General features: G+C 43.2%; 3 protein-coding genes, 1 non-coding gene and 1 pseudogene across 5 annotated transcripts; 1 reads left to right on the top strand and 4 right to left on the bottom strand.

Annotated features, from left to right (window-relative positions):
• Nucleotides 1–55540: 55540 nt before the first annotated feature.
• On the top strand, nucleotides 55541–96128 carry DLD (dihydrolipoamide dehydrogenase). Its single transcript, XM_028094517.2, has 14 exons — nucleotides 55541–55661; nucleotides 57367–57445; nucleotides 75160–75239; nucleotides 75715–75783; nucleotides 76350–76419; nucleotides 77825–77925; nucleotides 79078–79221; nucleotides 79621–79722; nucleotides 91828–92018; nucleotides 92575–92745; nucleotides 93266–93455; nucleotides 93879–94016; nucleotides 94920–95009; nucleotides 95104–96128. Exons 1-14 carry the CDS (start codon nucleotides 55623–55625, stop codon nucleotides 95167–95169), a joined length of 1530 nt encoding a protein of 509 aa, XP_027950318.1. The 5' UTR covers nucleotides 55541–55622; the 3' UTR covers nucleotides 95170–96128.
• On the bottom strand, nucleotides 64045–64815 carry LOC114201701 (coiled-coil domain-containing protein 90B, mitochondrial pseudogene; annotated as a pseudogene).
• Nucleotides 96129–98749: 2621 nt separating the features above from the next.
• LAMB1 (laminin subunit beta 1) lies at nucleotides 98750–168759 on the bottom strand. Its single transcript, XM_028094514.2, has 33 exons — nucleotides 168708–168759; nucleotides 167429–167604; nucleotides 164621–164756; nucleotides 160062–160135; nucleotides 153553–153741; nucleotides 153401–153464; nucleotides 149565–149767; nucleotides 147011–147131; nucleotides 145343–145531; nucleotides 144910–145089; nucleotides 144663–144775; nucleotides 143122–143201; nucleotides 135204–135339; nucleotides 133750–133908; nucleotides 132770–132897; nucleotides 132417–132540; nucleotides 131561–131765; nucleotides 128827–128970; nucleotides 128407–128638; nucleotides 125289–125452; nucleotides 124416–124640; nucleotides 122964–123178; nucleotides 122299–122395; nucleotides 113020–113389; nucleotides 110351–110535; nucleotides 109240–109481; nucleotides 106451–106654; nucleotides 105698–105842; nucleotides 103671–103878; nucleotides 103314–103455; nucleotides 100562–100738; nucleotides 99051–99210; nucleotides 98750–98886 (listed from the first exon to the last, which is right to left on the bottom strand). Exons 1-33 carry the CDS (start codon nucleotides 168742–168744, stop codon nucleotides 98750–98752), a joined length of 5361 nt encoding a protein of 1786 aa, XP_027950315.1. The 5' UTR covers nucleotides 168745–168759.
• Nucleotides 168760–188791: 20032 nt separating this feature from the next.
• LAMB4 (laminin subunit beta 4) lies at nucleotides 188792–286596 on the bottom strand. Of its 2 annotated transcripts, XM_088018271.1 has the most exons (34): nucleotides 286563–286596; nucleotides 281842–281999; nucleotides 278601–278736; nucleotides 269011–269084; nucleotides 267735–267923; nucleotides 266676–266739; nucleotides 266293–266507; nucleotides 265133–265253; nucleotides 262529–262717; nucleotides 256802–256981; nucleotides 254295–254404; nucleotides 252127–252206; nucleotides 251401–251551; nucleotides 245757–245891; nucleotides 237277–237462; nucleotides 235756–235871; nucleotides 234831–234951; nucleotides 227330–227507; nucleotides 226056–226199; nucleotides 224430–224661; nucleotides 223819–223976; nucleotides 222106–222330; nucleotides 221277–221497; nucleotides 216699–216795; nucleotides 213544–213919; nucleotides 210535–210695; nucleotides 208590–208795; nucleotides 207610–207771; nucleotides 203951–204095; nucleotides 200643–200850; nucleotides 197670–197808; nucleotides 194849–195022; nucleotides 193406–193559; nucleotides 188792–188931 (listed from the first exon to the last, which is right to left on the bottom strand). In XM_088018271.1, the coding sequence occupies exons 1-34, from the start codon at nucleotides 286594–286596 to the stop codon at nucleotides 188792–188794; spliced, it is 5379 nt and encodes a 1792-aa protein (XP_087874397.1). The 2 variants fall into 2 exon arrangements, with proteins under 2 accessions (XP_087874397.1, XP_027950322.2); XM_028094521.2 differs by lacking the exon at nucleotides 245757–245891.
• Nucleotides 225719–225822, bottom strand: LOC114201708 (U6 spliceosomal RNA). Its single transcript, XR_003607688.2, has one exon. It is a non-coding gene; the product is annotated as a U6 spliceosomal RNA (small nuclear RNA).
• Nucleotides 286597–288358: the final 1762 nt, after the last annotated feature.

The following is a 288358-nucleotide window of genomic DNA, read 5'->3' as shown; positions in this document are numbered from 1 at the left end:
TAAAATGTGCCTTTACCTCAACATTCCCAAATCCTATAATTCAGTGTTTTGTTTTATTTTACAGCTTTGGAAAAAAACATTGTTTTAAAATTCAAATTCAATTATATAAATGACTGGGGCACCTGGGTGGCTCAGTCAGGTAAGTGTCAGCCTTCGGCTCAGGTCACGATCCCGGGGTCCTGGGATTGAGCCCGACATCGGGCTCCCTGCTCTGTGGGAAGCCTGCTTCTCTTTCCCTCTGCCATGCCCCCTGCTTGCGCTTTCTCGATCTCTCTGTCAAATGAATAAAATCTTTAAAAAAAATTATATAAATGATTACCCTCATCTTTCTTCTCCTTCTTTCTTCTGGGAAAATCTAAAGGGTTAGTGATAGATGAATTTCCTCGATGAAAATTCATTGCTCTTACAGGGCCAGGGAATGATCTTGTTTTTATTTTTCTTGCTGAGGATACTTCAGATGTGGTGGTGAGTTATTTTAGACCACGTGGATACAGGCATTCACTCTAGGAAAGTAGAAGAAGGTGGAAGGAGCCAAGGGTTCTGATACCATGAAGACTGTACCAGCCCCCCATAAGATAACCTTAGCTTTGTGTTGAATGATACCGTCTCTTCTATTACAGTCTTATAGCTTGTCTAGGTAAAGAAGTTAGACTCATGAATCCATAGTTCTCAAGGCTTCTCAAAATAAGCTTTTTATTATTGGATTTTCAGCTAATAAGGAGACTATGTCACAACTAGAATTAGTGTTAAAACTAGTGACCATTCCCTACCCCAACCCCATTTTTTTTTTGCAATGGTTCCAATTTTAAATCATCTGTCTCACTGTTTTTTAGTGCACATGAACTTGTAAAACCCTGTATTCTCACTTTTTGGTTGGGAAAATACCATATAGTTACTGAAGCAGATAGTTTTTGGCTGCAAATAACTGAAACCCCAAATCAAACAGATTTTCACATAAAGAAAAAGTAATAGCTCATGCTACTGAAAAGCTCAGAGGCAGGCTGTAGGTAAGTTTGGTCTGGTTTCATTTCTTTGAGAATTTCTTGGCTCTGCTGTCCTTGGTAATTTCCATCATCAGGTTAGATTTTCTTCGTGAGAATGGATATAGAAGAATATTCAATTCCGGTGGAGTTTTTAGCTGGATCCATGATAGTCCAGCTACCTTTCCAACTGGTATGACCACATGACCAGATCTGGCTGACCAGGGAAGAGCAGGAGGGATGGAAACAGTTTTTGAGCCTTATTCTTAGAAGGGGAGGGTGCCCTCCTTCCACCCTTTTCTCCTTCCCATTGGATAGATTTTGGATGTGGCAATGAGTCATCTTGAATCATATAGACGAAGGCAACACTTTTATCTTTATTTTTTAAGGCAACACTTTTGAAGACAAACCATCTTGAATCCTTACAGATTAAGGTGTAATAAGAGGAAAGGATTCTGAATCCCTGACCCTGTGGAACCACCATGCCAGCCTTGAACTGCTTATGCCTCAACTGTAAAATGGGGAGAAAATACTCCTATTTTGTTTAAACCAGTATTACTTTGGATCTCTGTAGAGCAGCCAAGAAGGACCCCTGGGGTCCTGAGACCCTTTGAGTGGATCCCTAAAACCAAGCCTATTTTTTGAATAATACCCAAAGATGTCCACATTCTAATTCTTGGAACCAGTGAATATGTTACAAAAGGGACTTTGCAAATGTGATTAAAGATCTTGAGATGGGTGTTTACTTTGGATTATCTGGGTTGTCCAGTGTCGCCACAGGGGCCTTATAAGAAGAAGACAGGAGAGCAGAGACAGAGAAGCAGCTCTGGTCATGCTGCATTGCTGGTTTTGATGATGGAGGAGCAGCTTCGAGCCAAGGAATGTGAGGAAGCCGGCAAGGCCAAGAACATGGAATCCGCTAGAGCCTCAAGAAGGAACCATCCCTGCTGACCCCTTGATTTTAGCCCAGTGAGACTGATTTTGGACTTCTGATCTGAGAAGTGTAAGATGAAATTTGTGTTGTTTTAAGCCACTAAATTTGAGTTAATTTGTTACAGCAGCAATGAAAGCTGATACAAAACACCCAGACCTTATTTGCCTTTTTCACTCTCATTCTGTCCTGAGCATACAGTGGAGTTTTCCAGAGGTTAGATGTTGTGTTATCACCACAGATAGAACACATCAGATAAGAGAATCCTGTTGTCTTCTATTAACCTAGATATTAAAAAGATTTGCAAACATATGAAAATCAATGCCACCTCTTCTCTCACTAATTTTTGTTTTGTTTTGAAAAATTTATTTTTTTCATTGAAAACTATGTTATTCATATTAACCTATAAGAGGTATATTGTTATTTAAATGAGTTAATAAATAGTTTTTAAATTCTCAGTTTTAATTTCTAATATAGTAGATATTGATAAATACAACCCACATAAATGAAAGCTCTTTGCAGGTCTCAGTAATTTTTGAAGATGGAAAATGATCCTCGGGTCAGAAAATCTGAGAACCACTAATACATCCTAAACACTGTAGTACCAAAATTGGCTGCTGCAGTTTTAGATCACAAACTCACTCGCTATACTAGACAAAGGAAAGAGAGAGCTTACTTCCCCAAACGTCAAATAGAAACGCCAGCTTTCACTCTGGTTGAACCAATTTAGGAGCTCCGCCCACTCTTGTACCAATCACTGTGACAATGGGAGGGACTACTCTGATAGGTTCAGTAATCGGGCCCCACGCCGGGAGCTGGGGGTGGGCTCAATCCCATTTAAACTGTGTGGCTGCTACCTCGTAGGAGAAAGGGACATAGGGATGCTGGGGAGTCAGTCAACAATAGTTTCCGTAGAAAATGAAAAATGATGATGATAGCAAACACAGCATTTCTTGTCAGGCTCTGTTCTAAGTCCTCAGTTAATTCTCACAGCTGCTCAATGAGAAAGGCATTATTATTTATTATAACATGCAATATACCCTCTGCCACTGCTTCAGCTAAGAGATATGCTTGAAGAATGCTCAAATGTTTCACTTTCCTAAGATTTTGACCGAAGCTTTACCGTTAGCATAATGCTAGCAGTAGAATACAAGGGTTTACAGCACAGGCTTTGGGATGGGACAAACATACTCGCATGGTGCTCAGATTTTGACTCAGAAAACAACGTGGTTTTGTTTTTCTATAACCTATATGATATTCTTTATAACCCCTTCCCCCACCGTGGCGTTCATTGGTGGGGAAAGTTATATTTTAGTCGAATTAAATAGTGTAATTCAAATCAACAATTTAAATAGTTTCTTTAGACTTAAATATTCTGTTTCTTTCAGGCCAGTGCTCAAGTCTCTCAGATTTCTGGCCCCCTCTTCCAGAAGGTACTAAGTGTTTTGGGGAATGCCACATCCTGGACTGGCCACGCCTGAGGGTGAAGGACCAGCTCCCACATGTTCTGTGGGTGTCTGCGGCTGAAGTGGGAGTGGCCCTCTCTCGTGGCTCGGCTAAGGCACACTTCTCTTCACTAACACCTCAACCCTGTCTTGGTCTTCACTGGGTCTTCACTATGGACATGAACGCTGTTGGCAAATTCCTCAACCAAACACCAAACTCAGGCCCATATCACACAGCCCCCGTCCTCCCACACTAAATATCCCATGTGGGAGCAGATGTCCTTAGGGGAACTGAAGTGAGGCCCTCCTCCTGCCTAATCATGTTGCATTCTGAGTTTACTTCAACATGGCTGTCTCCATGTTGGAGCAACTGGATGTCTCCAGTTCGTGAGGTGGTTCCTCCCAGAGTCCTCGGCAGAAAGTAGAGTAGAAACCCTCCAGTTGGGCTTTCCCTTCACCTTAAGTACTGCTACTCTTCTCTCAAGGACATTGGCACAGAGAAGCAAGACTGGGATGCATGTCTCTCCCTGCCTCTCTAACTCTGCCCTTCCACCCCCACCCCATAGGCCACTGAGAGGAAAAAGAGCAGGCTCTTCTCTACTACATAGACCTGTCCTCCGTGAAAGTCTGTGATCAAGTCTTCCAGACACGTTCCTTGATGTGGTAAAGGAGGGCATAAGAGAATTTAGAAAACCCCTTTTCTCTATTGACAAAGCCTGACTTTCAAGCCTGTTGTCTTGCCAAGGAATTGAAAATCTGATTTTGGATGTTCAAAGCTGAATATTCTCCCTCTCTTTCTGCATTCCTGTTATATAATCCAAAACTCCTACTCTCACTGCTCCCTGATATGCCTTAGGCGCTCTGGTGGAAGGTTGCATACATCTGAGAGAAAAGTATACAGTATGAAAATACGTATGCCGGCGGGGGTAGGGGGGCACAACCATACACTTAATAAGATTACCCCAGGACGGGGATCCTGGCTCTGCTACCCAGAACTTGTGTGCCCCTGGGCAAGTTACAATCTCTAAGTTGGGGCTTTTTCAGACGATGCAGAGAGAACAGTAATATCTGCTTTACGCCTGCCGATCCCATTTACATACTCACCTGGCATGGCACCAGCCCTGTGAACGTGCGTATTCACGGTTCTCCACATACTGTTCTTGAATTAGCCGTCGGCTGGGCTCAGGATTAGGTTAAACGAAGTTGATACTGTGAGAGAATACTACTCAGTGACCTGTCGGAACCACTTTATCAGCGCTTCGCTGCTCGGTCAGTTCCTCCCAATTCTTAGCCTGTGCAAAGTAAGATCTCTGAATCTACGGGGACATCATTACCAGGAGGAAGGGGTCACTCCCCTTTTTGAGCTGTGGAGAAGCTAGACTGGAAAGAGAGGAAGGAAGGAAAGGAGAGGGTGAGGGAGAGAAGAGAAATGGGAAGGAGGAAGCAAAGGAGGGAGTCCCAGGCGGTGCCCTCTACTATAATCTTTGACGGTTTGGCTGCCCAGGATAAAGGCTGCTGTCTTTCTTAGGTGGAAACATCCTTCTCCACGTAATGTGAAGGCAGTCGGATTATCGTGGGAGTCTTTGATGGACAATTCAGATTTTTACATAATTTATTCAATTAACAGATTTCCTAAGCTTCAGTAAGACAGGCATGGAATTCTGATTCTGTGACTAATACAGACCTGCTTTGTAGCTCTAAACGGGTTTTAGGTGCACAAAGAAGAGCTGCAAGGAGGCGGCATATGTAACCACCTGTATCAGGGTCTGGCCCGCTTTTTCTGTAAAAAGATACGTGGTAAATATTTTAGGCTTTGTGGGCAGTACTGTCTTTACTGCAAATGCTCAGTCCTGCTGTTGTAGCTGAAAACAACCATAGATCATATGCAAACGAACGAGCGTGGCTGTGTCACCAAAAACTATTTATGAATCCTAACATTTGAATTTCATGTAATTTTCACTTGTCATGAGATACGATTCTTCTCCGATTTTTCTCTCAACCATTTAAAAACACGGGCGCCTGGGTGGCTCAGTCGTTAAGCGTCTGCCTTCGGCTCAGGTCACGATCCCAGGGTCCTGGGATCGAGCCCCGCATCGGGCTCCCTGCTCCGCGGGAAGCCTGCTTCTCCCTCTCCCACTGCCCCTGCTTGTGTTCCTTCTCTAGCTGTGTCTCTCTCTGTCAAATAAATAAAATTAAAAAAATAATAATAAAAAAATAAAATAAAAACACGGGCTGAATGAAAAGGCAGTGGGCCAGAAATTAGCCCCTGGGGCTGTCATCTGCTGACCCTATACGGTGTCATTTCAGAAACACCGAGGGATCTTTCTGCTTGCTTCTGCTGAACACCTAGGATCCCACAGTGGATACTTGAGTCCTTTAGCTTAGGGTTTTTGGGTTTTGTTTTTGTTTTAAGTAGATACAAATTCCCTTTGGGGAGGCAACTCTTCCACTTATCAGCCTTTATGTTGCACTTTATAAAGTTCTGATTTTCAGTGGATTTTGACAGGCAGAAACTGGGAAGACAGGAAATGTCCTCGGGAGGAAAGAGAAGCTCTAGATGTGTGGATAAGAGGAAAAGCTGGATTAATGGGACACTTCTGATGGTGTGAAAACTCCTCTTTTTCAAAACCTGGCCTAGCATCACAGAGGCTTGAACAGACTTTAGAAAAGGAATTGATCTAGTATGGACGCCGGGAAGGTGATGTCAATAATAATGGTTCAAAGAGAAAATATAGGCTGTAAGCATCAATTTCCACCAGGGCTTTGAGGAAGCCGGCCTAAAGACACGTTGTAAACACCTGCCAACGCTGACTTCCCCATTGACTTTCACTATGTGGATGTTGTTTTTTGCTACAAGAAAACTCTGTTTAAAGAAGCCATGAGTATAAAAGAGAACAGCGTTCTCTTCCTCAGTTGGTCAGATGAAGGGCTTGCACTCAGAGTCAGTCTCAAATGCGCTCATCCACACGCTCTTTCCCGAAACTTCTGTCCAGCACGGGACCGGCTACCCACGTGAGGCTAGTGGGCATTTAAAATGTGGCTCATCTAAATTGATAAGTGCTGTCTAGTATAAAAGACACACTGGGTGTTAAAGACGGAATATAAAAAACACATGAAATACCTCACCAATAATTGTAAAATACAGATTTTATGTTGAAATGACTCTAGATACATTGGGTTAAATAAGATGTATGCAAATTAATTTCACCTGTTTCTTTTTACTTTTCTAAAATATGGCGATTAAATCGAAAATTTCACCTGTGGCTTGCATTGTGTTTCTGTTGGACCGTGCTGAACCAGACTTTGAGCTGATAGGTAGCAGAGGGCCATGAAAAAGCACTGACCAGGAAGTCAGAGGCCTGGGTCTTACTCTTACCTCTGTTTCTTACTCATTTTAGGACCTTAGGTAAGTCACTTATTTTAATCTTCAAAATCTGAGCATGGAACTAGATGATCTCTAAGGCCTCATCCAGAGTAGAAAAAAATTATCCAGGCTAAAAATATTCTTTTTTTTTTTTTTTAAATAGGCTCCAAGGCCCGCATGGAGCCCAACCCAGGGCTTGAACTCACGACCCTCAGATCAAGAGTCAGATGCTCAACCTACTGAGCCACCCAGATGCCCCCAGGCTATGAGTATTCATATCATTTCTCTACTATATATATTATTTTATTTCAGATCATGGGAAGCTAACATTCTTCTTATACTTATTCCAAGGGGCTTTGAAAATAAAACTATAAGCCAGTTATAAAATGCATCATATACCATTCCAAAGAAAAGGTAAGAAGATGCTGTTTGATAATTAAAGTATTGATGTAACTATAATAAGTTCTCCTGAGAGTCTCTGGACCTTGCTCTGCCATATCCTGTCACCTCTCCCATCTACTGGCTCCTCAAATGGGCAGAGACTTGGCTGAGAGGTTGGTGTCAGATTCATTGCCGGGCCTTTATCCAGCGATAGCTTCTACTGAGTCTCAGATCTCCCTCCTACCACTGGCTTGACATCATCTTGCTTCGCTTTCACCTGGGCAGAAATTACAACATTCTTTGGATGCATTTGATCACACACCCTGTGTCAGAATTATGAGTCTTTGAAGAAATAGAGATAAAGAGGAGAGATCCTTCTCTAGGGACAGAACTCAGAAACAGTTAATGAAGGGATTCTTTGGATCCGAAACCCCAAAACAATTTTTCTTGTTACTTTGATTCGATGGTCTTGTAAATAGGTCTAAATATTACTCTAACCCATGATTTTTGTTTATTATGTTAATATTCATATTTATCCATATATTACAGATTTTTCTATCTACTCATTTTTGTTGGATGCACGGTAGCTATAGCCCTATGGAAGGTGTGTCTGAATTCAAACTCTATTTCTTTGGAAAGGGTGGACTTCATAAATATTTTTCAAAATAAGTTTTTTATTTTCAAATAGTTTCAGATTTACAGAAGAATTGCAAAGATAGTACAGAGAGTTCCCATATACCTGACAGCCAGTTTCCCCTAGGATTAACATCTTAAATTATATGGTATGTTTGTTTCAATTAATAAATAATATTAGTACATTATTAGTTAGAGTCCACACTCTTCAGATTTCTTTAGTTTTACCTAATGTCTTTCTTCTGTTCGAACATCCCACCCAGCATGCCACATTGCATTTGGTTGTCAGGTTTCCTTAGGTTCTTCTCTTGGATGTGGTGGTTTCTCAGACTTTCCATTTATTTATTTGTTCGTTTGTTTATTGAATCTTTGGGGTTCTCTCTCTCTCTTTTTGTTTTATTTTTATTATTATTTTTATTTTTTTATTTTTTTATCTTTTTTTTAAAGATTTTATTTATTTATTTGAGAGAGAGAATGAGAGATAGAGAGCACATGAGAGGGAAGAGGGTCAGAGGGAGAAGCAGACACCCTGCTGAGCAGGGAGCCCGATGTGGGACTCGATCCCAGGACTCCAGGATCATGACCTGAGCCGAAGGCAGTCGCTTAACCAACTGAGCCACCCAGGCGTCCCTATTATTATTTTTAAAGATTTTATTATTTTTTAAAGATTTTATTTATTCATTCGACACAGAGAGCACACCAGGGGGAACAGCAGAGGGAGAGGGAAAAGCAGGCTCCCCACTGAGCAGGGAACGCAATGTGGGGCTCCATCCCAGGACCCTGGAATCATGACCTGAGCTGAAGGCAGATGCTTAACCAACTGAGCCACCCAGGTGCCCCTAAAGATTTTATTTTTAACTAATCTCTACACCCAACGGGGAGCTTGAACCCACAACCCTGAGATCAAGAGTCACACGCTCCACCAGCTGAGCCAGCCTGGCACCTCTCTCTCTGTCTTTTTAAATTGAACTATAATTAACATACAATGTTATAATGATGACTGTATGAGTTAGGGTACTCTAGACAAACTGACCAATAGAGCATATGTACCCCCCCCACACACAAACACACACGCAAACACACACACACACACACACACACACACAGATTTATTTTAAGGAGTTGTCTGATGTGATTGTGGAGGATGGCAAGTCCAAAGCCCAAAATCTGTACAGCAGGCTGGCAAGCTAAATACTCAGGCAGGAATTGGTGGTGCAGTCTTGAGGCAGAATTTCTTCTTTTCCAGGAAATCTCTCTTTAAAAAAAAAGAGTTTATTTATTTATTTGAGAGAGAACACAAGTGGGGTGAGGGGCAGAGGGAGAAGCAGACTCCCTGCTGAGCAGGGAGCCCCTTTCGGGGCTTGATCCTGGGACTCCGGGATCATGACCTGAGCCCAAGGCAGACGCTTAACCAACAGAGCCACCCAGGCGTCCCTCTGGGAAACCTCTTAAGGCCCTCAACTGATTAGATGAGGCCCTGCTCACATTATAATCACCTTTATTTAAGAAGGGTCAACTGATTATAGATGTTGACCACAACTAGATACAGCAACACCCATATTAGTGTTTGATTAAATAACTGGATACTATAGTCTAGCCAAACTGACACAGAAAACTAAGCATCACCTTGACCTTAACAGTTTGGGGGTGTACTCATCAGAGATTTTGCACAATGTTCCTTGATTGGGATTTGACTGATGTTTTCTCATGATGAGAGTGGGGTTGTATATTTTTGGGTGAACTAGATTTTATGGGCCAATGGACTAAGGGGTGACTGTGGCTGGTATGTTTGGAAATAGGTTTCTCAGAAATATAATCTTGGCCCGGGCTGTGGAATATACAGTGTAATCCTGCCATGGCCTACCGTTTGTGTTCTGCTGGAATGTTCAATTTGACCTTCTGACTATTATTATTATTTAAACTTTAAAAAGTACACTATTATTAGCATTATAAAGAGTTGCAAAAACAGTATAGGAATTCCTGTAGGCGCTTTACCCAGCTTCCTCTAAAGTTAACATTGCATATGGCCATAGTACAATCACCCCAATGAAGAAATTGACATTAGTACAATACTATTCACTAAACCATAAACCTGAATAAACTTGATTCAGATTTTACCAGTTTTTCTACTGTTGTCCTTTTACTTCTCCAGGATGCAGTCAGGATGACACACAATTTGTTGTCATGTCTTCTCAGTTTTATTCGATCTGTGACAGTTTCTTAGTCTTTCCTTGACCTTGAGTCTTTCATGACCTTGAGACTTCTGTAGAGTTCTGGTTGATGATTTTGTAGAATGCCCCTTTGTTTGGCTTGTCTGATATTTTCTGATGGTTCTGGGATATTATGCTAGATTGAGATCATGTCTTATTGGAAACAATACGACAGAAGTGATGTTCCTTCTTAGGTATCATATCAAGCTACATGATATAGCTATGTCTTATTAGTGGTGATGTTAACCTTGATCTCTTGGTTAAGATGGTGTCTGCCAGGTTTCTCCACTGTACAGTTACCATTTTTGCCTTTTTTAGTTAATAATTTCTTTTGCTGGGGAGGAGATCATTTGAGACTATGCAAATATCTTGATTTTTTAAAAAACTTTCACTTACTAATTTTAGCATCCACTGGTGGATCTTGCCTACAGCAGTTATTACTCTGGTGTTCAAATGGTGCTTTTCTTTTTCCCTCATTCCTTCTATATTGCTAACTGGAATATTCTGTAAGGAAGAGTTGGTCTTTCTCCTCCACTTACTTATTTATCCAGTTGTTTGTTTATATCAGTATAGACTCACATGCTTTTATTTTATTCTTTGGGTTATACACTGATTATTTTTCTAAATTCTATTACAATTTGGATGGAGGATTTTAGCAAATCTTTGAGTGAGAAAACACTTTGATTTCCTCATGTGTTATTACATACCTTTATTTTCTTGAAAGGAGCCAAGATAAAATCTAAATCTCAGAAATTTAAGTAAGAGTAGACAGTCTAGTGAGGTGATCTTAAGAGCAAAGCTTCTGGAATCACACCACCCAGGTACTTACCCTCTCTGCTTTACCTTCCTCACCTATAAAATAAGGATGTAAGCAGTATCTACCTAAAAGGAGGTAAAACAAGGTAATGTATGTAGAATGTTTAATGTAGTACCTGAGTATATAGTGAATGCTCAATAAATGTTAGTTTGCATGACTAAGAATAAATAATTGAAGGCATGGTTAACCCTGTTTGTCGTGACTGAACCAGAAAGAGTCAACTAAGGGATTACTGGAAATCATACCTTACTTTGGTCCCACATCTTGCTTATGTTTTACTTCCTTCCTTTACATACTCAGTAAACACCAAACTCGGAATTTGCCCTAAGAATTATTCTTTAGGGGTGCCTGAGTGGCTCAGCATCTGACTCTTATCGAGCCCTGCATTGGGCTCTGCACTCAGCATGGAGTCTGCTTCAGATTCTTTTTCCCTCTCCTTCTGCCCCTCCCGCATTAGCTCTCTAAATTAATTAATTAATTAATTAATTAAATCTTTACCAAAAAAAGAATTATTCTTTAAATTTTCTGAAATAGATCCAACTTTGAGCAGTTGGTAAGATTATGGAATTAGAAACAAGCAAGCATTACCTTAAATGTCTAACCCCCCACTGTAGCAATCCCCCGTCCCCGTGGCTCCCTCAACTCTATAAGCAATAAAAACTTGGGTGTTCTTGTTAACAGAGCCAGCCATACTACTCCCTCCTGTCACCCATCTCCTGCCAGTTTGGAATATCATGCTCTCATGCCTCTGGCCAGTCAACAAGTATTTATGTGCACCAGCCTTTTATATTCAATCCTTTTATTTTCTTCTAGGATCACTCACATGTCATTTGATGATCACATTGATGATTTGGTTCTCAGCATAACTAGAAATTTGGGGTCTGCAACACAAAATGTTTGAGGAAGGTCCTTCTGCTAACTGTTAAACCCAGCTCTTCCTTGTACCCCAGCCCCATCCTACACTCCAATCTCTTGGGCTTCTTTCTGTTCCTTGAACTCACCAACCTGTTTGCTGCCTTATAGCCTGTGTGTCTATTGTCCCCTCTGCCTGGAATAATTGTCCCCCCAACTCATCACTTACCAGTTATTCATCCTTCAGATCTCAGCTTACAAAGTTGCTGTCATGAGAGGCTTTTGCTGATCTCTACACCTTTATCCTTTCTCATCAATCCTTGCTCTTGTCTTTCCTAAACCTTATACACTGTCATTATCTATTTATTTATATGTGCCTTTTTTTGCGGCTTGACACCCTCCCAGAGTGTATGCTCCATGAGGGCGGAGCCACATTTGTTTTGTGTTGTTATTGTACTTCTTGTCCCTAGTGCAGCACGTGGTGCATAATGATCAATAAACGCTTTGTTGAATAAACAGCCAACATCTGCAAATGAAAGTGTTCAATTTATTCCCCAACCTTTCATTAAACATTCTTTGAATGCCTATTAGTGCTAAGTGCTGGGAATAAAACATGACTAAACCACATCCTGTGCCCTTTTGGAGGTCCCAGTCTATGGGGACAGTGTAGTAGGCTGAATGTTGCCTGCCCCCACCCCCCACCCCCCACCAGTGTATCAGATCCAAATCCCTGGAACCTGTAAACATTACCTTATTTGGAGAAAGGGTCTTTAGAGGTATGATTTAGGATCTTGAGATGGGCAGACTATCATGGATGATCCGGGAGGGCCCTAACTGCCATTACACGTATCCTTTTAAGAGGGAGGCAGAGGGAGATTGTACGATACACAGGGAGGGAAAGGTGATGTGGAGGTCGGGGCAGAGATGCAAGTGATGTGGACAGACCAGGGAATGCCAGCAACCACCAAAAGCTGGAAGAGGCACGGAATGCATTCTCCCCTAGAACATCCGGCAGGAGTGTGGCCCTGCCGACACCTTGATTTTACCCAGTGGTACTGACTTTGGACGTCTAACCCCCAGAACTGTGAGATCACAGTTTTCTGTTGTTTTGCCCAGGCTACAGTAATTTGTTACAGCGGCCACAGGACATAAATACAGACGATGATACAAATAAACAAATCCTTGGGAAACAACATCACACATGGAGGTAAGAACCAAGGGGGTATATGCTTGCAGAAGAAAGAACTGTCTGGGACGTGTCTGGGAACATGTCGCAGATACAGAGACGTTGAGCTAGGATTGAAAAGCTAAGCAACCGTTTTCCAGGCAGTGCTAGGGCTGGTGCGTGGGGAGGTCATATTGGTGGGAGCAGCGGTGTTTATATAAGCATGAGGCCACACGGAGCATGGCATGTTCAAGGAACCAGAGCATCTGGGTTGAGCTGGAGTGTCAGGTAGATGGAGAGGAATGGTAGGAATTGGGAAGATGGAGAACCAAATTGTGACCAGACTTTGAACTGCCTTGCATGTCATGTTCATATGCTTAACCTTTATTCTGCAACTGTTAGAAAACTAAGGAAAACATGGGGATGATTGATTTGTGGCAAATGAGATTCCATGGCAATATGAACAGTGGACTAGAGTGAGGTCGGACTAGCTCAGTCCTGCTGGCAACTGTGTCTAAAGATGAATAAGACACAGTTCTTGCCCTTTAGTAGCTCAGAGTCTACAAGGGAAACCAAACAGGGGAGCAAATATGTCCTCTATCCCAGATACTCGTTGTAAGGCTGTGACAATATCCTGTGAGAGATGAGACACTAACGCAGTAACAATAGGGATAGAGAAATGGGGATATTTGGGAGATAGCTCCTTGGTTTGTAAGCTAACAGACCCTAGAGATACTACAGACCATGGAGTGAAGGAGAGGGAGGACTCAGGGGTGCACTGAGGATTTTAGCTTGTGCAGCAGAGAAGTATCATTTATATAATGGTATGGGGAAAGGTCTAGGAATGTAGGTATGGTTGAATTTAAGATGCCTGAGGGACAGCCAAGTAGAGACTTCAGGGGGATGGTTAGAAACACTGGTTCAGTCTAGAGACACAGATCTTGAGGTCATCAACAAGGGATGGGACTTGAAGGCATGAAAGGGAATGAACAGGCAGAGACAAGAGAATAGGATCAAGGGCAGAGCCTGTGCAGTACTAGTACTTGAATGGGAGAATAAATACGAATTGTGTGATGTACGAAAAGGGTTGTAGACATGAATGAATATTCTGGAGACTTGAAGGTGTTGATGACTTCTGTAAATGCCTTTTTTTGAAAGACTTTTGGGTGTCTTAGAAACTCGACTTGGTTGGTAGCCCATATGTCTATGTCTGCTGGCTTCCTAGGACCTGGCCTAGGGATAAGGCTGTGTCATTTGGTTAACCTGAACACCGATAACAATAACCAGACTTTTGACCAAATCATTAAGCAATTAATCCAGTGAGCACTTAATGATCTGATCCTAATTGGCCAATAGGCTGACCATAATGAAAATCAAAATCCTCTTCTGCCACAGTTGGACCAATCCATCATGTAGACATTTCTTGAGATAAGCATTTAATTTTTCAGTTATTAACAACCTTCCAGTCATATTGGCAATTGCTCTTAAGCTATATAAGTCATGTTTAAATTAATGAGGTCAGGGCTCAGGAACCTCTTGCACCTTCATTGACTTTTCTGTGCGTTACTGGCAGACCTGAGGCATGAGCAATGGAGGGACGAAGAAGGAGGGAAAACGAGACAAGGAAAGAGGGGAGGAAAGAAAAGCAGAGAGGAAAGCAAAGAGAGAGGAAAAGAACAGAGAAACTGTAAAGGAAGACGTTTATCTGAATTTGCTCCTTAAGGTTAGGATGAAATATTTCTTTAAAAAAAAATGATTTATTTATTTATTAGAGAGAGAGGCAGGGGAAGGGGCAGAGAGAGAGGGAGAGAGACAAACTCAAGCAGACTCCCCACTGAGCATGGAGCCCGACGCAGGGCTCGACCCCATGACCCTGAGATCATGACAGGAGCTGAAACCAAGAGTCAGAGGCTTAACCAACGGAGCCAGCCAGGCGCCCCTAGGAAGAACTATTTCTAGTGATTACAGGATCGAGGCAGCTGTGAGGTGTAGCAGGAAGCATGCAGTTTGATGCCAGAAAAACCTGGGCTCTGAGCCCTGGCTCTACCATTCTCGTTGTGTGACCTTGAGCCAGGTAACCTCTCTGAGCTTTGTTTCCCTCATCTTGAGAGGTGGCGTGGCACAGAGTGAAAATGCCAGTTTCGTGAGCCGGGTTTAAATCCTGATTCTGCCTTGTACCAGTTGCACAACCTTGGGCAAGTTACCTAACCTCTTAATGACTCAGTGTCCTCACGTTCTAAAGTGGGGATAATAACAGAATCTGCTTTATCTAGTTGTTGTGACTCTTAATGAGTTAATACTTGGAAAGCACACAGAAGAGTGTGTTTGATAATGTTAGCCATTAGCTATAAAGTTGTATCAGTTAGATTGAAACATATTTGTAAAAGCTCCTAGGCCAGGGCTTGGCTTATGGAGGCGATCAGAAACTGTGAATCAGCCTCCCCTGTTTCCATTCCTCTGATGTCCCAGATGGGGGAAGAATGGTGGCTTCTTAACTTCTTTTTCTCCATCAGGGCGCATCCAAACCCACTTGGACCGGGCTTTTCGGATCCCCCATCCATAGCCTGCTCTCCCTTGGCCCTGGGCCAAACAGATGGAGCACTGGTGGAAAGGGGACTTTAATGGGATGTTTTTTCCCAAAGCAATCTGAAGAGTAGTTACAAGTGTCTGATATCGTCACAGTTAACTGCAATGGCTTCTAAACCTCAAGACTTTTGGAATTTAGAGGTGGCTTATGCATAGTATGCTGATGAAAACAATAACCCGGAAGAGAGATCTAAGAGGACAGAAACCAAAGTAGTACTGGTAAAGCCCAAGAACTGGAAGGTCACTGCAGTGTTCACACTTTTGAGTGTGATTTGAGTGCAGAACATGGCGTACAAGATCAAAGCAAGTATTTTTGCCCCTTTCCTCCTAGCAAATGGGGGCTATATATCACACAGAGGGCACCTCTTCCATTTCACGCAATTCATTAGCTTGCATGAAACCAAACTTCATGCTTAAAAAAACAAAAAAGCCATCCTTTCCCTATTTAGCACAACTCTTGCAACCCCAAAGTCAAACATCAGGCGGGCATAGTGGAGAGGCATCTGCAAATGAATGTGGAGCACTCTGCCTGGTGATTTCACCCCTGCAATGAAGACAGCACAAAAGACCCCCCCTTCCACTTCTTGCAGCCCCCGGATCACCTCTACCTTCCTGGGATTTCCCACTTGCCTCTCCTGCCCTGCTCAGGCCACTGTAAGAAGCCATGACAGATCCCCTCTGGCGGCAGCCAATGTAGCTGACGCCATGCAAACAGTTAGGTAGGGGGATGAGCATGAGGAGCTGGCATCCAACTACGTGAGCTGGCCACATTCACACTTAGGAGAGGTCTCAGCGGCACAACTTTTGTACCTTCTCCTTGCCTTGTTTTTCTTATCTCCAAAATAATGATGGTGATAGAACCCACTGCACAGGCTTGCTGTGGGGATGGAACGAGATGATTAAATGAGCTCAAGTGGTTAGCCCAGGCTCTGACTCAAGCTTAGCAGTCAATACATATAGTTGCTATTGTTTTCTCTCTCTCTCGTTTTTTTTTAAGATTTTATTTATTTATTCAGGAGAGACGGGGGGGCAGAGGCAGAGGGAGAAGCAGGGTCCCTGGGAGCCCGATGTGGGACTCGATCCCAGAACCCTGGGATCATGACCTGAGCCACGTAGTTGCTATTGTTTTCAATAGCTCAAGGTTAAGGCCAAATACCAGACCCATGGTGGAGAAGAGTTTTTGTCCAACCTGGAGTGGATGAACACTTTTTCCAATGTGCAGGAGAAATCCAGTTTGTCATAAATGCAGTAATGTGTTAATCACACTGCCTTTATCAGAATGCGACTATCCTTTTTAAGTGTTTCCTGTGCTAGGTTATCCTTCATGAACTGCTGTCAAGGTCGCATGTCAATTGGCTTGGAATTATTGATTAAACGTTATTACTAAAAATCTACCTTTTATGTGGAAGCCAGTGCTGCCCAAAGGGGTGTGAAGACTCCTGACGAACATTTTCCAGAGATAATCCAGAGAGGAGGGCTGCTAATACTTGCCAAGTCCAAACTCAGGTATGGGAGATGGTGGGGTGTTATACAGTCGCTCCTGTATTTTTACCACCCAGCTGGTCTTATGAAGACTTTAGCCAAGGGGAACATCTCTCCTCTCTCTTAAAGTTGGCTTCTGCTTCTCTCCTGGTCACATCCCAAGGTCACCTGGGGAAGGTGGGTCAGGGGAGAGGGGCAAGGATTGTCTTGTCTTTAGCGTTTGACCTCAGCAGGGCACACTGGCTTCTCTGTGTCCATACTCCTAACACCACATTGAGAGATAAGCTATAATCATAGGGTAAATAAAAGAAAAAGCTATTTGTTGGAGGTGAGGGGAAAGCAGAGAGGGGAAATTCAGGTGATGTGTAGATGGCTGCTGGAACCAGCAGTGTGTTTTTGGTTCGAACTGGGTTAAATTGGAATTGAACTAATGATTCAACATTAAACATGCTTCTTGCACATCTCCCATTTGTCTGTATGCTGTATTCCTTCTTTGTTCTCATCAAATTAATGAGTCAGCATAGGAAGTTCATTTGCAGGGAAGGGATTGATGTTGCCCTAAAAAATGAAGGTGGGGGACATCTCTGTGTCCCAGCACACTCTCCTAAAGGTCCCGGGAGGAAGCTGGTTGTGATGGTGGCTTGGGGAGGGGGTACTTTGGAGAGCCTCCCCTGCTCCTGCTCTGGCTTCTGCAGGGACAATCTGCCTACTCTGCCCAGCTCCCTGGCCTTCAGTCTGTCCTAGTCACTCTCACTTGCAGGTGCATGGGAAGACCTCAATTAATTTTTGTTGACTGAATGAAAGAACTTGGGTTTTGAGACTCTGTATGTTAAAATTACATTTTGTGTGTGTGTGCTAGCCAGAAAGCCTGGAAAGAGTGAGGCTTATCACTAAAAACATATTTGCCCTGTCCTCCTAAGCAAAGTCTTGGAAGATCAGAGAAGAGGTAATGCATTTTTTCCTTTTTCTTTCTTTCTTAGAGAGAGAGAGAGAGCATGAGCAGGGGCAATGGAGGAAGGGGCAGAGGGAGAGGGAGAGAGAATCTCAAACAGACTCTGTGCTGAGCTCAGACCCCGAAATGGGGCTCGATCTCACAACCCTGAGCCGAAATCGAAGAGTCAGACGCTTACCCGACTGAGCCACCCAGGAGCCCCTTCATTTTTATTTTTCCTAAACCTGTCTTTCAGGAAGGTCTTGGAAGATTTGGCTCTAACTCGTCTGTAGAGGATTAATAAAGGGCAAAGATACATATCACAGACTCACATCAGGTACATTCCTTGTGAAGCACAGACCGAACAGGCCAAGAATGCAGTAAGTCCCACCCTGAACCAACACCCTGGAGACTGTGAGATTGTAACAGGTACATAGCGAGGCAGTACGCAATTTTAAGTGCCCCCTCCACCACCAAATGCCATCCCCACCAGATTCCTTCCAGCATAAATCAACCACCAACCTAGACTCAAACTTAGGAGCAGGAGGAAAACACCCAGAAGGAAACGGGAATGTTGATATGATACAAAGGACAGGAATGGGGAGAAGCTAGTAAAGAAATTTTAACCACTGTCGTTTCCAACGTATGAGGACAGTAGGGTTGGAGACAGAACACCCATTAATCTAGCAATGACACGGAGTTTACTGAGGGCAGGGAAGGGTTCCTCTCACTAGATGTGCCACGATTTGCTACTTCGCTGCAGGAAAATACTGGATTGCCAACCTGAGGGCGTGACCCATGAGCAAGCGCGTGTATACAGCTAAGGTGTGTACCTCATGTGGGCGAAGCCTGAGGTTCATGGAGTACCAGGGACACATGTTGCTCACATGCTCAGGACATTTCACCAAATCATAGAATCCAATAAATAATTCTCCACAGCCTGCAGCTATTGCTCCCTGGATCATTTTGAAGTCTGATCTAGGGCATGCCAAAGGGAATGTGGGTCCTGAAACCATTAACCACCATGCCCATGCTCTCACTGACATGCTTCCCTTCTTGGTTTAATCTGAAATTGTTCTTCCTGATGAAGGCAAAGGGCTTTCTAAAGTCTCCATTAAAAAAATAAATATATATTTTTACCCCATTAATACCCGTTAGATCAAGTTAGTTTTTTTTTTAAAGATTTTATTTATTTATTTGAGGGAGAGAGAATGAGAGACAGAGAACACGAGAGGGAAGAGGGTCAGAGAGAGAAGCAGACTCCCCGCTGAGCAGGGAGCCCGACATGGGACTCGATCCCGGGACTCCAGGATCATGACCTGTGCCGAAGGCAGTTGCTTAACCAACTGAGCCACCCAGGCGCCCATACCCGTTAGATCAAGTTAGTTTGTTATTTTTCTGCACTTGAGTAGGACCCAGAGGGTAAAGTAAGCATGGAGGCAGGGAGAGGTGGGGGCGCGGTGGTGGCTGGTGGGGGGGAGGATGGGGATGGGGGAGGGGAGGGTTCTGTGTTCTGACCTCTCACATGTAGAGACACCTGCTGAGAAGGCAAACATGTTCAGTCTAGAGGGGAAGCGGGAGGGGGTTGAAACTGTAAATGACATCAAGCTATCCAATATTCAACCGACACATATTTATCGATTATCTATTATGTTCCAGGCACTGCTCTAGGTCCTGGGGAATAACAGTAAGTAAAAGAGGGCAAAAATCTCGGCTCCCCTTGAGCTTCTATCCTAGTGAGGAGGGACATGCCGTGGATGACACAAATAAAGCACGTATTCAGAGTGGCAGATGAATACCAGGGAAGGGGAACTCGGGGGTCAAGGTGGGGGGATGATGAGGGTGTGGCTAAACTGGATGGTCAGGGATGAGCCTACTGATGTGGTGAACTCTGAGCCCTGTGTCCAGGGTTGTGCAAGAGTGAGCCGTGAGGCCACCAGCGAGGAATGTCCCAGGCAGAGAGAAGAGCGGGGACGAAGGGTCCATGACAGATACTGAATCATGTGTGTTACAAAAACCCTGAGTGAGAAATGTTGTTTGGTGGTTCCTGCGGACATAGTGTTTGATTAATGGGGATAAATATTTAGTTAATTAATATATAAGCTTACAATTTAAACATTTGGCCTATAATTACCAGAGAAGAAATCGATATTTGAATCTTGGACTATGGTTTAAGTAGGAAATTACCTCTTAAAATGACCTCTTCATTAAGAAAAGCTTTAACTTATTAATTAATAATTTACCGCCTGTAAGAAGCTCTTGCATAATGTATTGATCAAACCTGATTCTTTCGTATTTTAGAGGTGTCTGAGTTCACGTTTCGGGATTGCACAGGGCAAAGGTATTGGGGTACAGCTTGGGTTTCAGTGTAGTTCAACACATGTCCTCGCATGGCTGAGGGGCGAGGGAGTTTCCTGAGGTCTCCTTTACAAAAGACTTTCCACTCTTGTGACCCAATCACCTCCCAAAGGCCCCACGTCCAATTACCATCACATTAGGAATTCGATTTCAACATATGAATTTTAGGGGCATTCACTTTGTGCTGGGAACTGCATGAGGTGTTGGGGATACGACAGGAAACAAAGCAAAAATGATGCCTGCTTTCAAGAGGCGTCAACCTCCAGGAAAATATAGGTGATCAACAAGTCAATCAATAAAGGTTTAGAATAAAAAGTGAAAGATTAGTGAAGCAAACCAATGGGGCACGGTGGTGGTGTAACAGCAGGCGCTCAGTCTAGCTCCAGAGAATCATGGAGAGCCTCTCAGAGGAGGTGGCGTTGAATCAGAGATCCGTGGCATCAGCAGGTGCCACTCAGGGAAGCAGCTGGGAGAGAAAATCCCCGGCTGAGGGAACAGTGCGCACAGAGGGGCGGGGTTGGAAGGGCGGCTGTGTCCACGCGGGGCCAGCATGTACAGGGCATGGTGAGTCTGCGAGGAACAACATTAACTCTTTCCTGAGACACCCAGACCGGTAGTGCTCCTTTGGTATAGCGATCCCGTAGATGCAAACTGATCTGGCAGAGCCAAGAATGGGGTTTGCCTTTATCTTATGAAGAAGAGATATCATTTATTTTTAAAGTCAGGTTAATTGGGATGTAATTTACATACAATAAAATGCATGTGTTTTAGTATACATTTTTGTGAGTTTTGACAAGCACATACAGTCGTGTAGCTACCACCGCATTCACAATATGGAATGGTCCCATCATCCAGAAAAATTCCCTTTGTGGTCACTCCCTCTTCCACCTGCCGGCTCCCGGCAACCCCTGATCTGTTTTCTGTCCCTATAGTTTTTGTCTGAATGAAATCATACATCAGATCACGCTTTCTGAGTCTGGCTTCTTTACTTAACAGAGTGCATTTGAGATTCATCTAGGTCTTTTGTGTATGAGTAGATGGTTCCTTTTTCTTGTTGACTAGTGTTCCTTAGTGTGGATGTACCGCAGTTTATACCATTCCCTAACTGAAGGTCGTTGGGCTGTTTCTGTTTTGGCAATGATAAATATAGCCAGTATCAATATTTACATCCAGTCTTTTTTTATGTGTGCGAACATACGTTTTTACTTCTTCAGGCTAAATACTTAGGAGTGGGATCGCTGGGTCCTATGACAGTATTTGGTTAGCTTTATAAGAAAGCGTAAAACTGTTTTCCAAAGTGCCTGTATCATTTCCATTCTCAAGACAAGCATACGAAAGTTCCAGTTATTACCAGAACAAATCAGTTAGCACCAATCTTCTCTCGTTTGTTTTGTTTTAAAGATAATTAAGACTCCCTTTCTTAACTGAATTTCTAGCGTTCACTTCTAGGATTGGATTCTATGTTGTTGGGATATGGATAGAGAATGTCACATGTTTTGTGAATAACAGTAGAAAAAATTGTAACTGGATCACAAACCGAGAGCAAATGATAGGAGCCGATGGTCTCCTGCTCCTGCCTTGGATCATCCTCAAGTCCCGGCCTGTGTGTAAGCAGGTGTGGGTGCCAGCCTGGCAGGTGACACCCTAGGCGGCTCCAGCCACAGGGCTCGGGGTCAGACCAACTCAGACTCGCGGCACAGCCCCAGGAGACTGGAATTGACAGCACGGACCCTCATAGGTACCTGAAATTGGGGAGTAGATCCTGGCCGCTTCAGAGCTCAGCTGTGCTGTTCTGAAGTCTACAATGACAATCACGTGGCTCTAGACACACATCTGGGATGCTGTGCATTGGAATGTCCTTCCCCAGGTCCTAAATTATATATCTGGGGTTGCCATCCTGTTTGAGGTGCCCTACATATCAAATGGCCAAGATTATAGCCCAACTTACCTTTCACTTAGTGCCTCCTAAACCAGCTTAATTGGGCAGAGTGGAATTTAATGAATGCAGTAGAGATACCAAATCACCATCACTAAGGGACTAAGTGACAGTGGTATCTGGGCCATGCTTTCTGCATAACAAATAAAGAAAGATGATTCTATCAATGGTTTGGGGGGACTCCTGTGTATTGTCTTATAATATTTGCTCACTATTCGAAGAAAAATTGGAATTTTGGGGACATTTTGGTAACTTTTGAGGACAATGAGACAGAATATATAAAATGAGTAGGATGGTCCTGGAAAATCCAAGATGTATGCTTGCCCTGCTGACCAGGGTTAGAGCGGCTTGTCCTGCTAACTTCGTAACAAAGAGGAGACGGACAGAGCTTCAAGAGTTATGGTCGGTCGTGTGCTTACAGGTTTGGAATCAAAGGAGCTTGGGTCCCAATCTGGTTCCGCGTCGTCTAATGGTGTGATATTGGGTACATTTTTTTACCTTTTAAAGCATCCGTTTCTTCCTGGGGGTTAATGTGGTCATTAAGTGAGATCATGTTTGTAGTGCTTAGTGCACTACAGTACAAGCAAGACCTCAATTAATGGTAGTGGTTATTATGATTATTTTCTTCCTTTTGTAGCTATAGGGAGAAAGGAATGTGAAATTTTAGAGATTTTGAAACCAAAGGTGAAGAGGAATTTTTTTTATTTTATTTAAATTCAATTAATTAACATATAGAGTATTATTAGTTTCAGAGGTAGAGTTCAGTGATTCATCAGTCTTATATAACATCCAGTGCTTATTATATCACGTACTCTCCTTAATGTCAATCACCCAGTTACCCCATCTCCCCACCCCTTCCCCTCCAGCAACCCTCAGTTTGTTTCCTATGATTAAGAGTCTCTTATGGTTTGTCTCCCTCTCTGACTCCATCTTGTTTTATTTTTTCCCTCCCTTCCCCTATGCTCCTCTGTTTTGTTTCTTAAATTCCACGTACTAGTGAAATCATATAATTGTCTTTCTCTGATTGACTTATTTCGCTTAGCATAATACTCTCTAGTTCCATCCACATCATTGCAAATGGCAAGATTTCATTTTTATGATGGCTGAGTAATATTCCATTGTATATATATACCACATATTCTTTATCCATTCATCTGTTGTTGGACATTTGGACTCCTTCCATAGTTTGGCTATTGTGGACATTGCAGTACAGAGGAATTCTTTAATACTATGGCAGCTTCCATATTTTCTACTTGTTTTCCTAATTCAATAGCTAAAGATGTCTGGAAATTGCCAGCTATATTACCTTTCTATTTTTCCTGTGCAAACGACCACAAACTTAGTGGCTTAAAAGAACATAAATTTATTATCTTGCAGTTCTGTAGGTCAAAAGTCCTATTTGGGTCTCACCGGGCAAAAATTAAGGTGTTGGCAGGCTCTGTTTTTTTCTGGAGGTTTTATTTTTTTCTTAATTGCCATGTGGAGCCCAATGTGAGCTTGAACTCACGATCCTGAGATCAAGACCTGAGCTGAGATCGAGTCAGATGCTTATCCAACTGAGCCACCAGGTGCCCCTTTTTATGGAGGTTCTAAATGAGAAACTGTTTTCTTGCCTTTTCCAGCTTCTTGAGGGCACCCACATTCCTTGACTCATGGCTCCCTTCTCCATCTTGAAAGCCAGCCATGGTGGGTTGAGTCCTTCTCATGCCACGTCCCTCTGACCCACTTTTCTGCTTTCTTCATCCACTTTTAAGGACTCATGCAATTAAAGTGGACAATCCAGGATCATCTCCTCTCAAGCTCCTTGACCTTAATCACATTGGCAAAGTCCCTCTGCCATGTAAGGTCACACATTTACAGGTTCTAGGGATTAAGATGTAAACATCTTTGGAGGCGAGCATTATTCTTCCTATCATACTCATACCAGCAAATTCAAAATACATTCAGATGGAAAACTAAATATGAGGAGAGAGGAGATATCTGTAGTATATATTTATAGTTTATATATTAACCCCCAAATCAGAATAATACCCAAGAACCCATAATTAATTATTTTTAACTCAATAGCACTTACTAGAGAAATTTCCAACAGGAGTCATTTTGTTATATTATATTTCCTATTCAAATAACCCAGTCATTGAAATACTTAAAATGTATCCACTTGAAACAATGCTTCAAAGACAAACTCATTGGCCACTCAAGTCAAACTATACCAAACTTGAAGATGTGTTGTCTTGTTTTCAATATGTCTCCACAGAGGAAGATGTCGTACAATAGCCCATCATCACATTCGTGTAGACATAACTACTCACTTGTATAATTTCTGCAAACAGACATCCCCTCTACACATGCTTGTGCTATTTTTTAAAACCGACAAAGGGGCAGTGAGCTGTTCCCATGGGCATGGCGCTCGAGTGCAGTGCACTGGACCACAGTTGGAGAACGTGACCCCCCAGCCAACAGACACAGAGAAGACTCAGCTGGGATAGTTGATGAGGTATGAGTAACACTTGCTTTTCTTTCCAGCAGATTAGATTGTTTTTCTTTTCTCAACTGCTTTAGCAAAACTTTGGAGAAGTTCCTACTTCTTTTGACAGCAACCCAGATCATTGAAAAAACAAAGAAGAGGCAGGGAGGTGGGGTGGCAGTTATGGGAAGAGGCCAATGTGAGTATACTCATTAATAATCCCATATTTAAGGGCAAAATCATCCGGAAACACATATTATTTTCCCTACGTAGCATTCTTTACTACTGTAAGAAAAATATATGGATGTTACTGTCCATTCCTTCCACCAATCTATACCTTGAATCGTTTTCCCAAGAGTGATGTGTTTGAATTCATATTTTCCCTAATACTCCCTGGGACATAGAACTTGTATTTCCAGCATGGCTTGCTAGAGGTGACTTGCAGTCTGTGGTTAAAGCACTAAGTAAAGATCGTAGGTACATTAAATGAAGGTAAGTAAAACCCCTATGCTAGAAAAAGTTTTACTATAAGAAATAAAGGTTATTTTCCACTCACACTGCCCACCACTGATTGCTGATGGCAGATCAGATCGCTGTCTTTGATCTTGCATAGGGTCCCTAAGGATTGTGATCATGTAGATTAATAGCTGTTGTAGAAAAATGCAACTTTCTGCCAGTAAAACTTGAAGGGTTGAAAATAAGCTCAATAGACAAAAATATTTCCCAATAACACAGAGCTCTTTCTTGGAAGCCATAGCCAGCTCCCATCTCTCAGGCCACGCTTGGTAATGCACTGCTCCAGAGATTCGAGAATGGCAGTGTCAAAGGCATCCTCGTGTGAGAACAGAAGCTGGAATGGAGACCAGTTCAGGGAGCTCCTGGGTTTTCTTACCTAATGGCTTCCTGGGCCTGTCACAGCTAGCAGTGAGACTTGCACCAGCGGATGACAGTAACCAAATGTGACCATGGGAGCAAGGCTTGCTGTTCCTTCACTGCACTCCAGAATTATGCTTTAAGGCCCCAGGTACCAGGATGTTGATTTTGCCAACTTTCAAATCACTTCCCTGCTCCAAAGCTCCAGCCTCCAGTGTGGGCAGGACAGCTTGGCGGGTGTGGACCAGATGGACTTTCACATGGGTGAGGTCCATGTCCAGAGGTTTGGTATTACTCACTTAAATGATATTAAACTGGAATTAGTGTTTGGAAAATGGAGAGGGAGGGATGGGAAGGGAGTGAGAGGAGACGAATGCAGACTCCAGAAAACAGAGGCAAAGCCCTGAGTCTGCACTTAACTTCAAATAGGTTCTGTTTATAAGGAACATACACTGATGCTTTAAATGCCAGAGTCACCCATTCGGTCATTCAACAAATATTTATTGAGCACCAACTTAGGGATGGACTCTGTTCTAAGTACCAGAGAACAAAACAGATGGAATTTGGGGGGAAGCTTATATTCTAGTGAAGGGAGACAGATCACAAAGAAGTAAACAAATAACAAGGTCAAGTGATAGACTGGAGAAGGAGAAATGTACATCTATAGATAGATTTAAGCTGACATCTGAACGTCAGGAAGGAATCAATTATGCGACATGTTGGTAAAGAGCACTCCAGGAAGAGAGAAGAGTGAGTACAAAGACCCTGGATCAAGAAAAATTTTAGGTGGTCTTGGGGCACCTGGGTGGCTCAGTCGGTTAAGCATCCAGCTCTTGATTTTGGCTCAGGTCATGATCTCAGGGTCGTGAGGTAGAGCCCGAGTCAGGCTCTGTGCTCAGCACAGAGTCTGCTTGAAATTCTCTCCCTCTGCCCTGCCCCCACCCCCGCAAATAAATAAATAAATAAATAAATAAATAAATAAATAAAGTCTTTAAAAGAAAAGAAAAATCCAGGTGGTCTTAAGCAACAGAAAAAGGGCCGTGTGCTGGGAATCTTTTCCCCTGAGACTTGGTTTTGTTTTGTTTCATTTTTTAAATTGTGGTAAAATATACGTAACGAGATTTAGCACTTTAACCAGTTTTAAAAAGAGTTTATTTTTTAAGTAATCTCTGCACCCAACATGGGGCTCAAACTCACAATCCTGAGATCAACAGTCGCACACTCTACTGATGGAGTCAGCCTGGAGCCGCCCCTTTTTAAATGTACAATTTGATGGCATCGAGTACGTTCCCATCATTGTGCGGCCATCCTCACCATCCATCTCCATCACTCTCTCATCACTCCAAATGGAAACTGCCCATTACACTAACTCCCTCTCCCAGCACCCCACAACCATTGCTTTAGTTTCTGTCTCTATGGATTTGACTTCTCTAGGCACCCCACATGAGTGGAATTATACACATTTTTCCTTTTGTGTCTGGCCTATTTCAGTCGGTATAATGTTTTCAGGGTCCATCCATGTTGTAGCTTGTGTCACAATTTCCTTTCTAAGGCTGTGAAATATTCCATTGCATAGACATTCCACATTTCGTCTGTCCACTCATCTGTTGGTGGACATGTGGGTTGCTTCCACGTTCTGGCTGTGGTGAATAATGGTGTGGACACTGGTATTGAGACTCAGCTTTTTTTTTTTTTTTTAAGGATTTAATTTATTTATTTGAGAGAGAGAGAGCACCAAGCAGTAGAGGGTAGGGGGTGGGTAGCAGAGGGAGAGGGAGAAGCAGACTTCCGGCTGAGCAGGGAGCCTGACACGGGGCTCGATCCTAGGACCCCGAGATCATGGCTGAGCTGAAGACAGATGCTTAACCAACTGAGCCACCCAGGCATCCCAAGACTCAACTTTAAGGTGAAGCATCAATGGTCTAATTTAACTCTTGTGATGGCTGGATATGTGATTGAAACATTTGAATCATGTTAAAAAAACAGAAACGAAACCAAAGTGGCAAAGTGAGTTAACTGATAGTGTATGTTCCCCATCCCTAAGATTTATATTTACATAGTTATTTTACTTATTTTTATTTATTAGTTGACTTAGCGTTATACATTTCTAGATATCGATTGGAAGTAATTACGGACGGTTATCTATTGAGTCTGGGGACTGCATTTTGAAATCACTGTATTTATTTTCTTTTCCAAAGTGTTCAGTGTAAAGTATATAATAAGACATTTTTTTTAAAATTGCATAATGCGAAAAAGCACGCAGAGATGACTTGGTCTCTGAATTGCCCCAAAACTCAGCCAGAGTGTTCCAGAGGAAAGGATGCCTCTTTGATGGAACAACAACAGAAAGAACAGCTCCGTGCCTGTCTATGTCTGCATCTACAAAACCGTGAGTAAATATGCCATCAGATATGTCTCCCTCAAAGTCACTCTAAGGTCTCTGGATAGTGGCACTGAAATTCTCATCAGCCCCACTCTACCCACAATGTTGGGGAGCAGTGATGATCATGCCCTTTTCCACGCTGATGGTGGTTTTCTGAGGTGCTACTCAACAAATAAATGTAAGCACACATCTGACATTTATCTAGTTCATGTGGTTTAAGAAGGAACCAAGTGATTCACTGCCTACCTCCCCAAAAATACATTTTGAAATCTTAGCTGGATTCATTAGTCAGATAATGCCGTTAGAGCTGAAGACAATCATCCAGGGAAAAGTCTCCTCGCCATCTTAAAATCCTGATTTAGTTTTTTAAAAATTATACACTCTCTGTCACACAGAAAGATGTAGCACATGTAGCTACACAAAGTATTTTCACTGTAAGCTTTTGTGAGACCCCACAAATGGATCACAGGGTTTTTTAGACCCAAAATCACTGTACTCCTGGCATCCTTTGCCGTCAAGGACTGTGTAAGAATTCCCCTCAGCTACTGTAATCCTATTATCCGCACTCCCAAGGCTTTCCAGACATTAACAGTGGAACTGTCCTCAGTGGTGAAGGACCTGCCAGAGGGGTGGGGAGCTGGGGGGCCTCGCTAAAAAGGTATCATCTTGCAAAGATTGCTGCCATTGGTTCTATGGGCAGGTATTATGATGGAGCATGTAGGGAACGGATGGAGAAATGGAATGGCAAGTTGCACGAAGTTTGAATTACTGTTTCTTTCTTTTTTCCCCCCATAAGGATGGAAATGGGTTTTTCCCTTTGCCATTTCCCCCTAGTGCTGCAGATAACAAGATTCGGGGCAGCAGCAAGTCCTGGCGCCTCACCCAGAACATTCCCTCCCCTGGATGTTAGTCCTTCTCAAGCTTTCTAAAATGCTAGCAGCACACCAGCCCCGAATTAACCAGACTGTCCGCACACCTCGGGTTTAAGCCATGAAATCTGCAGACACGTAGGTACGAGGACATCTGAAGGATGTCTGTTTTTAGTGATTTCCCTCCGTGGTGTTTATACCATTGGGAAAATGAGCTGCAACCGATTTACCCGGGCGGCATCTAAACAAATTAATTCCTTGCAACCCTGCCCAATTTCCGCTTGCCTGTGTCTACATTTCCTTCAAATGTAAGCGGGATTTACAGCCCACGAACAGCCTCTGTGATAGTTGTGATCTGGGAAAGGTGGATCTCACCCTACGACACAGAAAGGCAGAATGGAAGGCTGTGGCTGGTACGACGACCACAGAAGCTAAGGAAGCATCTAACTCCATAAAGAAGATATGTTCTGGCAAGATGCTTGAGTACATAGCTCAGACTTCAAAAATCTGATCTTCCCTGCCAGTCCCTTTCCCACCTCTATACCCCTGACCTCCACCCCCAAACTTAAAACCTATCATGCCCTCCTTCACAAAGTAAAGACCCAACTCCTTAGCAGGCATAAAACATAACAGGCTTTCCCTCGGTCAAGACTCTGTGCGTCTTCCTGGCTCCAGCGTTAGCTACCTTCCCCACCTCCCAGCCCACGCTCCAGGGCACAGTGAAGTTCTTGGTCTTCCACGAGCACCACGCTGTCCCTCACCCCAGGTCAGGCTTCTGCATATGTTGGCTTCTCTGCCCCAGTGCCCTTTCCTCCCTGCTTCACCTGGTGTAGAAAACATTCAGCACGCTTTGACTCACAGCCTCTGAACCTTCTTCCCATGTGTGAGGATATCCCTCACCTCATAAATCCTGTTGGGAAATAGCACCCGTCTTCTTTTCCATTACTCAATTTGCCAACTACCCTGGCACCTACGCTGTGGGCAGAGAGCCAGGCCTTGGCTCATCAGCTGCAGCTATTTGGAATGTAGAATCTGGAAGGAACGCCACCAAGAGGCAGGGTGGGGGCGGGGGCAGCAGCGTGCACCTTCCCGGGGCTGCCTGCGGAGCCACAGCACCCACAGCAGCCTCTCATACCGACACTGCTTTTCCAAGTGCTTCCGTAGCCTTCCCAGAAATTGCGTGGCCGGCCGATGTCTCCATAGCTTCCTGCTTGAGTCTGTTTCTGTTCCTTGCAATCGAGAGCCTGAATGTTCCACCTGACCAGCTTCTGTGTGTCCTTCAAGACCCCCCTCGGATACAACTTTGTCTAGAAGCAGCACCCATCCCTTCCCACCCCTAGCCAGGCTTCTCCCCCCCGGGGTCCCACAGAAGTCTGGTCTACGGCGGCTCAGCTCTGGTGACACTGCGGCATGACCTGCTGCTCACCCATGTACCCTCTCATCTAGAAAAGGTTTTGCTCCCTCGGTCCCCCAGAATGCAGCACAGGGCCTAGTCTGACATGCAGTGGGACGTCTGTGCTATGACTAGAAGTAATAGCAATCATAGCACTCATACCTAACATCTATTGAGTGTCTGCTCTGTGCCAAGAGATGCACTATCCTGTCAGGTACGAGACAAAGATTTTAATGAATGAACCAATACCAAGAGATGCTCACAAGATACGTTTGAATAGTGTGGCTCAGGCGACCCCAAGGAAACCTTGGTGCTATTGCATCAGTGAGGACCCCCTCTTCACTCTTTTCTCTCCTCCTCTGGATCTATCACCTGTGTTCCACTCTCGTCCTCAGCTAGGTGTTATTTAATTTCTAGAAAGGTAGTTAGCTGTGGTTACGGTGTTAGTTGCAAGTGCCTTTGTCCTTTAGAGAAGCTTCTTACGTTATGAAAAGGTTTCCGGAGAAAGAAAGTCCTTATTTGCAATGCCTTAGAGTAGACCGTACTTGTTTTCGTGGCAGGGGCACAGGAGCTGGGGATGGAGAGAGAGATGGTCTGCGTACCTGTGTGAAGGACCCAGGGCATCAGCCCCCATCCTGGCAGAGAATTTCAATCTGAAATGGAACCAGAGGATATAAAATGGAAAGGCTCATGCCTATGCCCTCAGAAAAACAAAACGTAAGGACTGAGAGACTGATTTCCTGTCAATGCCTGGTTTATAGGAAAATGAAAATATTGGAGTTTTCTTAAATGAGAGGGTGTTAATCAGGGGTTGCATCATATTGGCCTTGCAAAGATTTTCCTTATGGTTTTCCAGAGACATGGACAAGAAATGACCCAGGTCAGGCTGGTCTCACAGAAAGTTTGTATGACTGGACTGGTTCTCTCTGCTCGGGGAATTTCAAAGCTGGTGTCCAGGTGTTTTGACTTTAACAGACTCTGACTGAATTCCTGCCTCTTTTCATTTTCTGCCCGTAAATAGAGCCCACCCCAAACCTTCAGTGGACCCGCCTGCAGTTTGTGTGTCCCGAACTGTAATTCTTTTGCTATTCTTGAATAAACTCATCTCTTTGAGCTTGCCTCAGTTTACCTATTTATTTAGGCTGACACTGCCTGCCATTTTTTCTCTTCTCAGGGAAGTCCTCTTCTGGGATCTTCCTAAGCCCCACAGAGATTCTGCCAGCGCCTTGGCCACCCCATCTCCCCTGGGGTAGGCTCAGGGTGAGGAGGAGGAGAGGGACTGTAGACAGGCCTGTTGATTCTTCTGTTCCCATCCCCCACTTTCCTGCCTCCTGGCTGAGTGAACGCAGGATGGTCATGCCATCTCTGAAAGGCTGCTGGCCTGTGCTGGACCGCCTCTCTGTCCAACACACATAGTCTATTGTACCTTAACGCAAAGTCAGGTGAGCAGAGGGCCTTCAGGTGAGATGTAAACCCACCCAAAAAACAAAAGCAAACAAGCACACAGAAAGTAGGACACGGATGGGGCAGGAGAGCAAAAGAGAGTCACCGGGTCTGCCTCCAGGTCTGACTGCCTGCCAGGCTGTCTTGTGAGGTTAGGAAGATGTGGCTGGAAGAGGCTGGTTCTTTGTTTCAAAACAAACAAGGTCCTCAAATTCTTTGAACTGCTAAAGGAACAGAACACTCCGTGAAGATGTATTCTCTGCTCTCCTCTGAACTGAGATCCTTATTTACAAGGGAGGCTGGCAAAATGGCGGCCAGATATTGATCACTGCACCCAGTGTCTTCTGTGTGGGCCTTCATGTCCCGAGGCCTTTGAAAGCATGAATTTTTGAAATAGTTTACTGTGGTGAGTGGCTCGCCATGTTTCTGATTCCACTTTATGTTTCCTGTCTCTGAGCCCAAAGCTTCACAAGTGTGGCTGTGGTGAGACCTGACTGGGTACAGCCTCAGCCATGAGTCTCTTAGACCTGCTCTTTACTTTGGAATCCAATCCACATAGAGAGCCCTTTAAAGCTGGGGTCAGAGTGTGACACATAGACTATTGTGCTTGTGTGCTCACTGCTTGTCATTCTCAAGACACAAAGAGTGGAGCGCCATGAGCTCCTGGCTTAATTTGGTCAGTGCCTGTAGCAAATCTAAATGAGTTCCCCCATTCTAGGATAAATCAACCTCAGTTATCAAGACTAGTTTACCTGCACCGGACAGATCAGTCATTAACTTCTTTTAGGTTCCATGGAGTGTTTTAAACTTTTGTGTGTTTCTTCAGATGTGCACTAAGGAGATTTTTAAGGTCAAAGCCTTTAAAATAAATATTAAAATGTAAGAGCTTTGAGGGTTTTTTTTTTCTTTTTTTCCTGCCATGCCCCCAAGGTAGAAGAAGATTCCAGGACTTCTTATGGTCTGCCCTGCTCCAGCCTTGGTTCAAGTCACAGCCAGCTATTTCTCGAACGCAGAGAAAGTCCACAGACACAGCTCTGTTCTGACCCTGTCCCTCGCCCAGCAGTGAGAAGTACATTTAAAAAGTGCAAATCATATCACATCCTTCTCCAGTTTAAAACTCTCTCAACACTTCCCCTTACAACTACAACATACAAGATCCACCTGACCAGGCTCCCACCCGGCTCTTCCAGCTAACCCCCAGCTCGCCCCCAGCTCCCCATGCTCCAGTCCCTGTGGCCTTCTTTCTGTCCCTTCTGACCGCCAAGCTCGGTCCCTCTCTGGGCCTTTGCACTTGCTGCTCTTCCTGCCATTTGCAATTTCCCCAGATCTTTGCATGGCTGCCCCGTCTTATCACGAGGAGCTCAATTCACATCTCTGGAGGAGACTTTACAAGACTGCTCTAGATAAATCAGCACCCCTGCCCACCTCTGCCACTCTATCCCATGTCTCCCCTGTCCTACTGCAGCAGTTACAGGTACTTGAAGTTAAATTGTTTCAAAAGTACAGTGTACGTGTTTATTGCTGATCTGCCTCCGTACCCGATACTAGAGTATCACAGCTCATTGGAGGCAGGGACTCAGATTCTCTTAGTCCCTGCTGGACTCCCAGTACCTGAAACAGCGCCTAGCCTAATCAATTATTTATTAACTGTCAAACAACAAATATAGCATTTAATAAAATTTGTCTGATAAGTGAACTAATGGGCACGGAACAGCACAGATGATTCTCAAATGTGTCATGCTGAATGAAAGGAGCCAAACTCAAAAGTCTACATACTGTAAAATTCCACTTACATGGCAGTCTGGAACAGGGAAAGTGATAAGGATTAAAAAAAAAAAAGGGTCAGTGCTTACCAGGGGCTGGGATTGTGGTGGCAGGGGTTGACTACAAAGGGCACAAGGGAGCTCTGTGTCTTTTTTTTTTTTAAAGATTTTATTTATTTATTTGAGAGAGAGAATAAGAAAGAGAGAGCACAAGAGGGGGGAGGGTCAGAGGGAGAAGCAGACTTCCCGCTGAACAGGGAGCCCCATGTGGGACTTGATCGCCGGACTCCAGGATCATGACCTCAGCCGAAGGTAGTCGCTCAACCAACTGAGCCACCCAGGGGCTGGGGAGCTCTATGTCTTGATGCTGATGGCAGTTACACAGCTGCATGTTGTTAAGGCCATATTAAAATCACTAAACAGGATTAACTTTTTATATGTAAATTAAACCTCAGTAAATTTCATTTTATTTAATTGCCTGGCAAAATTCTTCAGTCACCTTAAATAAACATCCTTTATTTTTAGTTTTTTATTAATTTTTATTGAGCTATAATTGACATACCACATTATATTAGTTTCAAGTATACTGCATAATTATTCCATATGTGTATATATTGCAAAGGATCAGCACAGTATGAATAGTTAACATCCGTCACCACACATAAGTACAAAAATTCTTTTTCTTGTGATGAGAACTTTTAAGATTTACTCTCTTAGCAGCTTTCAAATACGCAGTACAGTATGAATTACAGTCACCATGCTATGCATTACATATAGGTACATTACATGTACATGACTTATTCATATTATAACTGGAGGTTTGTACCCTTTCCCTTCCCTCACCCATTTTGTCCACCTCCACGCTCTGGCAAACACCAGTCATGCTCTTTATCTATGAGCTTTGTTTTTTGCTTTTGGATTTCATATATAAATGAGATCATATGGTATTTGTCTTTCTCTGTTTGACTTATTTCATTTAGCATAATGCCCTTGAGGTCCATCCATGTTGTTACAAATGGAAAGATTTCATTCTTTTATGGCTCAGTAATATTCCTGTGTGTGTGTACATGCCACATCTACTTTATCCATTCATCCACTGATGGACACTTAAAGTTGTTTCCATATCTTGGCTACTGTAAATAATGCCGTAATGAACATGGAGGTGCAGATATCTCTTCCAATTAGCGTTTTCATGTTCTTCAATTCCAAAAGGGGAATTGCTGGATCCTATGTGAGTTCTATTTTTAATTTTTTTTGAAGATTTTATTTATTTATTTATGAGAGAGAGCATGCTAGGGGAGAGTAGCAGAGAGAGAGGGACAAGTAGACGCCACACTGAGCACGGAGCCCCATGTGGGGCTGGATCTCAGGACCCTGAGATCATGACCTGAGCCGAAACCAAGAGTCAGACACTTAACTGACTGAGCCACCCCAATGCCCCTGTTTTTAATTTTTTGAGGCACCTCCGTACTGTTTTCCATAGTAGCTGCTCCAGTTTGCACGGAATAAGCATTTAATGGTTTGCAGAAAGGTTCTCATATTGAACGTGTAGTAAACAATCACCATGTACATACATCCTGCCTACGAAACTCTTGGGAGCAGCAGGGTGTGATGGAAAACATTAGATGGACATGAGCTATGCATTAGATGGACTTCAGTTTGAGTTTTGGCTTTGCCAAAACAACACAATAATTGCTGTGTGTTTCGGTTAGGACTTCTTAGTTGCAAGTAACCAAAACTGTCCACCCCTGACTACACCGACTGCCAGAAAGAGGAATGACATGGCTTCTCAGCTCTTGTTGGGAGGCAGGTGCCTGGAATTAGGCTCCCACCAAGACTCCATGCAGTGGGAGAGATGCGATTCCCCCCAAAGAGAACCAGGGTGCTCTTAGGATTCCAGGCAGCACTAAGAAATATCCAGTATCTTGTGTCACCTTGCTAAACCCCTCTGCACCTCCATTCCCTCATATTTAATTCCTACCTACCTCTCAGAGTTATAAGAATAAACAAAATAGCTCATCTAATGAAAATTTAGAGTGCTTAGAACATAAATGTTGTTTCATAAATTTTCTCTTTCCCTTTTCCTTTTGATCTATATATCTGCAACTTGTAACTCTAGTATTCCTAAACTCATTTAGAAATCTTAATAATTTACCTAGGTCCCCAAGCTCGAAATCAGGGAGTGAGCTTCAGTCTGTTCTTCTATTGGTTTCACCTCCGAAATACAGGCCATCCATTTCCTCTGGACTATTACGTCAGCCTTCTAGCTGGTCCACCTGCCTCCCTCCCTGCTCTCCCCAAGGCAGTCTAGCATGATGGTACCGTGCACGGACTCTGGAGCCAAACTGTCTGGGTCTAAATCTTGGTGTTGTTCCTTAGTAGTCATACAGCCTCAATTGAGTTGCAGAATCTCTGTGTGCCTGTTTCCTCATGTGTAAACTGGGGATGATAACAGTTCCTACCTCAAAAAGTTGTCATAGGGATTAAATTACTCTATGTGAGCACTTAGGAAGTGCTCGGGTCGTGGGGAGTGCTTTACAATACCTGCTGCTTCTACTGCTGCTGCTTCTTCTTCTTCTTCTTCTTCTTCTTCTTCTTCTTCTCCAAGATTTATTTATTTTAAAGAAAGAGAAAGGACATGAGTGAGTGGGGGGAGGGGCAGAGGGGAGAGAGAATCCTGAAGCAGACTCTGCCCTGAGTGCAGAGCCCCATGCAGGGCTTGATCCCAGGACCCTGAGACCATGACCTGAGCTGAAACCGAGAGTTAGCCACTTAACCGACTGAGCCACCCAAGTCCTCCTACCATATGTGCTTCTTAAATAAATCTACCCCCTTGCTGCTTCCAGGATTATCTTTCTAAAATTTCTCATTAGGATCGGAATGCTATTGAACGTCCATTCTTGCTGCTGTGGTCCTGGTGGGGCTGTGACAAAGGCTCATAAGAAGTAGCAATTTTCTGGGATCAATGTCAGGATCGTGCACCATAGCACTTGATTCCTGCCTATGAAAGAAAATGTTGGTAAGAGATCGATACATACTAGAGGGCAAAAAATCTGAACTTTCTCATATATTTTTCTTACATAAAACAAAGAACAGCATCAATCAGAAATAGGATAATTCATACTCGGGCTGTTCGATGGATAACAAGAAACCTGAAACTATTAATAGCATTTTAAAGAGATAGCCAAAACCCCCCATAATTAAGTTATAACTTGTGATAATTTGAAGTCGAGGTTAACGTTGTCCTTTGGGAAATGATTTGGTGAACAGAGGAGAAGTGGTTTAGAGGAAAGATCACAGCATTTGATGTTCAAAGGCCTCACTCAAGCCCTGAACCAACAACTTACTGCTTACTTTGAATGTGTTTTTTCATTTATAAAATGTGGCTAGGGCGCCTGGGTGGCTCAGATGGTTAAGCGTCTGCCTTCGGCTCAGGTCATGATCCTGGGGTCCTGGGATCGAGTCCCGCATCGGGCTCCCTGCTCCTTGGGAGCCTGCTTCTCCCTCTGCTTCTCTCTCTCTCTCTCTCTGTCTCTCATGAATAAATAAAATCTTTAAAAAAAATGTGGTTAATACCATTACTGCTAATGTATTCTTCAGTAAGTTGTTATGAGATATGTATGTGAAGGTGCTCTGGAAATTGAAAAGTACTACATTATTATTTTTATTATTATTATTAATCATGAGGGAATAATATCTGATGAGTTGATTACTCTAGCTTCATCAAGAATTGCCTTCTACAATTCATAAGACAATATTTATCAGTTAAAAAAATAACTACTGGTTTTTGTTGAAAAAACAGTAATACCTGACAGATGGTAAAAAAAACACTTTGAATAATATGAGAGTGTCTATTAAAATGTAGATCTATCTTCCTTACATCTTCCAACCCCTGTCTTCTTCCCTAGAGGAAATTAATACTGTCTTGAGTATCTTGAAATTTTCTCTATGTATGTGTAGATAGCCATATACTTTAAATTGTGGAACTAGGAACAAAATCTATTTCTATAGAAAGAAGAACGTTGTTCTCCATCTTGCTGTTTTTACTTACTAGCATGTCCTGGCGGCCTTCAAATCAGCATGCATCTTCAACAAAGATTTACCACTTCGGCTTAACATTGCATGCTATGGATGCACCAGCCCCGCTGCAGACATTTGGAGGGTTACTATTATATGAAACACTACAGAGAATGGCCGTGAATGTTCATCTTTGTGCACTTGTGGAAAACAGGTAAAGATATCCAGGGACCTGTCCCAGCCTAAAGAGATGAATTGTATGGGGGTGGGAGGCGTGGGACGTTGTCATTTGTTCCTGCCTAGGCGGGGTTCCCAGGTCTACAGGATGAAGGCAAACATCACAGGGCCATGAAGTTGAAAGAAATAATTGTCACAGTTACCAAGGAAAATGTGTGCTTCCCCTATTCCATTCAATATGGTGCTGTAGGCATCTGGGTTCTGGAATCAGTACCAGTTTTAGCTCTGCAGGATAATCCTTTTACTGAGATCTTTGTAAAAAAAGAAAATTTTAGAATAGGTTACCTGCAGGGGTGCCTAAGTGGCCTAGTCGGTTAAATGTCCGACTTTTGATTTTGGCTCAGGTCATGACCTGAGGGTCGTGAGATCGAGCCAGTTGAGCCCCACGTCAGGCTCCGTGCTGGGTGTGGACCCTGATTAAGATTCTCTCTCTCGACGATGGACTCTGAAAAACAAACTGAGGGTTCTAGGGGGCGGGGTGGGGGGATGGGCTAGCCTGGTGATGGGTATTAAAGAGGGCACGTTCTGCGTGGAGCACTGGGTGTAATACACAAACAATGAATCATGGAACACTACATCAAAAACTAATGATGTATGGTGATTAACATAACAATAAAAAATAAAAAAAAAGATTCTCTCTCTCTCTCTCCTTCTACCCTTTCCCACCCCCTCTAAAAAAAAAAAAAAAAAAAAAAGAATAGGTTACCTGCAATAAAGGTCCATGGAGCCTCCCCTGAGTTCTGTTATTCTGCTATTTTGTATGGGTCTGGGAATACTTGTAAGGTAGTACCTAATATTGCCTAGGAAAGACAAAGCCAATAGAAGTCCTAGTAACAAGTGATGACTGTCATCCCCTTCCACCTTCCTAATTCATTCTCCAGGACCTTCAGTGCATACGCCTTCCAAAGTCTGCCACATTTCATTTTAATTCAGCAAATATCTACTGGCTATTCACTGTGTGCCAGACATAGTCCTAGGCTCTGGGAAAGAAGTGTTGATAACCAGATAGAGTTGCCACTCTCACAGAGTTTATAATCTCCTGGGAAAGGAGGGGATGCAGAGAATTAAATAGGCTTTCATTCATTCACCCATTTAAAACATACTTAATAAGTGATTCCTATGGACCAGGCACCAAGGAGGTAGAGATAAAAAGATGAATAAGATGGTCAAGGTCCCAGACTTCTTGGATCTTACACTTTAGTAAGTTAGAGAGAAAACAAGCCTCACAAATAAGATAATTATAAATCATCACAAATTCTATAAAGAAAACCAGTATTGAGATAGAGGGCAATAGAGGATCATACTTTAAAACGGGTGAGTCAGAGAAAGTTCCTTTGAGAAAGTGACATTTAAGCCAAGACTCAAAGAGGAGAAGGAGGCAGCCCTGGTAATAGTGGAGGGAAAGAGAGTTCCAGGCAGAGGCCACAGCCTATGCAAAGGCACTGGGCAGGCATGAGCCTGGGGTGTTGAAGAAATGAGAGGAAGCCAGAGTCAGGGAGTTGTGAGTGAATGGAAGAGAGGCTTGAATGCAGTTTGGGGAGTTTGTGGTGATGTCATTCAGGGCCATGGTAGACGGCTTGACCCTGATTTTATTCTAAGCACAATGGGAAGCCAGGGCAGGATTTTTATGCCAAGGAATATCCCGATCTAATTTGTGTTTGAGAAAAGTCACTCTTAGTACTGGTTTGTGAGTGAATTGAATGGCAAGAATGGGAGCAAAGAAAACATTTAGAAAGTTTTTCCAGTATTCCAGGTGAGAGGTAAGGTGGCATGGCTTACTATGGGGCTGGTTGGTGGGTGAATTGGAGTTAGAGTTGAAGACACATTCATCAAGGCTTTCTAAAGGAATGAAGGTAGGAGGGGAAGTAAGGGATCAAGACAATCTCTGGTGTGGGGCTCAAGAAATCGGAGGGCTCGTATGGCCATTCACTGAGACAGCCGAGATTTACAGGAGGAACAGCAGAGCCGAGGTGGAGGTGAGGGCAGATAGGGAGTAGAAGTGGAAGTTCCTTATGAGGTGTTTTGGGGCCATCCCACTGGAAGGGTTAAATAGGTAGCATATACTTTGATAGGGACAATGGTAGATCATAGTTTAAGGACTGCTGGGCACTTTGGTCTCTTAATATGCTTGTGTAAGTAGAAATGTCCAGCTGATGATAAATGACCTGAATCTGGGGCTTGGGAGAGAGGCCAGGGCAAGAATTCTAGATAACAGATGAGGTCAGAGATGTGAAGAATTCAAGAAAAGGGAACAAGTGATTTGTTAGCTACACCTCTGCATAGTTCATGCCGACCACAGCCAACCAGCGCTTTTTCTCCTCCTACCATACTACGCATACCACAGCGTACATAGGTGGAGAGTCCTTCTAAATCTCCCCAAGAGTCTTCAGTCTCAACGTTGAAGCAGGGGATCCTACAATGAAAGAAATACCTTCAAGTGAGTTGGCAGGGAAGTGACATGAAATCTTTGAGTGAAATACGGACCTTTTCTGAAAGAGTCTATTTACCATGGTAAAATTTCCTTATGCACAAGTTTATTGATTATTAAGGGATTTGTCACAATAATGAAACCAAGCCAAGTAGGTGTAACTCCTGGGTAGCACTGCAAATATTTTGTAATTATGAGATTTAATTTCAATATTATCAGTTGCACTTAAACAGTAATGTTTTTATTACCTTGATAAGCATGAACAGGATTAACCTAAAAGATTACTTTAGCATGTTATCGGATTTCCTTCCACTTAATATTTTTCTACTCATCCACAGTTTGATTTTTTTTCTTTAGGCCAAATTTAACAAGGTTTAAACTCTTTCCTGTACATCTAATTTCTTTGCTTCCAATATATAATAAAATATTTCATTGACTTGAAAATTCATAATACCAACTCAAACAACTGTAAACATAAAAAAATATGTATTTCCAACTTAAAAGTGTTTTCTCTGGAAGAATTTTAGGAAAAATATTTATCTTCAAAATATTTAATCAGTACAATGTGGGTCCCAACCAATAGGGAAGATCGCTGGGCACACACAACGAATACAACCTCGCCATTGTGTCCTGGCTGGATACTGACCTGACTTTAGCATGGTGTTAAACAAGAACCTGTTGATTTCTATTTTAAGGCCTGCTGGACTTCAAACTTGAAAACTTATAAGAACCAAGCAAATGATGGATATAAGGTACGGGGGCGGAGTATAAGGCAAATACAAACTGGTGAGATCTGGTCAGACTTTAAAGCTCAAAAGTCACCCACAAAGGACAGTAACTACATAGCTCCAGCCAATTGTTGCCATTAGAAATGCATATTGAAAGGAATCTCAAAATTTGGATTTGGGGATTATGGGCTGGGTGTGGACCAAGGGCTACCAGTTGGCTCATCTGTGTTCTAAGCCCATTCTTGAGCTTTTGCTGGAAAAAGTACAGAAGTTTCTCATTTGTTTTAGATGCCTTTTGGCCAAGATCGACTCAGAAGAAAGAAAAGTTTAGGACTCTTGCTTCTTTGAAAAACATCATTGTATTTTCTATAATAAGCTTTTGTTTATTTGGGTGTAAATGAGGAGAATAATAGGAGAATTACACTGTTGGGTGAATGTTTATTGGTCCTGTTTTAAGGAAACACAAACTTTATAGTAAACATAAAATTGCATTGTGTTATACCTTACGTAACTTATAATCTTTGGCCTTTTTCTGACTCTTGGCTTTTGTACTCTTTTTGCAGAACTGGATTTTTTTTTCCCTAATTAAATAAAATCAAACATAAACGTAAAGGGGTAGAAGTGATTTTGGATGTCACTTCTGTTTACTCTTGCCTCCCAGTTGGAACCACTCCAAATTAGTATGATATCAATTCTTTTCTTGAAAGCAGAAGAGGAAGGAATGGGAGAAAGAAGGAGAATAAGTGGAAACAGTAAGGATGGGGGTGGGGTCTACAACTTAATGAAATCGAGAAAGGTATTTCTGAAAAACTAAAGATGCAAGAGATTTAGGTTTTATATCTCATTGCTTACTTATTTAATAAATATCTATTGAGTATCTGTTATATATCAGGCACAGTTCTAGGCTCTGGCAATAGAGCAGACAAGGTCCCTGCTCTCATACAGCTTCCATCCTAGTGGAGTTGATGATGACAAAGTAAAAAGAAATAAGCGACAAAATTGCAGAGAGTGATTAGTGACTTGAGAAACAAGGGTGATGTGTCAAGGAGAAAGTGAGGAGGCCCCTTGTCTTTGTCATCTCAGGCTACCATCAGCAAAATACCATAGACTAGGTTGCTTAAACAACACAGATGTTTATTTCCTCGCAATCCTGGAGGCTGGCGGTCCAAAATCAGGGGGCCAGCATGGTTGAGTTCTGGTGAGCTCGTTCTTTCTGACTTGAAGATAGCCACCTTCTCAGTGTCCACATGTGTGGAAAGAGAATGAGAGAGTAGGCTTTAGTGTCTCTTCTTATAAAAGCACCAATCCCATCATGAGGGTCTCACCCTCATGACCTCATCTAAACCTAATTATCTCCTTAAAGCGCCATCTCCAAACACCATCACTTTGGGATTTAAGTTTCAACATGTGATTATGAGGTGGGGGATGGGACATAATTCAATGTATAGTATTCCACGCTTAGCTTCCCAAAATTCATGTCTATCTCACATGCAAAATACATTCATTTCATCCAAACAGCCCCTAGAGTCTTAACTTGTTCCAGCATTAACTCTAAAGTCTGAAGTTCAAAGTCTCATCTTAATAGCATCTAAATCAGATATGGGTGAGATTCTAGGTACAATTCATCCTGAGGTAAAATTCCTCTCCGGCTGTGAATCTGTGAAAACAGACAAGTTATGCACTTCCAAAATACAGTGGTGGGACAGGCATAGGATAGACATTCCCATTTCCAAAGGGAGAAACAGGAAAGAGGGAAGGGGTGATGGATCTCAAGCAAGTCCCAAACTTAAAGCAAATTCCTTAGATCTTAAGCCTCAAGAACAATCCTCTTTGGTTCACTGTTCTGTCCTCCCATCACCCCCATGGCTCTGTAGCTCTGCCCTATTGCTTCAGCCCAGCAGGGATCTCTGCTGGGCTCTCTGCCAGAGCCTCACCCTTTGAAAGGAGGAAGCAACCTCATCCCTGGGCCCATGGTGGGAGTGGCAGCTCAGATGATCTCTGAATCACCTTTGGTTTTATTCCCCTCTTTTCTTGAAGAATCACACAAGTTTGCAGCCCTCCTTTGCTCCATCTAGTTTTCTCTGTGTCCTTAATCTCACCCGGCAGAGTTTCCACTGGAACAATTCTATCTCTATTCCTAGCTTCTGCTGAAATGAATAATTAGATTCATGGTTAATGTTCATGCTAATCTTCTTATCAAATGGTTCTTCAGCTACATCCCTAGCATTTTTTTTTTTTTAAGAACAAGCTTTGTCATTTCTCTGCAACATGGATAGGCTGAGAATCTTCCAAATCTTCAAGTTCAGGTTCCTTTTCGCTTAACAATTGTATTGTTCAGAATTTAGTTAAATCACTCTGTAATATTGCTCTCTGACATCCATTCTGTGTGGCCAAGCCAACTGCAGGGGCTTTTACTAACATGGAGCCCCTCCCTTGAGCATACGTCCTAGAGAACAGCCTGCAGAGTCACAAGTAAATGGAGGTTCCTGATAGGACTTCCCCAACGACCTTGTAGTAAGCCCTCTCTGGCCTTACCCTCATGCACACAGGATAAGATCCTGCCCAACCCCCAAGCTTACCAAGACCTAGTTATTTTTGGTATGAATTGACCAATCTCGTCTTAGCCCAGGAAATTCAAAGCACTCCACCAGAGGACCCTAATAAAGGCATGTGTCTCAAGTCCTGCTGTGCTCTTTCTACCTGTATGCTGCCTTGACCTCCCCATGTGGCCCCTCAAGGGGTTCTGTCTACTTCCTCCAGGACCTGTGAGCAGTAAACTTCCCTATTTTGCTTTCCCTTGCAGTATTTAGTTGAATTGTAGCTCACCTTCTGACAGCCAAGGACTCTATTTACCAAATGTTAATTAAACGAAGTCACAACATCCTGCTTCAATTCATCTTTCTCCTTCATCTTACTATGAGCAGTCAGGAGGAACCAAGCTGTGCCTTCAACACTTTGCTTAGAAATCTCTTCAGCTAACTATCCAATTTCATCATTCACAAATGTCAGCCTCCACAAAACACTAGAGCACATATTGGCCAAGTTCTTTGCCATTTGATAACAAAGACTGCCTTTCCTCCAGGTTCCAATAACATGTTCTTCATTTCTGAGACCTCTCCAGAAATGTTCTTAATGCCCACATGTTCTAGCCATGCCTTAAAACTCTTCCAGCCTCTACCCATTGCCCAATTCCAAAACTGCTTCCATATTTGTTACAATAGCACCCTACTCTTGGTACCAAAATCTGTATTAGCTTGGGCTGCCATAACAGAATACCATAGACTGGGGGGCTTAAACAACGGAAATTTATTTTCTCATAATTCTAATGGCTAGAAGTCCAAGATCAAGTTTCCAGCATGATTGGGTCCTGCTGAGAACTCTGTTCCTGACTTGTAGATGGCCAATTTTTCTCTAGAGTGAGCTCTCTGGTGTTTCTTCTTATAAGGGCACTAATCCCATCAGGAAGGCTCTGTCCTCATGACCTCATCCATAGTGCCTCTCTAGAGTGGTGATCAAGGAATGCTTCTCTAAAAGATAGTATTTGGACTGAGACCTAAAGGATGAGAAAGAACGAGGATTTTCTTCTGATTTGTTTGCTGTTGTAGTCCCACACCCTAGAACAATGCCTGGCAGAAGGTTTAAATGTTATTATGAATGAATGTAAGAATGAATCAATGACTGAAGCAAGCAACCTAAGTAGATCTGGGAAAAGAGTCTTCCAGACAGAAGGAACAACAATGCAAATATCCCACAGTAAAAAAGCTCTTAGCATGCTGTGGATCAGAAAGAAAGCCTTTGTGTCTGGAAAACATGGAACTGGGGAATAGTGATGAGCATAGAGTTAATAGAGATGAGCATGGAGAAGTAAGCAGTATTATTAGATGTTCCTTGGTGATCTGTACTTAAATATACTGTGCCATTAAGGGATAAAATCTAGAATAAGACTATCTGGATTCAAATCCCTGATCCATCACTCACTACCCGTGGGATCTCGGGTAAGTGAGTTCACCTCTCTGAGCCTCAGTCTCTGGTGTATAAAATGGGAAAATAACAATACAGATAATGATAATGAATATAAATAACAATAAATAATAACACAAAACAGTCAGCTTGTTTTGAAGAATTAAGTGAGTTCATTTTAAAATGAGCTCAAAAGGTCCCAGTCAATAACTGTGAATATGTGGCATGTTTCATAATGTTTATAATTTGCTAGGAGGTTCGTGTGTCTTCTTACCACTGGTGTTCTGTCCTTTGTGAATTACCTTTTTTGTTACTGTTGTTGTTCACCAATTTTTCCACTGGAATGTTCTGTTTTTTAATTGTTTTCTGACTTCCCTTTGAATGTTATAAATATTAAAACTTTGTCATGGGCATTGCAAATATTTTTCCTAGCTCTTAATTTGCCTTTCAATGGTGTTTATGGCACTTATCCCGTTTAGAATTTCAAAGGTTCATGTATTCAATCTATTCTTGTACTATTTTAGTTTCTTAATCATACAAAGCATAAGAATACTTTCACATATTACACTATATTTCTTCTAATATTTTTTTACATTTTTATATCTAAATCTTTGTTCTAAGGGATTTTTTTAAAAAGGGTGATATAAGGGGGCACCTGGGTGGCTCAGTGGGTTAAGTGCCTGACTCTTGATTTTGCCCCGAGATGGACTCCACGCATCCGGCTCCATGCACTGGGCGTGGAGACTGCTTAAGATTCTCTCTCTCCCTTTAGCCCTCCCCGCTTGCATTGTCTCTCTCTCTGTCTCTCAAAAAAAAAAAAAAAGAGTGATATAGGGGTATTATTACTGTTAGCATTTTGGTAAATATCTTTTAATACATAAATACATATTTATAGATATATGTATATGATTTTATATAAGTGTGATCAGAGACAAACTAAACAGCACCTCTTGGCATCGACTACCACCCCTTTACTACCTGCCCTCTAAATAAGGAAAGGGCTGGAGAAGGGAATTCATGGAAGAGTAGGAGTCAAGAGGTCTTAGCCTTTTGGTGGTGAGTTTATCCTTCTATCTATTGGGAAGATTCTTCCCCACCTCACTCCGAGCAATGTGTTGTGGGTCTCTCAGAGAATCACTCACAGAGACTGGAGGTCCCACGAGAAGGTGAGACCCACCTCTTGATCCCTGGCTGGATACTAGCTGGGCAGGCAGTCACACATGCAGTCCACTCTGGTGCTGCTATGGGTGGATAGTCATCTGAGCATTCTATGGAGAGCTTGATGAATGTCCCCTGAGGGCAAGGGATTTTCTGTGTCATGGAGACTGGTGTCTAATTCTTGTTTGCAGATCTCCAAAGGCAGAGGACTCTTTGGAGTAGTCCTTCAGGCAGGGCCAGAAGGGACTGTAGTATAGTGTGACTGGGGAAAAAAAGGTTGGGTGCCAGTCTCATCCCCATTTTCTGTGGTTCTTGGAGAGCACTCAGACCAATGAGCAGGTCTAGCCATCACCATAAACCACCAACTGTTCCACATCAGGAAACTGAAGGTCATTGTTACCTTCCTCTCTTTTTTTAAACCTTAGCTCTAGTCAACCACTAGCCCTTTGGTTGTGTATTCTTACAATTTCCTCAATCTCTTTTTTTTCTCTCCACCTCAGGCACGCACCAGTTGTTGCTTGGGTTACTTTAAGAAGTCTTCTAGGGTGAGGAAAGCCAAGATTTTTAAGGCAAGAGAGGGATGGGAGAAATCTCCTTGTTTTTGTTGACCCCAAAGCCAGGGAAACAAAGTGAGCATATTCCAGTTCTCAGACCAAAACAAATAAAATAGACCCCAAACAGAAAATTTACTCTACTTCACCCATTGCTCTTTTGAGTAGACCCTGACCTTTCTTTCTTTTTACCACAAAACATCATGTTTACATTTTTTGCCTACATTTCCTTACCACTCAGTTTTCAATTTTTGAATTATCATTTCCACCTCTCTTTGGCTGAAATTTGCTGTTAAAGATCATCAATGTCAAATACAAAGGTGTAACAATTAGGAATCTTTTCCGTTGCAAGTGATAGAACTTCCTACCTAAACTGGCATAAGCAAAAAAGGGAATGTATTAACTCTTATAACTGAGAAGTCCCTTGAACTAAGTACAGGCATGGCTTCCTCCAAGACTCAAAAACAAACAAACAAACAAACAAACAAACAAAAAAACAACCCCAGCAAGATGTCATTTTTCTCCTTTTATTGGCTGTAAGTCCCTGGTGTTGGCTTCATCTTAGGGCGATGTATGGGAGCAAGACAGTTGCAATGTCTCCAGTTCTTGTATCTACCTGATTGGACATTTAGAAGGGACAAGAGTGTGTTTCGTGTTTCACTTTCTAATTGTGTCCTAGGTCTCTGAACCAATCACTGTGGTTCCAATCAGTGGGACATACTCCCATGGAATTGGCCAGGTTTTAGTCACGTGCTGCATTACCAGCCTTTGGGGCAGAGATGTCCAAAAAATATATAATAGGAGTCACAAATGTAAAACACAGATGTAAGCCACATATGTAATCTTAAATATTAGTAGCTACACTTTTTTTTTTAAGATTTTATTTATTTATTTGACAGAGAGAGACACAGCGAGAGAGGGAATGGGGGAGAGGAAGAGGGGGAAGTAGACTCCCCGCTGAGCAGGGAGCCCGGCGTGGAGTTTGATCCCAGGACCCTGGGATCATGACCTGAGCCGAAGGCAGACGCTTAACGACTGAGCCACTCAGGCGCCCCAGTATCTACACTTTTAAAAATTAATTCATTTAAAAATGAAACTTAATTTATTTTATTTAACCTAGTATATCCAAACTATTATCATTTAATCAATATAAAATATTACTAATGAAATGTTTTACATACTTTTCTTACACTACGTCTTTAAAATTAGCATTTTAGCAAGGCTTCCAAGTGATGATAGTGTGTGAGTCTGTGTGTGTGTGTGTATATGTGTGTGTGTGTGTGTGTGTGTGTATGGGTGTGATAGCTCTGAAACGAACTTTGAGAAACACTGTCCTATAGGCTCTTTTCTTTCTTCTATGTCCCCCACATCACATTTATAGTGGCGGGAGTACTGAGTGATGTCCTGAAATATATTTTAGCAATTGAAAATTGAAGGCAATGTTACTTGTTAGATCAAGGTTAGATTTGACGTTTTAATACTATTGTGTGTTGCTGCCACCTTTTGGTCATGATACATATTGCAGCCACATAAACAACGACAGGTTTTGGTGGTTTGCGAGCCCTTGACGTTTCAGGCAACACACCTCCTCAGCTGTATCTTGAGATGACTTTCCTTTGGAATTCCCATTCATGCCAGAGCACGGAAAGTCTTAATAGTTTGTATTATGGATTCTCAGACTTACATTTACCAGGTTGATTTTTTTTTTCTGTCTACTGTGGCACATAGATTTCTCCCCTATTAAAGCCCTTGTTATCCATATAAAAAGTCCTTATTTTTTAGAGATACATATTGAAGTAGTTACAGAATGAAATGACGTGACTACTGGGTTTTGCTTTAAAATGAAACAGGTGAAGGGCCCCTGGGTGGCTCAGTTAAGCGTCGGACTCTTGATTTTGGCTCAGGTCATGCTCTTGGGGTCATGAGATTGAGCCCCGTGTCCGGCTCTGTGCTGAGCATGGAGTCTGCTTGAGATTCACTCTCTCCCTCCCCCTCTGCCTCTCCTTCTGATCATGCACACACACACTCTCTCCCTCAAATAAATAAATAAAATGAAACAGAAGGGAAGTGGGTGGTGATATATGTGAAAAAATATTGATGATGAGCTGATAATTGTTGAAGCTGGTGATGGATATATGGAATTCATTATAGAATTCTGTCTATTTGTATGCATTTGAAATTGTTCATGGAAATTAAATAAAAAAGAATAACAAGATTTTTGTTTCTCACAGCATTGTATACAAGAGTCAGACATCCTGTGGCTACTACCTGATTTGTCGATTAATTGCTACCATGGGATAGAATTTTGACATTTTTTAGGAGAAAGTTACTGTCTTTTTAAAAGATGAACTCAAGGGCGCCTGGGTGGCTCAGTTGGTTAAGCGACTGCCTTTGGCTCAGGTCATGATCCTGGAGTCCCGGGATCGGGTCCCGCATCGGGCTCCCTGCTCGGCAGGGAGTCTGCTTCTCCCTCTGACCCTCTCCCCTCTCATGCTGTCTCTCTATCTCATTCTCTCTCTCAAATAAATAAAAAAAAAAGATGAACTTAAAAGAATTGGCTGTACATGTTTCCAGAAAAATGTTAGAGGGGAGCATGTTTTGGCTTACCAACTAAGACTCATTTTATCAGAAAAATAATAAGTATAACACCATCAGCACAGGGAAATTTTGCAATTCTTTAAGAGAGGAAGGAAGAATGAATGGCAGAGATGACTCTTTGAGCATCTTCTTGGGTCTAGTATATAAATGAAGAAAATACCTATTTGGCCTGTGGACAGTAATCAAAAAATGCCTAATTTGTGCAGATGATGATTATGTTCTTTAGTACAGTTTATCAGAAAACCTGCTTAATCACAGGGAGAGCTATATTTCCACAGTAGTTACATCTCCCACGAGCACTGCTCATCTAATCCCATTACATCAAGTTCATTCACTGACCCGCCCCTCTGTCCCTCCTCACACCCCATCATGTCAAGAACAAGGTCCAGTTCCTCCCTGCTTAATACATTTTCTAACATGCCACCACAATTTTCTCCTACATTATTTTTAGCTCTGTTAATCCTTGGATATAGCAAAACCTCACCTCAACATGTATTTATTCCCATATCCTAAGTGTTTGGTCATTTGTATTCTTTTTCTTTCAATTTCTTAATGGCTAGGATGAACTCCTTAACTGGAAACGTACAATGAAATATGTTGAATGAGATAAAGCAAAGGGTATGTCCAACTCATCTCCCTTCAAGTACCATTTCCACTTGAAGGGGTTTAAAATTCTGTGAGAACAAAGTCTGTGAAGAGGAAATCTTCCATGAGATGGCAGAAAGTGGCCTTGAGAGACACACTCCAGGTCCCCAATTGCTCTTATCTTAGTCTCAGTGAGAAACAGGGAAAGAGACGGAGAGAACCACAGAGAGAGGGAGAGCGGGAGAGGGAGAGAGGATGACGTCTAGGCAGCTACAGAATGGAGAAGCATCAGGAATTCTCAATTGGTGGAACAGATCAACAATATAATTGTGTGGCTCAAATCCATAACAATGGTTAGAAGTAGCGAATCACTTAATGAAAAGAGTAATGGGCTTGGAATCAGGAATGCTGGATATGAGTCCTGCCTTAATCACTTTGTAGATCTCTGGGCTTAGACGAGTAATTTCATCGCTCTAAAGCAGGGATTTCTTCTCCCCCTCCCCCTTCCCCTTCCCCTCCTCCTTCTTCATCTTCTGAAATGATGACACTAATGTTACCAATGTCGGGGTCGTTATATAGACCAGAGCCAGTGTGTGTGTGACAGAATTTCATAAACCATAAAATGCCAGTCATGTAGCCACTCTTAGAGATTCTTAAAGATTCACGCTTCATGACCGCCTTAATCCCTCTCATGGAAAATGGACCTGCAGAAACTCAAGTCAAGTTTTGAACATGCATTCAATGAACCTGCTTGATACGTATCCCAGCATGTGATAGTAGTTTGATAATTTCCCATTCTAAGGACCTACTATGTGCCAGGTGCATTATTGAAGTTTTAAAAAATCCCTTTAACCATCTTCAATGTAAACATTATTCTATTTCACAGGTGAGGAAACAATTTAGAGAGATTAACAAATTTGTCCGAGGGCGCGAGCAAAATGAACTGTAGAAGGATTCATGACCTGAAAGCTTATGCCCTTTCCTTCCACCACACCTTAGATTACTATGCTTTTTTGCTCCTTATTCCTCCATGCCTAAAAATCATATTCTACTTGGCTTTCCTCTCCTCTCAGTCAAAATCCTACCCACCTTCAAAGACCAGTTGAAGTAATTAGATCTTGCATGAAGACTTCCCGAGGGGCCTAACCCGTTGTGATCATTCCACCTCCAAATTCCTGTAGCTCTTATCTTTTCTGCTTACTTTCGTGAATTCAGTAATGCTTTTGGAGTGCCTGTTCTGTGCAAGTCAATGTACTAGGCTCTGGGACCTATCAGCGAACAAAACAGACAGGAATCTTAGCCCTCAGGGAGCAAAACTTTACAAAATAAACAGAAAATAATGCCACAGTGGGCTAGAAGATGGTCAGTGCCATGGAACAAAATGAAGTCGGGAGGAGGAGAAGGAGGGTGAAAGGCAAAGCTGGTGTTTATTAGGGTGTCAGGACAGACTTTGCCAAGAAAGTGTAAGTTTTGAGTAAAGACATTGCCTGATGTCCTTAACTAGATTGTGAGCTTTCTGAGATCAGGGAGATTTGTGATAACGTGTCTGCCTTTCTTTCAGTGTCCGGCACAAAATTCTGTACCTTGTTAGGTGCACAATAAACAACGCGTGGTGCTTGTTGATTTATTGATTCCACACACCAGTGGCCTAATATCTTCATATGTAGGATCATTTTGAAGCATTAACGGTCAATCCCTCCACTCCTACCCCACCATATACATTTCCTTTGCGGAGTTTCCTGCTTTTTCAGAAGTGAGGCGGGACTTAAGGACATAATGGGAGAACACTGCCCCCTTCTGGGCAGGTGGTACTAGCGGCTTTTGACTCTTAAATGATTTTCCCTTTACCTACCCACTGTTAACTACACTGTTTAACTCACTATTTCCTACTCAATCACCCAGGAGTGCTTAGGTTAGCAGTTTGATACAGTTTTGTTGTTGCTGTTTAAGCATCATTTAAATAAATAAAATTACCCAGGAAAAAAAGGAGATGATTAAGAAATGCGGGACAGTTATTTCCTCAATAAAACCACAGAATTTCCAAAGAGAGGGCTGTATGGCAGTAACTCTGAGACCATTTGAGCTGGTTAGTTTCACAATAGATGGGGAAAGAAAAAAGAAAGTGCCAAGGAACTCTGTTCCCTACCAATTAGTACGGTCTCCGGAATGAATGGATGTAGTGTAAATGTGGGGTGAGCAAGAGCACACTGGTTTGTCACTTAGTGACTGCAGGACCTTAGCTTCATTATATAAACGCTCTGAGCTTCTGCTACCTTCCCTAAAAACTAAGGTTAATAATACCAGTCTTGCAGTGTTATGAGATTTTTTTAAAAAGAGTTCATTTAAAGTGTCTGGCACACAGTAGTTTTTCAATACATGGTAGTGTCCCAGTCATGATTCTGGGTTCCAAGTAATCTCAGAAATAATCTCGGGTTCATTTTTGCAAAAAGGAATTTATTGGCAGGCTGAGAGCCCCAGAATCAATGTAGAGTTTTGAGAAGGAGGCAGGGAGCTAGACAGCTCCAGATGAGATTTGCCATAGGAAGCGTCTGAATAGGACCCTGTCATTGCCGCCGGCTCCACCTACACGGAAGTCGCTGCCACTCCCAGCAGAGTGAATCCCAGATTGTCAGTGTCTTTGAGCCACGTCTTTTGATTCAGGTCCTGGTGGGAGCACCGGACTGGTTTAGGTTCTCTGCCTGTTCTACCTGCCGGGGGGGCGGGGGGCGCCCGGGAGAGCCAGGGGCGGCCACTTGGGCTTCCTGGTGGAGTCTGGTCTCACACGGCGGCGATCCCTCAAACATAAAAAGGGGATTCCAATAAACAACAGCCCTGAAGTAAGAAACATCTACTACCGAGAGCTACTGTGACTTTTACGCGGTTCTCTACAAGCCAACCCTTAGCAACTCAGTGGAACAGCTTTACGGCTAGAAGGGATCTTGTAGCCCCCATTTTAAAGTTTGGGAAACCAAGGTCCCAAGAGATGACCTATGCTGAATTATGCAGAAAGTGAAGAGCAGTTACATCTAGAACTTAGGTCCCCTAATTGTCAGTCCAGTTCCCATCTGTCAAATGAGCATGATGGTAAAGCTTACTGCTGGGAACCCTTCTCATTGTTTGGATCTTAGCTCAAGCATCAATCAGTTTATTAGGGGAGATTTCTGTCTCCAACTTGTCCAACTAGTTCAAATCCCCGCTGAGATCACCATAGCACTTCTCAGTTTTATAATGAAGGTGTTTAGTGGATGCTATTTCCCCGTTAGGATGTAAACTACAGGAGGGCAAGGACTGGTTCTGGGTTTTGTTCCGGGCTACTTCCCCAGCTTTTAGCAGAGCACACAGCAGACCCTCAGTGATTATTGGATCAGTGAAGAAGTGAATGGATAAAGAGAGCCTGTGGACCATAAGGACAATTCAGATAAATATTAGAGTTGTTATTTCATATTGCAGGGGTTACTGCTCATACTACGAATGTCAGGCGGAAGTCTTTGACTCCTCATCCATTTGGGCTCTTTTCTTTCTGCCTATGCCCTTCACCTGATATTCACTTGTCATCCACTCTGCTCTATCCCTCCCAACCCCCCCATCCCAGGTCTGCCCAGTAGTGGAAGGTTCCAGCATTATCCCTCCACCCACTTGAGGATTTTATTTCTTTTGCCAACCATTCAGAAGATCCATTGATAAGCCACTTCAGCTTAGATAAGCTGGGGTGAGAATTAAGTGGAGAAATGATGGAAAGCCTCCAGCGCAGGGTTTTAGAACATCTGCTCAACAGATATTGATTCCCTTACTCTCTTTTTCCTAAGGAGAGAATTGTAGCCAGCAACTGATACCTTATTCTAATAGAGAATGTTTTGAAAAGTAACAAGAGGAGGAAGCTTTCAGGCCAGGAATTAGGGTAGCGGTTGGGTGGTGTAGAAATATTTTAAGGGAAGGGCCAGTTAAGGATTCCTTAAATCCCACTGTGAATTCATCACCAGTTCTGTGGGGCAAATAAAAGTAATTTAACAAATAGTAATTGGACTTGCTTCATGCTGGGCACTGAATTAAGTGGACAGTCTCTATGACAGCTCCTTCTCATTATCCGTCAGAAGCTCCCTTTAAAGTGTTGTCCTTTGAGAATGCATCTATTCCTAAAAGTGTCAATCACTATCCATATGCCAGCAAACTTTCAAAACTATGCCTAGAGTTTCTAAGTTCTAGACTTGTGTTTCCACTATTGAAGACCTCAAGGGGGTTGTCTAGCTGGATCTCAAATTCAAAGAACTTGACTCATTATATTCTCCCCAAAGCCATTCTTTTTTCCATGTTGCTTATTTCTGTATCGGTTTCACTACCCACCCAGCCATCGAAGCTAGAAGTTTTGGAGCCATCCTCAAAGTTTCTCTCACTCTCCTTCTTATATTGAGTTGAGAGAACTTGGTGATTATAGCCAACCTTATTGGTGACTCACCTGTACCTTTTTAGCACTCACTTTTCCTCTGCATGCTCACCCACAAGTCTTCTTATTGCAAGCACCAGAGATTCTGTCTGAGAGACTTCCCTGGCTGCTGGTGCTCACTCAGCCCACATATGGGGCAAGCCAGAGTGCCAGGGAGTTAAAGTCCCTGGGAGGAGTCCTCAGTTAATGACTGATGGAAGTTGATGGATATATTTTGAGTAGGACAACTCTGACGCATGTTTTATGCTATCTCCCAGAGGTCTTGAGTCTGAGCACCAGTTGTTCACAGTGGTAATCTACTCATTAACATATCTGAAATAGTTACCGTCCCTTTTTTATCCCCTATCGATGCTTGCTTGGATCATCTCTCAAACAAACTCACTGCACTCAAATGCTTATCTCTGGGCCTCCTTCTAGGGGTAGTCAGCTAAAACAGTGATCCATTAGGTAATGGACTAAAGGCGGGAGAATGGCTAAACAATTTTTACTAGGGATGATTGGCTGTTTGGAGGTATTATTAATCATAAATATAAGGGAGAAAATATGTATCTTTAAATAAGATATAATAACTGAGGTGCTGGCAGGATCACCCGGTTGGACGTGTTCAGTAGACAACTGGAAATATGGAATTAGAGATTGGGAGAAAAGTACAGACTGGAGACAAGGATCTAGGAGTTATCAGTGTATGTAGGCAGGTGCTAAAGCCATGAAAATGATTAAGATGGCCAAAATGCAATGTTTAGAAGGATGGACAGGGAGAATCTATAACAAACACTAAACATCATTCCTACCTTCTCCCCTAAGACTGAGCATAGCTAGGTAAGGAGTCATTTCTAACTAGTGTCTAAATCCACAGAGCCCAGCACGGTGCCTGGGCAGTAAACGCCAAGAAATGCACAACTTAGTTTTATTCACACTATACAGTTATCACAAAACAAGAATCAGACCTTAAACCTCTATGCTCAATCTTGAAGACAATGTTTTTCTTGGTCCCTCATGAAAACCTAAAATCTCATCCACTACCCCACCGATTCTAATTTGCTCGAAGAGCAGATAGGGGAAGATAGTGTGTTTTCTATGTTTTGCCATTTAGCTTACTTAGAGTAGGATGTTGGTGATGCCCCATCCCTTCTATTTGCTTTGAGAGGAGAGGTTATAAAGCAGTCATCTTTCCTCTGGGCGACCTCGGGGGTATTAACCTCTCAGGGCCTCATCCAATTAACTGGTAATGCTCGTAATGCTTCATGTGGTTGCTGTGGAGACGATGCCTGGAAAGTGCTGAGATTCCTCAGCTTAGCACAATCAAGAACCTGTCAAGCCTGACTTTCTGCAGCGTGCACGAAGCAAACGACAGTCTTGTTTATTTATTTCGTCCCCCAAGTATGACATTACAAACCAGCACATTTTCATACCACCGGTAAAATGGTACTGCAATCCCTCGCTGCCAGAAAGCACTACGCTTCTTACGACAGCGCACGACTCCGCGCCGGACAGACACGCCTAGTCCCGTGGGCCCTGACCTTGCGGGCCAATCGCGCTGCTCCCGACCCTGACGTAAGCTGTGCCTGTGCATGCGCAGGGCGGGGAGACCTTGGCGAGGCGGTGGAGGAGCTTAGCGGACGGGAAAGCATTGGCGGAGAGAAAGTTGAGCGGCAAGATGCAGAGCTGGAGTCGTGTGTACTGCTCCTTGGCCAAGGTGAGGGCCGACGGGGTGGGGTCGTGCCGAGCCAGAGGCGCAGAAGGGCCGGTTGACGGGGTCCGGGACGCGGCCTAACTGGTCGGGGCGAGAGAGGCCGGCAGTCTGGCCGGACAACCCGCGGCCCCGCCCCTGAGCGGGCTCTGGCGGGGTCGCGGTCGGAGCCGGGACCGCCCCGGTGGAGAGGCCCCGCCTGTTGTGCGACGGCCAGCAGTCCGCTCGCAAGTCTGGGCTCTGGGGCATGCGGGTCACACACAGGCCTGTCCACCTTGGCAGAGAAAGTACAAATCGCACCCTACCCGTCTGGTCTTTTCATACCCTCTACCTTTTACTAATCCTAATCCCAGCCCCTGAGTGGCAGTGGGCAGGTAACCTTGGGGCCACTCCTTGAAACACCCAGACGCAGTCAGCCCCGACAGGTAGCCCTAGAAACTCCTCAAAGGCCTCTTCATTGTTTGCCGCGTTAAGCTAGTGTTCACTGCCTTCTCCTAGAGGCTTGTATTTTTAATTGCAGCTGCTTATCGTTAAGACAGCTAGCTTTCCCTTTTCATCCACGTGCCGAATACAGCCAGATTGTATATATGTGGGATCGTGGCTGGGTACTACGTTGATGGATACCTTAAAAATAGTATAGTAATCAGGCTCCTTTGTTTCTAAGATGAGTAATCTGTGCTCCTGAGAGTTAATGTAATATGCTAGGAGTCATATTTCTAGGCAGAGGCAGAACTGGGAGTAGAAGTTAAGACTGATGTTTGGTCCGCTCCTCTGGTCTGCTGTGCTGATCTCAGGTGCCTTGAATTGCTTTGGAGTAGAGAACATTGCTACATGAATGTGGGTTTCATCACTGCCTCCCATTTGCCTGCTGTGATAAGAGCTCTTTGCATTGTTTCTTTGTGCTTCATTGTTTTTAGGAAAGAGTAGACATTCATACAGATTGTTGTGGAGATTATGGTGCAGTTTGTGAAATTGTAGTAGCTCTTGAATGTAATAACGCATTTTCCTACGTTATCTTGTCTAATTTTCTGTTTCTAGTTAACCATTCAGGAGCATCTTCACAGATTGTATGTGGTAGTTTGAGTTAGGAAACAATAATTACAAGTAGAGAATTGTAATAATAAAGATTACTAAGTTAGAACTTTAAGAGCCCTTTTTAAAAAAAAGATTATTTGAGAGACAGAGTGAGCGAGAGCATGAGCGGGGGGGGGGGGAGGGAGAGGTAGACTTCCAGCTAAGCAGGGAGACCAACATGGGACCCGATCCAAGGACCCTGGGATCGTGATCTGAGCTGAAGGCAGACACTTAACCGAGTCTGCCACCCAGGTGCCCCTAGAACTTTAAGAGCCTTAATTGTGACATTAAATTGATCCCTGGCACCAAAAATTAGCCATGCTTTCCGAAAATTTAATAACACTTAAGACCACTGAATAACAATTTTTTTAATTGGGCTTTAGCCCATATTTATATGAAATGGTTTATTGAATATTCATAATGAAAAGATAGTATGGGGAGCTAAGGTTGTAAAGTTTAAGTAATTGTTGTTACGAAAGAGGAGAAATTGATACGTAACCTCTGTTTGGCAATGGAAGATATATAAATAATAAGTGCTTGACACATTTGCTCCAAGTCATTACGTTTTCATTGACCTTCAGTGTTCTATTTTGAATTCTTATTTTACATAATACAACATTTTCTTTCTTTTTTCCAGAGAGGCCATTTCAGTCGAATATCTCATGGCTTACAGGGAGTTTCTGCAGTGCCTCTGAGAACTTATGCAGATCAACCAAGTAAGTACTTAGTAAAACAGTTTTTCCTCAGATTAGCTCACAGTTCCTTTGTGTTTAACTGCAAAAGCAAGTGAATGTTAGAGTAACTAATTATAGACTAAACTGTCATAGAATTCATTTGTTCATGTATTTATTCATTTAAGTGTTTATTGAGCACCTAGTGTGTCTAGGTGGTGAACTAGGCAAAGCCCTGCTCTTTTGAAACTGATGGTCTGCTGGTAAGAAACAATACTCAAGTAACAGCTAAATATTTTGGTTAGTGACTGAAAATTAAAGCAGGTAATTGGGAGTAAAAAAGCCCATTTTAGTTAGGGTGTCAGGGCTTTTCTAAGGAGATGACGTCTGAGTGAAGAGAGGGAGTGTGGTTATTTCAGGCAGAGGGAAACAGCAGTGAGAAGGGTCTGAGGTAAGAATTAGATTGTGAGGTTTAAGGCATCGCAGGAACGCTGGTGTAGCTGGAGCAGAGACCCATGGGATGTGACATCAGAGAGGTAGGCAGGGATCAGATCATGGAGGGCCTTGAAAGTCAAGTGAAGGAGTTTGGATTTTACTCCAAGAGTGATGGAGAACCGCTGAAGGGTTTTGAGCAGGGGAGTGATTTTTAATGTTTACATTTAAAAAGTTAATTCTGTCGACTGGATAAGATTAAGTGTGTTGGTGGTTTGTGGTTTGACACTGTTCAGAATGGTGAGGTCACTTTTTTGACATCCCAATTGAAAATTCTTATGGGCCTGTCAAAGACATATTTTAAAGACTGGAAGGATATACTCTGAAAGGAAGCTATGGAATTTGGGTATTTTCTTCTTGTTCTCTTTTGAAAATATTTTTGAAGTTTCTATAAAGGATGTATATTTTGTTTTTTAAAACAGGAAGTTAATAGGCTTATAGTAAGGTATTTTGGCCTCCCAGTACCAAGGGTATTAATTATTTGAAATAATCTGTTTTGACATTTACTGGAATCACCCATATGACATAAGTAAAGTTGCATTAAAACTTCTTTGTAGAAACCATTCGCTGGGTGGAACTGTGACCGTTTGTGTCACCGCATTCTCTGAAATAATTTTATCCTGTACCTTAATTGCTGCCAAACTAGTACCATCTGAGATACTTTATTTCTGGAAGAAAGAGTAGTGGGAGGATTCCGTCACCAGTGACCAACAGTGAATGATTTATCTAGCTTTGAAAAGGGCAAGAAATCCTTTAAAAAATACTAATTTGATGGTGGGGAAAAAAGTTGTACCCATTATAACCTTTTTAAAAAAATGTTTCATATTTGTTTACAAAGGAATATAGTTTTTAAAGATTTTATTTATTTGAGAGAGACTGAGCAGGAGGGAGAGAGAATCTGAAGCAGGCTCTGCACGGAGCACAGAGCCTGACATGGGGCTCGATCCCACGACTACAAGATCGTGACCTGAGTTGAAACCAAGAGTCTCGAGGCCTAACTGACTGAGCCATCCAGGCCACCCCCCCATTATACCCTTTGTTCCTTTTTTTTCTTCCAGTTTTATTGGGATATATATCAGTTGTCTTTGTTAAATGGGAATAGTACTTGTTCTTAAGCAACAGGAGAAATGTTAGATTTTCATTTCCAGAGCAGGCAATTAAAGACGTTGTGGCTAATTCTTCACCTTTGGAATTGATCAACGCAGATTTATTCAGTGCCTTCTATTTGCCAGGTAGTCTTTGGGCAGGATCTTAGATTTTAGTGGAATGAGGGTAACTGAGTGCTCGTGAATCAAATTGTTTAGTGATTCCTTGACATTGAATAAATTATAAATCCCTTAGCACCCACATTAATACAGTGTGTAAAGTCTTTGGTTGGGTGAAATAACAAGCATTGTATGTTCATATTTATATTTACTTGAGCTGTTTACTTACTATTTTTTTAAAGAAATTTTTTTGGAGAGTCGAGAGAGAACATGTGTACATGTGCTCAAGTGGGGGGGCGAGAGAGGGACAAGCAGACTCCATGCTCGGTGTGGAGTCGGATAAGGGACTTGAACTCACGACCCTGAGATCATGACAGCCGAAACCAGGAGCAGGACACTTAACCTCAGGTGTCCCCGAGGTATTTATTAAATGGCTGTCTTTTCCTCAAGGATTTACAGTTTGTTAGGGCAGGGACTGAGATTGTTTACTGTCTATAGTGGTACAGTACATACTCAGTGCATATTTATTGAATAAATATGAGAAAAGGGACCATATCTGATTTACTTACTGCTTTATCCCAAGCATTCAGTATGGTGCCTGGTACAGAGTAAGTCCCCAGCAGCAACAACAGTAATGGTAACTGATTCCCTGAGAGCTTACTCTGTCTCCGGCAGTCTTTAATCCTCGTTGCCATCTTACAAGGTGTGCTGCTGTTTGCCCCATTTTATAAGTGGAGGTGCTGAGTCAAGAGAGGTCCAGCTAGGAAGTGATAGAACTGGGAAAATTTTTTTTTTTTAAAGATTTTATTTTATTTATTCATGAGAGACAGAGGGAGAGAGAGAGGCAGAGGGAGAAGCAGGCTCCCAAGGAGCAGGGAGCCCGATGAGGGACTCAATCCCAGGACCCTGGGATCATGACCTGAGCTGAAGGCAGAGGCTTAACCATCTGAGCCACCCAGGCGCCCAGAACTGGGAAAATTCTTGTGACTCTAGAGCCTACACTTTTTTTTTCTTCTTAAGATTTTATTTATTTATTTGACAGAGACGGCAAGAGAGCACAAGCAGGGGGAGCAGCAGAGGGAGAGGGAGAAGCAGGCTCTCTACTTGAGTAGGGAGCCTGATGTGGGACTTGATCCCAGGACCCTGAGATCATGACCTGAGCCGAAGGCAGACGCTTAACTGAGCCATCCTGGCACCCCTAGAACCTACACTCGTAATCTCTGTTCTGTTTGGTCTGCTTCCAGTGAGTATTGGTTGATCAGACCAGCTTGAGGAGTTCAAAGCTTATTATATATAAAACATTCCCTGTTAAAACATCTAGAAGGGGGCACCCGGGTGCCTCAGTCAGTTAAAGCATCTGCCTTTGGCTCAGGTCATGATCCCCGGGTCCAGGATTCGAGTCCAGCGATGGGCTTCTTGCTCAGCGGGGAACCTGCTCCCCGCCCCCGACTGTGCTCTTTCTTGTGCACTCTTGCTCACGCTTTCTCTCAAATAAATAAGTAAATAAAATTTTAAAAATAAACATCTGGAAGATGTTTGATTGTCTCTATGAACGAAGTTCATCAAAATTTGAAGAGTAATGTATATTATGGATAGGACCTTCCATTTCATGACAGGAATGGACTCCTAGCACTTAATCACTCATATTTGCTATATTCATTTATTCATTAGTTCAACAAATAAGGAATATACACTATGTGCTAGTTATTGGGCTGGTTGCTGGGATATAGCAGTGAACAAGTCAGACAAGATGCAGCTTTTATAGAATTTATAGTCCATTTGGGGAAGACAAACATCCAATAAATAATTGTGATAAAGACTCCATAGGCTAAGCATAGGGAGCTATAAAACCTGTACATGGATTGTGAATGGGAGTGGGCCTGGGCGGAGGCGTTGCAGGTAGAAGGAACAGCATGTTGGGAGTATTTTGATGCGAAAAAGAGCATAGTGCCTTTGAGGAGCTTGAAAAGGGCCAGTGTGGCTGATGTGTGTTGAAGATGGAGTTGATGACCTCTGTAGATACTGAAAGACCCTAACTTTATTTTAAGGGCAGTTAGAAGCCATTGTAATGATTTAAGCAGAGGCATGATCATGATTTGTTACATTCTGGTTACAGATTGGAGTTTTTATTGTAATGCTTTTTCTTTCTCTCTCATAAGACTATAAGAACCAGGGCTGTGTCATTTATAGATATCTCTAGACCTTAGAGTAGTGTCTAATGTGAAATGCATGCTGTCAGCATTTACTTCTAGGTAGATGGAACAGAATATACATAGGTAGACCAGAGTACTTCTGTGGGTGTAAGCTAACAGTAATTCACTGTTGCTGAACCTTAAACTGCATGGTATTGGCGCATAAGCAGAATGTGGTGGGGATGAGGCTAGAGAAGAGATTTGCATGCAGTATTTAGGAACTTGGATTTTATCCAACAAGAGACACGGAAACCTTCCTTAGCACCTGGCACAGTTGCTGGTGCTCGATAAATGTTTTTGAATGAAAAAAAAAAAAAGGAAACCAATGAAGGAGGAGAGAGTAATGTCTGAGTCGGATTTTAGTGAGGGATAACACTGGGGTAGCAGTGTGTAGGGTGGAATGAGATTGGAGGCTGCAAGATTGGGAGGTGCATCTGGGGAGGGAAGAATCATTTATTGAGTGTCTCATATGCACCTGCCTCCTCCCAGGGTCTTGACAGACATTATCTCTGACCTCACAACCCTGGGATGTAGGTATTACTGTCACTGTTATTTCTATATTACATCAAAGCCAAAGAGATGAAATTTGTGCAAAAATTTAGGAAGAGGTAGAGCACGTATTTGAACTCCAGTTTTTCTTTTTTTTAAACTTCAAATCCTTTTTTCTTTTAGTATATTTCTCCTTCTTTATAGATTAGGGAGATTGTAGGGTTATGATCAGAAAGTAAAGTATTAGAATTCAAGATTTTAGAAGCTGAGCGGTTTTGGGTGATGACAAGTATAGGGTGTGACTATGAAAGGGTCACTGAAATAGACTGGAGATTAAGGCCATTGGTAATTTAAAAACAGCCCCCTCGCCCCCAACAATAAATAAAACTTACCAAATAGCTCTTGTAATCATGTAGTGAATTTGGTCATTAACGATAACTGCCTTATGATATCTCTTTTTTTTAATTATGTTAATCACCATGCATTACATCATTAGTTTTTGATGTAGTGTTCCATGATTCATTGTTTGCATATGACACCCAGTGCTCCATTCAGTACGTGCCCTCCTTAATACCCGTCACGAGGCTAACCCATTCCCCCACCCCCCTCCCCTCTAGAACCCTGTTTGTTTCTCAGAGTCCATAGTCTCTCATGGTTCGTCTCCCCCTCTGATTTCCCCCCCTTCATTTCTCCCTTCCTACTATCTTCTTTATTTCTTTTTTAACATATAATGTATTATTTGTTTCAGAGGTACAGGTCTGTGATTCAACAGTCTTACACGATTCACAGCGCTCACCATAGCACATACCCTCCCCAATGTCTATCACCCAGCCACCCCATCCCTCCCACCCCCCACCACTCCAGCAACCTTGTTTGTTTCCTGAGATTAAGAATTCCTCATATCAGTGAGATCATATGATACATGTCTTTCTCAGATTGACTTATTTCGCTCAGCATAATACTCTCCAGTTCCATCCACGTTGTTGCAAATGGCAAGATTTCATTCCTTTTGATGGATGCATAATACTCCATTGTATATATACGCCACATCTTCTTTATCCATTCATCTGTCGATGGACATCTTGGCTCTTTCCATAGTTTGGCTATTGTGGACATTGCTGCTATAAACATCGGGCTGCACATACCCCTTTGGATCACATTTGTATCTTTGGGGTAAATACACAGTAGTGCAATTGCTGGGTGGTAGGGCAGCTCTATTTTCAACTTTTTGAGGAGCCTCCATACTGTTTTCCAGAGTGGCTGCACCAGCTTGCATTCCCACCAACAGTGTAAGAAGATTCCCCTTTCTCTGCATCCTCGCCAGCATCTGTCGTTTCCTGACTTGTTAATTTTAGCCATTCTGACTGGTGTGAGGTGGTATCTCATTGAGGTTTTGATTTGGATTTCCCTGATGCCAAGTGATTGAGCACTTTTTCATGTGTCTGTTGACCATTTGGATGTCTTCTTTGGAAAAATGTCTGTTCATGTCTTCTGCCCATTTCTTGATTGGATTATTTGTTCTTTGGGTGTTGAGATTGAGAAGTTCTTTATAGATTTTGGGATACTAGCCCTTTATCTGATATGTCATTTGCAAATATTTTCTCCCATTCTGTCGGTTGTCTTTTGGTTTTGTGGACCGTTTCTTTTGCTGTGCAAAAGCTTTTTATCTTGATGAAGTCCCAATAGTTCCTTTTTGCCCTTGCTTCCCTTGCCTTTGGCGATATTTCTAGGAAGAAGTTGCTGCGGCTGAGGTCGAAGAGGTTGCTGCCTGTGTTCTCCTTTAGGATGTTGATGGACTCTTGTCTCACATTTAGGTCGTTCAACAATTTTGAGTCTATTTTTGTGTGTGGTGTGAGGAAATGATCCAGTTTCATTTTTCTGCATGTGGCTGTCCAATTTTCCCAACACCATTTGTTGAAGAGACTGTTTTTTTTCCATTGGACATTCTTTTTTTTGTTGTTAAAACAAGATTTTATTTTCTATGAAAAGGTAACTGCAGTAGTTACCAGGGAAGCTGAATACAATTACAAGTATGTAGGCTTGGGAATAGTTTTTAAATTTGCAGCAGACATTACGAAATACATTGTTCAAGCAAACACAAGAAAACTCTGGATCAGTTTCTATGAACTATGAAAAGGATAAAGACAAAAAGCCTTTATCTCAAATCAATCAGGTTTTGAATGACAGCTTTTCAACATAATAAAGACACATAAAAAACACAAACTCAAAGCACATCTTCCCATTTTAAAATATTTTTTAATCCATATGTACTCTGAATAACCTTGTATTGAGTATCTGCCACAACTTCCATGTTCAGAATAAATGCATCCTGGTGTAGTGTTCTGAATCCACAGCAGCATAATATGGTAGCTCTACTATTTCCAGATTCTGTAAAATCCCAATGCTATTGCCAGGCAAGTAAACACTGAGGCTGCAAGGTAACAAATTGTCTCAAGCTTGTTAGACTCCATCAGTGTTTTCAAAGAAGCAATTCCAGTGTCAATTTTATTACTGGTCTCAGAAATAATACTTCTGGTTTTGGTATCCTTGCTGGTAAAATCTGTGGTTGCTTCCATAAGTTTCTTTTCTTGATCTGTAAACATATCAGTTACTCTGCTTCTTTGTAGGTTGATGTCCAGTTTATTATCTGCTCTGATTTGACTGGTTTCATTTATCAGTTGCTGCTTAACTTGTTCCAATTCAGTTTTCATTTTCTGATTCTCTGCTCTCAGATTTGCAAATTCACTTTTTTCTAGGATGACCATGTCTTTCCTGATGGAGTCCAAATGAGACATTAGTTGTTGTACTGTTATTTCCTGTTGAGCTCGAGTAACCATCTCCTTGTAGATACTATCCAGGCTGACATTTGATAAAGTGGTTAATGCTGATAACAATTGTTTCTGCTTGTGCTTTGTCAAATCCATGAGTTTCCAAATCCTGAACCAGTGCATGGGTATCAAAAGTTAATTTCCTTTGTTCTAAAGGAGTTATGTCCACTCGCCTCATATCATATCCTTCCTTGGTTGTGGTGGTGAAGAAGTCTGGGTGGGAGATGGAGTCGCAGCCTACCACCAGGCAACCTCTCCATTGGACATTCTTACCTGCTTTGTCGAAGATCAGTTGACCATAGAGTTGAGGGTCCATTTCTGGGCTCTCGATTCTGTTCCATTGATCTATGTGTCTGTTTTTGTGCCATTACCATACTGTCTTGATGATGACAGCTTTGTAATAGAGCTGGAAGTCCGGAATTGTGATGCCGCCAGCTTTGCTTTTCTTTTTCAACATTTCTCTATCTATTCGGGGTCTTTTCTGGTTCCATACAAGTTTTAGGTTATATGTTCCATTTCTTTGAAAAAAGTGGATGGTATTTTGATAGGGATAGCATTAAATGTGTAGATTGCTCTAGGTAGCATTGACATCTTCACAATATTTGTTCTTCCAATCCATGAGCATGGAACGTTTTTCCATTTCTTTGTGTCTTCCTCAATTTCTTTCATGAGTATTTTATAGTTTTCTGAGTACAGATCGTTTGCCTCTTTGGTTAGATTTATTCCTAGGTATCTTATGGCTTTGGGTGCAATTGTAAATGGGGTCGACTCCTTGATTTCTCTTTCTTCTGTCTTGTTGTTGGTGTATAGGAAGGCCACTGATTTCTGTGCATTGATTTTTATATCCTGCCACTTGACTGAATTCCTGTATGAGTTCTAGCAGTTTTGGGGTGGAGTCTTTTGGGTTTTCCACATAAAGTATCCTATCATCTGCAAAGAGTGAGAGTTTGACTTCTTTGCCGATTTGGATGCCTTTTATTTCTTTTTATTGTCAGATTGCTGTGGCTAGGACCTCTAACACTATGTTGAATAGCAGTGGTGATAGTGGACATCCCTGCCGTGTTCCTGACCTTAGGGGGAAAGCTCTCAGTTTTTCCGCATTGAGAATGATATTCGCTGTGGGCTTTTCATAGATGGCTTTTATGACATTGAGGTATGTACTCTCTATCCCTATACTCTGAAGAGTTTTGATCAAGAAAGGGTGCTGTACTTTGTCAAATGCTTTTTCTGCATCAATTGAGAGGATCATATGGTTCTTGTTCTTTCTTTTGTTAATGTTTTATATCACATTGATTTGCAGATGTTGAACCAACCTTGTAGCCCAGGGATAAATCCCACTTGGTTGTGGTGAATAATCCTTTTAATGTACTGTTGGATCCTTTTGGCTAGTATTTTGGTGAGAATTTTTGCATCCATGTTCATCAAGGATATTGGTCTGTAATTCTCCTTTTTAATGGGATCTTTGTCTGGTTTTGGGATCAAGGTAATGGTGGCCTCATAAAACAAGTTTGGAAGTTTTCCTTCCATTTCTATTCTTTGGAACAGTTTCAGAAGAATAGGTATTAATTTTTCTTTAAATGTTTGGTAGAATTCCCCTGGGAAGCCATCTGGCCCTGGGCTTTTGTTTGTTGGGAGATTGTTGATGACTGCTTCAATTTCCTTAGTGGTTATAGGTCTGTTCAGGTTTTCTATTTCTTCCTGGTTCAGTTTCGGTAGTTGATACATCTCTAGGAATGCATCCATTTCTTCCAGGTTATCTAATTTGCTGGCATATAGTTGCTCATAATATGTTCTTATAATTGTTTGTATTTCTTTGGTGTTGGTTTTGATCTCTCATTCATGACTTTACTTGGGTCCTTTCTCTTGGTAAGTCTGGCCAGGGGTTTATCAATCTTGTTAATTCTTTCAAAGAACCAGCTCCTGGTTTCATTGATCTCTTCTACTGTTCTTTTGGTTTCTATTTCATTGATTTCTGCTCTGATCTTTACTATTTCTCTTCTCCTGCTGGGTTTAGGCTTTATTTGCTGTTCTTTCTCCAGCTCCTTTAGGTGTAGGGTTAGATTGTGTATTTGAGACCTTTCTTGTTTCTTGAGAAAGGCTTGTATTGCTATATACTTTCCTCTCAGGACTGCCTTTGCTGTATCCCAAAGATTTTGAACAGTTGTGTTTTCATTTTCATTGGTTTCCATGAATTTTTTTAATTCTTCTTTAATTTCCTGGTTGACCCATTCATTCTTTAGTAGGATGCTCTTTAGCCTCCATGTATTTGAGTTCTTTCCGACTTTCCTCTTGTGATTGAGTTCTAGTTTCAAAGCATTGTGGTCTGAAAACATGCAGGGAATAATCCCAATCTTTTGGTACCGGTTGAGACCTGATTTGTGACCTAGGATGTGATCAATTCTGGAGAATGTTCCATGGGCACTAGAGAAGAATGTGTATTCCATTGCTTTGGGATGGAATGTTCTGAATATGTCTGTGAAGTCCATTTGGTCCAGTATGTCATTTAGAGTCTTTATTTCCTTGTTGATCTTTTGCTTAGATGATCTGTCCATTTCGGTGAGGGGGGGTGTTAAAGTCCCCCACTATTATTGTATTGTTGTCAATGTATTTCTTCACTTTTGTTATTAATTGCCTTATATAATTGGCTGCTCCCATTTTAGGGGCATAGATATTTACAATTGTGAGATCTTCTTGTTGGATAGACCCTTTAAGTAGGATATAGTGTCCTTTCTCATCTCTTATTATAGTCTTTGTTTTAAAATCTAATTTGTCTGATATAAGGATTGCCCCCCCCCCCCAGCTTTCTTTTTGTGTCCATTAGCATGGTAAATGGTTTTCCACCCCCTCAGTTTCAATCTGGAGGTATCTTTGGGTCTAAAATGAGTCTCTTGCAGACAGCATTATCTATGGGTCTTGTTTTTTTATCCAATCTGATACCCTGTGTCTTTTGATTGGGGCATTGAGCCCATTTACATTCAGGGTAACTACTGAAAGAGATGAATTTAGCGCAATTTTATTGCCTGTAAGGTGAATGTTATTGTATATTGTCTGTGTTCCTTTCTGATCTATGCTGCTTTTAGGCTCTCTCTTTGCTTAGAGGACCCCTTTCAATATTTCTTGTAGGGCTGGTTTCGCGTTTGCAAATTCCTTTAGTTTTTGTTTGTTCTGGAAGCTTTTTATCTCTCCTTCTATTTTCAGTGACAGCCTAGCTGGATATAGTATTCTTGGCTGCATATTTTTCTCGTTTAGTGCTCTGAAGATATCATGCCAGTCCTTTCTGTCCTGCCAGGTCTCTGGATAGGTCTGCTGCCAATCTAATGTTTCTACCGTTGTAGGTTACATATCTCTTCTTCCAAGCTGCTTTCAGGATTTTCTCTTTGTCTCTGAGACTCGTAAGTTTTACTATTAGATATGGGGGTGTTGACCTATTTTTATTGATTTTGAGAGGGGTTCTCTGTGCCTCCTGGATTTTGATGCCTGTTTCCTTCCCCAAATTAGGGAAGTTCTCTGCTATAATTTGCTTCAGTATACCTTCTGCCCCCCTCTCTCTTTCTTCTTCTGGGATCCCAATTTTTCTAATGTTTCATCTTATGGTATCGCTTATCTCTCGAATTCTGCCCTCGTGATCCAGTAGTTGTTTATCTTTCTTTTTTTCACCTTCTTTATTTTCCATCATTTGGTCTTGTATCACTAATTCTCTCTTCTGCCTCATTTATCCTAGCAGTTAGAGCCTCCATTTTTTATTGCACCTCATTAATAGCCTTTTTGATTTCAACTTGGTTAGATTTTAGTTCTTTTATTTCTCCAGAAAGGGTTTCTCTAATATCTTCCACGCTTTTTTCAAGCCCAGCCAGTATCTTTAAAATCGTCATTGTGAACTCTAGTTCCGACATCTTACTAATGTCCCTATTGATTAGGTCCCTGGCAGTCGGTACTGCGTCTTGTTCTTTTTGTTGAGGTGATTTTTTCCATCTTGTCATCTTGTCCAGAGGAGAATAGATGAATGAGAGAACAAAATGCTAATGGTAACAACGACCCCAGAAAATATACACTAAACAAATCAGAAAAGACCTGAAACCGGGGGGAAAAAAAGGGAAAGAAAAAAAAAAAGGAAAAAAAGATAAAAAACAGAATATGATCAGCTATGATCAGGCTGGTGCATAGATCAGTGCCACACACTCGATTTTGGGTGTATTTTGGTCTCTTAGAAGAAAGTGCTTCCCAAAATTTTAAAGAAAGGAAAACTTATATATGTAGAAAAATAAGGGTAAATACGATGAAGGGATGGAATATGACTGTAAAGATGGAAATTATAAAAGATTTTTATAAAAGGAATTGATAAGTTGAAAAAAGAAGAGGATTTTTTTAAAAAAAGGGAGAAACTGTGATCAGGCAGGAGACTAGAACAAAGCCATACACTAGAGATTTAGGGTATATTTTGGTCTGTTAGAAGAAACTGTATCCCAAAATTTTAAAGAGAGAACAACTTATATATATATATATACCAAAAATAAGGTTAACTACTATGAAGGGATAGACTATGACTCTAAAAATGAAGAATAAAAAAGATTTTTTTAAAAAAGGGATTGATAAGATTTTGGTTGAAAAGGGAAAAAGAAAAATTAAAAAAATTAACTTTGAAAGACTAAACAATCATGGGGAAAAAGCCATGAATTCTATGTGCAGTATTCCCCTAGTGCTGGAGTTTGCGCGTTCTCACTGATCGGTAAACTTCGTCTTGGTGGGCTGTTCCTGCTGATCTTCTGGGGGAGGGGCCTGTTGCCGTGGTTCCCAGATGTCTTTGGCTGAGGCAGAATTGCCCCGCCCTTGTCGGTGGGGGCTAAGTAATCTGCTCAGGTTTGCCCTCAGGAGCTTTTTGTTCCCTGCAAGCTTTCGGTACAGCTTTGGAGGATGAGAGTGAAAATGACGGCTTCCCAATCTCCACCCCGGAGGAGCCGAGAACTCGGGGACCTGCTCCTCAGCCCCCAGAAAAAAGCAGTCAGTCACTCCCGTCTCCCTTGTCTCTGGCCGCACTCCGTGCTCACCTGGCCGGTGACCGAGCGTTTCTATCTCTGGCACCCGACCCCGTGTGGAGTCTCCAAACCCAGCAGATCCCTGCGGTGCGCTCCCGCGCCGCTCCTCCCCGGGGCAGGAAAGGGAGTGTCCCCGGATCTGCCGCTTGTTGGGTCCCTGCTGGAAGAGCCAGTGGCCCGATTGTGCTGCGGATCACAGTCTGTGGCAACCCCGAACTGAGAACCTACTCCTCCGTTCTGTCTCTGCAGCCGGGTTCCCTGCTCTGATACCCCCGGAGCTCTGCTGCACTCAGGCACCCCCGGTCTTCCTGTGACCCCGAGGGTCCTCAGACCACACTGTCCTGTGAGGGTTCCACCCCCCCGTCTTAGCCGCTGGAGCAATGCCCCTCAGCGGAGCAGACTTTTTTTTTTTTTTAACTTTTTTATTGTTATGTTAATCACCATATATTACATAATTTGTTTTGGTGTAGTGTTCCATGATTCATTGTTTGTTCATAACACCCAGTGCTCCATGCAGAATGTGCCCTCTTTAATACCCATCACCAGGCTAACACATCCCCCTACCCTCCTCCCCTCTAGAAACCTCAGTTTGTTTTTCAGAGTCCATCATCTCTCCTGGTTCATCTCCCCCTCTGACTTACTCCCCTTCATTCTTCCTCTCCTGCTATCTTCTTCTTTTTCTTTTTTCTTAAAATATGTTGCGTTATTTGTTTCAGAAGTACAGATCTGTGATTCAACAGTCTTGCACAATTCACAGTGCTCACCGTAGCACATATCTTCCCCAATGTCTATCACCCAGCCACCCCATCCCTCCCACCCCCGACCACTCCAGCAACCCTCAGTTTGTTCCTGAGATTAAGAATTCCTCATATCAGTGAGGTCATATGATACATGTCTTTCTCTGATTGACTTATTTCACTCAGCATAACACCCTCCAGTTCCATCCATGTCGTTGCAAATGGCAAGATCTCATTCCTTTTAATGGCTGCATAATATTCCATTGTATATATATACCACATCTTCTTTATCCATTCATCTGTCGATGGACATCTTGGCTCTTTCCACAGTTTGGCTATTGTGGACATTGCTGGGAGCAGACTTCTAAAAGTTCCGATTCTGTGCTCCGCTGCTCTATCACTTGCCATAGCGGCCGATGGAGGCCCCCTCTCCCGCCGTCTATCCTCCCGAATATCACCTCCCAATTCACTTCTCCACACATCCTACCTTCCAGGTGGTCGCTTTTCTCTTCAGAGTTGCTGCTATTCTTTTCTTTGATCTCCTGTTGAGTTCGTAGGTGTTCAGAATGGTTTGATCCGTATCTAGCTGAATTCCTGGGACCAGATGAAATTTAGGTCTCCTACTCCTCTGCCGTCTTGCTCCTTCAAAGATATCTCTTTTCTTATTCCTTTTATTATTTTTTAAAAATAAGCTTGATTTATCTGTATTTTGATACGTGCCTGTTTTCCCTAACTATGTCAGGTTATTGAAGGCAGTGATTTCCACAAAAGGTAGGTATTCACAAATATTTGTTATTTTCATTATGATAATGAAGGAGCTTCTTGTCATTTTATTTATTTATTTTTTAAAGATTTTATTTATTTATTTGAGAGAGAGAATGAGAGAGAGAGAGAGCATGAGAGGCGGGAGGGTCAGAGGGAGAAGCAGACTCCCCGCTGAGCAGGGAGCCCGATGCGGGACTCGATCCCGGGACTCCGGGATCATGACCTGAGCCGAAGGCAGTCGCTTAACCAACTGAGCCACCCAGGCGCCCACTTCTTGTCATTTTAGTTGGAGTTCCTGATTGCCCTGGAGATTATGGGACCATCTGAGTGTTGTTTTTTTTTTTTAAGATTTTATTTATTTGAGAGAGAGAGAGAGAGAATGAGAGCACGAGAGGGAAGAGGGTCAGAGGGAGAAGCAGACTCCGTGCTGAGCAGGGAGCTTGATGTGGGACTCGATTCTGGGACTCCAGGATCATGACCTGAGCCGAAGGCAATCGCTTAACCAACTGAGCCACCCAGGCGCCCCATCTGAGTGTTTTTGATGGCATTAGAACAGAAAGGTATTGGAGCAAAGGCTTCTGAATATAAGGAACCTGCTTTGAAACCTGGCTACATCATTTACTAGTTGGTCAGCTTAATGCAGGTTATTTAGTTACTCTTAGACTTATTTTCTGTCAAACAGAGGTATAATAATTGTGTCATAGAGAAGTAGGGAGGCTTAAATAAGACAACATGAAACATTTAGCTCACTGCCTGGTACAGAGTAAGTTACCCATATGGTAGATATTATCTCAGACTTGACTTCTTAGTATACATCTTGCAATTTGTTGATGACTGTAATTGACTTGTAACTTGACACCTGATTTCAGTGGTAGCCGTAATAACATGGTATGCTTATTTTCCTCACAATGTTATGATAAGTAACATTTGTAGAATACTTTTTCCTGCTTTTTCTCCTTCAGTTCATTTCCTGGTATTAACTGCCATGTCTGTTGAAGTCAATCACCCCTAATTGGACACAGCATTTTTTTTAAAGTATGGACCTGATAGCTTTCTCCGGATAGTTCACTGCCTACTAAAATGCAGATTGCTATCCAAATGTCTTCTGTCATATTTCTAACTTAGTCATCTTTCTCTCATGATACCAGTTTATGTATCCTGTTCAGTTTTTCTTTCTCACTCTGAAAGGCTAATGCTAATTTTGTAAAATTTTCCATCAAGTATTCCTTGATCTGTTTCATTGAACTATTTGTCTGTATCCTGATTTTCACTTGCATGCAGCTTTTGGTACAGGTGAGAGCCAACTGGTTGGTTTTTCCAATATTTTATTATGAAAAATTGGAAACATTTAGAAAAGTTCTAAGAATTTTACAGTGAACACTCAGATTCTTCCACTAACATTTTACTGTACTTAAGTTATCACAGATCTGTTCATCCGTGTATCCATCAGTCCACCTTTTTTGATACATTTCCAAGTATATTGGAGATACCCCTAAGTGCTGGCTTGCTTTTGAATGTTTGTTACAGAATCACACCCTCCTGTATATTCGGCTGATTGGTCTTTAGATAAACACTTTACCTTTTTCCCTTCTTTTTTTGTGCTCCGAAGCATGTTAGTGGTGTTCTGATGGAATGGTACATCTAATATCTGCAGTGAGAGGTGAATAGTCCTGAATTTCTGCTATTTTGTATAGTTAAGGAAAAAAAAAATCTAAGATCACATTGGGAAATGAAACTCAACATTTTTGGCTTTTCTGTATTTAAATTTACTGAATAAACATTTTAATTCAAAAAAAATTGTGTAACTTGTGTTTCATTACTGTGCATTAAAAATTAGAACCCAAATTTAGGCCATCATTTGGTTCAAAACTTGAAAGTAGATATACATTTTATTATATGCTCAATTCTGAACATGAATCAGGGAACCAAGCAGTGTAGCCAAAGAGCACAAATGTATCAGTGAAAATTGGAGCAATACTTTTTTCATGTATTGGACCAGCTATAATTTTTTTTCATGTACTGAGTAATCCTAATTATCATCTGATATAACCAAAGAGAATCACTCCTTTTATTTATTCAGGAGGAAGAATTCTTAGATTTTGTCAGTTGGATAACTTCTTATTAGATAACATCCTACGCTGAGGTTCTGTGATTCTTTTCAGGCCAGCAAAGATTTTTTGATGATACTAGCACTGCTCTGTTGGGGACGGGGTGACCAGAAATTAAAATTGCCATCTTCATAGGTCAGAATATAGCTACCATATAGCAAATACTTATGTATGTTCCAGGTACTATGCTAAGCTATTTATATATGCTATTTTATTCTGTATTGCCACCCTATGAAGGAGGGTTTTTTTGTGGTCTTTATTTTGCAGATAGGGCAACTGAAAGTAAAATTGGTTAAACTACTCTCCTCAGATCAGATAGCTAGTAATTACAACACTTGATTATTGCTCTCAGGGTTTTAGTTTATGATAGTTTAAATTTGAGAATAGGATACTGTTGAATAATGGAATGACCACTGGAAGTAAAGACAAAAGCTTAAATTTTGTCTCTGCTACTCCCTTGCTAGGTGACCTTGGACAAGTTAATTGGCCTCTTTGAACCTAGGTTTCTTATCTGTGAAATGTCAGTTAGAAGGCATTCCTCCTCCTAGGAAGTTCCAAGAATCAAACAGGATAATAGATGTGAAAATGCATCGCAAACTGCTAAATGCTTGGGGTTGTAAGGACAGTGGGGGGGGAGGAGATGGAAGGGAGACTGTCTTCTAACTCTTAAGGCTTTATTTGAAGTTGGCTTGAGAACAATGGGAATAATTGGACTTTTCCATTTATGTTATAATTATTACATTACATAATTATTACATTCCTAAGGTTGCTGATTCAAAGTTCAGTTTAAATTTTGTATCTTTATATGGTGACTATCCAGAATAGTTCATTTACTGTTCTGGTTAGCCCGTTATCATAAACTATACAAAATTTATCAGGATTCAAATAAAGTTCAAAACATGTTTACCATCTATTACAGGGAAGCTGATTTTTCTCTCTATCTCAGAAGTGCCTGAAAGGGGTGTAATCAGTCTTAAATTTATTGGTAGTACTAAGTTATTATACAGATAATTGTCTTACTTAATCCTAACATTAAATAAATCATTTAAGGCAATGTTATTGTTCCTTTATGACGGAAAAATTAAGTCCTTTGGTCATGCAACTAATAAATGGCAGAGCTGAGATTTGAAACCAAGTATGTCAGATTCCAAAGCTCTTTCCTGGGGCGCCTAGGTGGCTCAGTTGGTTAAGCGTCTGCCTTTGGCTCAGGTCATGATCCCAGGGTCCTGGGATTGAGCTTCAGCATTGGGCTCCCTGCTCAGCACAGAACCTGCTTCTCCCTCTCCCCCTGCTTGTGTTCTATTGCGCTCTGTCTCTCTCTCAAATAAATAAAATCTTTAAAAAAAAACAAAGCTCTTTTCCCTCATACAGATAGTCTTTCAGTGTCACTAAAAACCTGTCTTGTTATTTTTAAGTAAAACAGTGTGGAATTTAGGAAGGTCAGTGGATACAGTGGATATAGAACTCGGATGTTGGGCACTTGGGTGGCTTAGTCTGTTGAGGGTACAACTCTTGGTTTCGGCTCAGGTCATGGTTGTGAGATCCGATCCCTTCATCAGGCTCTGCACTCGTCAGCGAGTCTACTGAAGATTCTCTCTCCCTCTGCCCCTCCCCCTACTCGCATGCACGTGTGCACGCACTCTCAAATAAATAAATCTTAGAAAAAGAAGAACTGAGTTGTATTTCCATATGCCTTAATGAACAAATAGAAAATGAAATTTAAAAATCTGTGCCATTTTCAGTTATGTCAAAGAATGTCAGGTGCCTAGAAATGAAATAGTACTGTGTAGAAAATGCTGGTTATTTTGTACTTTCTTGGAGGTTTAAAATGTCAGATTTTTTTTTTTTTAATACTGTTTTTGGTCAGTATTAAGCAATTTACTGTTTATATCAATTTGCTTTTATTATAGTTGATGCTGATGTAACAGTGATAGGTTCTGGTCCTGGAGGATATGTCGCTGCTATCAAAGCTGCCCAGTTGGGCTTCAAGGTAAGGTTTAGCCTAAATGAGGTGTTGATACAATTTTATTTGGGAAGAGTTGATCATATTCACAAAATACTTTGCACATTAATAGGAATGGTAAATTTTTGTTTATTCTCTAAATTATATTTAGGCCTGAGACAAATGAAGATGTTGTTCAGTTGCGGTGCTCTCATGAAATAGTGAAATCCATTATTCCCTCCTTCCCCCAATACTTTGTACATTTGGCTTCTAATTCCACTTGGGAGCTACGGTAATAGGACTATGAGCATGAGTTTGATAATGTTAAACAAAAATGTCTCTGAGCATAATTCACTTTGAGTTAGCCCGCATATAGCATTATTTCTGAAATGGTACATTTTAAAGTACTGTCTGTTTCATTCTCAGAAACACGGCTTCAGTAACTTGTTCTGTAGAAGAATTAAGGCAGATGTGGGAATTTTAGTGAATGTCTCCAGTTAAATGATGTTTTCTTTGGTTGTAGACAGTCTGCGTTGAGAAAAATGAAACGCTTGGGGGAACGTGCTTGAATGTTGGTTGCATTCCTTCTAAGGTGAGCATCTGTTTTGTACAGTGCAGTGGTGTTTTTCTTTAGCCACCGATTAGAAGGATGTATTAGGACTAGAACATGAGGCTAGTAGAGTTATTAAAAAAATAAACAGCTATGGTTGATTAAAAACATGTTTTCCTTGGTAAAGCTTAAACAGTGCTGTACCAGTTTGCCATATGTTCCTGAAATTGCTTCTTAGAATACCCAGCCTTTCCATTCAAACAGGCTCTGATGTTCCATTTTTTTCTCTTCTGCTTTCCTTTACCAGTGAAACAGGTAATAGGTAGTAAATTCTTCCCTTAGGTGTTTTATGTATGTAGACATGAAAGCCTTTTTCAATACCTGCCACCCTGAAGAGTATACTTATTCCTTTGATTTTAAAGAAAGTAAAGGTGTTTTGTTTTTCATTCCTGCTTGTTGAACGTTTTTTATGTCATTATTATTTTGCTCAGGTTAATAAAAACAGAAACTGAATTGTTTGTATTATTCCATGCAGGGAGTGTCATTTCTTAAGTGCTTTTTGATTGTATATAGTCTTATTATCAACATTGATCATTTTATCTATTTAGGCTTTATTAAATAACTCTCATTATTACCATATGGCCCATGGAAAAGATTTTGCATCTAGGGGAATTGAAAGTAAGTATATCCTTCATGTTTAGCAGTTTACCAGCCATGCTTGACTTGACTCTTTTGGCTACAGCCTTATGTATGTCTGTCTGAGTGTGTAACATATATTTTATTGAGGAAAGAGTAAAAGAAGATCTTAAAAATGTAGAGAGATTTACTTAAGAGGGCTTAAATCCAGATTTTTACTATGATATCTTCTGTTCCTTTGACAACTTTGGTGTGAAGTCTGCTGTATGTGTGGGAAGAATCAGTTTTAATTTCCCTGAAACCTGGAGATACTGGGGTGGGGAGTTGGCACTGGATTCCTGAGTGCTATGTGCAGAGAAGGAAGGAAGGTAAGTAGGTAGGTAGGTTGGTCTACTTAGTTGTTGGTAGGGGGAAGAACAAAGAAGGGGAGGTGCAGCACAATGTAAAAGGAGGACATTCCATTTTAATTTTGTATATCTTGTCTCCTACCATTCTTTTTGGGCGGTTTTCATTTCATCCTTTCTCAGCAGTTGTTGACAGATACTTCCAGAAGGGTTGGGGTTCTAGGGAGAGCTTAAACATACCAGAGGGTGGGGAGGGGTAATAATTTTTCCTTCATTTGTTTGTAGCAGTAGACTTCTGAAAGAATGGGCTGTTGTAGGCAGTCCAATGGGTATAGAGGTGAACACTATAGCAAATAGATCAAAGTAGATGAAAGGTGGAATGAATGCGTTCTTTCCTTCCTCAGGAAAGAAGAGACAGGGTTAGTCAAGAGAACCTGCATGGTAGGCAAAGCTTCCTGTTGTAGCCCTTTGGCCCCAGGTCAATCCAATCACTCAGGGTCTCTGTTTCCTTATCTCTGAGATACGTGTTGCTTGCATGAGCTGATTGCTGAGATAACCCTTTTCTGAAGTTGTGTTGAGTTGAGCAGCTTTATCTTGTTATACTGTAGCTTCAGAGTTCTGAGTTAAATGAGTGATTAAATCCAGTTTATTAAACTCTTTTATATTACATTTTTACATTTAAAGTTTTCAGATGATTATTTTTATTAGTTTTTGTTTCATGAAATAGTTGTTTCTTTTTACTTAAAATTTCAGGTGATGTTTTACTTTGCCATTTCTATTTAAATCTCATCCAGACCTATCATCATAAGGTGTTTGGAGAATATGTTGCCACAGTGGGATATAATGTCTGTTTTGGACTGAATTTTTCCCAAAGGTGGACTTTTTACAGTGTTTGAATGGTTCTATTTATTGAGATATGATGCTGTTGGTCTTTTTGCCAACTACGATTACTGTATCAGTTACTATACTTAAAAGTTTTAATACTGCCTTTTATACAGTTCTGTAAGCATTAGGCTGAAATTTTCCAGACTTTGATTAGTGAAGAATAGCCTCTTGCTTTAAGAATTTAGCTAAGGACTAAACATTTCTTTAACAAACCACAGTGTCTGAAGTTCGCTTGAATTTGGAGAAGATGATGGAGCAGAAGAGTACAGCAGTAAAAGCTTTAACTGGTGGAATTGCCCACTTATTCAAACAGAATAAGGTCAGTGATTTAACGTGCAGACGTCTGCTTTATTGTACGTACACATTAAACATGCTGATAGAGTGAGTCTTTTTAAAAAAATTTTTTATTGTTATGTTAATCACCATACATTACATCATTAGTTCTTGACGTAGTGTTCCATGATTCATTGTTTGTGCATAACACCCAGTGCTCCATGCAGAATGTGCCCTCTTTAATACCCATCACCAGGCTAACCCATCCCCCCACCCTCCTCCCCTCTAGAAACCTCAGTTTATTTTTCAGAGTCCATCATCTCTCATGGTTCATCTCCCCCTCCAACTTACTCCCCTTCATTCTTCCCCTCCTATCTTCTTTTTCTTTCTTCTTAACATACGTTGCATTATTTGTTTCAGAAGTACAGATCTGTGATTCAACAGTCTTGCACAATTCACAGCGCTCACCATAGCACATACCCTCCCCGATGTCTATCACCCAGCCACCCCATCCTTCCCACCCCCCACCACTCCAGCAACACTCGGTTTGTTTCCTGAGATTAAGAATTCCTCATATGAGTGAGGTCATATGATACATGTCTTTCTCTGATTGACTTATTTCACTCAGCATAACACCCTCCAGTTCCATCCACGTCGTTGCAAATGGCAAGATCTCATTCCTTTTGATGGCTGCATAATATTCCATTGTGTATATATACCACATCTTCTTTATCCATTCATCTGTCGATGGACATCTTGGCTCTTTCCACAGTTTGGCTATTGTGGACATTGCTGCTATAAACATTGGGGTGCACGTACCCCTTGGGATCCCTACATTTGTATCTTTGGGGTAAATACCCAGTAATGCAATGGCTGGATTGTATGGTAGCTCTGATAGAGTGATTCTGTTAAAACTTGGCTGCTGGGTTTTGTTTTGTTTTGTTTTGTTTTGTTTTTGTTTTATTGTTTTGTTTTTTCTGGGGGTATTTATTTAATTAAAAATTGTATGCTAACCTGAAATAGATTCTCTGACATATAGAACAATTTTTTGCTGCTCCATGTGTAGCCTTACTAAGTGAGGAAGCATTTTGTATTGGATGTGTTATTTAATAGAGTATTTTTTTCCTATTAATCATGTTTTTTTAAATCATGAAAATCATTTTAAACTTTGTAAATCTATAAACATTCTTTTATAAAGGTTGTCCATGTAAATGGATATGGAAAGATAACTGGCAAAAATCAGGTCACCGCTACGAAAGCTGATGGCAGCACTCAAGTTATTGATACAAAGAATATTCTTATAGCTACAGGCTCAGAAGTTACTCCTTTTCCTGGAATCACGGTATGCTTTTTATGACTAGTGCAACCTCCCTTCAGAAACTACTTTGTTCATGCTGTTTATGAACTTTGAGAAATGTCTAACTGAAATACTATATGTTGACAGTCATTCAGCTTTGGGAAGCTGACTGTCTTTATTCTGCAGTGATTTTGACCAGGAATAGAACACTTTATATTAAGATGGACTTGAATTCATGATGGTTCAAACTGACCATTTTGTTTTAAAATGCCAAATGATGGAAGTTTTAAGTGAGCATTTTTAATGGGATTTGATAAAATTGAGTCTATGGATAGAAGTCATAGATACCTCAAAACAAATAAATGTCTTAGTATTTTTTGTGAGGTCAGTTTATAAAACAGTAGGTTTTTCCAAATAATTTTGATTGTATATATTTTATTACAGATTGATGAAGATGCAATAGTGTCATCTACAGGTGCTTTATCCTTAAAAAAAGTTCCAGAAAAGATGGTTGTCATTGGTGCAGGAGTAATAGGTGTAGAATTGGTAAGTAATGCTTTTTCTTCTCTTATTGCCTTCACGGAGTTGGAAGGGACTTCGTGGTCCCCTGTTTGATTCTTTGTACAGCCTTGCAAGCAGAGCAACATGGAGTTTGCTTAAACACTTGAGTCATAAAGAGTTTTCAAGACAATTTATTTATGTAATCATTGGTCATTAGGACATTCTCTTTTATTTTGAAATCTGCTTCCCTGTGTCTGCCACCCTTCTGGTTCCCTAGAGCTGAATTGATTTTTTTTAAAGTCTGACGGCCCTTCAGATACTCAAATCTGACTGCCCATCAGTCCTTCAGGAGATAGTTCTCATTCTGAACAAACTGCATTTTAGATAAAGCTTCTGTGGCTCTTCCCCCTCTCTCAGTCCTCACCTTGATTCCTCTTACGTTTTGTCAGACTGCTTGCAACTCTCTGACTACCTTGCCATTTCATGCTTTCTGCCTACCTTGTTCTCCCTTCCTGTCCGTCAGGCGACTTTCCTGTATGACCAGTGACCTCTCCTTTTTTTTTTTCCCAAAGAAGTTTGTTTGTTTATTTATTTATGAGAGAGAAAGAGAGCAGTCGGGGGGATGGAGAGGGACAAGCAGACTGCACTGGGCACGGAGCCCAATGTGGGGCTCGATCTCAGAACCCTGACATCTTGACATGAGCTGAAATCAGGAGTCAGATGCCCAACCGACTGAGCCACCCAAGGTGCCCTAGTCCTTAGGACCCTCTGTGTTTTTGCTCCCTCCATTTCCTGTCTTGACTACTTTCCTGATCTGCTTAGATTCCATAGTCCATCACTGTAGCTGCTCTTCTTGAGTCCCTTACCTCCTTGTTCCATCATCATACCTACTTGACAAAACTGTAGTCCTGATTAAATTTAGTGAGTGAGTCTACTCACTCACTCTCTCTCTTTTTTTTAAATGAAGTATAGTTGACATAATAGTGTTATATTAGTTTCAGGTATACAGCGTGGTGATGCCGTAACTCTATATATTAGGCTGTGCTCACCACAAATGCAGCTGCGATCTGTCACTATATAACACTGTTAAAATACTGTTGACTATATTATTTCCTATGCTGTACCATTTATCCCCATGACTTACTCATTTTGTAAGTGGAAGCCTCTACCTCCCACTCCCTTTGACCCGTTTTGCCAACTCTCCCACTCCCCTCTACTCTGGCAACCACCAGTTTATTCTGTATATTTACAGGTTTGTTTCTGCTTTTTTTGTTCAGTTGTTTGTTTGTTTTTTTTTTTTTTTTAGATTCCACATATAAGTGAAATCATACGGTATTTGTTTCTCTCTGATTTATTTCACTTAGCATAATACCCTCTATGTCCATCCATGTTGTTACAGGTCGGAAAAACCCATTCTTTTTTATGGCTGAATAATATTCCATTGTGTATAAAAGTACATCTTCATCCATTTATCAGAGGACACTTGGGTTGCTTCCATATCTAGGCTATAGTGAATATGCTGCACTAAACATAGGGGTGCATATATATATCTTTTCGAATTAGTGTTTTCCTTTTCTTTGGGTAAATACTCAGTAGCAGATTACTGGATCGTATGGTATTTCTATTTTTAATTTTTTGAGGAACCTCCAAACTGTCTTCCACAGTGGCTGCACCAATTTACATTCCCATCAGCAGTGCATGAGGATTCCTTTTTCTCCACATCTTTGCTAACACTTATTATTTCTCACTTTTCAGTACCCATTCTGACAGGTGTAAGGTGATATCTCATTGTGGTTTTGATTTGCATTTTCCTGATGGCTAGTAATGTTGAGCATTTTTCATGTGTCTGTTGGCCATCTGTATGTCTTTGGAAAAGTGTCTGTTCACGTCCTCTGCCTGGTTTTTAAGTGGATTATTTGTATTTTTGATGTTGAGTTGTGTATGTTCTTTATATATTTTGGATATTAATTCCTTATAGGATATATCATTTGTGAATTTCTTCCTCCATTCAGTAAGTTGCCTTTTTGTTTTTTCATGGTTTCCTTTGCTGTGCAAAAGCTTTTTTATCTTGGTGTAGTCCCAGTTGTTTATTTTGTTTTTGTTTCCTTTGAGGAGACAAATCTAGAAAAATGTTGCTAAGACTTAATGTCGGAGAGATTACTAGCTGTGTTTTCTACTAGGAATTTTATGGTTTCCAGTCTTAACATTAGTTCTTTAGTCTATTTTGAGTTTATTTTTATGTGCAGTGTAAGAAAGTGATCCAGTTTGATTCTTTGGTGTGTGGCTTTCCAGTTTTCCCAACACTATTTATTGAAGAGATTGTCTTTTCCCCATTGCATATCCTTGCTTCCTTTACCATAGATTAATTGACCGTATAAACATAGGTTTATTTCTGGGCTTTCTAGTTTGTCCCATTGATCTGTGTGTCTCTTCTGTGCCATTAATTTACTTTTTTGATTATTATAGTTTTGTAGTATATCTTGAAATCTGTAGTATATCTTGAGGATTATGTTACCTCAACCTTTGTTTCTGTTTCTCAAGATTGTTTTGGCTATTATGGGTCTTTTTTGGTTCCACACAAATTTTAGGATTATTTGTTTTAGTTCTGTGAAAATTACTGTTGGTATTTTGATAGGGATTGCATTCAATCTGTGGATTGCTTTGGGGAGTAAGGACATTTTAACAATATTCTTCTGGTCCGTGAGCATGGTCTGTCATCAGTATTTTAAAACTTTCAGAGTATAGGTCTTTTACCTTCTTGGTTAACTTTATTTCTAGGTATTTTATTCTTTTTGGTGCAATTGTGAATAGAATTGTTTTCTGAATTTCTCTTTCTGCCACTTTGTTATTAGTGTATAGAAATGCAGACACTTGGTGTATATTGATTTTTGTATGCTGCAACTTCACTGAATCCTTTTATTACTTCTGATAGTTTTTTGGTGGAGTCTAGTTTTCTTTGTGTAGTGTCATGTCATCTGCAAATAGTGACAGTTTTACTTCTTTCTTATCAATTTGGATGCCTTTTATTTCTTGTCTGATTTCTGTGGCTAGGATTTCCAATGCTGTGTTGAATAAAGGTGTCTTCATTGTCTTGTTTCAGTCTTAGTGGAAAAGCTCTCCATTTTTTACCCTTGAGTATGATGTTATCTGTGGGTTTGTCATATATGACCTTTATTACGTTGAGGTATGTTCCCTCTAAACTTATTTTGTTGAGAGCTTTTATCATGAACAGATGTTGAATTTTGTCAGATGTTTTTTCTACATCTATTGAGATCATCATATGATTTTTATCCTTCATTTTGTTATTGTGGTATATCACATTGATTTGAGGATATCAAACCATCCCCAGAATAAATCTGATTTCGTTGTGGTGAATCATTCTTCTTATGTATTGTTGAATTTGGTTGCCAAGCATTTGTTTTGGATTTTTGCATCTGTGTTCATAGGCATGTTGTCCTATAGTTTTTTTTTTTTTTTTAAGTGTCTTTGTCTGGTTTGGTTATCAGAGTAATGCTGGTCTTATAGAATGTATTTGGAAGCTTTCCTCCTATTCTGTTTTTTTGGAATAGTTTGAAGAAGATAGGCTTTAACTCTTTTTTAAGTGTTCGGTAGAATTTACCTATAACTCCATCTGGTCCTGGACTTTTTGTTTGTTGGGAGATATTTGTTTTGTTTTTGATTTTCAGAGGAAGAACAATTTATTTCATACCTCAATCTGAGAGTATATTGCCTAGCTTCTGAAGCTTCCTTTTGGTTACAGATTCAGTTTTGTTACTAGTAATTGGTCTGTTCAGGTGTTCTCTTTTCTTCCTGATTTAGTTTTGGAAGATTGTACGTTTCTAGGAATTTAATGGTTTCGTTTCTTCTGTGTTGTCCAGTTTGTTGGCATGTAATTTTTCATTGTTGTCTCTTATAATCCTTTGTAATTCTGTGTGTTGGTTTTTACATCTCTTTCTCATTTCATTTATTTGGGCCCTCTCTTTTTTTCTTGGGTCTGGCTAAAGGTTTGTCAATTTCATTTTTCTTTTCAAAGAAAGCTCTTAGTTTCATTGATTTTTATTATTTTTTAGTCTTTTTTTTTTTTTTAAAGATTTTATTTATTTATTTGAGAGAGAGAGAGAATGAGAGATAGAAAGCACGAGAGGGAAGAGGGTCAGAGGGAGAAGCAGACTCCCCGCTGAGCAGGAAGCCCGATGCGGGACTCGATCCCGGGACTCCAGGATCATGACCTGAGCCGAAGGCAGTCGCTTAACTGACTGAGCCACCCAGGCGCCCTTTTTAGTCTCTTTTATTTCTGCTCTGATTTTTTCCTTTTTACTAACTTTGGGCTTTGCTTTTTTTTTTTCTTTCTAGTTTCTTTTGTAAGGTTGGATTGTTTGAGATTTTTCTTGCTTTTTGGTTGTATTGCTATCAATTTCCATCTTAGAACTGCTTCCTCTGTGAGCCAAAGATTTTGCACCATTGTGTTTTAGTTTTCACTTGTCTCCATGTATTTTTTTTAATTTTCTTTTTGCTTTTTTTGTTGAGCCATTGATTGTTTTGTTTTTTTAAGATTTTATTTATTTGAGAGCGAGAGAGAAGAGATTGAGCACAAGCGGGGGATGGGGCAGAGTAGAGACAGAGAAGCAGACTCCCTTCTGAGCAAGGAGTCCAACACAGGGCTCGGTCCCAGGACCCTGTGATCATGACCCGAGCCAAAGGCAGACACTTAACCGACTGAGCCACCCAAGCGCCCCGAAATACTTCTAAATTTGGTGAGAACTGTTTTGTGGCCTAACATGTGATTTGTCCTGGAGAATGTTCCATGTGCACTTGAAAAGAATGTATTTTGTTGTTTTTGGATCAGATGTTCTATATATATCTGTTAGGTTCATTCAGTTCAATGTCTTGTTCAAAGACACGATTTCTTTACTGATTTTCTCCATTGGTGCAAGTTGGCTATCCCCTACTGTTACTGTCAGTTTCTCCTTTTATGTCTGTTAATATTTGTTTTATGCATTTAGGTCCTCCAATATTGGGTGCGTAGATATTTACAATTGTTATATCCTCTTGTTGGATTGATCCCTTTATCATTATGCAATGCCGTTGTCTCTTGTTACAGTCTTTTTTTTTTTTTTTAAGATTTTATTTATTTGACAGAGAGAGAGACAGCCAGAGAGGGAACACAAGCAGGGGGAGCAGGAGAGGGAGAAGCAGGCTTCCTGCAGAGCAGGGAGCCCGATGCAGGGCTGGATCCCAGGACCCTGGGATCATGACCTGAGCCGAAGGCAGATGCTTGACGACTGAGCCACCCAGGCGCCCCTATTTTTACTTTTTGAATGGGAAAAACAATTTAATCATTTCCAGTGATTTTTGTAAGTAAAGAAATTCCTAACTATTGTATGGTCACTTCATATTTAACATTGTATGACTATTAAAAGCAAACAATTAAATGAGAAAATGCACAGTACAATGGAAATAGCTTGTTACTCAACACATAGAGTAGATCTCAAAAACAAAGACAACACACTCAACCAGGGAGCTTAAAATATCAAATCAAAACCCAAAGAACTAGAAGGAAAAAAAAAATCCTTCAAAAAGACAACTTTCACCTTCCTCGGCCAGTGCTTTACAATGTGAGAAGCACTGATACCTTCCAGCTCCTACAGGTCAGGTCTTCTACATGCAGCAGTAAGAGTTCTGTGGCTGGATTTGCCAAGAAACAGTTCCATCCCCAGAACTTTCTGTATCAGACAGGATCCTTTTTTTTTTTTAATCAAGATACTTTCTATAGAATTCCAAACCAAAAGGTACTGCTTAAGGCATCTTTTTTTTTTTTTATATAACATTTTTCTCTTCTACAGTCTATTTTAAAGTCTGTTTCGTCTCTAATGTAAGTATTGATAACCTGGCTTTTTGTTTGGCTTCTGTTTGCATGAAATATCGTTTTCCATCCTTTCCCTTCCAGTCTACAGGTGTCTTTATGTCTGAAATGATTCTCTTGTAGGCAGCAGATAGATGGGTCTTGTTTTTTTGTCCATTCCATCAAGCCTATATTTTTTGTTGGAGTATTAAGACTACACTTAATTATTGATAGCTATATACTTAGTGCCTTTTTGTTGTTTCCTCATTGTTTTTGTAGTTTTTCTCTGTTTCTTTCTTTTCTTGCTCTTTTTCCTTGTGATTGATGACTTTAGTGTTATGCTTGGCTTTTTCTCTTTATTTTTTGTGTATCAGTTATAGGTTTTTTTTGTGGCTATCATGTGGTTCATATATAACATCTTACGTATATAGCAGTTTGTATTAAGTTGATGGTCACTTAAATTTGAACATCTAAAAGGACTTCGTTTATATTCCCCCACCTTCCATGTTTTATGTACTTGTTACTGTATTTTACATTTTTTAATTGAGTCCCCTTAACTTTTTTTTTTTTTTAATTTATAATTTACTCATTGAAGTGGGCTGGAGCTGGGGGTGCCTTGGCCTTGAGGGGGATGGCTGGAGCTGGTGTGGGCTAGGCCCAAGGCTCACTGAGGCGGCAGGCCATTTAGGGTGCCTGGGCCCTGCTCCTGTCTGCGCTATCAAGGTGGAGAGGGAACGTAATCAATAGCACTTGTTAGCCTCTCCAGGTCTGGAGAGATTTCCAGCAGTTTCCCCACCATTTAGCCTATGCTATAGCATTTCTTCACTATATAGTCATTTGGCTCTTTAAAGGGTTGTGCTTTTTTGCTGTGCCCCAGGGTGGGCATATTTGCTCGTGGCTCCTCAGTGCTGTCCCTCCCTCTTGCAGTTGGTAATGTTGGGGTTCGGGTTCCCACTGTTACCATTGTCTCAGGCTCTCCGCCTGTTCTTTGTGTGGTCCCGCTATCCTTGTACGGAAGCGTTCAGTCATTCCTCAGCTCTTTCAGAGGAATTGCTGTATATGGAGGTGTAGATTCCATCTGTCTGTGGGAGGTGAATTCAGGGTCTTCCTATGCTGCCATCTTGGATATTTCTGGGCTTTTATATCTAAGCGCCTATTAGCATCTCTACTGGTCTCACAGACGCTGAATTCAGTAAATTTGTGACTTAATCTTTTCCTCTCCCTCCTCTCTGTCTCACCCCGAAATAAACAAAACCCAAACCCGTTTCTTTCGTAGTATTTCTCATCTCAGTGTACCACCCTACATCTAGAGGCTTAAGCAGGAAGTGTGGGAATTGTACGTGACTTCTGTCATGTCATCGTGCCTCCTGCTGAGTCCGACAGTGGGTCCTAATGTGATGCTACAAGACACACATCTCACGAATATGGCCTCCTTTTTACACACATCTGCTTAGATCCCAGTTCAGGCCAGTGTCATTTCTTACCCTAAGTCTCTGACTTTTTTCATCTTTTTCTAATCTCATCTCCCCAGAGTGGCTGAAGTCCTCTCCTATAACAAGAATGTAATCCTGTCCCTTCCCTGCTAAAAATCCTTCAGTAACTAGTGGATAAATTCAAAATCTTCAATGTTGCTGAAAGGCCAGCATGATGTGGCCCTGGCTCAAAATCTCCAGCCTCATTTCTAGCCCTTCTCCCTCTCAAACTATGTTCCAGGTACAGCGAAATACCAGTTGTTTAGAGAATACGTTGTTTCTCTTATCTGTAGGCCTTCTGTTTGGAACATACTTCCCTCTCCCAGTCTCTGCTCTCAGGGCCTTCCCTGACAACCCTTAGGTACTCTTGCTGAGTGTCCCATTGCACCTGTACTTGCTACAGTATTTATCTCACTTTACTGATCTTTCTTGTTCACTTGTCTCTCTTTCATTAAATCATCCACTGCCTGAGGTCAGAGGTCATGGCTCTTTCATCGACTGTGCATCTTTAATGCATAGCATGGTGGCTGATATATAACAGGTAGTCACGTGTTAGCTTTTATTATTACTGCCGAGTAAACATGTGTTAATACCTTTCAGAAGTCAGCTTAGAAGTTACTTTTTTAGCCCAGACTTCTTTTTTTCTGAGAAGGTACAAGTCTTTCTTTGAGTCTTGAGTATATGTCTGCATCTTTGTATCGCCTGCTGATTAACAGTATATTGCATTTGTTTATGTCTGCCTTTCCTACAGGACCATAAACTCCTTGAAGGCAAGAACTGAGTGTCATTCGTATTCAAATCTCTGTTGCTTTCCTTAATGCTGCTTACACAGGGCTTGTAGATCCCGGATCGTTACTTTGTTGTCATCCTTCTGATCTGGGTCTCCTCTATCAGGATCACTTGGAAATGGTGTTCAGAACTAAGCATGATACTCTGGATAATTGAGAGAACTTGTTTTTGATATGTAATCTACTTCGTTTAATATAATTCTTTAGGATCAATTTAATTATTTTTTCTTTTTCAAAGCACGTATCGAGTTTATAGTCAGTTGAAAAATTCACATCTTTTGCTTGAGGAATTTTGAGTTTTTAAGCCTAAATATAAATAAACCTAAATAAAGGATTTTGAACCTTTATCCTTGGTTTAATCTGATGCTCACTTATGCCTGTTATTCCAGTCTTTTTCTTTGTCTCGATTCGGTCATCCTTACACTTAACTGCTTTTTCTTGCCATGTGTAATTCACAAATCTGGAAAGCATGTTAACTAAGCCATGTGGCCTATCATCTGATCTTATCTAAATCGATTTATGAAACTGTCTCTGGTGTCCTTCACAGCAGTATGAAGTATTGAAAGCCATCTGACTCTACAGTCTTTAACCTGTTTATAAAATGCATTTGAATCTCCACTGATGCATCACATCTAAGGGTTGTGAAATTTTCTTTTTTTTTTTTTTGAAGACTTTGCTGATAATAAAAATATCCTACATTATTGTCCAGTCCAGAAAAGATCAGTTTACATGACTTGCTTGGAATACTTGTGATAGTATCTAATAATTACCAAACCAGCTGTTTAAATCATCTCTTCTATTATTTAGCAGGGATTGACCTCTGTTCCATGTTTCAAAATCTGTTTTCCAGAATCTGTTCTTCTCACTTTTGAAAATTTTAGGCAATGTATTTATTGTCTGTCTGGCTCCATTTGACAGTTCCCTTATGCTAATTAAGTTCCCAGAATTCACTGACTGACAGTGTCTCTGTCATCAAATTATGATCGAATTTGTTTGGAGAGTTAACTTATCAAAAATGACTAGTTTTCTTATCTTCGTATTTCCTCCATTCATTCCACTTTGAAAGTTGTTCTCATGGGTGGATAAAATGAGCAAGAAAAAGGAATAACATAGATTTACTTTCTTCTGTTGGTAAGTATAATAATAACCTGAAGAAATAATTCTCCTTCTTTCATTTCAGCACTTTTGCCTTAGGGTATTTTTATAAGCATTGGGTCATTTTAAACATTTTAATATTTTAGGTGTCTCTTCCTATATTGAATGTTTTTACAAATGTCTTTTTTAAAAATTTAAACTTATTAGAGATAACTTACCAGGTAGTCATACTTCTCTCTTAAATTTCTCATAAAGATTATTCATGTGACTTTATTTTTTCATAGTTTACCTTTTTCTGTTCCAGTTTAATATAGTGCTTAAAGAATATAGGTTTTAGAATCAGGTTTCAAATTTGAATTTCAGCTCTGCTTCTTAATGATTTATGTGCTTATTGTTAAATGAATGAGCTTCTCTGAACTAGTTGATTCATCATAAAAGTCCCCGTTTTAATAAGAGTAACTGTCTTCTAGGATTATTGTTGGGATTTAGTAAGGTAATATATATAAAACACTTAACCCAGTGTCTGGCAGCTAATAAGCTCTAACACAGTGCCTGACGTCTAATATCTGGTAGATACTATTAGAGTTTTCCTATTTTTTAGGATTTTGAAATCCGTTTTCCTAAAGAGTAAGGCATTTGTCCAGCTCTCTGTGCTCATTATTCCCTCCTTTGAATTCAAGTTGATGCTTCTTACCATTTCCCACTTTCTTACTTTCTCTTTTTGTTGTTGTTGAAAATGTGATTTTGTTCTTTTTTGTGGCTGAATAATATTCCTGGGTATGTATACCACATGTTCTTTTTTTACTCTTATTTTTTGTTGAAGTATAGTTGAATATATTATTAGTTTCAGGCATACAATTTTGACTTGATATACTTTTACTATTTCTTACTTTGTAATTTAGGTTCAGAGGAGTGTATTTTTAACACCTTCATTGAGATGCAGTTCCTATATCCTTCACCCGTTTAAATCAAGTGTACAGTCCAGTGATTTTTTTTTTAGTATGTTCACAGAGTTGTGCAGTTGTCGGCATGATCCTCATTCCAGAGCATTTTCGTCATCTCAGAAAGAAACCCCACGTCCACTGGCAGTGACTCTACATTCCTCCCTTCTCCCAGGCCCTGGAAACCACTAACCTACTTTCTGGGATGGTGGAATTGCCTATTTGGGACTTTCCACATAAGTGGAATTCATACGATATGTGGCCTTTATGTCTCTGGCTTCTTCACTTAGCATCATGTTCTCAGGGCTCATGTATACTTTGTAACTCTTCGGGGCCAAATACTCTGTTCTGTGGCTAGAGTGCGTTTGTTTCTCCATTCATCCGTTGATGGACACTTGGCTGGTTCCCACTTCGGGACTCGTAGGAACAACACTGCTGTGAATGTTTGTGTACAGGTTTCTGTCTGGACATCTGTTTTCTTTTCCCTTGTGTGTAAATCTAAGAGTGGGCTTGTTGGGGCAAATGGTGGTTCTCCTTTTGAGGAGCACTGTTTGCAGAGTGGCTGTGCTGTCTGTCGTCCACGTCCTCCCACGGGGAGCAGCGCTGCTTTTTTTGATTTGAACCATTTTCATAGGTGTGTAGTCGTACCTCCTGGCTGTTTTAATTTGCATTTCTCTAGTGGCTTGTAATGTGGAGCATCTTCCTATGTGCTTATTTTCCATCTCTGCATTGTCTTTTGTGATGTACCTCTTTAACTATTTTGTCTGGTTTTTTATTGGATTTGCTATTTAATTTTGAGAGATCTTTGTGCAAAGGATATAAATCCTTTATCATAAAGATGTTTTGCAAATATTTTTTTCGCCGTCTGTGGCTTCTCTGTCTCTATTCTTAATATTAGCTTTAGAAGAGAAGTTTTTAATTTTGATGTAGTCTTTTTTTTTTCTTTCATGGGTGTGCTTCTGGTGTTGTGTGACCCCAACTCAGGGTCACAAAGGTTCTTTCCTATGTTTTTGTCCGTAAGTTTTATAGCCTTGGGTTTTACAATAAGGTCCGTCATTCATTTTGAGTTAATTTTTGCATATGCTTGTGATTGGATTTTTAGTGTCGCTGTATTGCCTTTAGTTAACTCAGCACTCATTCCGGAACTCCGCAAAAACTCCGGAAATTTTAAAAATGAATGCATAAACCTAATACTGGAAAGGTAAACCTCTTATTTTAAATTACCAGATGATTTTAATACAAATTCTTGAAAAGGATATGTTCATGGTTTTTCATATTTTATCTAATGCTGTAAAATTATATTCATCTTACCTATCTCATAAATAGGCATCCAGACATTTTAGTTGTTAAAATGTTGTTAAAAACTAGCATGCAGTTTAAATTTTAATTTGAATAAAAAAGTAAACATTTTATTTTCTGTTGAGAGAATAAAATATGAAGCAGTTTAATATTTTACAAATACCAGTAATTAGTAGGAGTCCGAGGACCTTCTCCTTCTCCTTCTCCTTCAGGACCTTCTTTCCCCCTTGTTTCCCTCTTCCTGGACCAATTCCTGTGTAGCTCATTCCCTCTCGTTGTGCACATGTCAGTCCAGTGAAGCTTTCCCTGATGACCATGCCCTTTAAAATTACAGCCTTACTCCTTCCAGCAGTCCTGGTTCCGCTTCCTGATTTATTTTCCTCAGAGCACTTTACTGTCCTCTGTGTGAATTTTACTTAATCTGCCTCCTCTACCAGAATGTAAGCTCTCTGGGGGCAGCATTTTGTTCACTGATGTGTGTCTGGCATGTAGTAGGTGCTCAATAAATGTTGAAGGAATGAACAGATTAATGTGTGAAATACATGAAACGTATTTATTTGCCAGGGTGTTCATTTTAAACTCTAGAGCTTCTGATAGGGACATGCTAACAAAAGGGAGTATCTGACAAGAGATTATTTACAATGCTTCAGTAAATATTTGCTCTAGAAACCTCTATTTTTATTTTTGTGATTTTTAAAAATTACTATCTACAGGGTTCAGTTTGGCAAAGACTTGGTGCAGATGTGACAGCAGTTGAGTTTTTAGGTCATGTTGGTGGAGTTGGAATTGATATGGAGATATCTAAGAACTTTCAGCGCATCCTTCAAAAACAAGGATTTAAATTTAAATTGAATACAAAAGTTACTGGTGCTACCAAGAAGTCAGATGGAAAAATTGATGTTTCGTAAGTATGCTCCATTTGGTGTTGATATGATATCTTTATCTGTGTGCTTAAGGAAAACACTCCTTTTTTCAGAATCAGATTTAGGGCCGTTTTATTGCTTGATATAAGTCCGTATTGCTTATTAAATTGGTCCAATGAAATTCATGATTAAGTTGATGCTAGGAAACTTAATCCAGTGTTCTCACTGTAATGTGCTTTCTCATAGTATACGTTCAGAAATATTTAAACTCTCAACGTTCAGTAAAACTCAGTATTTTTAGATATATATGGGGAAATCAGTAATAATATTAAATTGCTTACTGTGTGCCTGGCACTTCAGAGCCATTACTTGATCTTTCTGACTCTTAAGTCCTGTGTTCTCAACCTGTGCTCTCCTTACCTGTTTTTGTGCGGTTTGAACAATAGACCTCTAGAGGATTTGTACGCGTTTTCGTTGCCTGACTCCAGTTTGTTAGAAGTGTCAGCAGTGCTCGAGAAACTTCTGGTCTTCCATTTCTCAGTCTCTCAGCTGTTCTCTCGATGCGTGTTTAACAGTCACACACTGTGTGTCCTCTAGTATTGAAGGTGCTTCTGGTGGGAAAGCCGAAGTTATCACGTGTGATGTACTCTTGGTTTGCATTGGACGACGACCCTTTACTCAGAACTTGGGACTGGAAGAGCTTGGAATTGAATTAGATCCTAGAGGTAGAATTCCAGTCAATACCAGATTCCAGACTAAAATTCCAAAGTAAGTTGGATAATTATTTGCATTTTCAAAAGTTTAAAAATTTATTTTAAACTCTATTTTGAAAGTAAGACTTTTGTCATGCTTAAAAAATGCACTGGCTTTGGGGAAGAAGAGTAAACTCATGTTAAAAACAAAAATAATTAAATGTTTTCATTACTCAAAGATGAGAACCTGAACTCACAGATGTGTACTTTATATATTTTTTGGTTACTTAGTAACTAGAGACTTCTGTTACCATGGCCTAATAAAGAGGAGTAGGTGTGGTGGCAGAAGCTGACTGTTCTTGGGTGCCTGGGTGGCTCACTTGGTTGGGCGACTGCCTTCGGCTCAGGTCATGATCCTGGAGTTCCGGGATCGAGTCCCGCATTGGGCTCCCTGCTCGGCAGGGAGTCTGCTTCTCCCTCTGACCTTCCCCCTTCTCATGCTCTCTCTTGTCTCATTCCCTCTCTCAAATAAATAAAATCTTTAAAAAAATATATATAAAAAAAAGAAGCTGACTATTCTTTTGTCTCTGTGGCAGTATCTACGCGATTGGTGATGTGGTTGCCGGTCCAATGCTGGCTCACAAAGCAGAGGATGAAGGCATTATCTGTGTTGAAGGAATGGCTGGTGGCGCTGTGCACATTGACTACAACTGTGTACCATCTGTGATTTACACACACCCGGAAGTTGCTTGGGTTGGCAAATCAGAAGAGCAGTTGAAAGAAGAGGTAATTCTGAATGCGGGGGTAGTTTTAATGCCATCGTATGAATTGAGTTAATGACACTGGTGGTTGAGAATCATTTTCTTATTGTGTTAATGCATTTTGAAATTAGAACATTATAGTTTATATATTTTTTCCTTTGTTGGTGGCATAGAGGAGATCATTCACTTGCCTGCCTTCAAACTAGTAATTCCAGAGCTCTTACATTTTTCTTTGAAATATACCCAGATAGACTGATGTTTGCATTTGCTTGTGCTTGTACCCAAAATGTATTTCATTAGCAAGCAGTCAGTTCTGGTCTTGCCCTCAGTATACTCCAAAGAATTGCCTTCTTGGGATTTATTTTCTGAACCAGTGGTAGATGATTGCGCCAACGGGAATGCATTTTTTTCAGAGTTTATGCAGGTTCTCATTTTTTGTCTCTCGCAGGGTGTTGAGTACAAGGTTGGGAAATTCCCCTTTGCTGCTAACAGCAGAGCTAAGACAAATGCGGACACAGATGGCATGGTGAAGATTCTGGGACAGAAATCAACAGACAGGGTGTTGGGAGCACATATTCTGGGACCAGTGAGTGTCCTAAAATCCCAAATCCCATTACGATTTCTGGAAAGCACTGCTATTTTGATGTAAAGCCAGCTGCTGTTTACATGCTGAGGTTATTATTTACCAGCAGCTTGTGTGCTGTTTCTGACAAGGCGACCGGCAGCACTCTCACACGCTTGCCTGTCACATCATCTGCTTTCCGTACCTCAACTGACGTTATCCTCTTGAGACCTGCCCTGGGCCCTGGCCCTGCTGAAAACTCGTCAGTGGCCCTTTTCCGCCTTGGGCTGTTACGTACAAGGCCCCACTCACTCTGGGCCTGTCTGCCTTCCTGACCTCATGTCTTCCCACCCTTCCCTTTCGCTCGTTAATTCCCTGCCTCATGGGCCTTCTCTCAGTTTCCTAACAGGCCAGTGTTCCCATTTTAGAGGCTTTGTGCTTGTGGAACCCATAGCTTGGAATACTGTGCCTCCAGGTCTTTGCATGACTGGCTCCTATGAGGTCTCAGCTCAGATGTTACCTCCTAAGAGAAGCCCTTCCTACCACTGACCCTGAAGTACGCACTTCCCCTCGGGATCTGCTGTAATAATGATGGTGAAACACTGGAGTCCTTAGTCTGTAATACATTTATCTGTATACGTGCAGTAACTTAATGTTCACAATTCTGGGGGGCAGGAGTTGCTCTGCCCATTTTTGAAGTGACTAAATGGAATGAAGCACACAGAGTGAGTGCTCAAAGGGACTCCACAGTAGGATTTGAATCCAGGCCAGCTGGCTCCGGAGCCCAAGCTCTTGTCTTCTGTGCCGCCTTTCCTGTTAAGCTTGTCCTGACTGGAGGCAGTTAGTTAACTGCTCTAACAGCGAATCCTGGTAGCTTGTAGTTTTTGCCATGGGAAGAAAATGACTTCTTGGTCTGTTATTTTAAAGGGTGCTGGTGAAATGGTGAATGAAGCCGCTCTCGCGCTGGAGTACGGAGCATCCTGTGAAGATATAGCCAGAGTCTGCCACGCGCATCCGGTAATTATCGACAACATACAGAATTAATGGTTACCTCAGGTTTCTTCTCACCCACAAATATTTGGTTTCTAATTTTAAATTTCTTCCCTTGCAGACCTTATCAGAAGCTTTTAGAGAAGCAAACCTGGCTGCATCATTCGGCAAATCAATCAACTTTTAAATTAGAAGATTATATTTTTCTGAAATTTCCTGGGAGCTTTTGTGGAGGTCACATTTCTGAACAGGAAATGCTCACAGCTCCAAGAATTTCTAGGACTGAATTATGAAACTTTTGGAAGGTTTTAATAGGTTCGGACAGAATGGAATAATCTCATCTATTTTAAATAAATTTAATATTTTGTTTCAGTGCATTAATATTGCAGAAAAAAGCTACTTTTATAGTAGCATCCAGGAAAATTTTCTTCAACCCATATTTTCATGCAGTTTCCGAAAAGATTCGACTTCACTAAATTTATGTTTCTTAGCTTTTTATCTCTGCTATTGTAAAGTTGGATTTACTTACATGGATGGAGCTGGCGTAGGGTATGTGAGCCAGCTGTGTTTGAAGCAAGGTGATCAAGTTATTTTAAACTTGGTTTTCATATTGGAAACAGAGTCATTAGAATAAGATTAAATATGTATAAACCAAACTGATGTAAATACAACGATGATCTCATTTAATCCCCAAATTCTTGCAGTTTAGAGGTAGAATTTATGTTTAAATTTTTAAGGACCCATTGAGGTCTACAGTTAACCAAATTGAGGTATATCTGGGAAATTCAAATATTAAATAAAGAAGTAAATGTATTACAGCCCGGAATGAAAATACAGAAATAAACAGTCTTAAATATTCATGTACTGGTTGTTTTGAGTGGATGTCAAGATGGTCCTAGTTCTCTTATGACTACCTGTGGTGTATATTCTTATTTCTGTTTATTATTCCTTTTCTAGGCCTGGATGTATCTTTTTACCACACTGGGGGACAACGTTAAGGCATTTAAAAGGTCATTACCCTTTCATCTGTTTTAGTGATACCAGCTAACTGGAGCATACACTTTTGGAGACACAGCATATGGGAAAATTTAATCCGCTGTCTTCTGTGGATTTCCAGTATATCTGTGGCTGGGTAAATGACTATTTCTTTAAAGAGTGCTATAAAATCATATTTGTTGATTAATGTTTAAAATGGCCAGCTCTTGAAACACTTCAGTAACAAAGTATTGAATGTTAAAATAGGCTTTTGCATTTTTTAGTTAAATTAAAGAATCAGATTTAGGATAGCATATTCTAAAAAGGAAAAACCTAAAGTACTAGAAATACGCAAACTAGATACTCACTTGATTGCAATTTAAAGATCACAGCCTAAGGAAAAGTTTAGAGAATGTAATGTGTCAGCAGAAAGCCATGTGGGATAAGATACTGTCAGTCTCTCAGTTAGAAGGAAAATGTTGAGTCGTCTTCAGGTTTTATTTGCATCATCAGTGGGCCACAGTTCCCTTTTTCTTCTATGTCCAGTAGTCTCGGACTGTATTATAGTTATTATGAATGATCCATTGTAAAGACTCTGGATTTTCTTACCTACCTCTGAAAAATAGGGAATTTGTTTCAGTGGGCAGTCAACTTGGCTGAACCCTAACTGCATCATCTTTGCTGGGGGGCAGCAGCTGAAACATCTGCCCCGTTGTTTGAGCTCTACCTTGGCTGCATTATAGCTCAACCGGACACTGGGCAAATGATAGCAGAGTTGGGAGCCCCCCCCCCCCATGTATTAGTTATTCTAGTTGCCCCCGACTCAGTCGTTCAATTCCTTAACCAGTAAAACTTGGCTTCCCCCCGATGTCATACTTGCTGGGACCTGCCCTCAGGTGAAAAGCCATTAACAATGGGAGTTTCACCCAGTGGTGTTCTTTGTCAACTCCCCTCTACCTTCTGCCTGCTTCTGGTGGGTCTCCAGGACCTTTACTTTAAAAAATATCTATTTTGTTCAGTTTGCAGTAGTTATTAGCAGGAGGGCTGGCCTGACACATGCTACTTGGCCATTACTGGAAATGACCTCTGTGTTTTAAAATCTGAAATCCCGATATTCTGTGAAGTGCTAGCTTATTTAAACTTCAAACATATCCCCTACTCTAGGGGAAAAAAAATGAGAAAAAAATAATGAGAAATAGAGTTTAATATGAAGTCCTAGCTATATAGAAACACACAAAATAGTTCTGTCTAGGTGGGAATGAAGTTGTGAGTATAAAACATTTAAATGTTCACTAATTTACGAAGTTCTCAGTATTTTCTTGGCTTATGAAGGGTGGGAATTAGCTGTCCAGTTCCCTGAGCTGATGAAAATGAGTGATTTCAGGGCGCCTGGGTGGCTCAGTCGTTAAGCGTCTGCCTTCAGCTCAGGTCATGATCCCAGGGTCCTGGGATCGAGTCCCGCATTGGGCTCCCTCCTCGGAGGGAAGCCTGCTCTCCCTCCCACTCCCGCTGCTTGTGTTTCTGCTCTTGCTATCTCTGTCTCTGTCAAATAAATAAATAAATAAATAAATCTTAAAAAAAAATAAAATGAGTGATTTCAAAGTGACATCTTGAGTTTAGCTAAAAAGGAGTGGGTAGTAGTAAAGATTTCTATTTTAAGTGAAATACTTAAGATTCTTAAGGGAAAAAAATTAGTTGCTGTAGCAGATGAGGTAAAACCAATTTGCTAGGCAGTAGGATCTCTACCTAAATAAAAGTGACAAATAATTGCCTTGAAGGAGAGGGGGGTTGCCTTATTGTTTATATTACATCTGTTTACATAACTTCGGTTCAGGCCCAGCTTCAAATGCAGCTGTGTTGTAGGTGTGGATGATGGTTCAGTGCTACACAGAACTTGTCTTGCTCTAATAGGAATTTGTGAAAAGACCACTTAGGCCTTGCTTGGCCCGTTCTCCAGCTTAGCTCTGAGGTTGACATGGGTTTGGCAGTTGGAATACAGCTGTTTTCTTTATCCTGTGGAATAAGTGATTGTTCTGTGATTGTTTTGGCCTCATGTACAGACCGTAGCAGAGAATCTTTTAGTTTGTGAAATCTAATAAAGTACAATATAAACACTGAAAAGTTATAGCACTTTGTACTGTGATTGGCTGGCACTGCTCAGTTGGCAGGAGCAACGTTCCTAGACTCTGGCTGGGTTTCATTTCAGTCTTCCCCCCGCCACCACCCAGCATAGGGCCAGGATTGCTCACACTTAAAAGTCAGTTTACCAGCCTGATTTTCTAAAAATTGCTTTTTGTTCTCTTTCTCAGAGCAAGGAGTATTTAGAGGAGTTTCAGAGATTGGAGCAACTGAGCTGCCACTGAAATGGTGAAGGGGGTTCAGGCTGTATACTTCCCCTCCCCTCCCCTCCGCCTGGGCACCCCACTGGGAGGTGATCTGGGGGGGCAGATGTGTGGAGGATATTGACCTAGCAAAAAGATGGTCACTTGTTTATAGACAAAACAGAAATCAGGGTCCCGTGAAGGCAGTTTGTTTATAAAACCATTTTACATTGAAAATATCCTTGCTTCAAGGGATTCACAAACACTGAGTAAAAGTAGAATTTAAGAATTATCCTAAATATGTATTTATACAAAAGGACTGTACTTTATTTAACTCCGTACAAAATGTGGTGATTAAAAACATTAAATAGGTAAGGAGCTGTATTTTGAAGGTCATGAAGTCAGTTTTTTAAATGGAGCTCTGTTGCTTTGGTCACCTTGGCCACCTTCGAGCCCTTCCTCCTCCTCCGTTTACAAGCAGGTGCTATAAACAGCAACTTTCTGGCTTATGTCCTTTAGGAGCGAACGGACCTCTCCTTCCAGTCTTACTAATTCTTGAGCTTTATCTTCTAAATATTTTTGATTGTCTTCATATTTTCTTTCTAAATCTGTAGGAGATAAGAAGAAAAAGTCTGAGCAAATTATACTAGGATCTCCATCCTTTTTGCCTAAAAGGCCCAAGACAAAGTGAACAGATCTTCAACCTTTTAAATAAACTCCATGGAGGTCTTAATATTAAAATACCTTATGAAAGCACCAGCCTAAGACCCACCTTTCAGGAGTTGTAGCTTGCTGTTTGCTTGAGCCAGAAGTGTTTTTGCTTCATTTTGTAGCATTTCAGCTTTCCTTCTGGCATCCGCTGATTCTTCAGTTTTTTTGGCAATTAATTTTTCTACCTTCTTATACTTTTCATCAACTTCACTGTCCAGAGCCTGCAGTTCCATTTAGACACAGAGAGGATACATGTAATCTCTGACATTAAGAGCGTCCTTGTGGCAAGCTCAGAAGAGTACTCAGGCGTTAAGCCATTCGGTGTAAATAATTAAATATTCTGAAACAGTGGAATTAAATACAACACTGACATACGAGTTTTTTTAAAATGAAGGATTTGAAACAATTATACAGAGGTAAAGAAGGACGTTTTCTGTAAAGTAGGTTTGCTGTGATCCAAACATTTAGATACCAGAAAAGGCCCATTTGAAGAGCCAAATAGGAGGGTCATCTGGATTGTGACTAGGGTAGGGTGTGTAGAGATTTAAGGGGAGATGGTAGCATACACAGGGGTGGTGAGATGAGAAGAGAAATTGGTGTGGGTTTGACAAGGTGCTTCTCGCAGGTGCTTCTTTTGAGAAACACTGCTCAAAACAGTAGCCATTGATAGAGGGATTTTAATGTTGGGGTCCTGTTCATCTTACTGTAATCAAATGCTGTGTTTCTGGGAAAAATGCTCTGTAAAAAGACTACTTGGGAGATGTATGCTCTCAGAACGGCAAGAAAGAACAAACCACAACAGAAAAAACGGACAGGGTAGTGCACTTTTCTTCCTGTTTTGTTCTTTTCCCCAACCAGAGGTGGAAGGAGATCACCCTTCTGTAATGCCTAAAAGCTACACTAACCTCAAGGAAAAATCTTGACTAAATTTCCATTTATAACTCCCTACTGTTCATTTAACAGTTGGCACATTCCCCTCAAAAGTGTAAAAAGGTTTCTTTGGAGATAGATAAACATTTGCCCACTGAACGTGTGTTTTAATGATTAGTTGGCTTCTAGTGAAAAATTTGGGTTGTATGAGATTTTCTCTGCAAAATATGGTACCTTCCAATGAGAAGCAAGGGGTGGTTCAGAGTGAGCGTAGAAGACGTGAGATTTAGTTCCTGCTAGCGGTTCTGTGACAGACACCATAAGCTTTTTCTACCCTGCTTTTCAAGACTTCTCAAATGGCCAAGTAATTACCGTATGCCATAAAGGCCTTCCTAATTGAATTTGCGAAGTATAAGCTCTGTGTATTTGTTCTAAGACTTCCGCCCCTAATTTCATTTCATTTTTTGCCTCCTTCTCCAAGTCTGGATATGAGGGCTTAGGTCACGCTTCTTGGACACCTTCCTGTCCACTCCCACTCTTTTCCATCTGGGTCTCTAACGACTGCTATTTCAAAACAGGTCACTGGGGATATTTCTGACAAATAGCTGTAGGGTCCATGTCCCTTACTGGTTCCAAGGAAGGCAACGAGGAGACCGTTGCTCCTTTATGAACACAGTTGTGAAGTTACAAAGCTTTACTTACCTTTTTAACGTCATCTGCGCTTTGTTTCACCGTGTACACCACTTTTTCAATATATTCTGCCTCTCCAGAGTTCTGGGCCGCCTTCCGCTTCAGTTCTTCCACATTCCTCTCTAGCTCGCTGATGCGCTGGGAGGCGTTGAGCAAAGTCTCCTCAGAAGCAGCGGTTTCAGACTCAATCTGCAAGTATAATGTCAGTCACCCAGCCAGCCATTAATTGAACAAGTAGTTGGGCGTGCTAGGAATATAAATTTAGAGGAAGACTAAAAGGCCACTATGCTCTTTTGCTCTGGACCCAAAGAAAAAATTACCAAAAGGAGAATAAAATTTCAAGAAAGCTTATATAAAGTGCCTAACTTTATTCTTTTCGTAATTCTGATGATCTCGGCTGGAAATTCATGTAAACTTCTTATTGAACCACCCCCAGACAGCTTGATGTGTTGAGAATGCATTTTAAGGACACCTGCCAGCTTTGGCTAAACAATGGTCACAAATAAGCAGATGTGAGAGGAAGGATTTCAACAGAAATTTCCAAATTCATGTGGGTGGGAAAATGATAACTCCCAAGTCACCTTTAGTTTTTCCTGTCAACTCTAAATGGTAAATGTTAAACTCTAGTGGAGGTTATGGGTCTTTAGAAACTACCTGGAAAGTTGAGTATTCTCAGCTAATTACTAAAGGCAGACCAGGAATGTTCTTGAAAACTCAGAAAAGTCACTCTAGGACTGTGAGATGGCATGTCATCTGGGGAAGGGACGGCTGGAACCCATAAACACTCGAAGTCATTTAGGAAAAAAATATCTGGGTAATTGGTGGGGATTCACATATGATCTCTTTTCAAAGAATAATTAGTAAACATTGACTTTGAAAAGCAAGCCCAAGTAAGCAGCCTGACCCATGACAGAAGAACCAGTTTCACTGAGCACCTAGTTTTTTTTAAATAAATTCCCTTTAAGGATGGGTCTATTCCATAGAATTAAGTCTGAATAACAATAATGTCATAATGAAACTAGTAAATCAATATAGACATGGCAAAATTTGTAAGAATTTCAAACCAAATGGTTGTTAACTTAGAAGTCCACCCATTAACAGAAAAATATTCTTAGTAGTTATAATTCTTAGAAGATAAGCTTTATAAAAGTTTTATTTATAAGTGAGTGAATCAATTTTGACAGGCTTTCATTAATAGCATAGTTTAGAAGTTCTTTTTGCTTCTTAAGACTTTCTTTTTGCTTCTTAAATGTTTCCTGTCCTCTAGGGTCCCTGAAAAAAACTATCATTCACTTGCATCGTCAAGCCAAATATGCTACCTATAATTTGATTAAATCTTTTATTTTCCATTTTGCTTTTCAAAACTTAGTAATTTTTTTAAAAGATTTATTTTAGAGAGAGAGAATCTCAAGCAGACCCTTGAGCCGATCGTGGAGCCTGACTCTGGGCTCGATCTCAAAACACTGAGAACACGACCTAAGCCGAAACCAAGAGTCGGAGGCTTAACGGACTGCATCACCCAGGTGCCCCAAAACTTAGTAATTTTTATAAAGTCACCTAAATAGATAAAGTTCATTAAAATGTTAACAGCACATTGAGAAATTTGCAAAACTTGGAGATATAAAACCAGAATAATCAAAGGGTTAGAACATAGTCTGGTGGGAAAATGTAATTTTACTACACTTGAACAAGAAAGGGCCTTAACTGAAAATTTAAGAAGGAAAAGTGGCTGAGGAACAGTCGAGTCTCATTTTTTGAGCACGACAGAATAGGGGAAGACAGGTTTATATCAACCAATGGTAGGAAAAGCAGGTTGAAAGACCACCTCTCAGGTTTTAAACATTAGGGGCTGTTGGCCTGGGAAGCGTGACAGTGCAGACTAATGGCATCTAATTTCAGAGTATATTCTGAGAAGTGGGTAGGGATCATAGGAATCCCTTTTATTTCCCATCCATTTTTATAAAACAAATGAACTTTCCTAAAATTGGATGGAAAGATTTGCTTGTAGGACTGCTTTTTGAAAAATGAAAATTATACTTGCATTACTTTTAAGTGATAGGATTTTTAGAATAAAGCACTAAATCCATGTGAAAAGTTCTTCATGTATACTTTTTAATACCTTGTAGTCCCTGAGTCAAGAGCATTCTGCTTATAAGTTTTTAGGGCACCTGGCTGGCTCAGTCAGTAGAGCATGTGCCCCTTGATCTCGGGGTCGTGAATTCGAGCCCCACATTGGGCGTAGAGTTTACTTAATGCATTCTGAGCAAAACAGATTGTTTAGCTATAAGATCCCTATTAGGTTTGTCTAGAATTGGGGACTGGAAGCATTTTGACCTTCACTACTCTCCAGCGGTTTTCAAAATTTACAGTAAAATTTTGTGAATGCTCACCTCATAAGTTTTGAGATACTGGTCTTCATGATGTAGTTTGCTTTTGGGCTGCTTTGTAACAGCAGGAGTTTCCTAAAACTAAATTTTGAAATTAATACTATCCTTCCTACTGCTAAAGAGTGTCTGTGTGAGTCCTTGAAGGAAAAGGAGATAAAAACACATACACTATGAAAGTGAAGGGGGCTTAACGATCCAGTGTCTTCAGGGTCCTTTAGCACCCACGCTAACGCAAGTTGTCTGGCTTTCCTGAAATTAGGGCCACCCTTCCATGCTCAGCTGTGAGAGTGCATGTCACTGTCAAAGGCACTGGCTTTGCGAGTAGAGTTTCTGTGAGTGTTCTCTCCCCCCCCACAGTAAGGGTTACACTATCTTACTGAAGTGAGCAGGTTCTGGGTTCCCTGGATGTCTTCATCTGCTTGCTTTATGGCTTTCTCTGCAGCAATCTGGGCCTTTTCTGCTTCCTCCAGCGCTTCCTTCACCATGTCTGCGGTGACTTTAACATCAGTTGCGCTTTTGCTGGGTGAAAGAAGGAGACGATCTTTGTGAACATGAAAATGTTACTTCCTCTCAGAACAGTAAAAAAAAAAATTTCTTTTAAAGAACAGCCTTCTTGGAATGACCCAGAGAGACTCCTACAGGTCAGTCTTAGAAATCTCCCCAGTTAAAGAAAGACTTTATTCCCTGCTAGACACACAACATAAGCCCCTAAATGCCACAACGTCTTCAGATACCTGGCTCTTTTAGCTTCTTCCAGCAACATCTCTGCTCTGGCAACGTCAGCAGCACTTTGCTGTAGAATAACCTCGACTTGAGAAAGGCTTTCAACTCGTTCCCGAATATCTTCTGTCAAGTTCTGTAACTGCTGCGGAGTGCTGGGCATTTCCATCTTCAGTACTTCATTAGCCACTGCTTCGATGCTGTCCAGATCCGCACTGTCCTCTGTGAAAAGCAAAGATGTCCCCACAGAGACGTCAGAGTCACAGATGGTTAACTTCGTCACTTCTGGTCACCCACCAGGTGAACCGCCTACTGCGGTGACACCAAGACATAGCCACTTCAAGAATTTATAGTCGAGTAGTTACGTGTGGAAAAAGTTAACTACTGGAATTTGCTGTAGACTGGGAAAGTCAGGGAAGGCTTTGTGGAGGATGAGAAACTGATCAGATTTTGAAGGATAATGAGATTTGAAGGGAGGAAGATGGACATCTCTGGATGGAGAGACTGAACCGAGCATGTCCTGTCAAAGTCAAGCAGAGCGAATGGGTCCGATAACAGAAGAGCAGCAAATGGGGGGAGGGGCAGAGGGAGAGGGAATCTCCAGCGGATGCTGCGGTGAGCACAGAGCCTGACACGGGGTTCAGTCACACGACCCTGGGATTATGACCTGAGCCAAAACCAAGAGTCAGAGGCCTAACTGAGCCACCCAGATGCCCAAGTAGTGCTTTTAATTGACGTTGGAAAAATAGCTAGACTACTGCAAATGCAGAGATAAAGAGCTGATACTTCTTATATAAATTATCTGGATTCTGGAAGTTACAGGAAGGGAGAAGATCCAGGCAGAGAAGAAAATCTGATAGCATATTATCACAGAAGCCAAGGAATTTCAAATGTCTAATGTGAAAAGTGCTCAGAAAAATGCCCAAGAGGTTAAGCTTCAAATATGTCATTGATTTAAGGTTTTTTGTTTTTCTTTTTAACTATTAACATAAAAATGGACTCCTAAGGGTTTAAGCACGGGAAAATATTTGATCACATGATGGCTTCCACAGGATATTTCGTAAGACAGCCGTAGGAATACCATTGGCTCCTTTCTTACTCCCCATTTTCCTTGCTAACAGAATACTATTTTGTTCAGGCGCCCACCTCTAAGAGAAGGTAAACTTAGCAACTCAGAGTTAAATGCTGATTAGTCTGCCAGTGATGGTAATCCCATTCCATTTGACATTTATGCATGGGATGGGATGCTTTCCTGGCCCGTGAGATTTATGGGGATGACTGCTCCAGGCGTCTGGAGGAAGATTTCCTTCCTTTAGAAAAGATACAGTAGGGGAACAGGTCGTCTCTTCTTTCACGAGGGATTGTCGAGGCTTTGTGTGAAGTCTGAAACTTCAGGCAGCCACCTTCTAACCAGGAGCTGGCCTGAGAACAAAGCAGATACCCTTACTACATGAGCCACAGAACCTCTGGAGCTATGTGATAGTTATGCATCTTTTTTGATCAAGCCCATTTCAGTTGAAAGTTTTGTGTAACTTGAAGCCAGAGCCGTCCTTTACCGATGACACTCAGACTGTGACCAGAAACACTTAGGTGGACCACAAACTAGAGATTTTCTCTACAGAACATGAAGGGATGGAGCTAACCATAAGTATGGTGTCCTGTTAAATAGTAGGATTACAAAGCTTTGCAGTCAACGTCAAAATAAGCTACTGCTTTGAGGATCTAATGACATTCTATGTAATCTCTAACAGGTTCCAAATTCGTTCTCACAGCGTGTTTGACTTGATTCCTACTTGGATATCCCATCTGTGTCTGCATAACGTCAGAGAAGATGACTTACGTACACATAGCTTAAGAAATGCCAACATTTCTTAACGTGGACCTTTTTTTTTTTTTTGAAACGTAACTTTATTCCCAGCCAGAAATGGATTTTCTCTAAAATTGAAGAATTGAATTCTGGTCTCTCAAACACAGATTCTTTAACATTTTTTATATTCGACAAGAAGAAGCAATGTCTAAAAGTCAAATGAAAACAACTTACGGGTCAGAAAGTTTCTGATTTGCTTGATCAGATTCCTCAGGTCCTCGTTGCTCTTGTCCACCTTTTCTTTGGTAGCATTGGTTTTCAGCAGAACATCCTGAGCATTCTGTTTTGCCTCATCTGCCCTCAGTTTTGCTTCAGAGACCTAAATATGAGGCATAAATGACCTAGGGAACAACTTCACTCTTTCTACGGCAGACCAGAATATTATAAATGGCCTGGAAAGTGACACTGAAAAGCTATGCATTTGGAACCATGGGTTTTAGAAACAAATGTCTCTCATTCAACTGTACTGTGTTCCTCTATGGACAGAAAGTACTCCGTCTACAGCTGGCCACACAATTTCTCATACAGATGAGGCTAGCATATAAACATTTTTTTCTAATTGTTTCTAACTCCTTCAAACCATTTGGTGGCCTATAAAACAGGATGTTAACATGGTCGCTTTAGAAAAATAAATGCTCAGTTACTCAGCATGAAATTTTTATAGCACAGCTCAATGTATTCATAACCCTGGACCCATAATAAGTAACATAATGATCTCAAATCACTGTCATGAGAAGAGACCAAATTCTTAAATATTTTGTGAAGAAAACCTCCCCGTGTATTTTTTTCGCTAACCTCACAACAACCGGCACTTTGTCCCTGCCATGCCCCTTTCATTTCACCATGGAGAACCGATCTCTCCCTTCCAGATCCTCTAGCCCGTCACTGAGAACCAACAACACAAAGCGAGGCCGTCCACCGAATTACCATCTTGGAGAGCTGCTCCACCTCGGCCAGCGCGCTCAGGACGTCTCGGTCGAAGTCCATGGCTTTCTGCCAGGCTCCGTGCGCCACCGTGACCAGGCCCCCGCAGCCAGGTCCCCCACACTTCTTCTCGCCTTCGTCTGTTCTGCAGCTGGGGCCGCCACACTCCGTCTCGGAACACGAGGCCCCTGGGGGCGTCCCACAGATCTGCAACGAGGGGGAGCAGGCCCCGGCCTTCAGAGGGAGACTAAAGCTCAGCACAGCTGTGCAGGGCCTGGGTGGCCCCAGAGAGCGTGTAGGTGGTCCTTGGCAAGGGTGCTTCAGGGAGCACAGTGCTCGGGGGGGGGGGGGGCGGGGGAGAGGAGCACAGAGCTTAGGAATAAGCTAACCTACTCACTGCCAAGGAAACAGTTACAATGCTTCACCAGTGCCCTCTGCCCTGATGAACTGGAATGCCATCTGGGTGCTGCATGGGGTGCAAACTGATCTGCTGTGCGGCTGAAATCTGCCAACAGGAGAGCAAAAGAATGCTTCCCTTTATCCTAAATCACTGGACTTAAAAAAAAAAGAGAGATTGAGAAACCATTCTGGTCCACAGAGTGACCTAGAAGGCTCCTGTCTGGCCTTTCAGTACCTTCAGATCTAGTGAGGGAGACAGGCTCGCTCTCCGTAAAACAGCCAAGAAGAAAGTAGGAGGGAAAGCCAAAGGAAGGGACCACAGAGGCTTGTAGTCATCGGGGAAGGACAGCCGGCTGGTGGGGCGTGTGCAGGGAAGTGGGAGAACATTCCAGATGTGAGAGGGAAGCAGGAAATGGTAGAAACAAAGGTATTTGAACTTATACAAATAAGCAACTCCCCCCTCCCCCAGTTCTCCCTCCCCGTACTCCTCTTCCTTACCTATCAGAAACTTCCAACGATCCGGGCCTGGCCATGGCATACACACGCCAACGGATAAAAGATAAGTTTGCTACATGATGGAAAAGGCTGAGCAGGGAGAAGACTGTGGAGCTGTCCTCTCACGTTGAACAGAGATAGTGAAAAGCAGGTAATGCTCCCCAACAAGGAAAAAGAAGTTTTTGAATAAACAGTCAACTCCTTAGACGAATAATTTTATGATAATTATAATACCAGTGTATCTCAAATTAATAGTCTTTCATGTATCTGGTTTATAGCACATAAAAAGCTTCAGAGAAGAAAGTTTATTCTGCGTGCTCTAGAAGAACATGGGCCTTAAGGGAAACAAGGCCTCAGGGATGCTTTTAATTGACGTTGTAAAACGTCAGAGTAAAAACACTCTGACAACACACGAGGAGATCTGTTTTATTTCAGCTGCAGGCATGAAAAAAATGGCATGGGTCTAGCTAAATATACACAAAACAAAGAACTGAAGGTACTTGAAAAACTCAAATGGACAAAAACCTCTCTATCCAAGAATTGTCAGTATGGAACCCGTAAAGAGAGATCGTGGAGGAGAATTGCATACATCCACTGAGCAACCAGAAGCTGGCCAACCCCAAGGTTAGCTCACCCGATGGAAAAGCAACCACGGGGAAAGGGCACCCATTCATATGGCTCCCCACTCCCTCGCTACCCTCTGTTGCAGAGCAAATATCCTTCAGCACGCTCAGCTGCTTTCGCTTTAGTGTGTGGATTTTATTTGTGATTACTGGTTTTTATTGGAATTTCTAAGGAATCAATCCCAAAAGGAAAGATTGAGAGAGCTGTCATCCCATGCCTGTATATAGTTACTCTGTCCCCTACAAAGGGCAGTGGACACACTGCTCTGGGTCCCCATGTTTCTATTAAACCATGACAGGAGATCTACCTTACTCCCTATGCCCACTACATGCTATAAAGTGTGATAAGAGAATATATAACCCTGTAGGCATCAATTACGTTTGGCACAATACACTAGCGGCAGTGTGTTTTTGCCAATTGCAGAGAAAGCGAGATGGGCAAGGTAAGGAGGCAGGGAGGGAGGGGAGGGGGCTTTTCACTAAAGACGAAATCCTAAGGAAGCCTTAACTGTCCCCTTGGCTTCTCTGCATCCACCTGCCTCTTGCTATTACTGTTCCTAAGCTAAGAGACCACAAGCCTTAGTCTATAAACAATACCCTCCAAATTCTCTCAGTAGGTGTCCTTCCCTGAAAAACAATAAGGAAACGAGGACAAAACAGGCAGAGTTTGGCTTTTTTTGGCCTTCTGCCGGATCTTCATTAAACTCACTACTCAATTTCATTTGGCTCCAGAGTTACTCTTTAAAAGCTTCTGGGAAATGAATCTATTTTCGCATTGGTCTCAGGGTTAATCTTCACCAGGTAAAGTTACTGGAACAAAGGAACATTCTAATTTACACCAAGGGAAAAATTCTTTTGCTCCCTTAATTTTTTCAAGTTCCTCCCAGAATGGTTCCTGAAATTGCTCCATGGAAAAGGGAGTTTGCACTTCAAATTAGAACTACGTAAAAAAAGAAATGTCCACAGTCTAAAGGGTTCAAATTTGAATAAGAAGTCAGCAAGTCAGTGTAACAGTCTGGGAAAGTAGTCCTGATTCTTTGTATCACAGAGAAACCTCTGGAACCCCGGGGGTGGGAGTGGGGGTTTGGAAAGGCAGATGTTGTTGTTTTGATCTGGCTTGATGGTGGGTACCCATAGGTGGTCCAGAGACTAGAGACCAGTTTTCACTCCCGCTGGTTCATTTGCAAAGTGAACAGGATTACAGACAAAACAGGGTGGTTTCTCTTCCTATTGCATCATAGCTTTGGGGCCAAACCCTCAAAAAACCTTCCTTACCATTTCGGCAGCCGCTGAAAGGTCTAGACTTTGTAGTTTGCCTGCCAGTTCATCCAGAAGGCGGGCCTGTTCCTCTTGTTTTTCCCTGAACTGGGCTTCTCGCTCCATCATCAAGTCTTCGACTTGGTCCCGGGTGAGCGATGACTGCTCCACGGTGCTGTTGGGATATGTGGTGGAGGCGTTCACCCTCTCCTCTGCCTCTAGAGACATCTGGAAGTACTTGGTAATGCTATCCAAGGCACCTAGGGCACAAAATGAAATCGCCCACAGTGAAACCTCTTGTGCTCAGGCTCAGGAAGCGATGGCCGTATCTGGTGTCTGCCCCAAAATTTACTGTATGGTTTTGCTCTAAAATTCAAGGACTAAAATCTTTAGGAAGAAACATAACTTCCCCTCATGAGCAATGGCTACACTTTGTCCCATTAGCAGCTATTCTGGCTCTGGAGGATGCCAAACATCTGGATGCAAAATTAACTCAGTCATGCAGATGTTTCTGCAAACAGGCAATCTTCCAGTTCTCTGTCAATAGCCAACAGTGTCAGGCAGCCTGCAGATTACATATCCAGATATTTTTTCTTCTCTTTTCCTAGTCATTAACTATTCAGAGCCACTCAAATGGCTAGTATGACATATATAAAACAGCATGGCATACTGTGGCTTTGAGGACCTAGCCAGAAAAATAAAGGATTGTGCGTAGAATAGGATGGTTAGTGGGATCTGACGCTGCAAAAATTCTTCCCTGATCAGGCAACATTCTTGAATATAAAAGAATTTGCTGAAATATCAATGTGATTTCTGAACTATTCACAAGAGCCCATTTCCAAGAAATGCCAAGGAGGTTAAACCATCCACTGAAAACAAATCAGGAACTGGATGCCTTTCTGCTGCTCGCTCCACGGAACCTCTCCCGTTTCTTAGGCTCTCTGAGTTCCAGGTCGCACATTTGTAACCGGGGGCCTTAATCCTTACTTGTGCCAGAGACTTGGTGAGAGAAAGCTCTAAAGATTACTAGAAAGCACTAAATTTTATTCTGAAAGTGCCGTACTAGAGGGTCAGTCAGTGTGTTGAATCCATTGTCTGGGACTGCATATTTGCACAAAAAAATGCTCACCCCGAATATCTGAGTTTTTGATAAATTCCAATTGCTCAGCAAGCTCTTTCACTGTGTTGTCTAGGCTTTCCGCTTCTGCCTGCAGAGCATCTAGTTCTCTGGCTGTGCTGTTGCTTTGTGAAGCTGTGTCGGACAATCTCACTTCTACTTGAGCCATCTTTTCCGAAACATCTTTGGTTAATTTCCTGTAAAGGGGAGGAGAAGTTGGCCTAAGTAAAATAAACCAAAGGGGAGTTTTGAAGTCTCGTTTTTATATTTTCTACACATCCTGTACCCCTTACTCTGTGATTGCAAACCAATTCCGTACTTTCTGTTTCCAAGTCCTGGTTTTATTCTCTTCATCATTAAGAGACTGTATCAAATCTAACAATTTTCCTTTCTTCCAAGACTTTGAAGAAAAACACAGAAACGCCAATCAGCTGTGTTGTGGCGGAAGTGTCCTGAAGGGATTCTGAGCACCTGAGCAAAGGTCCAGGGCATGGAGCTCCAGCTCTGAATGTAAGCAGTGTCAAGCGCAGACAGTCCCACAACTCAAAAGACATAAATGACTCCAGTGTAGAATTATACTTCCCGGCCACCTGCCGAGAAATGCTCTTATCTGAACCTCAGGGATCACCATCAAGATGGGACATGCAGAAAGGAAGTCTCACAGCCACCAGGAACCACGGGACCCGCCCACAGCTTTTCATATACTTCCCCTGGTGGCAAGGTCCCATCCAAGGACCCTCCTACTTCCACCAACAAGCAACCCTTTTATTTCTCATAAGAAAGAAGGTAGTATCTACCAGGATGGACTTTGATACGCATTTAGCTTTCACAATATTTCATTTGGAATCTAAACCCAACTGCATTTTCTTCTGTATATCACATCCCCAAAGCTGTATTTTAAGCATCTATTTGTACATTACTTATAAATACAGTGTGTGTGTATGTGTGTGTATATGTATATATTATAACAAAGAAAACAATATTTGAGAAGACCTCAGCTCTGGGCTTTACTGGGTCACCTAATTCATTGTCTCCTCAGGGAAATACTAGTTCAGTATAAAACACTGGGAAAACGTAGGGGGGCTGAAAGGCTGGGGGCCATTTGAAGAACGCCATTTAAGGCGTTTAAAAAAACCATGATAAAACCATGACCCAGCTCAAAAAGTACTTCAAAGGATTTGTAGGTTAAATTACATTTTATAAACCCAACCACTTTTTCCTGAGACAATTATAATATAGTTTATTTTTTCAATGCTTTCTTCTGTTCACCTGCTGATTCACGGAAGGCTTTGGTTTTCTTCTCAGCTCTCCTACAATGTTACGATTTTTAAAGAAATCAAATCTAACACTGTGTATTTTTTTAGTAATGCCACTTTGGATCCTAAGACACCCATCTTCGGATGTTGTGTTGAAAAAAGATTAATGAAACCAGTTTCCCTAGGATGATTACAATCTCTCTGATTAGAGGACTGTGAGGGGAGCAACAGAGCCATTTTGGGAATGTAATCCCTCCTCTGGCAGGCTCTCAGAGGACACCAGTTCGATTGTTCTCCCTTGGGTGCATGAGACCAAGGCCAAGAATCAGGTCCTAAATGGGCTTGTGCTTGGACCACAGCCTTCCAGAACTCCTTACTGCTACATGTTAGGAGACTGAGCTGTACACCGTCTAGAATTCTAATGAGCTAAGATTCCTCATTAAAGGCACTATCACCGCATCAGACATTTCCGAACACTCTGGTCCACCCCATGGTCTTGGACATGAAACCTCCGGCTTGAAACCAAGGGACCAGCTACTTGAAATCTAGAAGGTCCAGGAAGGGCCTCCCATAAGGTGCCTGAGCACATGTCAGCTGATCCCTTGCAGCTTGCTGCTCACAGCGCGGAGATGAAAAGTCCATCTGGCTTCCTAGAGAGGCTGATTCCCGTCCCTTCACACAGAAAATGTGGGAAGGGAGTGGGGGTGTTTGGGAGGAGAAATGGTCGAAAAATGAGCCCCAAGAAGTTGAGCATCAGTCAGAGCTCAGTTCTCTCTGCTTTCACTGGCAAAACAGACACCAGGCAGAGAGGATAACCCAGAGATGGGCTACGAGGAGAATTTTTCACTGAGAAGAATTTGTTATAATTACAGAGGGGAGCGCTGCTCTAGCCAACCAGCGGCGGAGCCGCAGAAAGAACTTGGAAGTAGGGGTCTTGCTATGGGAATGGATTTCCTGGTTAGGAGCAAAGCATAGTAACGATGTCTATTCATCGTGTTTTTTGGCAATTACATTATCATTTCACAGATCAATCCTTCTGCTGCTCTGTAAGGTAAAGGTAAATACTGCCTTCCCCTCCTCCAGAGGAGGGAAGAGAGAGACACAGCAACTAACCAAGCTACAACTCATTAACAGAGCCTCTGTCTCCGAAGCCAATGTTCTTGCCATTCTACTAGCTCGGAGCACCGTTTGCAAAGAGGAGCACTGAATGGGACCCGCACACATTCTACTCTGCAGCCTCTGCAATTTGGTCAATGTTCACTTGCCCAAATGCCCAGAGTGAAGACTGCTGGAAAGCCAATGACCCGGCATCCGAGTTCACTCATAGGGCACACCACGCCTTCTGATGGAGGCACCACACCTGGGCATCTCTCAGCAGGTTGAAACAATACTGTGAGCACCTTCCCTGGCTTAGGGACTACTTACTCTGCTTCCTCAAAGAGATCCCCAATGTTTTTCAGTGGCTCCGCGGCGGGGCTCTGGGCCAGGATGTCTCTGATCTCATTGACTTTTTTCTCCACTGAGTCCACCGTCTCCCGGTATGGCCCGATCACACCGCTGATCTTCAAGGCCTTGGCTTTCTCCAGAAACTTCTGGGTCCGATTGGTCAACTCAGCGATGATCACGTCCCAGAGAGCAAAGCACTGGTGGCAGGGAGCGCAGTCGGGGAAGACCCCCGAGTACCCGCGCGTGCACTTGTCACAGCGTGGACCCTCGACCCCCTCGACGCAGATGCACTGGCCAGTGGACTGGTCACACTGTGGTGTCTCAATGCCCCTGGGGTCACAGTCGCAGGCTGGAAGGGAAACAGCATTGGGTGATCCAGCAGATCACAGACCTCCGCAACAAGACTCGGCATGCAGAAGCCACAGTCACGTGTCTACCACAGGCTCTCAGAGAGACTAGAGCAGCGTCGTCCTCCAGTACAGGCATTACCTGGACACTCAATAACCGCTTAGTAACAGTAACAGTAGTAATTTTTTTAGGGTGACACTTATCGTGCCTGGCGTTGCAGAAATGGTTTACATGCACCGTGTCACTGAACCCTAAGGGATAGGTGACTTGCCCTAAGTCTTACAGCCAGGAAATGGCTGGGCCAAGATTCAAGTCCAGCCTGTTGCCACTCCAGTCTATGCTCTTAAGCTCTGGCCCACCTCTGCATCCCTTTGACTTTGACTTCCCCACAGATGCTGTCAGTGCAGACAACTCAGGTGACATCCTGACGACACTAACGGACAATTCCTAACATCCCTCACCCGACCTGGTCACCGAACAGAATGGCGAATACTTGCTGACATGCAGCAAACTTGATAAAAAGAAAACTCAATGACAACGAAGTTACAGGCATTCTAAGTATCTAGTTTAAAGGCTTTCAATGAAGTATAGCATGTGGGTATCTGCCACTGTGAAAACCAGCCCCAGCGCTATGAGCACAGGCTCACGAAATGTCAGAAGTGAGAGAAGGAACCCGGGAGCCAATCAGCCCCAACTTCTCACTGGCCCGACCGGGCTGGCATCTTAGCCACAACCAACTGGTAAAGGACCTTGGCTCACATTACTTATCACAATGCCTATGCCATTGAATCCTGACTTAGAGCCCCAAATTGTGGGGGATTAACTTATTTTTTTTAAGGATTTATTTATTTATTTTGGGGGGAGGGGCAAAGGGAGAGGGAGAACCTCAAGCCGACTGAGTGTGGAGCCGGTCACCGGGCTCAGTGTCACAACCCTGAGATCCTGACCTCGGCACAAGTCAAGAGTCGGACGCTTAACCCATTGAGCCACCCAGGCGCCCCGGGATTAACTTATTTTTATATCAACACTTGATATTTCACAGTATTTGTATAGTGTCTGAAAAACAAAAGGCCCATACAAACATCTCTGGCCTTAAATCCTTTCGGGGAAAAGGTGGGGGATACAAAAATATACAAAAAGCCCGCCTCTATCCTCTAAACCCAGGGAAATATGTTCGTCGCCTATTCATGTGACCCTTGCCAGGGCCTGCCTTTTATTGCTAGTTTAATCCCTCATTGCCTTCGCTGGCCAACGGCACTCCCCGTTCTTGGGCAGCAAGTCTGAGGAGTGCAGCGGTGGGGTTAGAAGGCTCCGGCTGCCTGGCTGCTGCCAATCCTGCCTTCCCCACCCCCCAGCTATGCAACCCTGAGCTGTGCACTGAGGAAACGGAGTCACCAACCTCACATCTGTAAGATGGGGTAATAACTATACCTACCCCATAGGCTCGCTTTCAGGATATGGAATAGCTTAATTCCAAAGTGCTTAGAGGAATGTCCGGTTCCTAGTAAGCACTCGATAAACATTTTATCATCAAGACTTTCTGTCAGGCAAGTGTCTGGTAGTTTCCTGCCCAGAGTGAAGCTTGACCACATTTCCACTGGGAAACAAAAAGCTGTCATGGCCTTATCTTTGTATACTTGCCAATAACATCATGATTTTTTTCAAAGATTTAAACTATGGAATTCCAGTCTTCAACCTTTGGGTTGAAAACATAGCATTCCCTTCGTGCCTTGGGTTTTCCAAACTGAACTTTTTTTCCTTATGCATATTGTTTCTTTCCAGGCACTTCTGGCAATTTGATTTTTCCTATGTTTTTGGGGTGATTCTTATGAGTCAGGGAGCAGCTTGAGTGACCTGTGAATCACTTCAAGCGTGTTCCCTACACCGTTATTTCTAGGACATGTTCCTAGAGAGAAGGGTTCTGTGATCAGTAAGTTCAGGAAAGACATCCTCCTCTGGAAGATTCCAAACAAACATCAGCACATTGAAGGCTCAGAGGAGTTCGGCAGGAGAAACCTCGTTTCGTGTCGTTTTTACCCAGTTGTATCCCAAACTCATTTGACCACAGACTCTTTCCCCAGTGGAATAGTGGGAGACACCCGAGAGAAACAATGGGAAAGGTGTCAGAAACCACTGCTTTCATCAGTTTCTGAGGATCAGAAGAACAGGAAGAAATTTGATGATGAAGAGTTTACATTGTTTACACTTTAGGAATGGATTTCCCATGTCGTTTGGTAAAATACAGTTATCTTTCAGAAAGCTAGAAGTTACATGGGTCATCTAGGTCCTAGCCTCTCAAACTTGGGCATACATCGGAATCACCTGGAGGGTTCACTAAACACAGACTGCTTCCCTCCTGCCATCCCCTCACATTCGACTCTGAATCCATAGGTCTAGGGTGGGACCTGAGAATTTGCATTTCTAACAGTTGCCAAGTGCTTGCTGACCCTCTGTTAGTTCCCCACCTGTTCTAGCCTTCCTCTTGTATGTAAATGTGTGCTTGTAGGGGTGAGAGAGAAGGGGGGGGACGGCTGAGAATGAGGGAGGGAGGGGGCAGGGGCGGAGGAGGTGGAGAATGTGTGTGTTCATCCTTCAAAGAGTGGAGCTGGAGCAGTCAGGACTTTGGGAGCTGGCCAATGCAGGCTGATGCACAAACCTAATGACCTATGTAAGAAGAGGAATGCATGACGCCAATTGTTTAGACAATTCTTTCTTTCCCATAGATAATGCAAAGGCACACATTAATTCAGTCCTAAAAAGGTTCTTACTGGATTCATACTTGGGGCAAGGGATGGGTCCATATATTTTTTAATTTCTCTAATAATTTTTCATTTTCTTGCTCTCATTCTGTCAGGGGCATCTTTGAGGGGGCGAACACAGGCCCCAAACTGTAGGATTTAAAAGGCAGGTGCACTCCCGTGAAGGCTTTCTCCTCTGGGGAGAGAAGTCCCGGCCAGTGCTCCAAGGGCAGGCAGAGCTCCAGCTCTCTCCAGAAGAAAGGACCGGGTTAGCTGAGCTGACCAACACCCCTTTCCTCTAACTGAAAAAGTAAAGAGGAATTTGACAGATGGCCAGACTGCAGTTTTATCACTGAACACTTCCAGCCTGAACTTTCTCTGGAAGGTCACCAAAGGACTACACTGTATCAGGTTTTCAAACTGAAGTGGGGGAAACCGCTAGGTTCCCGTGGACATGTGCTTCCAGAACTGCTCCTCTCCTGGGGACGCCTGGGATGCAAACATGGGAAGGCCCACATGTGCCACCTTGTACAAAGACCCCCCCCCAAAAAAAAAGTACTTCCCACTGAAGCAGAAAGGTTGGTTCTCACCTGACAACTGAAAACAGCACAGACACTGAAATTATGAAGGAGACCCTCCAATCCTAGCTCACATTCGCTGGGATCTAAAACTTACAAACTATGCCCATGGTCTCTGACGAGGCCAATGGTTGTTCTCCTCTCTTCAGAGGAAGGGCTAGGGGTCTTAGTGGACCGGCAGCTCAGAGAATCTGGCAGAGGATCGAAAATTTTCTCTTGGAAAGAAGATAAGTATTTAGCAAAAGTTGTGGCCTGATCTTTAAGATGAACAAGTCATGAAGATGAAGACTAGCATTTTTAAAAATGAGCCTGTAATGATTGTAATGAGCCATTAAAAATTCCACCTTCACCTGTACGTATATTCTCAGCTATGTGGTCAGTAGGTTTCCTTTGTTTCTACTAAATTTTCTCATCGTTTAAAAACATGATCTCTAAGAGCTACGTACATGAAGAATAATGCACCCAATTTATAGATATTGAGGCCTAGAAGAAAAACACTAGCAAGTCAATCCCAGAACAGGAAACATTAGCCTGTGTGCCTCTTAATCAGTAGGTTTAACCTCCAGCTTTCTTTCCATCCGTCCCGCTCCTCCTCCAGGCCCCTCCAGCAACTGAAGGCCTGGCAATCAAGGCTTCCATAATCTAGTGAAACCGAATCGCCCCCATGGGTCCCTAGTACATGGTTTCCTGAGGGCGCCCCTGTCCCCCACTACTAACAAGAGTATTTCTGGCCCTCTAGAGAATCTAATTAAATCTGATTTCCCAAGTCACGCTGCATGTTGCCCTTATTGACCTCTAGCCAGGGCAAGAATTCTTCTCTAAAAACCTGTCGTCTGGGGCGCCTGGGTGGCTCAGTTGTTAAGCGTCTGCCTTCGGCTCAGGTCATGATCCCAGGGTCCTGGGATCGAGCCCCGCATCGGGTTCCCTGCTCTGCGGGGAGCCTGCTTCTCCCTCTCCCACTCCCCTTGCTTGTGTTCCCTCTCTCGCTGTGTCTCTTTCTGTCAAATAAATAAATAGAATCTTTAAAAAATAAAAAAAATTAAAACCTGTCATCAAGGACCCGCCAGACCTGTGGAAAGAACAGGGACATTGGGCCACACAGGCCTGGCTTCAGAGCCCAGCTCTGCCCTCACCTGCGGTTTTTGGGCAAGTCACTTAACTTCTCTGAGCCTAAGATCTCTCAGCTGTGAAGCGGAGGTTGCATTTATCCTCACAGATGATTAGTTGTAAGGACAAAAGCAGGAATATGTGTTAAACACCCCTACAAGTGCTCAGTACACACACAAGAGCAAGCGGCCCTATGGCTACCCTTTTCTGTGCAAGCTTGCTGCACGAGTCCCGTCCCTACGGGCCTGGCCCTCCCGTGACAGTGGGACAGGTCTGTACCACTCTCTTCCTGCTCGTTGCCATCAGGTTAACCTACGTGCGCCATTTCCTCACGGGGCCTGCCGGGGCCTGGCGCCCGGGGGGCCGAGCTTCTCTGCTGGGTCCCCTCCCCATGAGGCCAAGTGCGCACTCAGCACCGTGCTGGAGTCCGGCCTGCCTGGAGGAAGTACTACGTCCTATAATCAGGTAACGGGCTTATTCTCTTCTGTCATGGACCCTGCCTCAGAGCAGGGACTCCAGGATTTGCTCTACTGCCCAAGGGTTCACTGATCCTCTACCCAGGCATTTCTACTTTACTGTGAGGGAAATTTAAATTTTCTAGTCTCTTAAATGTGATTTTTAAAATTTTATTGTTATGTTAGTCACCATATAATACATCATTAGTTTCTGATGTACTGATCCATGATCCATTGTTTGCCTGTTCAGTACGTGCCCTCCTTGATACCCATCACCGGGCTAACCCACAGCCCACCCCTCCCCCCTCCCCTCCAGAACCCTCCGTTTGTTTCTCGGAGTCCATAGTCTCTCATGGTTCATCTCTCCCTCTGATTTCCCTCCCTTCATTTTTTCCTTCTCCTGATGTCCTCCACGCTATTCCTTATGTTCCACGAATAAGTGAAACCATATGATAATTGGCTTTCTCTGCTTGACTTATTCCACTTAGCATAACCTCCTCCAGTCCCATCCATGTTGATGTAAAAGTTGGGTATTCATGCTTTCTGATGGCTGAGTAATATTCCATTGTATATATGGACCACATCTTCTTTATCCATTCATCTGTTGAAGGGTGTCTCGGCTCTTTCCACAGTTTGGCTCTTGTGGACGTTGGTGCTATGAACACTGGGGTGCATATGGCCCTTCTTTTCACTACTTAAATGTGATTTTGGGGGCACCTGGGTGGCTCAGTTGGTTAAGCGTCTGCCTTCGGCTCAGGTCACGACCCCAGGGTGCCGGGATCGAGCCCTGCATCGGGCTCCCTGCTCCTCCCTCTCCCTTTGCCCCTCCTCCTGCTCATGCTCTCTCACACTCTCTCAAATAAATAAACAAAATCTTTAAAAAGGAAATGTGATTTTGCTTTAAATTCCCTACCTCCTCAGTCCCACCATTTTCTTTCTTTCTTTCTTTGGCCTTGCTAACTTCGGTCTGGGGACGAAAGGTGGGAAGTAATTATTTCACTTGCAGAGATGGGCCCCCTGGCTCATCAAACTTTCTCCATAAAGGCCTGGATAGGAAAGAGTTAGGCCTTGCGGGCCACAGATCAGACACAAACGCACCGCACAGGTGGCGGGCTGGATTTGCCACAGCGGCCGTCGTTTGCCCGCCCCTGGCCTGGCCTGCAGAGGACACACGTGCTGTGCTTAGGCTCATGTAGGATAAGCCTTCCCTCTACTAACAAGAGTATTTGTGGCCCTCTAAAGAACTGAATTAAATCTGATTTCCCAAGTCATGCTGCAAATAAAGAATAAGGTGGGTAGCGGTAAACGAATCCCAGCCTGAGAAAAGAATACAAGCGTCTTAAAAATTCAAGTCTGAGCAAAGGAATGCACTTCATTTCTCTATTAAAAACAATTTGAAATGAGAAATAAGGATGATGGGCCTCTCACCTACAGCCCACATTTCCCATTTGCGCTGATTTAAGAGACACTGGCCTTCTCCAACAGCCAGAGGCCCTCCCTTTGCTATCTATGAATCAACAGAAAGATTCCTCGTGTGACCCTCTGACTCCCAAGGAGCACAATGGAGAGCTTGGAGCTGAGGTTTTCTCCGGCACGTTCGCTGGTGGGTGGATGGGATTCTCTCCATCCCCAGCACAGTGGTGGGCTTGTTCAGACTTGGACGACTGGCCAAGAGCCCCAACCCGCCTGGACAATAGGAACATTCAACAAGTCATAAGTCTGAGGCTCCACTCATTTTTTCTTTCACACAACTACATTTTTTTCCATAAGGAGAAAACTTCGCTATGACCTTAAGTCTTCCTGGAAGCATGCTGTTTACCAAAGGGCACCAGAAAGTCTCAATCTGTGCCCTGGAAGGTTTGACATTGAAGACCATTGGGCAATTAATTACCCATTCTTAAGAAAAGTAGTCCCATTCTATCCCCATGGTTGCATCTGATTTTGGATGACACCTATTCTCGTCCCTGCTCATTGTCAGACCCTGTCCCCCATTTCCACTTGTGACCCTATTCCAGTCCATCCAGGGCCCTGACCTCCAGCTGCCAGAGCTGATCACACTAGTCCTGCCCCGCGGCCGTCCCATTCACGCCAGGCCCAGGGATGGCCGCGACCTCCCCATGGCTAAGTCCCACCTCTGTCTCTGGAAACTTTGCAGGTTAGGAGCTTTCTCCAGTTCACCCAGGTCGTCAAAAACACTTGGGTCCCAATAGTTTCTTCTGTAACAGGCTGACCTTTCTTCTGGATACCACAAAGTAGTTGGTGGACACAGATGCCATGGATTTCCCTCTTTGCAAATTTGCTAAAACATGATCTAACTTTTGACCAGAACAAGCTGATACTGTTCCTATAAGCCGCAAATGCTCTAGCAGATTTAGAGCTGAAAGTTTGAAGATAAAAGGGTGAGGGGTAAAGTTCTGAGCGCTAAATGAACAATTCTCTGATTGACTAACTCGGGGAACGGGCTTTTCATGCTCACAGAGCTGAGATGGAGCGAAAGGTCAGCAAGCTTTGGTGGCCAAAGCTATTTTGCCAATGATACATGCTGGTGGAATTGGGCTATAAGCGATGATAGAACCATTATCTGGAGCAAGTCAAGCCCTTGGGGCATTACAAGATTGAGGAATCTGCCAGGAGAGTGATCGGAGCCCCGCAGAAACCCTATTTTAAACAGGATGTTACTTGCGGGAGACAGCCTGGAGCAGGCATCCCACTGAATGTCGCAGACCTTCTCGTGGAAATGAGAAAATGAGATCCCATGAAGAACCAATATCTGGACTAATGACCGATGAAGAAAGGAGCACCTGCTCATCCACACTGTAATCATCATTTCTGTGGAACAAACCTTAACCTGAGATGTTGGTACAAACCCTTCTGGCTAAGCCTCCACTGAAATAACAGATCATATGCCTTGTATTCAGGCCTTGTCCACTGAAGTTTGCCCCCCTATTAAGGAACAGATGGGTGGACTCTGAAGGAACACATAGTATCTCTGTTTCTCATCTTTGAGAGGAGATACTCAGTGAACCGCTAGCTTGAAGCTCTGTATCATTTCTTGCCACAGCTGCCTCCAAAAAAGAAAAAGGTCACTTTTTATTTAGAGTCCAACAGGGACTGAGAATTTCAGATGTGTCACAAGGAAAATATAAGGAAGAACGGTTAAAAAACTGCAAAGATAGTTATCCGTACTTATAAGCTTAAAACGTGGGGAAGACAACCCAAGCAGGAAAGTGAGACTATGACACCAGAATAGAAGCAGTCTATGAAAATCCTTCCCACAAATGCTTTTGCTTTAAGATCCGAAAAAATACCTGGCAGGTCAAAACCAAAATTGCAACAGCACGAGAATTAAGCAATCCTTACGATCCACATGATTTTAACAAGTTTTTCTTCTGAAGAACTCATCAAGTTTTCCCTCATACTCCTGTTTGTCATAAGCCTAAGTGAAAATCTGGCTTTTATTCACATTTAACAGACTTGGGGCTCCTGTTACCTCCTCCTCTGTTGTGCAGAGCGATGCTGGGATATGGCCCTCCGGTTCCCACGGTGGGGACAGCATGCTACCACACATGCGCCGAGGGCCTTAACTATCAGCGGAGTCTACTGGACACACTGGAACCGCATGAGCTGACCAGAACCACCATTTAACTCTGTGTGCTGACAAGGAAGCCGGCCACAAGATACTGTTCATGGGAGGGGGAAGAATCAGTTTGCAGAACTAGGTCGTTAAGATGAGCCCATTTGGGTCAAAAGTGTGTGAAAAAGCCATTCTGTGTGTCTTCATGGTGCGTGCATGCCCTTGTGCAGAGGCAAAGACGCCCCCCCCACCCCCGGGGGATGGAGCTGGAAGTCAGCAGCTCGTTCTTTACGATCTGCCCTTCCATGGGGCAGGATCTGTTAGATTGCTCTCTGAACAATGAGCTCGGACTGCTTTTGTCGCGAGACCTACAAACCAATTCACTGGTACAAAAAGCTGCGGCACACGTGTTGCCTCCGGCCCAACCAGCACCCCCCCGAGAACACCCCGCGGTTCACCTCGGCACTCCACGTTGGGATCTCCCCAGAAGAGCTCCTGGCACTCGCTGCAGGTGCGGCCTCCGAAGCCGGGCATGCACTGACACTGTCCCGTGAACTGCGGCCACAAGACATAGCCCGGTCAGACGGGCCAGCAGGACTCAAGCAGAGAAGCCCCCTCCGGCTCTGAAGTCCCCACCCCCCCCACCCCGGGTGCCCAGGGCCCCCTGCCGGCCTCTGACTGCTCTCCAGCAACAAGGGGTGGAAAGGGCCAGAGCACACTACGCTTTATCTGTGGGTTTCTTCACACACCGCCAGTGAGCCTAGGCCTCCTGCGATGCGCCTGCCATTGGGACACGTCACTCTCAGGGTGTGTCAGGAAGCAAGAGCACAACTTACCGTGCCGATATGGCCACGTGCTTCCTTTCAGGCTGTATTGCTAAGCAAGGAGTCTGGTTCAGCAGCAGCCAGGTGTGGATGAAAAACAGCACACACGTGTGCATCCTGACGGGGGGCCTGACCTCCGGTCTGTGCTCTGGTAGCCGGGCTGCGCACCCTGGCCACGAGGAGGTGGGGGGCCCTCCTCTAACTGGGGCAAAGACACTGAATGGGCTAGCCACGCCCCCAGACTCCTAAAGGGGAGTCCTCACACCATACGGCCTCACCCCTGGCCACCAGCGCCTCACCTCGTTGCATGACGGCCCGAAGGAATGAGCGGGATCGCAGTCGCACGGGTCACAGCCGGTCCCACTGGCCAGTTGCCAGGTGTCGGGCGCACAGCGGTCACAGTTCTGCCCGACCACATTGGGAAGACACAGGCACTGGCCCGTGGTTCTGTCGCACCGGCAGTCGGAGCCGTTGCAGTGCTCCTGCACCGTGCCCAGGTCATTGCAGACACACTCTGGAAATGAACAGTGCGATCCCATTTACTTACACTCAACAAGCTCATAAAATCCGTGAAATACATAGACGATATGGAAGTTAGCTACGTTCTAATGGCTAAGATCGTCCCTCCCCAGGTTTTGGCCTGGAGATGCAAACAAGAGGGAAAGGAATGGGGGCGCCTGGGTGGCTCAGTCGTTAAGCATCTGCCTTCGGCTCAGGTCATGATCCCGGGGTCCTGGGATCGAGCCCCACTTCGGGCTTCCTGCTCAGTGGGGAGTCAGCTTCTCCCTCTCCTTCTGTAGCTCCCCCTGCTTGTGCTCTCTGTCAAATAAATAAATAAAATCTTAAAAAAAAAAGAGGGAAAGGAATGGAAATGATTAAAAAAAACCCCAAAACCAAAAAACAAAAATAAAAACAAAACAAAAACACAAAAAACCAAAAACAACAAAACCAGAAAAACCCCACTAAAACTGCTGTTCTTCAGAAATTCTTACAACGTAGACAGTTCTGACGTTTTCCAGGCAGATGAGGACATATTTTGCCTACCAGCATTTCTGAAATACTCGGAGTTTTAATAGCTGCTGGCAAATCATGTGAAAATTGAGATTTAACTGGAAATAACAAAAAAATTTGCTGTGGGACTTGGGATATCAGGACTTCAAACCCTCGGCAGGGAGCAGCAGTAACGGATGTGTCAGACAAGGCAGGTGGAGGCCGCGCGAGCGGGTAACACCAGTCCTGCTGACCTTCCACATTCCCCACGTCTGTATAAACAGGGGGGCCTGGGGGCACGGCCTCCGCAGGAGGAGATGCTAACTGATCTCCTGCTAAGAGAGAAAGTAGTTCTGCAGGAGACACTGGAGAGATATTCCTTCCTTCTCCCCCTTAGGCGGGAAGGCTCCATCTGTGGATGGAGGTACTTAGGACCTCTACGTCCTGGCCCGGCAGCAAGTTCACGGGCAGAGCATAAAATCAACGCACTCTATTGGGTGGCACTGATCATTCTGACACAGCTACACAGTTTCCTTTTGGTTCCCTCCCTCAGGCACTGAGCCACATCTTGAGACTTCAATCCGGCCAGAAAACAAGGATGTAACAAAAAGAAAAGGTCAATCTCATCCTTCTTTTGTCCAAGAAAAAGCTTATCAGGTGTGTTCCCAGATGAAACAGACATCCGAAGAAGAACATCCCCCTGATAGTGAAGAAGGCGGTGGAAATCATCCGAAAGGTGTGCAAAGGGAAGCTGAGCTTACTTCGACAGTCCTGCCGGAGGGCGTCCCCATAGTACCCGGACCGGCAGAACTGGCAGTGCTCCCCCTCCGTGTGGTACAGGCACTTGAGGCACCTCCCCGTCTCCTTGTCGCAGGCTTCCGGGTCGGTCATGTCGATGTTGTGGTGACACTGGCAAGGCTGACAGGAGCCCCCCACATCCGAGGGATTGCCAAAGAAGCCTGGGGCACAGTCGTCACACCTGGAGCCTAGGGACCAAGCACAAGCCGTTCAGCTTGCTGACTGACACGTCCAGCCCCCCTGACATTCCTGCCGAGAGCACTGACCCAGGAGGTGCTGGGCTCCTTGCCGAGCCCTGGTTGACCATGTCATTAGCTGGAAAGAGGACCTGAAATCTAGGCCAGTGTTTTTGAACTACGGCTAGGCATCATTAATATCTGAAACCGTGGCATCAAGGAGGAAATTAAAGGGAGTGATCACAAGTTAAGTCCACTCCTTAAGGGTTGGCAGAGCCCGGGAGTATAATCGACAACAAAGAACATATCGAGTCTGGCTAATTCAGGTGTCTGGGGATGAAGTTCTCGTCTTCCATCTGCCCACTATGTGGCCACTTCACCACGTTGAGCCTCTTCGGCCAGGAGCTGGGGAAGGTGACTCACTCAGGGATTCAAGTGCACTTGCTCTCCTGCTCTTAGAGCATCATTGCAGACACTCAAGAATTTACTCCACATGCCAAACAGGGAAAAGAGCATCTTTTGTATGTCACGTTCCCTTTGGTCTTAATTAAGGTTGGTAAACATGACACTAAATTGTCGCACTCTTCATCTTTTTCCTTCATGCACAACTAAAACTCAGAAAGACACGTCCTTTCCTCCGGAAGTCTCGACCTTACTTACCGATGTGCCCAGGATTACAGACACAAGCCAGCTGCAAAGTCACGGGGTCCTGATAACAGCTATTGGCGAACTGGCGTCCGCTGTCGGGACCGTCTGGGCAAGGACAAGGGCGGCAGTGATCTCCTGACCCGATGATGGGATCGCCATAGTAACCGGCCAAGCACCTGCATCAGTCCCAGAGGAGAGAGGGCCAGGAACCACCATTGTAAGAAACCCGTTACAAAAAAGAGTCTTAGAAACCGTGTTCTCTGCTTATGAACATTCACCGCTCCCCACCCCCCATTTCTCCTATTTCCACTTGGAAGATTTTCCATGAGGGCAGCGGTTCTCCAGTGTTCGCTCCAATCAGAATCCCTTGGAGGGCTTGTTAAAACAGGCTGCCGGGCTCATCCCTCCATTTCTGACTTAGTTACTCCCATGTGACGCTGATGCTGCTCGTCTGGGGATCACACGTGCAGGGGCACTGCATTAGGACCCTCACTCACTCCTCCCCAGAAGAAGAGGTACGTCTCCTCACGTGCCCCCTGTTGTCCTATCAGCTGCCTGGCCCGCCTGCCCTGAGCGTTCTGCCTTGCATTAAAGAGTCTGGGGAAGGAGGTGGGCGTGGTAGGGGGGGCTGCGGGAAGGCAGTGTGTGGTTGTCTGTCTGTCTGCCCCTGCCCGGGAGGGGTGATGAGTTAGCAAGCCCATGGTGGCTTGTTCTGCATTCCAGCCTTCACCAGTAACAAAGCTGATAAGGATGCTCTCTAGCTGCAGGACTCCTGTGTCTGTCAGGTGGTTTCAAACTAGGAGAGGCAAGAGGGAGGTCATTTACCAACTCCCACCTCTTCTCCTTACAGATCAGGAATCCACGGAGGTTAAATGACAGGCAAGGCTTACACGGCCAGTATGTAATGAGCCAGGAATTGAATTCAGCCTCCTGACTTGTAGCAAGGCATTCTTTTACTATGGGATGCTGCTTTTCAACATTTCTCAGCATGACTGGTTGATGTGGGGTTACTTTTTCCTCCTGTAACAAAGGGTGAAGGGACTTTGGAGAGCATCTAATCCAACCTATTCTATCAGCAGACGGCTGGACGCTCGGAGAGGTGAGCTAACTCACTCAGGGCTATGGAACAGGTTAGAAGCAGAACTGAACCTGAGGTCTGAGGATTTCCAATTCATTTTGTTTGTCATGGTTTTTGTTATTTGGGTTTTTGGGGGGGTATTTTTGCTTTTTTTCTTTTGAAATGGGTAATATTTTTTTTAAATGGGGAGAGGGGAAGGAGATGAAGAAAGAGAAGGGAAAGCTGTCCAGAGGGGATTAACATTCTGTTTAATTAGACACAGACAGGATACAAGAACACGTCCTCCAATTATGTGCTGGGAAAGTCAGCAGAGATGAAGCAAGTTTGTACAACGGGTTCTGAGAAAGTTTTCTAGAAGGCTTTTCTAGGTGAAATAAATCCAAATACCTCATGATAGTAACTGAGTGTTCATTTCCTGCCTCTCCCTCCACCCCCCCTTGGGAATGAGCTGAGCCCAGAGCGGCTGCTTGAATTCACAGGACTGAAACTCTGATCATCTTGGAATGAAGAAAAGAATGATGAGAAGTTGCCTCACAGAATCCCAGATACTTTTTGTCATCCAAATGTAGGACTAAATGTTTTTCCCCTCCCACACCCTCTCGCATTTTCCTATAAGAAACAAAACGCTTTACAAATAAAATCCAAACAGTCACAAATATCGAGCCAACTCTTCGCGCGGGATGCTGGTCATGCCACAATGCCCGCCCCCGACCCCGCACGGCCCGTGCTGGATTTCACACCCGCGTGGTGGGTGACCACCTGTGTTCCCTGCCTCACCCCCTTGTTCTTTTTAATCTCATTTTCTTATCTGTCTCTTTTGAACTCATTCTCCATCTCCCAAAGAACAATAATGAAAATCTTAATGCAGAAAAAAAGAGATGACATTAATATATTAATAACTGTTTCCTTATTATCTTCTTACAAGGCAATTTTGTGCTTGGAAGGAATTTGGAACCTCCAAATTCCTTTTTTTTTTAAGATTTATTTATTTGAGAGAGAGAGAGCGAGCAAGCACACAGAGGTAGATGGAGAGGGAGAAGGAGACTCCCCGCTGAGCCTGGAGCCCGAGATGGGGCTCGATCCCAGGACCCTGAGATCAGACCTGTGCTGAAGGCAGAGGCCTAATGGACCGACCCACCCAGGCACCCTTGGAACCTCCAAATTCTTCAACAGCACTCTAGCACAGAGCCGAAAACCCTATATTTGCTTCCACGCATGTCTTCCCAACATAAGTTGATCATATATTCAATATCCACTGGCAATTTCTCTTTCATCTGATGAACAATTTTTGCACTGAGGCATTTGCTGACATTTTAAAAACAAAAGTCCCAGATAGTGTGGATGCATGTTAACTGAGATGAAAGGTGGAGACCATTACTCCAAAAACAGCAGTTCTCGTTGCAGATCTGCCTTTCATTAGGAATGAACAGTCTAAGTCGGCATGTAATTTCATCATGTGCATTACTATCTACTGAGCTTGGCCGTAATGTTATTAGGGGCACATTCTAGGTCCTCTTTTGCTGTATCTAGCGTAGTGCGCTTTACATCCGTAATAATTATTCAATTAATTTGCTAACTGGAAAACAGGTCTACTTTTGCACATTTTACATGGCCTCCTGGAAGCTGGAGCTGCATGAAAGTGTTTAAAAAAATAGAGCTGTCTAAAATGCCAAATTCTATTTGGATCTGGTTTCTACTTTGACCCAAATGAGGCATTCACATTTCAGAACGCTCATCCTAGGCGAGAATCTGCTGAGACTGAGGATTTCTGTCCAGATCTAGGCTGACCTCCAGGATGGCGCTCCAAGGGGGTCAGCTCATGTTTGTTCTCTGCCGTATCCCCAGCACCAACATGGCGCCCAGCACCCAGAAGGTATCAACTAAAGGCGCACCCAAAAATGGAATAAGTTCCTAGGAAATACGGAGGTGATCGGAAATGAACGAGCCTTCTAGAATCTGATAGAGATTCTGCCTTGTGTTTGTCTAATACACTGTCCGCTCAGCCCAAAACCATCTCCTTCTCTTTACTTTGGAGAGGCGGCGAGCACGTACCTTTCACAGTTGTGCCCCGTGGTGTAGTCCTGGCAGCCCAGGCAGGTCCCCGTTGCTGAGTCGCAGTCATCGGCGTGGCCGTTACACTGGCAGGGCTGGCAGCTTGGGAAGCCCCAGTACCCAGGTAGGCACCGGTCACACTGCCGAGCGTACACGCCCTGGAAACACTGGCACTGGCCAGTGATGGGGTGGCAGAAGGCATTGATGGATCCTTGCAGGTGACACTCACAAGCTGAAGAAAGAGGCAACGGTGGAACCACCCTGAGAAACTCCTTCAGTGCAAACCCACCCCAGAGAGAAGCACCCTATGCTCGGGTGATCAGTTTGCGGAGCATCGCCCCACCTTCTGGAGCCACGGAACCCACACCAGTATTTCTCAGATTCATCTCAGTGAGTACATTATAGTTCTGATTAACTTACGTTTGCATCCACTGGGGCCAAAGCCAAAGGTGCCAGGAGCACATCTATCGCAGGTTCTTCCAACCACGTTCGGCCGGCACTGGCACTGGCCTCCATTGGGGTCGCAGACAGAACTCAATGAGCCCTGGGGGTCACATTCACAAGCTGTAGGGAGAGAGACGCCAGAACCCGTGACACGGAGCAGCCGATCCCGGGAAGAAGAGGAGCGAAGCAAGTCACTCGGGCTCTGAGCCAGACCACCCCTTTCCTCGGGCTCGCCCCGATCCTTCCTCTTTACTACCTTGGCTCATTCTTCCTGTTTAAAACAACATCATCCCCATAAAGAAACGGAAAAACATTCCATGCTCACGGATTAGAAGAACAAATACTGTTAAAATGTCTATGCTGCCCAGAGCAATCTACACATTCAGTGCAATCCCTATCAAAGTGCCATCAACATTTTCACAGAAAAGACCCCAAAGAACCAAAGGAAGGTTGAAAAAGCAAAGCAAAGCTGGCAGCATCACAATTCCGAACTTCAAGCTCTATGACAAAGCTGTAATAACCAAGACAGTATGGTACTGGCACAAAAACAGACACACAGATCAATGGAACAGAATAGAGAACCCAGAAACGGACTCTCAACTCTATGGTCAACTAATCTTTGACAAGGCAGGAAAGAACGTCCAATGGAAAAAAGACAGTCTCTTCAACAAATGGTGTTGGGAAAACTGAACAGCCACACGCAGAAGAATGAAACTGGACCATTTCCTTACACCATACACAAAAATAGACTCAAAATGGATGAAAGTGAAACAGGAATCCATCAAAATCGTAGAGAACACAGATAGCAGTCTCTGTGACCTTGGCCGCTAGACACGTCTCCAAAGGCAAGGGAAGCAAGGGCAAAAACGAACTATTGGGACTTCATCAAGATAAAAAGCTTTTGCATAGCAAAGAAAACAGTCCACAAAACCAAAAGACAACCCACAGAATGGGAGAAGATATTTGCAAATGACATATCAGATAAAGGGCTAGTATCCAAAATCCATAAAGAACTTCTCAAACTCAACACCCAAAGAACAAATGATCCAATCAAGAAATGGGCAGAAGACACGAACAGACATTTTTCCAAAGAAGACATCCAAATGGCCAACAGACACATGAAAAAGTGCTCAACATCACTCGGCAACAGGGAAATCCAGATCAAAACCTCAATGAGATACCACCTCACACCAGTCAGAATGGCTAAAATTAACAAGTCAGGAAACGACAGATGCTGGTGAGCATGCAGAGAAAGGGGAACCCTCCTACACTGTTGGTGGGAATGCAAGCTGGTGCAACCACTCTGGAAAACTGTTCAGACGTTCCTCAGAAAGTTGAAAATAGAGCTACCCTACGACCCCGCAATTGCACTACTGGGTATTTACCCCAAAGATGCAAATGTAGGGATCCGAAGGGGCACGTGCACCCCAAAGTTTATAGCAGCAATGTCCATAGCAGCAATGTCCACAATAGCCAAACTATGGAAAGAGTCAAGATGTCCATCAACAGATGAATGGATAAAGAAGAGGTGGTATACACACACACACACACACACACACACACACACACACACAATGGAATATTACACAGCCACCAAAAAAATGAAATCTTGCCATTTGCAATGATGTGGATGGAACTGGAGGGTATTATGCTGAGCGAAATAAGTCAATCACAGAAAGACAATTATCATATGATCTCACTGATATGTGGAATTTAAGAAACAAAACAGAGGATCATAGATAAAGAGAGGAAAAAAATAAACAAGATGAAACCGGAGAGGGAGATAAATCATGAGACTCTTAATCACAGGAAACAAACTGAGGGTTGCTGGAGGGGATGAGGTAACCGGGTGAGGGACATTGAGGAGGGCATTTGATGTAATGAGCACTGGGTGTAAGACTGATGAACCACAGACCTGTACCTCTGAAACCAATAAGACATATTAATTAATTGAATTTAAATTAAAAAAATAAAACTAAAAAGATAAAACAATGTCAGCCTTATGATGACTGGGAGGGAAGCAAGAGGAGATGGAGTCGGCAGATAAAAGCAGTTTTTCTCTGAAGAAGGTCATTAAGGTTTTCTACCCTTGCCTTCAAAGCTCAACTAGCACAGGACCTTAGAAAAAAGCCCAGTGACCTTCAGAAGTGGTCTGACCTTTCAAGGAGAAAAGCAAATTTCAGTTGTATATGATGCTCCCTGATTCCATCCCAACTCCCCACCTGCCTCTGGAAATGCTGCATCCTCCTGGCTTTGCCCCTAGTCACTGTTGTGACTGCATTTTTAAAAAATTTTATTTAAATTCAATTTAGTTAACGTATACTGTATTATTAGTTTCAGAGGTAGAATTTAGTGATTCATCAGTTGCATATAACCCCCAGTGCTCATCACAACAAATGCCCTCCTTAATATGCATCACCCAATTACCCCATTCCCCCACCCACCGCCCCTCCAGCACCCCTCGTTTGTTTCCCACAGTTAAGAGTCTCTCATGGTTTGCCTCCCTCTCTGGTTCCATCTTCTTATTCCTTCCCTTCCCCTATGTGATTGCATTTTCAATGGTGCTCTATCACTAAAATATTCTTTAAAAACAAAAAACACAAACTTCGGTTGCTGACTGCCTCACATAGAACTACAGGGCATGACAGCCAGTGTACCTTGTGATGCCAGGTACTCTTGGCCCCAAGAAAGAAGGGTCGGGGATACCTACCCAGGCCTGTCTGGTGTAACAGGGCAGAAATGCTGAAGATTATGTTTCTGCAAACATCGGTCATTGGTGTTTTCACAACGCTTCTGCTGTTCTCCAGACATCTGTATCTCTGAAAGGTTTCCCAGGCGCTGTTGGTGACCAGCCCATCCCCTGGTCCCCCCACAGTGAAGATGTCCAGTGATTTACAGAACGGCATGAGAACAAGCTGGGAAGAATCAAGAACAGCAAAGAGCTCTTACGGTGGGGTCTGTGTCATCAACTAAAGCAAGTTAACTCATCAAAACCCCAAACTCTACTTTGACCCCGGAAAAGAAAAAAAATTCGACTCATTCAATACAGTGAAAACCTTTCCATTCTTAAATATTCTTGCCAGAAAAAGTTTAGATATACCTTACATCATCTGATGGCTTTTGGAATGCCAGTTCTAAGATTCTTTTTATTTTCACAAACAATCCGCTTGAGTAAATCCTTTTCAGAGGGTAGAATATTTTTTTTAAAGATTTTATTTATTTATTCATGAGAGACAGAGAGAGAAAGAGAGAGAGAGAGAGAGAGAGGCAGAGGGAGAAGCAGGCTCCCAAGGAGCAGGGAGCCCGATGCGGGACTCGATCCCAGGACCCTGGGATCATGACCTGAGCTGAAGGCAGACGCTTAACCATCTGAGCCACCCAGGCGCCCTCAGAGGGTAGAATTTTTATTAAAATAAATAAGCCACGTGGCTTTGGAAGCAAGAGAAAATGATTATGCCTAACCTCTCCATGTTCCCCCTCCATAAAACCCTCTAGGGAAGCAGATGAACACTCTCTGCCCAGCCTTTCCCCCATGACCTTCACTTCAGAAGTGACCTTCCACTTACGGAATCAATGAGCGTGTAGGGACTCTCCACATCACTATCGGAGGAGGTGTATTGGGGCAGCTCCAACCTCACTGTGTAGTTCACACCCTTCTCAAAGCACACGGGGCGTGGAAGGACCACATACCTGCCCCCAAACGAGAGGGAAAAATACCAAAGCAAAGTCAACGTTTAGGTATCCAATCCATCCATCCATCCATCAAAGCTCTACGTAGATCATGGCAAAAGAAGAAAGGCAATAGTCTATGTTTGGCTCAGGCTCTGAAATGGTAACTGGACTTGCAAGGCAAGGTACCAGAAAAAATATAATCATCTGCCTACTGGTTCTATGAGTTGCAAACCAGTGTCACACTGACCTCGAGCCAGGCGAGAAGGACACCACCTGGTTGTCATCATCAGGAATAGTGTTACCACATCGGCTGCTGGTTGGGATCTTTCCAGGTCGCTGCACTGTGATGACAGCTTTTTCCCAGTGGTCGGGGAGCTAAAGTAAGAAACAAACCATCAAAGGAGCATCCACACTGGCCCACTGCTGCCCGTCTGTTTATAAAAACCTCTCCCAATCGGTCATTTGCCAAGTTTAAATGAAAAACACTCACTTGCATTTCCCTTCCCTCTTTCCCATTTCCTTTGCTCTGGTCTCTGCTCCAGCCCTAATCTCGTCTCACCTGGACACTGAATAGCCTCCCTGCCCTCCTTGCCTCTCCCAATCCCCTCTCTGACCATCAGGCAACACAGCTCTGATCAGGACAATCCCCTACCCAAAACCCTGTAATACAGCGTCCAGGCTCCTGTGCTGATGCCAGCATTCTTACCAACAGCATCTCCAATGATGCCCTTATCTAGCTACGAGGAAGCACTCTCAAAACACTATCCCTCTGCTCACGCCATTCCTCACTTCCTTTGGTGTCAAAATTCCATCTCTGTTGTAAGGCCTAGCACTCATTCTTTATGGGACATTTTGGCAGCAGCTGGTGCATCTGCGCTGGTGTAAGATGCAGGACTGTCTGCATCTCTGCCCTTGCCCTGTCCACCTTCGGCCTTTTATTAAAGGTGGGGTGGGCATCCGAGCCTGGGCCGTGCAGGCCGTGATGTCAATCAGAGGGTCTGACACATTCTCATCACCACCTTAGGTCTCAGCAAGGCCGAGAGCCTAATGAGGGATCACTAAAGATTTGCAAAACTGAATTCGAGAAAAATGCCCATTTTTGCTTCCACTGGGGATAGAAAGTCAGAGAGGCTCCTCTATTCTAATACAACCTCCAAATTTCACAAAAACTGTATCCATTGTTAGAAGATTATTTCTACCACCCCTGGTAGTCCATGGAAGGTTTACCTGTGGTTCGTAGCGAATTAAGATGTCATACTCCATGGAATATGGTATGTTGTCAATGAAAAACTCCAAATAAGCCCCTTCGGGCACTCGGACGAAGCCTGCTCCGGTCCAGGAAGGAATCCGGTCCTGGATATACTGCCGCTCCACTATGCTGACCCCCTAAGTACAAGGGGGACAGTAGCTAGCTTTACTTGAAATGGATTTCAAGGAAATGTAACAGCTAAAGAAATCTGAAGTCACCCAAAGGTCCAAACTATAGGCATTCTACCTATTTTTTGCAGTCACATTTTTTCGGTAGAGGGTACAAGTTTTTGATGTATAAAGAGGAGTTGGTTTCTTTTTGGTTTTGTCATTGGGGTAGTCTTGGGACATTGGAGGTGGGACCCAAAGGCTTGGGAGACACTGTCTATGATAGAACCAGGAATGAGAATAAAGGAATAAGCAAGCCAAGGAGTAATGAGCTATTTCCTAGATTTTCTACAAGGCTAGTCCAGTATCTAGTGGGTGTGTTTGCCTTTCTCCCTGGCATTCATTTCAAACTCCAAGTACAAGTGAAGAACTGTCATACCATCACGAGTGCTCACTGGTGAGGCGTTGATTCTGATGGCCACAGAGACCAAAGATCGATCAATCTCAGTTAACTCAAGCATGAGTTTGAGTTTGTTCACAGGATCACAGATAACCACTGTGATCAGTCACTTCCAAAGACCAAGTCCTTCATTCTCTATACATATGGGCATCTGGCTCTACCCTTCAAGAGGGAGAAACTGCATTACCCTGCCCTCAGATCTGGTCTGGCCTTGCGACTTCTGACCAACAAAACATGAGAAAATGACCTGAAACTTCTGAGCCCAGGCTTTAAGAGGCCTGGCAGTTTCTCTCGCCTCCTTCTTGGAGGCCAGACGCCGTGTAGAAGTCTCACTGTCCTGACTCCACTGCGCTGTGAGGAAACTCAAGGCGGCTGCTGGGGGCGGGGGGGCAGTGCAGGGGTGGAGGCATGTGGAGGAAAAATGCCCAGCCCGCCTCCACCTGTTTCAGCCACCCCAGCTGATGTGCCAGAGGTACTTTTGAAACCACTACATTTTGGGATAACTGCTTACACAGCAACAGAAAACTGAAACAAGGTCCTGTCTGAGTATTTACTATACGAGATCAACGATAACTTTGGAGCATAAGTAGAGGAATGGAAGAACGAAAAACAAATTACCCCCCACCACCAAAGAAAACACCCCGCTAAAAGCCTCATTAGTGAACCTTCTGAAGTCTTTTTGTGAGTTATAGATTTACTTAGCTTTAAATAGGACTGCTCTCAAGAAGGCATGGTCCTGATCCTGTCACTGACAAGAGCTGTAAAAATGCACCACCAAAATGCATTTTTGTAAAGGTGCATATGCCGTGACTGCCCCCCCCCCCAGACCCAGCTTTTCCCATCTGCCCAGCAGCCCCCTACTTACAGGCCCAAAGTTGGCTTCTTCTGCTTCATAGATGTAGTGATCCAAGGTGGTAAAGTAGTACCCGGATTCCACCTCGTTGCACTGACGCCCGATCACGTGAGGTTGGCACACGCACTGGCCTGACTCCGCCGAGCAGCTGGGGGGGGCGGTGCGCAAAGCCAAGTCAGCTGGGACACCGCACTTGTACATGAACCCACTTGACACAATTCTACATTTTCTACTAAGCATCAAATGGCTGCTATATTCAGGTAGGGTTTCTTGTTTCTTTCAGGAGATAAGTATGTGGAGAAAAAATCCTGCCTATGACTTAATCGCAAACTCTGGGACTGAAAGCTCCCCATGACCTGGTCTTTTTGGTTTCAGCTTGCTTGTCTTTCTTCACTACGCTCCATCCACACCATACTGAGGTTTTCTGTGGATACTACCAATGTTCTTGCTTCGATCTTTTACATCTTTCGCCTGATTTCCAATGGCAATCTCTTTCCTGGGCCTCAGACCCAAAGATCCAACTTCTAGAAGGTCGGATCCGACTTAGCGGTCCCTGAGGTTAAGGACAGATCCCAAAGGGCAACACTCAATCCCTCCCCTGTTCTCTGCTGGGGACAGGACACTACCAGCCACTAAGCTGACCAGGTCAGAAACCTACAAGTTGTTCTCTTGAGCCTTTCATAGAATCTAATCAGGAACCCAATTCTGTGACTTCACAGCCTAGCCTCTGGTGCTTCTCCTCCACGGGCTATGTCATGCCTTTCTTCTCTCCCTCACTCACAGTAAAATTGGTTCCAGCCACTTTATCGGTGTCCTTGTGGCTGGTCTTCCAACTTTCCAAACTAGACCACCATGGCCCACACAGCTAGCTGCCCCAGTGACCTTCCTAAGATACATCCACCGTATCACTTCCGGGCCTTGAGCAGATGCACTAGGCTGCCACAGTCTTACCCTTCTCTACCCTTCTAGCTCTAGCTCTCCCCTCACTTCTCCAACCACACGGAATGGGTACAGTTTCTCCAAAGGACAGGGTGATTGCAGACCCCTTTCCTTGGCTTAGGTCGTTCCTGTAGGCCTGAATACCCTTGTTCCCTATTCACCCAGCAAAGAGCCGCCTATTCTCTCAAGAGTTGGCTCACAAAGGACTCCTGCTGTGGTATCTCCAGGCTATACTCTCCACCCCACAGGATGAGCCACCTTCTCTTTCCCGCCACCACCTCCCTGCAGGAGAAACGATGTAGTCACAACATGTACAACACAGCCTGTCACGTAGCAGCTGCTCAGGAAAGCTGAGGTGATGGGTTTTCAAATCCTACTGGTCTTTCCAAGCCCAGTCCAACGTTCCTCTCTCTCGTGGACTCCCCTTTGGTTCCTGCTATTCTCAAGTGGCGCCTTCTGAGGCCTCCGCTGTTCTTTATCTGTATTGTTCAGACATTTATCGCTTTCTTTCTTGTAGTGTAACTCCTGACAGACCCATCTGACCCCCTGCTAGACAGCAAATTGCTTAAAAGTTTGGACTCCTTCTTCGCCTCAGTCATGCCCCTTCCCCCTCACGAGAACTGGCCCAGCGCCCTGCACACACAGCACACTAAAACACTGGCTGAACAAATAAATGTGTGAAGGATACGCATTCTGAATAAAAAAGATAAAAAAAAAAATAGGTGATTTCATGTAAAAGATAAAACTTCTTTTTTTTTAATTAAACATACAGTTTCAGGTAATAAAGGCCTCTGGATACACTATAACGTATTCATTTTGTTCTCAGCCTATTTTTCCTTGGGTACAAGGTAAAACCAAATTATACACACCCATTCTTAACTTCATTCAAGTCAAGATGGGGTTTGGAATTGTTACTTTAAACCCATTCCCAGAGTTCAAATTTTTTCCTCATCCCGAAGTTCATTTTGAACCAAGTATCCAAGGCAAGTTACAACTCCTAGGAAGACAGAACGCTCCGAGGTTTATTACCAGTGTCCCCCACAGCCCTCCACGGTCCCGTTGAAGTCTTCTTCCTGCAGATCGCGTGAATGGTTCCTACCGTACAGGAATACTAGTGCTTAACATCCCGTAGCCAATGCCCAGAGGAGGCACCCTCGTTGCATGTGGGACCTAGCCCTCTCTGGGCACAGTCCACCCACAAAAGCCATTTTCGGAAACTCAGGCATCAGACGTCTCATCCTACAGACAAGAGAAAACCCTCTTCCCTCCCCAGTAGACGCTTCCTGAGGGAACACATGTGTAAAAACACGAGCCACCAAAGAAAACAACTAGATTCTTCACAGGCCATCACTAGACAGCAAGTAAATGAAGGTGAGGAGACACCTGATTCCCAATTCTGAAGATGAAACAACTCATGAGAACCCAATCACGTGAAAGGAGCTCCCGCCACCCCTGCCCTGGTGATCACGCACCTCTGTGTGTCCACAGTGGCGAAGGGTTGTCTCCCACAGGCCCGGCTCCACTTGGACAGCGAACGCGTTCCTGTGGCCTCCCCGGCCCTGGGCACAGAAACTTTGGCCCTGCCCCAGCTGGGCCCTGCCTGTGTGTTTCCAGCCACCAAGGGGACATTCCCCTGGCTGGCCCGCTTGTCCTCTCAGCCTCACCTTCGTCCCCAACTGCTTGTCGCCTCTCACACTGACATCCCTTCAGCTCTGCTATTTGTCAGATTTGAAATTCTTCTGATTTGGGGTGAGACATGACCTTCCCTGTCCGTCATCCTCGATACCCAAGTCTTGTTTCATGATTTCTCTCTTCTCAGCAGTGTCCTCTCGTTGTCACTGCCGCTATCATGGTCCAGCATGTCATGCCATGCCTGTCACTCTGGTGGCCTCCCACACGGCAGTGTGGGCCTCTCACGCTCTTCTCCCCGTTGCCCCATCCATCCCGCCAGCCACCGCCAACCCAACCTTCCCCCAGCACTGCCTTCAGCATTTCCTCAAAACCCACAACGATTTCTTTTCTGCTTTTATCAAGTCATGATGCCTCTGCCTGGTTGCCAGCAGCCTCGACATCCCATCCTCTGAAAACCACGGCTACTCTTTCTGGTGCCCGCCCTTTGCTTTCCGATGAGCCGCACTGCTCACCCTCCTTCGCAAACACTGACCGAGCCAACACTGGCCCTGGGACCTGTGCTTCCTGCTGTCCGCAGGCTCACGTGTTAGTCCGTTGTCAGTTTTCCTCTGACTCAATCCTTACCTTCTTTGGTAACTCCATTATTTTGAAAGGATATGGGGAAAGAAAAATGGGGGGAAAATAGTCCCTGCCCCGAAGAGCTTACAGTCTAACTGGAGAGATAAACAGTTGAGCAACTGACCACGACAACAAAGCAAAGTGCAGCAAGTGCCGAAACAGAGCCACAGGCAAAGTTTTTAGGCACCACCGTTCCTGAAACCACCAATCACCGGCTTGGGGGACTGAGGAGACCATGTTCCAAAGGTGGCAGAGGATCATGACAGGCAGAGAGAGGACAGGAATGACAGGTGCAAAGAAGGGTCACGGAGGAATGTGAGCAGAGCTGGTCATGGTCAGACCAGGTCTTGACCATGTGCCACACTCACTCCATCTCTGGGCCCTCACCCTCCTCCCAGCTAGAAGGCCCTCCTGTCCCCCATCACACCTCCCAAACTTCTCTCAGCTTTCAAAAATGAAGTTCAAATCCTACCTCTTCCATAGTGAGACAAAAGATTACATGTAATTATCCCTCCTGTGTTCAAGTAAAAATCCTATCACAGAGAAATGGTACACCTGACAAGTTTATATGTCCTCCCCCAACCCCTGTACCAACAAATTTTTCTGTAACTATAGATTCCAAATGTTGGATCAGTAAGGTAGAATAATGACATAAGACAAAATAAGTCAGGCCCTAGGGCAGGCAGAATTTAGGTCCACATCCTCACCGCCCCCAGATCTGTGGATATGTTACTTCACATGGCACCAGGGGGTTTGCTGATGGGATTGAGGTTAAGGACCTCAAAATGGGGAGATTATCCAGGGTTGCTCAATCTAATCTCAGGATTTCTTAAAAGTAGAAAAGGCAGGCAGAGAAGTAGGGCAGAGATGTGACTTGAGGAGGATTTAACCCACGGTGGTTGGCTTTGAACATGGAAGCTATGAGTCAAGGGATGTGAGCAGCCTCTAGAAGCTGGGAATGGCCCCTAGCTGACAGCCAGGGGGGATGTCAGGAACCTCATCCTACAACCGAAAAAAACTGAATTCTGCCAATTCTGCCAACGACTCCAATGAGCTGGAAAGAGATTCTCCCCAAGGGCCTTCCGATAGAAACACAGCCCTACCAACATCTTGATTTTATTCCAGTGAGACCGGCCGTGCCTGACATACAGAACTGCAAGATGATAACCTTATGTGTTTCAGGCCACTAAATTGCAGTAATTTACTATGCCAGCAATAGAAAACTAATACAAGTCCTGCCTATTTTTTTTTCTCCATGGGTGAAGGCCAAGTTAATACTAAGAACACAGATTTCTCATAAATGTAGAAATTAGCCACTTATTTATAAAAACTCTATTGGAAGGAAATTCTATTTTATTTAAATAGTGATAAGAAGAGAAAATATAGTTTCAACTTTTCTCTATCACTAAGACACTGGCACAAAAAAGGGAAAAAACAATCATTCATGAGAACCACACTCTGGTCAGCACTGGTATCTCTTCCATAATTCTGATTACAAATAAACACTGGTTCCACATTGATCAGCAGTCAATGTCATCTGTTTTGCCAGAGTAGCCTCCCTCCCAATCCCCCAACCAATTAGGATACTTTCTTAAATGTGTTCTATCATCTCTTTATATCCAGCCATCACAGTAATTAACAGTAAGATACAGTAATTAATGGTAAGATACCATTATCATTCAATACACTGGTGATTAACTTCTGCTCTGGTTCCCAAGTATAATAAATTTCATTTATCGAGCACCTACAAGGCCCACAATGCTGAGTACGAAGACAGATGCAAAAACAAAGAAGACACAATCCCTGTCCAAAGACCTTTTAAAATACTGACAGTGATAACACAGAGCAGAAATAAATAAGTACTAACAGGAGATGAGAAGTAATGTGGTGTTGAAACCTCAAGGGAGGGTTGGGGACTTAAGTCCAGAAAGGACTCTGGTGGGCTTCACGCCAAACACCAAAGTTCTCAATTTAACTAATGCAATAATTTTAAAGGATGCTATAAAATTGTTTATAGTTTTCAAACATGAAGAAGTAGCATTTACCTAGCAACCATTCTGATTTATTTATTAAAGTACATTATCTACTAGGCAAAGCTTCAGTAGCCTGGTGTAAATCACATTATTTAAATTAGGGCTTACTTCGCTAAAATATTCCAAAGTTCAGATTACCTGTCAACATAATAGACATGGATTATTAAACTCTTATTCTACAAAAATCCATTCGGCTCATTACACAAAACATTTTAAAACTTATTCCACTTCACATGGTTCTGACACTGAATTCTGTCCCTGGCCAAAGTACCTAAGGAACGTCTGGGATTGCATCTAGAGATTCAGAGTGCGTGTTTTGTTTTTACATCGTAAATATCTTCTGTTTCTCAAATTCTTTTACTTGATCAACATTTATTCCATACCTACTATGTACCCAAGGCAGAGCAAAGGAATATCAACAGGTACAAGATATTTATGCACAATTGCAACAAATCAATCATTCAGCAAGTACCTCCTAGGAGAATCAGTGCTTCGGAAGACTTAGTTAGAGCCTCTATTATCCTACGGGACTCATAAAGAAGGTCCTCGTGGGGGGAAACTGAAGAGGATCACTACCAAACACTGCCGAGTCACAGGAGTAGAGAAATCTGTAAAGGTTCTTTCTTTTCCCCATTAGTGACGCCAAAAGATAGGGCATGTCATCAATTATGCTAGGAAGATCAAATTCCATGCTTCAAATCTTCACTAAAATTTTTTACTTCGCCAACTCTCCTGATTAGCACACTCTGATTTCTATAAATTCTGGCAGGAGAAATGAGGGACAGGCCGGGGGCTCTGTGTGGGTGGATTTAAAGACAGGAAGCATGTGTGGAATGGAGAAACAGAGGAAGGGAGTGTGAGGAACAGAAACCACTCAGGGTAAAGGCACATAGGACACTCCTGAGTTTATGAAATCATGTGAAGAACCATGTATGCCCCTTTCATCTAATCAAGGATTTTAGGAATGAGGACAGCTTTGTATTAAGCAAGCAATGACTAAAGGAAGCCAGCAGATGTTCTGGTAGTCACAAAGGAAAGTTGAAGAAATGATTCCAGAAGCAGACCAGCAGTTTGTCTTCCCTGCTTTTATGGAATTGTCCTTGCTTCCTCCCCTCTGGAGGTTTTCTAAGAACAGAAATTCACCCTGGAGTTCCAGAGGCTACATGCTGTACCGAGTTACCACGGCATCTGGAATGGAACAAACCCAAATACGGAGGCCAAAGAGAAGATATTTTTGCTGCCTAAAATCCCGTTCCTTCTCAGCAGACCACTACGGTGTTGGGAAATAATCTTGGGAGAGTCGGGGTTTTTTAGTACATGGAGCTCACTTGATGAATTCAGCTTACTGTCTCAGGGGAGAGTCAGGCCACAAGGAAACATCTGCCTATCCCCTCAGCAGTCACTTACACTCTCTACCAGATGTTCACAGTCTGACCCAGTTACAAACAGAGACCGAAATTCTCTTTGACTCAGAGGCTGATCTCTGGTAGAGCCTCGCATCTCATCTCTTCAAGGGACACCAACGTGTTTCAATAACTAAAAATGATCACATGCAATTTTCACCAATAAACTTGGAAGTTGAAAAAAAAAATAAAACCAAAAGAAGAAAATGAAGATTCCTAACACAATCAAAATGGGAGTTCATTTTCCAACTTTCTGTATTTTTAAAATATGTATTTATTTATTTGGGAGAGAGAGAGATCACAAGAGAGAGAACATGAGGAGGGGCAGAGGGAAACGGAGAGGGAAAAGCAGACTCCTCGCTGAGCAGGGAGCCCAACACGGGACTTGGTCCCAGGACCCTGGGATCATGACCTGAGCCGAAGGCGATGCTTAACCGACTGAGCCACCCAGGCGCCCCTTTTAATTTTTTTTTAGTAATTTATTTTGTTAATTAGACTCCACACCCAACTTGGCGCTCAGACTCATGACCCCTGAGATCAAGAGTCGTGTGCTCTACTGACTGAGCCAGCCACGTGACCCTCATTTTGGAATACCAAAAAAACAAAAAACAAAAAAAGAGGTTGACGAATACATGCTGCTAAAAAGAAAGAGGCCTATGAATACACGTTGAAATGAAAAACAATCTCCAGCTAATAAAGCAAGCTGAATAGTGTACTATTAGTATACTACTAGTGTGCTATTCTTGTAGCTGTGGATCCTGTGGGGAGAAAGGGCAGGATACCTGTCTTAACTGTTGAGATTTTTTAATTTTTAAAAAAATATTTGATGTATTTATTTGAGAGAGAGAGGGTGAGAGGGTGAAAGAGAGAGAGATTACAAGCAGGGGAAGGGACAGAGGGAGAAGCAGACTCCCCGCTGAGCAGAGAGCCCGATCCTGGACTTGATCCCAGGACCCCGGGATCATGACCTGAGCTGAAGGCAGACGCCCAACTGACTGAGCCACCCAGGTACCAGGATTTTTCTTTTTAATGGGCATATGTTGTTTCCATAATTTAAAACATACCATAAAGTATAACAACAACAACACTATTAAAAACCAAGAAACATAAACATACTTGGAGTCTTCAAAGCTAACTCTTGGAATGACTAAATCTTTGAAAACATTAAGATCCCAGGTAAACTAAAGGTGCCTATACTTTGCACCTCTTCTTCAGAGACACTGGGTGTCCTGTTGCTCCTGGAGATTGGGAGGGCTCTCTGGGGGGACCAAGCACAAACAAGAGTGTACGTGTGGCTTCACTCACCTGTTGTTTAAGGCCCCTCCAAGGTCACAATCACAAGGTCGACATCCATCCAGATCATTGCTTAAGCCCCAGTGCTCTGGCTGCACAACAAAAGATTTAACATCTAAAGGTGGGTTCCTGTCATTACACAATAGACTCAACAAGAAACAAGTTATGGCGTGTCTTGCTTGTTCTACCAAATGTTCTTTCATGCTGTGCAAGCAGAAAGCCTTCAAGAGGAATAAGCATGAGCACTCTGAACTAAAACCCAGGCCGCAGGTCACCGGGGTCATAACCACCTAACGCCAGAGCAGAGGAGTTTCTCTCCCGAGCAAATAGTCTTTGTCTGAGAGTAAATACGAGCAAGCAGCTAAGATACCAATTTTCCTCATTAAAAGTACTCTGGCAGTAAGGGAGTTTTGGCAAATATTTGGCAGGCCTTTACATTTTCCCTGAGTTCAGCCCATCAGAAACTCCATAAGCAAAGCTCTTCAAAGGATTTACCTATTCTCAAACAGCATAAAGCAAGTATTTTCACAAGTGAAAGGTGAGGAGATCACCGAATTCTGAGCACACGGGAGATGGAAATAAAAAGAAATAAGACAGAATCTACACAGAGATCTCTCTGTACCTCGACAAAAATGCATTTCCTAACGAGCAGATAAAAGCCAAAAAAGCCAGGCGCACTCATTTAAATCAGACTTCCAGTCCGTATATGTAAATATATGTATTTACTGGTCATAAACATCATCTGGGGTCAGTGGACCCCCTCTCACAAATATAAAGGAAACCACAAGAATGTTATAAAAGACAGAGGGTAATTTAAAAAATTACTCTTGTAATCACTCTACTCAGAATCACTACAGTGAATTTTCTGGTGTATTTCCTTCCAGATTTTGTTTTTCTTGATGCAATTTTTTCCTGCACAATTAAGATACTACTCACATCCTGTGTTGTTGTTTTTTTTAATACCAGCATAAGCATTTCCTCATGCTATTGTCATTTCCAAAGGCAACCAAATATCACTCTGTACAGAAGCCCCCAGATTTACTTAACTATTTTCCCCACCGTTGCTTCCAAGTTTTTTGGCTATGATTAGTATGAGATGCAATGAGTCTTCTGGTGAATACACCTCTGTCCAATTTTCTGCTTATTTCATTAGGAAAGATTCCCAGAAGTGGGATTACTGGGTCAAAGGGTATGTGCCTTTCTACAGGCTACTGATAACTTACTTCCAAAATGCTTTTCTTGCCAACTATGAACCAATGTGCATTTCCATCAGCAGCTTAGAGGACCAGCCCTTCATTAGGTCCTAAGAGTTAGCAACCCCATTTTCAAAAAAAATTTGTTACTTTTGTCCATGAAAATGGTATTTCGCTGTGGTTTCATTTTACAATTCTAACAGTGATGGTGACTATCTTGTCAAAATTATTCATGAGTAATTTTTTTGTGAATTGTTTGCGTCTTCTAATATTTATATAGAAGGGTGACGGTGGACTCTACAATAGCGAATCATGTCACATGCACAAACCACCCATCCCAAGTACTTAGGAGTCACCTACCAGACATTGGTCACAATGCTGTCCTGTTACCAGACGCTTACAGTAGCAGTAACCGGTCTCAGAATCACAAGGATTCCCGCCAGGGATCGTTCCCAGAGGATTGCAAGCACAAGCTTTATTAGAGATAAAATGAAGTAAAGAAATACAAACCAAGTGAGCGCCAAGGGGTAGTTTGGATTTAGAACTGCAAAGTAAAACGGGAATTGCATACACGAGAGCTCTCAGACTTTTTCACAAATGTACTTACATTTACAACCGAATGGATCTTCGGCACTTAAACCATAGAAGCCTTCTTTGCAAATTTCACAGTGTTCTCCTTCCACGTGTAATTTACACCGGCACTGACCAGCAATGAGGCCAGCGGAAAAATCCGTATAACTGTCACAGATCCCCCCGTTCTGAGATCCGGCTGGGTCACAGGTGCATCCTAAGAAGAACAAAGAGCACCCGGTAACAACGTGTGTGTTTGTATCAACACGTGTGTTCCCTTCCACCCTCCACACATCACAGAAATAGACTAAAGAAGGCAGGACTGCCAGGTAGCTTCTGCTTCCAGCATCCTCCACCACAGTTCAAATACAGCAGAGTCTGACACTCACACCAGGGGTCCCGAGAGAAGGATGGTGACCCCCTGGCTATTCAAATTGAGAGGCCCTATGTCATGCCGTTTCCCCACGTACGTTCGCAGAGGTTAGGGTCTCGGACGTCTCTCTCTGGGTGCTGGAAGTAAAATGGCTTGCACTGCTCACAGTTTCGTCCCATCGTGTTGTGCTGACACTCATCACACACCCCTCCGGTGACATTTCCAGTGGCCAAGTACACCGCCATGTCAAAGTGGCATGAGCTCGAATGTTCATTGCAGTTACACTCTGCGCGACAAGACCCACATCAACAAAAGACTTTGAAGTCAACTTACCAATGGAGGATGGGGTTGCTGGGAAGCAGCACGTTCTGGAAACTAGGGATGAAGTTCAGGCAAAATGGCAATTAACAATTAGTCATCCGTGACAAAGGACACATCCACCTGACAAGCTGGAAACCCTCCAAGTGTGAGCTTTCTGAAATAGGAATCTGCCCTCTTTGGAAAGAAAAGTAAAAACCTTTGGGGAAAGTCCCCTTGGTAGCTTATCAACAGGAGGCGGCCACCAGGTGGAGGATGGGGTGGGACCGGAACGCACCACCCCAGAGGATCTCCTGGGCGATACTTTACTGGGAAAGCCTGTTTGGGCTGCCAGCTTTAAGGAACGGGGTATGAAGGCCTGGTTCCCTTCTCCCCCGTTCCCACCAGCACACTCAACCAGGCTCTTCAGGGAGAATTAAGGTCTCCTGAAGAGCCATCTGGCCAGCCTTCTGAGCACACCCTGACCCTCTGCAGGCCCACTGGGCCGTCCCCTTGGTCGAACCCGGCTTTAATATCATCTCACTCCCTGCTCAGTGACCCACACAGATTCTGGTCTTCTCGAAATGGAGCTTAGCTCAGCTTGGCCCTCCTGGGGCTCTACGCTCTGGCCTCCTCTGTCTCCCCTTGCAATATAACCTCCCATAGGGAGGGGCTGTGTCACAACCAGTGACCCATCCTCAGTGCCTAGCAGAGAACTGCCCGTGACACACAGGTTGAATTAAACCTTGGAATCATTTCCCCAGTGTGGACTTTGTGTTGGTCACAAGAACGTCCTTGGGGCCTTGTGCCCTGTGCTGATCTCCTTATCTGAACTTTTCCTTCCCTCCTACTTTCCCCCTACCTCTCTTTCTTCTTCTTACCTAAACAATCTTAGCTAGCATCAAAGGCTGCTGGGTTGTACGTACTAACGAGCCTTGATCACTCCAGCCCTCACTGGTTTCTGAACTTCTAGAACAGTCTCAGTGGGGGAAGGGGCAGGCACACTGCTCCTCTTGAGGGGAGGAGAGCATATCAGAATCACTGTGGGGGGCGGTAAGGGCAGGTTTCAAACTACACCTCTGCCCAGAGAATACCGCTGGGCTGGCTGGCAGGCCAGAAACAAGGCCAGAAACTCTGCTCTGTATCTCTTAGACCTTAGGGATCTACCATGCCATATTTTCCTTTCATTTCTCTCTCATAGTCATCTTGCCTTCAAGACAGGTACAATGTCAGGGACACCATCTCCATCGTCTACGGAATTTGCCAAACAGACGGCTGCTATTCAGCAAACTCACTTATTCTTTAAACTGAGTGGATATTGGTTTCCGAAGAGTATCTGGGTGAAGCTGGTCAAAGGGTAGTCACTTTCCTTCCATTCGCAAACTAATGTACTATTACAGTGGTTCTAATCAGAAAGTAGATACTGGAGTCTGAGTGGATTCAAACTGCCCCTCTGATAGAGACTTACTTTTACAGGCATTGCTGTTTCGACCTTCAGCGGGTCTCCAAGGTAAATCGTGGTAGAAATGCATGCACTGTTCACAGTTCAAGCCCTTGGTATTATGCCTGCACATGCAGTGCCCATGAACCTTGGAAGTTAGAGAAACAGGAAAGAGCAAAGTAAGAGGTAGACCGATGGCCTGATTTTCTCCACAACCAATGGAAGATATAAACATCCTCATCTCCAGCTCACCAAAATGAGCGTTTGTTTTTATTTTGTCCCTCTCCACAGTGAGTTCTGTCTTTCTGATGGCTCCAACTCCCATCTCTAGGAATAATTCCTATTATACAACAGATACTCAAGAAATATTTTATCGAAGTATCGATGAAAAGAACCCAGATGCACATCAGTCACTTAAGAATTTAAAAAAAAAAAAAAACCCAAAAAACCTAGTTACTTAAGAGTTTAAAAAAAAATCTATGCCCAAAAGAAACCTATTTTAAGAGAAATCAACAAAAGTTATAATATACACCACCTGGACACCAACTCACATTACAGCAAGTTTTACCACTATGCCACAAGAAAGAATGGGTTTTTTGCTTCTTTTGTTTTGTTTTTTACTTCAGGCACAGCACTTCATTATTTTTCCAAACCAAAATGAGATTCACAATATTAATCATTTACCACATTCACATTTACCTTTTTTTTCTTTAAGAAAGGAAATAGAAAATCTCAGGAAAAAAATACAAATTATTTTGCTTGATGAAGGGCCCAGGAGGTGTTCTTTTGCACTGTGTCTCCAGCAAGCTATGCTGAAGCCCCTGAGGCACGTAAAAGACAAATTCTTTCAATCTAGCAAATACGCGTGTGCATGGGCACCTCACCTTAACACTAGTTTCTATAGAATGGAATTCAGGAACAGGACAGACAGGTCCGTCCTGGACTCACCTTGACAGGAGCGCAAGTGAGCAAAAGAGTAAAATCGTCTCCTTACAAGCTAGTTTTACACAGAATAAAAAAAACAGTTCCAAAGCACACACCACAGGACTCTGCAGTGTCTAAACCAACAGCACATGGTACTGAGACCCCTGATAGTGACAGGTCTACGGGACATGATCTGCACACCAGATTTGCTATGCTGAAAAGTAAATACAACGTACCCAGCATTCTCTGAAAGATGTGGCAACGAGATTACAAAGACATGTCCTCCCTTTAGGCTCTGCTAAAAAATGCAACTTTATCTACAGGGCAAGTGTTCTAAGTGGACCAAATGGAGAGCAGAAATTTCAGCCAGTTGAATGCACGCAATCCTGGACCTTCTGAGATGAGGACTAACAATCTTGGCAAAGCAAACAGTAAGGAAGGAAGGCACACCCTTCATCAAGGGAGGCCCAGAGTCTAATGACAGAAGGAACCCTGGGGCAGAATGGGACAAGCTAGGCATGAATTTCCATCTGCTGCTGACTTAGGGCCCTCTGGTGAGCTATTTAATCTCTGCTCCCTTCTAATAAGGATAGTTGGTTGAGTAAATCCCATTGAGCTCTAAAATCCTACGGGTCTGTAAGAATTACCAGGTCACTTAGAAACAGGTAAAATACCCTAACTTTATCCATTTGGCAAATCACCCAAATCCCCAATTTTTAGAAGTACATGAATTGACAACACAGCATAAAGGTAGGAAAAGAATGAAACTAGAAAAAACATACAAAGGAACAAAGCCCATTGGATTCCTAAGTCATATTCTATGGTTCCAGGTTCAAATGTCCAGTTTTTTGGGCTGCGATCACTTTATGCTTGTGGTGTCTAATCTTCCCTCAAGAAAAGGAAGATGTAATGGCGATTTAGAAAACTTCTTAATCCTTATTGACTCAAAAAATATATACTGTCGCAGCACCCTGCTGCAATAACTTCCAAAAATTAACTCTTTGTCTCTGACATGAATAGGCCTTATATTCTCATAGCCCCAGAAATTTAGCAAAGAGAAAACCAACCATCAACCACCAGTATGGTGGAAAGAGCTAAAAGTCAGTCTGGAAAAATAAAACCCCAAGAAATTGTGAAAAGTTTAAGCTAGAACTAGCTTCAAATTGCTTTTTAGGATCATCTGTCTAAAGGAGAGAGCCTCGGGGCACCTGGGTGCCTCAGTCGTTAAGCGTCTGCCTTCGGCTCAGGCCACGAGCCCAGGATCCTGGGATCGAGCCCTACATCAGGCTCCCTGCTCAGCGGGAAGCCTGCTTCTCCCTCTCCCACTCCCCCTGCTTGTGTTCCCTCTCTCGCTGTGTCTCTCTCTGTCAAATCAATAAATAAAATCTTTAAAAATAAATAAATAAATAAATAAATAAATAAATAAATAAATAAATAAATAAGGAGAGAGCCTGGGACACCTGGGTGCCTCAGTCTTGAAGCATCTGCCTTCAGCTCGGGTCATGATCTCAGGGTCCTGGGATCAAGTCCCGCGTCAGGCTCCCTGCTCAGTGGGGAGCCTGCTTCTCCCTCTCCCTCTGTACTCTCCATCTCTCAAATAAATAAATAAATCTTAAAAAAAAAATAAAGGAGAAAGCCCCTCAGAGTGCTTGCTTACCATTCCTTCTACTTCTTCATTGACTCCATCCACAGGCGCACATTCGCTGGCATGGCCGTAACAGAAGCAATTTCCTCGAACCACCATATCATACACTGCATAGTAATACTTCTCTCTGATTTCCATTCTGGAATCCAAAAGGTTATCGCCCAAAGTGTGTAGCTTCACAAACTTGATTCTCAAATTGGTGATTTTTAATAGATCTACGAAGGTCACCAAGATGGAAGGAAAGTCTGATCAAACACGTAAGACTTCATTTGCAATTATACAACATCTCTCTATAGAAAGGCACAACAAATAAAAATGGCTTAAGTTAAGGCTACCCGCTTGTATGGTCTCAATGGCCATACTAGTAAAGCTCGGCATAATGGGACAGTGTCTAGAAAAGAGAAGAGTTGCTCCCTCCTCACCAGTTTAGAAAGAGCATCAGACTGTTTCAGGAAGAAGCACGAAAGCAGAGAAATTTAAGAACACAGTTGCACGGCTGCCAGAATCCTCTAGCACACAGTAATCTGAACGATTGCAGTATCATCCTGCGCCCACAGCAATGAGCATCAGTCTCAAAACCAGAGGATTCCATGCAGGTGGGAAAGGGTTTATCAACACACTCCAATTCTCTTATTACAAGATAGTTAGGATGGAACATTTTTGTGTTTATTTTTGGAGGAAAAAAAACACTATCCGAAATTTCCCACTGTATAGATGAAATCCAAGTTACTAAAATAGATTGGACACTGTGGAATAACCACTCTCCGGGGACAGAAGATCTCCACCAAATTTTGACACAACATCACAGTCTCCCACTTTTTTGTCCTAGTTTGTCATCCATAGTGTGACATAAGGATAAAGGAGCTCAGTATTAGGGGTAAGTTGTTTTTTCCTAAATATTAAGTTAGGTTATTAAGGATCAATTTCTCTTATCTTTTCTTCTCTCTCCTGGGTCTATGGATCTATGCTTATTACAGAAGTGGGGCCATCAATTATATTCTATAGTAACTTGGTAAACCAGGAGCCAGCCATTCATCCTTCTCCACCAGTGTTTCCATCGCTGGCTAAGTTGCTCTTGCTGAAGTGGACCCCGAAAGACTCATTAGTCCATCAGTCTTCCCATGTCCTGTGTAGCCTGAAATTGCTCCTAAGCTTTACCCTCATCGGTGCTGATGCATTCTCATTTGCCACACAGGACGACAAGGTATTGGCCCAAGGCATCAGAAACTTTCAAAGCCCAAGTACAATTTTAACAGCTTATAATATATGCACAGCTTACAATGAAGACTATAGAAATAGCTGTGGGTTGAAACGGACAGTCCATGAGCCCATGCATTGAACTTAGGCTCTTTGTAAAATCAAAAACTAAACAGAGAAAGCGTGGTACGACTTAGCTGAATGGAATTTGTGAATGCCAACATTTCCTCCTGCACACAGAATGAGCACAAGCCCCTATTGACAAGCAGCCAGACGACAAAGCGGAAGAGCAGCGGGAGTGTTTAGGAGCCCTTGAACTGATCTTTGTGGGAGCCCGCAGAAGAGCAAGTATACTCTTCCCCTCTCTCCTAGCACAGTTACCAACAACCAAGCCTTGTCCATGGACTGCTGGTGTGAGGCAAACCTCGCTTTTGAAGTGAGGCCCCGAGGTCTCAACACCAGGGACAACTCAAGAGACTTGAGCTGTTCTCTAGAGGACAAAGTCAATCAAAAGCATCATCGGTTAAAACGGATGCCTCTTGTATACAGACAAGATTTTTCTGAGGCCATTTAACAAAAAAAGATAAGAGAATTACAATGGCAACACATTCCCCAAGTCCTGCAAATGTCACCCAAGAAGGAGCAGACCGTGAGTCCTTTTAGGACCCCACGAAGCGTCTGTTGCGGAGCCGATGTGGACATTTCTCACTGGATTTTGAGAGCAGGAAGGGCGCGCACTCAGAAATGGCCCAGGGCTGGATGTGCCATCAATATTTGTTTTATAATAGAATGAATGAGTAAATTACAGACCAGAGATAGTCTGGGCCGCATGTAAAATTAATTTAAGTGGGGAAACATCACTTTTCTGGCAATATTTCTTGGATGCTTTCCATTTTACTTTTCCATGCTTCACGCTGGGAGGGTCTATGGTGCCTTAGCTTCAAACAGGGCCATCGGCAGCTGGGAACAATCAGCAAGAATCAGCCCTGCCTCTGCTTAGCTGACTACACCTTAGTAGCAGGAGCGGGAGTCTCATCCCCTCTCTCTGAGGTACGGGGACCAGGTTCAGGCAAGACCCGGGCCACGGCTCGTGGCAACATCAAGAACAGCAGCTGCTTCAATTTACTGAACACTTCCTGTGTGTCAGGCACGTCAGAAGGTCGTTTCTAGAACTCATTTTCCCTCCATAATGATGTTCAAGTCAATATTACTATCTCTTCGTACAGATGAAAAAAGCAGAGCCCAAAAAAAGAACAGGTTTAAGCAGATTACTTGCCCAAGGTCACAGAACGATAATCTGCTGGAACTGGGATTTAAACCCAGGTCTGTCAGACTTCAAGCCTCATTCTTTTAATTAGTGCATATTTTGCCTTCCAAGATGATCAAAATGTAATTCTGTAATAACTGAGGCATGGCTGTTACATGCTAGAAAGATTCTAAATTAGATTTAGAACCATAACATAGGGGTTCAGGATCTGACGACTGTCCCCTTATGCACATTATTCCAACTCTCTGAGCCTCAGTTTCCTCATCTGTTAAATGGGAATACAACCCTCATCTGACTGAGCATATTGAGCATGGCTGACACTTCAGATTTCTCCCCAGTACTCTTCTTTTCTTCCTTTGACAAGAAGAGCAACAGGCAAGAGTGTGAGAAGGCACATGGCCACCTAGCTAGAGGTTTCTCAGTGTGTCTTGAGGTTGGCCATGTGATTAATTTTGGCCAGTGGGATGTGAACACAGGGGACGTACAGCTTCCATGTCACCTGCCCTTCTCTTCCTCCCAACCCATAGGTTGGGACAACGACATGGTAGCGTTGCTTCAGCTCCAACCATGCAGATAAAGACTACAAGACAGAAGGGACCTGGGTGGCCTAATGGCTAGGGTTGCCAGATGTAGCAACAAAAATACAAGTTGCTCAGTTATATTTGAAATTCAGATAAACAATATTTTTTTCAGTAATGTCTGTCTCAAACATTACATGGGACATAGTCACACCAACCACAAATATTGCATGGGATATCCTTGTACTGGTCACAAATATTCCACGGGATAGAGTTATACTAAAAAAAAATAACTTGCTATTTATCTCCAATTCAGATTTAACTGGGCGTCAGCCTTTATTTTATCTGGTAATCCTACTTGTAGCCATTGAGCTACCTTTCTTCTCTGGACGATTTCATAAGAGAGAAATAAACTTCTATTTTATTTGAGCCACTGTATTTTTTGGGACACTTTGTTACAACGGCTTAATCTGTACCCTAATTTATATATACATGTCATATAATATACACAAATTATATGTTATATATATATAAATATATATAAATATATATAACATATAGTATATAACATATATTTATATACATATATATTGTACTGAGCAATAAAATAAGGTATTATGACCAGCATAACTGTTTGAGTATTATGACATAAATCTTTTACTCTAATCAAAATGTATTCCCGGTCAGGGAGGACTTTGATTCCTGCCAATTTCAAGGACCTCTGATTGGGTACTGTGGAGAAAAAAGGAAATAAAGAGGATGGATTTAGCACTGAATAGCTCAGATTCGGGGCAGCAGTGTTCTGGGTAAGAGTTCTTCCATGATTGCTGTTTTCCATCAAAGCTGTTATTCGAAAACAAGCTTACTCTGTATCCTTGGACTATAAGGATCTTCTATTCTGAAAGCAGGATCTAAAGCACGAAATATCACCTAAAAATAGATACAAAAGTAATGGGTATTTTTGCAATGATCAAAAAGGATTTATAAGTAGAATGTGAAACAAGAAAAGCAAACAAACCTCTCCTTCCGTTGAGGGTTCAATGTCAGAATAGCGGGAATCACAGATTATATCATCCACTTTCTTCATGGGACCAGCAGAAATGCCTGGAAACGAGCTCTCGCAGTCATAGGCAAAGTATCGGTACACGCCCCAGGTTTTCCCGAAGTCAGACGATCGTTCTATCAGCATAGCGGCCGGACGGAATGTCTAAAGGCAGGGTAGAAAAGGCTCGTTGGATGTTTTTTATTGGTGATCTGTATTTTTTTCTTTTAATCTCAGACGAACACATCACTCAGCCATGTGCCACAAGCCCTGCTGGCAGGTGGTTGGTGCTGCGGACTGTGGCTGGATTTCAAATACTTCCGGCTATTGCACGGAGCCTCCGCTTACAGGCAAGCGTCTAGCCTCGCAGTGTTGCACTTTCTCCCACCCCAGCAGAGATCAGTAAGCTGTTTCTCTTTAGAACCTGATTATAAGCAGGACTTCACAGCAAACACTCTTTGGTACAGTCAGTCACCATCCATAATAGGACTGGTTAGGTTGCCTGCTTGTTTGTCATTCATTCGTGTAATCATTTGGCAGCTGTGTGCTGATCGTGCTCGGTACAGACAGCGGTCTGCAGGCTGCAGACAGCCCCAGGAAGCACAGACAGAAATCATGTAGGATACAGAACACCACAGCAGAGTCTCCTACAGTGTGCTCTGGGATAGCGAGAGGAAGGAATGGCTAACTCGAGAAGCTGCGGAATCCTACGATTCCACTCCTAGCTACCCCACTCCCCAGAGAACGGAAAGCAGGGACTCAGACAGGTGCTCTAACGTGAATGTTCACAGCGGCACAGTTCACAATGGCCAAAAGGCAGAAACCACCCAAGCATCTATCAAAGACGAACGGTTAAACCAAACACGGTATATACATACAACAGAATATTACTCAGCCATAAAGAAGAAACTCAGATACTTCCTACATCATGGATAAACCCTGAAAATCTTCTACTCAGTGAAAGAAGCCAGACACAAAAGGGCAGATATTGTAGGATTCCACTGATAGGAAATGTCTTGAATAGGCAAGTACACAGAGACAGAAAGTAAATTAGAGGTTTCCAGGGGCTAGGGGGAGGGGGCAATGAGGAGTTAATGCTTCATGGGTAGAGTTTATATTTGGGGTGATGAAAAAGCTCTGGAAATAGATAGTAGTGATGGTTGTGCAACATTGTGAAGACACCTAATGCTACTGAATTGTATATTTAAAAAGGGTTAAAATGGCAAATTTTGTGTTATGTATATTTTACCACACACACACACACACACACACACACAAGCTAGGGAATGCTTCAGAGACAAGATGGCCTTGAACTGGATCCTAAAAGGGTAGGGGTCTTCTAGGCGGTAGGTGGAGGTGGCTGCAGGAGGCAGAAGAGGTTGACTAGGGCAGGGGAGGAAGGAATTTGTTGGCCATGCAAAGGGGTTTCCTTTATTTTTATGCCACAAAAGGGTAACACCAAAAGACTTAAGTGGACAGAATGAAATGATCAGATTGCACTTTATAAAAATAATCCTGGGGCACTGTTATTGGACATGGAAAAAACAATAAGCAAAAAAAAAAAACCAAGTGACAGAGGTGCTTGGGTGGCTCAGTCATTAAGCGTCTGCCTTCGGCTCAGGTCATGGTCCCAGAGTCCTGGGATCGAGCCCCGCATCGGGCTCCCTGCTCTGCGGGGGGCCTGCTTCTCCCTCTCCCCCTCCCCCTGCTTGTGTTCCCTCTCTCGCAGTCTCTCTCTCTCTGTCAAATAAATAAAATCTTTAAAAAAAAAAAGAAAAGAAAAAAAATCAAGTGACAAGCAAACCGAGAGAAAAAAAGATGAAGGTCCTAACTCAAGCATTACGGTATGGTCGGAGAGAAAGGACGCAATTGCTCTGAAAACTTAATGAATTTAGTAAAATATATTGAATTGCACTTGGTGATCTGTTAGGTTTCAGTGGAAAGGGAGGGAAGGAGAAAAACACGGGCACTTGAGCTTGGATAGTGGGGGGCAACCGTGCTAAAAGCAAAGCCACAGAAGAGAAGGAAGGTGTTTGGTTTTGGACTAATAACACATGAGGCATCCACAAGGGGACACCCACTGGACAACCAGAAACAGTGGTCTGGCACCCAGCTGCGCCAACGGAGCCTGAACCGTGGATTTGGGAATCACTGTTGGCATACGATATTTGAAACCTCCAAAGGTAGGATTTCCTTCCGAAAAGCAAAGGGCAAGATAAAAGAGCCGAAGTCATTGCTCCAGAAAATGCATCAACACAGGGCTAGCCAAAGAAGCAAAGAGAGTGGTGCCAGGCACTTTAATTCATCATTTCCTAACCTCCTGTTACGGGCCGAATCGTGTCCTCCCCAAATTCTTAATTTGAAGACCTGAGCCCTCATCCCGCGGAACGTGACTGTATTTGGAGATCAGGTATTTATGTGGGTTATTAAAGAAAGCGGTCTTACAGTGGCCTAATCGCCTGGACTGGCATTCTTTATAAGCAGCAACAACTAGGGTACGGGCATGTCCAAGGGAAGACCAAGGGAAGAGAGAGGAAAGACCGCCATCTCCAAAGGAAAGAGAGAGGCCACAGGAGAAGCCAACTCGGCCCATACTTCAATCTCGCACGTCAAGCCTCCAGAGCTGTGAGACAACACACCTCTGTGGTTTAAGCCCCCCAGTGTGGGGTACCTCATTATGGCAGCCCCAGGAAACTAACACACCCTCACGACACACTCTTCTTACACATGGGAACTTGAGGCTCAGACACATTCCCTGACTTGCTAGAGAGGCAGAGCTTAGATTCAAATCCAGGCTGAATGAGGGCCAAACCCATCCTTCTGCCTCACTGGCTGATGGCGTCATAGCAGACCAACAAAGGGATGTCACAGACGATGGAGTACAAAGGCCAGATTCCTGGAAACTGAGGCAGGACAGAGATTTGGGAGGGTGTGGTGGGCAGGGTGCACTGGAAAGAAGAGACAAAGCAGGATGAGCTCTACCAGGGGGCCCAGGCCTCCGTGCCCGAGGAGGGGGTACGGACGTTTGGGAAGTGGAAGGCACGTTCCATTGCAGGGAGAAGAGGACAATGGAGCCAGCCCAGCCAACAGAACCTGAACGGACCCTCCCTTGTGAATTAAAACCAATGCTTGGGAGAAATCTGGGTGACCACTAATGGTGAGACTAGTGCATTCCCAGACCTCCTTCTGTCTTCCTTAATAATCCTGATGGTCTTCTGCACGGATCAAAGGAGACAAGGATCAGAAAACGGAAGGTCACATTTTGACAGATTCTTTGACTTATTCACTTACTAGTTGCTTGGGTTTTTACTTTTTACCTATTCAGGAATATAAGAAAATTGTACTTTATTAAACTCAAGAGTATGTGAGGAAGGATTTTAAAGTAAGGGGGGGAAACCCCAATAACTACGTCAGCCAAGACAAGCTCCCCAGGAGACCTGCCTCCTGGGTGGTGACCTCTAGGGACAGGGCAGCCTGATGTCTCTGTGTCACAGGGGAGCAGAGAGGAAACGCCTGATAGCCAGTGCTGGCTGTGCTCCTTTCTGGAAGCTTCTGAGTCCCAAAGGGCCACTGACAGAGTTCTCCAATTTCCTGTGGAGTTAGGAGGCTGCTGGAACCCAGGACAATACTGGTATGTTCAGAATGGAGGCCCTTCCACACTCTGCTTACTCAACAACCTGCCCAGGGCTCACACCACGGGCGCGGCCACCTCTGAATTTCTATGCCATAAAAGAGCCACAATTTTGGAAACACCTGGCTATCGACCAAAACACACCGTGTATAGGTTACAGGAGTTTCACTGGCCCACGAAAACCCACTCCCCTTAGCAAGCAGCTATCTCCACGGCAAACACGTGTTCTTCACCACCGTCGGCTCCTGTCCGCGGTCCTGTCGCCCAAATGCCGCGCTCCTGCTTACTCAGCTCAGACCGCCAAAAGATCTTTGCTTCATCCCTCTCGCCCTCCCTTCTGTCGTTCTGCTTCTCAGCCTTCTCCGATTCACAGCTGAACCTCTGATTACAAAGGGTCCAGCCGAGGCCTCGCATAGAAAGTGAGTGCTGATTCTCAAAGGCAGTAGCAGTGGAGGCTAAGAGTACAGCAGCAAGGGGACGTGTGTGATTTGAAAAAGCTTTGCTGGCAATGCATCCAGGACTCCCTGGAAGGCAGGGGCAGCTCCCTCCCGCGCCAGAGTCAGGCCCGTCTCTGCATGCATACCAGTAGTCTCCTAGGTGAGCCCCCCATTAACACAGGCCTCAACGGGGGCCTCCCCACGAGCCCTCGGTTCTCACTGCCCCGGGCCCTCCTCTGTTGCCTCTCGGCGACCTTCCTGAAATAGTCTCATTTCCCTGTCAACGGCTCCCCGTTTGCTATACAGTTCGCACCCCTCGCCAGGAGTCCCGGTCCTCCTGACTGTCATCTTCCTTCCCTCTGCCCCGCACGGCCCCATGCTTGAGGCAAACCCTGCCTGAACTGTCCCCCACCAGTGCCTTGTTCTCAGACGGTGTCCTCTGCCAAGAATGGCTTTTCTTGCACCTCCTCCCACAGAGATTGTGCTCACCGTTCCCGGCCCTGGTCAAATGCAGTCCCAGATGTCTCTTCACGAAGCTTCCTCCTTCGGCCCAGGCTAAGACTACTCTCGTCCTCCTCCGTACTCAGAATGTGCACTGTCCGACCTTCTGCTGAGCACTCAGCACCCTCTGTGACAGAAGTTATTTGCAAGTCTGTGCTTCCTCCACACCCCTAGTATAGATGGAAAGGTCCCGAAGAAAAGCAACCGCGGTATCATTAAAATCTCCCGCAAGACCTAGGGCAGTTTCTTACAGACAGAAGATGGCTGAATTCCTTGATACACTTATTCAGTCAGTAAATATTTGTAGAGCAATCACTACCTGCCAAGCATCAGTGTATATAAAAATGATCACATTCCCATTAGATGCCAGGTAGCAAGATGATGCCTATTCCCGCAGCAGAGGACTAGGGCGCACAACCCTAGAAGGCAGTGTTCTCATTCTTCCTTCCCAAGAAGAAGCCGAGGCTCTGGCCACACGTGCCAAGAAGGGGCGGAGTGGGGATTTATACCCAAGCCTGCCCAACCCCATAGATACTGCTTTTCCCATGGGAGCGAGAACCTGCAGGATGAGGTCTCTCTCACCAACCACAGTCCGACTGCCTGTACCCATCCTTCATGTCTCTGTTCGGTCACTGCCTCTTTGACCTTCCACACTTGTGTGCAGTTTCACCTTTGGCCCACGGTACTCACTTGAATGAGTATTTAACTACAGAATATGTACCCAAAGGACCTCTGGGTGTACGCAAACTCAGAATGACCCATGTAGGCACACAGATGCCCTTTCCAAAGTAAAAGATAGGGCCATCGACATGAATAATGATATTTTTGTATATTTTTAGGCGTCACATAACAGGAAGGCAACATCCTCATGCATGGCTGAGTTTCACTTCTAATGGCCAGGCTGAGCTTGGCCGCGGTTAATGAAGGGAGAAGGCACAGTGTTGAGTTGCTTAGTAAAAGCCCCTGCCTCCCCCCGTATCAGGTGTCACAGTGGAAGCCTTCCTCTCTAGCAGCAACAGCACCTCTGGAGTGGGGGGTGGGGAGGGTTGGCGGGGGGTAGGGGCTCAGGCCTGGGAGCCAGCAGTCCACCATCCCTCCTAGTCATGTTCTGACTTCCATGCTCCTTGGCCTCCTAGGCTTTGGTTCCGGGCATGATAAGACTTTCTCGGCTACCTGCACACATCGGTCAATCTCTCCCTGGCACCTCTTCCTAACCTGAGAGGGTGCAGCTAAGGCCCCCAACTCCAACCAAAAACTACCCAAAGCGATTTTAATCTGAGAAGCAAGAGGTAAATTATGGGTTTTATGTGCATCAATGTGTACTTTAAGCCATGCAAAGTCTGTCATTTCCAGGCAGCTGCTTATGAGGAAACAAAGGGACTTTGTCCAGAGAAATTCCCTAGCCCTGGAGTCATTTTACATCTCTAAAAGAAAAAGGATGAGAAAATCCACATTTAAGAAGGCATACGCATTTCCTAAGGAACTGCAAAACTTTTCCCACAAATTTTGCAAACCCTTGAAAATCAAAGATAATACACTTCCTTTGCAGTTACCAAGCTCAGCATTAAAACATCAACACAAGGGATCAGGGATTTACTCTCCAGATGTTTTATTGTGGTTTGGGAGAGAGTCAAAGCTGCCTCTCTCCGTGGGGAAATAAAAAGACATCTAATTAAAAGTTTACAGTTGAATTACCTTAGACTAGAGGCTCGCTCTCTACTTGCCATGAAGATAGAGTATTTGTTAAACATAGTTATTCATGCCCATCTTTAAAAGCTGCTCGATGATCCCAATTTATGGCAACAAGAATATTTAAGTTCCCATTTAGGCCAACACACAACAGACATCCATACCGAAAAGGGAATGACACAGCGCTTTCAACGTGTCATTTGTGAGAAAAATGACGAATTCCTTACCTTGAAAGTCATTATGAGATGAGTAAAATGGAATTCTGCTTCCAAATCCAGTTGGATCGTTACATTTTCCACGCCTATAGGAGATTTTTTAGAAATAAGAAAGGAAATAGGTAAACAGGACCATCTGTGAAGAGTTGGGACTGTTGTCTTAAATTCTCTTTGTGCCCCTCATAGAAATCCTCCTTGCCTGGGTGTTATGCACAAACAATGAATCATGGAACACTACCTCAAGAACTAATGATGTGGGCGCCTGGGTGGCTCAGTCGTTAAGCGTCTGCCTTCGGCTCAGGTCATGATCCCAGGGGCCTGGGATTGAGTCCCGCATCAGGCTCCCCGCTCAGCGGGGAGCCTGCTTCTCCCTCTGCCTGTCTCTCTCTGTCTCTTCTGAATAAATAAATAAAATCTTTAAAAAAAAAAAAAAAGAACTAATGATGTAATGTATGGTGATTAACATAACAATAAAAATTTAAAAAAAAAAGAAATCCTCCTTGCATTCTATCTGAAAGTGAAGCTGAAGACAAGAAACCTGCCTCGGGGTAGGAGGTAAGGCACAAATCAGAAGGATTCTCCAGTTTTCCACAAATCGTTCCGGGAGTTCGACATATTGAATCTGCTCAGTGGAAAAGGCCTCTGGCAAAATGCCTCTAGGGCTGTCAAGAAAGGCAGCTTTTGGGGGCGCCTGGGTGGCTCAGTCATTAAGTGTCTGCCTTTGGCTCAGGTCATGATCCCAGGGTCCTGGATTGAGCCCCGCGTTGGGCTCCCTGCTCAGCGGGAAGCCTGCTTCTCCCTCTCCCACTCCCCCTGCTTGTGTTCCCTCTCTAGCTGTGTTTCTGTCAAATAAATAAATAAAACCTTAAAAAAAAAAGGCAGCTTTGGCTTAGGAGAAAGTTAAACATCTTCCCAATCCCCTAAACCGAGCGACTCTCCGAGAGGAAGGATGGGGTCACTTCCTGGGCACAGTAGGGGTTCAGCTTGCAGCCTAAAGCAGGGGACCTAATCCTCCTCCAGGCAAATCACAAGTATTCCTTTTTTTAATGCAGCAGCAAAGAAAATAAATAAGAATCTACCACTCATGTTAGTTATGCTCCCGTTTAGAAAGACCTGTCCCTGATGGGGAAGGCTTTGGATGCATCACCACAACGGAAAAACAATGCCAGAGACAAAGAATGGGTCAAATAAATAAACTGGCCCAGAACAAATACTAACTAACCCTAACCCTAACATCTTCCCTTTCAGGGGGAAGCCTGAACAAAGAAATGGGCACTTGCACCATGCCCCGAGGGTCGGTCAGTCCTACGTTAACACACTAAAAAAGGCCACTGGAATTCCAGAGATGGAAAGTACCTCCCTCCCCTCCAATATCTTGGGCCCTCTAGCCTGCCTGTTTGCTAAAGGAGACCCTTCCCTGTTTCCTGGGCTCGAGAGAGCTCTGGGGGTCCACCTTCTAGAGCAAAAGAAGTCTTAAAGGCAGGAAGACAGGAATGTGTCAGAATGAATCATGTCACGGGCTGGTGTATTTTCAGGAAATCAGTAGGACTTTTGAAATAAACTCTCCCACTGGAAAACCGCCAAGCCAATTGTAGGGGGTGGGGGGTGGTCACTGAAACGGATATGAGTTAGTTGGAATGTTAAAGAAAAACATTATAATCACACTAACCAACCTTATCTAACTTATTAAAAAGAGCATATTATAAACCGACTCTGGACATTTCAGAGTGAAATGCTAGCTCAGCCACCATGTGTCTCTTCTCTCCCAGGCTTTTTAAAAGCCTACAATGTTTGTCCAAAATGAAGAGATAACAAAATAACGTAAAGTACAAACAAGACCAGTACCCTTTCTGTAACATAAGAACATAGGCTGCAACGTGCACCCTAAAAGCACATTCCATTTTAGATTTGGAACCTGATAAGGCATTACAGTTTTTTTTTTTTTTTTTTAATAAGGGAAGAAAAAGCCACAGAGAAAAGAAACAAGATGATTCTTTTACGGCATATTTGATTTCTGTCAGACCTAAGGATAGATCATTAGGAAGGGTAAGTGAAAAGTAGCTGCACCCTCCAAGCCCATTTCGATGCCTGAACACTGATAATTTTTTATTGTTATGTTAATCACCATATATTACATCATTAGTTTTTGATGTAGTGTTCCATGATTCACTGTTTGTGCATAACACCCAGTGCTCCACGCAGAATGTACCCTCCTTAATACCCATCACCAGGCTAACCCATCCCCCCACCCCCCTCCCCTCTAGAACCCTCAGTTTGTTTTTCAGAGTCCATCGTCTCTCATGGTTCGTCTCCCCCTCCGACTTACTCCCCTTCATTCTTCCCCTCCTGCTATCTTCTTTTTTTTTTCTTAACATATATTGCATTATTTGTTTCAGAGGTACAGATTTGTGATTCAACAGTCTTGTACAATTCACAGCGCTCACCATAGCACATACCCTCCCCAATGTCTATCACCCAGCCACCCCATCCCTCCCACCCCCCACCACTCCAGCAACCCTCAGTTTGTTTCCTGAGATTAAGAATTCCTCATATCAGTGAGGTCATATGATACATGTCTTTCTCTGACTTATTTTACTCAGCATAATACCCTCCAGTTCCATCCACATTGTTGCACATGGCAAGATTTCATTCCTGTTGATGGCTGCATAATATTCCATTGTGTACATATACCACATCTTCTTTATCCATTCATCTGTCGATGGACATCTTGGCTCTTTCCACAGTTTGGCTATTGTGGACATTGCTGCTATAAACATTGTGAACACCGATAATTTAATGCCGCCATCTAAAGCTCAACTTAGACGAAACCCACGGAAAATGGATAACATCACATCCATAGAGAACGTCTTTAATGATGAGCTATTGGACACCAAGGAGAGGATGGGGCAGTAACCATCAGTTTGACTTTCTGAAGACTAGGCTTCAGCCTAACCTCATCTAATCTCTCGTGACAGAGAATGCAAGCCCCTCTACTTGAAAATCTGTCTTTCTGGCATTTGGCCTCTCTTGCCCCACAAATTCAAAGTTGCAGAAATTGATGAACTCCTGATGTGACCAAGAAAAACCCTCCCCTGGAACTACAGCACATGATGAACGATTTTACTGTCTATCAACTTGATACTAAAGTTGAGGCGTCCTTCTAATGGTCTTTTCATGTCACTGGAAGAATGTGGGCAGTCGGGACATGCTCCTGTTTGTAAGCAGCTCTATGCTATTTCAGAAGTCCTTTGGGATTTGAGTACAGACTTACAGAAACCTCTCTTTCACACTTAACTATCAGCCAAGATAACCTCCTATAAGAATTGATAAGGCTCTAATAGCCACATGCTTTTTTGAGGACCAGTCTGTCTCAATCTGGTAAACAATGCAGTCCCAAGGCTGACCAATGAAAAATCAACCAACCCTCCCCCGGAAACCAACAGTCTTCTGGAAAGCAAGTATAATTTCATAGCCAATGACAAGGAAGTCTAGTAAGGGAGTTCCTCTTTATAGATTGTTAAATGACAGCAAGCCTCTGAAAGCTTCCCAGGGACAGGGCACATGTAATAGATAGATCTAGTCGAATCCATGCTCTCTATGGCCAAGCCTAGGTTCACTTCTTTGAGAGCCAGAATTCTCATAATTTTTTGGAACATCTAATGGTACCTTGTTAATTAAGAGACACAAGAACTCGGGGTGCCTGGGTGGCTCAGTTGGTTAAGCAACTGCCTTTGGCTCAGGTCATGATCCCAGGGTCCTGGGATCAAGCCCCGCATGGGGCTCCCTGCTCAGCGGGAAGCCTGCTTCTCCCTCTCCCACTCCCCCCGCTTGTGTTCTCTCTCTCTCTCTCTCTCTCTGTCAATTAAATAAATAAAATCTTTAAAAAAAATTTCATTAAAAAAAAAAGAGACACAAGAACTCTACCTTTATTTCCCAAAGTTCAGCATTCAAGTTTGAAACAAATGCCAAACTAATTGGGGCTTAGTTTCCCAGTGAAGTAACATCGAATTTGATGACTTTACTAAACCCAAACCCCAAGGCAAAGAAAGGAAAAAGCGGCTGGGTTCACATACTCACTAGAGAAACTGAGTTGGGGTCATATCTAGGTTGACAGAGTCTTTGAAAAATTAATATCTAGTGCTGATTCATAGTACTATTACTGAACTTTCTTTAGAGAGAAGGACGGCAATGGTAGAGGTGGGGGCTGCTTCTGCCCTTTCCTTTGGGGTTGATCAAAATGAAAGATGCTATATTTTGTGGAAGATTCAGGGCTGTGCAGGGCCTTCCCACACCCCCAACAGATACAGCCCATCCCGGCAGACTCCCCTCAGGATGAGGACTACGAAATATCCCTTTGGTCTAGCATCAAAGACTGCTTTCTTATGGAAAGTGCATGCTTCTGGAAAAAAGATCAGATTTTACCAAGAAAAGTTAGTGCTAGGCAGTAAATCTGCCAAAGGCCATAATTACAGGGCAGAAAAACCAATCAAGACTACAAATACCCAGGAGTCTATAAACTTCCAGGTGACCAATCACACACCGTGGAACTTGTTCCCACACCAACCACATACCATTTTCGGATTGCCACCAAATCTTAAGGCGGTTTGGAGCAAATGTAGTGACCACATTTTCAATGAGATGACTGTCAGGATTGAGGGTCTCATGATAAGGATCTTGTGAATTGCAGATGAAGCATTTTTTGTCCTCCTGAAAGGAAAGTTAGTTTCATGAGTCTAGGAAGCAATCACACACACACACACGCACACACCAAAAATTAAGCCCACAATACAGAAATCAAACCTACTTGCTTCAAGAAAAATGCATGTGCCAAAATTACTTACGTGACACATAATATGCCTTCTGCTTTTTAACTTATGGGATATGAATTACTCCTGAAAATTTCTTCCACTCTTGTAAATTCAAGGTCAAAAGTAAAAGGCGGCATTGTTTCCACAAACTATTAATTTAATCAAAATGAAATTTCTAGGCATAAGCTTTCATCTCAATGAATAGCTAGAGAAGCTTACTCTTCCAGTAAAATGCAGAAGAGGTATTAGAGAATTTTTGCTGACATAAAGCTAACTGAAAAATGAAAGCAAAAAATATTCATTCACCCTGATTTTCTAAAACCTCACAAGACAGAGGCCAAGTATTAGGCAGATGTATTTAAGCAGCTTTGGGAAATACAGAACCAGTTTTCTCAGCTTTTGCTCTGCCCAAGCAGTGAATTCATGGTGGCAGCTTGCAGGCTAACCTAGAAACCGCACAGAATATCTGGGAAGTGGGTACCAGGCTGTGCTGCTTTGTTGAAAGCACTGTATACTGAGACCAACTCAAAGAACGCCAACACAGACTCTAATGAAGCTGAGATGGCTTCTGTAGACATCCACATACGTCGAGCAACATTTAAACAGGGGTAATATTCTGATAAGGACAGTGCCAACAGGCTGTACTCCTATGTTTGTATTTATTTAGCTATTACGTATCCCCTTCCTCTCAAAAGGATTTAGGGACTAGCAAAATATACTAAGAAAAAGAGAGAGAACAGAAGTCAGGAATGCAGTGGGACCCTAGACAAAATACTTAAGATTCCTGCCTCAATTTTCAGACCCATTAAATGTTTGAGAAAAGCGCACACCCAGTCCCTTTCTTTAGGCTCTGATATCTGTAAAGAGCACTCCATACTTTCATCGCTAATCATGTAAACCAGAGAGTTTGCCTCGACTTGGCTTTGAAGACAATTCAATTCTCATTCTGGTCAAAGCCGGTTTCAGAATCTAGTGATTCATTTACAGGATGTCCTCGCCTCCGAGGTAAATGTTAACACAATATTTAAAGTAAAATTTACATGCTAATATTAGAAAAGTTACCATCGACTGCCTTCATTTAACTTGTAGTCAAGGAAACTAATACTGAAGAACAATTACCAGAACTTAAAAAAGTTTAATTACAGCCACCCTTCTAATCAGGAGGAAGCAGTCTAGACATCTCTGTATAAAACTGGAAGCAAATGAACAGAATCCACTTTACCACATTCCTTTGGTTTAATTTATCAGGTCTCCAGGATGGGTGCTCTCTTGGCTTTGTAAAAGTGAATCCATTTTAAGGCCTCCGCCGTGCAAACTGCACAGCATAGACCTCCTCCCAAAGGGCAGGTATACAGATAAGTGAAGGGACCAAAATGGAAGCAGCTGGCTCTGGCCCTAAATGCCTTTTGCTTACTTTAGAGGTCAGAAATATCAGTGTACTTAAGGAAAAAAAAAAAAAAAATCAAGCAAAAGGCTTCTGATTCTAGGTAGTTAGTTGGTTTTGGTCTTTTTTAAAAAAATAGTTTTAGGACGCCTGGGTGGCTCAGTCAGGTTAAGAGTCTGTCTTGGGCTCAAGTCATGATCCTGGGGGTCCTGGGCCCCACATGGAGCTCCTTGCTCAGTGGGGAGCCTGCTTCTCCCTCTGCCTGCTCTGCCTACCACTCACCCTGCTTGTACCCTCTCTCTGAAAAATAAATACAATATTTTAAAAATAAAATAAAAATTAGTTTTTTTGTTTTTTAAAGATTTTATTTATTTGACAGAGAGAGAGAGCGCGCACAAACAGGGGGAGCAGCAGGCAGAGGGAGAAGGAGAAGCAGGTTCCCCACCGAGCAGGGAGCCTGGCGCCAGGCTCAATCAGAGGACTCCAGGATCATGACCTGAGCCGAAGGCAGTTGCTGAGCCACCCAGACGCCCCCAAAATTAGTTTTGACTTTGTAAAAACGTGACCTTTGAAATCTAAGATCCTGGCCCACTGTTAGAAGCAGCACCCTGAAATTTCATTTTGGTCCTTCTCTATCAGGGTACCATGGCAACCAGGGCATTTTGAAAAAAGTATCTAATGGAGGTAGATGGGGAACAGCACCACAGGAGAGAAAATCAGGTTCAGTGATTACAGCGACCTTGCAAGGTATCTGTCAGTGCAGCCATACCCTTTATCCAAGTGAAACAGGAAAAACCCAAGATCACTACTCAGTCTAAGAAAAAGAGGATAAACTATCTTTTATACACATTTCCAAGGAGGACAGACTTAAAATAAAAACAAAACCTAAAACACTCGGGACTTTTGAAGGCTCCGGGTTAGGATCCGGGGCAGGGACCGGGTCGGCCCGCAGCCCTGCCTTTCCATACGGACTGTGCCGGCGGTGGAGGAGGCAGGAAATGTTTGGCGGATACAACTGTGCAAACGGAGATGGAGCAAAAAAGGGTGAGCAATCAGTCCAATCCCGGGACTCCCCGACCGGCCGCGCTTCCTATCGCTGGCAGGATGTGGAGTCTCCAGGGCCTCGCCCCTAGGTCTGGACCGGAGGAGGCGCGCGCAGAGCCGGGAGCTGGGATCTCCGCCCTCACCTGGAGGTGGCTGACAATACAGTACGGCTCGGGCTTGTGCAGCCCGCACGTCGAGGTCACCGAGAGCTTCTGTGCCCGGCCGATGAGAAGGTCGCCCGTGGCGGGGTAGCAGCTGCCCTCCGCGCAGCCGTAGCTGAATTCGGGCTCTTGGGCGCACACTTGGGCTCCGCACAGGGCTGTGGAAAGGGCAGGCGACCGGGGAGGTGGGGAGGAGGGCACAAGCAGGGAGCGAGCCCAAGCAAAAGGAAAACAAGCAGGGTCGGGAACAGAGTAGGCTCAGAAGAAAGCAGAACGCACAGAAAAGAGGCACAGTGGAAAGATGAGCGAAGGGAGAGGCCGGGACGTGAAGAGGGTTCGGAGAGAGACACGAGATCACGTTGGTCCGGCAGCCCAGAACATCATTCCAGCGAGACCCATAGACACTCAAGCCCACCCAGATCTGCCTTGGGGAAGCAGCTCCAGCCTCAAAAGGTAGATGTGCAGACTAGCCACTTCCATGTGCCTGTGCGTGGACCTGAACACCCATGCGCACGCCGGTAGGTGGTGAGTGTATGAACCTCCGTGCACGCGGCAGCCTGTGCATCCTCAGTGTGAAACCCTGTGTGTGCGCGCGAGTGGAAATGTGTGAGTGTGGGGCTGCGAGTGTGTGTGCGTGCACGCTCGGAGGTCCCGGGCGCTTCTCTGGGGGCGAGGCAGCAGGAGTCGCAGGGGGAGCCGCTTTCCCAAGCAAGGGGAGAGTGGACAAGTCCCTGCGGCTTTGGAGTGGCTTCAACGCTTCGTCATTCCAGGGAAGCACCCGGTCCAGCTGTTTCTGGCGCCATCCGGGGGCAAACAGCGATGGTTAATTGAAGCCACATGGCTCCAATCTGTTCCCAGGACTAAGCCTGCGCTCAGCTAGAACACTTCGCTGGGAAATGGGTTCCAGGGGAGCCCTCTGCGGCAAGCCCCCAGCCCACCCCAGGAAGCCTGTCCCCCAGCAGTGGAGAGACCCACAGTGAACCGGCCGAAGGTGCAAAGCCCGGAGCAGGGGCCGGGGATCCCCAGTTCTGGGTACAGAGCCCCCGGGTTGCGGGTCCGCGGCGATCCTCGCGCGCACTCCCCAGCTGCCACCGAGGGCGCTGGCGTTTAATCCCAGGGCACGATTCCCACCCCAGTCCCTCTCCGGATCCTCCGGGCTCCCTCGAAGCCGGGTCAAAAGCCTTCGCGCTCTTCCCCATCCAAGCCCACTCCTCCTCCCACCCTCCACCACCCTCCCCCCGCCTCGCGTCCGCGGAATTACCTAAGAAAATGAAAGCGAACACCTGGAGCAGCCCCATGGCCAGACCCTGTAGCCGAGGGACAGTCCCTGCAGAGGAGGGGAGCACGCACCCGCCGAGCCGCCTGCCCTTTTTTCCCCCGTCTTCCTTTCTGGAGAAGTAGAGAAAAAAAAAAAGCAAATGTTCATAGAGAAGAGAGGGGCCCTTCCATTTCCTGCCGCTCCCACGGAAGCGGGGAGTTGGAGGGTCGGGAGGGGGAAAAAATCGCGCAGCCACTTTGTCCTCCTCACCGAGCGGTGCGAGCGCTCTCCCTGCCGCCGGCAGCCCGGAGCCCAAAGAAGGGAATTAGAAAGTTTAGCCTTGGGAGGAACCGGGGGAGGCGCCTCCGCTCATGCGCACACGGAGAGCAGGGGCTGAGGGGGCGGGCGGCCACCGCGGGGCGAGGAGGGGGTGAGGTCCGGGTCCCACCCTCCTGGGGCGCCTCTTTTGTTTTAAGGCCGCGCCTGCGGTCGCCGCGGGCTTCGGGCTCTCCCGGGTGCCGGCTGGGCTGCGGGGCCGCCCCCGGGTGCGCGGCGCGGGCGGCGCGCGGGGGGCGGGCGGCGTCTGGGCTGGTCGCGGAGGTAGGTGTGGGGATCGCGGCGCGAGGGGGGCCCGGCGGGACCTACCGCGCGCTCGGGCGTTTACATTTGCAAGGAGTGAGTCACGGAAGGGTACCCGGGGCCACAGACTCCCGCCCCGGGCACCCGGTGGGGGGGCGGGGGGAGGCGGGTTAACCCTTTAGAAAGAGGGTCGACCTGTCAGGTTTGTTGCCGGGAAGGAAGGGAATCCGGTATCACTGAGCTTGGGCTAGACGCGACATCTCGAAGGTGTCCACGCGAAGCCAGGAAACTGCTGCTCGCTCGGCTCCCTGGGCGCGCGCATGTATTCGGGACCTGCCTTTCGTCCCTGCCATCCAGGTGGCCACGGCATTGAATTACCCATTTAATTGTTTTTATAAAATCTACTTCTTACCTGAATCCAGACAATGGCTCTAATTCAGGTAATTTCTCGAATGACACTATTGTTGGTGAGGCTTTTTCCCATCTCACCGTGACAGGGTTGGTTCAACCACGAATGAGACACACTTCACCATCTCCACAAAGCGCCACCTCGGCAATTCTAGAGAGGAATTCCATGGTATACAAATGGTGAGGTGAGGGGAAGGGGAGGGCTTCTAATGGCACCGTGTGCGACCTGCCTGGTTAGATCAGGGGTGAACAGAAGCAGTTCACCCATCTCCTGGGGGTTGGGGTGGGAAGAGAGGCTGGCGACGGGACCGCCACCCTTCCAGTGAACTAGCCCAATTCTGCTGCCTTAGCGCAATGGATGGAGTCAAAGTTGGGGTTTTGCGCAAAAGTGCCCTGCATGAGGGGAGTACAGTTATTTGCTAGTCCAGCCCAGAGATTTTGCTTGTTTTTAATTACCCCAGGGAGAAAGGTTTAAGGGGTAGTTGGTCAGCTTTTAACTGAGCTGCATTGAAATAGGGCCCAGGGAAAGTTTAATCATTAGACCACAAAGTAAAGCTGCTTTATGGGTTTATAAACTTCCTTTCTGCAGAGGGAGGCAGGAGCCTCAGGTCTTGGTGATGCATTAATTATTCACTAAATCAGCACTTGCCCTGTTTGCAGCCTCCAGAGTGGTTCACCTCCAGCCAATGCCTAGGATCCTTGGTGCTGGCTGGGCAGCCCCAGCAACACAGAAAAAGCAGGTGCTGTTGTGAGGGTTTAATATTGCAATGGAGGGTCTTCAGAGCTTAATTAAAAAGTATTCAGAGGCAAATGCTTTTCCCCTTGTTGAGCTCTTGTAATACCCTGGGCCAAAGTTGCCTCTTAGTTTTTCATCCATACACATGACAAGCATCATTCAGTTCTGCCTCTTTCATGAGACTGGCTTCTGCTTGGAGAGCCGCTGAGCCCTCCCTGCTACTCAGCAGTGATATTTCTCCCTGGTCAGTGTCTTCTCATAGATTGCAAAGAGTTGCCTCAGCACTGTTCTAAAGCCCCGTACCCTGAACACCTCACTCTCAGGAGTAAACTTAACATTACTGAGAAAATTAAGAGATTTGTTGAGGGCTTTTTTTTTTTTTTAACACATACGTGCAGGGAATGATGTATAGAATACGCATTCACCCTCTGACCATTCCATCTGTGAATTTGTTGGTCTCCATTCCCCATTCCAGAATGTACTTTTGTCCCGAAAGTATGTGCCCTCCTCTGACCTGCTAAGGATAAGGCTCTCACGTGCATATCTGCTCAATTTCCCCGTCTTAAGAAAAAAAACCAAAACCCTTCTCTATTTTCTACACTCTCAACTCCTTTCCTCCTTTTGATTTCCTGGCCCAGGTATTTGAAAGGATGGTCTGCTCTTATTTCTGTTTCCTCTTGGTTGTTCCTTCATTCCATTATAATAGGACCTCCGTCTCCACTACTGGTCTCAGTGATGACCATGGACCCTCTTACTGTCAAGTGCAATGGCCATTTTCCCCACTGGATCTCTTTGTGGCTTATCTCACATGGTTACTCCCTTCTTGAGACTTTTTTCCTTGACTTCCAGGTCACAATTCCAACATTTTCACATAGGACTCTTAACTCCCCAGCTCCCGTTTCTCTTTCCCCTCCCTTTCCCTTAAACATAGGTGCTCCCAAAGGTTCTGTCTCCAGCTGCTTTTCCTCTGAACACTCTCATCCATACCCAACCTCTCCACCACCTTAGGCTTGGTACTCCCTACATCTATAACTCTAGCGTGTACCTTGCATGGAATTTACATCCAATTTCTAACAGCCTATTGAATAGCTCTTCTTTGATGGCCCATAAGTACATGTGTTGCAAAACTGACCTCTTCCCACCCATCCCTCTTAGAACAAAATGTGTTCTTCTGTTTCCAGTTTCTATTATTGGCAAGGTGATCCACCTCTGAGCTCAGGACAAGCCTGGGAGCAAGACTAGCTGTAGGATTTGCAGGGCCCAGTGCACAATGAAAATGAGCATGTGGGCCCTTTGTTCAAAAATTAATGGTTTCAAGATGTTGACAGAGCATTAAACCAAGCCTGGGACCCTTCTGAGACTCTACAGATCCCACATGCTTAAAGCCGGCCCCGCCTGGGACTCGTGTTGGCCATTTCCCTCACCTTACCTTTTCCTATGTTCCCATTGCTCCAATATCATCACCCTACCTTAGTTCAGTCTGTCCTCAGGTCTGGTCTGAACCTTTGTAGGAACCTCCCCCGCCGACCCCTCCTGCCCCGGCTACCATATCTATTCCAAACTCTCCCCTTCTCCTTGTCCAATCTTCCCTAACATCACCAGAAGGATTTCTGAGGCACACCTCTGATTAAGTCATTCTCTTGTTCCAAAGCCTTCAATGGCTTCCCTCTGCCTATATGAGCTTCTTGGAGTTGCCTGTGGAGGACATACTTTATACTTTTGCCCTCTCCTCCATGGACCCCCATTGGACTCATCACCTTAGTGAACTACCGTGCATCTTTAAAGCTTCCACTTAAACAGAGTTCCTCTCTTCCCTCTCTCCACCCCCAACTCTGTCCACCAGTACCTTGTAAAAGCCTGTTCCAGCGTAAATGACATAATGCTGTAACTATTTGTTTATGCCCTATCTCCAATAGACAGTAAGACAAGGCCAAGTATTGTGCAACATTGATTTGTGCATAAACATTGCCTAATGTGACATGGGCACATTGTAGGTGCTCAATAAATGTTTCTTGAATGCAACTAAATAAAGACTAGTCTCCATGTTCTAAACACTTCTTTAAATCTTAAATGTCTACTTTCTACCTAACATGTATTTCTAGTCAACTAGAAAAAAATATCACCAGACTTGAGTTCAGTTTCGGAATACTTCCAAATTTCACTCATCAACAAATTCTTCCTCTCTGTTCTATTTCATACGACTTCCTCTGGTTTCTGAAGATGTTACAAATTTAGGAGGAATGAATCACTTTTGTTAGTGGAGCTCATCGAAGCTTTACTCCTGCTGACATGACCCTTACCTTCTTATCCATTCCACATGTGTCCTCACCTGGCACGACCTACTTCAGCATAGGCAGTCTGTACTGGAAAGTTCTGCAGCATTTTGAATGGCAGGTGGGACTGCAAATTGTTGGCTGTTCTGTCTCAAAGAATATGTAACGTTTGTCTCTCTGAGGCATTGTTTGAAAAAAAAAACTGCTTTCAAGGTCACCTTCGTAGTCGTAGAATGCCACTTATGTGTCTCATTTTAAATCCTGGATTGATGTAAAACAAGGATGGCACATTCTAGACTTTGACCTTTAGGTTCTAAAACCTGGCTGTTTACGTAACATCGTTCTCATTTGCTGTGGAAATCAGATTTAAGTGTACTTTGTGAGATTCGGAAGTGAGCTAAAAAAGAAATGTTCAATGACCGGGAAAATTCAGAACAAATGTCACATAGCACTTTCTACATGCCCCTTTTATAATACGTGGGACAGGAATTTGTAATCTTGTATTAAATGCCCTTGCCCTTAGGAGCTCTTTGAGGGCAGGCACTGTATTTTATTGGAATTTGGATTCCCCTCCAGTGGCAGAGTTTTTGGTGCACGGAATACACTCAAAATCTGCTTGCTGGATAAATAACAAAAATTGAATAACCCTTTCTTATAACCATTAAAGGAGCACATAGGGGTGCTGTCACCTAGATTATGGAAGGCCTGAATCAAGCAAGGAGTCCTGGCATTTTCAATCTTGGACCATACAATAGAAACTGCTATTTGGGCTTAACATCCCTTTGTCTGGTAACAGCACCCAGAGTTTTTTTGAGGGGACTAGTCTCCCGACATTGTCAGCCCACATAATTTGGATGGGGCCACTCCCTCCATGGGCTCCAGGCTCATAATTCAGTGCATTTTCATCTCCTTCTTCCCAGTATTTGGTTTAGGGATGAGTATACAATTCAAATTTGCAGTTAGGTAACTTCTGGGATTTTTTGTGGGAGAGAAAATCCCTTCCCCCCGTGGACTTAGAGTTATGTGGATGGAACTGGTGGAGACCGGGGCTAACCACAGAGGAAGGCTGAACAGAGGGAAGCAAAAGGGCAGATCCTTAAGGACCTTCTTGGAATATCTTGATCCAGCTATGCTTTAGGCAGACATTACCCAAGCCAAGACATTTTCCTGGATATGCAGCATAAGAGTTATAAACCTTTCCTGTTTGTAGCCTGAGATTTGGTGGGGGCGGGGGGGGGGGGTTAAACTGCAACATGACCTAGTTTATCATGATTCAAGCAGGTCTTTAGCATTAGTGTCTTAAAAACAGTGATTTGTCCGTTCTTAAGACTGTCAAAAGAAAGGTCAGAAGTGAGGACCCAAGTCTGTATTTGAATGTTTTAAGATGGTCACTAAAGTGATATAAGGTGGTCACGTCCATGCTCTTCATAGGCTTTCTGAAATGCTTATACCCATTGAATTTCACCTCCCACAAAGGTGGCAAGAGGGTTCTTTAGATCCTGCTGGAGGTAGGGTGACACTTTGTACCCATCTATGCCCGTGAATTCCAAACCTCTTTAAAAACTTCTTATCTATATTTAACAGGAATGCCATAGAAACAGTCTAACTGGGACACATTTTCAGCTCACTGTTTATTCTTTGTTTATGGATTTTAGCATCTGGTTGCTAACCCGGCGCTTTAAAAATGAGTAGGAGAGAGATTAATGGTTGAGGTAAGGCTCAAGAGCCTTAGCAAAGCTCTTAATTTTTTTATTTAATTAGATTCGTAGCAGGATTAACCTAAGTGTAGTCAATTAAACATTTTAAGACTTGATTACTCGTCATAAACTAGTTTCATTTTTCTGGCATATCCTATCTTTACCTTCGTTCATGAGTGCCCTACTGAGAGAAGGAGGGGCAGTAAGAATGTAAAAAACACAAATTCTTGCCAGTTCACATATGATAAAATTTAAGACCTTTAAAAGTAAGGGTTTTTGTCTCTCTGGTCAGCTTTTGGCAACTTTGATAGTTACCTTCACAAACATCTGTAGAACTGGAAGTTTAAGAAATTATTACAACTGCTTACTTTAGAAATATTTAAAAAGTACTTTTTTATATAAATTATTTGCTTGGATAAAATACATTGGCATCTAAAATTTGAGGCCTGCTTTTTATTTTAAAACTGGTGCTTGGAAGTCACCAACATCCGATTAACTATCTGATAGTTAAGTTTTAGAAAAACTTTTAATTAAACTCTGTTCACCTCTTATAGCAATCTACCTAAAATTGTATTTTAAAGATGATTTTGAAAATTTTATTTCGGTTGATGGTGTTACTGCCCTCGGCTTTGTAATGATGCTGAAATTCAGTAATAGCCAGACGAGGAGAAAATGACTTTCTGTATTCCAATATTTTAACTTTTTCACTTTTCCTTTACTCTTTTTTAAATCCAGATTCTGTCTTTCTCCATTTGAAATGTCCAGTTCAGTTCCCAGTGAGCCCCAAAAGTCCTCACCACATTTCCCTGTGAGTTCCCAGTCCCATGCCTGGCACATGGTGGGTCCTTAGGAAATGCTTATTGAATGAAAAAGCATTTATTGGGGTGCCCTGGTGGCTCTGTCAGTTAAGTGTTGGGCTCTTGATTTTGGCTCAGGTCATGGTCTCAGGGTCGTGAGATCAAGTCCCGTGTCTGGCTCTGCGCAGGGTGTGGAGCCTGCTTAAGATTCTTTGTCTCTTTCTTGCTCTTGCTCTCGCTCTCGCTCTGTCTCCCCCTTCCCACCCAGCTTTCGCCCATGTGCTTGCTCTCTCTAAAATAAATAAATATTTTTTTTAAAAAAGCATTTATTTAACTTCTATTTTGAGTGTAGTAAGGTTCAGGCAATATCTTTGTACCAGAGGCTTGAAATGATGGTGTCAACTACTCTCTTGCTGCAAACCGAGTTCATAGATCTGGGTTATTAATTATTACCTAGGGTGATCCAGGATACTAGGTTCAGTTAGCAAGTTAAACACTCCACTACTACTCATGGCTTGTACTTGAGTAGATCCTAATTTCCGGTCCAGTATTTTTACCCTGCGTAGATGCAGTTTTTGATCTTAGCACCTTTCAGAAGTGATGGAAAGGCTAGTTAAAAGGCATCCCCTCTAATAACCACAGTCCTGCCTCATCATCCCCAGCCACAGTGCTGTGGGCCTTCTAGAAGCATTAACTCTACAACTGCAACTCCTCTAGAAGAATAAGCCTGCTTTTCTGGAAGGAGCATTTATTTTATCAAGGCTGTTGCGCCTGTTGCTGCCACGGCTGGTGATCAGATTTGGGAAGGCCAGCCCACCCAGAGCCGAGTGACTGCGTCTTTATCACATCATGAACAAGTCAGCACTAGGCTTCACTCCAGGAGTAGGTGCTATTTCACATATTGGGCTGTTTGCCAGACAAAGAAGTCATAGGATGTGTTTGCCCTTTCCAAGATGGCTAATGGAATGTTGCTATTAACTTCTCTAAATGATGTCTGGAAAGCATGGAATATGGAGCTGATGATTCTGCCATCTGCTCAGGACTTTTTAATCAAAGTGCTGACCACTAGTTGATGGACTTGGACTTTGGCAGCTCCAGTTATCTACCTAATGAGTACCTTAAGCCTTAGCAACAACCTCTCTCATTCTTTAACATTTCTTGAGTGTTTTCTATGTGCCAATCATTGCTATGTACTAATGGTATATGTTCTACACGGAGAGAAGAGCAGGGTTGTCTTGACATGGATACACTATTGGTAAGGAGACCCACAAGGGTTAAAGTCAAAGAGGAAGGAGGAACATTACAATGCTCTATTTCTATAAACATATATACACATACATACAGGAATAGACAATGATAAAGTTCTAGAAAGAGGCAGAGCAAACAGATGATGGTGGGTACTTTCGGGGAAGGTACAGTGATTATGTTTGGGGTGGGGGTTAAATGAGGTTTTTTTTTTTTTAATGACAATCTATCTGTCTGTAACTGGTATAATTAGTAACAAAAAATTGTAATCCAAAGTTTTTTGTTTTTTTTTTTTAGGTATCAGTGTTTTTTATACTTTGAATAAAGCATATGATAAATGTTGGCTGAGTCTGGGTTTTTACCTTAAAATACAAATAAAATACAAAGAGCTAGGAAATTAAAATTCATTATTTCTAGTCACCAATGATTTTACTAAATGACATGACAGGGCTCCTCAATCTCATCTGTGAAACAAGTACAAAGAGCAGGTGTCTTAGCACACTCTATAGGCTCTTGGAAATCTGGCCCCTATGTAATTACTCTCACCTCTGCATTCTCAGCTATCAGTCTTCACTCCCTCCAAGCTCTTGCCTGCATATACTCACTGTTCTCAAAACCTAAACCCTGGTTTTTGGCTCATCCAGTTCCTTCTGCCTGGAATGCCTTCTCACTCTTCGCTCTTCTCTGCCAAGACAGCTTCTACTTATGTTCACGTGTGGAACCTTCTCAATTCCACGGCCCAGGTAGATCACTTGGACATACACCTATTGGAAGAGATCTTTCTGGATTGTTCTAGACCAGCTGTGCCACACACAAGGCCAGGCACCTCATCTCTCGCCCTCACTGCCATATCCCTAACAGCAACACAGAATATGTCGTTGGTATACAATGAATGCCCACCAAACAGATTGTTAGTGTAGGAGTATATTTTCTGTGTTTGCTCAATTTCAAGTGCTTTGAGAGCATCCTAATTTCCCCAGCACTGAGCACAGAACTCATCAGATACTTATTGAATGCGTTCATTCAATAAATGCCTGGAACTATGCCCATTGTGCTTCCTGGGGAGAAATAATTCACAGGTAATTCTTTAGCCAGAATGAGTCATACCCAATACACATTAGTACTGTGTATTTATAGCACATTTCATTTTATTCCATGGGAAATATAAGCGAGGAGTTTTCTGTGAAGTATTAATGAGAATACGTAATGTTAACTCAGCATAAACTTGCTCAGTCACTGCTCTGCACCGTGCTGTGGAGAGTGTAAATCCACAGGAGGTTTACCAAGAAGCAACCATACTTTCACCGTCATGTGAGAAGCTTCAGGGTGATGATGAGCTAAAGGTAAGTCAAGGTCTCCAAGTCTTCCGGTGTCCTCTGTAATGAGGTCCATAAGGGCCCTAACATAACTAATGGCTATGAAGATAACCGTGTACCTTTCTGGAGGGCAATCTGAAATATTAAAATTTAAATTACACATAACTTTGTGGGAAAATATGCCAAATTATGCAGATAAAGAGGTTTACACTATCATTTTTAAAGAAGAGAAAAACTGGAAATGACTGATTGATCCCTTATTGATGATCACTTAGGTTAAGTAATTATGCTAGACCCCTGTAATAGAATACTAGACAGTTGCCTAAAAAGATGGGGGCCTATTTTTAGGATATAAGTGGGGAAAAGTAAGCTCCAATTGTGGAAAAAAATATGTAGATGTATATTATATTTCTTGAGGGATTAAAAAGGGACACCACCCAGGAATTGCCTACATTTTAGCCCAAAATATTAAATCATTGTTTCCCCTTATTATGATTTTTTTCCATAATGAACATGTATAGTCCTTGTTCTAAAAATTTTTACATTAAGATAGTTTCCTGTGATTGCATTCTCCAAAGTGACCTTTGATGTTCAGAAGTGAAGTCACTTTAATAAACTCTGTAACCTAGATGGAAGTATTGCAATGTTCATATCCCTGAGCAAAGAGTGTCTTCTGCCCAAAGTCAAGGAAAACAGATCAAGCTTGCTGATATCCCTAAAGTATGCGGGTATTTCATAGAAACTTGAGTTCCAGTAGGAACTGTTGTGGTCTATTTAGGTCTGAATACAATGTTGAGTAGCCATGATTAATTTTCTGTAACCACTTCCTTTGCTTTTATGTTCCAGTCAAAATATAGTTAGTTGTATTCACAGTGGAAAGTTGATTTTTTAAAATTTTTTATTGTTATGTTAATCATCATATATTACATCATTAATTTTTGATGTAAGGTTGATTTTTTCTTACAAAGAAACGTGTTTATCAATGTTTAAATCTTTCAAATTGTTTGTATATTAGAGTTAGCCCCCAAAGTGGATGGAAGGAAAAATGGAGTTTAAGGAGAAATTTTAGAATACAAATCTCTGTATATCTGGTGTGTAGAATGTATGGTGGTGGTCTGAAGAGTTGGACAGAACTGGGATTTTAAAAGAAAATTGCAACTTGAAGCCTATCCTATCTAAATCGATTAACTTTTTTACATTGGTTTGTAAGAAAGTTTAGACCGCTTCCCAAATGAAAGCAATTGTTCTTTTAATCCCAAATATTTGACCTTTTCCATTAGTATTTTGCTTCCCTAGATGAATCATAATGCAGTATGGCCAGCACAAAGCTAAACCTGAATGTCATAAAGATCCCTAAGTGTTTATCTTTAGATATGGGATGTTTATACAGCCTTTCCAAGCTTTGAGCTTCTTCCCATGGTACGAATCTCTGGAATCCTAACACTAGTTCGGCTGTTAGATTTTCAGGCTCCATTTAACTTCCATTCCTACTCCTTTCTAGCAAGTTCACAGTATAGTGATGCTTTTAATAGGCTCAGCTGAGAACCAAAAAAACAAAAAAAAAACTTGGATTCATTTAAATATTTACTTTAACAGAGCTAATAATCTAGATAGCAGTTATTACGGAGTCCTAGAAATTGGTTGCATATCTTATAGAACCACTGTACCCAACCAAATAATTCTTTATGTAGGGAAACAAAATAAACCTAACTACTAAAGCAAATGAATGTAAAGCAATACATATATATTGTAATAAGTTTTAGATAATGGAACTTAACGTTTTAAATTTGGCCTACCTTTGTTATTTGGTACATTGTTGCTTTGTTTTTAAGAACTACATGGAAAGCTTTGAGGACTGAAAATTCTGCTGATTGTGTTTGATGAAGACTATATGCTCACTTAGTTGGCTATTCTTAAAAGACCTCCTAGTCCCACAAGATTAGACGTGTTTGTTCACTAACATTAAGGATAAAATATTTCTATTTGGTGAGCCACTTTGACCTTTGTTTTTTCTCAAGCAGAATTACTTTCTGTGAAATCCGTTCTAAGATAGGCCATTTATATAAAAAATTGGTTAGTCAATTGTAAGAAAATGTTCTCCTGTATTTGATGGACAGTTTAATAGAGCCTAAGACCAGTTAAAAAAGCAAATGGTCTTGAAAGAGAGGGTGCAATAGAACAAGTATTGTCCTGGGAGAGGTTTTCTATCACCCCCACCTTGGCATTTCTGCCAACGAGCTGTGTGACCCCGGCTAAGGTCACCTCCGTGCTCTTCTGAAAATGAGGGGAGGGGTGAGGGAATTCTTTAAATCTCTTGCACTTTGGATTTCTTAAACCTCTTTCATGAAGGAGAATCAAGATTGGGGAGAAGAGCATGCGCAAAAGCTCCAGAGAGATGCCTGCAGCCAGCTCTCTAAGGGTTTGCCTAGTTCTTTCTAGAACTTTTCAGATAGTCATTTTATAGCTTTTCCCATTAGAGGGACTATCTTCCACTGATAAATAAATAAATAAATAAATAAATAAAATCTATTTATTTCTCTTTCTTTCTTTCTTTCTTTCTTTCTTTCTTTCTTTCTTTTTTTTTTTACTATGAACGTTCTGTGGGCTATTTCAAAATCTTCTCTGCAAGCTAGTACCAGTACTAAAGATTAGATTAATTCTTGGTGCTACGTAGGGAGGACCAGAGGGCTTCGAATGCAGTAAACTTCATCTGTTACCACCTGGAGAATAGAAGATAAAACATGGCCAGCCTTCTATTTCCTAGACTTTGGTGTTTGTCATCAAAGAACCATGGTTGTGCATGGAACGATGTCAATATGGCTATGAAGCAAACACAACTTTTAAAAAAAACATAATTCGTACGAACAGGAAGAAAACACTGTACTCAAAAATCCTGTACATTCTGATTAATATGTTTAATATAGATTGTGGTAAGCTTGCTTTGCCTAACAAAGCTTGTTCAGTCAGCAGGCTGAGTCAGAGATGGACTGGTAGGGCAGAAGCAGCCTTCTAGAATGGCCAAAGCATTTAATGAGTAAAGCTAAAGATTATATGTAGTTTCAAGCTATTTCCCAGTAGAGAAAAGCTAGGTGCTGATGGATAAGCTGGTGTTAAGAGAAGTCATGCTTCGTCTGCTTTATGTTGGAGGGAGGGGGTAAAAATGCTCTCTCAAGGGTTGAGGGCAGGAAACAGGAGAGAACAAACAGGGGACTGTCCTCTAGTGAAGTGTAAGCAGGCATCTCTATTCCTAAAAGCCTTAAAAGCTTACAAATGGAGGGCGCCTGGGTGGCTCAGTTGTTAAGCGTCTGCCTTCGGCTCAGGTCATGATCTCAGGGTCCTGGAATCGAGCCCCGCATGGAGCCCCGCATGGAGCCCCGCATCGGGCTCCCTGCTCAGCGGGAAGCCTGCTTCTCCCTCTCCCACTCCCCCTGCTTGTGTTCCTGCTCACTGTCTCTCTCTGTCAAATAAATAAATAAAATCTAAAAAAAAAAAAAAGCTTACAAATGGAAAAAGCCGGTGAAAACTTTGGTCACCAAACTTTGTCATTTTTCTGAAGCGTAAGAATCAGGGCTGGTAAAGAACTTTTAATTAGAAGCATTAAGTGAATGAAAAAAGTTCTGCTTAGGCTTGTTTGGGGGTTGGTGGTAAGAAGAGACGAATAGGTAGGTGTGTGGGGGGGGATTTTGCATGCAGGACAGTTTGATTAAACTAGTTTGTTGAATGGCTAAGGATAACCTAAAAATTATAGCTGTATTTACATAAATTTTGCATAAATCTTATATGTAAATATATAAGCCTTTATATTTATATATAAAAATGTTTTTCACATATGTTCTTTAAGGTTTTCTGCTTAGCCACTTAATGCAATTGCTTTCTCTATGCAAAGCCTAATTGAATGCAAAGCAAGGCACTCCTTCACTTTGGCTCAGTGAACTCTGCCTGGAAAGTGTAGCTGTTGCCTTCGAGGCCATGACCTTCCTTTGGGAGTGGCACACCCTAATTTACAGCCCAGGGGCTTGGAAAACATCAACAACCTTGTAAACAAACATCCATGAGGAAAAGAGAGTGACCAAGGGTAAAAGAACCAGATTTGAGAGGAAAGAGCAGGGAGCTTGGTTTGGGGGAGTTTTTACAGCCGAGAAGTTTCCAGAGGAATGATTTTCAGAAGCTGCTATAGGGTGGTGGTTACAGAGAGCTGGGGGAGATGGGGAAAAGATTTCTTTTGTCCTGTGCATGGATTGGATTCCCATTTGACATGGTTTCCTCTACATATGGAGTTAAAGACTTGCATTGTTCTCAATTACATTTTTTAGAGGGGCCAACCCATATGGCAAGCTGGTTTCATGTTACAGTGGAAAACTTTTTCATTCAGGGATGGTCCCAGGACTGTCTGAGTTGCAACAATTTGGAGTTGATTAATGGAACTAATATGTAAGTGAACAAATATTTAGAGTGTTCCGCACGGTGCTAAGTTCTATAAAGGAATATGGAAGTGGCTGAACACGTGTTCTACATCCTCTCGTTTGTTACTCTCTGGTTAGATAAGGCTTATCAGCAAACTGGCAAAGAGAAGACTTCAGAGAAAGTGTTTGCCGCTAAGCCGGAGAGACAGGACTTCGGAAGAAGGGAGGTTTTCCTTGAGGAAAAATCAAGTTTGGTGGAGAGACGGGAACGGGGCTTTCAAGGCTGGCAACGCTGCCAGAGCGCCTGCTCACATGGGAAGTGCGGGTATAACACAAGGTGACTGCTAGGAAGCAGGTCTCGAAGGATTTCAGGAATACCTTCCACTTCTCCTGGCCCTTCCACCTGTGAGTGACCGTGGGCGGTAGACCGGGCCTAGTCCTTAGCATGTCACAGATGAAGGAAAGAAAGGACATGAAATTCAGAGGCTGTGAACCACGTGAGGTCATGTAGGGGACAAGCCAGAATTTGCACTTACCACCTGACCCTTGGTGCCACTGTGCCCACGCTGTGGGACAGAGAGGGACTGTTGTAGCAGTCTGGAGAGGGATTGGATGCCATTAGTGCCCCCGAGATACTAAAGGGGCTGTTGGTTCAGCAGTTTTAAAGGAGACCGATGTCACAGTGACATCACACGAGAGGTTTGCTTTTCTGTCGCGTACAAGTTCAAGCCGGCAGGCAGTCCAGGAAACCAGGCGTAGACAGCTTTAATCCACACGGTCACCGTGCAGCTGCTAAGCCCCAGGAGGCTGGTCTACATGGCAGCATCAGTCTGGGGTCTTGGTTTAAGGAATGGGAAGTGCTCACTAGAGACGGGCTGGGACCGGGGAGAGCAGCATCGGGGTGTTCCTGCCCCTAGAGCCTCTGCAGCTTTGTCACAGCTGGTGCACTCCCCGCCAGTGACCACAGGTCCTGGTAAGTGACCTTTGTACACATTCCCTTCGACGCCCAGTTGTCACCCGCTCTCCTCGGCCAAGCACGGTGGCCAAGCATGGGGAGGACCCCCCGTCTCGTGCTGCCCTATCCTTTATAGCTTTCCTCCACCCTGACCACATCTTTCTCCGCCATCCCCTTACTAAACGGTTCCGGCTTGCACCCTCTGCGTCCTGCCGGGACCCTGACTGGTAGCCAACGAGGGATTTCGGTTTCTTTGGCCTTGCTTCACCAGTCTTACCCTCCTCTCCATGGTATACCTGACTCGCCACAGCCTGGCCCACGTGAAGGGGAAAAGGACAAATGGAGAGTGTCTTAGTTTTCTATTGCTGCTATAACCAATCACCATAAACATAGTAGCTTAAGAGGACACATCTTTAGCTTACAATTTTGCAGGTTAGAAGTCTGACACGGGTCTCACTCGGCTAAAATCAAGGTGCTGCATGGCTGTGTTCTTTCCTGGAGGCGGTGGAAAATAATCCCTTTCCTTGCTTTTTCCAGTTTCTGGGATCCACTTAACGTTCTTCTCTATATTAAAAGCCAGGAACATCAGACCAACTCCTTCTCGTGCCAGTACCTCGCTGACTTTCTCTCTCTCTCTCTTCTGCCTTCCTCTTTCACTTTTTTTTAAAGATTTTATTTATTTATCTGACAGAGAGAGACACAGCGAGAGAGGGAACACAAGCAGGGGGAGTGGGAGAGGGAGAAGCAGGCTTCCCGCGGAGCGGGGACCCCGATGCGGGGCTCGATCCCAGGACCCTGGGATCATGACCCGAGCCAAAGGCAGATGCTTAATGACTGAGCCACCCAGGCGCCCTTCCTCTTCCACTTTTAAGGACTCTTACGATTACACTGGACCCACCTGGATAGTTCAGGCTAATTGCCCCATTTCAAGGTCAGCTGATTCAAACAGTAATTCTATCTGCAACCTTCATTTCCCTTTGCCATGTAACATAACATAGTCACAGGCTATGGAGGTTAGGACATGGATATCTTCTGAGAGCCATTATTCTTGCCTCCCACGGAGGTTGAACAGCTTCCTTTTAAAGTTGTGTCCTTGAAGTTGCACACAACACTCTCACGAATATCCTCCCAGCCAGAATTCAGTCACATGGTCGCACTGAACTGCAAGGGAATTTGAGAAATAGTTTCTCCAACTAGGCAGCCACGTGCCTGTTTAGAACATGGAGGAATTCTATTCCCAAAAGACAGAAGGAAGAAAGTAGATATTGGACAGCAATTCTTTTGGTTCCCCTTCATCTTGCCACCTTGGTGCTATGGGCTAATGGCACTTAACTCCTGGCACCGAGCTGCCCTTCACCTGAGATTGGCTTCTAATTTAGGAGAAGATAGAATTGTTTCCTTAATGGACCACACTGGCTACCTCATAGTGATGTTTCCTGATCTTCATAATGATTTTCTGATGAGACTAGCTGGTTTGCCAATGTCTCCATCTGACCTCTGGTAACAGGGCTTCCTCACATTTACTGACACGCTGTCCACCATCTTGCTCTCCCTTTTACAGTCACAGTCATACGTCCCGTCTGCTGCCCTGTTACTGAGTGTCGCCTGTGTCAGTCCCTATAAGCCCAGCCGCTACTCTCGGTCTCAACCTAGGCTATCTGCTGCCCTTCACTCAACCGCTGCTCTGAGACACATGGAGTTCAGTCTAGACTTCTCTATGCTGGTCCCTCACACACCTCAAGAGACTTCCCAGTGCCGGGCAGATGTAGTGTTCACTCAACTCAAGTTTAGGAAACTGTTAGAATAATATATAATAATATATAGAATAATAGAAGCAAAGAAAATGTATTCATGTTGATGCTAGGCAGAGCTGTGCGTTCTTCCGTGAAAACTGATGGAGCCTTCTCAATGCAGACTACATGGATCTGAAACCAAGAGAGAGGGAAAATCTATCTGACACTGTTTAGAATTATATCAAAATGCCTCAGAGGCAAAATTTTACTTCCTATACCTGACTTTGGGCTCTGGTGTCTAAGGAAGTATGTTTTTACTAGGTAACACACTAGTTGCACCACTGAATTGGAATACATACCAATACCCAGCTCTTTCAGAGTCCTCATGTTAACGGATAAACAGGCCAAAGAAAGTGGTGATGGGGGGGAATTATCATTTTGATTGGGGTAATTGATCTCAACTCTTAAAGAGAAATAGAGTTTTTGTTACACAGTGGCCACAGGGAGGGGTATGACTGCAGTCTAGACAATCCGGTCCTGCCAAGTCCAAGCACAAAATAATCTAATGTCCTGCACTTGCAGGACCTTCAAAGACAGAATGCCCAGGAAAGAAGGTTTGGGTCACTCTAGCTGGTAAAGAGATGTTTGCTGAAGGTGGAGGGAAGATGGAATGACTAGGAAGGCAAGATCATTAATCCCAATGCAGCCTTTTGAAGAGTTAACAGAAATGAAGCCTGCAATCCCAATCTGTGTTCTTAGTGTGATGTTTTGTATGTATTTGTATTTTTTATTATAAAATATAAAAATATATTAATTTCCTTTTCAGTTCCCTTCTTTCCCCCACAACTCTATACTCGATATATGTTGGTGGTAAATTTTATCATTTGGATTGTAAGTTGCGGGACATCGGAGACCAAATCCTAACAGAAATGGAAAAGGGAGAGAGCACAGCTGGATGCCGTCAGCGAGTGATGGGACTCTGGGTTGGTTTCCTTGAAGACAGGGTGGATGTGCTTCCAGAAGGCTGAGTGGATGCAACGTTGCGTTTGGTGGAAGGGTTTGTTTTTGTTTTAGGATCAGATGTGGGATGAATGTATCATGATATCAGGAAAAGGTGGACTATGATGGAAATTTGTAATTTTTTATCGCTTGCCATCAAAACACTTCCCACCTTGGAAGATTCCACGATAGGTGGAGACAAAACTCTGCTCCCACTACCAGAGCTAAAGGGGGCAGATGTTCTGTCTTCTCTCTGGCAGCCAGGGCACATGAAGAGGTCAGGCAGTTGGATTTTTCTCCTGGGGATTTTTGAGTCATGGGAGAGGGACACGAGATGCAAGACAGTTGAGAGTTAACTGGATGGTGCTGAGTGTCCAGTAGGGCGAGCATTAGCATCCTCACCTGAGTGCCCCTGGGATGTGATCTTGGATATATTCCCAGATGCATAACTGTCCTTGGTTACATTTTCCCCAGTCATTTCTTCAACTTTATGTGCTATGAGATTACCTTTAAAGAAATTCCTTTCGGGCGCCTGGGTGGCTCAGTTGGTTAAGCGACTGCCTCCGGCTCAGATCCTGGAGTCCTGGGATCGAATCCCACATCGGGCTCCCGTCCCACATCAGGCTCCCTGCTCAGCAGGGAGTCTGCTTCTCCCTCTGACCTTCTTCCCTCTCATGCTATCTCTCATTCTCTCTCTCTCTCAAATAAATAAATAAAATCTTAAAAAAAAAGAAATTCCTTTCCTGCATAATAAGCTGTTATTGTTTGCATATGTCAGTGTTTGCATCCAAGAACCAGACTGGTAAAATCATAATATTTAATTGGTTTTTTATTATTTGGGTTATTTGCATTTTTAATATAAGCAGTGCTGCAATGAATTATTCACAAAGCTTTTCTCCCCCTGCATTTAAGATTATTTTCTTAACATACAGGTTCAACTGGGTCTCAGGATAGATCTTGCTACACATTTTCAGAAGACTTTGCAATGTATAAAAGATACTGTTTCACCAAATCTTTGCCTTGGTCACTTCTTGAACAACGGATACAACAAGTAATAGAAGTTAGAAATGATTTATCTGAGGAAGATTTTTCACATAGGTGCATTTTTTAAAGACACCCAAAGCTTATCATTTTACACACCAAAGTTTAGAAAGCATAACCACTTCTTAATGACAACCTTTGCAAAGTGCATCACATCCTCCCTGACCTCATCAAACTGCGATCCCCGATCCCTGAGGCCCAGAGGAGATGATGGGTTTATCTCACCCCTGGACATGATTCTCCAGATTACTGCCCTTTCCTTAGGGCTGGGGAATTTTTCTACCCTGGGTGACCTCAACAGCCTCCTGGTCAGAGGACAGAAACTGCTCCCCCCTTTAACCCTTTCCACACTCCCTAGCTGTTACTTGTGTAGTCTCCTACGACTGCAAAGCTAGAACAGTTGAATGTTGCTATTGCAAACAGATAATCATGCTCATCAAGTCTATCAATCGTGCACGAGTGGAAGTCAATATCCTGGTGGGAAGGCTGGAGTGTCTTCCACCCTCTACTCTACTGGAGTACACAACTTAGATTTTGTGACAGTCTATGTTTCAACTCTGGTTCAGTTGGTGTCATTTGTTGGTAGAAGTTTCCAGGTGTCTAAGTGCTGGATAGAGAGAGCATTGCAATCATGCCATTTCAAGAGAAATTTCTGATGGGCTTTCTGGTAGAAAAATTTCATTTCATTCTTCAGGATCTCCAGGGAAACTGCAATTTTCCTAAACAACGTATGTTTTAAGAAATTCCCTATTTATGTGTAATCCTAAAGCCCCTTCGTTGAATTTTTAGACTCATTTTTTACGAGTCAGTCCTTAAGGGAGATGGCTCCAGCGGCTTTCCTCTTTCATACATCAGTGTTGGTGTCCATTATTTCTTATTCAAAAATGTGGGGCCGAATTCCCTTAAAATAATCCCTCTGAAGGATGGCTTTCACAAACAGAAGCAATGGTGCTCGGTTATATATCATACATGCAAAAAAAGTTAATGCGAAATCATAGACCGATTTTGAAATGAGACAATCTGATCTTTCACACTAAACAATAACGGAATTGCTGGTCTTTCAAAAATCGGTAGCACATTTTACAGCAAAACTGCTTACAGACAATTTATGAAAAGTACTTCAATATTTATCTTTTTGAATATCGTTCCAGTGCCGTTTGGGGCAAACAGAATCCTTTGTTTGAGAGAATGAATATAGAGGGAAGTGGGTGTAAAAACAAGTTACATTTTGAATTGTATGCATTTTATTCAGAATAATTGTTTTATAGCTAAAGCAAATCCAAATAAAAACACAGGGCAATCTAGCACATGCCATCCAGATTTATTCCATCATAGTGTTAGAGACATTGATATATTTTAGCTTAATTTCTTTAAATTTATTTTTATTTTGTTTCATTGTGATAAGAACATTTAAGATGAGATCTACTTTCTGAACACACTTGTTGACTTACATACAATGTATAGCAGAACTCTAGAATTTATTCATTTTGCTTCACCGGAACTTTATGCCCATCGATTAGTAGTGCATTTCCGCCCTGCAAGCCCCCCCACCCCACCCCACTGGCAACTGATTTCACACTTAGGTTCACTTGATTGAAGTGATGATTAGTAAACAGAATACTTATTTATTTTGTACTTATCATATGTAACAAATTATTTTTACAGTATGAAAGGGAAAGGAAGGGAAGAGGAAAGGTTTCTGAAGCCAGAGATGATGTCTCTACTTCCCCCTTTCTATTCCATGTGGAACAGCATTTCCTTGGCCCAGCTCAGATCTTTGGCTAGGAGTGAGCTCCGGAGACGGAGGAGGTGGGGCTGACCATTTCTGTTTCCCAAGTTCAGCGTAGCTCCTCAGGCTTCCTCATCAGAAAAGAAGGCATGGGTGACTTTGCACTTTACCTCTGCCTAAGTATAGCAAGTAGCATATTTATTTTCTTGCTCATCAATCTCGTTTTTAACAGCAACAACTTGATCTTCCAACAGTTTCAGTTGGTCAGCTTTTTCTTTTCTACTCAGGTTCAGATCTTGTATCTTCTTTTCTAAATCTGAAACAAGAAAATGAAGTAAAGGATAGATTTGGTTTTGGTGGATTCTTCCTGGATACCCACCTTATATGAAACACAGGGATTTCTGTGCCTCTTAAAGACATATTTAGCTTTGCGTTTTGATTCAACAGACAAAACATTTATTGTCACCAGGCTCCTCAAGGTTTTCACACAAACCAGAGCAGACAAACTGATGTTTTTCATTGGACTTGGTGAATACTTCCACAGGTTTGCTCTTGCTGTTTTAACTTCACTTTTTAACATGTGTTCATCACTTTAGGGGACCTCAGTCTTTCAGTAAAAAAAACACTGACATTTTCGTTTCTTCATTCTGCTCTGCTGATATTCAAGCCCCTGAACAGGAAAAGCAAAGTGATGCCTTTCACTCTTACCCATCCATCCTTCCTGCCTTCCTTCCCTCCTTCCATCCATCCACGCATCCATCCATTTATCCATACTTCATTCAAAAAATACCTGGGAATTATAGTAAACCCCAGCAAGGAGCCCATAGTGGATAGAAGAGGTAGAGAGGGCCACAGTTAACAGTAAGAAACTGCCCTTAGGTTGAAGCGGAACTTCTTAAAGAAGGAAGGTAAATGTCCCACTTCACCTGGACAGGTCACACCTGGATCATCAGGAGGGAGTTGTCAAACCAGCCTGGAGTGTATGTTTAGAGGAAGGAATCAGATTGCTGAAGAAATATGAAACTATCCAGTGAACAAAAGATGAATTAACTGATGATGTTTTATATAGAGAAAGAAGAAGATTAAGGGGCATGTCCTGTAGTTATTTTCAAGTATTTGAGGCCTATGAAAGCAGAGGAAATGTGTTTTGTCCTCCTGAGGAAATAGAATAAAACCAGCAGGTGAAACCTCCATGAAGGAAGACTTTGATTATAAAGAACTTTCTAGCAGTCACAGCTGTTCAAAGAAAGAGCTGCTATGGGAGGCGGTGAGCATTCCCCCTCTGGAAACTTAAATATAGATCATTTGGGACTGAAAAGGAGACTCAGCACTGGAAGTGTGTTTGTACTAACAGGAAAAAAGACCCCTGCACTTCTTCCTTAGCAGTTAATGAGGCTGTGCTGGTCCCTCTTCATTTGCCTGCCCACATCCATCCTCCGTCCTGCTCTGTCCTGGAAAGCCAGCCTCAGTGGATGACATCATCTGGCTCCCGGGATCTTCGGAGCTCGTTCACACTTGGCCACTGGACAGTTCAGAGAAGTGACCAGGGGCGGGGGCGGGGTGGGGAGAGTGAACAGGCTGTCCCTGTGGAGCCGAAGGGTTCTGGCAGTTCTTACATCTCTCCCCTCAGCCTGCAAGGTGGTCCCTTGCCTTTGGCTCTAGCATTCCGAGAGTGCCCTCAGAGCACCAGCCCTCCCGCGTCCCCCACTCCTTCGGGCCCAGGGATGCTGATGGCTTCTCACTGCAGCCAGTCACGCAACACGTCCACACTCTCAGTGGGCTCTCGGAACTCCTGTGTGTTTTGAGTTCCTCCCATGAAGAAGCAGAGGCTATTTGCCCTCTCCCCTCAAACCAGGTCCAGCTGGGCCTGTTGTGTTGACCACCAGAAAGTAAGAGAAATCAGTGCACAGGACCTCAAGGGCCTTACTCGGCTCATTGAGGAACCGAGACGCAGGCAAGCTGTAAAGCACGCTGGGCTGGAAGAGCCCATAGAAAGAGGGCCAGCATCTCAGTCAAGCCCGGCCCCAGGCGCACCAGTCAGCTGACCCATCAGCTGGGAGCAGCACAGACCTGCAGAAGAACCACCCAGACAACCCACAGAAAAATCATGCATGGTTGTTGTTCTAACCCCCAAATATGGGGAGTGCTTTGTTGCGCAATGAATAGATAACCGAGCCAACTCTGACTGTAACTACGTGATCCAGAATTATCTCCAAGCGTGCTGCCTGGTTCTCGCTGGGACCCTGACTGGTACAAAGTTCTGTGGAGGGACCCTGGCTGCAGACTGGGGACATTTCTCCACTCTCTCCACTTTGACCCTGCCAAGGTAAGGAAGGGCTCCTTTCTGGTGTCCCCTGGGCACTTCTTCCTACCAGGTGGAACTACAGCGCAACCCTTGTGGGTCAGACCCTTCTCGAGCAGCAGAGTCAGGACGGTGGCCAAGCCAATATCTTATTTTCCTACCTTGTTGAGCTGTGAAAACAGGTTTAAAAAGAGAGCCAAAAAAGTGGAGAGCATGATTTTAGACCTCACTTAGAAGGAAGGCCCCTAACTTCTCTTCTGACCTAATTTCAAAAAACTGTGGAAGTGGTCTACGGGAAAAAGTGGAAACAATTTGGGCCTCGACATAAAACACAAGACAGAAAATATTCTCTGATTTTAGACCTCACTTAGAAGGAAGGCCCCTAACTTCTCTTCTGACCTAATTTCAAAAAAGTGTGGAAGTAGTCTACAGGAATAAGTAGAAACAATTTGGGCCTCGACGTAAAACACAAGACAGAAAATATTCTCCCCATGTTTCTGCTCCTATGGTTACAGCAACTGATTTTCACAGTTATTACCTGTGGAGAGTAAACAAACAAACAACAACATTCTGTCTTTTTGAATCTTTCCTAGTAATACCTTTTTAAAAGTATTAGGAAAATACTTAAAATGACAGTAATGTAAATTATATAAATGTAAACGATGTAAATTATACAAACAATTATATAAATGCAAAAAGCAGTGTTTTCCTCTTCACTCTCCCCCTCGCCAGAGATAAAGAATGTTAACAGTTTGGTATGTATTTTTCCTGACTTTGGCCCACACCAATGTTGCATTTTCATGTCATAGTGGTGATATGAATGGTTCTAAGGCCAAAGACTCATTTTATAACAAAGAAGCATTATAAGTGAGGAGTCTTGGTTGTTTTAATACCTTGAGAATTACTTATATTCCAAATGAATATGACTAACTTTAAAGTTTTGGAGACAATAAATGCAACCAAAAGTAGAACTAGACCATTCATCATTGGATATTTCTTGATGATTTAGAGGTAGTTGCTAAGGGCATGATGACTGCCCAGAAAAATCATGAGCACCCGTTGTGGAGAAAAAAGATTCTAATTAACTTTCTCATTGTGTGTATTCCATGTTTACTATACTTGGTGTGCATCAAAATTTCCGTTTTTGATCAAAATGCTGGTCCAGACTACGGATCCTTCGGGAATGCTACCTACAGATCTATACAAGATGACGAGTGCCTTGGAGTCTAGATCATAGTGACTCCAAAACAGTTATCTGCATGGGAGGAGAAAATAAGCAGCATAGGTTAGGACGGGGTTTCTCAAGTTTCTCAACATCCACACTCTTAGCGCCCTGGGCAAAATAATCGTTCATCATGGGACTGTCCTGTGTATTATAGAATGTTTACTAGCGTCCCCGGCCCCCATCCACTCGATGCTAGTTGTACCCCCTAGTTGTGACAAGCCGAAATGTTTTCAGACACTTTTGTCCCCGGGGAAGGAGATAAAATCACCCCTGGTTGAGAACCAGGGGGTTAGGAAAAGGGCATTTCCAGTTGACTGAAGGCAATGGGAGTTTGTTCTGATGAAGGCAGAGTGGAGACTCCCTGATACCCTTTGAAGTAAAACCATGCAAGTGGCTTGTTACATCTCAGTCCCCAAGGCACTGACCCAATTCCTACTTCCTCAACTCAGTGGGCTCATAGGTAATTGAACTGTGCCAATGATAAGCTGGTATAAATACTACCAGGAAGGTGAAGTATTAAGTAATTGTCAAATTGGTGGAGCATGTAATAGAATCGATAGAACTCCCATATGATCCAGCAATCCCCTCTCTGGGTATATATCTGAAGGAAATGAAATCCATATCTCAAAGAAATATCTGTGTTCCCATGTTCATTGCAGCATTCACGATAAACAACGTATGGAAATAACCTGAGTGCCCATCAATGGATAAAGAAAATGTGTGTGGGGGGGTGTATAAAATTCAACCATAAAAAAAGAAGGAAATCCTGCCATTTGCAACATAGGTGAATCTGGAGGATGTTACGCTAAGTGAAAATAAGCCAGAGAGAGAAAGACAAATACAATATGATCTCGCTTGTATATGGAATCTAAAAAAAAAAGAAAAAAGAAAAAAAAAAAAAACCCTAGAACTCACAGAAGCAGAGAGAAGAACAGTGGCTGCCGGGGTCCAGCCGGTGGGAGAAATGGGGAGAGGCTGGGCAAAGGGACAGACTTCCAGTTTTAAGAAGAAAAGTTTCTGGAGATCGAATGTTCAGTGTGGTGCTGACTAGTCAACAATGTTGTATTGCATTGTGTATGTGAGTCGATCTTAAGCATTCTCACCATAAAAAGAAAACAGTAACTATGTGAGCAGGTGGATGTGTTGATTAACTTAATCGTGGTAATCATATCACAACATATATTGTCACGTTGTACACTTTAAATATATACAATTTCACCTGTCACCTAGACCTCGGTAAAGCTGGAAGAAGAGAAGAGATACCTGCTATTCTTCTTATCTTGGCCTCTGTATCTATGGCCAGTTTTTCTGCTGCATCTTTTAGCTGCTCCACTTTTTCTAATGTCACCTTTGTCAGTCCTGTAGCACTGGTCTTATGTTGAAGAACAGCGCATTGGTTTTTCAGCTCTGCAAATGCCTGTAACAGAGCAACACCACCCTCCCGTCACCAGAAAATATTTACAAAGCATGTACCCATGCATGATATTTGCCTGATACCGTTCATAAAAGGAGGAAGAGGAAAACCATGATCCAGTCAATAGGCTTGAGTCGCCCTGATATTTCCAGACTTTTATTTGCATTTTTTTTCTTTGTAGGCTGAAAAAATTCTCAGCTTTAGTTAATTAAAAATAAAATTGCTTTGTTATAAAGTAGCAATCATGATTCTGTGTGAAGGCGGTTATTTATGGGGCACCAATCGTTTGTCCTCAACGACTTAAGGTGAGAGATACAGAGGACAGAAGGGACGCAATCCTGCCTGTGACAAACCTCTGGGTCAGCTGGGTGGGTCAGGGGCCAGTGCAGGGTGAAGGGCAGAGGGAGCTGTGAAGCTTTAGAAGCAGGGATGCATTTTTTGGCAGGCAAGAAGGTAACAGAGCCGTGAGGCGGGCAGGGAAGTACACGTGTTAGCATGAAGAGCTCCCTCGGCATGAGAATGGAAACCTGGGGGGTCAGCCTGGGTGGCTGACAGTCTAGAATGTGGAACAGCTAGGTGAAGCCCAGGAAGGGAAATGGGGTTAGGATGGAGCAGAAGTACCTCTCCCAACCTCCCTTCCCTAGGAAATGTGCTCAACTCCCAAGTCCGTGGGAAATTAGCCAGCACATCAGGAATGAAAAGCAAGAGAATGGACCAATTGTAAAAACACTTTCACATTTTTTCTTGTGTGTAAGTGACTCTATTAATGCAACCAACCAGAGATATCCTGCTGAGAAAATGAGTTGATAGTTTCTTTCAGCAACCTAGATGAATAGGGTATTTTCCACAACTGTTTAATTAACTCTGACTTTTTTAACTTGACCTGTTCTCTTTGGCAGGTGACTTTCACTTCTTTGTTTTCATGATAAGTTATGTGATTGTATTAGAGTAAAGGGTAAATACACCCAAGATAGACCAATGGCACAAAGTGTGAACGTTTGGAAGGAAGGAAACATTTGACGAGCACACTGCCAGTAGTCCTAGGAAGAGGAGATTCGGGGAGGAAACACCCCATCCTAATTTGGTCAAAGGACTTCTGTCTTCCCTGGAGACAGTCCTCCACTACAGAAGAGCCTTCATGCCTATCGGGATCCCTACTACCACATGCCACTGAGCACGGTCCAGCACTAAGGCGAACCGCTGATAAATGGCACAAGGAGCTGAGGCTAAAGCATTATCCTTCAAAGAGGCTCTGTCTGTCTGCTCTTGGTGGCACTGGTGGGGCTAATGACCTGCTCAAGGCCCCCAGCCTGGCGTTGGGCCAATGCGGCCTGAGCTGTCACACGGGTGGCTTGCTCTCGATTCCTTTGCAACTTGGTGTGCAGCTGGAAAAGCCCGTCCTCCAGCACTGACTGCTGCTTTGCTAAGTCCAGCTCATTCTCAGTGTCCTTGGCTCCATTTTCAGCCTGTTGTTGATTTAAAGAGCAGAGAGGAGAAGGTCTCTTTATGTAACAAACAAGAAAACAAATGATGTAATTACCCCTCAGAAAATAAGCTAGGTGGGAAGGGAAAGTGAATCATTTCTTCAATTTTTTCGGTTCCATTAAAAACAACATTGTAATAAATATTTCAGACATCCACATGGTTATAAAAGCAACTATGACATGTATCCATGCTCTCAGTGGCCAGTTTAAGAATAAAGCACCTCAGTTAAGGCTCTCCTCACACCCGTTCCTTCCCCATAAAGGTAACCACTATCCTGAACCTAATATTTGTCATTCCACGTACTTCTACACACTTTTTCCTATATCCTATGCAGTATGTCTAACATATGCAGTATTTTTTTTAACTTTATACAAATATATGCTACTGCGTATTTCTGCAACTTGAATTTTAATTCAAAATTATGCTTGTACAGTTCTTCCTGACAAATTTGCATAGCTCTTGTTTATTCAGTTTTAGCAATTTAAAGCATTGCATTGTTTGAACATACAATTTATATTTTTATTCTCCAGCTGATGCAGGTGGCTTCTCATTTTTCCTCCTTACAAACAATAATGAACATATTATATTTGTTTCTTATTTCTGTGGCTCCATTTGTCCCATCTAGAGTCAAATCTGACTAATCATCTGTTATCTCTTATATCTTGTTCTTGGGTCATACTTTTATACCTTTTTTGATTTTTGTATGCATAATGAACATTCTGATTTTGTATTTCTACGTCCAGCAACTGACATATCCGCAGTCTCTTGTTTACTCTTTCCGGTGCCTCTTGCTTGAGGCAATTTGTTCTTTTATGGGTTTTGAGAGACATTTTTGAACCTTTTTAAGGTGCATTCCTTGGGAGGGGATTTCTGCTGGCCTCTGTCAGGCATCTGAGGGCACTCTCAGCCCACATCCACTTTAAGTGACATTTTTTAGCTTGGGTTGTCGGGGCCATATGGGTAGTGTGAATTCTAACCTCGAACTCGTGTAAGAGCCAGCTTATGGTTAGCAATTCTTTGTGAAGACCTTCCTCCCCCACAGCAAGAGTCTTTACTGGCACTGCCCCTCCGTGTGTGTGTGTGTGTGTGTGTGTGTGTGTAGTTGTGTGCACATGCATGCGTGTGGTGGGCATGCAGTAGTAGATAGTAGTAGTTGAACACTTCACTGAGGATTTTGCCTTTCCATGCAGGGGTCATATTCACTCCTTGTGTGGGCTTTGTTTTCTGTCTCTTATGCATGGCGAGCATTAAAGCCAACAGCTCTCCTACACCAGCAATTGGTGGATACCTTCTGCCTGCCATCAGGTTCATCCTTTATTACCTCTCTGGACTCATACTTCCCTGTCACTGTTGGCCTCTGAAGATTTCCTCCATGTCTTATTAATTCAGCTATGTATTACAATTTTTAAAAAATATCCCAGCCAACATTTGGGGTTTTTTTCTACTAGGAGGGTTCCGTAAGAGCCCTGGTCTACCATATTTGTAAAACAAAACAAAACAAAACAAAACAAAACAAAAAACCCACCTTCTTGTGCCCTTGGACATATTTTTTCTAGAGCACAAATCTACAGACATTTTCTGTAAAGGACCAGAGAGTAAATGTTTTATACTCTGTGGCCCATAAAGTCTCTATTGCAACCACTCAACTCTGTGCCACTGTGGCACAAAAGCAGCCACAGACAATACATGGCTGGATTCCAATAAAACTTTGTGATTTTAGATGAAAAAAAAAACAAAACAACAGTGTGCCCATTTGGCCCACGCACTGTATTTGGCCATCCCCCATTCTAGCGTCTATGCCTCGAAGGGGAAAACCTGGAGGCCTTCTTTGGTTTTTTTGCTACCCTATATTTGAAAGCTGTTCACATCTAAGCTTTTTATTTCCTGGTGCACTACTTCCTGTTCTATCACTTTCTGCTTTTCTTTTCAAAATGCGTCTTGCATTTAGGTCTGTACAACCTGGCTGAAGAACAGAGACTGGGGAGCTGGCATTCTGTGGGGAAGGCGATGGACTAGAGGATGGAGCCTTGGAGGGAGACACTTCACACGGCTTGGGGCTAGGTCCCGTCCTGTCCTCCAGCTGCCAGACTTCCTCTCCCGGATCCATGATGGGGGTTAAACCATGGCCAGGCTCCCACCGAGCTCTGGATGGAACACTTTCTTTTGGGCAAGATATCCTTTTAGTCCTAAGATAGTCTGATGAGATTTCATGCCAAACCTGGCAGTTACAAAAACCTGGCAACAATGAACTTTATTTCTTTGCCTTGTGAGCTTTAACAAGTCTATTACTTTCCCTAGAATCAGAAGGGATAAACTCCCGCCTCAAATCTACCTTTAATTAGCTGTGTGACCGTAGGCAAGTCACTTAACCTCCCTGAGTCTCAGTTTCCTCATTTACAAGCTGGTGGTAGCACCTGCTTCATCCCCCAGGAGGGGTCAGCAATGATGAAGTGATGCCGTGAGAACCTTGTAGAACATCAGTTAAATGCATCACAGCACCACTGTTTCATTTTATCCTATAATCATCCCATCAGGCAGGTCAGGCAAGCATGACATTGGCACACATCAAAACCAGGCTGTCTCCACATTCAAAATCTTTTTCAGGTTAGTTTCCAAGAAGATAAATACCTGCAGTATGTTCTTTTTAATTTTCGTTATCTCTGCCGTCAGCTGTGTGATGGTAGAATTTACCCGTCCTTGGGTGACTTGAACTTGTTGCAATTTATTCAGCGTTTTGTCAAGATTTAATAGAACATTTGCTGCTTTTCTAAGGTAGGATATTAACATGTCTGATTAGATAAATACACAATTATTCATTTGTTTCACCTTGGGAGTCCATTCGACTCCACGAAAAACTTGGCTGAATTATTTATAAAGTAAATTTAAATTGCTCTTAAGCAAGGCCAAGTGCGGAAATCTTTATTTTGAGAAATAGGTAGGTCGAAATGCCAATAACAACACATATATATGATGCATATCAAGTAGATTCAGATTTCGCCAGGTAAGGAAATCAAAGATATAGGTCTTATTTATTCTTAATTTGCCCTAACCAGAGAGGCTTGAGGACCGTCACTGGCAAGCTTTGAACAAAATAACAATCCTCGGCCAATTTCAGTTCCTTAATTTCTCCCACTTCAGCCACACTCTAAATCCTCGCCGGAGCGGGGGTGGGAGAGTTAAGGGGCCCCACAGACAGCAAAGAGAACTAAAAGCCCTCCGTTTCTAGGCTGTGTTTATTCAGGTTTATTTAAGCTCCATTGACATTCTAGCTGCCAGGGGCCCCATCAGAGGTTAAAATCACAAGCATACCAAGTGGTTGTCTATTTTACAGAAATAAGCTCACCTCAAGTCAACACTCACCAGATACTTGGATCTGTGGGCTCAAAACCACCTTTGGAAGAATGTACCCAAGTGAATGAACTATCAGATAGACCTTTGCAGAAGCAGCATTAGAAATGTGTGCGGAAGAGCAAAACTAGCTAAATTGCAAAACAGCCCTGCCCCACGCAACACTACTTCTCCTCCCAGTGGAGTCTCTCTCTCACTTTTTAAAAAGCCTATTTTTTTAAAGAGCTGTTTTAGATTCATAGCAAAAATGAGCAGAAGGTGCAGAGAGTTCCCTATACCCACTGTGTCCACACACGCACAGCCTCCCCAGTTATCAACATCCCTGCCAGAGGATGAATCTACATCAACACATCATTGACACCAAAGTCCCGAGTGTACATTAGGGTTCACTCTTGATGTTGTTCACTTGGTGAGTTGGGACAAATGTATAATGACATGTATTCATCATTCTAGAATCACACAGAGTATTTTTACTGTCCTAAAAGTTCTCTCTGCTCCACCTATTCATCCCTCCCCTCAACCCCTGGCAACTACTGATCTTTTTTACTGACTCCACGGTTTTGCCTTTTCCAGAATATCCTATGGTTGAACCATATAATAAGTAGGCTCCCCTTTGTTTACTTCTTTCCCTACAGTTACAGAAGGGGTTCAGGAGCCTTCCCTTCTCATAACACCCCCCGATATCTTTGTATTTATTCTTTTCCTTTAAATTTTCAATGTAACTGCTTTTAGAGTAAATTGGGAAAATACCTAAAATACCTAAAAATAGAAGAGGAAGAAGAAGAGAAGGAAGAGGAGAAGACGGAGGAAGGAGAGGAGGGGGTAGCAACACACAAAAAGAGAAAAAAACATATCAGGAAGGGGAAAATTTACCACTAATCTTTTTAAGATACCAGCATATTCTAGCATCTTTGTCCTACAAATTTTTTTCTTTCCATGATGGAGATCCTGTTCTATATATAATCTGTTACCTTTTTTTTTTTAAAAAAGCATTAACATTACACTCGAAGAATTCCCTGCATGTTATAAAGAATCCTTCCTCAGCATCATTTTTGACAGCTGTGTGATCGTACAGCAGTTTCTTATTCTTCCTGGTTGTAAGTATTAAAACCGGAAGGGGTTGGGCCTACAGGGGAGTCGGTGCACTTCATTTATGCAACTGGCTGGGGAGACAGCAAAGAAAGCTCAGGTCTCAACTGCTGGGCGTCCTGACATGATGGTGTTGCCACCATCCAACTGAGCCCACAACGCTGACCCGCCGCACCCCATGCTCCTAAAAACACCAACATGCCTCTTCCCATTTGCTTGGCTAAGTCGACAAGGGCAAAAGGAAGCACGAGTTAAGGAACTCTGTGTATCATATCTATAGTTTTTTTTTAAGGTTTTATTTTTTATTTATTTATGAGAGACAGAGAGAGGGAGAGAGAGAGAGAGGCAGAAGGAGAAGCAGGCTCCCAAGGAGCACGGAGCCCGATGTGGGACTCGATCCCAGGACTCCGGGATCATGACCTGAGCCGAAGGCAGACGCTTAACCATCTGAGCCACCCAGGCACCCGCATATCTATAGTTTTACTCCCGTGTTATTCCTGGGGCACTAGTGTTCGTTTCTTCTACTCCTCACCATCATATCTTTTTAGTGTAGTCTTTTTTTTTTTCTCAAAGATCTTATTTATTTGAGAGAGAGAAAGAGCGAGAGAGCACAAGAGGGGGGAGGGTCAGAGGGAGAAACAGGCTTCCCGCTGAACAGGGAGCCCGATGTGGGACTCGATCCCGGGACCCTGGGATCATGACCTGAGCCGAAGGCAGACGCCTAACGACTGAGGCACCCAGGCGCCCCATTAGTGTAGTTTTTCTTAAACAAATTTAGATCTTCAAAGTACTGTCTATTATGGTACATTTAGAAAGTACCAGACATAGGTCAGCAAGAAAGGGAAAAGACACTGATATTCCCACCACTTGTTAAGATATTGGCATAGAGCTAGTATATGGCACTGATTTGTTTGAAGAGTAACAGGTCACTGGAAAGGCATTCCAAGTCTATAGCGAATGGGAAACAAGCATTCCTGCCCCCTGCCTCCCAATCCCCCAGCTTCCTGAGGCTCCTGCAAATAGCTTAGCCTTCACCCTGGGCACTGAGCTACTGGAGGGTAATTTCATTCAAACATTAAATAGCTCCTCACCCAGATATTTTTCAGATGGCCTTTTAGGAGTTGGCCTGGGCGAGCAAGATGAGAATATTAATACTGTACTTACTCAGCATCTTTTGTTTTCACCAAAACCCTTTGGGCTTCCTCTGCTGCTTTCTTTAGCCTGTCCCCATCTGTTCCGTAGCCCTCATAGAGCTGCATCAGCTTCCGTATTTTGTCAAGTTCATGGGTTAAATTCTGCGATGTCATTGGTAGGTGGATGTCAAGTACGCGATTTGCAACCTTCTCTATGTCCTCCGGAGGCACGTTTTCCTCTTAAATAAGGAGGTGGTTTTAGGTCATTGTGTCTCCTTAGTAAACACTGTATCTTGTAAATACAACCACAATGAACTCTAAGTCAAATGTACGTGCAACTGATTATGTGTCCCTAGGACACCGGGATTAGACTGTCTACGTCCGTAGATTCTTCTTCATCCTCAGTTTTCCCTTCTCTCTGAAAGAAACACTGTTCGTGTAGTGTTGAATACACGCTGCACAAATGCTTGGTGGAAAACTGAAAAACTACAGACTTGGAATATTGTATATGTTCTGCGAAATGTCCTCCTAAGAACCAGTTAAGTCAAAAAGCAATTAAAATGGTTAAATGCCTGTTACGAAGATTTGAATACAATGAATGAGACATTGGACTCAGCACCAGGTTTGGACTCAACAAAACTTGATTCTAATCCTCCGTGACATCAAAAAGGCTCACAGTTGTTGCTCATCTGTATAACGGGGCCACTCTACCCGACGCTACCACTCAAAGTCCTATTTTGAGACGGGAACTTGACAACAGAGAGTAAAGTACTGGATGAATAACGTGTTATCAGGAAATTGTTAAATACACCCATGCCCTGCTTTTCAGGAAAATAAAATTGGCCTTCCTGAGAACTGAAGCGGAAGATGGACTGTTAGGGTCCGGGGTGCTAACACTCTGTGACTCTCTGGCTCCTTACTGAGGCATAATGCTAAAGCCTGTGTGGGCAGTGGGAGGGCTGACCATCCAGTGGGGGAATATAAGCCATTCCATATGAATACTGCTCACATGAGAACAGAAATCATAAATAGAAGACGAAATGATACGGGATCCAGAGGGAGGAAGAAATATTTCAGGAAGAACCTCAAAAAGGCAGATAAACTGAGCCTGGGGGACAGCAGAGGTTATACCTGTGGAAATGTGACGTGAAGGCAGGGGTAAAGGCATTCTAAATTGAGCGACCCACAGATGCCAAAGCTTGGGTGCAGCACAAAGCAGTCCTCGGATCAGTGTTGGTGAGAGAGTCGAGTCTAAATGCAAGGGGGTGCCAATCCCGAAAGGCTGGGAGCAGAGCACGGGAGCCTCTAAATGTGAGGCCAAGGACCTTGGCTTCTTCAGGAGGCAGTGGGCACCACAAACACCTTTTAGCATTTGACGGACATGACATGAGTATATATCCTTTTGGTGATCATTTTCGCTCTAGCTGTTTTGTTTAAAATAAAAGGAGTATTTTACTGCCTGTCATGTTTTTGAAAAAAAAAGTAACAAGATTTTTTGTAAGTCAAAATCATACTTGAAACAAAATGTACTGCTCTCAGAAGTTGGCTCTTGAAAGAAATGGTATTTCATTTTATAAAAAAGGTTCTAATAAAAAGTGAATTTAATTTAGCCACATATTTGTCATTGAACATTTATTGGCCTTTGTTATGAGATCATAAATTCAAAATTTTTCTATGGGACTTTCAGGAGAAGTGACACATAACTTTGTTAATGGGGAATTCAGACCCCAAGGAAAATATTATGATGGTCAAGAAGAGTGGAGTAGTGTAGCCACCATACAATTTAATAATACTTTTATTTGGGCTTTATGGAAAGGATAGAGGAAAAGGAATTGGTGAGTGAAGGGTACTGCTTCCTGGTGATCAAGGATCTTGGGGCCCATAAAATTTCTTTTATGGAATAGGATTTTTCCCTTTGCCTAGGCTAATTTTTGTTGTAATAATGGACACAGTTTTGTTTTTGTTTTAACTCCTTGGGGTAATTAAAGTAAACTTCTTTATTAGAGATGTATTCAGCAGCAATGAGAAATGAGACCAGTAAGGGAATAGGCTCTATGACCCAGTGAATGAGGTGGAAAGCAGTAGAACTTGCCTTCTGAGCCATCAGTGAGGCCCAGAAGTGTATCATGCCATTTTGCACAACTGGTCTAGCAGTTTGGTTTTGGTTTGGTTTTGGTGCCTGAATTGACCTGTATCCGCAGAAATAGCTAAGGTGTTCCTTAATCCAACCAGTTCCTGGATCTGTGTCTAATCAATACTAACTCACTGAAAATTGGCTTTTGAACAAACAAAACGTCCAGTAGACGGATCCCACCTCATTCATTTTTACTGATTATTTTGGTCATTTTTATTGGTTATTTGTACTGCCTCATTTTGTTCTTATTTTGAAAATCAAGACTAGAACTGTTCATACGGTATCTAGAGATATGGAGGTGGGAAAAACAATTGGCCATAGGGGTCTCTTACAAATATTAAACAGGTTCACAAAGTGTTTGCAAAGATGGTAACAGACATCCCAATTGTCAGCTGATTCATGTGAGGAGTATTAAGTTACTGAATCTGGAAGACGGTGATGGAGAAGAAAGCCTCTTAAGATTAATTCCATATAATGTTGTACCCAAGCTGCATTATTTGCAGAGAGTGAGGTTTCAGGTCAATTTCCAGCTGTACTATTTGATTTTTATCTTCAACTAATAATTCTCTGTAGTTTAAAATAAACTTCTAAAAAATAAAATCAAAGTGAACTTCTCCCATAATAAGGTATAATGAGGGATAATAACATCATAATTATAATAATAGATGGATCAAATTGTATCTTTTGGTCAATCACAGAGAACCAATATGAAACTTGGAAAATATTCCATAATAGTTATAACCGATATTTTAGATACCACCTCACTATAGTATTTGGTATACTAACCAAAATCTGGCATGCCTTGATCTCACACAGTCTGTCAGCAGAGAAAATCATGGAATCATAACATTAGGAAATCTGATAGAATCATCATGTTAGACTTTTTTCTTAAAAAAACCCCACATAACTTTAAGCACCAAGTTCACTTGTTTGAAATTTTAACTAAATTCTAGGACTTTTTACTAAATTTATCTTATACAGATAGCCATACACACACACACACACACACACACACATATATTGGTACAGAGTTAATATTTGGGGATTATTTTCATTAAGAAATCTTAAATCAAGGGGTACATCATGTTTCTGATTTAGGCATTTCATTTCCACTTATATAATTTGAAATTGGTTATGCTGTTTGAGTATACTTAAAAAAAAAAGAAAAAGAAACAAAACTAGTTCCAATATATTTTTCTAATTACCTGACAAAAACATTTTCAGCTTTTTGATTAAAAGACTCATCTTCTCTTCTTCAGATTCACTTTGACTTTTCATATTCCTCAGTTTCTCACTTAGCTGTAAGGCATTGTTTTTGGAGACTTCTGCCAGTTTACTTACATTTTTGAGCTGGAATAAGAAAAAAATAACAATGAGGAAAAAACACAATGAGGCACATTGTATGATGTTTAATCACTTAGCTGGACCAAATAAAACTCACTAAAAACAAAATAGGACTATAGAGAATTAAAAGATCATTTTAAGGGATTCATTTACGAGGTGATACTATTTGTTTTCATTATCATTTTTCTTAATGTGAATTTATCTTGTGGCGCCTGGCTGGCTCAGTCGGTGCAGCAGGTGACTCTTGGTCTCAGGGTTGTGAGTTTGAGCCCCACTTTGGGTGTAGAGATTACTTAAAAAATAAAATCTTTAAAAAAATAATGTGACTTTATCTTTTAAAACCTTTTTTTTAATGCTTTATTTATTTATTCATGGGAGTCAGAGAGAGAGAGAGAGGGGCAGAGGCAGAGAGAGAAGCAGGCTCCCCGCCTAGCAGGGAGCCCGATGCGGGACTCGATCTCAGGACCCTGGGATCATGACCTGAGCCGAAGGCAGACGCTTAACCATCTGAGCCACCCAGGCGGCCTCTTTTAAAACCTTTATTAGTGATCAAAAGTATTATTTGAAAATAGTTTTGACCTAGTGCTAATGACTTTTCCTTATACAAATGTAAAACACAAATTCTGTTTTAATGAGACTTTAGCATTCCTATCACATCAGCAAATTACTTGGGACTACGTAGAGTGGTCATTATGTTTAATAAGTTAAGAGCATTTTCTTTTATGTAAGTTAAAATAATTACTCTTCTTGACATTCCTCAAATTCAAATAATGTACTTTTTCTGAAAGCTAAAAAGAAAGCATTCCTCCTTTTAATAAACGAGTTTGAACTCGGAGCAAGCTACAAAGATAAATTCCAAACATCTTGTACACTTGGTGGGGGAATGATAGATCTAAAACTTGCCCTCTAGAAGTACAAATTCTTAATTATGTGATTTGAGAAAATTCCTGGGCTTTTCTTGAGATTCTAACAAATTAGAGAAAAGAAAAAAAAAAACCCAGAAAGCAATAGGGTAATATCACCAAATTGAGCTGTATGGAATAAATTAATTGTGACAGAAGTAGGGCTAATTGGGATCAGACACAATTAGGAAAAAAAAAAAATCTCCCTTTATTTCCCCACAAAAGGAGCCAGCTTAATGTGAGCCATACGGATTTTGTGGAAAAGGATTTAATTGCATTCATTGGCAAATGATGAAACGAAAAAGAAATATTTACATGATTAAAAATATGTATCTTCATTTTTTGGAGAGTTGTCCCTTAATTTTCGAGAACTTTGAAAACCTTAAAGTGGTGAACAGTTGCTGAGAGAGATCTTCAAAGTTCCCATGACAAAAAAATATAACTAGGTGAGGTGATGGATGTTAACCAAACTTCTTGTGCTAATCATTTTGCAATATATACATCTGCCAAATTATGTATGCCTGAAACTAATAAAATGTTCTATGTTAATTATATCTCTCCCAATTAAAAAAAGAATAAAATGGTTAGCAGTAAGTAAGAACACATGGAAGTAAAATGAGAATTCCAGAAATAAATACTCTGGACAGGAAAACACAAAATTATAGGGATGAAATCTGTGTTGATTAGTCGATGCTATATTCAGAGAGAAAGAGATTGCTAAATTACTTCACTCTTAAAACATCTCTCTGCAACCCATCCTTTGTCACCACTGGCTCCTGAGAATTCTCTTACAATCTTTTCTGGCACTCTTTCCCCCATCTAATCAAGAGGGAAATAGCACACCATTTTATCAACATGAAAAACCCCACCCCTACCCTTCCCAGTTGTTCATTTACGTGCTGATGAAGCCAAATTCTGCTAGAACATACGTCAGGGACTTTTTTTCTTTTTTTAAGTAAAAGCTTAACACAGGGCTTCTTTAAATGGTGTGAGGTTTCTGGGTTTTTTTGAGAAGGGGCGGTAAGGTGTAGTCGTTTAAAATTATGTTGAACAAGTCAGGATTGTTTTAACCACCAGGATGCAGGACCAGGATTTGTCTTTGTTATGTTCACCGCTGGGTCCCCAACATCTAGATAAATGTCTTGCACATAGTAGGCACTGAATGAATATTTGTTCAAAGAAGGAAGAATAACATACAAGTGAAAACTAGGTGGCAATGCAGAATTATGACAATGTAAATAAAAATTTTCAACATTCAGGATGTATAGGGATATCCACCCACTGGGCTAATCAGAGGCTTGCACCAGAACTTGGATTTGGGAGCATGTGGAGCAAGGGCTTGGAACCAGCTGGGGCTCAGGCTCATGTGGGTGAGGCTCAAGGAGGAAACTGCTGTTCTGTGTGTGTCCATGTGCATGCAAGCTCGTGTGTGCACGTGTGTGTGTGTGTGTGTGCCTGAGATATGCACCGTATCTTAGCTGTGGTTCTCAGCCCATTCCCAAGCTTGGCCTTCTATCCTCCTGTTGATTCTGAGACTGTTTTTTTCAGGAGTTGGTTTCTGTTGCTTACAAACAGGAATACTGCCTGCTATAATATTTAACATATATTTTTTGTGTGTAGATACATTTTCATTTAAATAATTTTTACTTAAATTCAATTAATTAACATATAATGTATTAATGGTTTCAGAGGTATAGGCCTGTGATTCATCAGTCTTATATAATACCTGGTGCTCGTATTATTGGTAAAGAAATTTAGCTTTTTAAGAGATTTTTCTTCTTCATCAAAGACTCTATGTATATTGTCAAAAACGGAGCAAACTAGGGCACACATCATCATCTTGTATACAAGATGAATCCAGTGTATTCACAGAATACCTAAAATTGTATTCATCATTTCCAGGTGAATACATAATGTATACACAAAAAAAAACCCTAAGGAAAACTAGGCAATTAAAAATTATTCTCATATATCAACATGATCAGAAGAATAAATGAAAACATTTCAAGTTATTAGAGACTTAATCATCAGGTACTTAAATATTAAAACCACTGTATCATGTCTAAAAACACAGGAAGGAGTACGAGACCTAAGGGTGTATTCCTATTAAAATATTTTCTAACATTAAATTAAATTTTAACATTAGAATTTGTATATTGAGTAGAATTTCAAATATACTCTTGAATTTGTACAAATTAGTCTTTACTTTGAGAGATCTAAAGTTTTCAAACCTTTAAGGCTAATAGTCTCCCATTTCTATGTAGTGTTTGCTATAAAAGAAACATCTACATGAGTCTATGTCCTACAAACACAAACTTTGATTTCTTTCTCCTCTCTCTCTCTCTTTCCACACACACACACACACAAATATACATTTACACACATATATGTGATACATATATAATAGAAAATGTCAATATTCACATGTACTTCTAAATGTACATTTACATCCACATCTGTATTTTTTAATCCTATGTTTCCAAGCATAAGAACACCTAATATCTAGAATCTGTCCTTTCGCCTCAAAGCTAAATGGCAGTTTTAAACATTTCAGACAGTTTGCTTTTTTCTTCCTATTGCTACAGCTTTACAAATAAAAGAAGAGAAGACATATTTACCCGGAGCTTCCAACCCTGAACCTGGTTGCTCAAATTATGAATCACAGACTCTGCTTCCTGAGCTTGCTGGAGGGCATCACTGGAGAGGGGCAGGGGGCCACGACAGCTGGGGCCATCACCGGACGAGAGCACGCACAGCATGTCCCCTGGTTCTCCACACACCTCACAGGAGAAAGGATTCATGTTGAAAAGCGACGTGTGGGCAGAGTTTTGCTAATGCCATCCAGGTTCACTGAGGCAAAGCACTGCTCTATGCATATGTGTTTCTTCAACAGTGGTTCATGCTTAGCGCATGGATGCAGCCCCGTGAAATGTTTCTAGGTAACTAAATACCTAAATTTTTTGTTGTCAGCGTTGTGTCAATTGATGCCATTTTTACGCTTAGAGTTTTTGGAGAAAACAGTCAAATATCTAGCATTTCTTGCGTGTTAATTTCATTTTTTAATTTTTTTAAAAGATTTTATTTATTTCTTTGACAGAGAGCGACACAGTGAGAGAGGGAACACAAGCAGGGGGAACTGGAGAGGGAGAAGCAGGCTTCCCCCTGAGCAGGGAGCCCGATGCGGGGCTTGACCAGGATCCCAGGACCCTGGGATCATGACCTGAGCCGAAGGCAGACGCCTTTTTAAATAAAAATTACCTTTTATTTATAAGAAAGCAAGAGGAGTGAATGTCTATAATCTGTACCATTGTGGAAGTAGCAAATTATATAAATAAATGTAAGATAATAAAATCAAGCCACAGTCTTACTATGAATTTTCTCAAACTTTGACTTGGAAAATAAAAAAAAATAAAATAGAAGTATATTTATATTATTGATATCTTATATAATAGAGCATATCTCTATATATATTATGATATTTACACATTTATAAAGTATAAATAAAAAATTAAAATGCAAGGCAGGAAATATAATTGAAGAGATTTGTATACCAAGGAGAAATCACAAATACTTTTACTACACCATCGTGAATATTTACCTTTTCGTTCAGTATTTGGATATCTGGTACTGTAATTTGCTTTAATTTTTCCAATGATAAGTTTTGTTTTGAGGTTAGCATATCAAAGATAGTAAGTAAGTCATTCCTGGTTTTTTCAGAGTTTTTTATGATAGAAGTGGTTTCACTACTTTTCTTTTCAGCAGATGATGATCTCTGATAATGCTTCTTGATGTTCTCTGAGTAATCTACATTAATGCAAATTGAGGTAAGTTTTGTGAGAACAAATGAAATTATATATTGGTTATCAAGACAATCATCCCCCAGTTTGTCCAATGTCTTGGTCTCAATGACCAATACAGAAATTCATCATCCTCTTCGTTGAATTTACACTTAATGGGGAAGGATCAGAGTGAAACAGACATCAATATAATAGGTACAGAGCCTTGAGATTTAAGTCTGCAGACATGGGTTTGAGTGTTGGCTTTCCCCTTTACTGTCTGCCTAAGTCCTTGAGCAAACCAGTTAATCTTCTTAGATTGTGTTTGCTTCTCTGTAATTTGTGAGGACTAAGTGAAATAATACGAGAATGCTCTGTAAAGTGTTCCACGGATGTATTAATCATGTATTCATTGGTATTAATGACGACTACCTGTACGAACCCTAACGCGACACACCAGCTGAGCTTACCTAACTAGATGGAGCAGCAGGGGTTGACAAATTTGTTCTGGAAAGGGCCAGAGAATAAATGTTCTAGCCTTGCCGGCCACAGCAGATCCAGCACAGCTTCTCAACTCTGGAGAGTGAGAGCAGCTGCAAGCAATGTCAACGAACGAGTGAGTCTGTCTCCTAGTGAAACCCCTTTAAAAAAAACCGGCTCCAGGTAAAAGTGGCAGGTTGGACCATGGTGTGCTGACTTGTGATGTGGAGGCTGATGACAACAGGTCACAATTGTGTAGTGCTTTCTCTGTGCCTGCCCTTCTTGTCAGTTTTCTTCCTGAATCTTCACAAAACACCACGAGGTGCGTGTTAGCATGATCACCCCCATTTTACAAGTGAGAAAACAAGGCTCTCAGGAGGTAAGTTATTTGCCTGAGGTCTCATGGACAGCAAGGGATCAAGTCAAGATTTCAAGCTGGGCAGTTTGATTCTGGAAACTATATTCTTCAGCACTGCTTTATATTTTCCATATTTTTAGTAAAATACAAATTCATGAAGGTAATACGGTTCGTTTTACTGCAAATGATAGTGTTGCAGGACTTTCAACAGTAACTCAATATTTTAGGAACCAGAGGCCCAGGGTCCTGATCTTTACTCCCTATGCAACCAGAAGTCGGGCATGAAACAAGCACACCTTCCTATTGCTTGGGATGATTTTGGCCTTTATTTATCTGGCAAATTTTATCCTCATTTTGTGAAGTCCAAGTCAAATGTCACCTACTTCCCAGAGCCTTTCCCAGTAAACCCAGGAAGAATTCTGTCCCCATGCTCGAGTTGGCAGTCCAAATCTTTCATGCTGTGAACCATTTTGAAGTGGCAACCTAGACAGCAATGGTCGGATGTCCTTTCTCCGAGTGTCCCTGTTTGTTTCTTTGACTCTGAGGGGAGAGCCAAGGCAGGGACCTTTCTGGGCATCATTCTGCGGAGGGACAAGTTGGTTTTGGAACATCATGGGCCCAGTCCGAAGCCAGTTACACAAGACCCCTTGCATGCTTTGGCATTAGGATAGTACGCTGGGTGTCAGTATCTGTTTAGTATCTGACGGTTTGCTGTATTCATTATTTTCAACAGACACTCCCCAAGCTCTGCCCTGTTTAAAAAGTTGAAATATTCATGTACAAATAATACCTTTAATGGGTGTGTTTTCAGGGCCTAAAGTGCTCAGCTCTGTGGCAATGAGCACAAGGTACCTCGCTAATGGAATAAACGATGGATGGCAGCAACCTCTGTCCATCAACGGACCATCCAAGTGCATTTTCTCTCTTACCCATGATGCTTGCATTACGGGCACAGGAGCGCAAATTGATTTCTCGCTGAAGATCTTCACATAAGAGGTCTGCTTCATTCCCCATTCTTCCTATCCTTTCTTTCAGATCTGGAAACTCATGCACTGCTTTCAGTTGCACACTTAGCTGCATGATTTGTTCCCTGGAGGGAAAAGAGAGTAAATGTAGCGAAGCTTGTATTCCTGTTGATAGATGAGTGAAAAAAACACACCAATATTGCCCTTGTGATCAGGCACCCTCATAATTAGAATGGATCCTTCTTCCTTGATGTTGTGTTTGACAGTTTATAGTTCTGTTTATGGTTCCTCTCTTTCTTGTCAATTCAGCTTCCTGGAATATTTTAGCACTCACTTAAAATACAATCCGCATAAAAGGTCTAGTGGAAGAAAGGCTTTGAATCTTTCAATTTCAACTATTTAGACTCTGTCTCCCTTTGCTTTGGGTTTTCAAAAACACACATTCAGACACTGTTCATTTAAATCCATGAGATCCAACCTATATCCAGCTTTTAACACGGAAGTCCTCACCCAGCCCAGGGTAAAAACCAGTTCTTTATTGAGAATAAATCTGCTTGCAGCAAGGATCCTTCTAGTGCCACTGCTGTACAGGGTCTTAACTTGTCATTCCCATGAGTGACAAGGAGATTTCCTTGTTGATGAGGGTACCCAGGCCTGGGATGTGTTCATTCTCCTCACCTTCTCCATGATGCCTATCTCTGTCCCGCTTCAATTTGCTGGGTTCAGCACCCACAAGTGGGTTCAAGGAAATAATTAGTAATATCCCTCATGATAAGGAAATTCGGTGCAAATCGTGAAGAATACAGTTGAGGAAAATTACAATATGAATCTATGGGACTAATTTATCTTGGCAGAAATGCAAAACATTAACTAATGCTTCCTAGCATTTTCTACTCTAACTCTCCCTTCTAATCTATAGACTTTTCCTTCCGGCGCGCCAACTGTCAGGACTATAATTCATCAGGTTAATAATAATAATAACAATGATAGTAGTTACTGTTATTATAATTGGTACTCTCGAAGCCCTACAATGCACCAGACACCATGCTGAGAGCCTTGTCTGAGTAATTCTCACAAGAAACCTATGAAATAGAGACTCGATCCCCCTTCTGGATGAAGAAACAGATGCCTGGAGAAGTTAAATAACTTGCCCAAGGCCACACAGCAATAAGTGGATTTCAGTCACGGAGTCTGTACTCTTGCTATCCTGGCTTCCCTGCCCTCAGCCTCCCCTTTCATTAGTAATTTACCCAGCAAACATTTGTTATATGACTGAACCGAGCCTGGAGAAGGCAGCCTCTGTCCTCAGGGGTCCCTCAGTGAGGCAATGACCCTCCCAAGCACAGGGAGGGGGGAAGATGGAGAAGGAAGGACATGTCTTTTCCTGAGGACGTCATGGAAGGCATCAGGGAGGAGGTGGTGTTTTGGTGGTTGCTAAGGAGGAACAGGAGCTCAGCAGGTGGACCAGGAGGGGACAGGCATACTGGTTTCTGGCAGAAGAGGCCCAGTACTCACTGCTTTCCTCATCACTTCAGGCCTGGCCCTGGGACTCCTACTTCTCTTGCTGTCTTTCTGCTCTATCTGAGGTCCTGTGGTCTCTGTTTAGAATGCCCACTGTGGACGGGCTCATTCTGCTTTATTTCTGACAGGTCCACTTTGTTCGTCATATTCTAGAACCACAAACCCGTGGTCCATGGGCCAAAGCTCATTCTCAGACACATTTATTTGGCCTGTCTGGTGCTTTTTAAGAGCATTATTGGATTAGCCAGCTATATTTTAAAGTGGGGACATTTCCATAAAAATCTGGAGGCCTGACATCTCTTGAAAAGTGGAAAGACCTGGGGACACAGGGCCCAAATCCTGCAGGACAACAGTCTTTACAAGGTGGTGGATGTGCCTGCTTTTAGTCGCCAGGCTGGCTTGGCCACGTGACTTCCCTGGGCCCTGTAGGGGCATGGCCCTTCCCCCGAACTATGGCAGTGGACTCCCATCTCCTTCCTTGTGTAACTTTGAAGCTACTACCGTGTTTCTGCGACTTTTGCCTGATGAAAATGAATGGCTTTATATTGACACTGGTGTTTTATATAACACAAAACTCTGCAGCTTCAATTATTCCTTAATCCAGGACCTTTGATTGGGGGGTGGGCAGGGGATATTTTGCTACATAATCACAATCTCTTTGGTTTCTCAGTAGACTACGTGCTCATAGAAGGACGGAAGACTGTATCCCATGCATCCTGGTTTTTGCCCAGAGCAGTTGGGAAACTTTTTCTGTAAAGGGTCAGATAGTAAATATTTTAGGCCTTGGGGGCCATAGTCCTGTCACAACTACTCCACTCTGTCTTGTCCCGAGAAAGCAGCCACAGAGGACAGGTACATAAATGGGCGTGGCTGTACCAGTGAAGCCTGATTTACAAAACTAGGTGGCGTGTGGGATTTTGCCTGTGGTTTGCTGAGCCCTGGCCAGACCAACCAACATAATTTCCAGAAATGTTTGATGAATGTTATATAAGTATATATAACATATAATAAAAATGACTGCATTTTGAGGAACTTCTCACACTTGCTATATGACTTCACATAAGGTACAGGCTTTTCCAAACAACTGAAGAATTGGGGAAGATTTAGCAAATCTCCCTGAGTGCCTGGTTGGAAAAAAAAAATATCTGTATGATAAACGACTCTTTTTCTAATATTGTATCTTTCAGCTCTGCTGGGTTTGGGCTTTCCAAAATCAAGCTCTTAATGATTGCCTTTTTGGTCTAATCGATGGCATCTGGAAAGATCCCATGTAATCCTAAGTAGGTAAGAAAGAGACAGATAGTCATGATCACCAGCCTGGACGCTGACTGAAAAATTATTTCCGTAACGTCCACATAGGTACATTTCGAAATTGAAGGCTGCTTTATAAAGCTCCACAGGAGTCAAGGCAGATCGGGAACTTGCAATCTATTGCTGGAGCACGAATCTTACCGAACTGAGTCCTGATAATCCTTGACGGTTAAGAATTCCCCCGATGAGAAAACAGGATGTTTCAGAATCCTTTCTATTTCAGACATGTTCTCTCTGAGGCCTTTGAAGTCGGCCTCGCAGACCAGCACGGGCTCTCTTTTATCCTGCGTGTCAGCAGCCAGCCTCATTAACCCTTGCACGGCTTTGGAGAGGGCAGACACAGTGTGGTCCCAGGGATCAAAGCAGCCGTGACACCGCAGACAGGCAGGGAATTCCTGGCCGTGACCCCGGGCACAGCGATCGCATCTCGGGCCGCTCACCCCCTCCCGGCAGCGGCACATGCCCGTGTCCTGGTCACAGGGGGGGTTCTGGGCACCTTCCCTGTTGCAGTCACACGCTAAAGGGGAAGACAGAGGGAGCCGAGAATGTCAGTCACTTGGCCTTTTGCTTCTGGCTTGCTCAAGAATCAAGCCCATTCCTCTCCCCTGAGACTGTCCCCGACGCCCATTTTTAAGGTGAACGTTTAAAAACTGGTATAATTACAGAGACCTGGGCAATGGCCATTACATACAGCACTCTTATTTGCATTCCACTAACAAATCAGTTCATGGTTTTCAGAAGGAAAATACAAGGTGTCGTCTTTACTGTGTGAGTGTACACGTGTGGGCTCCTTTGCCTATTCGAGTGAGTAACCTGGACCTAGTGGCGGACGACACACTAGTGTCTGGGGCCACTGCCCCCATGGGTGACTCAGGCATGCCGGCAACCCTCTAAGAATTCTCGTGACCACACTCTGTCTCAACAAAACCCAGCCTGGGGGCTGCTGACCCATGCTGTTTTCCATTATATAAGGAGAACTGGTCCATCCTCAAAAAAAGGGGGGGAAATCACTCCATCATATTTACCCAAAGCAGTTGAAAACTTATTTCTCTATGCAAAACCTGCAGACGGATCTTTATAGCAGCTGTATTCATAATTGCCCAAACCTGGAACAACCAAGATGTCCTGAAGTAGGTACTCACCTAAACAAACTGTGGTACAAGGGATATTTTTCAGGACTAAGAAGAAATGAGCTATCAAGCCATGAAAAGACATGGAGGGACCTTAAATGCATATCACCTAGTGAACTAAATCAAACTGAAAAGGCTATGTACTGTAGGATTCCAACTACCAGACATTCTGGAAAAGGCAAAACTATGGAGACAGTAAAAAGATGAGTGGTTGGCACGGGCTGTGGGGAGAGGGGTGGCCAGAGAGGAACAGGTGGAGCACAGAGGATTTTTAGGGCAGTGAAAATATTCCGTATGATACCATCATGGCGGATACATGTCCTTATACATTTGTCCAAACCCAGACAATGGAAAATACCAAGAGTGAACCATAATGTGAACTGCGGACTTTGGTGGTTATGGTGTGTCAGTGTGGGTTCCTCAGTTGTAACAAACGAGTCTTGGAGGTGTGGATAATGGGGCTGGCCACACATGTGTGGGCTGTGGGGGTATATGGGAAACCTCTGTACCTTCCTCTCCATTTTGCTGTGAACCTAAAACTGCTCTTAAAAAATCAAGTCCTTTTGAAAAGGGAGACAATTAATTTTGTCTTAGTTAAAAAAACAACAGATGCCCCATGTCATTCAGTTGAGTAGGTTTTTGATTAAGGCGGAGGATGGAGGACAGACAGAGCTATGGAAGTTACAGCAATTTCCAGAAGGTCAGGGAATCATTAGCCTATGTCACTGGACTAACTGCAAGGAAAGAGTGATTTAAAAATGCATTTTAAAGCTTGAGTAAAAATGCTAATTACAAATAAAAACTGATTAAGATGCTAGGCTCTTCAGCTAGATACCATCTGTCCAGCACATTGGCTTTGGCACAGAGGCGTCAGCAGGACCCCTCAGGGGCAGCACTATGTCAAGTCACCAGCTTATTAATTGCTCTTTTCCAGGAGCGTTAGAGGGGGTCTGTGGTCTGAGTTGATCATTTGCAAAATTTTCTTTATCAAAGATGAAAGCATTTCAGAAAATGAGATTATTGAAATATTAGAAAGGCACAGAGGAAAGAGGCTCATACAGATTTTCCAGGAGCCAAAATTGATCCCTGGTTTTTTGTTTTGTTTTGTTTTGTTTTTAGCTTACCAAAAGATAACCCTGGTTTTTAATGTAGCAATTCCACTTAGAAAACTAAGTGGGACCAGGGAAACCATTGAGGATATGGATTTGAGTGGGGCAAGGAAATGAAGGCCATTTATTTTAGCCACAAAAGCACATTTAGAAAGGAATAGAGAGGAGAAGAGTTACCATGTGTGGCTGTGGAGAGGTGACCGTAATAAGCCCACCACATCCGATATTTCTTTGGATATTTCTTTTGGCAGCAGACTATAGAGATTCAAAAACACCTCCTAGAACTAACCCAGATTCTCAATCTGTGCTGTCCAATATGGACATGGTAAGTAGCCACTTACCACCCAGGGCTACTGAAATTTAAATGAATTGAACATACAGTTCTTTTCCTCATCTGCACTAGCCACATTACAAGTGCTCATCAGCTCATAGGCCAGTGGCCCCTGCATCCCAATGGTGCCAATCGGAGAATTTCCTTCTCTGCAGAAAGTTCTGTTGGATGGTGCTGCTCTAAATCTAAATCCAACAATCAGTGCTAAGACATGGGGCAAAAGGCACTAGACCACGAACTCCACAGGATTAGGGGCCTTGCCTTATTTGCTCATGACCTAGCTTACCCAGTAGGCACACTATGAATATCTTAAAATAAATGAATCAGTGAGTATCTGAAAGATCCAGAGTTATGAGCTCCAAGGTGAGGAAACATCCCCTCTGCTGACTTCCCATGAACCATCTCCCAGCCTGTACCCCCTTCTAGACACTGTTTCTGTCAACATGCTTCCAAATAGCAGAAAACTGGCTACAAGTCATGACCTCGACATCTGTTCCATTTTTAGGGACTTTAAGGAATTGCAATCCAGGCTTCAACACATCTAATATAGCCTATAGTTTGACACAAATCTTTTTATAAGGCTATAAAAATATTGTTTTCAAAACTAAGATTACACATTGTGAATTTTCTATCAAATAAAGGAATTTAAAATTCAGCTGGCTCATAGCATGCTCATGGTCGGAGCAGGTGGACGGTCCTCAGGTTTTTAGAATTAGCAATACTTACAAATGCATCGCCCCAGTGGATCACGGTAATAATTTTCCTTGCACCCTCTGCAGTGTTTCCCATCATAGCCGAATTTACACGGACACTGGCCTGTAAGCTGTAAGAACAGTCACGGGTGAGGAATTGACAAGATTTATGATCTAAAACAAACAATGCATCTTAATACAAAACAGTTTTCCCTCCAGTGGTTTAGAACATACAGCTGTGCAAAGGCAGAGGAAGGATGATTCCCACGGCCAGCAAACACCCTCGGCAAGACCAAGACTCAGGAGCTAATGTGTTTGGGCGTAGCGCCCCTGAATATACCGCCTGCTTCCTGCTGTTCGAGGACAGGTGGCCCCAAACTGGGAAATATACACAGATGTAAATGAAAACAAAACACATCATGGGAAATGGGCCACATTCTTTTCCTCTACAGTTATTGGATTTAATGCATGACACAGCCAAAGACCCGAACGACTATTCATCAACTGATTTGGAAAATAATGTTTCCATTATGGAACATACAATGGCGTTTCTCCCAATTTTGCTCAACAAAACATTTTTTTTTTTGCAGTCGATGCTTAATCATTTAATGACAGTTATTTAACTGTGTTTTGGTGGAGAGGGCTGATCTTTTGTGCATCCTCCCAACTGGATCCTTGACCAGCTTTTCTGAAATCTGGGGAGGTTAGAAAATTCACAGGAGAAAAATACAGAAACAAATCATTATTGTCACGGTCCTAGGTTATACATGACCAAATCTGCTTAAACTACAGCTCCATAAGTAGCTTGATTTATAAAATGACTGGATCTACGCAGCTTCTGCCCATCTTTGGCATTCCCATTAGCTTCTGCTCAAACATAAGGAGTTGTGGCAAGCAGGCTGTCTCTGAGGCCTGGCACACTGCTGGTTGTCCTTAACTGTTGGACAATCTCTTCTTCCATGGGTGCAGAGTCTGCTCCTTTGTAACTTGTTCCCATTGTTCTGAGCCCTGTTGCACAAAACAGGCAGCCTCCCCCTTCCCTTGGACAGTCCCTCTCCCAACTAGAGATGACCATTCTCAATTTGCATTTGCTTCTTTTCTTTGGGCTGATCACCTCTAATTCCTTCAAGCCTTCATCATAGAATAGCGATGGTTCTACCCACTCTCCTGATTGTCTTCCTTCAGACACATACTAGTTTGTCAATATAATGTTTAAAAGGTGGTACTCAGAAATAAAAACAATGCTCCTACAGCTATCTGACCAGTACAGAGGACCATGGGACAGTGACTGGCCTGAACCCAAGCATGGCATTCCCACTAGTCCAGCCTGAACGGACACTGGGTCTTTGGCAGCCTGGCAACCACTGCTGGTTCACTGGAAACACACAGCGAAAATCCTCAGATGTTTTTCACACGAGCTGGTGCCAGGTTATTACTCCTACTCTGTATTGATGCAATGGATTTTAAAAACCCAGTTGTAAAACTTCCACTTTTATCCTGGTAACATTTCACATTCTTCTTTCCAGCCAACAGGACAGGCTGTTAGGATATCTTGTCTCTTGTTCTAGCTTTATCCCATGAACTTACAACTTTGCCGTATCTGCAAATGTGATAATATTTGGGAAGCATGTTTCTCCACCTCCATCTCAACTGTTGATGAAAATACTGGATGACACATTTGGGCCTCTCTGTAATAGTGCACCAGGGATGGCCAACCGGCTGACACAGAGACACTTACCGGTGGTGGTTTAAACAGCTGGGAATCTAAATATCCACCTGTCTCTTCTATACTCCAATGAAAGTGTTTCCTGATTTCAAAGAGCAATCTTCCCCAAAGAATCCCCAATGGACCAGACCACCCCAAATGCCCTTGTCATCAGGGGGCTCTCTGGTTAAACCAATGCCATCTGACTGTTAGCTTCATAGGCTTCCCTTTGTCTCCATGACTGGACTGTGGTCTTTGTTGAGTCCTGCTACAAATATGCTTTGTCAGAGGTCTACCGGGCACCTGGGTGACTCAGTTGGTTAAACAGCCAACTCTTGATCTCAGCTCAGGTCTTGATCTCAGGGTTGTGAATTCAAGCCCAGTGTTTGGCTCCGTACTGGGTGTGGAGCCTACTTAAAAAAAAAAAAAAAAGAAGAAGAAGAAGCTAACAGGTCTAAGAAGCATGCCAGACAGTGATGTCATGAACCTTAGGGGTTTCTCTTGAATTAGGAAGCCAAGCAGTCATGTGGAGATCTACCATTTGTTCCATGGTCGGTGGCAGCAGGTACGAGGAGTGGATGGGGGGATATAAGACAGGTATGGTCATCTAGTGCTCAGATACCATTCTCCAGTAAAAGGAACCAGTGCTCCATAAAGAAATGGCTGATTCAGGGCGCCTGGGCGGCTCAGTTGGTTAAGTGTCTGACTCTTGATTTCGGCTCAGGTCATGATCTCAGCGTCATGGGATCAAGCCCTGCGTCAGGTTATATGCTGGGCGTGGAGCCTGCTTAAGATTCTCTCTCTCCCTCTCCCTCTGCCCTCCTCCCACTTCTCTCTCTCAAAAAAAAAAAAGTAGGAAAGAAAAAGAAAATGGCTTTTCCTAGGATAGGGGCAGGAAATACACCAGATGAGCTTAGAGTATCTTGTCATGCAGAAAGTGCTTAAAAAAGCCCCAAAACCCAACAATAATGAGGTATTGAAACCCACTGAAATTGCTCCCAATGACCAAAGCTGGACTAACTTGAACAGCAAAATAAAGTAGTATCAGATTGTAACTTAAACTATAATATAAATACCCATGACTCCATATAGGTATTAAAAAGTGCTTAATAAATGAAGATATGGGGGACAACAGATAAATCTCCAGTGTGGAAGAATTCCAAATAATTTATGGAGCTACTCTGCCCTCAAGGAAGAAGTGTGAAACTCCCCACTCCTCAAGTGAAGATTGTGCATAGTGACTTTCTTCCAAGGAGCACAGTATGGAAAGAAGGAAAAAAAGTAACTTTACAAAACAGAACCAGGACAAACACTACCTCAGCCAGGTGATTGGGATTAGTGTCAACAGTGATAAGACATGTAAATAGTGTGTAGCCTTGATATGATGTGATGAGAACAGTGCTTTCCCTCTGCGGGCTTCTTCCTCAAACCCATAGTCCAAGTCCAATCAGGAGAAAACGTCAGACAAATTTGAACAGGGGGACATTTTCCAAAATCCTCCTCAGAATTGTTAAAGTCATCAAAAATAAGGGAAGTCTGAGAAACGTTACGACGAAGAAGAACCTAAAGAGACAAGATCATTAAACGTAAGGTGGTGTCCTGGATGGGGTCTTGTAACGGAAAAAGGACTATAGGTAAACAACTAAGGAAATCTGAAAAAATTATGGACATTAGTTAGTGATAATGTATCAATATTGGTTCATTAAGTGTGACAAATCTACCATATTAATGTAAGCTGTTGAAAGCAGAGGAAGCTGGGTGTGGGGCCCATCTTCTTTGTACTATTTTCACAACTTTTCTGGAAATCTATTCCAAAATACAAAATTTATTAAGGGAAAAAAGGGCGTGGTTAGTGTGCGTGTGTGTGTGTGTGTGTGTGTGTGTGTGTGTGTGTGTGTGTGTTGGAGCAGGAGGGTTGGAGAGAAAGAAAAAGAAAAAAAGGAGAAAGGAAAACACATTCAGTATATGAGAACTACCTTCAAAAGTTGACTTGCATAAGATTTGACCTTTGAATCAGTTGAATAGTGGAGCTGAAATTGGAGGTGAGCCATGCTTATTATTAGTAGTAGTTGGGAAAAGTCCAGTTTCTTAAATTAGCATTTTGATTCCAATTGAACCCTGGTCCCTGTGGCATGGACTGACTCTAAAATTTCTTGTCATTGTTTTACCCTTCCCTCCAATCTCTATTAACGTGGAAAGTATTTCAAAGAATATATTTACTAAGCCAAATACCCTGATCATGATATGAATAGATTTTTTTCCATATAGATGTTATTATATTCGTTTCAAAAATTCCATGCTTGTTATTTTATTGACTAAAAATCGCATGTGCCGTGAGGAAGCATTAATTGTATATTGTATATTTACACAATGCAGATTTGCTCCTAGTACACTACACTGCATCCTTTAGAAACCACTGATGCTCATCTGGCAAGTAAAGGGACACCTTATTTTACCCATACGTAAAGTGATTGGCGAGCTGTAGGGAATGACAGCTCAGTTTCTGAAAATGGAACTGTGGGTTCTGCACGCATCCATTGATTTTCATTTTGGTTAATCATCAATTCTGGTTAATGATCAATTTCTTGGAGCTTCCCTGTGATCATACATATGGGATAGGGAAAGAGAAGTTGTCTCTGTTTCGCTGTGCATGAATTCTGACTTCCCCAGTCACAGAGAGGCTTGGAGAAAGCTGAAAGAGGCCAAACTTGACCTTGAGACCCTCGTTGTCTTTTTTAGCGCTTTTCATTCCTTACAAATGCAGACTCTATCCCTGTATAAGGCCAATCCTGTCCAAAAACACTAATTAACAACAGTACATAAAGAAGACATTATTTACAAATTTGGAAACCGCGTCTCACCCTCCCTTCCCACTCTAGCGCCCTAGGTAAGCTCAGAGCATCTTGCCTGGTCACAGTGGCCGCCGTGAGAGGTCTGGGGGTCACAGTCACATGGCTGGCATCCTCTGCTGGGGACCAGATTCCAGTATCCGTCTGCACAACGGTCACAGGCCCGGCCTGTGACATTGGGCAGACAAGGGCATGTGCCAGTGTCAGGGTCACAGAGGCAAGCTCCCCAACCAGGGGGACACTCAGCAGGATTCACCCCGGAAGGATGGCAGGAGCACCCTGGGATAATAGAGCCATTGCTACAGGTAAATTCAGGGATGACCCTGGCATTCCACAAACCACACAAACATTGTATGAATCACTTCTCCAAAGGGCTCAAGGAAGAGACACCTTATGATATTTCAGATTTATCAAAGAATCTAAGTAGGTTGAACCCATTCAACTCTTTCTGATCGCCGCACACAGCAATTTCATGTGGTTCTGCTGACTATGTTCTGAGAGCTCACGATTAGGATGACTGAAAACCTCACTTTTTCCACCTGCCACTCACAGTCTGAAAACAGTTTACTACGTTGACTTGAGTCAACGGAAATAGTTAAATATCTCCTAAAAATGAGCAGTTCACTCCTCCTCTTTTTTTTTTTTTTTTTTTTTTAGATCATAGACTCAACCCCTTGCCCTCTTCTGCATCAGTGGTTCCCCAATTGATACATTAAAGACACTGGATGAACTGGTCCCAGATCCCTGGAGATTGCCCTCAGTGGGTTGGAGGGATAGTCTAGGAATCGGCCTGTTAATATCCCAGCCCTGTCTGCAGGTGATCCCGGCACAGGCACCCAGGGCCTCGCTCTGCTGCCACGTTCCCCCCGGGGGCCCGGCAGACTTACTCCTGCAGGTCTGATTGACAGCCGATCCAAAGTAACCTGGTTTGCAGAACTGGCAGTGGGGCCCCTGCGTGTTGTGCAAACACTTCAGGCATTCGCCTGTCAGCTGGCTGCAGGACTCGGGGTCCATCACATCCGTGTTCTTGTTGCAGGCACAGGGCTGGCAAGACGCTCCCGAAATTCTGGGATTTCCGAAGAAACCCGCAGAGCATTCTCCACACTGCTTACCTGAATGGAGGGGAGAGGAAACAGGAAAGAGATGAGAAGTGTGTGTGTGTGTGTGTGTGTGTGTGTGTGTGTGTGTGTGTGTGTGTGTGTGTGTGTGTGGTAGGGGGGTGGGTGTTGGGGGATCAGGGAATGGAGACGGATACAGAGAATAATTAGGACCTTCAAGGGATAATGAGATGTCACACATTGGGGATGAGGAAGGAAAAATGTTCTGAATTAAAACATTCAGTTTAATTTATTATCCAGTCAGGGAATACAATGATTATTCAGAACTAAAAAGCCCTTGGTGAGGAATGCATTCTAGTCCTTAAAAAAAACTACAGGGTGGTAGGCACAGGATTCTGGATCTTTCTATAACTGGGGTCACCCAAGTGTGCCTCGGGACCCAAAGCTGATCTCAGCCCCTGTTCTCTCTGGGGTACCCCCACCCTCACCTGGTTCTGGAGGTGAACCAGCAGCACCCTGAGATGGAAGTCTAGCAGTGAAGATGGTGATAGTGGTTTTCTCGATGTGCGCAGGCTGGAGGGTGTTTTTATCAAGCACTGTGTGGAGAAACCATTCCTTCACACCTCCACCTGCTACCCTTCCAACCACCGGGGAACTGTGGTCAGCTAGGCACCCAAACTGTGGGTCTACGCCCCACATTTTGGTTCATCCCATTTGGGAATGCTCTCGTCCGCCAATCATGGTCTCAGTTATTAAACACTGGTCAACCAAGCCAGAGTGGACATGGACAAGAAACTACATGGGAAGACGTCAGAATGAAGTAGAGACATAGGAAGCAAAAAAGAAAAAATTAGCCATGTCATTTATTATCATGGTGGTAACTATCGTTGAAGAAAATAGCAGCACCATATTTTCAAAATATGATTAAATCAAGTTGAATTCATGTTGTTTCCTTGTTTGCCTTATATGTTTACACTCATGCTTAAACTCTTCAAAATAACATTTTTGGTAGAGTGACAGACACAAATATCGAATTGACTTCTATGGTGTCTGTATGAGGCCCGAATCAGTGCTTCAAGACATTTGAAAAAATAAGTTGTATTTATTAAATATCAGTCAAATTGACTGGTTGGGATTATATAAAGAAAGCATTTGATTAAAATTTTATACTTTTTAATTGCTTATGTTATATGTTACATAAGACATATATATTACTTAATCACCTATGTATCTTAGTTAACGTGTGATGGTTTTACTTTAAATAAATTGTTTTGATTTGAACTCATTTGGTCAGTTAGTTTTCCAGAACTGTTTAAAAACAGGTATAGCTCAGAGGAATGAGTTCCTCATTGTCATTGGTTTCTGAATCATTCAAATCCTTTGTTCGGTAAAGCAGCAAGGTACCAGATTGTGTCTTCTTACCGTTAACTTCTATTCAGGACCACTCAATTGTTCAGAGCAGATAAATTATGAACATGGGATCATTTTTTAGATAGCATTATGGGATAGGAGCAAAAAGGCATCATGAACTAGACTGCATACCTGCATAACCTTGAAGACAATTGCAGATCACATCTGAGCTCCAAGGATGCTGATAACAGGAATGGGCAAAATATTGGCTACTTGAGGGAACATCTGGACATCGGCAAGGGCGGCAGGACTGTCCTGAAGGAGGATTCCCATAGTAACCATCGATGCATCTGGCAAGACAATTTCTTTTTACCAAATGTTCCCACGAAAAGCTCACATTAGCCAATGTGGATTTGCTATGCTTGAGGACAGTGCAACTCTCAAAACTCTGTATTTTAGAATGCTCACTTCTAAAGTGAAGTAATTTTTTGCTTTACATTGAAAGTCCCAAGGTGTGTAGTCATTAAACTCAATATAGTAGCAGTGAATTTACATGTCACATTTCAGGGACATAAAAAGCAAGGTGCCAGGCCAATAAATGCCTGTTTTTTATTTAATCAGACATGGTCTGGCTCATCACAAGATCTTGAAGGACACCAGGAATGACGCTCTCTCTTCCCCCCACCTCCCATAGCAATCATTCTACTCTGAAATACCATTGAGTTTCTACCCAGTGGCCCTTCAGAGAGTGTTGTGACATCTGAACAAAAGAAACAAAATTAAATTGCATGTGGATTCTGTACCTTTCACAGTTTCTTCCAGTTGTAAAACCCCCGCAATTGAAACACGAGCCTGTCTCTGGATCACAAAGTTCGGCGAACCCATTACAAAGGCAAGGGCGGCAGCTGGGGAATCCAAAGTAGCCTTGCAGGCACCGATCACAACGGCGGCCAGCCACCTCCCCCTGGCAGGAGCACTGTCCCGTTATTTGGTCACATACAGGGCTCTTTGAGCCTTGAGGGTGACAGTGACATTCTAGACAAAGAAAGAGGAAATGCTGAGTGGGGGGTAAGTGGTGTGCTGGGGGAATGAGTGACGGTCCTGATTTTGTAGCAGCTGAACTTACTGTTGCATCCCGATCAGGTACATAAAGTGAGTCTGAGAACCTGGCATGCACTGAGTACTGGGTCAATGTTTGTCATACAATTCCCTGATTCACCCAATAAACAGTACGCTGTGAGCCATCGGGGCTTATAAGCATTGTTTATACACAGGACCTGAACAAGTAGCGTGTTCCTAATGACTCGAACTTCTAATTAATCAAGTCAAACTTCAAGATTCTAAAAAAATATAAAAACCCCTCTCAGGGTGGTTGAGTTTTTCTTTTTCCTCAGTGAGATCACAGAGGCTCAATCCTTCTCTAGAAAATTGTTGAATCCTCGGAGCCAATCTTCCCTACACAAAGACAGGAGGTGGAAAACAGGCTTGCTCCTTTGTGTATACCCCTTTGTGAATCTCAAGCACTTCATTCTTTTGTTTTTTTTAAGAAAGGGACACAAAAATGATCATGGACCCGAGCACTGTGTGCTGGGTTGACAATGACCAGGAAAGTATGCCATCTCTCTGAATCATGACTAAAAAGATATGTTGTTCCTTTACCTGAAAGAATTAAGCTATCTGGAGATAACCACCAAAGACAGGTTTCTGTGGGGAACAGTATTTTCACTAATGGTTTACGGCGTGAACGGAGAACTATATCCCCTGAACACGGGAGTCATGGGACTGGGTTGCCACCACGTAGGGACAAAGACCTGTCTAAGCCCATATTAACGTGCCGCTTACAAAATCAGTTCCGTGGCTGTTTGCCACCCCAGCATCAGAGAGGCCGATATCCAGGTGGCAGAGCTGTCCCCTTCTTTGACTTCTCAATCTCACTGTTCTTTTGGCCTGGCCAGCCACTGGGTTTCTGTGCCAGATCATACAGCTGGGTTGGCACAGCCAACTCCTTTCCCAGGGTTCTCACATCCTCCCTGGACTGCCATCTCTTTGATACAGACTGCACACTCCCAGAAGCCCGGGCCGTGCTTTTACCATCACTCGTGATGCCTTCACAAATCTGTGTGTCCTCCTTGCACACGGGCCACGCTAATCTCTGTATCATTCCAAGGTTAGGATATGTGCTGTCGAAGCGAGCACCATCACTCATGATTCCTAATGGAGCTCTGTATCCATTTGGTGCCCTCTGAACAGATCAATGAAATATGATAGAAAAATTTTCCCATACATTTTATCTACGTAGAGACAGCCTGAGTCATGTCGTCAAATTCCCAGTCTCCTCCTCTTTGAAAGACCCACACTGATTTTCCTGCCTTTGAAACGCCAATGTTGTGACCATGCAGGTCTTCCCCCATCTGTTTTTTGCTACGTACGGTGACAGCCATGATGTCCCAAACCGTAGCTTCCTGGTGAGCACCTGTCACAGCAGCGCCCGGCCACGTGAGGCTTGCACTGGCACTGGCCCCCAAGTCGGCTACAGCTGGGCCCCCCCGAGCCCTGGGGGTGACACTTGCAGGCTGTGGAGAGCCAAAGAGGGCAGTTAGAGGTGAAGGAAGCGACAGAGAAGCACCTGGTCCTGTTGGGAGCTTTAGTTCACTTGCTTTTGTTTGGTACTTCTCTCATCCTCGACTCCTTCATCTGTGAAATGGGAAAAATATAGGATCTACCCCAGGGGATTATAAGGATTAAAGACAATAATGCCCGTGAAGTACTTAGAACTGTGTGGCAGGTAGTAAGTGCTCAATAAACATGACTTAATACACATAGCTTAACAATAAATGTTACTTAACAAGTTAATGAAAGGCTTAAAAGAAATTGTTTTAGTAATTAACTGCTCCAATATAATTAGCATTATTGATATTATTCCTTCAAATCCTGATGATCTATGTTGGTGCTGGACCATCCGTTTGATTTCCCTTCTTCTGTCTCTTTCATGGGGTTGTGGGCACCCTGAAGCCAGAGTCCTGCAGTGTAATGGGAGAAGCATTTGCCCAGAACTCAGGAACCCCGAGGTCTCACTGGAGTTGTCACTCTATAGCAGCGGTTCTCAACTGGGGGGAGACTTTGTAAACCCCTCCTCCTGGAACATATGACAAAGTTTGAAGACATTTTTGAATGTCACAACTGGAGGGAAGGTGCTACTGGTATTAGGTGGGCAGAGGGTAGAGATGCTGCTAAACCTCCTATAATGCACAGAATAGCCCCCCATGACGACTCCCCCGACGACAAAGCATTATTCAGCCCCAAATTTCAGAACGAGAAACACAGCCCTAAGGTTTAGTGAAATGGACAAGTTACCTAATGTGTTTGGACCCCAAGAGTCTCATTCACTGAATGAAAGTTTGAGGATGAAAGAAGTTGTTTAGAGTTCATTCCAGCCCTAAAATTCCAGGATTCCAAATAAGTATTTTAGGACCATTGTTCCAGTATCCTAGCAGCCAAATGCTACTACAAGGCTCCTTTTTTTATACACTTACTGTACTGTGTATTGGGATTCCAACACATCAACAGACTCTGTTGTATATCTAATCATTGGGAAATTGTCATTGACATTGATTGTTTGGAGTAGATGCTAAAATAAATTAAATCGATTCATTCACATTCTAAAAAGCTGTGCGTCGGTAGAGCCCACTGGGCCAATACTCACCTACTGCCCCGTTGTGTAGCCTGGCAGACATGCTGACTATCAGCCTTTCACACACACCGGGAAGCGCTTGAGGTCCCGTCTTCGAGGCAATTTCAACACAGTTGTGCAGCTGATATTCATCTAAATCCTGCTTGCTGCAGAAATTCTCCAATGAATTGATTTGGGGAATCAGACCAAGCTTTTGAAATAACGCAAAAAGAAGACCTAGGTTCATAACTGTCTCCTGTTCAAGATTCTAGTTGTATAAACAATTAGATCTATGAGAAAGTGCTTACAACGGAAGATTTTAGGATTTTCATTGTATTTAAGAAATCTTTAAATATTTACATTTATTGACTTGGGACAAAGAAAATAAGACTTTTTTTTTACCATCCTTATTGTATTTTTAGCTAGCTCATAAATTTGTCTTAGATTTCAAAAACTTTTAACTAGGCTACTTGTGATAAATTCGGGAATTACGGCTTAGCGCATTCCATAGTATTATCGTGGAACTCTAAATCCACAGAACTCTCCTTTTAAACATTTTGTCCTTTTCAATTCCATATGAACAGTAGTGTCCTACATCAAACTATCTGCCTCTTGGAGAGTCACAGTGTAGATTAACATACGAAAGCTCTGAGAAGTCCTGCAAGAGAGATATTTTTAGACTCAGTGCTTTCATGCTTATTTAACTACTTGGTCCTATATTCAAGTAACGCTAACACCCCACAAACTCAGTATCTCACAGATGCATTCTGTGAATTGCCGGCTTAGAGTACACAGCTATTAGAGGGGCAGATGCATTGTTCTAAGCTTATTCTTGAGGAGGCATCATCTACAGTTTGACCCTATGCGAAGAAAAGCCATATGGTTATATTTCTTGAGAAGATTTTGCCTGTGTTATAAGCTATTACCACCTTAAATGTTTTTCAGTGGTGTGGCTGATGCAGTGGAGAACATGTTGGTATAAGAGAATCGATCACACCAAGTTGGTCAGCACTGAAATTAAGATTTAATTCAGCAGGTCAAGTTAAAAGAGAGAACCAGGGGGCCCAGATAAATCTCCCCTGGCCTTCTTGTTTTGTCCATACTGAACCTTGTTCCCATGGTCCTTTGCTTCGAGGACCCTTTCAACCACCCCTCCCCCCACGCCCATTCACACCCCTGGTCCTTCTCTCTTTGCCCTTTGACACGCCAGGGGTGGAATCTCAGCCCTGGATGCCCATTTCACAGTGTCTCCACACCTCAAACCACTATCTTCATTCTCCCTGCATTCCCGGATGGACCACTCACTGCTCTTCCTACTCTGGCTTCACAGAGGAAATGGAGCCTCCCGCTTCCTGCCTCCCAGACTCCGAGCGCACAGGTACTACCCCTGTCCCTGGCTCGGCGCTTATGAAGAAGTGTCCCAGGGGAAGAGATGTCTGCCACTGTGCCTTCTGCCCTCGGGAAACTTCTCTGTGGATTATACTTTCTTTCTTTAATCTCTTCCTTTCAACTGGCATTTAAACGTGCTGAAATCTCTCCCATCCGTAAAATCACCTCCTTGATCTCATATATTCCTCCTGCCACTGCCCCCGTCTCTGCCCTTTGACTCCTTGATAGCCACATTTCTTGAAACATTGTTTCCTTGCTGTCCTCACGCCTCTTCCCGCATTTACTCTTCACGCCAATGCTGCACCTCTCCTTCCACCCATCCCTCAATGTTGGGGTCCTCGGGGTTCTCTCATCAGCCCCTCCCTTACTCCACACCCCCCTTCTAGGCGACCTTGACAATGCTGTGCCTTCAGTTACCGTCAGTATAGATTGCCGACATCTCCACCTAGGTCTCCTGCCCACATCTCAGTTACGGGCTCCAGATCCGCACAGACAAGCTTACTGGTCATCCCACAGGCCCTGCAAACCAACACACCTGAAACCCGCTTTCCTCCCTGTGCCTGTTGGCAGGAGACAGTGTCAGCAGCTGCCAAGCTACTCAATGTAGAAGACTGAAGAAGGTCATCTTTGATACTTGCCCCTTTGCCATCAACACTGCCCACTGCCCCACACATCAAGTCAGTCACAAGCCTGGTCCATCTAAGCTCTCAAATGTGTCTAGGATGCATTCATCTTTCTTTGCCCCCCCGTCCCTGCTCTAATGGAGGCCATCCAGATCACCATGGTGGCAGCCCAACAGATGTCCCATCTTCCACTCTTTCCCCTTCCCCCATCAATTTTCTACCCTGTAGTCACAGTGATTCCTTAAAAGGCAGTTTGTTCAGCTAACCCCTCCTTCAAACCTTCAGTGGCTTCTTTCTCTTACCCCCGTGTCCCCCTGCCCCCCAACCTCCCGGCTCAGTGGTTCTCAATATGGGAGGTGCCATCCCCTAAGGGGCACTTTGGAATTCCAAGGGGTAGTTTTGGTTGTCATGGCCATCGGCTGAGGTATGTTACTGGCTTTTAGCAGGTGCAGATCAGAAATCCCTGACGTTTTGACACAAAGGAAAATCAGCCCATGTTTCACCGAACATCCATGCAGGAGAAATCTTGTTTATGATTATAAGGTCAGAAAGCCTTATTCTCTGTTCTAAAAACATGACTGCAACATGTTTGCAACACTCCTGCTTTCATGGCTGTCTCACACTGAGGGATTCTACACCTTGGAGCATGTCCCTGTCTCATGTGTCTGCGGCGTATTCATGCCAGTGTGCATATTGAAGTACATAACGTTCCTCTATAAATCACTTTCCTTTTATGTCTCTTTGTATTCGCACACTACATTGACATTCTTTGGAAGGTATGTATGAAGGTAGGCTATAATGCCCATGAATTGCATTTCAAATCAGTAAAGAGTGTTGGAAAACATTTGCAATAAAAAGAGGAGGTTGAGTCGGGTGATGCTGAGGATCACTGCTCGAGGCACCCCGAGCTTTTCTGTTCAGTGACCTGCCATGGCTTCCAGTACCTCTCAGACCACGCTGCCATTTCCCGTGTAACTGTCTGCATCCCCCCTTTAGAGAGGAAGCCCCGGCATGTCGGTGCTTGTCTCATTCACACCTGTGCCTACCACAGTGTCTAATTCACAGTAGCTACTTCATAAATATTTGCTCAATGAAGACATATACACACCTGTCTAGTGTGGTCTTTCAAGTTGATACCAAAATGACGGCGTTCCCCAAACACACACGGAGTGAAGAGAGATACAGAAGGAAGCCGGACAGGCTAGGGTTGAGGATGAAGGCAGCCAACCAGGGGTTCGTTATCTATAGTTACTTGTCTGAGGCAGTTTTGAGGAGGCCAGTCCTGGCACCCAACAGATGGGCCAGATGGTAAGAGTCCCTGTCAAGCTATAGGATTTTGTAACTCACTTCTTCTAGAAACTTCTAAAGACTTTGTTTACCAAGTGTAGTCCATCCCATGGTTTAAAAGAATGGCAGTTTTATATTCTAGAATGGCTAATATACTTTCGACTCTAAACACATTTTCATGGAAGCATATATCATGAAATCAGGGTGACTGAAGGAAATTTGTGACTGTCTCACTAGGCTTGCCAAACAAAAGCTATTTCTGCGGAAGGAGCATCCAGGGTTGACCAAAGCTTTCATCCGGGCTTCTTGGTAATGCATCCTGGTCTTAGATATAAATGTTAATCTGGCTGTAGGAGAAAAATGAACTGTGAAAGGGCCAGGGTTCAGGCAGTCAAGCATCTTCCCAGAGCCGCAAAATTGGTGGTGTGGAAATAACTGCATTAGTCTGTAATCAGAAAATGTGCATTGGCTTTCTCCTATGGACATCCGGGGTCAGGGACTCAAAGGGACACTGTAGGTGCCCTGCCCAGATCTTCCCGTTCACCAGCTGCTGTGGCATTGGCCGCTAAAGGCTCACAGCTGTCCCTTTCTCCAGAAACTTGGACTCAGCCAACTAGTCCAGAAGTGAACGTACTCCCTGGGGGATGGGTGGGGTGGATGACTTGGGCGCACACAGGCTCCGCCCCTTTGCCTCGAGGTGCAATTAGCTCGGTGGTACAATTACGTTCCCAAGCTCCCTGTGGGATCAGCTACACTTCAGCGCAGATCACATCCTTACTCTGTTCTTTCCCCTGTCCCCCGCGCCTCTTCTCCCACAAGCACACCCTCAATAAATCAGGGGGACCTAAGTCCCTGTCTCAGCTCCGGCTTCCGGGGAATCTGACCCGAAAGAGGGACCTAGCCTCCCTTCTGAGGTTCTGACACTTTGCCAAGATCAGGCTGCTCTCCTAATTTTCATTCAGGTTTCATGGTTTTTGTAGCTATATGTAAGAGATGATTGCTTGAAAACTGATCAAATGGAAATATTTTTCAGTTAATTTCAAATTACCCATTTGTATTATGTATCTATCAAATATCACTGCAATGATTTTATTTACACGTCCGTCTTCTGTATCAGCCTGAGAATTATTTGAGGGAAGGGACCACAGCTTACACCCCGGGAACCGGCACAGTATCAGCCCATGTATGCACAGTGAATGGGTGATGAATGGATAATTTGTATGGATGCATGAAATACAGCATCAAGTCATAAACTATTATACATAAAATTATAAATAGTGAATATAAAATATTCAGGATATGGATTTAAGATGAGGAGTATCTTGGCTCTTATAAATTTGAGTTTCATGACTATCATTATAATAATAAAATCTCTTCCTGATGTATCAATTCCTTAATTTCTTCCTTTTCCTTTTTCTACTCTGCGTGGGTTCCCAACTTTTAGCTTTTTCCCCCTAAATTAAATCTGTTGGATTTGATTTTCTTTCTTTGTAACTCATGTGTTGGTCCGTGAGTGCAGTTCTATTTGAAGTTCCTGGGCAGAGAATAGGACTTACATGGGTAGGGAAATCATGATAGTTTAAACTCTCATTCAAGAGGTTGTTTCTATTTTCCACTTCATTTCTGCTGTAACATGGTAGAACCTCACCACAATATCAGACGGCCCTCCAGGTGCAATATTTAGACCATCTTTGGGTAAGGATGCCAGATAAAATACAAATCACCCAGCTGAAACTGAATTTCGGAAAAGAAATGAATAATTTTTTAGTATGTCTCATGCAGCATTTGAGGGCAATATTTTGGACATATTTATACAATATTCAAATCTGAGTGTCCCGTTTTTCTCCTTCTTTCCTTCCTTTCTTCCTTCCTCCCTCCTTCCCTTGCTCCTCCCCTCCCTCCCTGCTTCCTTCCTTCCTTCCTTCCTCCCTCCCTCCTTCCCTTGCTCCTCCCCTCCCTCCCTGCTTCCTTCCTTCCTTCCTTCCTCCCTCCCTCCTTCCCTTGCTCCTCCCCTCCCTCTCTGCTTCCTTCCTTCCTTCCTTCCTTCCTCCCTCCCTCCTTCCTTGTTTTCTAAATTTTGCAATCCTATCTCTGGTAAAATAATCTTATATAATGGCTTTTTCTAGATGTTACAATACCTGAACTTGTTGAATAAATTCCAAGATACACCTGCCTCATACTGAGCTCTATAGTAGATGATGAAACAGCAAAGTTCCAGGTTATAAATTTAAAATGTTCAATGGTTAAAAATTAAACTTTAAAAGACACAATTCATGAAATATGGACATACAACTAATTAAAGCAGGGATTGTCAAGCTTCCTATAAAATGCTAGACAGTAAATATTTTTGGCTTTGTGGGTCATAAGGCCTCTGTGGCAAGTACTCAGCTCTGTCTTTGTAGCTTGAAAACAGTGGTAGATAATATATAAACAACTGGCCAGGGGCGCCTGGGGGGCTCAGGCGGTTTGGCGCCTGACTCTTGGTTTCAGCTCAGGTCATGATCTCAGGGTCGTGAGATGGAGCCCTGTGCCAGGCTCTGTGCTGAGTGCAGAGTCTTCTTGGATTCTCTCTTCCTCTCTGTCTGCCCCTCGTCCCCCCAAAATAAATAAATCTTTTAAACAACTGGCCATAGCTGTGTTCAAATAAAACCTTGTAGGACAGTAGTTTGCCAATTAAATCATGATATTAGAAGGTTCTCACAAATACTTTATTTTGGTTTTTTTTTAAGATTTTATTTATTTTGAGAAAGAGAGAGTGAGTGAGAGAGAGAGCATAAGCAAGGGGGAGGGGCAGAGGAAGAGGAAGAAGCAGACTCTCCACCAAGCAGGGAGCCCAACGCTGGCTGGACCCCAGGATCCCGGGATCATGACCTGAGCCGAAGGCCGAAGGCAGACTCTTAACTGACTGAGCCTCTCAGGCACCCCTCTCACGAACATTTTTAAAAATGCAGCTGTAACAAATGAATTTGATTTTTATCCACACAATTACTTTAAAAAAAATTCCACACAATTCTATACAATTCTGCTGAAGGTGGAATGAACCCGATACTTTCACATATTTCTGATGATCGTGAGAGTTAATTGGAGAATACTTTCCAGAAATTAATTTGACAGGCTATTTCAAGAGCCATAAACCTGGACAAGTAGGAAATAGATACTGGTAAGTGAAGGCTTAAATTTCCTCAGTGCCCAAACTCTGCCCAGGGACTAGCCTGGGCCTGAAGTTCTGTACAGAGTGAGAGGTTTGGAAGGAATATCTGTGGCCCAACTTTGTGGGGGAAAGGCGTTAAAAGAAGTCATTTGAAGAAATATTATGCATCATTCCTAAATGTGATAATAAGACTACATAAGCACCATAAGAAAATGCTTATGCTATAACAGGAACTACAAAACATCTATGTACGAGTGCTCTGATCACAGCGATATAAAAACACAGTATATATAGAGTGGAACTTACAAGACGCTGACAATTAAAGTGGCAGAATTTGTCCCAGAACTTTCTGCAATGCTAGGACACTGTGGTGGCTCAGAGTGGGGGCTCTGGCATCAGGGAGTCTGGCTCTGATGGCAGACTCCTCTCTCACTGTCTCTGTGACCCTGTGCCTCAGTTCTGTGGTCTATAAAATGGGGACAACAGTACCTCCCTCACAGAGTGGTTGTGAAGACTAAACAATAGAATAGGTAAAACACCTCCAACTGTTGCTGGTGCATGCTGTTCTGTAAGGTTTGCAATTGGTCTTAGGTGACGTTTATAGAGAATCAGTGGTTTTTCTTCTTTTTTTTAAAATAATTTTTATTGTTATGTTAATCACCATACATTACATCATTAGTTTTTGATGTAGTGTTCCATGATTCGTTGTTTGTGCATAACACCCAGTGCTCCACGCAGAATGTGCCCTCTTTAATACCCGTCACCAGGCTGACCCATTCCCCCAGCCCCCTCCCCTCCAGAAACCTCAGTTTGTTTTTCAGAGTCCATCGTCTCTCATGGCTCATCTCCCCCTCTGACTTACTCTCCTTCATTCTTCCCCTCCTGCTATCTTCTTCTTCTTTTTTTTCTTAACATATATTGCATTATTTGTTTCAGAAGTACAGATCTGTGAGAATCAGTGGTTTTTCTAATGGAACAAACTCATTTATACTTCTAAAGAAACATTTCACCATGGAGTCTAAAAGTAGAATGATAACAGGGCTCAGTTTGGAAGGCAGCACCCCCGTCGCTCCGTGATACTTACTGAATCAACCAGGATGTGCGAATAAGCGTGGGACCCTCCTTCCAAAGGCTGGGAAAAATAGACATCTATGGAATATTGTACATCTGGTTCTAAACAGATGGGTGTGGGAAGCAGCATGATTCTGTATGAAGAGAAATAAAGCAACAATTCAGTGACAAAAGTACAGTCATATAACCTAAGCGGCCAGGGTATTTGGTGGTATCCCACCTGTGTGGACGTGGGTTTGACCGTGGGGTAGGGGCCAGGTCTAGACCGGTTCAGGTGCATTGGGTGGACAGCAAATTCACTCTCAGATTCTCTCTGTGGCTCTTGCATAGGATTGTGCCAAATAGCAAAGCTTAGGAACTATTAGCCATGGGTTGTCATGACTGCACTGCGAAAAGGATAGAACAAGTGTCCTTCATCCTATCTACCATGCTAATCTCAACAGGGTCTCTTGTTCTATTTTGCCACAAATCTCTGATGCAAAATTAGTGGCCTCAAAGTTAGTAGCTTTTTTTACCTGACAGACTCTCAGCTGTTGAGATAATGCCAGCTAAATATTTGACTCTTACTCTTGTAGCATTTCACTCTCGCACCTCTCCAGGCCATCTGGGGAAAGGGAAAGGAACATTCCAGACTGAGAATCAGGAGACTGGGGCTAGAATCCTGGTTCTGCAGTACGTTAGCTATGAGACTGGGGCAGGTCTCCAAGTAGTCTCATTCTCAATTCCCTCCTCGCCTGATGAAGAGAAAGTTTACCTCAGTGAGTTGTTAGCAAGATAAAACACGATCTTAAATGTGTTTAGTGTAGCCCACAGCAAGCACTTAATGTCACCGTTTCCTTTAATGCACCTCTTCTCCTGCTTAGTTCTTTGATACAAATTACTGACAGATGAACAATTCTAAGAAGCCTTCCATGTTTGAGGACAGGTCCCAAGCATACCTGGAAGCCTCTGGTAAAGGGAAAGACGGAGGCCGTGGCCATGGACTCTCGCGTGGACAGTGCTCACTCCCTCCAAGGGGGTTAACCAGGACCTGGACAGTCCAGTCGGCTGTGGGCTAGACGGGCAGGACATAAAAAGCATGTCCTTGTGAGGATGCATGTACAACACACACCTCAAGGACAGCACTTGGACTTGAAACCACAACCCCCAGCCCTCTCGGAAAATGGAATTTACGAGCGAAGTCTGAGAGGCTCACTCTCAGCTCTAACTCGCTGACGTCTGAATGGCAACCCAGGTAGACCCAGGAATATTATTTCTGGCCGTAGCTCTAGTTCATGGGCTGGAAAAGCCCTGGCGCTCCTGACAGGCCTCGTCTTTAACCTCTGTCTCCCAGAGAGTCAATTAATGTACCTGTCCCTGTATTACAGAACAAAAATGGAAATTTGGAATCCTTCACAAAAGCTTATATCCTTTTTTTCATGCTATTGTATAAATATTATTATATAAATGTATCATTATATAGATTTTGTTATGTAATATTTGATGATTATATTGCTAAATCTAGTTATATGTGTCTAAATATGCATATATATATATTTATAGTATATGCTAATCAGCTATACTCTGAAAGCCATGCAATTTGGAAATGCTTTTTAAAGATGCCACAGATGTGTCCTCTCTAGGGAAAAATTAAAATATATATATCATATTTTTAATGATGAATCATACTCCCCAGGTCCAAGTTCACTGAAGTCCCTTGGCCTTCATTTATAAGTGAGCAATAGAGAATTACGTCGTATCAAGAGTTTCAAAGTGGATCAGCAGTTCTGCTCATACAACATAACAGGAGCATTTCTAGAATGTGGTCCCCAGAGGAACCCTGGGGGCTCTGAGACCATCCCCAGCCTTATAAAATATTTTTCAGGGGAAATGGTCTGTGGGGTTTCAGATTATCAAAGAAAAGATTATGCAGAGAAAAGGTTAGGGGCCACCACTCTAGATGGAGTGTTTTTCTGATTTGGTTTCTATCTGCCTTAGATATTTCTCAAAAGGCAGGGGGAGGAGGCAAGAGGAGCTGCCTGCCTTTAGCTTTTTTCTTGTTTCAGGGTAAATTCCAAGTGCAAAAGAAATGCCTCTTCTGCGTGAATCTGAATCTCTGCACATAGGTTAGCTTATTAAATTTTTAGAAAATTTTTAGAAAAAAGTCCCAGGAGGGCAGAATTTGTGTTAGTTTAGTTTTTCATTGTTCTTATACAAACATTCCATCACCACTTCCTTAGACCCTGTACCTTAGATATGTAACTTCAAATGCAGCTTCTCTCCACGGAATAAAGCATGTATGCCTCTGGCTTACTATGTTGTTTTAATATTGCTAGGAAATTCTTTGATTTCTAATGCTCTCCAGATGTTCTACTTTTTGCAAATCATTTTCTGATGACCCTAGCAAGACTGGAATGGAAACTCATAGTTCGAGAATGCACTTCAGTCAGCCCTTTACCCCTAAAGAAGAAGTTGGATACCTGAGTTTCGTAGCGAAGAGCAATGGTGAAGTTCATGGGAAAGGAAATGTTGTTGACAGCAAATCTCAAGCCAGCCCCAGGGAGAACCCTGGCAAATCCAGGTCCAGTCCACGCAATGAGGGTCCCAGGAACCGGTTCTCGGAAAACAACGTGAAGGGCAGGCACCTGGCCAAAAGTCACTGAGCCCTAAAATTGGAGAGGAATGCACACAGCTTTGCCTCGAGTCAAGTCCTGGAAGAGCTCAAGAAAACAAAAAAAAGTACGTATTTCTTGTTGTGTATACGATCCATCTGAGTCACAAATAAATTATCCCAGCCAGGATCCGGTCCAGAATGCAGCTGAGGATAATGTGCTGAATCAGCAGCTTTCAGAACATATGTTACGGTATAGAATGATTGATTTGAAAGTAATGTCACTGGAAACCACTTTAAGATTTTTTTTTTTTAATTTGACAGAAAGACACAGTGAGAGGGGGAATAAAGCAGGGGGAGTGGGAGAAGGAGAAGCAGGCTTCCCACCGAGCAGGGAGCCCGATGCGGGGCTCCATCCCAGGACCCTGGGATCATGACCTGAGCGGAAGGCAGACGCTTAAGGACTGAGCCACCCAGTCGCCCCTGGAAACCACTTTAAACTTAAGTACCCCACGTGCTAATGAATTGAACGAATTCCACACTGATGACCTTGGGTTTTCTCAGATCTGACCGTGGAACTCTGGTCAAAATATGGAGGGAAAGAAAATATTCCCATGCTTACTTCATGGGCTTTGCCTAATTATGCATGACACTGAGAAAACCCACATGGATTTATTTTTTTGGATATTTCTTCCATGCAAATAAGAGGCATGCTCTTCTATCTGCGTGGAGGCAGAGAAGAATAAAACTTGTAACACGACTGATTAGCCTCGCTGATGGTCTCCTTACTGGCTGTTAGCCTGGGGCCATCTGGACCCTGTAGATAATACTGTAATGACTTTTGCATCTGCGTCCCTCCGCTCACAGCCTCTACCAGAACTCTGCCTCTTGTGGCTTCTTGCCCGCATCACTACAACAGTGCTTCGGCCGCTCTCTCCATCCTTTCCCTAGTCCAATGCGCATTGTCCACTGCTGCCAGTAAGTGTTCCACACTCTTTCCAACTGCCAGCAGAATCCCGCCCAAATTACTTCGTCTGGAGTTCAAGTTGCTCTGTGATCGACCCCAAACTCCTCTTTATCTGGTAAGTGTTTGACTAGTAACAATTCATTGCCAGTCCCTGCGTTAGGAATGCAAAGATGAACAGGACAGAGTCCTTGCTGTGGAAGAGTTTAGAATCTTGCGTTGGAAACCAAAATGTAAATAAGAAACTGTATCAACCAGATTAGGTTCCAATGGACAGATCTATGTAAACGTGTCTATATACCCTCACAACTGCCATGGACATTGCAGGTGCCCCCCGGGGACCCCCTTTACCTGGTTGGTGCACCCACCCCGGCGTTGCTGTGTGTGTGGCTTCTAAGGGCTCATGGTTGCCTCCTGCTCCGGAGAATTGCCCTCCTAAATACCTCCTCCCCACTTCCAGCTCTGCCCCCGGGGTAGCTGTGGCCAATGGCTTCTCAATACAAAGGTATAAAAAGCTGACCTTGGCTTCTCAGCGGACAGGACAACTTTGTCTGCGCTTTATGCTTCTGAGCTCCTTCGTGGATCAATCCAAAGTTTGTTTTACCTGAGACCACATCTTACTCTTTCCCCTTGTCTTGTTTCTGTCTTTCTCTTACGGAGTTTTCCCGAATAACACATCCTTAATAAATCACATGCACCTGAACCCAGTCTTGGGCTCTGTTTCTAGGGCACTTGACCTGAGACAGTCGGCGCCAGACTGTTTCCCTAGAAACGTGCTAGCACGTTCCCTAGGCGCGCTAGAATGGATCTAAAATACACGACTGGAAGCAGACTCCCAGATGCAACCGGGAGGAGGATCGTTTTGGGTTCCGCTGGCAATGAGGACCCCCGTCTGTAACATGTATCGAGGATCCCTGGACCGTGGTTAGCAGAGCAATTGCTAAAGCTGTCAGCTGTGGAGAACTGAGACAGGATAAAGCGGGGAGGGGGCACCCACTGGGTATTTCTGGCACCAAGAGATGTGGGGGAGCCGTAACCATAAGGACTGCAGACTGTGGAAATAGGGGGTAGTTGTTGAAAGCCACCAAAGCTTCGATGAGAGGTGCCAGGCTCAGGGCGATCACCCAGGAATTCCAAGCCCAGTGTGAGAATCCGAGGCCTCCCTGGAGGTATTTACAGACTCCTCTCCTTTAGCTAGATGGCAGGAAGAGCTGAAGTCCAGACACGGAACTTAGTTGTAAGACTTGCAGAGCTTCAGAGAAGCCTGAGTTCTCAGCCGAGGTGAGTCACCTATGCCAAAGTCAAGCCCCTCAACAGGGAAGAAGAGGGCTTTTAAGACATGGGTGATGCACACGAGAACCTTGCACCCTGAGGTTCCCCTGAGCGCTCTCGGACTACAGAAGTAATCCACTCACTCTTGCTGGAAAATAGAGCCCCTCCACTCCACCCCTGCCACATTTGAGGACAATGCAGAAACCTCAAATGATGCAGGTGCCTTGGAAGAAAATGTGTACTTTCCTTGGACCTGCCTATACTATCCCTCCTGACCACTTGCCTGATAATTAGGGTCAAGTTTCAGCATGATCTGGGTGGGAAAGAGCTGGATCTCTGAGAGGGACCTGGCTAACATAGACCAGTAGCAACTGGGAAAGAATGGCTGACTATGGGTCCTGAGGTTGCTAGACCAATGAGGCAGAATATGAAACTGGATAAAGAGAGCTTGTTGATTTGGGGCCACCAGCAATGTAGGATTTAATAGCCTGGCAAGAGCCCTGGAGTCTGGGGAGATGGATCCAATATATTGCTGGAGCAGCTCTTGGAAGCTTGGCAAAAGCTGTGGCCCTGAGGAAAGGAAGCAGAGGTTCCAGAACAGCTGTATCAGGCTGTGGAGGAAGGGATTCAAGGCTCAGAGTAGTAGGCGCGCTAGAATGGATCTAAAATGCAAGACCAGAAAACACACCAACGGATTATGTTCCTTGAAGGCCTAGAGGACACTCTATATATCAGGACAGTAAGCGATGAGCTGGTGAGAAGAGCACCAGTATCACTGAAAAGCTGAATGTTGGCTATCCTCTGTAGGCAGGTAGGATACATCATTACAAAACCGAGCTCCTTAGTATCACTGTGGAGGACAGGATCGCAGACTACCAAAGGCTGGGTATCACTCAACTCTCAAAAGCAAGATGGATACAATTATTAAAGTGGGCAGCAAGGTTGGAGTAGGAGACAAGGGGGCCTGACCCGTAGGAATCTTCAGTGGAGATGATTAATAGAACATGGCGTTCCTCGGAGTAAGAGAGATGAGCAGACAACAAAGGTATTGCTTCATATGTATAATCGAAAGTGATCTGGTGTGAATTAGCAAAAGGCTGAGGTCAGCTGCTCCCATGGAAAGACACGATGCTTTGTCAAGTTCCTAGATCTGAGCCACTTCTCAGATCCAGAACCCAGTGACTTAAAAGAGGCCAGATCCCAATGAAGAAAGACTCTTCAACACCCTGGCAAGTGTAAACCAGGTACCCAAAGTGCCATCATGGTCCCCTTGTTAGAAGAGGGCCATATAAAGGAGAGGTAATATATGGAGTCCTGGCCTAAGTTCTTTTGGCACTGGGTTCACTGCACTTACTGAACCACCCATTGATTACTTCCTCCAATTCCTGAGTATGTAACTGGCATAGACCTGCTTAGCAGTGGACATTGACTCTTTGACCTGTGAGGTAACATAAGAGCTCTTATAGTAGGAAATGCCAGGTAAAAGCTTGTGAAATGCCCATCCGCCTCCCCACCAAACCAATACAGTAAATACAAAACAATATTGCAAATCAGCAGTATCCTCAAAGTACCACTCTCAGGGCTTGGTGGTGGTTCCCATCATATCCTCATTACGAACTTCATACAAACCTAACCAGCTGGTAGTCCTACTTGCAGCTGTTGTGCTTGCTGAAGTATCGTTACCAGAGCAGATGAACGCCACCTTCATATATGACATACAGCTACTGAAATGCAAAAATGTGTTCTTCTCCAACCCCATACAGAAGAAGGAACAGAAGCAATTCGTATTGACTTGGGGTGAGCAGCAGTGTGTATTCAGTCTTGCCCCAAGGCCATTCACATTCTCCCACTCTCTATAGCCCAAAAGGGTTTGAACCATCCAGATATTCCACAAAATAGCACACTGATTTCCTATATTAAAGGATAGTGAAGTTGGGTCCCTTAGTCCAAGGCAATGTTAGGCGGTCTCCCATAGAGAGAATCATACATTCTGTGGCCTTGGTCAGCACCACTGTCTGAGGGCTCACAGAGTATCTGATTCACCAGTGAGGGAAAACAGAATACCTCCTCAGCTCAAGGGACCCACTTCACAGCAAAAGAAATATAGCAGTGGTCATGTGACTTTGAGATCCCCTGCTCCTACACAAACCAAACTGTCCAGAAGACGCTAACCTCAGATGGGGGGTGGAACGGGGTCTCTCAAAGATGCATCAGCTTCAGCTACCTTGGGAAATGACACCCTGTGAGGTGGGACAGTGGTCTTCTGGAGGTTGTTCACTCCTTAGAGTGAAGGCCTTTATGTAATGCGGTGTCCCCAACAAGGAGAAAACATGGGTTTGGAAATCAAGTAGGAGTAGCCAAGCTCACCGTCACTGACAGTGATCACGGGAATTTGGGCTTCTTGTGCTTACAACTTTGGGCTCTGTGGGTCTCAATGTCTTGATTCTTGGGCAGGAAAAAAGAACTCCACTAAACTTAAAGCTATGGCTGCTGCATGGTTGCTTGGGCTCCTCATGCCAGAGACCAGGAGGCCTGGGAAGAAAGGACCATAACTGGAAGGGCTGAGCTATACAGTCAGGACGTGAGGCATATGCATGGCACTGAGGTGGCCCACTAAGACACCCTTGGCACTGCCCTACATGTATCCTGATGAGACCATGGAAACCAGGGGCTCAGACCCTGGAGGGATGAGGGTCTAGATCATCCTACCCAACAGAAGTGCTAGGTGAGGATGAGGGGAATCTAGAATGGGTGGCAAGGAGGGGGAAGATAGTATCAGTTACAACCTTGGGACCAACTGTCGCAGCTAAAGGCTGCAGTTTGTCCCATTAATCTCCTTTTGTAAATCTCCCCAGGAATGGTGATCAATGAGAATCCTGGAGAACCTGTGCTTGCATGGAATAAACTTAATGTAAGAAGCAAATGGGCACGGTCAGCTTCATGGGTGTGCAACACGTGTACTTGCAGAGGGTCCCACACTCAGAAGGGCCCCATGTTTGGTTTCATGCTCTGCTGTCACCATCTTGAAATAATAATTTTATCTTTGAAGTTGTTTTGTAAGTTGAAGTCTCTTGGGATAATGGAGGGCACATGTGAGCAGAAGGGATATGCCCACTATGTGCTTGCTTGCTTGCTCCCACTTGCAAATAGCTCACATGATGCCGGTGAGCATAGCATTTGAGTGGACCTATTATGCGCATGCATTCAGTGAGACTAAGAGTGCGTACAAGGTAAATGTGTTACATTTATGACCGAGTAAGCAGGGTGCTGACAGCTCCAGGAAGCCAGGCTTTCTGTTCCAACCAGAACTTGCTTTGAAAGCAGAAAGAAGGCAAAGGCATTCTAAGAAAGACATTATTCCTGTGGCTTCCCTGTATCAGCCAGCTGCTTACACCGAAGGATGCCTAGGAGGAATAAAAGATAAGGTGGCTCCTGGGTGCCCTTCTTGCAGCCCTCCCTTACTCATTAGTACACTGAAGTTAGGGAGCGTCGGCAGGACACAAACCGAGAAGTGAAATGAAAACTAAGTTGAGTTAGTTTTGTGCAGCGTTCCATTGTTCTGGGAAGAACAAGATACAGATGCAAATATGACTACAAAATACAAACTGTAATTTCAGTGATTACACAGGAGCCAAATGCTCTCATGTTTGTAGTGAAAATTGGCATCGCATGACATAAAGATGAATGGCCCAATTCATGCTAATAATTTAACTTTTTAATATTCCTTTTTGGGGCGCCTGGGTGGCTCAGTCGTTAAGCATCTGCCTTCCGCTCAGGTCATGATCCCAGGGTCCTGGGATCGAGCCCCGCATCGGGCTCCCTGCTCAGCAGGAAGGCTGCTCCTCTCTCTCTCCCACTCCCCCTGCTTGTGCTCTCTCTCTCGCTATCTCTCTCTCTGTCAAATAAATAAATAAAATCTTTAAAAAATATTCCTTTTCTTCAAGTGACATTAAAGAGCAAATAAAAAAACGACTAACAAGTCACAAGAGAGACTACAGAAGAAACTAAGAAGCTGGATATTTCAGTACCTTCAATGTTCTTTTTTCCTGATTTCTGAACAAAGGGCCGTGTTTGGGGGTCTGAGCATGCAAGGAGCTGATGCTTTCGTGCACTGCCCTTTGCTGGGCTGCTCTCTCCAGCCACCAGCTGCTGTGACTGTTGGTTGCTGTCTCACAGAGCTCCCTTCTCTTGAGAATTGTCCTTGCATGGGCGCTCCCACCAGGGAGGCCGCCTGCACCTGCCCTGGCAGCCCACAACAATGACTGACCGATGAACACAACAGGCCTGCCCTTGGGCCTCCACGGGGGACAATTCTGTTGTGCCGTTTATGCTCCCGACCTCGCTCAGGGACCAGGCCAAGGCCAGACTCCGCCCTAGACCCGTCCTTGCCTTGCTTTCCCCTCCCGGCCTCCTGCCCTTGCTCCCCATACAGGCTTCTCCTGATGAGCATCCCCCCAGTAAAGCACGTGCACCCAAATCTCTGTCATGTCTGTTTTGGGGGAACCCAACTGAAGACAGCGACTCAGCCCACACATACGCATGTATAGAAAACCGATACAAAATTCCCCCCCCAAAAATTGCCCTTGTTTTCTATTGTTCTGTTGCGCCAAGCTGGCCCAGCCAATTGATTTCATAACCCGCTTACTAAGGCAGAACCTGCACTTTGAAAATTACTGCTCTGTGGGACCCCAGAGACGGAAACAATGAACAATGTCCAGATGGCAGGGTAGGGAATGTCAGAGGAAGATAAATCTGCATTGGGCCTTCAGGGATGAGTAGAAGTTTTACAAATCAATCATACAGAGGTGGTTGTTTCAGGCAAGAGTCAGGAGAATAGTCTGTGGAAGCTCAGAGCTGAGTTTCTCGAAGTGCAGTCAGGGACCACCTGTATCAGAATCACCTTGGGGTGCTTGGCCGATTTCCTGACTGGTCCCAGATTCCCTGATTCAGCATCTTGAGGGGAAGGCTCAGAATCTGCATTCCGAATGAACTCCCCAGGCAATACTGATGCACAGTAAAATTTGAGGTTCACTGACCTGTGCCGCAGAGAGCCAGGGAGGGGGAGGAGCCACTCATCCCCCACTCTTCTCTTTCAGATGGACTCAGAATGAGAAGTCCAGAGAGTCAGAGAAGGCTCCATGGGCATGCGGTGTAGGAACAGAAACCAGAGAAAGAGCGAGGCCGCCATACTGGTGTGCATGGACCCGGGAGGAAGAACACCGGCCAGGGAAGCCTTCTCTGCTCCTCTCAGCTGGAGATGAGAATCCCTATCACATTACGTGTACCTCTTCTATGATACTCACCCGACCCGGCCACCATTAGTTGTTTGTGTACGTGGCTCATTTCCACAACAACAATCTCTAGGGCAGGTTTCATGCCTACATATTTTTGTTATTGATCCAAGCATTTCATTCACTCAAGGAGGTCTCTTATATGGAAGGAACTGGCTAAGGTGCTAGGTTCGTGAACAAGACAGCGAGCGGCTGATTTCATTTGCTTTCTAACATGCCCATCATGCATTACGCACACGGGAACACTCAGTGAGTAAAGATCCCAGTGTATGAATGAACGAACAAATGAATGGGCCTAAAATACCCCCAACTTTGGCTAATATAGTTGGATAGCTACAAGGTCCTCAGGTCTCCTTGGGCCTTCTTGAAGCCATTGGAGGTGGGGTCCTGTGGAGGGGGCATCATCCTGCACTCAGGCCAGCACTGGCCAACTCCCATGGCCTGGTTCCAGGGCATAGCCATGCACTATCCCCAGGGATATCCACATGTCCTTTTCCCTCCAATGAGGGGGAGAACCATTCCTCAGCACTGTACCTTTCCTTACTAAAAGAACAAAAAATTGTGAATTCACAATACCTGACTCTCCGACTCCAGAATCCAGCTTTCCAGAAACTTCTGTCTTGAAAGAAAGCAAGCTACTAAAGTTTTGCCCAGAGGCTCTAATTACTTTGAGCTTGTGTCCTCCTTTCGTCCATCCCATCCTTGAGGACACTGGGAGCTTATATGGCCTGAGCACTTACCCGGGCCCCACACGGTTCTGAGGGCAGTCCTGGGTTGTTCACTTACAGCAGGACAGACAACGGCCATGAAGAAATGGTTTACCTCATTCCACTCGTCAGCATGTACACTCTGCTTCTGATTGCTCTTCAGTATTATATTGCCTCTGTCAACTATGAAATCGCTCCCTTGTTGCTGGAAGTACACATCATCACATGTAGGCAAAGCTGTTGCTGATATCTTAACAAGAAAAGAAATGACAGTGTAAGCAACTGACAAAAATTCCAATTATACCACAGGGCAAGAGTTTCAGATTATCCAGTAACTTAAAGGTAATCCCGAGCCTCATTTCATAGTCTCAGAAAAGAGTTATGAAGCAGTTTACAATTTTCTGTTCCTCTGTGAAAATGGGAAATTTTTGGTAGTCTGATGAGCATGTATTTGGTTTTCTTTTTAAAGGATGTTGTGTACTGGTAAAATTTGAAACTGGGGAAACATTTATTCTTATCTATTAGTTTTATGGTATTAAAAAGAAAAAAGCACAAATGTTATGTTTTTAATGTGAAATCTCAAGAAGAAAGTTGTAGAAAATCAACAACAGACATGGTGGCAAGACAGATTGATTAGCTTATTGTCAGTCTGGCCATTCCCTAGACCAATTCCTGTCAGTTCTCACAATTTGTGGGATTTGGCCTTTCGCGTTCCCACGAGAGGTTCGAGCAGGAGAGCCAAATCCCAGCAGTCAAACTCAAAGCAGAGGAATTGCATTCATGCAGCTCCAGTTTCCTTAAAATCCTGGCCTCGCAGGCTTCTCTTTGCTACCACGTCCTCAGTGGTGACCCAGTCAAAATCTCCAATTGCTTGTTTCCAGATTGTCGCTGGACCCTGGACATGGGTGTTTCCTTGGTTGATGTTTCATTGTTGGTGTTACAAACATGATTTTTAATTTCACAGGTGCCCTGGTTGTTCGTCACGAGCGCACAAGCCCTAAGGTCAGCTGTGTGGCCTGCTTCCGGAACTCTCTTACTCTAGTGTTTACTGCTCTGATTCTCAGCCACACTCTCTGACCAGCTGCCTGACCTCTGTGATGAGGACCCATGGACAGGCTACCCTGGGGGGATTATGCCAGTTTGTCCTCTTTTTTTTCTTACCAATTGAGTTCGTGTAACACAAAATTAGAGACTGTTTTATTAATTTTATACAGTCTATTATAGAATTAGCTTTATACTATACTGTATTAAATTCTATACTATGTTAAATTCAATCAGCATTAACTTTTTGTGACCACAGATCATTTCTATAAGAAAACAGACCAGTGCTTCCCAAACCGCCTATGAATCAGCTAGGGATCTTGTTAACAGGTAGACATGATTCAATAGGTGTGAGGTGGGGTCAGAGATTCTCCAAGTGCAGTGAACTCACAGGCAATACCAATCTTGTTGGTCTATAGACATTTTGAGTTGCAAGGATATTGCCACAGACTGAATGTTTTTGTCCCTGCAAAATTCATATATAGAAGCCCAGTCCCCACGGTGATGGTATTTAAAGGGGGGGGGGCCTTTGCGAGGTGATTGGGTCATGAGGGCACATCCTCATGAATAGGATTAGCGTCCTGATGAAAGAAACCCCAGAGAGCTCCTTTGCCCCTACAACCATGTGAGGATTCAGTAAGAAGATGGCGGTCAATGAACCAGGAAGCAGGCTCTTGCCAGACATGAATCCGCTGGCGCCTTGATCTTGGACTTCCCAGTTTCTAGGACTGTAAGAAATAAATTTCTGTTGTTTATAAGCCACCCAGTCCAAGGTGCTTTTGTTATAGAAGCCTGGATAAATTAAGATACACACATATAAACACACACACCTTTTGAAGACCCACCAAGAAATCGTTGTTTTTCTTTGTTCTCAAATTAGAGTATTTAAACAACTACCATAAGTTGTGGTCTTGGATTCACATCCTTTCATGTGTCCATCATCCTTTCTCTTCTCTCTGCTTCCTATTAACTTAGGCCCTTCCTTATTCCTGCCAGACTACTGCAGACCACTCTCCCTCCATTCCAGGCCTCACTTGTACTAGACTGCACCGGCAGATCACCGAGGACAGTCTTCATCAGGTCAGTCCCTTGCTCAGAAAGCTTCAGTGAATTCTCATTGCCCAGAGAATAAAATACAGTCTCTTTAATAAGAAAATCTAATGTTCTTTTCCAATACTTCTTCCCTATATGAACTTCCTGTTCTCTGAATACACTTGCACTGTCTCTCCTCTGAGCCATTACTTATAACGTTCCTGGCTGGACTGTCTTCTCACCAAGGCCACCAACTGAAACGCTTATTGTTTTCAAGTCTCTGGCCATATTATTCTACCTATGCATTAAGCCTGTTCATAAAGGATCACTCACTCTGAAATTTTAACACAATGCATGTATCCACTCTCCTTGTCATAAGGCTCTGTGCCCATCCTGAGCCATCTATGGAAGTGTATTTGCTATAGTTAAAAATTCCTAGAGGGCAGAGACCCTAACGAATCACTTTCTATACTGCCTTTGGCCTGGAGGTCAGTGTTAGGCACTGGGTGGCACATATTGCTGGGGTAAGAACAAGCCTTATGGAACCAGATGCACCTGGGTTTCAATCCAGGGCCCACAGCCCACCAGCTGTGTGACTTTGGACAAGTTGCACAACCTCTCTAATGTTTCCCTCATCTGGAAATTAAAGATGCTGATACTTAGGTTGTTTGGAAAGTTAAAAGAAATAATGCATATAAAGGGCAAAGCACAAGGCACTAAGTAAGTGGAAATCTGTGGGGTTTAAAAAAATTATTTTTATTTTTATGTTTTTTTAAAGATTTTATTTATTTATTTGAGAGAGAGCATGAGATAGAGGGGGGGGGAGGGTCCGAGGGAGAAGCAGACTCCCTGCTGAGCAGGGAGCCCGATGCGGGACTTGATCCCAGGACTCCAGGACCATGACCTGAGCCAAAGGCAGTCACTTAACCAACTGAGCCACCCAGGCGCCCCCCAAAAATTATTTTTAAAGTAAACTCTACTCCTGACCCCAAGATCAAGAATCGCACACTCTACTGACTGAGCCAGCCCAGCGCCCCTGGAAGTTTTATCAATACCAACAGCAATAGCATAGTAAGCACACAACACGTATCTGTTAAATGAACACACAAATAATTAGTGTCTAACTTAAATCCTTTCTACTACAATCAAGGATCATGTTTTTAGTGGAGAGGAAATTATTCATGCTGTTATTTTTTAAATGTTTAACATCAATCCCACCTTGAATTTACTTTCCTTTGTCATACATATGACTTTCCAGTTTTTTAAGCAATTTTCCTGATTCTTTAAGCCTGTTCTATAGCCTTGACTTTTTTTTTTTTTTTTTTTTTGTAAAGCCTTGGAGAGAGGAGTAGGGCTTCATGTCAGACACTACTCACAGTTTGGAGCTGTAACCGCACAGGATATGATCCTACTTAATGGCTTGTCAGCACCTACCAGTGGTGCACAGGGAATAAATGTTAAGTATCAGTCCATCTACACTAGACAATTACATCTGTTTTGTGTTTTCTTATCTAAAACAATGGGACCGATTGTATTTACAGTTGTATAGGAGAGACACCACTGTGTGTCCCCTCTGCCGTGACAGTGTTAGTTACCATGTTCACAACACTTCTGACACCAATATGTGGGTTTATTCCCACACCCACCAAGTCTCTGACACCAGCTGGGTGTCTTACAACTTAATTCAGTCCTGACACCATCTCCCTGGATTTAGTGTCAGATGCCACAGGTTAAGAGCTTAGTCCCACCAGACCGCCCTGCCCCGCTTCAGAAGCCAGTAGAAAATCCAGGTTGTTACTGGTACGTCTGACCAGCCAGCTATAAACTGGGACTTGGGCTCGATAACTTGCTAGAGTCGCTGACAAAACTCAGGGGAACACTTATGTTTAGCGGTTTATTATAAAATAAAGCATACAGATAAACAGCCAGATGAAGAGATACATAGGGCATGGACCGGACTGGGACGGTTCTGGAAGTAGGAGCTTCTGGGCCCTGGATTCGGGGTGCACCACCCTCCTGGCACGTGGATGCGCTCACCAACCTGGACGCTCTCTGAACCCCATACTTTTGGAGATTTTTATGGAGGCTTTAATCACATAGGCATGATCAATCATTAACCCGATCTCTAGTCCTTCTCCCTTTCCCAGCGAATGGGAAGGGGTGGGACTGAAAATTCCAAGCTTCCAATCATGGCTGGGTCTTTCTGGTGACCAGCCCCCATCCAGAAGCCCATCAAGAGTCACCGATTAGAACAGAAGACACTCCTATCACCCAGGAAATTCCAAAGGATTTAGGAGCTCTGTGTCCAGAGCCAGGGTCAAAGACCAAATATTAGAACAAAAGATGTTCCTAGTGTTCTTATCACTCAGAAAATTACCCGGGCTTTAGGAGCTCTGTACCAAGAACCAGGGGGAGGGGCCAATATATATTTTCTATTACGTACCATAGTTACAGCCTAACTATGAATACTAATATTACTTTATTACTTTCTAAACTAATATTACCATACTTTATTACTTTCTAAACTAATATTACTATAAACTATACTTACTAAACTAATATTACTTTATTAAAGTTGTTTTTTTTTCCACTCTCCATCATAAAGACAAAATTAAAACCCATGATGAATGCGGACATAGAACTGTTTCATTTGATTCCACCCACCACGGTTGTAAGTCTAAGTAGGGACAGTAAAAGCCTCCTGCCCCCTTCCTCAATTCCAGTCAGTAAAACAGAACATTCCAAGCCTCCTAAGGGGCATTTTCATCCCTCCCACCAACAGTGTCCAGATAAAGAAGAGGTCTCAGGAAATGACTTCGTTGCTGGAAACTGGATGAGTTCCCCCGTTTTCTATCCAAATCCTGTCTTCAGAACTGACCTTCACATGCTTTCTCTCCTTGAGACGTTCACCTCGCGTTACCTTTTCCCCGTTACATTCCTGCCTGTGGCTGGCGTCACGTGCTTGAGAATGTCACAGGAGTCAAACTCGTGTTTTCTCTAACCGTTCTGCATGTATGTGTCTGCTCTGCTAACGAGACTTTTAGAAAAATATGTTTAGGGAAAAGCTCCCACAGGACTGTGACTTGTAGGAAATGAAGTAGCACGCCAAGTGACATTTGCAGTCACACACTCCAGTGAACATGGCTGCCTTCAGTGAGAACTGCTAATCTCAGATCAGCTTCAGGAGGCCAGAGAACACAGTGTCCTCGTCTGTTAGAACCTTATTCATTCACTCATTAGCAGAGGTCTGTGACATTCCTACCATGGGTCAGGAACTGTGGTAGGCACTAGGGCAACAGTGGTGAATGGGATACACAGCTATTCTTCCTTCTCATGGTTTGTAGTGTCGTGGGGAAGGCAGACAAGGAGATGCTCAATAAACACGTGCTATCTGAGGGGCACATTTAAAGAGCGAAAGTGAAATCACAACTTAATCCAATTCCCCCTTATGTGCTGGGCTCTGCGCTGGAATTGGACTACAAAGATTAAATAAAATGCAGACTCTGCCCTCAAGAATTTCTATAATCTTCAGTTCTATGATCAATTAAAGTCTACTCTGATCTGCATATGTGGGCAAAACCATTCTTTTCCAGGTACCTTACCCATGATCTCAAGGGTGTGTTATATATATATGGACTGACACGCCATCAAATCAAATCTGTAAGGAGACTAAATGAAATACGCACCAAAGGCGCAAGTCCTTGCAGTGGGGTGGCTTCCTCTGCCTCGTAGAGATAGAAATTCAAAGGAGCAAAGAAGTAGCCGGGGGCCGGTTCAGTGCAGCGGCGGCCTGTGATGTGCGGGCGGCATTCACACTGCCCATCCTTGGGTGAGCACCTGGGGAAAAACAAATCCATCATGCACAAATGTGGTGGTGGTGGTGGGGCAGGTATAAAATGAAGGCATGGGAGTGCTGAGCTCAATGCCTTCTGAGTTTGGACCCACTCTTTGAATCTATCAATCAGTTGTCTTGAGGAGGAGGTTAGGAGGCCTTGGGCTTTACGTGTCTGGTCTTGAAAAGCCAGTCCAGATCTATAAAACCCAAGTAGCCATTCTTTCCTCTGATTCTGCTCTAAAGACTGCAAACAGGAGTGTTGGACCTCTCTTTATAGGGTGGCAAAAAAGTTGGTGTTTTAGGCAGGTCAAGTCACACAAGGCATCCATTTTACCACCTCCTGGGATAGCCAGGGAGTAGAACTGTTTCTCTTTTCCTTAGGAATAGTTCAAGCAAAATAAATCAACTGAGCTGTAGTTAATGTTCCAAGATCATCGCTTTTCAACGCCCTTTGCTTGTCATGGAATAAAGCCCATGGCCGATGACTAAGAGCATATCAAAATAAAATGTGCTTTTATGTGGAAACGTGAGTGAAGACTATAGCCACAGAACTTTGTCATTCATTTGATTGACTTACATATTGGAATAAGCACCTCCAATATCACAGTCGCAGGGAGAACAGCCATGGAGGTGATCTTCCAGTTCCCAGTATCCAGCCTACAAAGAGAAACTGCTCAGCCGATTCCAGCTATGAAGAGATTTGCTGCTCTAAGTGTGCTATTAAAACCAGTACGATTCAGCTGACTCATGCCAAATAGCCACACAGCCTGGGCAATCACCCAGCCTTTCTTGCCTGCACTTGGTAACGATCTTCGAGGACACGTATCTCCCATTTCTGGGACTTGAAATGAGGGGGACAGGTGGGTTGTCTGTGGATGACTCCAAGCTCAGATGTGGTGCAAACTACTGGGTCCTCTAACAGTATCAATTCCGTCTCCCACTGGGTTACCTAAGGCCAGTCTGGGGAGAAGGTCTTTAGCTGATCTGCAACTGCTTTTGTAAAACCAATAGGTTCCCTTACCACAAAATCCCTAGGGATTTTTACCTCCACAACCCTAAAATGTTTGGGATAAGCAAACAAACAAAAAAATCAATCAAGCTGCTTTTGAGATCTTAGTTGAATATCACAGTTCAGCAGGCTCTCTTGTTTATAAATAAGTTGTTTTGGCATAATAAACTCTGTGTGAGAGTCAACTTTGCTTGAGACTTTTTTTCATCATTGCAACATCTTGACCTTTATTCAATATAAGCAGCTGGTGAGATACAAACAACTAGTTCTTAAATCTGATAACATTTACTATAAAATGCTCAAAAAAAAAAAAATGCTTCCCCCTCAGCTCTCAAGTTAACACGCTCAGACAATTAAAAAATTAAGGTCTTACTAGGCATGGCGCTCTTGTTGGAAACAGGCCTGTTAAGTATCAATATACATTTTTTTTTCATTAGCTTGGTAAAATTTTATGCCTGATTTTACTCAAAAAGATTTATTTTAAACATTAAAAGTTGACCTAACTTGTTACAAAACACAGGAAAGGAATTTTGATATTTTTCCCAAAACTAAACTTCAGTTCAGGCAAAACAACGTGCCATGACCGGCCTCACTCAGGATGTGGTTGTGAAAATTCCCCCTGGGCCGGGCGTGCTGGCATGGGGGGATGTGGGGGGCCTCCGCGCAGGTCCCAGGCACCACCGGACACAGGAGGAAGTGGGGTACCTGCCGGATGCGTGGGCTCAGCCACAATGGACGAGCCCCCACGGGGTGGCCCCTACTCATTTATTTTCCTGCATCTTTCTCCGTGTCGCCCCCACATGGCCTTGGAGTTGGCCTGGCTCACCTTCCTTCATAATTTCTAGGTCACCTGCCCTGTCTTAGAGAGCTCTCTCTTTGTTGACTGGCTTTCTTTCCCCACCTCCTGTGCCCCATCCTCATATGTTTTCAGTAAAATGACTTAAAATATTACCACAAAACTATGTTGTAATAGGCATATGTTTCTTATTTATCAGCTACATTTCTTCAGACACATCAAGGTCACTGTTCTTTTATTAGGTTCAGCTTTTTTTTTTTTTTTTCTTTCTTGCTAAAATGTCACGGTGGGCTGCCAAGACGGGAGAACAAAGGGACGAGTTGGATTTGAACTCCCTAATTGCATGACACACTTCTTATGGTGTAAAAAAAGGTTTTCTTTGACTAATTTTAGGCATACGTGCTCATATGTTTAGTGGAGTCTGTGAAAAATCCAGGAGTTTATTTCCCACAGGAATCTACAATACATGTAATCCTGTGGTTTGGGGGTTTTATTTATTTTTTTTAATGAGCTCATCCAAAATATTTTTTAGGCAAGGAGTGGTAGGGGTGATAAAGGGACTGTATGCAAGAGACAGAAGAAAAGTCTCCGTGATCTGGTGGGCGGAGAGAGGGGCGGAGATAAATCGTCACATTCTACTGCTTGGCACTTTCGGGAGAACAGTGGCATACATAACACTTCTGACATCAGTGCCTGGATGGGTTCAGGCCAATTTGGTAAAAGTTGGTGTGCTGGCGAATGTCTAACAGCCGGCTCTCTCTAGAAGGGTGGGGGCTGATTTCTAGTGTTTGCGCGTTTCTGTAGCATATACAGCCTTTCCCAGGGAGGCCTGAAATACATCAGGACAAGGAAAGCAATGAACAAGACCGGGTCTCTTCTGGGCAATGGCAGCAGAAATCGGAGCGACGACTTACAAGGGCAATCCTAGGCAAATACCTACGGTGCATTCTTCACAGTGTGGTCCCGTGGCGAACGGCTGGCACAAGCATCGCCCTGTGTCCACGTCACAGGCTGAGAGGGGCAGACTCCCCCAGGGGTTACAGTCGCAGGCTGAAAGCACGGCAAACACAATTATTCTCATTTTTATTGACCCCACTCTTGTCCTGAAGAGCTCACACAGAGCAAAATGACGTGGCCTCAAGAATACAGAGCCGCCAGCCCTGCCTAGTATCTGGTCCGCCTGGTCGCACGATTACTGTAGTGCGTGCCACCCCACCCACGAAAGCCAGGCCCAGACACTTCCAGAGGCCCCGTGTGGTTCTGTCGGATGGCACTTAGGAGGAGACAAAGGAAAAGAAGTTGTGCAAGCGGGCGCAGCTGGGACAGTCACCCTGAGTGATGCCGCGGCGGGGGGGGGGGGGGTCAGCTCGCTTGATGAGCAAGGGTTTCTGAGGCTCGTGGTTGTTAGCGATGGCTCCTTTTCTGGCAGATGCATCTAATGTTTCTCTCTCTCTTCTCTCTTCTTACCGCCTTGTTACGTTTTCTTTTCATTGTCTCCCTCCTCTTTCTCTGCCACGCACAGGCATCCCTGAGTTCTGCCTTTGTTGTGAAGGCTAAGAAATTTGCTAAGAGCAAGATACACGTTTCCCCTGCAGGAAAAACCACTGCTCGCGGAAACAACCCAAATGTCCATCGAATGATGAATGGATAGGCCGGTCATATGTGGAGTATCCACAACAATGGAATGTTGTTAAGCCATAAAAAGGAATGAAACATTGACACACACTGCAACATGGACGAACCTTGAAAACATGATGCTAAGGGAAAGAAGCCAGTCACAAAGGACCACATATTGGATGATTTCATTCGCATGAAATGTCCACAATGGGCAAATCTACAGAGACAGAAAGCGGACTCATGCTTGCCCAGGGCTGGGGGAATGGGGGTTGGGGAGGTGGTAGCTAAAGGCCATGGGGCTTCTTTACTTTTCTTAAGGTAAAATACATGTGACATAAAATTTACCATTTTAAATACACCCACACTGTTTTGCAACTCATCTCCAGCACTCGTCCATCATTTTGCAAAACTGAAACTCTATGCCCTTAAACACCATCTCCACCCCTTCCGTCCTCCCCCAAGCCCTTGGCAACCACTACTTTGTGCTTCCATGGACTTGACTGCTTGAGGTACCTCATGGAAGTGGACTGATCATACAGTAGTTGTCCTTTTGTGACTGGCTTATTTCACTGAGCCGAACCTCCTCAAAGTCCGTCCATACTGTTGTATGTGTCAGAGCTTCCTTTTTAAGGCTGAAGAATGTTCTGTTGTATGTATATGCCACGTTTTGCTTGCCCACTCATCTATGGCTGGACACTTGGATCGCTTCTACTTTTTGGCTATTGTGAATAATGCTGCTATATGAACAAGAGTGTACACATCTCTCCCATCTTTTGGGTAGAGAGCCAGAAGTAGGCTATAGGGTTTCTTTCGGGGTAATGAAAATGTTCTAAAATTGATTATAGTGGTGGTAACACAACTCTGAATAGACTAGAAATCACTGAATTGTACTTCAAAGGGTGAATTTTATGGTATGTGAATTATATCTCACTGAAACTGTTACAAAAGAAAAAAATACCCCACAACATTTGGCCTATTCTGGGAAGGCATCAGGTCAATTCTGAGCCAGGGGAAACACTTGGGTGTGATGGGGATTGGCTTGACGATAAAATTCACTATCCTGGAATTTAATGTTGCCATTAAACTCCAGAAGAATGTAGGATTCTGCATGCTGTTCTCTAAACATGCAAATAATCTACAGTTCCTTATATGAGCAAAGACATAGAGCATGACACTGTGACCAAAGGGAAATTATTCCCCCAGGATTCCCTGGGGAATCTGCAGCTCTATGAGACCGCAGGCAACTCTAAATTTCTGTGATCCCGGGGCCAAGGGTCTCCCCATTTGGCCCCAGAAAACTCTGAGGTTCTTCCTATTTCCCCACAACCTCTCCCTTGGCTCTTTAATTTTTTTCTTCTCTTTGTCACAGAATATAGGACCAAATCCAGGAGGGGTATGAGAAGAAAGGGGAAAAGTAATTTTAAAGAAGGAAAAAGAAAAGAAACAACCACTTGAAGATTGCTTAAGAAGTCCTCAATCTATGCATAAATGCGTAATGTAATTTAACGGATTTGTATAAGAGAGTCCAAGTCCAGACCATTTTTCTAAAGGTTTCGCAACTTGGCATTAAATTTCTTGGCATTTTCCCATGTTTGCCCCAGTGAGGAAACGTGAGCGCCCCCTGCTGGTCCCTTATGATAATCTCAGCTAACCACCAAGAGAAAAATCACCAATTTACTAAAATTTGTGGGAGGTTTGTTTGCATCACTTTAGAAAACCCAGAGGCTGGCAATACCTTGGATGTTTACAATGACCGAATTTTAGGGCTGAAAGAGACAGCCCCAAGCTTTAAAACGCATCCGGGCTGGTGGACCGCCGCTGCCGACTTACGCTGACAACCCGCGGGGTCCGCGGCGCTCAGCCCGTGGTGGTTGGGCTTGCACTGGTCGCACTTGGCTCCTTCCACGTTCTCCTTGCACAAGCACTGGCCGGCCACAGTCCCCAAAGCAGGATCAGAGTGGCTCACACACATGCCACCCGATGAGGTCCCGTCTGGGTCACATTCACAAGCTGGGGACACAGACACGCATTATCTTAGTTAATTGCAAATTGCGGGAAACCTGAGATATAAACATAGCATTTTACTCACGTTATAACTATTTTATTTTGTTTAAATAATTAACTACGTTTAAACAACTAGACCAGTGGGCGAAGGCTGTTCAGAAATGTCTCCCAGATCTCCGGCTTTGGAAAATGCTGAACGATCCCATACATACATATGTGTATGCATATATGTATATATATATATATTTAAGGCTTTTAAGTGATTCTAAAGTAAGAGGATCAGAGGAAGACTGCTCTTATGAAAATTGGGTGTGAAGAGTACATTGATTAGTTTGCAGGGTGATGAAGACATTTTGGAGCTAGGTAGAGATGCTGATCGTACAACTTTGTGCTACTAAATTGTTGTTCATTTTAAAGTGGTTAATTTTATGTTATGTCAATTTCACCTCAATGAAAGAAAGATTAAAAGAAGAAAATAAGACTCCAAAGGTGAGAATGAAGTCTAGAGGCAAGTAAGCATGGGATGCTGTAATGAAATACACAATATATATACTTATATATATTACTTATATATTTATATATATTTATATACATATTTATATATTATTAATATATTAATTACATATATTATTTATGTATACATAAATACACAAATATACATATATATGTATATATAATCGAGGGTCATGAGAGAGTAAGAGAAAAAAACATATCTACCAAATCTCTGAAATCTGGTTAAGAAAGTAAGTCTGCCCTTCCCCATCACAGAAAATAAGGATAAATGCTAGCATTCTCTTTAATTCGTCCTGGAAGAAGCACCTTCAAGAAAGAAAGAGGGAGAATAGCAAGAAGGGTTTATATCACCGTTTCCTTTTTGGAAATCTGCGGGCACAGCAAAAGCTGGGATGAAGAGATTCTGCAAAATGAGATGGTCGCCTATCGCAAAGGAGCAACAAAAGCACCACCCCACCCCCACCCCCTTTTCTGTTCAGCAGAAACTTGAAGGCTGTGGAAAAGGATGCTGATCGCACGACTAATTCCAGACGGGAGAAGTGATAAAAGGCAGAGAGTGATCTGACCATAAGGAAGAGCTCTCTGACAGTTAGAGCTGCCAGTAGAGCAGTGACCCCCCCCAGTTTTGAGGGGTAGTGTCCAGGAGAGGTTGGAACAGCAGTTGATGTAGCTTTGGTAGAGAGGACAAGTCTGCAGGTAGATAATCAGATGACCACCGGCGTCTCTCGTAGCCTCGTGGGGCTGGGTTTCCAAGGGATGCCACTTTTAAGGAATGCAATAAAGATTTTAAAAAATGAATATCCTGATTCTAAGAAATAATTATATTCACATTCATACAGTTTTACTTTGGAGGAATAAAAACAAACCCCTTCAATCTAAAGCCATGTTATGTATGTTTATATAACACCCATTCAGGTTAGTGAGTTTGGTGGAAAAAACCTAGTCATTTGGGGTATTGAAGCAAATATGTGGTTTGTCTGACAGAATCTTTAGATTTTCAACTGTTATTGGATTGTGACTGGTAATAAAATCTTATTACGGAAAAACAGCATTTGGTTCTGTTTAGTCTGGGGAAAACCAGAAGAAGCCCAATAAAATTTCTCGGCATCACACAACTTAACTCCAGCAAACTCACATTATCAGTGGTTGAATCTACCAAATCTTTGTGTCTTTTCCTGTATCACATTTGACTGTGTTTTAATCACAGAAGACTTAAAATTGGTCATCCCTTAGGCCTGGAATCTGATTATGTAAATATTTAGGCTCAAACAAGGACAATTCAGAGAAAATTTATGTGAGACTGCTGGTCAGTCTTAATAAATGTCATTTGTACACACATAATCCCACACACATAAACATGTGTTTAGGGAAACTGGGGAGTCTCATGGAAGTTGTTTTACAAGCTCCTCATTTGCCTTTCCTTACAAAAAAACAAAACAGCTCCTTGTTTATAAAGAACGACTTCTTAATGTCATGTCTGGGTACTAGTTTTCTTAGTTTCCTTCAGAAGTGCCATCATTAATTCTAAGCAGTTTTTTTTAAAAGATTTTATTTATTTATTTGAGTGAGAGAGCGAGCAAGAGCAAGTGAGAGCACAGCAGGGGGAGGGGCTGAGGGAGAAGCCCACTCGTTGTTGAGCAGGGAGCCTGGGATCATGACCTAAGCTGAAGGTAGACGCTTAGCTTACTGAGCCACCCAGGTGCCCCAATACTAAGTGGTTTTTAAGGAACAAGACTTTGGTTGATGTGACTATCTGGCTTAGTTACTTCTAGTCTCTTCCCAGATTCCTAGATTATCTGTTTCAAAACATTATTATTTCCCCCTGATTCTACGTAAGAGAGCAATTTCTTCTTCTTTTATAAATGAATAGAGTTTAAAATATTAATAAAATGTGTGCGTGTGTGTGTGTGTAAGGCAGTGGGGGTGGATTATAGATTCTGGTAAAAAAGATGTAGGACACTTAGGACACTGATTTAAAGAAATGTTTTTTCTAAGAATTCAGTTCTTTGTATCAATTTTAAACAGGTCATGTAAGGGAAAATGTTATGCAGTCAGGTACCTACTAAGTTATCTTTCCTTATAACATTTTTAAATTTAAATTCAATTAATTAACATATATTATGGTTTCAGAGGTACAGGCCTGTAATTCATCAGTCTTATATAATATCCAATGCTCATTACATCACATGCCCTCCTTAATGTCCATCACCCAGTTACCCCATCCCTCCACCCCCCACTAAGTAATCTGAAAAAAAACTTCATTTATGCTTTTCCTACATTGTGAGGATTTAAAGTTTGAAATCTAGGATGTTGTATACATTCAGGTGGCTATGAATTACTTCTGTATATGACTTTATTTTATGTGTTATATAAAGTTTGAAGTTGTAGTTTTATAGCAAACCCCTCCCCCCAAAATAATAAGATATTGATGATATCGCCTAAGAAGCAGGATTTCTGGGTCTTGGGAGAGGCAACTTTCCACAGGCCCTGGGCATCCAAACGTTTTTTGCTGAGTATGGCAACAATGCAAGGCCCTGACTGCTCTTCACCAGGGCCATTTCTCAAGGTTGTGTTTTCAGCAAGCTACCTTGAGGGATGAGGTAACTTCTTCCCCTGGACAAAGAACAGGCATGCTTCCCCTTGCTATAAAAGCAATGAATCCCCCAAGCTCAGTGTTCCTTGGCTGTGGCATAAACTCATTAGGTATGCGGGATCCACCTGGCATCCTTTGAATTGCCCCATGGGACTCAGGGCTTAGGGACATGGGAACATACACCAATACAAGCATCTTGTTGCTTGTTGTGTCATGGGTAATGAAGTCCTTTGTCTTTCACCCAGGGGTTTCAGGTCTTCCGCCAGCATCCATGAAACAGCAACAAGCTCCTTGTCAGTCTGCTAGTAGAGTAAAACCTCAGACCCAGGAAATGGCACGTGGTATTGGAAATCAAATTGGAGTATTTATCTATGCAGTAATCGACAGCAGTGCTGGGATTGGAGTGAGACAAGCAAGGTGCCTAGGGTGTAAAACTTAAGGAGGTGCTCACTGCCAGGTTAGTGCAAATGGCAGGTGTCAACCCCATGCTTACGTCACTCAGAGAGAGACAGAGAGACCTTCCTGAAGTGTTGGGACCTGGGTGCTTGGCTTGTCTCGCTCTAGTCTCATTCTTGCAGGGACGTTCAAATGAAAATAATGATGAGATAACTTTTCATTAGCAAAAATTGAAGTGTGACAAAACCCGGGGTTGGCCAAGACACAGAGCAATGGGAATGCTGGCATGCTGCTGGTGCGGGTGTTAACTGGTACCCCCACTTAGGGAACAAAGCAGTGTCATGTAATCGACTTGACAAAGTTCATACCCTATGGTCCAGTAATTCCACTTCTCCGTATGGGTCTTAGGGGCAGGATTCGTGCATGTGCACAAGGCCACATATACAAGAATTTTTTTGAAGCATCAAAAGAAAAATGGCCAAATAGGTTTTGTCATACTTAGAGGAAGAAAGAGTGCTATACATATATTACATACAGATATTAAAACTGGAGACTGAGGGCTGCCTGATATGGACAAATTTCAAAAATATAATGTTGAACAAAATAATGAAGGACACATACAGTGGGATACCATTTATCTGAAATTTGAAAAAATGCCAACATATATTGTTTGTATACAAGAACCTATGAAAGTGTAAAAGCTGGCATTGCAATGATAATTGCCAAATATGTGAGTTTATCCCCAGGAAAGAGGGTAACAAATGGGTCAAGTGTGCGCCTGGGTCCCCAGCAGCGTCCGTAGTGCTTATTAAGGTCCTGATAAATGATAGCATAAGATATGTTTTGACATGGCTGCGGGTGGGCATAAGGGTGCTTATTATATTATTCTCTATTATTTGTATATGCATAACATATTCTATTTTTAAAAGTTGAGATTAAGGACAAAATGAAAGATTTTTAAAGATTAAAAAAAAATAAAAGAAGCAAGGTGGGGTGCCTGGGTGGCTCAGTCAGGTAAGCCACCGACTCTTGGTTTCAGCTCAGGTCATGGGTCATGAGATTGAGCCAAGCATCGGGCTCCATGCTCAGCACGGAGTCTGCTTAAGACTCTCTCCCTCTCCCTCTGCCCCTCCTGCTCGGGTTCTCTCTCTCTCTAACGTAAATAAATGAATCTTAAAAAGCTGCAGCAGCAGCAAGGTAATGTTAGCTTATCAGCAAAACTGAATTGTCTACAGCCAGACAAATGTTGCAGCCAATTTCACTATGGATCTTCCTCGACTTCCTCGACATCATAAGCCGAAAATTTCTTCGAAAATATATTTACTACATCTAACCGACCAAACATCATGGCTTAGTCTAGCCTGCCTTAGCAGTGCTGACAACACTCACACTGGCTGACAGTTGGGCAAAATCATCCGACACACAGCCTGTTGTATAACGGAGCGTTGCCTGTCTCGTGTAATCTACTGACTACCGTACTGAAAGCGACAGAGTGGCTGTGTGGGAACAGAATGGCTGTGGGCAGTTTATTGGCTGCGGACCCTCCTGACCAGCGGCACTGACTGGGAGCTGCCCCGCCCAGCATGGGGAGAGAGGGTCGTCCCCTTTCCGCTAGGCTGGGGAAAGATCCAAGTTCAAAATCCCAAGTACGTTTCTACGGAATACCTGTTGCGCCGGCACGGTGGAGCCAGCCGGCCCCGGTAAGCCGGGCGACTGCGGTCGGCTACTTGCCCCCGCTGACCTCCAGCACACCCGGGTGTCTGCAGCTTCCTCTGAAACCACGCGCCCACCGCTGGCTCAATCCAGCATAGTTTCCTCATTCACCAGGGGCTAACAGTACGGACCCGGATCATTCCGCCCAAACTGGGCTGAGAACCGAAGCTCTTGGAGCTGCAGAGCTTTGGCGAGCCCCACCCCCACCCCCCGGCCCCTAACCCCGGCGCTCTGGGCATGCTGCGCAACCGAGCGGGGGGCTGGCGGTGCAAGGGAGGCCTCTCCGTCAGCCTCTGCTCACACGCATGGGACAGATAGGCCCGCGGCCGGGGACTCACGGATGCACGCGTGAGGATCGGACATGGCCTTGAGCGCGTCCCTGTAGAAGAGGGGTCTGCAGCGGTCACAGTGCTGCCCCTCGGTGTGGTGGCGGCAGTCCTCGCACACGCCCCCGCTGCGGCCGCCGCTCCGCACGTACGCCATCATGTCGAAGTGACAGCGGTCAGCGTGGCTGTTGCAGCGACAAGCTGAGGAAGGAGACGGGCTATGAGAGATTGGCTGAGGTCTGGGGGACACCGAGCAGCTGGGCCGCGCCAATCACCGCAGCCCTCCTGCCTCTCCATCTCCCGCCACTACCCCGCCTTGTTAGAGATACACCAAGTATGCACAGATCAGTTTTTTTTTAAAGATTGTATTTATTTGAGAGAGTGAGCACTGGAGTACAAGCTGCGGGGAGAGGCGGGGTGGGGGGGCGGGGAGAGGCGGGGTGGGGGGCCGGGGAGAGGCGGGGTGGGGGGCCGGGGAGAAGCGTACTCCCCGCTGAGCAAGGAGCCAGATGGGGGACTCAATCCCAGGACCCTGAGCCCAAGCAGACCCTTAACCCACTGAGCCCCGGTGGCGCCCCCAGGACACACAGATTAAAACAGGTGCTTTCACTAGTGGGTATTTACCCTAAAGATACAAATGTAGGGACCCGAAGGGGTACGTGCACCCTGATGTTTATAGCAGCAATGTCCACAATAGCCAAGCTGTGGAAAGAGCCAAGATGCCCATCGACAGATGAAGGGCTAAAGAAGATGTGGTCCATATACACAATGGAATATTATGCAGCCATCAAAAGGAATGAGATCCTGCCATTTGCAACAACGTGGATGGAACTGGAGGTTGTTATGCTGAGTGAAATAAGTCAATCACAGAAAGACATGTATCATATGACCTCACTGATATGAGGAATTCTTAATCTCAGGAAACAAACTGAGGGTTGCTGGAGTGGGGGTGGGGTGGGAGGGATGGGGTGGCTGGGTGATAGACATTGGGGAGGGTATGTGCTATGGTGAGCGCTGCAAATTGTGCAAGACTGTTGAATCACAGATCCATACCTCTGAAACAAATAATGCAATATATGTTAGGAAAAAAAAGAAGAAGATAGCAGGAGGGGAAGAATGAAGGGGGTAAATCGGAGGGGGAGACGAACCATGAGAGACGATGGACTCTGAAAAACAAACTGAGGGTTCTAGAGGGGAGGGGGGTGGGGGGATGGGTTAGCCTGGTGATGGGTATTAAAGAGGGCACGTTCTGCATGGAGCACTGGGTGTTATGCACAAACAATGAATCATGGAACACTACATCACAAACTAATGATGTAATGTATGGTGATTAACATAACAATAAAAAATTTAAAGAAAAAAACCCAGGTGCTTTCAAAGGATCTTCCTAGTGCTCTGATTCTGCTCATATTCTCTGTAAAATGTGCTCCCTGTGTTTAATATTTGTGTTTTTTTTATATCAAATAAACAAAAGTAAATCATTTGGGTGATCCAGAAGGCCTAGGGTGCACCTTGTTTTCCAGTAAAGAATACTTTTACTGACTCAGGCTTTGTAAACTTGAATTTTTATATCCCATGTTCTGTGGGTCCAGAGATCCTCAGATAAGATGTCCAAGCTGGGCCCCCACCTGCTTCTCCACCTCCATGGGCAGAAGAGCTGGAAGGGCGGATATAGGTCACTCTCATCCCATCTGGGGCTCAGCCAGAGCAACAGAGGGAAAGGACTTTGTCTTAGTGGTAAAGTCTGTGCTGTGTGCCTTGCTGGGGTTTCCCTGTAAATAGCAAAATCTCAGGCTCTGTTTTGCTGGGTCTGCCCGCTGTGACTCTCATGGATGGGACATTTTCATGAGAACTCTTCCCTCACATCCTAACCCCCCTTCCCCGTCGGGGAAAAGAAACTGAGTAACAAGTTTGTATGGAAGTTCATCAAAATTCAGAGGCCATGAACACCTTACAAGAAAACCCTCTACCTTATTAGCCTATTTTATAAAAAATACAATAGCCTGTCAGACTCGGTCCTTGTCCTCATCTCTCCTGACATATGTGTTTAAGATCCAGTTCATGAGGGGCGCCTGGGTGGCTCAGTCAGTTAAGCATCTGCCTTCGGCTCAGGTCATGATTCTGGGGCCCTAGGATCGAGCCCCATATCGTGCTCCTTGCTCAGCAGGAAGCCTGCTTCTCCCTCTCCCCCTGCTGCTCCCCCTGCTTGTGCTCTCTCTCTGTCAAATAAATAAAATCTTAAAAAAAAAAAAAAGATCCAGTTCATGGAATGTATGAGTATTCAGGAAAACGGTAGGGATCTCTGTACCAAACCTGGTATTCACCAGATCCTGGACCAGCCCTGTCCCCACTGATAGTACCGTGACATGGCTCTGCCCCTCCTCCGGAAAGTGACCACATGACGTGCATGTTGTTTCAGTGTGTAAATTAATGTTCATGTTTGGTGTGAAGACTTGAGAAGTTGGAGGTCATGGGAAACATCAGGATATCCCACAGCCAGAGCCGGAGCCACAGGTCCATTACCCCTGTCACCTGCAGCCCCACTGAAATGAACTCAGTGGTCTTTGAGGCGGTGCAGAGCACACTGGGTCCAGGCTGAGGATGTTCCCCGCGTACCTCTGCACGTGCTGTCCTGGTGGCCTGCTCCTGGCCTCCACGGAGCGTCATGGAAGAAGTCCCTGCACCTCTCACAGTTCGGGCCGTCTGTATGGTGCTGACAGACGCAGCGACTGTGAACCTGCGTGGTGTGGAAAGGGGACTTTGCTTGGAGGATGCTGGGGTTCATTACGTGGAAAGTGAACTAGCAGGTCGGGCGCCTCTCAGTGTTCCTGGCTAGTGACGGCACCAACCTTGACTAGCTTTTGTTATTTGCTTAACCAGCCCTAAAATTTTGAAAAAATTTAAGGTGTTTGGGACACACATTTTTTGGCATTTCTGAGTTCTGCTTTTAAGACAACATATTGCAGCCCGCAGCACAAGGAGAGACAGAATGGGGAGTGTGTGTGCACGTGTGTGTGTGTGTGTGTGTGTGTGTGCGCGCGCATGCACGGGGGTGGCTGAGGAGCATAGGGAAAAGAGGGAATTAGAAAACAAAGAAACTGGAGAAAAATGTGTGATTCTCTTGGCTTTTCCACAAAATGCCCCGTATGTCCAAGTTCAAAGAGACACGTTTTATTTCTAGGGAAATATGAGTTGGCTGACAGGAAAGCATCCCACCTTGTCTGGCTAATATTTTAAAATTATTTCACGGACACACCCTTGGGACTTGGCGTAAAAATACAATTATTCTACTACATCACTCTTTGAAGCCTCGTCCCAAAGCATGGAAGAGATCAGTGCTAGGAATAGTCATTCCCAGGGCAAGAATGTTACTTGGAGTGGCCATTTTGACAGCGACAGATTTTAGTCAAACACCCTGGCACAGAGTACAGGCTTTCTCACACAAGAGACCTTCAAGGCATTTTTGTGGGACCATGGGTCCTCGCCACCAAAGCTCCATTCCCGAAAAAGCCAAATAAAACAAAAAGAGAGCAAGATGGGCTCCTGTGAAATCATAAATGATAAATGCTATTCATTAATTAATACCAAAGGCCCCCCCCCGGCCCCCTGGCTCCCCCAGCTGGTCTGTCAGGCCAGGTTGAATGACACCTGCCCCCACACAAAGCTGTCACTTCGATGGTGGACCCCCTGTAGAGAGTCTGGTCTATATCCAGCAGCAGCACAGTGCAGGAAAGGTAAGGGAACCAGGTGCCCCTTGGGATTGCTCAGTAACTCACCATTCCGGTGGGGCTGAACGCGTCTCCCCGCACTTTCTGCGCCGGGCCACATTCGCTGGCGTGGCCATTACAAAAACATCTGCCCCGCACCACCATCTTATACAGAGCATAGTAGTAGTTATCAAGGGACTCCTTTTCCCTCCTTCCCAGCAAAGTATCCCCCAGGGTATGGAGTTTGGTGAAGTTTATCCTCAGGTTTGTTAATGTCACAAGGTCTAGAGAAAGGAAAAGAGCAAAGCAAAGCACACTTAGGAGGCATCAGGTCAAGGCGCTCTCCTGGTCTGACATCCCCTTAATGGACTATGGACCCGCAGTGACAAGGAACACTCCTAACATGAAATTTTAGAAAAGGAATTGGTGCACAAACGGAGAGCGACTCATACCCTGGATGTAGGGGCTGTAAGGGTTTTCTATTTCAAAGCTGGGATCCAGAACTTTTAAAACGACCTGTAAAACAAATATAGGTAAATGTATAAGCATCCTACCCAAAACAGCGTTGTTAAATATAGTCTCAAAGAAGAGATCCTGACCTTACAAAAGGGCTGAGTCATTGCCTCCCTCGGTGGCGTAGGATGCAGATTATTATTTGGGTTCGCACATGAATAAAAGTCCCAAGAATGAAAATGAATGAAAGATCTTAAACAGTCATTCTGGTTCTTTATGCCCAAGTGGTCCGTGACAGCAGAAGCTCTGATAGCTCCTGCCTGGGGTTGGGGTGGAGGGATGGGGTCACAGTTCAGCAGGTCATCATCCATCTGGATCTGGCAGGGGAATTCTAGAGCTGCCTTCTGCTGCCAATTCTTTCATTCTACCTGATAAAATAATACTGCCCAACCTACTGCCCAACCTCACTCCTGCCCTGACCCTCTGCCAGTCACCAGCTTTGCTCAGAGGAAGCTCCTGGCAGATTCCAGCTGGGTGGTGGTTTACAGAGCATGGAGAGAACACAGCTAAACCAGGGCTGCTGCTAGCCTAGAGCAAGGGTTAGAAACAGATGCTCCTTCCTCTGGGGGCCCTGTGCCCCGGCACCCAGCCTGGGGTCTCAGTCCCCGCTCACCCTCAGCTGGGCACTCATGTGCAGAATTATTTTTCTTTTCTTTCTTACATAGGCTCCATGCCCAGCATGGAGCCCAACAAGGGGCTTGAACTCATGACCCTGAGATCAAGACCTGAGCTGAGATCAAGAGTCAGACGCGCAACTGACGGAGCCACCCAGGTGCCCTGTGCAGTTATTTCCTATAAGTTATTTACTATTTATCTGAGTTCGAAACGAATGCAGGACTCATTTCAATTTAGACACGTTCATTCTTAAAAAACAACAACAACAACAGCTTAAGTTCTATTTCAGTAAACACTACCTAAGTTGTTTTCATTTAAATGAACCGCAGTAGCAAAAACAAGGTTTAATTTCTATCAGAGAAATCCAAGAAAGGAAAGGCTACCTCGCCACCAGTGGAGGGTTCAATATCCGAATATCTGGAGTCACAAACAAGGTCTCCCACTCCCTGGGCCTGGCCCGATGTGATATTGGGAAAGGAAGCAGCACAGTCTTTTGCAAAATATCTGAGTACTTTCCAGGTGTGTCCATAGTCTGTGGAGCGTTCAACTAACATCGCAGCAGGCCGAAAAGTCTAGAAAAACATGAAGTAAACTTGTAATGCTTCACAAAGGCAGATTTCATTATCCACTTCAGACTGAACATTTATATTTCCTAATCTCCATTTTTCAAACTTTATTTGTATCTTTGAAAATCTATCATATAATGAACACACAGAAATCTCTTTCCAATCAGAGGGCAAGCTTTCATGAACATATACTGTGCCTCGCATCTGGTTCTGTTTAAAAGATGTGTATGGGCTGTGTGAATTATTCATTGAAGAAGGAGAGCATGTCAATTTTTAAAAAGCAATGTGATTGATATTTTACAGCGATTTACACGTGGTTTTCTTTGACAAGAACACTTTTCTCTGGCAAACTCCTTTAAGATCTATCAGAAAACTTATTCTGATTCCTCAGAGCAGAGTTCACCCCCTTAAGGAGCCCACCAGCATTCTGAACATATGTCAGTTCCTGCACTTACCATTTTGTATTATGATTTTAAATCTCTATGTATGTTTGTATCCTTTACTAGACGGTGAGCCCTCTGAGGGCAAACACTTGTGGGGCACTGTTTTTCATTTTTTATTACTATAAGTCAGCTTCCAGCCTGATGACAAAATTAGAATTTTGATGAATGATTTGGGAATGACTAGAGCACAGGATTTCTCTGGCATCTAACTATCCTTAGTAAAGACCCTTTCATTTTTCTGCCTCTTTTGATCTCAACCTTTCTGTAGTTCCCTGAATGATTTCCACTTCCTGCATTTTTCTCCTTAAAAATATTTTTCTAGTTCTTGCAGTCCCTATCACCCCAGTGCTTGGAGTTTTCCTTCCTGCTCTATCTTGTATGATTTCTGTCTTTCTTTTCTTTTCTTTTTTTTTTTTTTTTGGTTGAACATCTAAGTCATTAATTAATGAGCAGTGGGGTTCTTGTTCGTTTGTTTTGTTTTGTTTTGTTTTGTTTTGTTTTCCACTCAGGAACCAACACCGAAATGACAAAGCTTGAGCAGAGATTTACAAAGCTTTCTGTGCTCTGCCAGGAAGAAAGGAAGTGAAATCCCAGGCAAGCTCAGCATTTCGTAGGTCGATAGAGGGGGCAGCAAGCCCACACATCTGTACCTTGAAGGTCAGAATGAGGTGGCTGAACTGAAATAATGCCTCTAGGTCCAATCTGATGCTGACATGGTCAAGACCTAAAGAAAAATCCAGAAAGAAGAAAATCAATGATTTCGAGAGACCCCTATTTATCACATTAATCCCTCCCTGTGGCTTGTCTGTAATAAAGCCCTTTGAAATCGGATGTCTGGGGATCCACACTCTTTCCTGGTATTGTCCAGTGGTTTCCCATGACACTCCATGTGCAGAAGGTCTACTTGAGAGCAATATAGGGTTTACCCAGACTGTGCCCACATTCATGTTATGGTGGCTGTGCACACGGCCACTGGGTGGCAGTATCATGTCCCACCAAGGGACTTCCGGGACGTTCCCATAGGTGGACTTATGTCCTTGAACTTACCTCCTGACTGCGCGTAACCCTGAGCTAGCAAGCCAGACAGAGCCTGGTAAAAATCGACACACCCTGTTCTTCCAGCAGCTGCTTAATGATCACTTGGACTAGTTTTATTGTCACTTAGCATAAAACACAGCCTGAGATAGTCCCCTTGGAGTAAGGATCTGCGGCTCCTCCATGACTGAGGAGAAGAAAGAAGTAGCCTGGCCCAGACTTTGCACTGAGATAGTCAGCAGCCATTCACCTCCAGCCTGGATGTGGAGGATGGCCCCAGCCTGGACGGAACAGAAGCCCTGATCACGCTAGAGTAGCCCTGTCCAGTTGAAATAGTAGTCACATGCGTCATTTAAGATTTTCTAGCAGCCACACTTAAAGAAGTATGAATAAGCAGGTGAAACTAATTTTAATCTATTGAACCCAAAATATAAAAAGCAGTCTCATTTCAACATGTGGTCAACACTTAAAAAAAAATTAATAGTGCTTTCCTTTTTTTTATTTTTTATTGTTATGTTAATCACCATACATTACATCATTAGTTCTTGACGTAGTGTTCCATGATTCATTGTTTGTGCATAACACCCAGTGCTCCACGCAGAACGTGCCCTCTTTAATACTCATCACCAGGCTAACCCATCCCCCCACCCCCCTCCCCTCTAGAACCCTCAGTTTGTTTTTCACAGTCCATCGTCTCTCATGGTTCGTCTCCCCCTCCGACTTACTCCCCTTCATTCTTCCCCTCCTGCTATCTTCTTCTTTTTCTTTTTTCTTAACATATGTTGCATTATTTGTTTCAGAAGTACAGATCTGTGATTCAACAGTCTTGCACAATTTGCAGCGCTCACCATAGCACATACCCTCCCCAATGTCTATCACCCAGCCACCCCATCCCTCCCATCCCCCACCACTCCAGCAACCCTCAGTTTGTTCCTGAGATTAAGAATTCCTCATATCAGTGAGGTCATATGATACATGTCTTTCTGTGATTGACTTATTTCACTCAGCATAACACCCTCCAGTTCCATCCACGTCGTTGCAAATGGCAAGATCTCATTCCTTTGATGGCTGCATAATATTCCATTGTGGATATATACCACATCTTCTTTATCCATTCATCTGTCGATGGACATCTTAGCTCTTTCCAAAGTTTGGCTATTGTGGACATTGCTGCTATAAACATTGGGGTGCACATACCCCTTCGGATCCCTACATTTGTATCTTTGGGGTAAATACCCAATAGTGCAATTGCTGGATCGTATGGTAGCTCTATTTTCAACTGTTTGAGGAACCTCCATACTGTTTTCCAGAGCGGTTGCACCAGCTTGCATTCCCACCAACAGTGTAGGAGGGTTCCCCTTTCTCCGCATCCCCGCCAACATCTGTCGTTTCCTGACTTGTTAATTTTAGCCATTCTGACGGGTGTGAGGTGGTATCTCATTGAGGTTTTGATTTGGATTTCCCTGATGCCAAGTGATGTTGAGCACTTTTTCATGTGTCTGTTGGCCATTTGGATGTCTTCTTTGGAAAAATGTCTGTTCCTGTCTTCTGCCCATTTCTTGATTGGATTATTTGTTCTTTGGGTGTTGAGTTTGATAAGTTCTTTATAGATTTTGGATACTAGCCCTTTATCTGATATGTCATTTGCAAATATTTTCTCCCATTCTGTCGGTTGTCTTTTGGTTTTGTGGACTGTTTCTTTTGCTGCGCAAAAGCTTTTTATCTTGATGAAATCCCAATAGTTCATTTTTGCCCTTGCTTCCCTTGCCTTTGGCGATGTTTCTAGGAAGAAGTTGCTGCGGCTGAGGTCGAAGAGGTTGCTACCTGTGTTCTCCTTTAGGATTTTGATGGACTCCTGTCTCACGTTTAAGTCTTTCAACCATTTGGAGTCTATTTTTGTGTGTGGTGTAAGGAAATGGTCCAGTTTCATTCTTCTGCATGTGGCTTTCCAATTTTCCCAACACCATTTGTTGAAGAGACTGTCTTTTTTCCATTGGACATTCTTTCCTGCTTTGTCAAAGATTAGTTGACCGTAGAGTTGAGGGTCCATTTCTGGGCTCTCGATTCTGTTCCATTGATCTATGTGTCTGTTTTTGTGCCAGTACCATACTGTCTTGATGATGACAGCTTTGTCATAGAGCTGGAAGTCCGGAATTGTGATGCCGCCAGCTTTGCTTTGCTTTTTCAATATTCCTCTGGCTATTCGGGGTCTCTTCTGGTTCCATACAAATTTTAGGATTATGTGTTCCATTTCTTTGAAAAAAGTGGATGGTATTTTGATGGGGATTGCATTGAATGTGTAGATTGCTCTAGGTAGCATTGACATCTTCACAATGTTTGTTCTTCCAATCCATGAGCATGGAACGTTTCTTTGTGTCTTCTTCAATTTCTTTCATGAGTATTTTATAGTTTTCTGAGTACAGATCCTTTGCCTCTTTGGTTAAATTTATTCCTAGGTATCTTATGGTTTTGGGTGCAATTGTAAATGGGATCAAATCCTTGATGTGTCTCTCTTCTGTCTTGTTGTTGGTGTATAGGAATGCCACTGATTTCTGTGCATTGATTTTATATCCTGCTACTTTAGTGAATTCCTGTATGAGTTCTAGCAGTTTTGGGGTGGAGTCTTTTGGGTTTTCCACATACAGTATCATATCATCTGCAAAGAGTGAGAGTTTGACTTCCTCTTTGCCGATTTGGATGCCTTTGATTTCTTTTTGTTGTCTGATTGCTCTGGCTAGGAATGTTGAATAGCAGTGGTGATAGTGGACATCCCTGCCGTGTTCCTGACCTTAGGGGGAAAGCTCTCAGCTTTTCCCCATTGAGAATGATATTCGCTGTAGGGTTTTCATAGATGGCTTTTATGATATTGAGGTATGTACCCTCTATCCCTATACTCTGAAGAGTTTTGATCAAGAAAGGATGCTGTACTTTGTCAAATGCTTTTTCTGCATCTATTGAGAGGATCATATGATTCTTGTTCTTTCTTTTGTTAATGTATTGTATCACGTTGATTGATTTGCGGATGTTGAACCAGCCTTGCAGCCCAGGGATAAATCCCACTTGGTCGTGGTGAATAATCCTTTTAATGTACTGTTGGATCCTATTGGCTAGTATTTTGGTGAGAATTTTTGCATCCATGTTCATCAAGGATATTGGTCTGTAATTCTCCTTTTTGATGGGGTCTTTGTCTGGTTTTGGGATCAAGGTAATGGTGGCCTCATAAAATGAGTTTGGAAGTTTTCCTTCCATTTCTATTTTTTGGAACAGTTTCAGGAGAATAGGTATTAATTCTTCTTTAAATGTCTGATAGAATTCCCCTGGGAAGCCATCTGGCCCTGGGCTTTTGTTTGTTGGGAGGTTTTTGATGACTGCTTCAATTTCCTTAGTGGTTATAGGTCTGTTCAGGTTTTCTATTTCTTCCTGGTTCAATTTTGGTAGTTGATACATCTCTAGGAAGGCACCCATTTCTTCCAGGTTATCTAATTTGCTGGCATAGAGTTGCTCATCATATGTTCTTATAATTGTTTGTATTTCTTTGGTGTTGGTTGTGATCTCTCCTCTTTCATTCATGATTTTGTTGATTTGGGTCATTTCTCTTTTCTTTTTGATCAGTCTGGCCACGGGTTTATCAATCTTGTTAATTCTTTCAAAGAACCAGCTCCTAGTTTCGTTGATCTGTTCTACTGTTCTTTTGGTTTCTATTTCATTGATTTCTGCTCTCATCTTTATTATTTCTCTTCTCCTGCTGGGTTTAGGCTTTATTTGCTGTTCTTTCTCCAGCTCCTTTAGGTGTAGGGTTAGGTTGTGTATTTGAGACCTTTCTTGTTTCTTGAGAAAGGCTTGTATTGCTATATACTTTCCTCTCAGGACTGCCTTTGCTGTATCCCAAAGACTTTGAAGAGTTGTGTTTTCATTTTCATTGGTTTCCATGAATTTTTTTAATTCTTCTTTAATTTCCTGGTTAACCCATTCATTCTTTAGTAGGATGCTCTTTAGCGTCCATGTATTTGAGTTCTTTCCGACTTTCCTCTTGTGATTGAGTCTAGTTTCAAAGCATTGTGGTCTGAAAACATGCAGGGAATGATCCCAATCTTTTGGTACCAGTTGAGACCTGATTTGTGACCTAGGATGTGATCAATTCTGGAGAATGTTCCATGGGCACTAGAGAAGAATGTGTATTCCATTGCTTTGGGATGGAATGTTCTGAATATGTCTGTGAAGTCCATTTGGTCCAGTATGTCATTTAGAGTCTTTATTTCCTTGTTGATCTTTTGCTTAGATGATCTGTCCATTTCAGTGAGGGGGGGTGTTAAAGTCCCCCACTATTATTGTATTGTTGTCAATGTATTTCTTCACTTTTGTTATTAATTGCCTTATATAATTGGCTGCTCCCATTTTAGGCACATAGATATTTACAATTGTGAGATCTTTTTGTTGGATAGACCCTTTAAGTAGGATATAGTGTCCTTCCTCATCTCTTATTACAATCTTTGTTTTGAAATCTAGTTTGTCTGATATAAGGATTGCCACCCCAGCTTTCTTTTGGTGTCCATTAGCATGGTAAATGGTTTTCCACCCCCTCACTTTCAATCTGGGGGTGTCTTTGGGTCTAAAATGAGTCTCCTGCAGACAGCATATTGATGGGTCTTGTTTTTTATTCCAATCTGATAGCCTGTGTCTTTTGATTGGGGCACTTAGCCCATTTACATTCAGGGTAACTATTGAAAGGTATGAATTTAGTGCCGTTGTATTGCCTATAAGGTGACTGTTACTGTATATTGTCTGTGTTCCTTTCTGATCTATGCTGCTTTTAGGCTCTCTCTTTGCTTAGAGGACCCCTTTCAATATTTCTTGGAGGGCTGGTTTTGTGTGTGCAAATTCCTTTAGTTTTTGTTTGTCCTGGAAGCTTTTTATCTCTCCTTCTATTTTCAATGACAGCCTAGCTGGATATAGTATTCTTGGCTGCATATTTTTCTCGTTTAGTGCTCTGAAGATATCATGCCAGTCCTTTCTGGCCTGCCAGGTCTCTGTGGATAGGTCTGTTGCCAATCTAATGTTTCTACCATTGTAGGTTACATATCTCTTCTCCCGAGCTGCTTTCAGGATTTTCTCTTTGTCTCTGAGACTCGTAAGTTTTACTATTAGATGTCAGGGTGTTGACCTATTTTTATTGATTTTGAGAGGGGTTCTCTGTGCCTCCTGGATTTTGATGCCTGTTTCCTTCTTCACATTAGGGAAGTTCTCTACTATTATTTGCTCCAATATACCTTCTGCCCCTCTCTCTCTTTCTTATTCTGGGATCCCAATTATTCTAATGTTGTTTCGTCTTATCGTATCGCTTATCTCTTGAATTCTGCCCTCGTGATCCTGTCGTTGTTTCTCTTTTTCTCAGCCTCTTTATTTTCCAACATTTGGTTTTCTATATCGCTGATTCTCCCTTCTGCCTCATTTATCCTAGCAGTTAGTGCCCCCATTTTTGATTGCACCTCATTAATAGCCTTTTTGATTTCGACTTGGTTAGATTTTAGTTCTTTTATTTCTCCAGAAAGCGTTTCTCTAATAATTTACACGGTTTTTTCAAGCCCAGCTAGTATCTTTAAAGTCATGATTCTGAACTCTAGGTCCGACATCGTACTAATGTCCGTATTGAGTAGGTCCCTGGCTGACGGGTACTATCTCTTGTTCTTTTTGCTGAGGTGATTTTTTTCATCTTGTCATTTTGTCCAGAGGAGAATAGATGAATGAGAGAACAAAATGCTAATAGGTTAACAACGTCCCCAGCAAATATACTGTATACAAACCAGAAAAGACCTGAAACCAGGGGAAAAGAAAGGGAAAGAAAGAAAAAAGAAAGAAAAAAGAAAGAAATAAAAAACAAAAAGAAAAAGATAAAAACAAAAACAGAACAATACAAAAAAAACCCGAATATGATCAAATATGATCAGGCTAGTGCATAGATCAGTGCCACACACTAGATTTTGGGCGTATTTTGGTCTCTTAGAAAAAAGTGCCTCCTAAAATTTTAAAGGAAGAAAGACTTATATATGTACAAAATAAGGGTTGATACAATGAAGGGATGGAAGATGACTGTAAAGATGAAAATTATAAAAGATTTTATAAAAGGAATTGATACGATAAGAAGTTGTTTGAAAAAAGAAAGAAGATTTAAAAAAAAAAGAAAAAAGGGAGAGAATGTGATAAGGCAGGAGACTAGAACAGAACCATACACTAGTGATTTAGGGTATATTTTGATCTGTTAGAAGAAACTGTATCTCAAAATTTTAAAGAGAGAACAACTTATATATGTATATGCCAAAAATAAGGGTAACTACTATGAAGGGATAAAATATGACTCTAAAAATGAAAAATAAAAAATGTTTTTTTAAAAAAAGGGATTGATAAGATGTTGGTTGAAAAAAGGAAAAAGAAAAATTAAAAGAAAACAGTTGAAAAAATTAACTTTGAAAAACTAATGAATCATGGTATAAAGCCATTAATTCTATGTGCAGTATTCCCCTAGCGCTGGAGTTCTCCCGTTCTCCTTGTTCTCCTTGTTCAGTAAACTTGATCTTGGCTTGCTGGCTGTTCGTGCTGATCTTCTGGGGGAGGGGCCTGTTGCCGTGGTTTCCAAATGTCCTTGCCGGAGGCGGAATTGCCCCGCCCTTGTGGGCCCGAGCTAAGCAATCTGCTCGGGTTTGCTCTCAGGAGCTTTTGTTCCCTGCAAGCTCTCCGTACAGCCTTGGAGGACCAGGGTGAAAATGGTGGCCTCCCAATCTCCACCCGGAGGAGCCGAGAACTTGGGTCCCTGCTCCTCAGTGCGCCCCCAGAGAAAAGCAGTCACTCCCATCTCCCCGGTCTCCGGCCGCACTCCGTGCTCACCCGGCCTGTGACCGAGCATTTCTATCTCTGGCACCCGACCCCGTGTGGAGTCTCCAAACCCAGCAGATCCCTGCGGTGCGCTCCCGCGCCGCTCCTCCCGGGGGAGGAAGGGGAGTCTCCCCGGATCTGCCGCTTGTTGGATCCCTGCTGGAGGAGCAGTGGCCCGACTGGGCCGCGGATCACAGTTTATGACAACCCCAAGCTGAGAGCGCGCGCCTCGGCTCCGTCTCTGCAGCCGGCTTCCCCGCTCTGATACCTGGGAGCTCTGCCGCACTCAGGCACCCCCGGTCTCTCTGTGACCCCAAGGGTCCTGAGACCACACTGTCCCGCGAGGGTTCCACCCCCCGCTTAGCCACTGGAGCGACGTCCCTCAGCGGAGCCGACTTCTAAAAGGTCCGATTTTGTGCTCCGCGGCTCTAGCACTTGCCAGAAGCGGCCGGCGGAGGCCCCCTCCCCCGCCGTCTATCCTCCCAAATATCGACTCGGATTCGCTTCTCCGCACGTCCTACCTTCCAGAAAGTGGTCGCTTCTCTGTTCAGAGAGTTGTTGCTACTCTCCTCTTCCATCTCCTGTTGAGTTCGTAGGTGTTCAGAATGGTTTGATCCCTGTTCAGCTGAATTCCTGAGACCAGACGAAATCCAGGTCTCCTACTCCTGCGCCATCTTGCTTCTCTAGTGCTTTCTTTTAACTATTAACAATGTTTCATTTTTTCCAAACGAGATCTTAGAAATCTGGAATGGTTTCACACCGCGAGCACACCTCAGTTTGGATCGGCCATGTTTTTAGTGCCCAGGAGCGCCCAGGGCGAGGGGCTCCGGGACCAGACAAAACAGTCTGGTCTGCACAAAACACTAACTGGGCTGCAGCAAATGGGAAGCAGTTTTCTTAGAGGGTGAACCACTCAGGAGGGTTTGCAGCTCAGAGGGCAGCCCCGTCCCCAGGTCAAGGGCTCCTCAGCCTTTCTAGAAAGGAGATCTCCTTTCCCCTCTCGAAAGAACCCTTGTTCTATGCAAACAGCTTTGACAGAGGGGCACTCCTTCTGTGAGGTGATGTGGGACAAATGCTGGGCACGTGGTTTAAGACAGCTGTTAAGCGGGGCATCTGGTTGGCTCGGTTGGGCTCAGGTCATGATCCCAGGGTCCTGGGATTGAGCCCCACACTGGGCTCCCTGCTCAGCAGGTAGTCTGCTTCTCCCTCTGTCCCTCCCCCTGCTTGTGTTCTCTCTCAAAACAAAAACAAAAACAAGTAGGAAAACAGCTGTTACGCAAAAATGGCATCAGTGAAGGCAGGTGGCTGTGGCAAAGGCCCCTCCCATGCACTAAGGAGAGCCCAACTAGAGATGAGTAACTGGGATCCAAAATGAGCTGGCATTTAGTAGACACCAATCACATACTTGTCCAATGGGCAGCATAGAAAAACAGCCTCATATTATGCTTGCCCTGGATATTATGATCCTATACATTATGATTATTCCCACGTTCCCCTAATGGTCTAGGCTCCCCATGGGAAATATGCTTAGGCGTCTGAAGAGGATAGAGGGATTGTAGCCCCAGGACAACATTTAGAGATGTGGCAAATGGAATCATTTTGTGGGCTGAGGGTGCCAGATGGGTGTTGAAGAGGAGCCATCATGAGTGGGCCAGCTACATTCATTCAAGCATGTAAGGCCCAAGGCTGGGGTGGGACGTGAGGAATCCCCAGTCAGGTCCTGATTGGGGCACCTCGGAAATACGGACCATCAGGGCCAATATAAGCTTCAATACCACAATTGTTCATGAACAGAGAAGGGCACAAATCCAGGAAGGAAAGACCTTTAGTTAGTACCAACTATATTTTCAATTCAATTTTTATATGAAAATATTTGGCTTGCAGCAAGCAATGACAAGTTCTTTTTCTCTCTCCCTGCATGTGTTGCAGAAGGAAGAAGTACATGGTGATAACTCTCAGATTTCCCCCGGGGCATCCTTAATTCCATTTACATCAGTGTGTTTTGTATTAGCCTTCATTCACCAGCACCTTGTAAGTGGCCTATTTTTTTCTTTTTTTTTACAAAGAACAAAAGGATGCACAGATATTTTCTTCCGGTACATGGAAAGAGTGAAGCACCAAGAGTTTGGTGCTTAAAATACACTAAGTTCTCTGGAGGAAAATAACCTGTCCTGAAATGAAAATCAAGTTTGTTCTTATACGGGGTTTTACATTCTCGGTGGAGGCTATTCCATTCCAATAGGGCTCCTTGCTGTGAAATTGTTACAGTCATACAGAGCGAAAGACATCTTATTAAAAATGTAAAGAAATGAAAAACTGGAAAGGAACTCAATCGTACCATTTTCAGATTGCCACCATTTCTTTTCTCTCTCTGGTTCAAAACTTGTAATTACGTTCTCAATGGTGTGGCTGTGGGATTGGGCGTACGGGTCGTATGGAAATCTCGAGTCGCAGATGAAGCATTTCTGCTCCCCCTGGAAAAGACCATCATTTGGTTCAAAAATAAAGAGTCAGAATTACTTATTGTTGATCTGAATTTGAAAACAAGCTGTACTTGCTATATTTATCTTTCAATCTGGCTAAAAATAAAAAGCAGAGGAAATAACAAGACATCAATTTTTCCATCAATAGGTACTTAACAACAATGACAAATGCAATAAAAATATGACCCAGAAATTTGATAAATTGATATATTTGGGGTAAAAATGCAAATTTATGTGGAACTAATTTTTGTCTTACACAAGAGGCGGATGATCTGGAACTTATGTTAAACTGTAGAGAAATAAACAGGATACATTCCTTGAGGGATTACTCTCTTTAGTCAGAAAACGAATATTTGGCAAGAAATTAATGAAACACTTGGCCACCAAGTTATCTGCAACCATCCTCCTTTCTCTCTCAGACCTAGTTTTTGGCAGAAAAACTTCCATGATCAAAACCTCTACGTTTGTGGATTTTGTAAAAGATTCTCACTGAACTTGTAACAGAGAGGCCTGCCCCCTGGTCTTGCAGACCAGAAGGTCTCATTACTCAATTGGCACTACTTTACTTGGAATGGACTTCCAAAGGTTGCAACAGCCAAGACTGGCCTTTGAGTTTGCCCAACTTAACGCATCTAGCAGTCACATTTAAAAATTGAGTCATCCCTCGATTCTCTCAACTCTGGCTACACTCACTTCTTGCTCTTCCTTGAGTTCACCAGGAACTCTACTGCCTTACAATCTTGACACAAGCTGTTCTCTGCTCCCCTTTCCTCCAGCCCTCAAATAGCCCCATCTCTTGCTCCTTCCCTTCTTCTGGGGCTCTGTTTAACTGCCCTCCTCTCAGATTTCTATCTAAAATACTGCCAGCTCCCCACCCTTACGGCCTCTGCCACTCTTTGTTTCTTCCTCTGCTTTGTGATATTTTCTAAGCCCATATCACCACTTGAGACTGTACTGGACAGTTGTTGGATTATTGTCTGTCTCCGTCATTAGTATTGAAGCCGAATGAGGGCGAGGACTTTGTTTCATATAAGTTGCATCCTTCTTACCTACAACAGTGTCTGGCACATAGTAGATGCTCAATAAAATTTGTTGCCCGATTGAGTGGTGATTTTAATGACTATTTCAGCTAATGTCTGTCAAAGTAAACCAGCCTTTCAAGAGGTCCATATAATCTCTTTAGAATCACTGGCCACCATAAGCCTTATACTTGCAAAAAAACACCAAAATGCCCTTTGGAAATTAAAAAGCGATGGAAGCAAGATCTATTCTGCATATGGGGAGGCTTGCCCCAGACCTGTCCTGAAAGGAGAGCGGAAGCTTTATGATTCCATCAAAAGATGTCAAGACTTCAAAAGATTTCCAGTAAGACTATGGAAATTATTAGGGACAGTGTTTAACTTTGGGGCTTTCTGTAAATATTTTAGGAGCATACCCTTGATGGACCTGGCTACACAGGCTGCTCAGTTGCAGTAACCGCATGGGGGAGTCCCAGCTTGGGTAACGCTATGGGTCAATGTTGATTTGAAGCTTCCAAGAAGAATGTTTGGCTTGGTAGCAATTTGTTAGACAATGGATGGGGAAAGAACCATCCTCTGTGCTGCACAAATGTTTAAGGAGACCAGTCCTTAAAGCCCCACCCAAAACACTTGCTCGGCCTGAGGACATTTTGAGATTTTTTTCTAGCTCTAAGATTTTAAGATTTCTGGCATTCTCGAGACGAAAGATTTTAAGATTTCTGGCATTCTCAAGACAAAAGAACCTTGAAGTCTGATTTACTTCTACTTTTGGTGGTGTGACTTTGAAAGATAGAGGAGTATCAAGTCCTAATTATTGTCAGGGTACGGCATGAGTTGGCCAAGGCAACAGTAGGCAAAATGTCAATGTTTGGAGAACAAGATGTGGGATGGCAGGGTCAGAGAGTTTCTTTTTTTAAAGATTTTATTTATTTATTCATGAAAGACAGAGAGAGAGAGAGAGGCAGAGGGAGAAGCAGGCTCCCAAGGAGCAGGGAGCCTGATGCGGGACTTGATCCCAGGACCCTGGGATCATGACCTGAGCCGAAGGCAGACGCCTAACCATCTGAGCCACCCAGGCGCCCTCGGAGAGTTTCTAATATTAGAGTCGAGAACCATTTCTTTGTCCAGAGGGCCTGGAATTAGTGAAGTCACTGGAAGGGCCATCCATCCCACCTGAACAAAACTTCTACACTGTCGTTTCCTTGCACATGTAGTGAATTTGCTTTCTGACACAAGTCCTTCCCAAACTTAGAATGGTGCTAATCACTCAGGTATTGTCTCCACTTATTTATAATCATCCTCTTTTACTAGAAACCAATTAGAATACAAAGCATTTCCCAGAGACCTCCAGGAGCTGCTTTCAATGAACAATACATGGAAAAGCCTGGGCTGCAATCTTTAGGCTTAAGTCCAACTTCCTTCCTGCACATCCTCTTAAATAAGGGGTTGACGTGATTGCCCCAGGCTCCTCGGCAAGTAGGATATTCAGATGACCTTGGATGCTTGTTTTGCTCCCAGAGCGTAGAGAAGGAAAAAACTGTAAAGCAGCTGGTCTTTAAGGGGGAAAATACAGGCACGAAAATATGTTCATATTGGGATCTTTTGGCCTTTAGACAAGACAATTTCCAAGTGGCATCGTGAGACTGGCATGCCATCAATTCAACATTCTACCCCCTACCCCCCACCCAAGGCAGGACAATGAGAACTCACATTCAGTGTAATGGCCTTGAGACCCTGAGGGATCTTCAATCTTCACTGATGGGTCAATTAAATTTACTCTCTAGGAGTCACTAATGCAGTTAAATAGAACAGTACATTGCATAGTAATTCCCTTTGAAGGCTGAACCAAGGAGGCTTTTCTAATTCTAAAGGTAAAAAGAAAGAGATGAAGCAGATCTTCCCTATTTTCTGATCAGTCAAGGGCTTCTGGACTTGGATTCATATCACCCGTGCCTCTGATGTTCAGGAAAGGGATGTGTCCTCCTTTCATGTTGCCTGGCTGGCCCCTGATATACTTATAAAAATCTATGTCATCAACTCAATAATGTCCCAACAAATAAACAAAGAACCAACGCACCTCGAGGTAGCTGAGAATGCAGTATTTCTGGGCTCCATCCAGCCCACAGGTAGAAGAAGCCGTGAGCTGTGCGCTGCGACCCACCAGGAGATCACCGGTGGTGGGGTGACAGGAGCCCCTTTTGCATTCATCTTGGGCTTTCATGTAACCGAGCAACCCTTGAACACAACAGACATGGCTGCACAGAAGGCAGTCAAAGGGCAGCAGAAGGCTTAAAGAAGCAATTGGTTAAGTTGGAAAGTTAATAGTCCCATTTATTTTCAAAACCAGTTCTCTGGTTTTCTGGTCATTAAGACTCTTGTTGTGGATACTGTTGGTGCCCTTGGCCTAATGGAAATCTCTTAGCCTGCCAGGCTATACCATCTGCGTTCATGTCCCCACCTGGGCCAGCCTGTAGCCAGTGACTGATGGATACACAGTTCAAAAGTCTGGCAGCATTGCCTCAGGCTGGGAGCAACTCTGTGGTGTGGTTTGTGCTCAGAACCTTTCACAGGAGGAGGCTGAAGCCCCACTCCAGCTGGGACCACATCCTGTCTCCCCTCTCCTCACTCTTACTCCTCAGAGCCCTCCCCCACTAAATCACGGACACACAAATCCCTGTCTCAGGCTCTGCGTCTAGGAAACCTGACTTGAGACAGCCTGTATGTACTAGAAATTCTCTATGTGTCATTTTAGGGCAAATAAAGTACATAGACACAAGGAAGGAAAATCTTAATCCAGCCTCTTATACCTATTGTTCCAATCTGTACAAAATCAATCAGAGAATTTAAGAAATCCTTGGGAAATGACTTTCTCTTAAAACATGTAAATTCAATTGACCCTGTTTGTAACCTGGACTGTTGGGTTCGGATTCACCATGGAACAAATCATGCCCCTTTGGGCTATTGTGAGAGATGTAGTTCCAGACCCACACAAATAGGCCCAACTGATTTTTGAGGCACCAAGGCAGTTCAATGGAGGAAGGGTAGCCTTTTCAACAAATAGGGCTGGAGGAACTGGACATCCATAGGCAAGGAAATGAACTGTAACCAAAACCTTACACCTTATACAAATATTAACACAAAACGGATCGTGGACTTCAGTATACATATAAAACTGTAAAGCTATAATGCTCCTATAACGCATGAGAGAAAGACTTTGAGACTTAGGACTAGGTGAAGACTTTTTAGGATTGACTACAAGAACATGCTCTGTCCAAGGAAAAATCAGTAAATTGGACCTGGTCAAAATTAAAACTTTGCAAATTACACTGAGTGAAAAAAGCCAATTAAAAGGTTATGCACTGCATGGCTCCATTTCTTGAATGACAGAATTATAGAGATGGAGAACAGATTTGTGGCTGTCAGGGATTAGGGAGGTAGGGAGGATGGTGTGGATAGAAAAGGGTCGTACTAGGGCTCCTTGAGGGTAATGGAGCTGGTCGGTATCTTAACTTTGGGGATGGTCACATTAATAAAATTAAATTAATTATAGAATAATTATATAGAATTAAATACACACACATGAGCGCACGTAAAACTGATACAAGCTGAACAAGGACTATACCCTTGTCAATTGCCTGGTTGTGGTACCCCACTATCTTCACACGAGAAGTTACCATTGGGGGAAACTAGGTGAAAGGTGTATGGGATCTCTCTGTATTATTTCCTACAACTGCATGAGAACCTGCAATAATCTCAAAATAAAAAGTGAGAAAAACCCACAGAATCCTCTGCCCCTTCAAAATCACCCCATCAACCTCTGGACGGTGAATCAAGCAAACCCTACACTTTAAGATAATACACACATACAGGACCCACTCTAGCTGCTCTTACATACTTTTCCCTTGAGACATGAAGATTTATGCCAAGCCCTGATTCCAGCAGACAGGAGTGAGAGGGATGGGCATAAAATGGAAAATTATCCTGTGGAATAAGACTGGTTTCTCTCCAGCTTTCTCAATTGTAAAACAATAAGAATTTTTTTATAGTCTTGTTTTGCATTTAATGGATTTCTTTCCTTCAACTAGTCCTCCAAAAATAGAAGCTATTGAAAAGTAATGTTTTTTCTCTTATGTCCACCTTCCCCACATGAACTGTTCTATTCATCTGGTCATTTTGTGATTATTATCAGGCATTAATACATAGATCATAGTTCTATAGCTAAGAATATGATACATAAGGTCTCCTTTTACACAGGTTACCGAATACTCGTTTGGACAAGGAATTTTCTGTCTTCACTCTCCTCACACAGATTACTATTATTCCAAAACAGAGGCACAACAGTGCTTTCTCCTTCTTGAAGATAGATAAGTGAAAAAAGTTAGCACCATTGCATACTTCCATTTAATTGTATAATAAATGATCCTAGGTTGGTTAACATGGATTTTTCCTTTTATTCACCCAACATTCCAAACCCAGATCTCCTTTTATTTCCTAGACTTGACCTCTAGGATAAATAACCAGTCAGAAGTTTGGACTCCCAAAGACAGAGGCTTTTAAAGACAAGGTCAGGTATAAAAATCTCTGCTAATGCTGCTATGTGTGGATTAGCTAAGACTTCCCTTCCAGGGATTTATTCTTCTAGACAAGTTCCATCCTGAATTCTTTTATTGGAATTGCTGCCTTAGAGATTTAACATGTTTTTATAACCCGACTTGGCCTAACTTGTTTTGATCAGATGTGTACTTTTCAGAAATAAAAGTATCCCAGGACTTAGGGAAATTGAACTATTATTATTCATGTAATAGTCTAAATGAGAATATGAATTTCCAGCCTCAAATACTTGGCAAAAAGTGGCTAGCAACATAAGCAGTTAAAGCTTCATGCCCGAACACAGATAGCCTTAGCAATACCCTTCCTGGGTTAGAGTTTTCAACTGCCAGATTATCACATTAGCAACAGGCTGGAATTGATTCAGAGAATAAAGATGTTTATCTCTTTAGAGAATCAATGCATTCCTCAAAAACAACATGCATCTTGAAGATAGGATCTGATTAAACATGAACTTAGGAGATCTGGTCATTTAAAGAAAATGCACAGCAAATGTTCTGTAAAGTGAAGGATCATTTTGTAGAAATAACCATTATTATATAATCTCTCATTTTGTATATTGTTTTCATTTTCTTAAACACGTGGGATGTTTTCATATACTTTAGAGTTCATGTTGGAGTTTAGAGGCTGTAAACATACACACACACATTACTTATCATCCATAAGAAAACTTATAAAGAATACATGTTAGGTAGGGTGTATACTTTGTGTGTAGTTCCTAAAACCTGGCCAATGCACATATTAGGATTATTTTTCCTAATCTTCCTTAGTCAGAAGGCGAGTCTAAGGGCTTAAATAGGCTCCAGTTTTTATATAAATACCTGCGGTTGAACTACAAACCAGAAAATGCCCAAGCTGATATGTGGGATTAACATGGTTGGTAGTTTGACCATAGGCAACCCTAAAGACTTGGGTTAGATCAGGGTAAGCTTACGGTTGGAAACCCAGGATCAACTGTAATGAGGTCTTTTTCTTTTTCTTTAAATTTTTAAAAAAGTAATCTCTACACCCAACTTGGGGCTCAAACTTACAACCGGGAGATCAAGAGCTGCATGCTCCACCCACGGAGCTAGCCAGGTGCCCTGAGGTCCTTTTCTGCCCAAGCTAATTTGGTTTTGGAGATCTTTCATCCTGAGAGAAAGGTTTTCTGATTGGAGAGGGGTCCCTGAGCAACCTAGCTGTGGTTTAGAATTCTGGCAAGGTGTGGGGAAGTTATCCTACACGGAGGTTCAGGGATCCTGTGGTTGCTTCTGATTTTGAACATGAGTTTAGTCCCAAAGAGAGCATCCGAGGCAGATGTAGATGGAAAGAGCTCTTCTCTGGCTATCCGAGGCCAGATCTAAGTTTCATTGTCCTGGGGGAGGCAAGGTAATGAGTCTCTGCTCCTAGTGGCTTGCGGCTCACCTCTCCAAGGCAGAGAATTTTCAGCAGAGAACAAATGAGCATTTCCTACTTTGAGCTGTTCTTTTCTCTACCACCAGCAAATCTAACTGGGAGATTGCCTCAGGGTTTGGGGCTAGCAACATTAAAAAATGAGATTCTTAAAGTTTGCTGCCATGAAGAAATTCAGCATGAATCTTTGAAGAGAAGATTCTAAGCAATTTAGTCAGTACTTAATAACTAAAAGCAGGACTGGTATAGAAAAGTCAGGATCAAAGAGAGTAATTGTTGGAAACATCCTCTCTATGACTAATGTAAATTATTCGCAGTTTATTAAAGATGGCAGAGGCGTGGAGGATTTAGCCCTTCAGTGGAGAGGAGCTGCGGCTTACTCAGAAGAGGAAATTTTGCCTGTAAATTCTTCACAAGACCTCATTACCGGGACAAGTGCTACATTCAAACAGGCCTCTATTTCAAAATTAAAATGCATTCTACTTCTAAATTAAGAATCTGAAAGTATTTCTACTTTCCTCGGTATCTTAATTTACTTATCTGCTGATAGTAATATTCCATTTTTTTTGTTTTATTTTTAATAATATTCCATTAAAGATGATTGAAATAGCTATGTGTGGATAGAAAACATATTGGAGTGGAATTTTCTAGTTGCTGGACACAATTATACAACAGAAGAACCATGACAATATATAGAACAGAAAAAAAAGAGGTGGATATGTTTAAAAAACATTTTTACTAACTATTTTAGAACAATTCAGTAAAAGCAGAAAATGGATTTTGACAACTAATACTCACCAAGGTGCAAAAAAAAACCCAGTAGAAATTGCATTCTTTTGTCAGGAACTGATTAAATTCAGTTTTGCTAGGTTAAAAAAAAAAAAGGAGGTTAAAGTCAGGCACTGATAGAATCAATAATTGCCATCAACTTTCAATGATTCAAAAATCTGATGATTCTTTAGGGACACAAAATATCTACAGTGCCCAATTTCTTAAAAAGTAAGAGTGCATAAAATTTTTACCAATATTTGTTCTCTATTTTCTTGAAATCACAGAATGCAATAGTTTGCAGGAACTATATGAAACAAATACAATTTCATTTGCATATTTTTATTTACCTATTTTTGTCCTCTAATTGTTTAGAAAAAAATTTTTAATTATGCCATCAGTATGTACTCATTATTGAAAACACAGAAAAATCAGACAGGCAAAGTGAGGGAATTATTATCCATAGTAGTACCACCCAGAGACAAGTGGTTAATATCTTGCTGTATGTTTTTCCATAGTGCTTCCCTTCCATATAAGTATTTTCCAAAAATGATAGCATATTGTATGCTTGTTTCAATCGATGCATCCCAGACATCTCTCTGTACCAACAAATATAATTTTACATCAGTAATTTTTCAACCTAGTGAGGGACATCAGGATCACCTGGGGGCTTCCACAAACCAAACTTGTATCCCCGTTTGTAGATTCAGCCATGTCCCCCTAGATGGAGGGTGCCCCCAAGTCACTGTGTGGGGAAGCCTGATAGAGATGGGTGTGTACATGCCCCGCAGGGGTTGGGAGGAGAGAAGGTAAAATGTTCTCCTGCACCAGTATTTTTAAATTACTGGATAATAGTCCTCTGAATGCAGGAACCAGAATTTATTTAACGAATCCTCTCTTGGTGGATGTGTGCTTTGTTTCTAGTATTTTCCTGTTCTAGACATTTTTGCTAAATCTTTATTCATATCCTGAATTTCTCCCCAGGATACATTAAGTGGAGTGGAACTAATGGATCAAAGAGCATGTGTGTATTTGGGTGTCTGTGTGCACACAAACATACATATGTGTACATAAAGAGTACATTGACATACGCAAACATACTACACGCATGTAGCATGTGTGTGTGTATAAAGCTGCTGTTACTGCCAAGTTGACATGTGGACATTTCGTCCCAGTGCACATGCTCACCAACAGCCAATGAGAATAGCTGCTCACTTGTGCCCTTCCCAACACGGAGTATTATGAATTTTTAAAGCTTTGTCAATTTAAAGAGCAAAAAATTTATACATTGTCCTTATTGTTTTAATGTTTCTATTTGGGTAGTAGTGAACGTAAAAATGCTTTTCCATGTATTTACAGGTGAGAATTATTTTTGCCCTTTGATCCTTCGAGGCTTTTCCTAGTGAATTCTTTGTTTTCCTCCCTGCCCAAGCTCTGAGTCCCCCTAACTTGATGTGCCTGGCATTCCGCTCTCAGAACTCTCCTCTCATGCTCTTGGCTTTGCCTTGAATGCCACCCTCCTAAACTCAAATGCCAGCCTCCTTACGAAGTCTTTTGTTTAAATGCCTGATTTTAGGCGAATTTCCTTCTGTGATCCAAGTTCTTCCCCCAGCCTGGGCTTTGTTTTGGAATTCCCAATGTCATAAGAAGATGAGTCACTGAGAAGCAGTGCCCCCTGCAGCATCTCCAACTGATAATGAGTCCTCTCTCTTAAAGTCTGCGATTTTGGACTGCTCCCTGTATACAAAACCTTGTCAAGACCTACAGGAGAATCCAGAACGGAGCTTTCAGAAGGTCCATTCTATGTGGGGTCACCTGAGCGCCTT

Source organism: Eumetopias jubatus, unplaced genomic scaffold (assembly GCF_037043125.1).
Source record: "Eumetopias jubatus isolate StellerSeaLion01/CBP00866 unplaced genomic scaffold, mEumJub1_p1.0 scaffold_14, whole genome shotgun sequence".
NCBI classification, from domain to species: domain Eukaryota; kingdom Metazoa; phylum Chordata; class Mammalia; order Carnivora; family Otariidae; genus Eumetopias; species Eumetopias jubatus.
This window is presented reverse-complemented; position numbering and strand designations above follow the sequence as displayed.

What these genes read in the sequence shown, in the direction of transcription:
- DLD (XM_028094517.2), top strand. Translation starts at nt 55,623, where the DNA reads ATGCAGAGCTGGAGTCGTGTGTACTGCTCCTTGGCCAAG. An exon ending in AAGAGCAGTTGAAAGAAGAG is followed by an intron (nt 93,456 to 93,878) that starts GTAATTCTGAAT and finishes TGTCTCTCGCAG; the next exon opens with GGTGTTGAGTACAAGGTTGG. An exon ending in GAGTCTGCCACGCGCATCCG is followed by an intron (nt 95,010 to 95,103) that starts GTAATTATCGAC and finishes CTTCCCTTGCAG; the next exon opens with ACCTTATCAGAAGCTTTTAG.
- LAMB4 (XM_088018271.1), bottom strand. Translation starts at nt 286,596, where the DNA reads ATGCAATTTCTACTGGGTTTTTTTTTGCACCTTG. An exon ending in ATGGTGGCAATCTGAAAATG is followed by an intron (nt 269,085 to 278,600) that starts GTACGATTGAGT and finishes ATTTTTCTTTAG; the next exon opens with GTCTTGACCATGTCAGCATC. An exon ending in TTACAGCCCCTACATCCAGG is followed by an intron (nt 266,508 to 266,675) that starts GTATGAGTCGCT and finishes TCCTTTCTCTAG; the next exon opens with ACCTTGTGACATTAACAAAC.
- LAMB1 (XM_028094514.2), bottom strand. Translation starts at nt 168,744, where the DNA reads ATGGGGCTGCTCCAGGTGTTCGCTTTCATTTTCTTAG. An exon ending in GTATTGTCAGCCACCTCCAG is followed by an intron (nt 164,757 to 167,428) that starts GTGAGGGCGGAG and finishes CTTTCCTTTCAG; the next exon opens with GAGGACAAAAAATGCTTCAT. An exon ending in AACCCTCAACGGAAGGAGAG is followed by an intron (nt 153,465 to 153,552) that starts GTTTGTTTGCTT and finishes ATCTATTTTTAG; the next exon opens with GTGATATTTCGTGCTTTAGA.